The 229,001-nt window shown below is 38.4% G+C and overlaps 8 protein-coding genes across 20 annotated transcripts; 5 read left to right on the top strand and 3 right to left on the bottom strand.

The window, feature by feature from the left end:
• Window positions 1-6,920: 6,920 nt before the first annotated feature.
• LOC130920359 (B-cell receptor CD22-like) lies at window positions 6,921-40,084 on the top strand. Of its 2 annotated transcripts, XM_057843526.1 has the most exons (9): window positions 6,921-7,055; window positions 7,780-7,895; window positions 22,918-23,280; window positions 26,718-26,954; window positions 29,477-29,743; window positions 29,886-30,143; window positions 36,764-37,118; window positions 37,439-37,478; window positions 39,244-40,084. In XM_057843526.1, exons 2-9 carry the CDS (start codon window positions 7,805-7,807, stop codon window positions 39,412-39,414), a joined length of 1,782 nt encoding a protein of 593 aa, XP_057699509.1. In that variant the 5' UTR covers window positions 6,921-7,055; window positions 7,780-7,804; the 3' UTR covers window positions 39,415-40,084. The 2 variants fall into 2 exon arrangements, with proteins under 2 accessions (XP_057699509.1, XP_057699510.1); XM_057843527.1 differs by lacking the exon at window positions 7,780-7,895 and having other exon boundaries at window positions 6,941-7,055.
• Window positions 40,085-45,467: 5,383 nt separating this feature from the next.
• Window positions 45,468-79,416, top strand: LOC130920045 (B-cell receptor CD22-like). Of its 4 annotated transcripts, none has more exons than XM_057842870.1 (13): window positions 45,469-45,604; window positions 46,326-46,441; window positions 53,498-53,860; window positions 55,260-55,499; window positions 57,993-58,259; window positions 58,400-58,657; window positions 59,392-59,649; window positions 62,500-62,757; window positions 70,344-70,604; window positions 70,664-70,745; window positions 72,221-72,263; window positions 72,728-72,906; window positions 78,450-79,416. In XM_057842870.1, exons 2-13 carry the CDS (start codon window positions 46,351-46,353, stop codon window positions 78,514-78,516), a joined length of 2,367 nt encoding a protein of 788 aa, XP_057698853.1. In that variant the 5' UTR covers window positions 45,469-45,604; window positions 46,326-46,350; the 3' UTR covers window positions 78,517-79,416. The 4 variants fall into 4 exon arrangements, with proteins under 4 accessions (XP_057698854.1, XP_057698853.1, XP_057698855.1 ...); XM_057842872.1 differs by having other exon boundaries at window positions 53,498-53,597; window positions 78,450-79,376; XM_057842871.1 differs by lacking the exon at window positions 46,326-46,441 and having other exon boundaries at window positions 45,468-45,604.
• A 1,093-nt stretch (window positions 79,417-80,509) lies between these two features.
• Window positions 80,510-137,356, bottom strand: c3b.1 (complement component c3b, tandem duplicate 1). 2 transcript variants are annotated; one of them, XM_057842868.1, is made up of 44 exons: window positions 137,227-137,351; window positions 135,061-135,084; window positions 134,976-134,993; window positions 131,727-131,840; window positions 130,907-131,096; window positions 130,666-130,831; window positions 125,116-125,186; window positions 124,923-125,014; window positions 122,213-122,295; window positions 122,023-122,110; window positions 120,011-120,113; window positions 119,819-119,933; window positions 119,507-119,622; window positions 119,295-119,435; window positions 118,959-119,174; window positions 118,484-118,675; window positions 115,792-115,947; window positions 115,031-115,160; window positions 114,869-114,937; window positions 112,587-112,859; window positions 111,859-112,126; window positions 108,038-108,123; window positions 107,740-107,879; window positions 105,182-105,391; window positions 104,576-104,636; window positions 103,255-103,338; window positions 102,976-103,179; window positions 99,737-99,812; window positions 99,108-99,270; window positions 98,838-98,945; window positions 98,147-98,306; window positions 93,324-93,484; window positions 92,950-93,105; window positions 92,741-92,800; window positions 92,585-92,675; window positions 89,353-89,404; window positions 89,125-89,212; window positions 88,911-89,000; window positions 88,717-88,822; window positions 86,212-86,301; window positions 86,055-86,138; window positions 85,892-85,972; window positions 84,808-84,955; window positions 80,510-81,159 (listed from the first exon to the last, which is right to left on the bottom strand). In XM_057842868.1, exons 1-44 carry the CDS (start codon window positions 137,298-137,300, stop codon window positions 81,018-81,020), a joined length of 5,340 nt encoding a protein of 1,779 aa, XP_057698851.1. In that variant the 5' UTR covers window positions 137,301-137,351; the 3' UTR covers window positions 80,510-81,017. The 2 variants fall into 2 exon arrangements, with proteins under 2 accessions (XP_057698851.1, XP_057698852.1); XM_057842869.1 differs by lacking the exon at window positions 134,976-134,993 and having other exon boundaries at window positions 137,227-137,356.
• A 3,167-nt stretch (window positions 137,357-140,523) lies between these two features.
• On the bottom strand, window positions 140,524-154,454 carry yju2b (YJU2 splicing factor homolog B). Of its 4 annotated transcripts, none has more exons than XM_057842925.1 (11): window positions 154,436-154,454; window positions 147,280-147,320; window positions 147,141-147,194; window positions 146,970-147,052; window positions 146,699-146,754; window positions 146,568-146,628; window positions 146,368-146,510; window positions 146,087-146,259; window positions 145,366-145,504; window positions 140,900-141,138; window positions 140,524-140,762 (listed from the first exon to the last, which is right to left on the bottom strand). In XM_057842925.1, the coding sequence occupies exons 2-11, from the start codon at window positions 147,280-147,282 to the stop codon at window positions 140,673-140,675; spliced, it is 1,041 nt and encodes a 346-aa protein (XP_057698908.1). In that variant the 5' UTR covers window positions 147,283-147,320; window positions 154,436-154,454; the 3' UTR covers window positions 140,524-140,672. The 4 variants fall into 4 exon arrangements, with proteins under 4 accessions (XP_057698908.1, XP_057698909.1, XP_057698907.1 ...); XM_057842926.1 differs by lacking the exon at window positions 154,436-154,454 and adding an exon at window positions 148,532-148,550; XM_057842924.1 differs by lacking the exon at window positions 154,436-154,454 and adding an exon at window positions 148,078-148,143.
• zfyve27 (zinc finger, FYVE domain containing 27) lies at window positions 151,446-168,976 on the top strand. 4 transcript variants are annotated; one of them, XM_057842919.1, is made up of 15 exons: window positions 151,446-151,887; window positions 152,621-152,858; window positions 153,216-153,286; window positions 154,470-154,656; window positions 156,391-156,486; window positions 156,736-156,848; window positions 156,933-157,051; window positions 161,712-161,783; window positions 161,955-161,975; window positions 162,172-162,192; window positions 162,513-162,566; window positions 162,857-162,998; window positions 163,074-163,120; window positions 164,349-164,430; window positions 167,870-168,976. In XM_057842919.1, exons 2-15 carry the CDS (start codon window positions 152,626-152,628, stop codon window positions 167,938-167,940), a joined length of 1,329 nt encoding a protein of 442 aa, XP_057698902.1. In that variant the 5' UTR covers window positions 151,446-151,887; window positions 152,621-152,625; the 3' UTR covers window positions 167,941-168,976. The 4 variants fall into 4 exon arrangements, with proteins under 4 accessions (XP_057698902.1, XP_057698903.1, XP_057698904.1 ...); XM_057842920.1 differs by lacking the exon at window positions 162,513-162,566 and having other exon boundaries at window positions 151,452-151,887; XM_057842921.1 differs by lacking the exons at window positions 162,172-162,192; window positions 162,513-162,566 and having other exon boundaries at window positions 151,452-151,887.
• Window positions 168,977-172,674: 3,698 nt separating this feature from the next.
• On the top strand, window positions 172,675-184,765 carry golga7ba (golgin A7 family, member Ba). 2 transcript variants are annotated; one of them, XM_057842930.1, is made up of 5 exons: window positions 172,675-172,931; window positions 182,745-182,870; window positions 182,971-183,123; window positions 183,233-183,334; window positions 184,617-184,765. In XM_057842930.1, the coding sequence occupies exons 1-5, from the start codon at window positions 172,929-172,931 to the stop codon at window positions 184,698-184,700; spliced, it is 468 nt and encodes a 155-aa protein (XP_057698913.1). In that variant the 5' UTR covers window positions 172,675-172,928; the 3' UTR covers window positions 184,701-184,765. The 2 variants fall into 2 exon arrangements, with proteins under 2 accessions (XP_057698913.1, XP_057698912.1); XM_057842929.1 differs by lacking the exon at window positions 172,675-172,931 and adding an exon at window positions 177,073-177,207.
• Window positions 184,766-188,114: 3,349 nt separating this feature from the next.
• On the bottom strand, window positions 188,115-210,662 carry crtac1a (cartilage acidic protein 1a). The gene is made up of 14 exons (XM_057842918.1): window positions 210,538-210,662; window positions 202,724-202,929; window positions 202,443-202,639; window positions 200,127-200,263; window positions 199,904-200,060; window positions 199,695-199,829; window positions 199,223-199,359; window positions 199,018-199,154; window positions 191,925-192,007; window positions 191,542-191,642; window positions 191,299-191,467; window positions 188,405-188,550; window positions 188,276-188,315; window positions 188,115-188,191 (listed from the first exon to the last, which is right to left on the bottom strand). Exons 2-14 carry the CDS (start codon window positions 202,918-202,920, stop codon window positions 188,184-188,186), a joined length of 1,644 nt encoding a protein of 547 aa, XP_057698901.1. The 5' UTR covers window positions 202,921-202,929; window positions 210,538-210,662; the 3' UTR covers window positions 188,115-188,183.
• A 143-nt stretch (window positions 210,663-210,805) lies between these two features.
• Window positions 210,806-223,752, top strand: r3hcc1l (R3H domain and coiled-coil containing 1-like). Its single transcript, XM_057842928.1, has 7 exons — window positions 210,806-210,942; window positions 211,394-211,850; window positions 212,057-212,241; window positions 213,023-213,093; window positions 218,276-218,371; window positions 218,447-218,587; window positions 222,505-223,752. Exons 2-7 carry the CDS (start codon window positions 211,413-211,415, stop codon window positions 222,555-222,557), a joined length of 984 nt encoding a protein of 327 aa, XP_057698911.1. The 5' UTR covers window positions 210,806-210,942; window positions 211,394-211,412; the 3' UTR covers window positions 222,558-223,752.
• Window positions 223,753-229,001: the final 5,249 nt, after the last annotated feature.

Raw genomic sequence — 229,001 nt, 5'->3', positions numbered from 1 at the left:
AGAAGGAACCCCACAACCGTCACCCCAAACACCCAAATGTCCTCGATATCTTCCACAGATAGGACAGTAAGACACGCTGGCTTCCAGTGATCTCATGAATCTCTCACATATCCAGGGGTGGAGGTCCCATCTGGGCTCTCCTGGTGCACCGTGTCTTGTTAAAAAAAATCTAGTCAATTGCGCTGAGAGACCAACTAATCAGATCCATTTTCGTATGAGAGAACAGCACAGTTGATCCACAGAGGAAATACAAAAAAAGAAGACAGACTATACTGACGAAGATAGCAGCAAGCAGGAGCAGGGAGGAAACACGTCCGCCCCTGTCGAAGGCAGGAAGAAGAATCTAGAACCCTACTAGGCTGCCAAAAAGACAACGTTCTGTTACACCTCCAGTGTGTGTTGGAGTTTTTGTATTGTGTAACCCAGGTTAACATAGTCTCACCAAATTAAGAGCCATTGATAACGACAACCGTTAAAAGAAAAATGTTTAAAAACCCGTGTTTAAAAATATTTAAAAACCTGATATAATCATTAAACTAAGTTATTTGACAATTACTTGATTTAAAAGAAATAAAAAGTTAAATAATTACGCTACACTTTTATTTTGAAAATCTCAATTGGCACTAACCTGTAGAATGCGCACTTGCACCGCTATTGCTCATTCGTGATTGAAGAAGGAAAGCGGTGTATTTTTCGACTACTCACAAGCACTGTTCATCTCTATGACAAACTGCTTGCTGAAAGGGACTTGGCTATTAAAGCTTGATCTAGAACTGATTGAGAAATTGTTGGAAAGAGAAAGTCCAACCAAGAAACAAGATGGCGAGCTAATCGGGAGAAGATCCATCGAACTGTGCCGCACGCAGGAGCGAGAAGCACGCGAGATTCCCGTTTAACATCCTTCGACCTGGTAGGATCTACTATATTTTTTTGTTGCCCAGCGGAGGATTTTCTCCCCTCTGATCTCAAGGAACAGCAGAAAGACTGAAAAAAAGAGACATTGATACAGAAAAAGGACACTCCTATCTATCGGAGCCGTTCAGCCTTTTGCTGAATTGTTTTGAGTTTACCATTTTGGTCAAGTTTATTTTTCTGCATCTGTCTTTAATGCTCTAAGTCAGGGGTCCCCAAACTTTTTCCTGTGAGGGCCACATAACCCTTCTCTTCTCTGATGAGGGGCCGGGGTCAGTTTGTAACAGAAAAAGTGTGACGATTGCAGGAGTGCCTAAATGTAAAAATGTATTGTTTTTCAGAAAGCCACAATCAAATAACCCTTTCTGGATTCTTCACGGAACCAAAGTAAATAAAATAAAAATGATATAATATAATATAATATAATATAATATAATATAATATAATATAATATAATATAATATAATATAATATAATTAGGGCTGTCAAACGATTAAAATTTTTAAGCGAGTTAATCACAGCTTAAAAATTAATCGTAATTAATCGCAATTCAAACAGCTCTAAAATATGCCTTATTTTTCTGTAAATTATTGTTGGAATGGAAAGATAAGACACAAGACGGATATATACATTCAACATACTGTACATAAGTACTGTATTTGTTTATCATAACAATAAATCAACAAGATGGCATTAACATTAATATTCTGTCAAAGCAATCCATGGATAGAAAGACTTGTAGTTCTTAAAAGATAGATTTTAGTACAAATTATAGAAATTTTATGTTAAAACCCCTCCTAATGTTTTCGTTTTAATAAAATTGGTAAAATTTTCAATCAAAAAAATTAACTAGTAGCTCACCATTGTTGATGTCAAGAATTACACAATGCTCATGGTGCATAAAATCAGTCGCACCTAAGCGCCAGCAGAGGGAGACAAAAAACACAAGTAACAAGTGGACATGACACTGCTGTCATTTTAATCTGTTTGAGCGGGGCATATGCGTTAATTGCGTCAAATATTTTAACGTGATTAATGAAAAAAATTAATTACCGCCCGTTAACGCGATAACTTTGACAGCCCTTAATATAATATAATATAATATAATATAATCAGGGGTGCACATAATTTTTATGCCCAGGTTCTCAGAGGAGGACCTGGAGATGTGACTTGGTCCTCATTGAGCTTGAGAGCCGACCCACCTGATGTGATAAATTTATGACAAGCTTTACTTAGAGCCAATTAACTTTGATTAATTATATTAACAGTTAATGCTTGATTAACATCAACTGGCACAACAAAATTGCCATTACTTTGAAGTGAAATGTAAAGAAATAAACATAAAAGCACCAATTCAAAATAAAGGGCATTATGCGGCTCCCACATTAACTCCAAGCCTTTTTAAAAGTGGGATGTCCTCCTCATAAGATCTCATTGAACGTGCATGTTTAGCTTTGTAAAATGCGAGCAAAAACACGTTTGTCAGTGCATGTCGCTGTTCATTACCTTTATTCCGCCCTATTCCGCCACATGTCCATAGGGCGAGTGGGGTCCTGTTTGACATCGATAGTTTGCTTAATTGCCACATGCTCTGTTTTTTTCGTGCTTTTCAAAGTTTGGATGGCTGAAATTCTTTGACCCTACATAAAATGTGTTGCTCTAATCGGCGACATTGGGATTCTCACGGCACATTTTGTACCGCATTTCCGTGCGAGCATCATTCGCTTCTAGCCATGGTACCTCCTGTAGCCACTTTTCAGCAAAAGTCCTTTTTACCGGTAGCTCCGGTGACGTCTCTGTCGTCTGTCTGTCTTTTGACGGGGGTGGGGGAACACGGAAGTAATTACTCAGTGTGGCCTGCCTCTTCGACATTTTGAGAAGATATTTTCTCGTGTCCGCCGCAAATAGAGTGGTCAGCCATCGGTACACAAAAGCGTATGGAAGCCGTTGAGGGCCAGCGCGTTTGTCTACGTCCAGTACGCATGTGCGGACCACTTATGTTTACCCCTGAATATAATATAATATAATATCATGTAATATCATGTAATATAATATAATATAATATAATATAATATAATATAATATAATATAATATAATATAATATAATAATACTGTATTAATTAAATAGATAATAACCAAATAACCATTGCTCGGTTCTTCACAGAAAAAAGCCAGGAAATAAATAACTCTATTGGAAAAAAAAAATATATATATATATATTTTTTTTTTTTTACAATTTTTTTTTTTTGTTGTTCAGGGGGCCGGACCAAATGTGGCTGCGGGCCGTGTCCGGCCCGCGGGCCGTAGTTTAGGGACCCCTGCTCTAAGTGTTGTTGACTTAAGGTTTTGTTGATCAACAAAATTATACCATTTGATGGGAAATTTTGAATATTGAAGAAATCAATTGATTTAAAAAGATAAAATTAGAAATCTGAAAAACAAAAACAACCCGGGTTGATAGATCCTACAAATAATCAAAAATAACTGATTATCACACAGCAAAAGTAGTTGATAGATTCTACAAATAATCAAAAATAATTGATTATAAGATAGGAAAAATAGAAAGAGAAAAGACATTACAAATAAGGAAACACATTTATTTATATTTTATTTGTATTTTTCCATTTTTCTATGTCCATTGTATGTCTATTGTGTGTTTTTGTTTATAAAAAAAATAGGCCGGCAGTTCAACAACATAATTTGTCCGAGTCATTTATTTGGTTCAGTAGTCGAACTTAGAACTAGCCCATTGCATAATTAACTGACTAATCACGTTCTAGGTGTTACAATTGGAAATAAAAGCGCCTGTGTATTATAATGCAAATCCCCGCAGCTCAGCGGCGCAATAACACACGAACACATTTGAAAACTAATAAAGGCCAACAAGCCTCAGTTTAACACCCCCTTTTCACAACACTAAAATCAATTGCAAACCAGATATCAAACAGCGCTCTGCGGGGCGGCAGTTCAACAGCAACAAGAAAACAATAATATGGCAAACATTGCAAGCATGCCTTATCTATTTGAAGACACCAAAGGACAATCATCTGCATTTTCGACCTCGGAATGAATTTTAGAAAATTTAGCTGTTTTTGTAAAGAAAAAAATTGCTATTTTGTTTGTATGACATGTTTATGCCTCCTCTGTAAACAGTTTACTTTTCCGTTCCAATAGCACCTAATTGTGACCCAGTAGCAAGCAAGGTGTCAGGTGGTGTTATTACAAAACACATGTTCAACATATACACTACCGTAGTGTACATAATGAAAAATCCCATATGATACACTACGGTTCAAAAGTTTGGGGTCGCTTAGACTACTTGAACGGTAGTGTATATTTAATCCCCAAAGTCAAATACATTATCGTTTCAATATATATATTTTTTATTTATTTTAAAAAAAATCTACCATAACACTTTTACTCCCAACACCAGGGGGGGCTGAGATGGGCACAGAGAACATAAAGGTGGAGGGTAGAAGAAGAGCGAAGTGGAAACGGGGGAGTCTTAATACAAGGATGTTACATACAGTATATCGGATGGGGCCAGGACATAAAGTGCTTTGAAGGTGATGAGGAGGATCTAGTAGTTTATTCTTGGTTTTACTGGGAGCCAGTGAAGTTGGCGGTGGATGTGGGTGATGTGGTGTGTGTTGGGGGTTCATGTGATGAGGCATGCTGCGGAGATTTGGAAGAGCTGCAGTTTCAGGAGGGATTTGTTTGGGAGACCGTAAAGCACTGAATTACAAAGTCAATCTGGGAGGTGACTAGACTGCAAACAAGCGTGGCAGCGGTTTGTGTGTGTGTGTTGGGGTGGGGGTGAGAGAAGGAGGCGACAAATATTACGAATGTGTAAATAGGCTCATCTCATGATGTCATTAATATGGGAGCAGAGGAAAGCGTGCTATTGACGAAGACACCCAGACTCTGAACTCATTTGCTCCCAAAAACGTATAAATACATTCTACTTTTAATTGTTTCAGTGCTCCAAAGATGTTTTTTACGTTTTTTTTTTTTTTTTTCCACAAGAGACATCTCTAGGTTCTGATGCAACTACGCTCCAAAGCACAAAAGCAATAAAACTGGCCACTGGAGATCAGTAGCACATTTGGTAAGAACTCATATCGGACCATGAAAGGAAGTGAATGATGAGAAACTGTCAGGAAACAGAAGTTGAATGAAGTGAGAAGCGTGAGCAAAATGTGGAGAACGATGTCAAACACAAGGCATATGCCCCACACAAGTTCCCTTGGTAAATTCTGTTACGAGGTAGTGGTCACTACCAGTGTTTTCAGTAACGCGGCGCGAAAAAAAAACTCAAAACAAGACGACAGGCAACGAGACAGCCAGCAACTAGCCTTTATAATATGTGTAATTATGTACATTTTATAGTTAGAGTTTGTAATCGTAGGCGGAGTTTTACATTTGTGGGACTGCGGGGAGAAGCATGTTGAAGACTGAAACGAAAGTCAAAAGTTTGGACACACTTCATAATTTTTGCGTTTTATATATTTTCACTGCTATTGTAAATTCTCACTGAAGACATCAAAACTATGAACGAACATGTGGAATGGCAAACAAAGTGAAATAACTGGAAACAGGTTTTGTATTCTACATTCTTCAAAGTATCCACCTTTGAGATGTCTCCAAACTTTTGGCCAATACTGTACAGTGGGGAGAACAAGTATTTGATACACTGACAATGGGAAAACCCATTGGCAGTGTATCAAATACACACATCTAGATACTGGTCGAGTTCAATCAGCTGTTGAAGTTGTTGTTGGTAGCGTTTGAAAGCTTAGGTTTAAAGAAATTCTAAATATCCATCTTGCTTCCTCTGGTGTAGTTTTGGCTAATCAAAGCAAAGGATAGTCTCAAGGTGCTAGACACATGATCTGTTCGAAAGATGATTTTGACCCATTATGAAAACTGTACGTTGTAGGATTTTTGTTCATTTCATAAATTTTTGTTGTTTTATTGCTTTACAACTTTTACAGACAACATTTTAATGGCTAGGTCTTTATTTCAAAGGGGAAGTTCATAAATGTTTACATTGGGCTTCATCTTGGAGTTAGCGGGGATTTAATTAGTCGTTGGACTTTATTTAAACAAATTTCGTGCAGTTTGTCAGTTATTTGTTAGTTTCAAGGCTCCGGGATGGCTTAACTAGGGCGGGTCAGTTGTGGTTGAAATCAACTCCATCAACTAATTAAACCCCCGCTAACTCAAAGATTAAGCCTTATGTGAAAAACTCAATTACACGTGATGAAATTTTTCTGTTATTTTTATGTTGAGGCAGCAAAAGGAGAAAAACTGGTAAAAACTAACTGATAAGTTACTTTTAAAGTAACTTAGTTACTTTGATAATAAAGTAATCAGTAAAGAAACTAGATTACTTTTTTGAGGTGTAATCAGTAATCAGTAATTAAATTACTTTTTAAGTAATCCGTGACAACACTGGTCACTACACAGGTCCCCCCCAGAATTCACCCACACAGGATGCCAGGCGTAACCCGATTTAACAGAACGGTCGGGTTGCACGGCCAGGGTGACAGCCGCAGCCACAACAGCGTCATCTCTCAGTTCAATAGTTTAGTTACGTGTAAATAAATTGTTACTTTGCTTTCAAAAGCTCTATTTGTCTTGTTGATTATGTTATTTTATAGAAGGAAAACATTATTCAGATGTTTGGGGTGTCACAAAAGCAAAAAATACCTGAAAGTTACAGTTATGTTTGAAATGTATGCTTTTACAAAAAGCGCAATTTCTCTGTTTTTTTCAGCAGAAATTGGAAAATTGCTCAAAATAAGCTATTTTCTAATACCGATTTCTAAAGAATGGAAAAATATATGAAGTATTTTTTCTGCTGATAGAAAAGAGTCTAATCTTTCTTTTGGTGGGTTCCATGTTTATATTGCAATAGAACAGAATTTTCTGTGGGCCTTGCAAAATGTGTCAAAATCCAGTAAAAAAAAAAAAGGGGGCTGCTCCGGTGAAAATGGCTGGAAGTGAAGCATCTGTCGCAATTAGCGATCTTTGTCGCCAGCCTTTTTTCCTCCTTCCAAGCATGTTTCTCAGCGCCTGCGAGGCTTAAAACATCGACGAACTTGCTCTGCCGGCTAAGCCTTGGCTAACCTTCGTCTTTGTGAGTTTTTGGTTGGTTTGTATGTTGAGTTTGAAGGGAAAATGTGTGTTTTGTTTATGGCGGACCTTTTCGTTATTCATTGATATGACTGGAGACATTGTGTTTGTGCTAAGCTACTCACACGTGGAAGATATTAATGTATAACATTTTGAATGTATTATTAATTTATATTTCGAATTGCATTTCAGTTACCACACCACGTTATACACACGAATTGAGACCTCCATAAAATCAAGAAAAGTACCCCTTGTCTCTGGAGAGTTTCATTTTTTGGTTCGCTGGCTGTATAGCAACACACGTGACGTGTTGTGAGGACAGCACAGTAACCTGAGTATCGAAGGAATAAATGCTCAAAAGGCTTGCCATAACTTGTCTATACAAAACTGCACTACCACTTACAGAGAAAGGAAAGGACTGGGCTCAAGTAGACCGGACATGACGTTTCACAGTGATAAACATAATTATTAGTCGTTAAACATTTCCTAACACAACAGTGTCCAACATGTCATTCTACAAGTGCATTTTGAGTTTAAAACAACAGTGGAAAAAGAAATGTTCACAGATTGAGTCAGAGTGCAAAGAGAGAAAAAATGAGAAGCATTTTTATTTATCTCTTCCATCTCTGCTGTATTTTTTTTCCCACACTGCAAAGTGTGATCATGCATGTCAATGCGCAAAAGAGGAACAAGGCTAGCTTTTGGTTTTTTAATTCTTCCATCTTTAGACCCTGACATCGATGAGAGGCATCAATGTCATATATTGTAAGTCGCAAATACAGAATGAGCTGGACTGCACAGAAGGACATTGTCATACTTGTCATCTTGCTCTTTGGCTTTCAAGGTACGATCTCACTTCTATTTTGGCAGATTTGTGGTTTTGACTATGTATTTAAATGTTGATTTTCTACATGTTATTGTTACTGCCTACTTCATTGACAAAATATGCCCTCAGCATTTATATTAATTTCTCCAGAATGATAAAACAGACAAATTGACATACTTTAAATTGACATACAAATTCACATTCAGTAGTTTGCGGTTTGATGCTTGCAGTCTTCTTAACTTCCTGTCACAGCAAACATCCTCTCGATGATTACCATTGAAAGATAACTTGACAGAGTGAGCGAGCGGCACCTCCAACAAAGTTTTTGTTTGCATAATAATAATAATAATAATACATCAAACTTGTATTGCGCTTTTTTGGACACTCAAAGACGCTTTACATAACATAACACATAAACAGAATTAAGAGGTGGGAAAAGCTAGTTTGAACAGGTGGGTTTTTAGGAGTGATTTGAAGTTTTGTAATGAGTCTGAGTTCCTGATGGGTTTTGGGAGTGAGTTCCAGAGTGAGGGAGCAGTAGCGGCGAAGGCTCGGTCCCCCAAGGTTCGGAGCTTAGTGCGAGTGATGGGTGTGAGGAGATTGGAATCGGCAGAACGTAGGCGGCGGGAGGGACAGTGCTGTTGTAAAAGGTCAGTGAGGTAGGAAGGGGCCAGGTTATGGAGGGCCAGGTTAGGTGAGGAGGAGGAGTTTGTACTGAATCCGGTATGAGATTGGAAGCCAGTGAAGCTGTTGGAGGATGGGGGTGATGTGCTCTCTGGAGCGGGTGTGGGTGAGGAGGCGGACGGCAGAATTCTGGACGTATTGCAGCTTTTGGAGATGAGAAGATGGAAGACCATAGAGGAGGTTATTGCAGTAGTCGAGTCGGGATGTGATGAAGGCGTGAATGAGTATTTCAGTTGTGGCTTGGGAGAGGCAGGGACGGATGCGGGCGATGTTGCGGAGATGAAAGAAGGAGGTTTTAGTGAGGTGGCTGATGTGTGATTGGTATGACAGTGTTGATTCCATTATGATGCCAAGATTGCGTACGGAGGTGGAGGGGGTGACAGGGTGACCATCAATGAGGAGAGTGAGGTTCTGTACAGAGGGGAGGAGAGCTTTGGGTCCGGTGATGAGTAGTTCTGTTTTGTCACTGTTGAGTTATAGAAAGTTATTGTCCATCCAGGTTTTCATGTCGGACAGGCAGTTTGAGATTTTAGAGAGAATGACAGGGGTGATGGATTTAGCTGACAGTGGAAATTGAGTCCATGGTGGCGAATGATTTGACCGAGGGGAAGCATATACCGTAATTTTTGGACTAGAAGCCGCTACTTTTTTCCTTCATTTTGATGCCTGTGGCTTATAGTCCAGTGCGGCTTATTTGTTTATTTATTTGGGTCATAATTATGACATGACACTATCATGGGCACTACTGAATGCTTACATCATAATGGCCTTATGCAAATTATTTCACTAACTCCATTTATGTCCAGCTTGGATCTTTTACATCCATTCAAAAGTGAGGTAACTTGCCGGATAACACTAAATGACATCTGGTATCAGCATTACTGAATGCTTACATCAAAATGGCCTTATGCAAATTATTTCACTAACTCCATTTATGTCCAGCTTGGATCTTTTACATCCATTCAAAAGTGAGGTAATTTGCCGGATAACACTAAATGACATCTGGTATCAGCATTCATTAATGCTCAGGACAGTGTCATGTCACAATTATGATCCTCTAAAGACAGTCTTATGGCGCCACTGTCAAATAATGTGTTACCAAAAACCATAACTAGCAATTAATGAAACAACTGGAACAGTGTCTGAAGAAATATTTAGCACAGAACATTAGTTTTGATTGTTATTCACGTCTGTAGCACTGCAATGTATGCTAGGAGGTATGTTGGACGACAACAGTATTGACAGCAGGTAGTAGCAGAGGTTGACCGTCTCCCCTAAGGGATCAGTGATGGCCAAATGAAGCTTCTTGAAGCAATGAAATGGTCAAATAACGTGTTTCCGGTTAATATCTTTTGGTGTAATTATACAATATCACAGTGAGGACAGCTGTGGCTTATAGTCCAGTGCGGCTTATCTATGAACAAATGCTGTTTTTGTGTCAAATTTGGTGTGTGGCGGCTTGTAGTCAGGTGCGCCTTATAGTGCAAAAATTAGGGTAGATTATGAAGAAGAGGGGGCAGAGGACCGAACCTTGGGGGACACCATGGGTGACTGGAGAGGTGTGGGATTTATGGTTCTTGATGGAGACGAAGTGGTGACGATCGGAGAGATAGGAGGTGAACCAGAGGAGTGCAGTGCCAGATATTCCTATTGACTGAAGATGGTGGAGGAGGATGTTGTGGTCAATGGTGTTAAATGCGGCAGAAAGGTCGAGGCGGAGGAGGAGGATGGAGATGGAACCAGAGTCAGCGGCAAGGAGAAGATCATTCGTTACTTTGATGAGAGCTGTTTCATTACTATGGTGTGCACGGAATCCAGATTGAAATGTTTCAAACATATGGGAGGAGTGGAGATGGTGCTGAAATTGGGTTATGACGGATCGTTCCAGAATTTTTTAGAGAAGTGGGAGATTGGAAATGGGTCTGAAATTGTCCAGGTTGTCGGGGTTAAAGCCAGGTTTTTTCAGGAGGGTTGTGATGGTGGCGAGTTTGAGTGGGGAGGGGACTGAGCCAGTGGTGAGAGAGGTGTTTATGATGTTGGTGATAAGAGGAATGAGAGTGGGAATACAGGTTTTAAGAAGAGAAGGTGGTATAGGGTCGAGATTGCAGCTAGAGAAATTCATGGTTGAGTTGAGTTTGAAGATGTCAGAGGGAGCGAGAGGAGAAAAGGAGGGAAAGCTGTGAGATGTAAGTGGAGGACTGTTAAGATCTGAGGAAAGAGAACTGAAGGAAGTGGATGCAAGTGAACTGTGTATGGTTTGGATTTTTGCATGAAAAGAAGACAGAAAGTTATTGCATTTGTCTGTTGTGAATGTGGCAGTGATATTGTCCTTAGGTTTGGTGAGTTTTGCGAAAGTGGAGAATAAGGTACGGGGGTTGGAAGAATTAGAGTGAATAATTTGAGGATAGAAATTGGAACGGGCTGTTTTGAGTGCAGAGTTGTAAATATTGACAATGTGTTTGTAGGCTTGGGCATGAACTGTGAGACCGTTTTTTCTGTAGAGGCGTTCAAGCTGTCTGCGTTGCTTATTAAGAATGTGGAGATCCGGGGTATACCAAGGAGCAGAGGTGGAGAAGGAGACTGTTGCTGTTTTGAGAGGGGCTAATCGGTTGAGGCAAGAAGAGAGTGTGTGGTTGTAGAAGTTGACTAGATCCAAAGCAGTAGAGTCTGAGGAGAGGGAGGAGCTGGTAATGGCATCAGATAAGGCGGAGGAGACAGAATCGGGAGGGAGTGATTTCAGATTACGGAAGGTTATTGTACGTGCGTGGTTGTGAGTGGGGGTAGGGATAGAAATGTCCAGGGTTATTGCCAGTTGATCTGAAATGGTGAGGTCAGTCAATGACAGGTTATGGATGGTGAGGGAGGGTGTGGAGCAGACCAGGTCCAGAATGTGGCCATGTTTATGTGTGGGTGAAGTGATATGTTGGGTGGGATTGAGGCAGTTTAAAATGTCCAAAAAGTCAGATGAAAATTTGTCTGTGGTTCCATGCCTGTTTTACACATTTTCTCCACAAATAACTGCTCCCAAAAGATTCACTGTAAATTGATCTCAGACAGTGACCTTATAGAGGAGTTTAGATTTAAATTGTTAACAAAAAACATAGTCAGGGTCAGATCTGGATGAATCCACATTTGTTAACAGATACAGTATATCACATATTTAATAGTCTTTGACTTGCTTCTTGGTGCGTAACCTATATGAGTTCTCATTTAAAACATAGTTTGACATAAAGAACCCAACATTTGCATTGCATCTCGATATTCATAAGTCAAATACAATCGCCATATGAAGGTAGATTTGTGTCTTTATTCAATCCAAAAAAAAGTCGCTTCAATAAAAAAAAGAGTCGCTTCAATAAAAATATATATTTTTAATTTGAAAAAAAAAGTCACTTCAATCGATAAAAAAATGTTTGAATGCAAAAATAAATTTGTAACTCAAAAAAATGCATTTGAAAACTATTTTTCTTTGAATTTTTGTCTTTTGATTGAAGTCAAGTTGTTGTATTTTTTTTGATTGAAACAACTTTTTTGATTGCAGTAATGCAGTTTTGCATTTGGGCCACATAATGGCTACGACATTTGTGTCTTTATTAATTCATAAAAAATAAGTTTCTTCAAACAAAAGAATATATTTTCAGAAGAAAAATCACTTCAATCAAAAATAAGAAAAAAATTAAATGATAGAAAAAAAAATGTTGAATGCGAAAAAAATATTTGAGACTCAGAAATTTGCATTGGAACACTTAATTTTTCATTGAAACTGTTTTCTTTGATTGATGCAATCCTTTTGTTGTTTGGGCTATATTATGGGTAGGACATTTGTGTCCAAATCATTAAATCCCAGAAAAAGTTGCTTCAATCAAAAAAACTGTTTTCAATCAAAGAAAAAGTCATTTGCAAAAATAAAATTGTTCTTCCCTAAAAAAATATATACATTTTTTTGAAATTATTTTTTTATATTTGAAATGTATATATATATATACACATATATATATATATATATATATATATATATATATATATATATATATATATATACATATCAGGGGTCGCGTTAACCGAATATTTTCCATCGTTGACCGGTTTTTTAAAACGGTGACGGAAAAAACTGAAGTCCATCCGTCATTTTAAAAGGTTGCAATTCACACCGCAGACCACAGGGTGGCAAGTGAGCATATTAATTAGCTATTGTCTCTCTTGATGCAAGACGTCGTTGGCCTTACTCGGAAAAATGTCAAGGCAACTGAGTGTTTGCCTAGAACGGCCAGACTGTTCTCCCTGTATTTTTCAAACACTGAGAGAAAAGTCTGGGACACAGCCTCTCGAGTAGGTACAAAATCAATCGACAAATCAGATTTGTTTATTTGCGTGACATGTTCTTCACGAGCAACGTCACTCTTGCGCGCCGAAAGTCGTCTTTAGAACAACACAGATGGCGAACGGGAGAGCCGAGAATATGTTCCAATCCGCGGTAAATTCAGTTTTAAATGAGCTAAAACACATCAACACGAGTCTTTGACAACAGTCCGTCTCGCGCTAGCCATGTTGAATAAACTCCGTTCTCCTCGTATGTTTACTTCCGCGCGCAAGTTCCTCGTCCTGCCCTCGTCGCTTTGCTAACGGCACGTCTGCCCATCGCTGATTGGTACACTCTGCTGTCTGTTTGCCTCTTGTTAAGCTTGTTAGGACAGAATATTAATTAAAAATGAATGAAAACTAAATACTATTGAATATGTCATTATTATCATTTAAAAAATGTAGGTGACGGATAAAAATAGATTATGACCGGATTTTTATGACACTGTCAGTCAAAATGACAGACAACGAAAAAGTCTAGCGCAACCTCTGATATAAATATATATATATATATATATATATATATATATATATTTTTTTTTTTTTTTTTTTTTTTTAATTGAAGTGTCACCTTTTATGGAGAGCAAAAAGTTTTGAACTCATTTTTTATTTGAAGTACTAAAAGTTTTGAACGCACTTTTTTTTAAACTAGAAAACGTTTTGATTGAATCATTTTGACACAAAGTTCCAACTTCGCCGCTACTTCCAACATGTTACAAACTATTTTCAATCAAAGAAAAAGTCATTTGCATAATTAGAATTGCCCTTCCCTTAAAAAAATATACATATTTTGTTCTATATAAAAATTATACAGTATACATATTTTTTTCAAATACTTTTTATATTTGAAATATATATATATTTTTTTATTGAAATGTCACTTTTTATGGGAGCAAAAAGTTTTGAACTCATTTTTTATTTGAAGTACTAAAAGTTTTGAACGCACTTTTTTTTAACTAGAAAAAGTTTTGATTCAATCATTTTGACACAAGATCCAACTTCGCCGCTACTTCCGACATGTTCGAGTGACAGGTGATTACGCCAATAGCATAAAAGCATGATGAAGCAAGAATAATAGCCACCAGGGCACCAGCCAGCCATCGGACTCAGCTCGAGGAGTTCAAGGCGAAAATAGCGCACCAAAGGCGGATGACTTCGATGCGAGGCAGTGCATCTATGATCCGAGAGGAGAGCCTGTTGCTTAACGTGATTCAACACGGGGAACTTTTTCACATTCAAAAACTTCAATCCCCCCAAAAATTTAAAATTAAAGAAAAATAATTTTTAAATGCATTTTTTAGTTTCAAATTTATTTTTGCATCAAAACATTTTTTTTTTTTGATTGAAGTTTTTTTTCTTGGAAAATATATATTTTGATTGAAGTGACTTTTTTTTTTGGTTGAAGCAACTTTTGGGGGGATTGAATAATAGACACAAATCTACCTCCATATATTTCATGTCAATGTGCCTCAAATGAGAACTCACACAAAAATACATTCTTCAAAAATAAAATGTGTAGAAAGCTAACATAAAAAAAAAAAAAACAAAAAAAAAAAAACAAAAAAAAAAAGATATCAGACTCATTTATAATATCAGTGAGGGAAAGAGGAAGAACGTCTTCCGGTGAAGAATGATTTGCGCTTTCTCAGGATTGTTCTTTTGTTGTTGTGGTTGTTTGTTATGTTTTTGTTGAAACAAAGTGGGATTATTATTAACAAAGCTAGTACAAATATGAATGCAAAATACAGTTTTTTCAAGCAATATCAGGATGGGATGAGTGACTCATATACAGTATATATACAGTATATACAGTGCCTTGCAAAAGTATTCGGCCCCCTTGAACCTTGCAACCTTTCGCCACATTTCAGGCTTCAAACATAAAGATATAAAATTTTAATTTTTTGTCAAGAATCAACAACAAGTGGGACACAATCATGAAGTGGAACAACATTTATTGGATAATTTAAACTTTTTTAACAAATAAAAAAGTGAAAAGTGGGGCGTGCAATATTATTCGGCCCCCTTGCGTTAATACTTTGTAGCGCCACCTTTTGCTCCAATTACAGCTGCAAGTCGCTTGGGGTATGTTTCTATCAGTTTTGCACATCGACAGACTGACATTCTTGCCCATTCTTCCTTGCAAAACAGCTCGAGCTCAGTGAGGTTGGATGGAGAGTGTTTGTGAACAGCAGTCTTCAGCTCTTTCCACAGATTCTCGATTGGATTCAGGTCTGGACTTTGACTTGGCCATACTAACACCTGGATACGTTTATTTTTGAACCATTCCATTGTAGATTTGGCTTTATATTTTGGATCATTGTCCTGTTGGAAGATAAATCTCCGTCCCAGTCTCAGGTCTTGTGCAGATATCAACAGGTTTTCTTCCAGAATGTTCCTGTATTTGGCTGCATCCATCTTCCCGTCAATTGTAACCATCTTCCCTGTCCCTGCTGAAGAAAAGCAGGCCCAAACCATGATGCTGCCACCACCATGTTTGACAGTGGGGATGGTGTGTTCAGGGTGATGAGCTGTGTTGCTTTTACGCCAAACACATCGTTTTGCATTGTGGCCAAAAAGTTCAATTTTGGTTTCATCTGACCAGAGCACCTTCTTCCACATGTTTGGTGTGTCTCCCAGGTGGCTTGTAGCAAACTTTAAACGAGACTTTTTATGGATATCTTTGAGAAATGCCACTCTTCCATAAAGGCCAGATTTGTGCAGTGTACGACTGATTGTTGTCCTATGGACAGACTCTCCCACCTTAGCTGTAGATCTCTGCAGTTCATCCAGAGTGATCATGGGCCTCTTGGCTGCATCTCTGATCAGTTTTCTCCTTGTTTGAGAAGAAAGTTTGGAAGTACGGCCGGGTCTTGGTAGAATTGCAGTGGTCTGATGCTCCTTCCATTTCAATATGATGGCTTGCACAGTGCTCCTTGAGATGTTTAAAGCTTGGGAAATCTTTTTGTATCCAAATCCGGCTTTAAACTTCTCCACAACAGTATCTCGGACCTGCCTGGTGTGTTCCTTGGTTTTCATAATGCTCTCTGCACTTTAAACAGAACCCTGAGACTATCACAGAGCAGGTGCATTTATACGGAGACTTGATTACACACAGGTGGATTCTATTTATCATCATCGGTCATTTAGGATCATTTAGAGATCCTCACTGAACTTCTGGAGTGAGTTTGCTGCACTGAAAGTAAAGGGGCCGGATAATATTGCACGCCCCACTTTTCAGTTTTTTATTTGTTAAAAAAGTTTAAATCATCCAATAAATGTTGTTCCACTTCACGATTGTGTCCCACTTGTTGTTGATTCTTGACAAAAAAATTAAATTTCATATCTTTATGTTTGAAGCCTGAAATGTGGCGAAGGTTGCAAGATTCAAGGGGGCCGAATACTTTTGCAAGGCACTGTATATGAATTAGGGGTTGTCTCTAAGTGCCCACTTAAAGAGACAAATGTGAGATTCGCAATGTTTAGTCTCTAGTGCATCTCATTTAAAGAGAATGAAAGGGGCCACTTCAATGCGCCATGACTGAAGTTTGAGAAATAATCAACATTAAGTGTAACCTCCATTGCACAGAGATATGCCCTGTGTGCCCCTGAAATGACAGCAATCTCGAAAACTGCAAAATGTCCACACCCGATCTCATAACCATTGACAAGGCAAACGTAGGTGTTCAATGAACTTCTACATTTTCCATTTAAAATGCTTACAATTTAATCATCTGGATCACTTCATACTGATATCATATTTATAATTAAGATTTAATATTGCAAGGATGAAATGTCATGGAAAAAAATGAGTAACAGATTATTTCGAAGATAATCTTTTAGAGGAAAAGTGACTATATTTTTTGGGCCGTTTACATGGTGACGCTCCAAGAATACGACAAATTTCATGTGTGTATCTATATGGTTCCATCTCCATTCGAACGATGTCGCAATTCCGCGTGAAAACGATGGAGTATTCATGCCAGGCCCTCGGGGACAGTTCAGATTTACAAGGCGACAGCCAATGATGCACTTCCTTGACACCAACAATCTCCTCAACTCGGACGACAACATACCTGCCCACTCCAAGCAGTGGCATTTTTCTTTTGCTCCATAAGGCACAAAAATGCAAACATTAAACTTATTTAAATTAAAATATATATATAAAAACAGTAAATTAAAGCCGACGTCCAGCCATGTTTGCTGTTTTTAACGTTTAGTAGCAGTGCTGCACACGCCAAAAGTGACTTGTGCGAGTGCTGACGTTATCGGCGCGAGAGCTTTCCATTTATATGGTTGCAGAGCAAGCCCCGCAATCAAATCCTTCCACTTTGGAGGCCTGAATCAAAGGTTTGCGTCTTCGCCTTCCATTTTCGCTGTCACCATATAAAGGTGAGGTCATTCCGCAACACAATCGTTGCGTCTTGGTGTCGCAGCGTCAACATGTAAACTGCCCCTTAGTCATTAAAAAAACTCCTCCTAAGGACCTATGTTATGTACAAAGATTTGTGTGGCTTTCCAAGTGAAACATGGCGTATACTCAAATCCAGAAAACGTCATAGGCAAACAAAAACAAAAATACATACATGAAACTATGAAAACAAGTACATTTCCATTGTACATTCCAATCAGTCTAGAATAGTAGCACCCATCTTCAATTGTATCAATCTGCGGCTAGCAAGACAGAGGCTGTTCTTGAAATGGTGTTCTGTCTGGCCATACATCACAAGAAAGCGCTATTGATGCTCTTAAAACATGAGACAACGAAATGCCAACGATAACGATTACAGAAAAGTCTTTCTAAACATCTCTGTGATATGCACTTTCCCAGTTTCCACTGAAGATCTATGGCGAAATAGTTGTCTTCCGCGAGCTAGCATTGACGGGGCATGTTTGAGGTTAGGTTTACAAATAGCATTAATTTTAGCCATGTCTGGGGGAGGGGGGCGTGGTTGAGGTTTGCATTGCGAATAGGTTTAGATATAGACCATGTGCAGTGTTGTTAATCTTACTTTAAAAAATTTATTAATTATAGTTACAAATTACTTCTCCCTAAAAGTACCTACCTCAGCATACCTCGTTTATCATGACAAAGCAGCGAACAGGAAGGGGTAATGGGAGAACAGAAGAAAAGAAACACAAGATAAGAAAAAAAAGAAACACAAACAACAACAAGAAATACAATCAAAGCCTACACTTGCTATGAGTATGTTGGTGCTATCCAGGGGTGAAAGTGGTTAGAATTTCTAGCCAGAACTCCCCAACGTGAAGGTCGCCACGGAGTCAGAAATGTTATTTATTTATTTTATTTTGGTGTTTTTTTGTTTTTTTTTGGGGGGGGGGGGCAAAACTGCTGAAATGCAAAGGAAACTGTTTTGGTCGGTTATTTCTATAACACATACAAAAACTGATTTTCATTCCCAATTGTTTTTTGTTTTTTTTTCCCGATGATTTGCAAAACAAAAGTTAACAAAAACAGCTATAACCCCAACCTCCATCTCCTAATTTTTATTTTCCCTCATTTCCTCACATACTAAAAGCCAAATCTCAATTTTAACTACTTAAGAACATAGGATGTATATTAAAATTGAAGGTAGTGTAAACATTTACTTTTTGTTGTGTTTTTTAATAATAAAGATAAAAGTAACATACATTCAGAAAAATAAGTACAAATGACTTATATTACGCAGAGTGAAATGGAATATATTTTGAAGATCGCGCAACATTGACTTTTTTAAAATCATATCGAAATGAATCAGTAGCCTAACATAAATGAACAAATATAAGTCCAAAGTGCACATTGACAGCTAAGATGTTCTGAACCTCCCCATCAGAGCAAACTAAATATGATAAATAAGCCACCTTAACTCTTAACTTTTTTTTTATTTATTTTTTTTGCTGTTTCAGAAAGCATGCACATTTGAACCAATCAGAGACATCTCTGGTGATAGCATGTCAGGATGTCAGCCAATTGAACGGGTTAATGAGTCCAGCCATTTTGCTTTGCTGCGTGCATTCGCACATTGACGTGACTCGTTATCGTCAGACTCAGATAACTGCAGCAGCTGGTGAAACCACCATGCCGTCCGTGGAATAAAATAAATAATAAATATCGGTGGAAACGGATTATGCTACACAAGCACTTTATTATGCTTGTCAACACTTGTGTATGTAAAGCTGATGTTGATAGATTGTTTTCTCCTTGGAGATGAAATGCTATTTTTATTTTTTTAAACATATCGTTTTGACAGTTGCCGTCATATTTTCGGAATCAAAGCACCGTATACCGGAACAGCGTTTCGGCCCTGAATCTTATACCGGAACAGCGTTTCAGCCCTGAATCTTATTCCGGAACTGCGTTTCGGCCCTGAATCTTATACCGGAACTGCGTTTCGGCCCTGAATCTTGTACCGGAACTGCGTTCGTGACCGTTCCCGCCCACTTTCACACCTGGTGCTATCGTCAGCTAGATATATTTCCGGTTGACACCATGTGGAAGGACTGTTGACTCGGGAAAGAAGGGGGGGGGGGGGGGGTCTATAAGATAAGTGATTGGGCAGGGCGGAGTGTACACAAATCAGCTCTGTGATCTAGAAACGAGTAACCGTGTGAATCCCTTGTGAGTGTAAGCTAGGGTTAGGAATCTCGAGCATGAAGCCAATTGGATATGTATCTAGATACACAGGTTACGATTTGATTCAAAAACGATACATTTTTATGATTCGATACGATTCGATACAGTTTAAGAACGATACGGTTCGATACAGAGTGAACACGATACGATGGTAAACATTTGTTGTGTGTGTTCGTACAGTATTTTAAACATATAAAAAAGACCACATTTCTAATAGCAAAATTAAACAACAAAATTTCATATTAATGTTATGTTTTATTTTTTTATGAAAAAAAAAATTAAGGCTTACTATAGGACCGTCATTTTGTTGGATGGGACTGATAATAAAACTCCAGTGACAGACAACAATAAAGTGCAGTAATTCAATGACTGTATTTCCTGGTGTTTTGAACACAAGAGGTAAGTAATTTAAGTGCAAACTTTCAACGTAAACATCTTACAAAAAATACTAATTATATGCCGCAGCTCTGGAAAAAAAGAATTACACCTGCAATGCTATCTTAAATAAATAATAAATTATGCTTTACCACTGGTATAATTGGGGGAATAAAAATATGGTATTATAGACAGACAGGTCAATAATCATTACTTTAACCTTATACACAGCAAAGTCTTTCACTTATGCCTGTGTTTCCACATTTTTTACTCCTCATCACTGTCCATATCTTTTTGAAGGCCAGATTTTTTTCTTGAGGAAGATCAACTAATCCACATGTTCATGTTTAAGTAGACTGCGTTTCATGGGAAAAAAAAATCTCCAGAGGGTCGTGCTGCCCTTTCCACCATTGTAGTGGGTTATTTTTCAGGGTTAAAAACTCACGATCTCTGTACCACTCCACACTTCACACTAGCTCTGTCCCATGCGAACAGATCTGGCTGCCTTCATCACTTCAAAGTCTGACTTTTGTTCTCCTGGGTGCATTGAAAATCAATCGCTGGTGCTCAAACTGTCCATTGTTTTAGCATGTTGCTTTGTTGCCACTACTAGTTTCGTTTTGGGCTGTGAACTGTGAAGAAAGCGCTACGGAGCGTGCGTTACAGTGGTCTTGTTAGCGCTCGTGTTGTTATGACACGCCCGTGACGATCAGGTAATGACGGCGACTAGTAGCGGTTCTGCCGAAATGCATGGGAAGTTGAGGCAACCACGAACGTGAGTTGTGCTTGTCCATATTATATCATGCGTGCGGTCTCAATCTAAGTGCGCTGTGTGGTGAATGACACAAGCGCATCATGTGAGGTAAAAGCTAAATTATTATCATACTAAGCAATGCATTGAACTAGGTATTAGAAGCCGATTCTTGTGCTCGCGATAGCCGAATTCTATCTCTACTATCGGTTCATTGAATATTTAATGGCTAATTACTGTCGAATGGTAACTTTACTATCGATACAGCTGTATCTCTCACCTGTAAAACCGGATATCCGGTTGTATCGGTTTATCGTTCTCAAGCTTAGTGTAAGCCCGTCGGCAACCGACCCTACGCTGCCCCATTGCCAATCCTGGCACAGGGCCCCCCACCTGAGCGCGCCACCCCAGGGCCACAGCCCCCACCCAGCCAGCCCGAAAAGGGAGGGCGCAGCCCATCCCTCCTCCCGCAGCCCAGAAAAGGGGCCATCGTCACCCCCCAGGGATCCATGGTGGTCCCCCGGGCCACCCGCGCCCCCATCAACTGGCCTACAGGGATGGGAAGAGGGGACGCACCACCACGACTGTATGGCCCCGTCCCGACTCTCCCCGGAGGAATGAATGAGTACTGTATGTAGGTGCCAGGGTGAAAGATATTTAGTGCAAAGTGAGGAGAGTGTGAACAACTCTAAAAATAAATTTAAAAATAAAATAAATAAATAAATGAAATACTCTAACGCTGTCATTCACAGCACTGACCATGTGACAATGATGCATTCCCAGTGAGAGTCCTGCAGATGGGACCCTCTCCACATGTTGGCATATTCGAGCACTCTGTCCATACCCCCATTTAACACATTGGCTGCCATTGCCGGCATCACTGTCAATGGCAATAAATGAGCTGAAGAGACAACTCTGACACCGCGATTGTAAATATGGTTGCAATGGGGTGTATGGGTGTGCTGTGTGTTCAATAAATGAGCTATTAGGTAATGTCATTTGTACGGTGCACTGGACGTGTAAGAATTATCAACTCTATGTCTTGTGCTGTAATTTCCAAGTTGCTCACCACAGTATTAAGTATGGCATGTGCCTAAATTATCAACAACTGTAGAAAGCTGTGAACACGCCAACTAAGAAGTTTGCGTGAGGAACCGCAGATTTCCACGGTCATTTCACTCTTGATACATTTGAACTTTATATTCCATGAAAAACAGCGGACACACCACTTTTTTGTGTGTACCCTTCGTGCATAAGGTCCTTGACTTCCAAATACATGGACATCACATTTTGGGGTCATGTAGGCCACAATGTTATTGTTTGTCACATGACCCAAAATGTGACATAACATGTATTCATTCATTCATTCGTTCAATCATCCTACCATTCATGTTTTTGAGATGTGGGAGAAAGCTGAAGCACCTGGAGAAAACTCATGCTGGTAAAGGGAGAGAATCAACATACATTTTTCAATGTATATATATATTTTAAGAATAAAACATTTTTCAATTCATACAATGATAATAAAAACAAGATGGAATAAAAACACTCTGGTTATGGTACCCAATCACGCTTAAGTTGATAAATATAACTAAAATAACAAATATAGTTTGTTTTTCAAAACAATCAATTGTTATTTGATTTGTTTAACATTTTAAACAAAGAGAATTGTAGGCTTATTTTTTAACTCACATACATAAAATAATTCAAAAAGAGAATATTTACGTTTTTTTTCCCATTTACTGTAAATATTTTTACTGTTAACCCACCTGTTGGCTGCTATTGACAACTGTTGACATTTAGTTCATTTAAACAGGGAGGAGTTGCTGTGAATACTCATCTTTCAGTGCCATTGACAGCATTAGACACCCAGCGATCATTCGCTGCCAGCTTCTGAGCGTGAAAATGGATTGGATATCAATTGCCATTAGTGGCAAACCAATGAGGTCATTCATTGAGTGCCCAATAAAGCATTATGAGAAAAAACATCAGAAAAAAATTTTCAGAATTAGATCATATTTTTAAAACATGCTGTTCATGATTATATATGTATTGTTTTATCAATACTGAATAGTGATGACTTTTCTAGGAAGCGGCCATTATTGATATAACTATAACATCATAGGAAAAGGTTCGGTATACAGTATTCTTCTTTACAGATTCAACTATGAGCGTGGAAAAACAAAAAACAAAGCAATAATATGAGTAAATTTGCATTTAATGTTGAAAATGTGTTTCAGTGTCCCAGAGTTGGGAGCCGCGTGAATGGGGAGGGACATTCACTCAAGAGACCATCTGCGGTCTGACAGGAACCACAGTGACCCTCACCTGCTCCATCCGGTACCCACAAAGGCATGATGGCCAAATCATCAAGGTCATAAAGGGACTGTGGTACACCAAAGTTTCCAACAGACAACCTCAAGATCTGACGATGGACCCTCAGTACTCTGGTCGTCTAGACCAAAATTGTCAAGGCAACTTTTGCACTTTGTCAATCAAAAAACTGAGAGAGAGCGACCAGGGAACCTACAAATTGAGATTCATAACTAACGTGGATGGTGGAGAGTACACTCTCAAAACCGGAGTCACTCTGGATGTCACTGGTATTGAGTCTCTTGAAAAGTAGCTTTCCACCAAGCAGGAAGGTCTTGAAGCTTCCATCAACATTTATTGTCTTGAATCCCTATTATTCTGATGTTTCCCCAACAAAATCACATTTAAAAAAAAAAAAATATATATATATATATATATATATATATATTAGGGCTGTCAAACGATTAAAAATTTTAACCGAGTTAATTACAGCTTAAAAATTAATTAATCGTAATTAATCGCAATGAATCGCAATTCAAACCATCTCTAAAATATGCCATATTTTTATGTAAATTATTGTTGGAATGGAAAGATAAGACACACGACGGATATATACATACAACATACTGTACATTAGTACTGTATTTGTTTATTGTAACAATAAATCCAGAACTGGCATTATTAACATTCTTTCTGTTAAAGTGATCCACGGATAGAAAGACTTGTAGTTCTTAAACGATAAATCTTATAGTTACAAGTTATAGTAATTTTATATTAAAACCCCTCTTCATGTTTTCGTTTCAATAAAATTTGTAAAATTTTCAATCAAAAGTAGATTTAATATAATAATAAGAATAAAAATAAAAATAATAAAAATAGAGCAAAAAGTTTTACGTGTATTTTGCATAGCTATTTTTATATGGAATGCCAGTTCATTTTGCAGTGTTGTTTAACTGTGTGTCAGAATAGGGCCTCATTACTATAGACTGAAGTGCTTTTCTTTTTGTGAACATTATTTTTTTTTTGAGAGATAGGAATATTATTTTTGTTGTGCTTTCGCTAAACGATACTTATGTTTGTTCTGAAGGAGTTTCCGAAGCTTTTGCCAATAAACGGCGCGGTCCAAAGAACGCCTGTGTCCACTCGCCTTTACTGTATAACATATACAGTGGGGAGAACAAGTGTTTGATACACTGCCAATCCCATTGGCAGTGTATCAAATACTTGTTCTCCCCACTGTACATATCTTACCCAAAATAAAACAAGAGACACATAATTGCCACTAAAAGAAAGAAGACTTACCGAAATATGTGTGGAGCACAAATAGCAATTTGCATTGCATTGTGAATACCAGTGTTGTTAATCTTACTGAAAAAAAGTAATTAATTGTAGTTACAAATTACTTCTCCCAAAAAGTAATTGCGTTAGTAACTCAATTACCTGAATGTAAGAGTAATTAGTTAATTGGCAAAGTAATTGGTGATAATTAAAAAAAAAAAAAAAAAACATTGGCCACACTATGTGAAGTTTTTTGTGGAGGTTTTTGGTACAATTGGCCCGAGCCCAATTCTTTACCCTAATTTACCCTGAATCAACTGTTAAAAGTTGTTAAAATTGCTCCCATTATTGCATTAGTTCCCTTCTCTCTACTTTCGACATATGAAAGTTTTAAAACTGTTTCATCATTTAAAGATAGATTCAAGTCTAGATTTTGCTGATTTAGAAGTATTTTAGATAAAAAGTTACTTAGGTTCGCTAGGAAGGTTCTCTACAACAGAGCCATCCTAAAAAGCCTACTGCTTTAAGATGGCGGCTGTCTACTAACGCACTTAGTGCCATGTCTGTCATTTTGCATCTAGTTATATCTATATACATTACATATGATATCAACCATGTCTACCATATCTACCATAACATGCGGGCGTAGTTTGACGGCTATCGGCTACAACATGTATTATTGGAGCTACCTAGCATCGCGTTTGCTCGGCGTCACAATTTTCTTGCCTCCTCCCCGCTCCTGCTCTGCTCTGTCGTCTCGGTGAGTCCGTCTCCCTCAGACTTTTCGACCAATATAGTAATGCATAGTAACGCATGCCTTTCCATCCTCAGTAACGGTAACGGCATTGCCAAGATGAGAAAAGTAATTAATTAGATTACCCACTACTGAAAAAAATAACGCCGTTATATTGTAACGCCGTTATTAACAACACTGGTGAATACAGCATAAACGTCTCACAACTACTAATTCCCCCACGTTTAGAAGACATAACATGAGTATGGAACGGCGCTGCCCCCAAGCGGCCGGTGGCATTCTCTTCACTCTTAATGTCCATAAACGGCCTTATTGTAATGTTTGAGGCAATATGCCAGAAGGTAATTCATTGCATGCATTAATTGCGTCAAATATTTTAACGTGATTAATTAAGAGAATTAACGCCCGTTAACGCGATAATTTTGACAGCCCTAATATATATATATATATATATATATTATTTTTATTTTATTTTTTTAAGAGAAATACTTTCTACATGAATAAAATAGAATTTCAACAAAGGTATTTCTAAAAATATATAAATCTGTTCAAAGAACAAGAAATCACTTTTTGGGGAGGGAAAAATAAAGATATTTTTCTGAACAGGTTTGCTTTAATTTACATATTAGAAATGAAATGCTTACACAAGAAGTTTAATCCTTTTGATAAGAACCAAAAGCACAGCTCTCTCAGACATATTTTTTGAACTATCAGTATTAGATTTTTTAGAGTCTTTTTGTCAAAATTAATCATGTCAAATGTTATTTTGCATTTCATTTTTTTTTTTATTATTGTGGCAGAATAGTTAGATGAGTTAGGCTAAAGATCCTTTTTGACAATTATATCATCAAAATTTTCAAATAAAACACACAAACAAAATTACTGCAAAGTGAAGCAAAGCATTTTCACCTCATGTTCTCAGCATGGGGAAACAATTTCGCTGGAGCCACTTTGACAGTCATAGGTAATAGTGAAACACAATAAGAAAGCAACATTTCAGCTTTTATTTTCCCTCCAATAATAAACTTGTGAGCCACAGACATCATCAAACATTGACAGTCTTTTTTTGTGATTGTTTGAGGAAACAAATATTTTAGGCCATGTCCAAACATAGCAGGGTATTTGGCAAAAAGAAGAACTTTTTCTGTGGTTTAGCCGATCATCCACACGCACACGCACATTTAAACAAGGGTTCTTAAAAACTGCGCCAAAAGTGAAGATGTGAGAAATCTGCGTTTGTAGCGCCATTATGTGGACACTGATAACCGAAGATTTAACAGTGGAAACGTCACTGACTGCGACAAACTTTGTCCTTATGTCACACATGAGACCAATATTAACATTTGGAGTAAATTAGACAGGTGCTTTTTTGCTTATATTTATTTACAAAGTCTTGCAGTGTTTCATATTGAAGAACACATGTGAAGGATAGGGATATTATGGATAATTATTTTTCGTGCATTGTTTTTAATGTACTTAAAAACAATGAATGAATGCGGTTGGCAGTGGAAACTTTTTTTTTCTACAAACGTGCTGGTGCTAAACGTAATTATTTTTTCCCAACGTATTAGGGCAGGATCCTCAGTTTTAAAAAAACCCTGCTAGGTGGAGACATGGCCCAAGTTGCTATTAAGATTTTTAAAAATGCTGGGCATGAAATTCTTGGAATCATATGTTTGCTCTTTTTGCCTCCAGCTGCGCGGGTGCAGGTGATCAAGACTGAAGAGATAGATTCTTACACGTTCGCTTCACTGTCATGTCACACGAGCTGCAGTCCTGCAGCTTCTTTGTCTTGGTGCTGGAAGCGAAAACCACAAAATGATGACTGTTTAACTCACCATTGGAGAAAAGAAGAGAAAATATATTTACGTCCAGGAGAAAACATCACCTGTGCTGTTGAAGGATATCCATTAAGTGCGTCTCCTCCACTGTGTGAGTTCTTTTTCAAGGCTATCTTCTATAAAGGAGCCATATGTAAGATTGGTGGCCCAAAACTGCAACCAGAATCAAAATACTGTATTGCAGCACACAAATTCCCCTTCCACTTTGGGCTGCCAGATCAGTGCCTCCCAATGGAGACTAATGCTGCGTTATCATACCAATGCTAAACGTTTTTATTCTTCTATCCATTTTTAATTTCAGTTACCGACCAAAACACAGTGTACATGCATAAAGGTCAATGCTAAACAACACAGCATGCCAACTGTTTTCATGTTCCAAATGTCAATTTACCATACATGAAAGTAATATAGGAAAACCCAAAGTACATCACCTGTCGAGAAGTCGTGCAACTTTTCCATCCGTTGTCAATTTTTTATTACTTTTCAGTTGTCCCCATTGATCGAAGTTTTGTTTCTGAATTTATAATTCTTTTGACATCCGGAACACTTTTTTTTTTTTTTACCCTCTCGTTCTATTTGTATACGACATCGTTGATTCTGACTCAGTGTTGTAGCAACATTAGGTCAAGTAGCATACAAAGCTCTGGCAGCCTGTACAAAGACAAAATAACTGATTTAGTACTTGGCTGATTGGTGGAGCACGGAACATCCGTTGTAAACACAGAATCAAAACAAATACAGCTAGAACGAGCTGATTTTTTACTTTAAACTGGGGAAAAGCTCAGTTTAAACTGAGATTCCAATGTATGTATTAATTCAGGTTTTCCCATTACAATTAGTACATTTAAATGTGTAATTTAACATATGTGTTGATTGTGGGGGAAACAAAAAAGATTTGCGATGCTAAATTAACCATTTACTGAAATTGTTTTTCAATAAATGGTTAATTTAGCATTTAATATATACAAGGTGATACATACACAAGAAAACGTCATCACCAAAAATAAAATAACTTTCAAAATGTTACTGATATGGACACAAAACTTCAGCTACTCAACTCTTTTGACATCCGGAACGTGTTTTTTTCCCCCTTGTTCTATTTGTATACAATATCGTTGATTCTGACTCTTAATGTTTCACCAACATTAACTCAAGTAGCATACAAAGCTCTGGCAACCTGTACAAAGACCAAGAACTGATCTTGTAATTAGCAGATTGGTGGAAGGTGGGACATCAGTTGTAAACACAGAATCAAAACAATAACAGCTCGAACGAGCTGATTTTTGACCTTTGAAATGGGAAAATCTCAGTTTAAACTGAGATTTCAATGTATGTATTAATTCAGGTTTTGCCATTACAATTAGTAAATTTTAAATGTGTAATTTAAAATACGTATTGTCAAAAGAAAAAAAAAAAGATTTGCAAAACTGGGAACTTATATGTAAAATAGTTTTTCAATAGATAGCTAGATGGGTAGATTTATTAACAGACTCAAGGTCCAAGCCACAACCACACAATACAAGGGAACGAACCATGCAAAACTAAAAACAAAATAACAATAAAAGACGGTAAACTACACTGATACAAAAATTAGGTCATCTATTGACCCACTTTTAAAAGGCACCTATACCAGTGCTTCCAGAACAGTGACATGCAGCGTATGGAACTGTGCAAAATGTTAGTCAGGCCCCAGACAATCACATGTTCAGAACATTTCAAACGATGAATAAAATTAAACATCAGCACCCTTAGAAGGGCCTGGAGAGTATATACCCAAATAATTCGAGCATATGTAGCAGACTTCTCAAAATTTTATTTAGGTCGACACAAAACTTGAGCTACGTTAGGTCAACCCTATGTAGCAGACATCTCCAAAGTTTCAGGTATGTTTTACAAAAACTCTGTTTGGGGCTCTAAAAGTGTGCTCCAAATCAGCTCCCTGGCACTGCAGGCACATTTGGATGCGGCGGGCAAAGTTCTTTATGACCCCCGCGGTCATCCAGAGTGTAATCGTCTGTTAGTGTCTTTACCATTGAGGTTATGCACAGTTCCATGGGTTGCGAACTTGTTGACCCATCTGAAGGTGATTGAGCGGACTGGAAATTCACAACATCCGAACTGTTCTTTGAATTGCAATTGAGTGGCGTGGGTAGACTTCAGCCGAATATATGCCTCAACTATACAGATCAGAAGTCCATGGCATCTCGAAGGTTGAATTTGGTAGAATCTTTGAACATTAATTCTTCTTGGTGAATCTGAAAAATACAAATAATTGATTACCTGTTTCAAAATTTATTCAAGTTTAGTTGATGACAGGTTTTTTTTGTGTCACCCTGTACAAGGACAAAAATATCAATTTTAAATCTAAATGTGACAATTGCATTGGTTTGTTATATCACTGATCAATGTAATTACTAAGTAGTAAAACAAAAAAAATCCCCATATCTGAAATTATTTTTCTAAGAATAATTATTGTAATTTATGTTAGCAATCTAACAAAATTGAAAAACCAATCATATCTACGTATCATATCATATGTACATATGTAAAGTATTTGATGTTGGACTCTCTGCCGACTGACATTCAACCATATCTTCTACCCGTCTCCTGCAGATGCTCTGGAAGCCCCCAGGGTGTTAAGTACAAAAGATGAGATCATGGAGGGGGATTCACTGACTCTTACCTGCAGAGCTGACACCCCAACATCATCAGGACACCGCTGGTGCAAGAAGACTGGAACTTCATACTGTGAGGTCATGAGTTATGGAGAATATCTGGTCTTCAGCTCCATCCAGTCTTCAGATTCAGCTGTGTATTGTTGTGTCGTGGAGAATGATCTGGGGCAGAAGATGTCGCAACCTTTCGTAAATGATGTAAAATGTGAGTACAGCACAGTGTCCAACTGTGAATTGTGAAATCTAACGACTAAACAACATATCTGCTGCGATAAACAGAAGTCAACCAAACATGTTTAGGACACAAATGATCAACTCTGTAATGATGCCAATGTTGTGTTCTTCAGATGCTCCAAGGTCCTGTTCTTTGTTGGTGGATCCAATAAAAGAAATCGAGGAGGGAAATCAAGTGACACTAACCTGCAGCTGTGACGCTAACCCAGCTGCTCGCTTCACCTGGTACAAGGGCCAAACTAGGCTCGGGTCTTCAGAAAGAAATTACGTTTTCAACTCCATACGCCCCGAAGATTGTGGGAGCTTCTACTGCAAGGCCTACAATAAATATGGAGACGTCACCTCTGACCCAGTGTTCATCAACGTTCAATGTGAGTCCCAAAATCAACATGAACGTCAAGTGTCAGTACCAAAGCCAATATGGAAGTCAGGACTAGTCAAGTAAATCTCAAAACGATAGTTTTTTTTTTTTTTAAGTTTTTTTTTTTTTTTAAGGGTTTTTTTTTCTCCTGAAATGTAATAAAAATATAATATATTGAAAAATGAGTAATAATATTTTGTCTTTCAAATTGTTTTTAACATTTTGAAAAGGAAAGACAACCTCTTCATAATGTGCATCCCACTGAAATTAATCTTGTTTAATCGACTGAAAAGACACAGAATTTATTATATTTGTGTGATACAGTATGTAATAGTAGTGGAGCAAAACATATTGGCAAATAATTGCCGGTTTGTCCAGAAAGTGGCCACGCATAGAGCAAGTAATTTGTTTCACAGTTGAGGAGTCTCATCAATGAATGCTGCCTCACCCTGAAATTGTTTTTCTTGGAACACATAGCAGCACCATTCCAGTAGACCTGAATTGTCTCGATGTCTCCTCGGGGTCAGAAAAATCAAGCATGTATTTTTTTCAATGCCGTTAAGTGAATTTCAGACCAGCAGTACCGTTTTATAGTCTAGTCCAGGGGTCCCCAAACTACGGCCCGCGGGCCGGATACAGCCCGCCTCCACATTTGGTCCGGCCCCCTGAACAATACCAGAGAGCATTTTGAATCCCCCCCAATAGTGTTATTTATTTCCTGGCCTTTTTCTGTGAAGAACTCAGAGAGGGTTATTTGGTTATCTATTGAATTCATAGTGTTATTATTATTATATTATATTATATTTTTTATTTTGTGACAATGCAGATAAAGCGCTATATAAGTACTCTCCATTTACCATTTTACCATTAATTTACTTTGGTTCCGTGAAGAATCCAGAAAGGGTTATTTGATTGTGGCTTTCTGAAAAACAATACATTTTTACATTTAGGCACTCCTGCAATCGTCACACTTTTTCTGTTACGAACTGACCCCGGCCCCTCATCAGAGAAGGGAAAAGTTATGTGGCCCTCACAGGAAAAAGTTTGGGTACCCCTGGTCTAGTCCTTTGACGTCATAGGATGCCAGTGAAAAAATTTCATAACGGGTGTAATGTAGTCCACTTTCCTTGAATTTATAAGGCCTCTGGCAGCAGCATTCTGATTTAGCTGCAACTTCCTTACTGATTGTACAGTATTTGTTGAGACCTGTCATTGCAATTATCCAATATACTAAAAATGAATGTATAATAAATTCTCCCATTTCTTGTTTGAACAGAAGCCAGTAAATTCTGACTATATTTTTAGGTGGTAATTGGCAGATTTAGTGATCAACTTTAGATGGTTGTTGAAGTTCAGGTCTGAATCAATAATTACTCTGAGATATCTAGCTTGATTTGTGGCTCATTCAGCTAAGGCGAGCGTTGATCTTTGACCTTTTGTTTTTAGCCCCAAAATGATCACTTCTGTCTTTCCTGCATTTAGCTGGAGAAAATTCTGGCACATCCATTCATTGATTTGTATACATTTTCTCAGTAACACTAAGGGACTGTAGTCATGTGGGGACACCAAAATGTAGAGCTGTGTGTCATCGGCATAGGTATTATAGGAAATGTTGTAATGGTCCATAATCTGAGCAAGAGGAAGCATATACAGTTGTGGTCAAAAGTTTACATACACTTGTGAAGAACATAATGTCATGGCTCTCTTGAGTTTCCAGTTATTTCTACAACTCTGATTTTTCTCTGATAGAGTGATTGGAACAGAAACTTCTTTGTCACAAAAAACATTCATGAAGTTTTGTTCTTTTATGACTTTATTATGGGTGAACAGAAAAAAAGTGATCAAATCTGTTGGGTCAAAAATATACATACAGCAGCGCTAATATTTGGTAACATGTCCCTTGGCCATTTTCACTTCAATTAGGCGCTTTTGGTAGCCATCCACAAGCTTCTGGCAAGCTTCTGGTTGAATCTTTGACCACTCCTCTTGACAGAATTGGTGCAGTTCAGTTAAATTTGATGGCTTTCTGACATGGACTTGTTTCTTCAGCATTGTCCACAAGTTCTCAATGGGGTTTAAGTCAGGACTTTGGGAAGGCCAGTCAAATGCCTTAACTCTAGTCTGATTTAGCCATTCCATTACCACTTTTGATGTATGTTTGGGGTCATTGTCCTGTTGAAACACCCAACTGCGCCCAAGACCCAATCTTCGGGCTGATGACGTTAGGTTATCTTGAGTAATTTGAAGGTAATCCTCCTTCTTCATTATCCCATTTACTCTCTGTAAAGCACCAGTTCCATTGGTAGCGAAACAGCCCCACAGCATAATACTACCACCACTGTGCTTGACGGTAGGCATGGTGTACTTGGGGTTAAAGGACTCACCTTTTCTCATCCAAACATGTTGCTGGGCATTGTGGCCAAACAGCTCGATTTTTGTTTCGTCTGACCACAGAACTTTCCTTCAGAAGGTCTTATCTTTGTCCATGTGATCAGCAGCAAACTTTAGTCGAGCCTTAACCCTTGAGAGTCGAAGGACGCGCCGGCGCGTCCTCAGCGCACGTCGTCTTTGAAGCGCCCTCACGTTTTAATTACGTCACCCACATGCCGTTGGTTGGTCTCGTTTTAAAGTGCGGAAGTTGCGGTTTACTCTCGTTATTATTTGAAGTCAATCGACCAACTAAGACGTGAGATATTGCCATTTAAGTTTTATAGTTTTATTGTCCTCTCAAAAAAACAATAAAACGCTGCATGGATCATTTGTTTATGTCTATATTTCCATCATTTCTTGTCCTTTTTCAAAACGGAAGCTCCATGAAAAAAACACAAATCAAACGAACCCTTTCGAAGTCACAGTGGAAGCACAAAATGCGTTTTTTTTTTTTTATAAATATAACTGCCGTGCGAGGTTCCACCGAACGAGAGGGAGGAGTGTTCTGAAGCAGCGAGGTGGCGAGCGACGGCCGTTTGGATCGAGCAGCGACTTTGTGTGACTTTGAGAATGAACGGAAAACTAAATTTAGCGCAAGCAATTGTGCTTTTTGATCAACTTGAGGAAGAGGATGGTCCAAATTCGTCATCATCGTCTTCTTCGGAAGAGTCCTCGAGTGAAGATAGTGACGGATTTGAACACGTGGGTGACGCCATCGACGAGCAGAGGTAAGCAAACTGTTTTTTTTTTTTTTTTTATGCTGAAAAAGTTTCTTTTGAAAGTTTCTTTTGATATTGCAAGACAAAGTTAATTATGATGCAATATAAGTGTGTGTTTGTGTGTTTAATAATAAAATGTGCATATCAGATCAAAGTCGTACGTGCACTGTGTGTAACCAAGGCAGGAATTTATAATAGTGGTGTTCTTCTTTCTATATGAAGATTAGGGATGTAGCACATATTCAGCTATGGTATTCTTTCTATTGTCATACATATAGATTTCCATTATTATTTATTGTTGTATATATTTTTATTTTATACTTTATTATTTTCTTAAATACTGACTTTTTTTCATGTACATTTATAGTGACAATGAAAGTAAAGTGAAATGAAAATGGAAGGGTGGAAAGAGGACCGACACCCCATGGAAGTGTGAGCTGTGTGATGTAGCCCTGTGTCTAATTCCAGGACAAAACTGCTTTTCGGAGTGGCATCCCTGAAAAAAATTTAACTTGTTTATTGTAAATATTTTTGAAAATACTTTTTCCCCCTCCAATGTTATATATATTTTTTCCCCCCACAATCAGTCTTCTCAATTTGTGTATATAAATGTGTGTTCAAGAAGCTTGATTGTGTGTACATAGTTTTCATCAGGTGATGGGCCGCAATACCTAAACTCATAAAGAGATGGCCTCTAAACACTTTTTGTGTTAGATGGTATATATTTTTTCACTGTTCTTCACTGTTTGGTCTGCTGTATATAACCTGTTTTGACTAGAGCAGTACTTCTCAAATGGTGGGGCGCGCCCCCCCAGGGGGGCGCAGAGCGATGCCAGGGGTGGCGCGAGTGACCTCGGGGAACATGCGTTTTGTTTTTTGTTTTTTTTGGCCGTACTACAATAAAGTGTACTTGCACATCCACTCCGTGGGTGGCAGTGGCGCTCTCATTTTCAAAGTGCATGCAGTATTTTTGAAGGTAAGCAAGAGCACACGGAAGAGACTGATGTAGAGCTGGACTCACGCAGCGACCCACTGTCTTCACCGGTTCTCACGTGTCCGGCCGAGAAGTGCCGTTTTCGGCTTGGGATCGTCACGACCACCGCCCTCACCTACGGTTCTCCCTCGGCCGCTGAGAATGCGCTTTTTTCGGGCCGTTTGCCCTTTGGCTTTGACTTTTAATATAGTGGGAAATGAGGAAAGACCACGGTTTGCTGAGTCTAAAAATGATTATAGCGGAGAGTCTGAAGCCAAATCAGTTAAAACGCCACTTAAAGACATTAGACCTCAATCTCATTGATAAGCCGCTTGATTGTTTTTCAGCGAAAACGTGCCGAATATTGCCAGTTGTCACTATCGTCCCGCTTTGTCAGTGTTATATCAGTAAACCAGTGAGCACTGTGGTGAATCAGCGAAAATAAAAACTTTCCTTCTGTCCAAAGACACTAACCCCCCCTATTCAGTTTTGTTTTTTTTGGTCAAATTTTTTTGGCATGTTGTCTTGAAGAGTAAATGTTTCTAATCAATTTGAATTTGTTATTATTTACTGATTTTATTACATTTTATTTTTCAGTATCAAATGGTCAAAAATGTACCTCGAGTGTATTTTTACAGTTTGGATGTGACTTTTTTATTTTATTTTTTTTTTTTTTTACTTCAGGCAAATTGATACGCGTTAAGTCTTTTCTGTTACAAGCAAAACAATGTTAATAAAGTTATACTTTATTATAAGTTGATCTATGTTACATTTTTTCTTTAATAGAAAAAAAGGACACAATGTTAGGCTGAGGCGTACTTATAATAGTAATATTATAGACAAATGATACTATTTACAGTGGCGGCAGAGAGTTGGGGGGGGCGCGAAACATTTACGTCTTCCTTGGGGGGGCGTAAGAGAAAATAATTGAGAAGCACTGGACTAGAGCATGTATAAAGGCAAAAAATGCCTATGGCTATACCTGTTGTTTATGTTGAATTGTCAAATATAAGACTATTTATTCTAAATTTTTTTGGTTGAATGTTCATCCTAACATGTTGAATAAATATTACAAAGTTTCAAAACGGTTCGTTACGCATGTTTGGTTGTCAATTGGACATCAATATTAAAAATTTTGACAAAACGATTTTGGAATTTTTGGTATTTTTGGGCCCAAAATGATGATTTATAATTGGTCAGTGAAGGAAACAACAGTTTGGACATGAAGTTCAAGGTGTCACAAAAAAAGGGACCAAACCAGGCCATCGTAAACAATTCTTTCTTTGAAATATAAAGGCAACTTCAAAGGCATGCAAAATCAGACAAAATAGGCCCAGACCTTAAAGGGTTAAGGTGCCGTTTTTGGAGCAAGGGCTTCCTTCATGCACGGCAGCCTCTCAGTCCATGGAGATGCAAAACACGGTTGACTGTGGACACTGACACCTGTGTTCCAGCAGCTTCTAATTCTTGGCAGATCTGCTTTTTGGTGATTCTCGGGTGAATCTTCACCCTCCTGACCAATTTTCTCTCAGCAGCAGGGGATAGCTTGCGTTTTCTTCCTGATCTTGGCAGTGACAAAACAGTGCCATGCACTTTATACTTACAAACAATTGTTTGCACTGTTGCTCTTGGGACCTGCAGCTGCTTTGAAATGGCTCCAAGTGACTTTCCTGACTTGTTCAAGTCAATGATTGTTCAAGTCAATAATCACTCACAAGAAATTGCTGATTCGTGTTGCTGTATGTATATTTTTGACCCAGCACATTTGATCACTTTTTCTGTTAACCCATAATAAAGTCATAAAAGAACCAAACTTCATGAATGTTTTTTGTGACAAAGAAGTATCTGTTCCAATCACTCTATCGGAGAAAAATCAGAGTTGTAGAAATAATTGGAAACTCAAGAGAGCCATGACTTTATGTTCTTCACAAGTGTATGTAAACTTTTTACCACAACTGTAGATGTTAAATAAAAGCGGTCTGAGAAAAGACCCTTGTGGAACCCCACATGAGATTTTGGTTTGTTCAGACACAAAGATAACCCTGTAAAATAAGATTAGAACAATTGAAGCACAGTGTCAGGGAGCCCTACCCACTGTTCCAATCTGCTGAGTAGTATGTGATGATCAACCGTGTCAAATGTGGCACTGTGATCCAGTAATACCGGAACAGATGATTTTCCTGCGTCAGGATTCCAACGAATACCATTAAGGACTTTTACAAGCACAGTTCTCGTTGCTGTGGTGTGACCGAAATCCAGACTGAAACAGTTGAAACAAAACAGTTGTTTTGCATCTGCTAAAAAAGAACCCTTTCAATGATTTTCCCAAGATTTTATATTGGCCTATATTGTTGCATCCAGATGTCACTTTATATACACAGCTCATTTTTTTCAATATAATGTAGGATGTGCTGATAAAAAAAAAAAAAAAAAAAAAAAGGCAGCAGTTATAGCTAGTCTCTTTTTATTCCAGAAAAAATATAGTAAATCAAATGTGTTTCCCAACAGATGTTCCTCGCCTTCCAAGCATCTCAGCAATACCCTCCTCCAACGTCAGAAAGGGTTCTTCGGTCAATCTGACATGTAGCAGTGATGCTAACCCTGCCGCTAGCTACTTTTGGTTCAAGGACAACGAGGAGACTCCTAATTCTACGGGGGCCGTGTTAAACATCATCAACTTCCAAATACACAACGAAGGCACATATCACTGTGAGGCCCGAAACATCAGAGGAAGCCAGAACGCCACACTCCTGGTTCAAGCAGAGAATTTTAGGTCATGGTCACAGGGTGCAGCGGTGGCTGTGCGCTGCGCCACAGTTGGCATCATGCTCATCCTGCTTTCAGTCACTGTCCTGCTGTTCTGGTTGGTTCATTTTGTCACCTATTTTTAGATGGCTTTCAAAAACTTGCTGGTTGTTACTCTTTTTTGTTGTTGTTCTTGGTGTGGACACTAACTAAAATTGCAACTCCTTTTGACCAATCACAGTGAAAGTAAGCAGGTATATTCCAGAGATAAATACACGCCGATTCTTGGAGCCTGATTTTTTGTTGTTGTTGTGTGTGTATCAGGGCTGAATAATTACACTAATGAATTGCGGAGTTAAAAATGCTTCTCTTCCATTATTTTTGGATGGATCACCATGAAATTAGGTCGATTTCATTTTCTTTTTCCTCTACTTTTAGGAAAAAGACTACGTCGAAAGGGAGGATGCACTTATCTCAGGTGAGGCAAAAAATGTACTAAACTTCATTGTTTTAATATCAATATCAACAACGCTAAACATTTTATACATATGGCCAAGTTAAAGGGCAGCTGAAGAGGTTTTCAGATTTCGGTGTAATTTTACGAATATAAACTTTGGACGAGTTCGTCAAAACATCCATGTCATTTTTAACACGTAACTGGGAGGGTAATTTGCGGGGGTTATTTTTGGGTTTTTTGCACTCCGTTAACAGTCCCTTCCCAAACCCGGAAGTGTGACGTAAATTCCTGAATCCAACAGAAAACTATCCACAGCCGGAAAAGCAGCAGCAACGATATCGGTGATAGTACCACTGAAAGCAACCATTCAGGTTTGCTCTTTCGTAACACTAACGATGGCAAAGGCTACCAGGAAATATTATCTACAATTAATCCCTACAAATTTGAACCTGAGGTATTAGATGACGACGATTGACTCGGCACAGCAGACGAGGGTGATGACGCCGGTTGGCAGATCAACATAACGAAAGGAAGAGTGGTTGGCGTCTTGCATCGTGATTTCTCTCTGAACCAAAACAGACGAGTAGTTACAGTATATAGATCTAGCAATAATTTAATAAATCTATTGTAACGAATCGGGTTATAATGTAGCGGCTGTATTTGCATACATTACTAAATGCTCCGCGTGATTTAGGGGATTGAGAGAGGTGCGACGGAGCATGACGTTTCCCAGTTGTTGTTGGTTGTTTTGTTGGCGTCGGTTGTGGCAGACATCAGCCGTGTTGTTCCCACAAGTTCCAAAAATAAAGAATAGCAACCTGACTAATCTCTGTCGACATCACAGTATCAAATTGAAATGAATAGACAACATGTCAGCTGTCTTATGACAGGCAAGCAACAACAAAAAAACAGGTCGCGATCAAGTATTAAACGTATCAAATTGCCAGGAAGGGTCACTTACGTTGTTGAAAAACCAATGTCGTAACCTCCAAGGCTTTTAAAGCTGTCCTCGCTGAAATGTTGAAAACAAAGACGCGATCGAGGAGCAGGGGAGAAGCTCTACCTATTGACTCTCACAAAAGATGTCCAAAATTCTTGCAGAAGGTTTTTTTGGGCCACTCATAGAGTCTCGAGCCTTCGTATGAACAATTCATCGCTACACATCGAGATCGCATGACGAATCTCGCGAGTAAACCCCAGAAAATGTTTGCAATATATGGCGAGGATAGCGTGATACTATACTTTCGTATTGGAGTGCTGGCGAGGTCTTCAGGAATTGACGTCATCAGGTAGCGGCCGGCAGCGAGGCGCATCCCTTGTTGCTATGGCAGTAACTCAAAAACGATACGGTCAATTCAAAAAAATTTGGGGTAATGTCAGTTTTGAGACGGATGCATTCAATACAATTTAACGGAGTAAAACGCTGATGAATTGAAGTTTCAGGTGCCCTTCAAATTTTTTTTTTTTTTTTTAATTAAGATTTCCGCAAAATCTTTTACTGTTGCTGAAATATCTAAACAATTCAAAGTTTTGAGAACTGTAAATCTAAAGTTGAATTACATTCGGTTTAAGAATTATGAAAATCCTTGTTAAAAATAAATGATTAAATGAATAAATTCGACAAATGTTACAAATATATATCAAGAAATGATACTAAATAGGTAACCGCTTACATATCTTAATTTATTTGAAAAATGTTGGGAGAAAAATGCTAAATCATTTCAAAACTAGAAAATGTACTTTTGAAATAACAATGAATGATGAGACTGATTAAAAATGTTGTCAGCCAAACACAAGTGAAGACAGCAGCAGGGATCAACTGGAGGAGCTGGTGGCATTCTCCGATCCCTCTCCAATCCACGCCAATGTCACCAATGACAAAACGGACCAGGATGAGAATGAATACGAAAGTGTGGTGGACACAGTCATCAAATGTGGTGGCCAAGCCTCAGGATGAGTTCTGCATCCTTTTTTTCCCACCTCTTTAAACATCATTTAAATGACTCTTATTTGCCCAGAGCGGGGGTCAGCAACCCATGTTTTGAGAGCCGCATGTGGCTCTTTAGCACTGCCCTAGTGGCTCCCTGGAGCATTTTCAAAAATGTTTGAAAATTGACAAAGATGGCTGAGGGAAAAATATTTTTCTGTTTTGATATGGTTTCTGTAGGAGGTCAAAAACGACCCAAACATTCTTAACATTTTCCAATGCTGTAAAAATGTGGTAAAAATAATTTTCACTGTATGTACTAAAATTCTATTATTGTTTTTCCTTTTAAACCATTTTAAGGCAAAATGGTTCTAAAATGGTTTTATGTCTGTTAAGTTTCAGCTTTTTCTTTGCTGGATGTTTTTTATTTCTTTTTTTTTTTTTGTACTCAAATGCAATTACAGTAAATGCATTTTTACGGCGCTACCTATACGAATATGTGTGTATTACTTGATCCAGCCTTCTACAAAACTCTGTTTAAATAAGTATCTTTTTGGGACATATATTTTTATGATTATATGTGATTAAAGAAATAAACCATAATAAAGTCTCAAATTAAGTTGCTTTATCTACCCCATTTCCCCCCAGGTTTTTCCACAAACATTTAACCACGCAAAAATGTGTGATTGGTAGCCTGTTTAAGTACTCAATAATAAAAATGATTTTATGTGACATTTGTGTATCATTTTTTATTTGTGTTTGTGGGTTTTCAGGGCATGTAAAACACTTTGAATTACCTTAATTGAACTGTAATATGCAAATAAATTTACCTTCCTTTGCTTCTCACCTCAGCACGGTTTCGTGTCCGCTAATGCACAGAAAGGCGCATTTTAGTCAGGAGGCCAGATTTTTCTTGGTTCCAAAATGCTTAGATATTCCTTTAATACAGGTGTCACCAAGTTTGGTCCGCAAGTGCCCCGATCCAGCCTGTTTTCCACGTCTCCCTCCTGTAACACATCTGAACCAAATGATCAGCTCATCAGCATGCTCTGCCGAAGCTTGATAACGATCCAGCCGTATCTGCAACACTACACATCATAAATGTTACTCCGACACGGAGGAAACTTTGGGGCCAAATTTGTCATGCACACGCATTTCCTCCAAACAAGGCGTGTAGAATGGCAGTACTGATAGTAAGAAAAAAGCAGTGGCGGACTGGAGGGGGGAGGTTGTGTGTGAGTGTGTGTATGCACAAGTGTATCAGTATTTGTACGCGTCTGTAGACAAAATAAGAGTCGCAAGGCTCTGGGACCGGCCTAGGGAAGAGATCAAGGGCAAGAGATAGGGCCATATGAGCGGCTCTCTCCAGGAGAAGGGAGGGGTTGGGTAAGGGTGTTCGGGAAAGGAAAATTATAAATCAAATTAAGCCGAATAAGTAATTTAATATGTCCAAATACGGTTGGTCTTCAGCCAAATTCGCACTCCTGATGGCGTAGGCGAGACCTCAGGTCACTTAAATCTGTTAGGGTTGCGTGAGCAAGAGGGGATCCCAGAGCAGGCACACAGGGGTGAGATGAGTAATCGTTTATTGGCGATCACGAGAATGTGGCTGGGGTGGATGACTTGGCTCGGGGTAGACCAGGAGGAAGGAAGGCAGGCGTGGAATCCGACAAGGGGCGCGCAGAAAACAGGACCTGGGACGAGAGCAAGGTAGTCGTAAGCCAGTGAGCAAAGATATAATATAGAAATGCGAGATACAACTGACGTGGGAAACAGACGAGTTAATCGGGCGATGAGGTAGAGCGTCTGCTGGGCTTTTATGGCTGGTTGATGTTAACTGCTCTCAGCTGTGGCCGCTCCACCCGTCTGACCTGTAATCAGCTAAAAACGTGCACACCTGCCCAAGGTGGGTCCGGCCTCAGGAGGGAGGGGCGGAAGCCCTAACAAAATCATTGCCAATAGTGGCAGTCTGCCTCGACAGTTCAGTCACCTGCCCCGACAGTTCCGTCACCTGTCCGTCACCTGACGCAAGGTAGCATCCACTTTTCTCCATCCTTCCTCGGACCCAACCGTGAGTCCAAGGAGCCAGCTCTCAATCCAAGCCTCGACGCGGTCGTCCAATGCCTTGAATCGCACTGTTTGATCCGTGGTCAATTTGTTGATTTCCTTGAAAGCTTCCGTCTTGGAAACTTTCCGGTAGAAGAGGGCACCTCCTAAGCCAAGCAGAAGGAACCCCATAACCGTCACCCCAAACACCCAAATGTCCTCGATATCTTCCACAGATAGGACAGTAAGACATGCTGGCTTCCAGTGAGCTCATGAATCTCTCACATATCCAGCGGCGGAGGTCCCATCTGGGCTCTCCTGGTGCACCGTGTCTTGTTAAAAAAATCTAGTCACTTGCGCTGAGAGACCAACTAATCAGATCCATTTTCGTATGAGAGACCAGCACAGTTGATCCACAGGGGAAATATAAAAAAAAAACAGACAGATTATACTGACGAAGAAAGCAGCAAGCAGGAGCAGGGAGGAAACTCGTCCGCCCCTGTCGAAGGCAGGAAGAAGAATCTAGAACCCTACTAGGCTGCCAAAAAGACAACGTTCTGTTTCACCTACAGTGTGTGTTTTTGTATTGGAAATAAAAGCGCCTGTGTATTATAATGCAAATCCCCGCAGCTTGGCGGCGCAATAACACACGAACACATTTGAAAACTAATAAAGGCCAACAAGCCTCAGTTTAACACCCCCTTTTTAATACACTAAAATCAATTGCAAACCAGATATCAAACAGCGCTCTGCGGGGCGGCAGCTCAACAGCAACAAGAAAACAACAATATGGCAAACATTGCAAGCATGCCTTATCTATTTGAAGACACCAAAGGACAATCATCTGCATTTTCGACCTCGGAATGAATTTATGGAAATATAGCTGTTTTTGTAAAGAAAAAAATCGCTATTTTGTTTGTATGACATGTTTATGCCTCCTCTGTAAACAGTTTACTTTTCCGTTCCAATAGCACCTAATTGTTACCCAGTAGCAAGCAAGGTGTCAGGTGGTGTTATTACAAAACACATGTTCAACATATACACTACCGTAGTGTACATAATGAAAAATCCCATATGATACACTACGGTTCAAAAGTTTGGGATGAAAAATCCCATATGATACACTACGGTTCAAAAGTTTGGGGTCGCTTAGACTACTTGAACGGTAGTGTATATTTAATCCCCAAAGTCAAATACATTATCGTTTCAATGTATATATGTTTTATTTATTTAACAAAAAAATCTACCATAACACTTTTACTCCCAACACCAGGGGGGGCTGAGATGGGCACAGAGAACATAAAGGTGGAGGGTAGAAGAAGAGCAAAGTGGAAACGGGGGAGTCTTAATACAAGGATGTTACATACAGTATATCGGATGGGGCCAGGACATAAAGTGCTTTGAAGGTGATGAGGAGGATCTAGTAGTTTATTCTTGGTTTTACTGGGAGCCAGTGGAGTTGGCGGAGGATGTGGGTGATGTGGTGTGTGTTGGGGGTTCATGTGATGAGGCATGCTGCGGAGATTTGGAAGAGCTGCAGTTTCAGGAGGGATTTGTTTGGGAGACCGTAAAGCACTGAATTACAAAGTCAATCTGGGAGGTGACTAGACTGCAAACAAGCGTGGCAGCGGTTTGTGTGTGTGTGGGGGGGTGGGGGTGAGAGAAGGAGGCGCCAAATATTACGAATGTGTAAGTAGGCTCATCTGGTGATGTCATTAATATGGGAACAGAGGAAAGCGTGCTGTTGACTAAGACACCCAGACTCTGAACTCATTTGCTCCCAAAAATGTATAAATGCGTTCCACTTTTAATTGTTTCAGTGTTCCAAAGATGTCTTTTACGGTTTTTTTTGTTTTTTTTTCCACAAGAGACATCTCTAGGTTCTGATGCAACTACGCTCCAAAGCACAAAAGCAATAAAACTGGCCACTGGAGGTCAGTAGCGCATTTGGTAAGAACTCATATCGGACCATGAAAGGAAGTGAATGAAGAGAAACTGTCAGGAAACAGAAGTTGAATGAAGTGAGAAGCGTGAGCAAAATGTGGAGAAGGATGTCAAACACAAGGCACATGCCCCACACAAGTTCCCTTGGTAAATTCTGTTATGAGGTAGTGGTCACTACCAGTGTTTTCAGTAACACGGCGCGAAAAAAAACCTCAAAACAAGACGACAGGTAATGAGACAGCCAGCAACTAGCCTTTATAATACGTGTAATTATGTACATTTTATAGTTAGAGTTTGTAATCGTAGGCGGAGTTTTACATTTGTGGGACTGCATGTTGAAGACTGAAAACGAAAGTCAAAAGTTTGGACGCACTTCATAATTTTTGCGTTTTATATATTTTCACTGCTATTGTAAATTCTCACTGAAGACATCAAAACTATGAACGAACATGTGGAATGGCAAACAAAGTGAAATAACTGAAAACAGGTTTTGTATTCTACATTCTTCAAAGTATCCACCTTTGAGGTGTCTCCAAACTTTTGGCCAATACTGTACAGTGGGGAGAACAAGTATTTGATACACTGACAATGGGAAAACCCATTGGCAGTGTATCAAATACATACATCTTGTTACTGTTCGAGTTCAATCAGCTGTTGAAGTTGTTGTTGGTAGCGTTTGAAAGCTTAGGTTTAAAGAAATTCTAAATTTCCATCTTGCTTCCTCTGGTGTAGTTTTGGCTAATCAAAGCAAAGGATAGTCTCAAGGTGCTAGTCACATGATCTGTTCGAAAGATGATTTTGTAATTGTGAATTTATCAATATTTATTATTATTTATGGTGGGATTGTGGGGGGCACTGGGGACACTTTACCTTTATATTGCTCTGCACCAAGCACTTTAATGGAAACTAACCCATAGTATTATTGTAGGAACTCCAATCTGAATTTCGTTGTTATCTTGACAATGACAAATAAACTCTGAATCTGAATCTGATTTTGACCCATTATGAAAACTGCACGTTGTAGGATTTTTGTTCATGTCATAAATTTTTGTTGTTGTATTGCTTTACAACTTTTACAGACAACATTTTAATGGCTAGGTCTTTATTTCAAAGGGGAAGTTCAGAAATTTTTACATTGGGCTTCATCTTGGAGTTAGCGGGGATTAAATTAGTCGTTGGACTTTATTTAAACAAATTTCGTGCAGTTTGTCAGTTATTTGTTAGTTTCAAGGCTCCGGGATGGTTAAACTAGGGCGAGTCAATGGTGGTTGGAATCAACTCCATCAACTAATTAAACCCCCGCTAACTCAAAGATTAAGCCTTATGTGAAAAACTCAATTACACGTGATGAAATTTTTCTGTTATTTTTATGTTGAGGCAGCAAAAGGAGAAAAATTGGTAAAAATTAACTGGTAAGTTACTTTTAAAGTAACTTAGTTACTTTGATAATAAAGTAATCAATAAAGTAACGAGATTACTTTTTTGAGGTGTACTCAGTAATCAGTAATTAAATTACTTTTTTAAGTAATCCGTGACAACACAGGTCCCCCCCAGAATTCACCCACACAGGATGCCAGGCGTAACCCGATTTAACAGAAGGGTCGGTCGGGTTGCACGGCCAGGGTGACAGCCGCAGCCACAACAGCGTCATCTCTCAGTTCAATAGTTTAGTTACGTGTAAAATAAATTGTTACTTTGCTTTCAAAAGCTCTATTTGTATTGTTGATTATGTTATTTTATAGAAGGAAAACATTATTCAGATGTTTGGGATGTCACAAAAGCAAAAAATACCTGAAAGTTACAGTTATGTTTGAAATGTATGCTTTTACAAAAAGCACAATTTCTCTGTTTTTTTTCATCAGAAATTAGAAAATTGCTCAAAATAAGCTATTTTCTAATACTGATTTCTAAAGAATGGAAAAATATATGAAGTATTTTTTCTGCTGATAGAAAAGAGTCTAATCTTTCTTTTGGTGGGTTCCATGTTTATATTGCAATAGAACAGAATTTTCTGTGGGCCTTGCAAAACGTGTCAAAATCCAGTAAAAAAAAAAAAAGGGGGGGGGGGGCTGCTCCGGTGAAAATGGCTGGAAGTGAAGCATCTGTCGCAATTAGCGATCGTTGTCGCCTGCCTTTTTTCCTCCTTCCACGCATGTTTCTCAGCGCCTGCGAGGCTTAAAACATCGACGAACTTGCTCTGCCGGCTAAGCCTTGGCTAACCTTCGTCTTTGTGAGTTTTTGGTTGGTTTGTATGTTGAGTTGGAAGGGAAAATGTGTGTTTTGTTTATGGCGAACCTTTTCGTTATTCATTGATATGACTGGAGACATTGTGTTTGTGCTAAGCTACTCACACGTGGAAGATATTAATGTATAACATTTTGAATGTATTATTAATTTATATTTCGAATTGCATTTCAGTTACCACACGTTATACACACAAATTGAGACCTCCATAAAATCAAGAAAAGTACCCCTTGTCTCTGGAGAGTTTCATTTTTTGGTTCGCTGGCTGTGTAGCAACACACGTGACGTGTTGTGAGGACAGCACAGTAACCTGAGTATCGAAGGAATAAATGCTCAAAAGGCTTGCCATAACTTGTCTATACAAAACTGCACTACCACTTACAGAGAAAAGAAAGGACTGGGCTCAAGTAGACCGGACATGACGTTTCACAGTGATAAACATAATTATTAGTCGTTAAACATTTCCTAACACAACAGTGTCCAACATGTCATTCTACAAGTGCATTTTGAGTTTAAAACAACAGTGGAAAAAGAAATGTTCACAGATTGAGTCAGAGTGCAAAGAGAGAAAAAATGAGAAGCATTTTTATTTATCTCTTCCATCTCTGCTGTATTTTTTTTCCCACACTGCAAAGTGTGATCATGCATGTCAATGCGCAAAAGAGGAACAAGGCTAGCTTTTGGTTTCTTAATTCTTCCATCTTTAGACCCTGACATCGATGAGAGGCATCAATGTCATATACTGTAAGTCGCAAATACAGAATGAGCTGGACTGCACAGAAGGACATTGTCATACTTGTCATCTCGCTCTTTGGCTTTCAAGGTACGATCTCGCTTCTATTTTGGCAGATTTGTGGTTTTGACTATGTATTTAAATGTTGATTTTCTACATGTTATTGTTACTGCCTACTTCATTGACAAATTATGCCCTCAGCATTTGTATTCATTTCTCCAGAATGATAAAACAGACAAATTGACATACTTTAAATTGACATACAAATTCACATTCAGTAGTTTGCGGTTTGATGCTTGCAGTCTTCTTAACTTCCTGTCACAGCAAACATCCTCTCGATGATTACCATTGAAAGATAACTTGAGATAGTGAGCGAGCGGCACCTCCCAAAAAAGTTTTTGTTTCCATGATAATAATAATAATAATAATACAACAAACTTGTATCGCGATTTTTTGGACACAAAGACGCTTTACATAACATAACACATACAAAGAATTAAGAGGTGGGAAAAGCTAGTTTGAACAGGTGGGTTTTCAGTAAGTTTTTTTGTAATGAGTGGAGGCTATTGCAGTATTGCAGTCTGGATGTGATGAAGGCGTGAATGAGTATTTCAGCTGTGGCTTGGGAGAGGGAGGGACGGATGCGGGCGATGTTGCGGAGATGAAAGAAGGAGGTTTTAGTGAGGTGGCTGATGTGCGATTGGTATGACAGTGTTGAGTCCATTATGATGCCAAGATTGCGTACGGTGGTGGAGGGGGTGACAGGGTGACCATCAATGAGGAGAGTGAGGAGAGCTTTGGGTCCGGTGATGAGAAGTTCTGTTTTGTTACTGTTGAGTTATAGAAAGTTATTTTCCATCCAGGTTTTCATGTCGGACAGGCAGTTTGAGATTTTAGAGAGAATGACAGGGGTGATGGATTTAGCTGAAATGTACAGTTGATTGTCGTCTGCATAACAGTGGAAATTGAGTCCATGGTGGCGAATGATTTGACCGAGGGGACGCATATACCGTAATTTTCGGACTATAAGCCGCTACTTTTTTCCTTCATTTTGATGCCTGTGGCTTATAGTCCAGTGCGGCTTATTTGTTTATTTATCTGGGTCATAATTATGACATTACACTATCATGGGCATTACTGAATGCTTACATCATAATGGCCTTATGCAAATTATTTCACTAACTCCATTTATGTCCAGCTTGGATCTTTTACATCCATTCAAAAGTGAGGTAATTTGCCGGATAACACTAAATGACATCTGGTATCAGCATTACTGAATGCTTACATCATAATGGCCTTATGCAAATTATTTCACTAACTCCATTTATGTCCAGCTTGAATCTTTTACATCCATTCAGAAGTGAGGTAATTTGCCGGATAACACTAAATGACATCTGGTATGGTATCAGCATTCATTAATGCTCAGGACAGTGTCATGTCATAATTATGAGCTGTCAAACGATTAAAATTTTTAATCGAGTTAATTACAGCTTAAAAATTAATTAATCGTAATTAATCGCAATTCAAACCATCTATAAAATATGCCATATTTTTCTGTAAATTATATATATATATTCTGTAAAATAAATTGTTGGAATGGAAAGATAAGACACAAGATGGATATATATACATTCAACATACGGTACTTAAAGCGCATACGACACGAGAAAAAAAGTCTTAAATGGCATTATTATGTGAATTAGAATCGATTCGACAATATACAACAATTTAGCAAAGCACAGATGACGAGAAATTAGCGCAGCCCATCCCTCCTCCAACCGCCCAGCAAAGGAGCCACCCCCCCGGGACCCAGGGTGGTCCCCCGGGCCACCCGCGCGCCCATCAACCGGCCTTCAGGGATGGCAGGAGGGGACGCATCGCCACGAGCCACAGCCCCCCAACCGGCACGGCACGCCACGGGACCCCTCAGCGGCCCACCAAGCCCCAGGCAAGGCAGGGTCCCCCACCGGTGCAGGCGACACCCCGCTGATACACCGGCGCCCAGCCAGCGACCCGCGACGGAGCGCAGGGCGGACGCCCAGCCAGAGAAGAGAGGGGAAGGCGGAGGCAGGATGGTCCCACTTTAAATATCCACGGTGAATGGGAACCTTTTGAAACTCCAAAAAGGCGCATACGCCTCTCCCTCCTACAGAAGGATTGTTCTGCAGCCGTTTGGCTGGCGTGATGCGAAAAATAAACGTATTAATCCGCAAAATCAGCTGAATCCTTCGTCCCCATACACAACAGTACACTGTATAGTGAAGAGGACGTCTTCTACCGTACACGTCACAGCGCCCTCCTCCTCAATGCAAGACCGAAGCCGGAAGTCACTCATTTTCCTGGCGCGGGATTCAAAAAACTAAATAAATATAGCGATCGCTTCCACACACATCCAAGCGGTCCATATCATTCAGGAGCATAAAATACCGCGTGTATTATGAAATAAACATGCTTTTTCGTGTCACAGGCACTTTAAGGACTGTAGTGGGCATTTCACTCTTCTGTCATTTAAATCTGTCTGTGCTGTCCTCACTCCGAAGCGTCTACTTTTTCCAAAGCTAGACAGCTAGTGAACGACGCCTTAATAATTAGACTTCTCCCTTTTTCATCTGATTTATTAATAAAATGGCCTCAAACCATTGTCCTCTTTAGAACGTCGTAAAACTACAAAAAAAAAGTACACAAGCATTGCATTAGCAACAACGTTAGCTTAGCACGCTATACAGGTTCACTAAACATAAACAAAAAGCATCTCATACAAAAAATATAACATTTCGCTTACTAACATAATATGTACATTCTTTACAACAACCATACTTACGGGCAAATCTTGTCCAAGGATCATATAAGCACAACATTATCGGCCCGAGACGTCGTGCAGCCATAATGAATTGGAAAGAAAACAATAAACCATGTCGCAAAGCGACCACAAGAGTATCGCGTTAACGCGATAATTTTGACAGCCCTAATATATATACATGTACATATATATATATATATGTGTATGTATGTAACCCCTGTGTCAGCGCCGCCCCGCATTCGGCTCCCACCACTGACTAGGCCGTGACGCGAACCCGCGCATCACGACGCTCCCACACAGCAGGCAAGATCGGTAACCACTGCGCCAATAAGCTCGTGCCAACAGCACAGCCGCTAGCGTCCTTACATGAAGGAATCGGCAGGGAGGTTTCCACGCTCCACATGGACTTGCGTGTACCCGTTACACACATATATACTGTATATATATATATATATATATATATATACAGTGCCTTGCAAAAGTATTCGGCCCCCTTGAATCTTGCAACCTTTCGCCACATTTCAGGCTTCAAACATAAAGATATGAAATTTAATTTTTTTGTCAAGAATCAACAACAAGTGGGACACAATCGTGAAGTGGAACAACATTTATTGGATAATTTAAACTTTTTTAACAAATAAAAAACTGAAAAGTGGGGCGTGCAATATTATTCGGCCCCTTTACTTTCAGTGCAGCAAACTCACTCCAGAAGTTCAGTGAGGATCTCTGAATGATCCAATGTTGTCCTAAATGACCGATGATGATAAATAGAATCCACCTGTGTGTAATCAAGTCTCCGTATAAATGCACCTGCTCTGTGATAGTCTCAGGGTTCTGTTTAAAGTGCACAGAGCATTATGAAAACCAAGGAACACACCAGGCAGGTCCAAGATACTGTTGTGGAGAAGTTTAAAGCCGGATTTGGATACAAAAAAATTTCCCAAGCTTTAAACTAGTGATGGGTCCGTGAAACCTCATGAAGCGTGTCGACACAGTGACACATTGTGTTGACACAGTGTGGATACTGTGTCATTGAATACTGACACCTGCTGGACATAAAAAATCCCTACAGGCAACCCACTTGACAGACTGACACTGAATTGATGACATAGCATGTAAAATCAAATCATTTAAGTCTTTGCATTCATATTGCATTAGTCCATATCTTTACATTATGTGAACATATAATGTGAAAATGTAAGTAATAATGAATGGGTGAATAAGGAATGCCTGTGGACTTTTTGTTCTGATAAAATTTTATTCAAAAAGTTTTTTTTTTTTTTAATTTTATTTTTAAAATTTAGTTGTTGTTGTTGTTGTTGTTTTAACAAGCCTGCCGTGGACAACACACTCGCATGGAACCAACAATGCCAGCATGCACAGGAATTTCCAGTTGAAAGAGGTTTGGATAAGATATCCATTGGCTCCTCCAGTATCGAAGAAAATCGGCATTGCGTGCCATGTTCGGCTCAGCCATGCATCGTTGCACTTTTGCAATTTCATCTACAGTTGCATTGCCTCCTTGACTCCCCACTTTGTCATCTAAGTGCTACCATAGCCCATCAGAAAGAAATTGAAGTGGACAAAAAAATAAATTATAGCTTAATTACAGATTTCTAATAAATTACCAAAAAAGTGACTGTGTGAAAGTAAAGGAATAGTTCTATACCTGTGTTTATTTGGGGATTATCAGAAACTTCATTCTCATGCTTGGCCAGTAATGCTTCAGCATTGAGGCGGTGGCAACTGTTTTTATATGACAGGTTAGTCATATACAAAGTACAAATACGACATTTCACCTGTAAAAAAATAACTTTTGATAGTAAAATCACCTGTAAAAAAATAACTTTTGATAGTAAAATCAAAACTTTTGGGATCGCGTAAGGACCCGATAATCGCGCTCTGACCAGGATTCGAACCCACGCGCACGACGTGTCGGGGACGATAGGCGTTTGCTCTGACCACTATGCTAGCAGATCAAATGCTGGTACGTAGTTTAAAGACAAGGGGCGGCAACCGACGGACACGCGTGCACCCGTCACACTAATAAACTAAGCTTTACCTTAAAATTAATTGTATTTTGAATGAATGATGACAAGTGCGTTTTCCCTGTCTTACGTCCATTTCCACAGCAGGTAGACAACGAGGAAGTAACCGTGAGATGTGGATTGTTTCAGCAACTCCATCGCGTTGACAGACGCGCTTCCTTTTGAACCAGTTTGCCGCGTCATGACTGTGTCGACACAGTTCAATGAGTTCATGCATCGGTCACGTGATTTTCTTGTAGCGATACGCGCACCGACGCAGGGGTTGCTCCATGAGCTCGGCGCGCGCGCCGGCGCATTATTATCACTGGACCCATCACTACTTTAAACATCTCAAGGAGCACTGTGCAAGCCATCATATTGAAATGGAAGGAGCATCAGACCACTGCAAATCTACCAAGACCCGGCCGTCCTTCCAAACTTTCTTCTCAAACAAGGAGAAAACTGATCAGAGATGCAGCCAAGAGGCCCATGATCACTCTGGATGAACTGCAGAGATCAACAGCTGAGGTGGGAGAGTCTGTCCATAGGACAGCAATCAGTCGTACACTGCACAAATCTGGCCTTTATGGAAGAGTGGCAAGAAGAAAGCCATTTTTCAAAGATATCCATAAATAGTCTCGTTTAAAGTTTGCCACAAGCCACCTGGGAGACACACCAAACATGTGGAAGAAGGTGCTCTGGTCAGATGAAACCAAAATTGAACTTTTTGGCCACAATGTAAAACGATATGTTTGGCGTAAAAGCAACACAGCTCATCACCCTGAACACACCGTCCCCACTGTCAAACATGGTTGTGGCAGCACCACGGTTTGGGCCTGCTTTTCTTCAGCAGGAACAGGGGAGATTGTTAAAATTGACGGGAAGATGGATGCAGCCAAATACAGGAACATTCTGGAAGAAAACCTGTTGGTATCTGCACAAGACCTGAGACTGGGACGGAGATTTATCTTCCAACAGGACAATGATCCAAAACATCAAGCAAAATCTACAATGGAATGGTTCAAAAATAAACGTATCCAGGTGTTAGAATGGCCAAGTCAAAGTCCAGACCTGAATCCAATCGAGAATCTGTGGAAAGAGTTGAAGACTGCTGTTCACAAACACTCTCCATCCAACCTCACTGAGCTCGAACTGTTTTGCAAGGAAGAATGGGCAAGAATGTCAGTCTCTCGATGTGCAAAACTGATAGAAACATACCCCAAGCGACTTGCAGCTGTAATTGGAGCAAAAGGTGGCGCTACAAAGTATTAACGCAAGGGGGCCGAATAATATTGCACCCCCCCTTTTCAGTTTTTTATTTGTTAAAAAAGTTTTAAATTATCCAATGAATTTTGTTCCACTTCACGATTGTGTCCCACTTGTTGTTGATTCTTGACAAAAAATTAAAATTTTATATCTTTATGTTTGAAGCCTGAAATGTGGCGAAAGGTTGCAAGGTTCAAGGGGGCCGAATACTTTTGCAAGGCATATACAGTATATATATATATATATATTATTATTATTATTATTTTTTTTTTTTTTTAAGAATAAAACATTTTTAAATTCATACAATGATAATAAAAACAAAATGGAATAAACACACTCTGGTTATGGTACCCAATCACGCTTAAGTTGATAAATATAACTGAAATAACAAATATAGTTTGTTTTTCAAAACAATCAATTGTTATTTGTTATCAAATATGAGATAAAATATGTAAAATATTTCAAACAAAGAAATGCAAGCTTATGATTTTTTAATTTACATACATAAAATAATTCAAAAAGAGAATATTTACGGGTTTTTTTTCCCGTTTACTGTAAATATTTTTACTGTTAACCCAGCTATTGCCTGCTATTGACAACTGTAGACATTCAGTTTATTTAAACAGGGAGGAGTTGCTGTGAATACTCATCTTTCAGTGCCATTGACAGCATTAGACCCACAGCGATTATTCGCTGCCAGCTTCTGCACGTAAAAATGGATTGGATATCAAGTGCCATTAGTGGCAACCAGTGAGGTCATTCATTAAGTGCCCAATAAAGCATTATGAGAAAAAACATCAGTTTTTTTTTTTTTTTCAGAATTAGATCATATTTTTAAAACATGCTGTTACTGATGATATATGTATTGTTTTATCAATACTGAATAGTGATGACTTTTCTAGGAAGCGGCCATTATTGATATAACTATAACATCATAGGAAAAGGTTTGGTATACAGTATTCTTCTTTACAGATTCAACTATGAGCGTGGAAAAACAAAAAACAAAGCAATAATATGACTAAATTTGCATTTAATGTTGAAAATGTGTTTCAGTGTCCCAGAGTTGGGAGCCGCATGAATGGGGAGGGACATTCACTCAAGAGACCATCTGCGGTCTGACAGGAACCACAGTGACCCTCACCTGCTCCATCCGGTACCCACAAAGGCATGATGGCCAAATCATCAAGGTCATAAAGGGACTGTGGTACACAAAAGTTTCCAACAAACAACCTCAAGATCTGACGATGGACCCTCAGTACTCTGGTCGTCTAGACCAAAATTGTCAAGGCAACTTTTGCACTTTGTCAATCAAAAAACTGAGAGAGAGCGACCAGGGAACCTACAAATTGAGATTCATAACTAACGTGGATGGTGGAGTGTACACTGTCAAAACCGGAGTCACTCTGGATGTCACTGGTATTGAGTCTCTTGAAAAGTAGCTTTCCACCAAGCAGGAAGGTCTTGAAGCTTCCATCAACATTTATTGTCTTGAATCCCTATTATTCTGATGTTTCCCCACCAAAATCACATTAAAAAAAAAATATATATATATATATATACACATAAATATATATATATATATATATTTTTTTTTTTTTTTTCTTTCTTTCTTTAAGAGAAATACTTTTTACATGAATAAAATAGCATTTCAACAAAGGTATTTCTAAAAATATATAAATCTGTTCAAAGAACAAGAAATCACTTTTTGGGGAGGGAAAAATAAACATTTTTCTGAACAGGTTTGCTTTAATTTACATATTAGAAATGAAATGCTTACACAAGAAGTTTAATCCTTTTAATAAGAACCAAAAGCACAGCTCTCTCAGACATATTTTTTGAACTATCAGTATTATATTTTTTACAGTCTTTTTGTTAAAATTAATCATGTCAAATGCTATTTTGCATTTCATGTTTTTTTTTTTAATTGTGGCAGAATAGTTAGACGAGTTAGGCTAAAGATCCTTTTTGACAATTATATCATCAAAATGTTCAAATAAAACACAAACAAAATTACTGCAAAGTGAAGCAAAGCATTTTCACCTCATGTTCTCAGCATGGGGAAACAATTTACCTGGAGCCACTTTGACAGTCATAGGTAACAGTGAAACACAGTAAGAAAGCAACATTTCAGCTTTTATTTTCCCTCCAATAATAAACCTGTGAACCAAAGACATAATTAAACATTGACAGTCTTTTTTTGTGATTGTTTGAGGAAACAAATGTTTTAGGCCATGTCTAAACGTAGCAGTGTATTTGGCAAAAAGAAGAACTTTTTCTATGGTTTAACCGATCATCCACACGCACATTTAAACATGGGTTCTTAAAAACTGAGCCAAAAGTGAAGATGTGCGAAATCTGCGTTTGTAGCGCCAATATGTGGACACTGATAACCGAAGATTTAACAGTGGAAACGTCACTGACTGCGACAAACTTTGTCCCTACGTCACACGAGACCAATATTTACATTTGGAGTAAATTAGACAGGTGCTTTTTTGCCTTTATTTATTTACAAAGTCTTGCAGTGCTTCATATTGAAGAACACATGCAAAGGATAGGGGTATTATGGACAATTATTTTTCGTGCATTGTTATTAATGTACTTAAAAACAATGAATGAATGTGGTTGGCAGTGGAAGCTTTTTTTTCTACAAACGTGCTGGTGTGGACGTAATTATTTTTACCCAACGTATTAGGGCAGGATCCTAAGTTTAAAAAAAACCCTGCTAGGTAGAGACATGGCCCAAGTTGCTATTAAGATTTGAAAAATGCTGGGCATGATATTCTTGGACTCATATGTTTGCTATACCTGGCTCCAGCTGCACAGGTGCAGGTGATCAAGGCTGAAGAGAGAGATTATTACACTCGTGCATCGCTGTCATGTCACACGAGCTGTACTCCTGCAGCTTCTTTGTCTTGGTGCTGGAAGCAAAACAGACACTGGAATGACTACTGTTTAATTAACCGGAGGACAAAAGAACAGAAATTAACTTTATATCCTGGAGATGACATCACCTGTGCTGTTGGAGGATATCCATCAACTGCGTCTCCTCCACTGTGTGAGTTCTTTTTCAAGGCTTTCTTCTAAAAAGGAGCCATATGTAAGATTGGTGGCCCAAAACTGCAACCAGAATCAAAATACTGTATTGCAGCGCACAAACTCCCCTTCCACTTTGGGCTGCCAGATCAGTGCCTCCCAATGGAGACTAATGCTGCGTTATCATACCAATGCTAAACAACGTTTTTATTTTTCTATCCATTTTTAATTTCAGTTACCAACACAAAGTGTACATGCATAAAGATCAATGCTAAACAACATAGCATGCCAACTGTTTTCATGTTCCAAATTTCAATATACCATACATGAAAGTAATATAGGAAAACCCAAAGTACATCACCTGTCCAGAAGTCGTGCAACTTTTCCATCTGTTGTCAATTTTTTATTCCTTTTCAGCTGTCCCCATTGATCGAAGTTTTGTTTCTGAATTTGTTATAGTTCTTTTGACATCCGGAACACTTTTTTCCCCCTCTCGTTCTATTTGTATACGACATCGTTGATTCTGACTGTGTTGTAGCAACAATAGGTCAAGTAGCATACAAAGCTCTGGCAGCCTGTACAAAGACAAAATAACTGATTTTGTACTTGGCTGATTGGTGGAGCACAGGACATCCGTTGTAAACACAGAATCAAAACAATAACAGCTAGAACGAGCTGATTTTTGACTTTTAAATTGGGGAAAATCTCAGTTTAAACTGAGATTTCAATGTATGTATTAATTCAGGTTTTCCCATTGAAATTAGTAAAGTTTAATATGTAATTTAACATATGTATTGCTAGTAAATAAAAAAAAAAAGGATTTGCAAAACTGGGAATTTATATGTAAAATTGTTTTTCAATAAATGGTTCATTTAGCATTTAATATATACAAGGTGACACACACACAAGAAAACGTCAACACCAAAAATCGAATAACTTTCAAAATTTTATTGAGATGGACACGAAACTTCAGCTACTCAACTCTTTTGACATCCGTAACGTGTTTTTTCCCCCTCGTTCTGTTTGTATACGACATCGTTGATTCTGACTCTGAATATTGCACCAACATTAGCTCAAGTAGCATACAAAGCTCTGGCAACCTGTACAAAGACCAAGAACTGAACTTGTAATTAGCTGATTGGTGGAAGGTGGGACATCACTTGTAAACACAGAATAAAAACAATAACAGCTAGAACGAGCTGATTTTTTACTTTTAAAATGGGAAAATCTCAGTTTAAACTGAGATTCCAATGTATGTATTAATTCAGGTTTTGCCATTACAATGAGTAAATTTAAATGTGTAATTTAAAATGTGTATTCTAAAAATAATAATAAAAAGAACTGGGAACTTATATGTAAATTAGTTTTTCAACAGATAGATAGATTGATAGATTTATTAACAGACTCAAGGTCCAAGCCACAACCACACAATACAAGGGAACGAACCATACAAAACTAAAAACAAAATAACAATAAAAGACGGTAAAAAATTAGGTTATCTATTGACCCACTTTTAAAAGGCACCTATACCAGTGCTTCCAGGACAGTGACATGCAGTGTATAGAACTGTGCAAAATGTTAGTCAGGCCCCAGACAATCACTTTTTCAGAACATTTCAAACGATGAATAAAATTAAACATCAGCACCCTTAGAAGGGCCTGGAGAGTATATACCCCAATAATTCGAGCATATGTAGCAGACTTCTCAAAATTTTTTTAGATCGACACAAAACTTGAGCTACGTTAGGTCATCCCTATGTAGCAGACATCTCCAAAGTTTCAGGTATGTTCTACAAAAACTGTTTGGCGCTCTAAAAGTGTGCTCCAAATGAGCTCCCTGGCACTGCAGGCACATTTGGATCCGGCGGGCAAAGTTCTTTATGACCCCCCCTCCCCCCCGCGGTCGTCCAGAGTGTGATTGTCTGTTAGTGTCTTTACCATTGAGGTTATGCACAGTTCCATGGGTTGCGAACTTGTTGACCCATCTGTAGGTGATTGAGCGGACTGAAAATTCACAACATCCGAACCGTTCTTTGAATTGCAATTGAGCAGCGTGGGTAGACTTCAGCCGAATATATGCCTCAACGAAAATCAGAAGTCCATGGCATCTCGAAGGTTGAATTTGGTAGAATCTTTGAACATTAATTCTTCTTGGTGAATCTGAAAAATACAAATAATTGATTATCTGTTTCAAAATTTATTCAAGTTTAGTTGATGACAGTTTTTTTTGTGTCACCCTGTACAAGGACAAAAATACCAATTTTAAATCTAAATGTGACAATTGCATTGGTTTGTTATATCACTGATCAATGTAATTACTAAGTAGTAAAACAAAAAAATCCCCATTTCCGAAATTATTTTTCTAAGAATAGTTATTGTAATTTATGTTAGCAATCTAACAAAATTGAAAAACCAATCATATCTACATATCATATCATATGTACACATGTAAAGTATTTGATGTTGGACTCTCTGCCGACTGACATTCAACCATATCTTCTACCCGTCTCCTGCAGATGCTCTGGAAGCCCCCAGGGTGTTAGGTACAAAAGATGATATCATGGAGGGGGATTCACTGACTTTTACCTGCAGAGCTGACACCCCAACATCATCAGGACACCGCTGGTGCAAGAAGACTGGAACTTCAGACTGTGATGTCATGAGTTATGGAGAATATCTGGTCTTCAGCTCCATCCAGTCTTCAGATTCAGCTGTGTATTGTTGTGTCGTGGAGAATGATCTGGGGCAGAAGATGTCGCAACCTTTCGTAATTGATGTAAAATGTGAGTACAGCACAGTATCCAACTGTGAATTGTGAAATCTAACCACTAAACAACAGATCTGCTGCGATAAACAAAAGTCAACCAAACATGTTTAGGACACATATGATCAACTCTCTAATGATGCCAATGTTGTTCTTCAGATGCTCCAAGGTCCTGCTATTTGTCGGTTGATCCAATAAAAGAAATCAAGGAGGGAAATCAAGTGACACTAACCTGCAGCTGTGACGCTAACCCGGCTGCTAAGTTCACCTGGTACAAGGGCCAAACTAAGCTCAGGTCTTCAGAAAGAAATTACGTTTTCAACTCCATACGCCCCCAAGATTCTGGGAGGTTCTACTGCAAAGCCCACAATAAACATGGAGACGTCACCTCGGACCCGGTGGTCATAGACGTTCAATGTAAGTCCTAAAATCAACATGAACGTCAAGTGTCAGTACCAAAACCAATATGGAAGTCAGGACTAGGCAAGTAAATCTCAAAACTCAAGAAAAGTTTTTTTTTTTAAGGTTTTTTTGCACCTGAAATGTATTAAAAATGTAATTGATTTTTTTTTTTTTTAAACTTAATTCAATCTCCACACCATTACAAGAACAATGAGGAGACGTATTAAGTCAACAGTCACCGAACCAGCCAAATTGAAATGTCATTTTTTTAAAATTTGAAAATAATAACATTAAGTAATAATAATATATTTTATGTCTTATAACTTTTTAAAATGTTGAAACGCAGTGTCAGCGAGGCCTACTCACTGTTCCAGTCTGCTGAGTAGTATGGTATGATCAACTGTGCCAAATGCAGCACTGAGATCTACTTGTAGTAATTCCCGAATAGATGATAGAGGCGTCATTATTCCGACGAATATCATTCAGGACTTTCATCAGCACCGTTTTCGGTGCTGTGGTGCGACATCCAGACTAAAAAATTTGAAAAGATTGTTTTGCATCATCAAGTCTGAATTGGCTCAAAACAACCCTTTTAATGATTTTCCAAAGGAATACAGCCCAGTGTCCTTCTGTGAATTGTGAAATCCAACAACTAAACAACAGATCTGCTTCGATAAACAAAAGTCAACCAAACTTGTTTAGGACACAAATGATCAACTCTCTAATGATGCCAATGTTGTGTTCTTCAGTTGCGCCACGGTTCCCTGATTTGCGGGTGAGTCCATCAAATGTCATCAAGGAGGGAACGCAAGTGAATCTTACCTGCATCAGTGATGCTAACCCAGCTGCTAGCTTCACCTGGTACAAGGGCCAAACTGCGCTCGGGTCTTCAGAAAGAAATTACGTTTTCAACTCCATACGCCCCGAAGATTCTGGGAGCTTCTACTGCAAGGCCTACAATAAATATGGACACGTCAACTCTGACCCGGTGTTCATCAACGTTCAATGTGAGTCCCAAAATCAACATGAACGTCAAGTGTCAGTACCAAAGCCAATATGGAAATCAGGACTAGTCAAGTAGTAAATATCAAAACTCAAGTTTTTTTTTTAAAGGTTTTTTTTGCACCTGCAATGTATTTAAAATGTAATGGATTTGAATTAATTTTTTTTTTTTTTTAATCTCCACACCATTACAAGAACAATGAGGAGACTTAAGTCAACAGTCACCGAACCAGCCAAATTAAAATGTCATTTTTTTAAAATTTGAAAATAACATTAATATATTTTATGTCTTACAACTTGTTTTTAAAATGTTGAAACAGTGTCAGCGAGGCCTACTCACTGTTCCAATCTGCTGAGTAGTACGGTATGATCAACTGTGCCAAATGCAGCACTGAGATCGACATGTAGTAATTCCAGAATAGATGATAGAAGCGTCATTATTCTGACGAATATCATTTAGGACTTTCATCAGCACAGTTTTCGGTCCTGTGATGTGAAATCCAGACAAAAAAAAATTGAAAAGATTGTTTTGCATCATCAAGTCTGAATCTGCTCAAAACCCTTTTAACGATTTTCCCAAGGAATACAGCCCACTGTCCTCCTGTGAATTGTGAAATCCAACAACTAAACAACAGATCTGCTGCCATAAACAGAAGTCAACCAAACATGTTTAGGACACAAATGATCAACTCTGTAATGATGCCAATGTTGTGTCCTTCAGATGCTCCAAGGTCCTGTTATTTGTTGGTGGATCCAATAAAAGAAATCGAGGAGGGAAATCAAGTGACACTAACCTGCAGCTGTGACGCTAACCCAGCTGCTAGCTTCACCTGGTACAAGGGCCGAACTCTGCTCGGGTCTTCAGAAAGAAATTACGTTTTCAACTCTATACGCTCCGAACATTCTGGGAGATTCTACTGCAAGGCCCACAGTAAATATGGAGACGTCACCTCTAACCAGGTGGACATATGTCACGGGGGGGAAATGTGAGAAACCGGGTGGAGAGCGACACCATGGGACCAAGGAGATACTCGAGACTTCGCAGTTCACAATATTTAATAAAATTTCAAAAAACTAAAAAGGCTAAAAAATGCTAAAGGGCTAAAACCATAAAAGTCACAAGCCAACAATTGGAGGAGGGCACTCGAAGTTGATCTTGGCCAGGTGGAGTCCAACGTCCTTTGGGCGGTCGCTCTTGTCTCTCCACTGTCTGCAAACCTGAGATGCAAAACACAGCAACCAGCAGTGCGGGAACCCGAGTCTCTAATGCCCTTGGAAATAATAATTTTGCTCCGCCACGTGCCACGCTCGTCTTTGCAATACTCACAGCCGAGGCAGGGCCGGTCACCCTGCCGCTGCGGTTGTCTCAGGTCGTGACACGTCGGCCAGGGCCTTCCGGTGATCGTCTCCAGTCTGCCTGGTTGTTCCAGTGCCTCTCGTCAGGACTTGACTTGAGACTCGGCGTCCTCCTGGCCCTGAGCTCTCGTGGCCCTGAGCCGTCGTGGCCCTGTGCTCTCGTGGCTCTCGTGGCCCTGTGCTCTCGTGGCTCTGTCTCCCCTGTGTCCGCGTCACCTCGCCTTTTATTGACCAGTGGCACTGCTTTTGTCCCACCCCCGTCAGCCTCCAATTGGCTTAGTCCTCCATTTTGTTATCTTGACCAGAGTGTTACAGGTGTCCTGCGTAAGTGTTCTGATTGGTGTCAATTAGGTTGGAAGTTAAAACTACAAACAATGAATCTAAAAGCAACCCACAGCACACAATATTAAAACAAATCAAAATATTAAAACACTTCCACCTTGTGACACATAGACGTTCAATGTGAGTCCCAAAATCGACATGAACGTCAAGTGTCAGTACCAAAGCCAATATGGAAGTCAGAACTAGTCTAGTAAATAATCTCAAAATTCTGGAATTCTTTTTTTTTTTCCTCCTACTGTGAATTGTGAAATCCAATGACTAAACAACATATCTGCTACGATAAACCGGGGTTAACCAAACATGTTTAGGACACAAATGATCAACTCTGTAATGATGCCAGTGTTGTGTTCTTCAGCCCACAATAAATATGGAGTCGTCACCTCTAACCAGGTGGACATAGATGTTCAATGTGAGTCCCAAAATCAACATGAACGTCAAGTGTCAGTACCAAAGCCAATATGGAAGTCAGGACTAGTCAAGTAAATCTCAAAACTCAAGAAGTTTTTTTTTTTTTTTTTTTTTTAAAGGTTTTTCTGCACCTGAAATGTATTAAAAATGTAATTGATTTAAAAAAAAAAAAATACTTAATTCAATCTCCACACCATTACAAGAACAATGAGGCGACGTGCTAAGTCAACAGTCACCGAACCAGCCAAATTAAAATGTCTTTTTTTTTTTTATTTGAAAATAATAACATTAAGAAATAATAATATATTTTATGTCTTATAACTTGTTTTTAAAATGTTGAAACACAGTGTCAGCGAGGCCTCTCACTGTTCCAATCTGCTGAGTAGTATGGTATGATCAACTGTGCCAAATGCAGCACTGAGATCTACTTGTAGTAATTCCCGAATAGATGATAGATGCGTCATTATTCCGACGAATATCATTTAGGACTTTCATCAGCACAGTTTTCGATGTTGTGGTGTGAAATCCAGACTAAAAAAATTGAAAAGATTGTTTTGCATCATGAAGTGTGAATCTGCTCAAAACAACCCTTTTAATGATTTTCCCAAGGAATACAGCCCAGTGTCCTACTGTGAATTGTGAAATCCAACAACTAAACAACAGATCTGCTGCGATAAACAAAAGTCAACCTAACATGTTTAGGACACAAATGATCAACTCTCTAATGATGCCAATGTTGTGTTCTTCAGTTGCGCCAAGGTTCCCTGATTTGCGGGTGAGTCCATCAAATGTCATCAAGGAGGGAACGCAAGTGAATCTTACCTGCATCAGTGATGCTAACCCAGCTGCTAGCTTCACCTGGTACAAGGGCCAAACTGCACTCGGGTCTTCAGAAAGAAATTACGTTTTCAACTCCATACGCCCCGAAGATTCTGGGAGCTTCTACTGCAAGGCCTACAATAAATATGGACACGTCAACTCTGACCCGGTGTTCATCAACGTTCAATGTGAGTCCCAAAATCAACATGAACGTCATGTGTCAGTACCAAAGCCAATATGGAAGTCAGGACTAGTCAAGTAAATCTCAAAATTTTAGAATTTTTTTGTTTGTCCTACTGTGAATTGTGAAATCCAATGACTAAACAATATATCTGCTACGATAAACCGGCGTTAAACAAACATGTTTAGGACACAAATGATCATCTCTCTAATGATGCCAATGTTGTGTTCTTCAGTTGCGCCAAGCTTCCCTGATTTGCGGGTGAGTCCATCAAATGTCATCGAGGAGGGAAAGCAAGTGAAACTTACCTGCAGCAGTGACGCTAACCCAGTCAGGACTAGTCAAGAAAATCTCAAAATTTTAGAATTCTTTTTTTTTGTCCTACTGTGAATTGTGAAATCCAACAACTAAATAACAGATCTCCTGCGATAAACAAAAGTCAACCAAACATGTTTAGGACACAAATGATCAACTCTCTAATGGTGCCAATGTTGTGTTCTTCAGTTGCGCCAAGGTTTCCTGATTCCATCAAATGTCTTTGAGGAGGGAAATCAAGTGAAACTTATTGTAAAGTCTTATAAAGTTTTTGTTGTTTTTTAATGTTAAAAAGTTTGATTTGAAGTTGTATCATTAAGTAATCATAATAATATATTTTGTCTTGCAACTTTTGGTTGTTTTAAAAAAAAAAAATTCAGTAACGAGTAATCTAACGCGTTTATTTTTCTACACCAGTAATCTGATTAAAGTTATGCCCCTTTCCCACTGAAACTAGTGGGTCAACGCGCGTTTTTCCAAGCCGATGCAACCCACTAGCAATTGGCATTTGGCACCTTTCCCATTGACAAAAAAAGCCGTGTCTTTTTTTTTTTCTTCACCCGTCTAACCCCCCCACCCCTCCTCAGCCGTGCGTAAGGTTCGTGACGTCACCACGCTAAGATGCGCTTCGACAAGTGCGACCGAATTTATTCAGTTCAAGGAAGTAAACAATGCAAAGCAACATAGAAGCCTCCTTTTCGTTTGTGTTCTCTGTTTTCATGCTTTTTACTGCCCTCAAAATGGTCGAAAGGCAGCAAAGGATCAACACTCTGCTTGTGCTGAGGCAACATAGGCGACATGAATTTTGGCTTGAAATTGAAAGGAGTCGTGTACGTCACAGAAGGAGGAGAAGAGACTTTGTTTCATCTGTTGTGGTTATTGCTAACGCTGCTACACCGACTGTTCGCCGTATGTGGATCCGGGCTAGAGCACATGGTTTTTGTTATGACGCATCACGTACTAGCCTACGTCACCACGTAGATTAGCATGTTGACTGTTGACCCGGGGTTTGCTTTCACACTGCATGGCGATCAGAGCCGAGGTGATTTTAACGCGGGTCGCTTGGCGGGTTGATTGACACGGGTCGAAGCGGGTCGCTGCACCTTTCCCACTGCCACCAAAAGCCGATTGTTAGCGGGTTGACACGGGTTTTTTGGCCAGTGGGAAAGGGGGATTAGTTTCCTTAGTGTCTCTGCGCTACTATTTTTTCATTGCCTCATAACGTATGTAGAATGAAGAATATTGTAGTCATGTGCGAAGAGCATTTTGAATAGAAAATGCTAAAAGAAAAGGTTCCCGGTACGTGTTTCCATGACGACCTCTTAGCTATTTCCTGTTTTGGTCTCGCGTCACGTGTTGTGGGACTGAGGCGGGTGGACATTCGCGCCGAGTGTTGAGACGTTGCGAGGGAATGTTAATCTGTGGATATCCACGAATGAAGGTGAGTATTTTTCCTTCATTCTGGAGGGTATCAGCAAAAGGTTGGACCCCCTACATGCGCGGCCGGTTCGTAACTTTGCCTTAGCAACGACGGGCAGTCATCACTCCAAGTTGGCAAGCTTTAATTACGTCATATGCGTGTTGCACATTTATGCCGTGAGGTGATGTGTTCGTTTAGCATATGTGGGATGTGTTGTAAGTCCGATTGAGTGTAAAGTGCTTACTTGCCGCCACGTTTTGTGGCCAAATTGACCACGTGTGCGTTGAGAGGAGTACTCCTGGGTTGTTAATCAGTCAAATCAATCAATCAAATTTATTTATTTATATAGCCCTTTACAAAACCCGAAAGGCCCTCAAAGTGCTTTACAACAAAACATGGCTCAAGATAAATAAAAGGCAGGAAAATATTATACAATGACATTTAAAAAAAAAAAAAAAAAACAAGAAATAAAACAAAAAATAAAACAAAGACGGCGCATCGCGATAAAAGTCTAGTAAATAAAACAATAAAATCGATAAAATCCAAAGACATTAAAAAACCCTTAAGCAAATAAAACCAGGCTATCCAAATCTGTGTGAAAGGCGAGTCTAAAAAAGTGTGTTTTTAGCCGAGACTTAAAAAGACCTACATCCATGGTGGTGCGGATTTCGGGGGGGAAGGCTATTCCACAGCCTGGGGGCAGCAACCGCAAAGGATCGGTCACCGCACTGTTTAAGTTTTGACCTCGGAACATCTAAAAGAAGCTGGCCAGTCGAGCGAAGAGTCCTGCAAGAGTTACGAAAAGTTAAAATTTCCGATAAATAAGATGGAGCCTGGCCATTAATAGAATTAAAAACAAACAGTAAAAGTTTGAAATCAATTCTAAAATGGACTGGAAGCCAGTGGAGTGATGATAGCACGGGGGTAATATCCTCACGTCTAGGTGTACTTGTTAAAAATCGAGCAGCAGCATTTTGAACAAGTTGCAGCCGAGAAATCGAGGACTTGGGGAGGCCAACATAAAGTGCATTGCAGTAGTCCAGCCTTGAGCTTATAAAAGCGTGAATTGCTTTTTCAAGGTCGTGGCGACTAAGAAAAGGCTTCACTTTGGCTAAGAGACGGAGCTGGAAAAAACTTGCTCTTACAACAGAACTAATGTCATATCTGTATGCCTTCTCAGTTGTTTTCTCTTTCCAGCATCTGATTCAGCTGGATGGGCGGGGCCGTGGCCGCACACCTGTGGCGCATTAGGAGTGCTCATTATTTAAGGACTCCTGTCACCGTCTGCGAGTGTCAGACTATTGCATTTGCTTGTTACCTGCTTTGCTTACCGCTGTGTGCTCATCGTCACCCTTGGTGCTTTCCCGACATTCTTCGATCGTGTTCTGGTTTGATCTCATTTACTTTTGTGTTTTATTGGGATTTTGTAATTGTAATTTTGTACTGTTATATTCACGCCATTTTGGCGTGCTCTCTCAGTTGTATTTTCTTACTTGCGTTTTCTAGTGTGCTCTCTCAGTTGTATTTTCTTACCCGCGTTTTCTAGCGTGCTCTCTCAGTTGTATTTTCTTACTCGCGTTTTCTAGCGTGCTCTCTCAGTTGTATTTTCTTACCCGCGTTACTTAGCGTGCTGTCTCAGTTGTATTTTCTTACTCGCGTTACTTAGCGTGCTCCCTTTGTTGTACTCATTAAATACTAAATTCGCTCTCTGATCTCCTGGTCTGTGTTTTGGATCCGCATTAACGGCTTGCCGTTCGTAACAACTAATCTGTTTTTCAAAGTTGAACACATCAGATCAGATATGCACTCCATTAATTTAGCAAGAGCAGTTTTTTTGTTAGGTCTCAGGGGCAGATAAAGCTGCAGGTCATCAGCATAAAAATGAAAAGCGATATTATGCTTTTTTTATAATGATCCTAAAGGTAGGAGATAAAGCGCAATAAGAACAGGCCCTAAAATAGAGCCTTGCGGTACCCCGCAAGACAAGTTTGTGAGGACGAAAATTCCCCAATCATTACCGAGAATGTTCTATGTTGTAGGTACGATTTAGAACATTTTAGAGCGTTACCACGGATACCTATGACATGTTCTAAACGAGATACGAGGACTGTATGGTCAACTGTATCGAATGCTGCTGTGAGGTCCAGTAAAACAAGGATAGCCGGGTTTCCAGTGTGCACGGCTGCACACGCATCCGCACCCGCCACCACCTTTGTGTTTATTGCACTGTACAATCCACTTGTGTGTTGTTGATTATTGTGCCGACAGTTTGCATTGTTTTACATTGGCACTGATATGCTGTTAACCATAACCCGAAATTCAGAAGTTTTGACATTAGGCTTAATCTTTAATTGGTCGGTGGAGTTGATTTCAACAAATTCCAAGCAGTTTGTCAGATATTTGATCGTTTCAGGGCTCTGGAGTGGCTAAGCTAGCGCGAAATTCTGATATTTCCCTTTAAATTCAATCATCGGAAAGTCAATTACATGCGATGGCATTTTTCTGTTGTCATTCTTATGTTGAGGCGGCAAAGGGAGAAAAATGGGTAAAAAGTAACTGATAGATTACTTTTAAAGTAACTTAGTTACTTTGATAATGAAGTAATCAGTAAAGTAACTAGATTACTTTTTTGAGGCGTAATCGGTAATCTGTAATTAAATTACTTTTTCAAGTAATCTGTGACAACACTGGTTATGATCAACTGTGCCAAATGCAGCACTGAGATCTACTTGTAGTAATTCCCAAATAGATGATAGAGGCGTCATTATTCCGACGAATATCATTTAGGACTTTCATTAGCAAAGCTTTCTGTGCTGTGGTGCGAAATCCAGACTAAAAAATTTGAAAAGATTGTTTTGCATCATCAAGTCTGAATCTGATCAAAAACCACCCTTTGAATTATTTTCCGAAGGAATGGCATATTTGACATTGGCCTAGTTACTAATTGTTGTGGCATCCAGATTTGATTTTATATAAAATATACAATCTGCGGATAAAGAGTCCGGATTCAATACCGAGAAAAAAAAGAAAAAGAAAAAAAAATTTGGAAACAAAAGTTGCATACATGTTACAGTACTGTATTTTATCTTCCTCTTTTTCTGGGAGTGTTGCAGAAGATTAAACATGTTTATTTTTGTTTCGTGTGGAAATGCCAATGTATTTCTGGATTATTTAGTTTCTTTTTAACTATAAAAAAAAAACAAAAATATAGAAGTGAATTTTCCAAAACAGTGCGTTTCGTTGTGCACTACCCGACAGCTACTTAACATTGAATGTCCTCCAAGAAAACACAAGGCTTGTTTTTATACAGGGTAATTTGTTTGGTTTGTGAAACTGTAACAAAGAAACACTCATGCAGTCAACACAACTGCACAATACACAACGGTGACACCGGTAACAAATATCGTACCATGCAGACGTCACACTTTACTTGAGCTACAAGCTGTAAGCTGTGTGAGCTTCTATACAAGAGGACTTATTAACAAATTTTCTTCATATAGCTTTTCCCCTTAAACACACAGATAGAAGTGAAATACTTAGACATATAGTTTCCAAGGCAGAAACGTAGCAGAACCCCCCCTCCCCGCGCTTTTTTTTTTTTTTTTTTTTTACCAAGCATTCTGATCAATTCAAGTCAATTTTATGGCACTTTAACCCTTGTGTTCGCAAAAAAAATATATATTACGCATCATGCAAATTTTACAAAAATTGTAAAAGTATTTTAAGTGCGACAACTAGGGATGGGAATCGAAATCCGATTCCAATTCGGAACCGGTTCCGAGTGTTTCGAGGCCTCGACATCATAATGAAAAAGCCTTAACGATCCCTTTAACGATCCCTAAAGACGCATATTGCGTCGTGACGTGTCTTGTTGTCCAGACGCATCAAACTAGCATGGCGCCAAGAACCACTCGCTCCAAAGTTTGGCTACACTTCACCAGGAAAAGGGGTTGAAAATGAAAGGTTACGATAGTTTAGCACGAGCATTGCCGCCGTAAACATAACAATGACAGCACGTCGGTCCGAACGCTCGAAAGTGTGTCTTCACTTCGCATCCTCACCGAGACGCTAAGGCTCAGTCCTGGCTATACAGCTAGCTAAACTCCCAAATGACGAAGCAGAAGACGTTGGTATAATTTGCTGACTTTATTCAACCATCACTTGAATCTAAAAATAGAAATGAAACAAATCAATTTCGTCCCCAATAACAGACAGGTTTGCATCAACGTATATCAGCGATGATTAGTTGCTAACAGTAATAACAAACAGTTAGCATGCGTTCGCTGGCATTAGCACATCGTTTAAACCACTACACAACTGGATTTAAGTGTGATCGCGAGTGGAAACACACAACAACAACACAGAAGATGATACATACAGGCGTTGGCTCTGTAGATATTTTACAAACATTAACAAAGAACCTAGGCTCGTGGCAGTGTTTCCCTTTCTCACTAACTCGCTCACTCGCTTGGATGCGCATTTCTTCTTCGTCGGTGTAAGCGCGCTCTTCTTCACGTGAGCGCGCTCTTCTTCGCGTGAGGAAGCGCAAGGGCGCCACCACTTGAGCGTGAAAGCACCATAAAAACTAAAAGGCATGCATTTCAATATACTGGTAAATAAAAACAGGGGTCCCCAAACTACGGCCCGCAGCTCCATATTTGGTCCGGCCCCCTGAACAATTCCAGAAAGCATTTTGAATTTTTTTTTTTTTCCCCTCAGTAGTGTTATCTATTTCCTGGCCTTTTTCAGTGAATAACTCAGAGACGGTTATTTGGTTGTTATCTATTTAATTAATAGTGCTATTATTATTTAATATTATATTATATTATTATTTTTATTTTATTTACTTTTGCTCCGTGTAGAATCCGCAGAGGGTTATTTGATTGTGGCTTTCTGAAAAACAATATTTTTTTTACATTTACGCACTCCTGCAATCGTCACACTTTTTCTGTTACAAACTGACCCCGGCCTCTCATCAGAGAAGGGAAAAGTTATGTGGCCCTCACAGGAAAAAGTTTGGGGATATTGCCAAAGGCAGAACAACGACCTATATGCCAAAATATACCAATATTTTTTATTTCTATTAGAAACATGTTTCAGTAAAACTTATTGCCACACTTAACATTCAGGCTTTGGGCCTCGTTTGACCTCGTTGTGAGTTTGTAAGGTTTTGACTTCTGATTAAACAAACTTGATGCCAATCAAAATGTTTGTTCTTCTTTTTCCCAAAATTAGAATTGATAAGAGAATCGATAAAGAATCGAATCGTTAAGCAATATCGAGAATGGAATCGGAATCGTAAAAATCGTATCAATTCCCATCCCCAGTGATAACTGTTATTTCTGAATATTTTTTTTCTTTTAATCACTCAAAATGTTCAGTAGCATCAGAGCTATCTATTCACATATAGTTTTTATTTTTTATCTGTACTTTTTTGCCCTCTATTGACAATAAAAGCAGTACTGTGCTACGACCAAAACTAACTATGTTGGATATATATGTATTAAACAAAATTGAATTGGAAAATTTCATATCACACTATTAGAGCCTTGAAAATGTCAAAGAGTTATAACAACAGAATTTTTTTTATCCATGCCCATTTTTGGCAATGGCCGTTTTTGTGTATAATACCCCTAAACATACAATTGTTTACAATAATTGTAAATGTTTTGAGGTGCGATAACTAAGTCATTTCTGAATATTTTTTTACTTTCAACCACTCAAAATGATTCGCCCCGATCCTCCCGATTAGCTACTCTGGGCCTGATTCTGAGAAAAAAAGACAGTACCGTAATTATAGCTACAGTCTCTTTTTATTCCAGATTAAAACATAATAAATCAAAAGTGTTCCCCAACAGATCTTCCTCGGCTTCCAACCATCTCAGCAAGACCCTCCTCTAACGTCAAGATGGGTTCTTCTGTCAGTCTGAATTGTAGCAGTGATGCTAACCCCACTGCTCACTACGTTTGGTATAAGAACCTAGAAAAGTTGGACAATTCTGAAGGGCCCATGTTCAACATCAGCAACTTCCAACTGCACAATGAGGGCGAATATCACTGTGAGGCCCGAAACTCCAGGGGAAGCCGGAGGGCCGCTCTCCTTCTGCAAGCACAGGCTGGTAGGTTACAAGGTACCAACACAGAGTCTGGCCGTATTGACATTCTGCTTCCTTATCAGGTTCACTCACCGGGGTGGCTGTGGGTTGTGCTATGGCCGGCATCCTGCTCATCCTGCTTTTGGTCACCATCCTGCTACTCCGGTTGGTTCATTTTTTCACTTATTTATTTGGAAACCACCCAAAGGCGGTTTAAAAAATCACATAGTTTTTTTTTGTCCTTCTTTGGTAAGGACACAAACTAAAATAGCCAGTAGAAGGAGCTGGGTAGTTGTAGTTTAGTTTGGAATGGTGTCTCGTGGCTGATTATTTAGATTACCCTAATTTTCGCACTATAAGCCGCACTGGATATATATAAGCCACAGCTGTCCTCACTGTATTACGGGATATTTACACCAAAAGATATTAACCGCTACAACCTTATTTGACAGCGGCATCATACGACCGATTGTCACAAGACCAAATGAACCATCATTAAACTTTGAACCAATTAGTGCAAAGCTTTATTGCTTCAAGAAGCTTCATTTGGCCAATCACTGCTCCCTTGGGGGAGACAATCAACCTCTGCTGTCACCTGCTGTTAACTGTTGTCATCCAACACGCCTCTTAGCATGCATTGCAGCGCTACAGATGCAAATAACAATCAAAATCATGTTCTGTGCTAAATATTTCTTCAGTTACTGTTCCAATTGTTTCATAAATTGCTAGTTATGGTATTTGTAAACACTTTATTTGACAGTGGTGCCATAAGACTGTCATTACACAATCATAATTATGACATGTCTCTGTCCTGAGCATTCATGAATGCTTATAACAGATGTCATTAAGTGTTATCTGCCAAATGATCTCACTTTTGAATGGATGCAAAAGATCCAAGATGGACAAAAATTGAGTTAGTGACATAATTTGCCAAATGACACTTAATGACATAAGCATTCAGTAATGTCCATGATAGTGTCATGTCATAATTTTGATGATCTTATGACAGTCATATGACACTGTCAAATAAAGTGTTACCTAAAAAAAAAAAAATCAACAAATAAGCCGCACTGGACTATAAGCCACAGGTATCAAAATGAAGGAAAAAAGTAGCTGCTTATAGTCCGAAAATCATGGTAATTAGTTGGATCTGAGTCTTAAAATTGTTACTCCTCCAATATTCGTGAAATGCTCGGACTAAAACTTGATAGGTATATTCTAGGGATGTACAAATGCACACATTGATGATCAGAGCCTGGATTTTGTCTATACTTGCACACTTATTGTTGCCTTTAGATTCCGAGTTGGCCATTAGAGGGCATGAGTGCTCTTCAGTTGTGCTTTTCATGTCTCTGGGTTGACAAGATGTTTAGAGTGAAACTGACGGTCATTACACATTTTGAGATGGTTTTTAAACAAGTTGTCAAAGTTTAAAATGTCCATTCAAAATGTAGATTTTAAAATATTTTACATACATTTTTATGATAAAAATGCTAAATATGAAAACAAAGAAGAAAAAGTAATTGAAATCGATAAAAAAGTTTCGGTATTTTAAAATATGCAAAATTTGTTTTAAAAATCTGTTTTAAAAAAAAGTTCGAAAATTTTGTTTCATTTTCTTGTTTATCCTCTGCTTTTAGGAAAAAGATTACACCAAAATGCAGGATGCTCTTCAAATCTCAGGTGAGAAAATTAATTTACAACGCTACATTGGTCTATTATCAGTTCTTAACATTTTATACATGTGGCTCAGTTGAAATTATTTTTATTTTGAAATTGCTATTTTAAGAAAAGAAATTCTAATATTGCTGAAATACAATTTTTTAAATTACAAATATTACAAAGTAATAAATGATAGATGTATTAAGTATTCAAACTACTTTTAGGATGTTAGGGCAGGTTTTGAAAAAAAAATCAAATATAAAACAATAAATGATAAAGTAGTTAAAATGTTTAAATATTTTTTTAAATACTGTATATCTAACAAACATACTAACAAACATATTAAGAAATAATAATAATTGGGTACTTGCTCATAAATCAGAATTCCTGTGAAAAACATTGGGGAAAAATGCTAAATTATTTCAAAACTAGAAAATCTCATAAAAATGACAATGAATGATGACACGGATTAAAAATGTCATCAGCCAAACACGAGCGAAGACGCCAGCGGGGATCAACCGAACGAGCTGGTGTATTCCATGGTTGAGTTCTCCAAACACTCTCCAATCTATTCCAATGTCACCAACGCCAAGAGGGACCAGGACGAGGATCAATATGAAAGTGTGGACTACACAGCCGTCAAATGTAGCGGCCAAGCTTCGAAGTGAGTTCTGCATCCTTCTTTTCCCCTCTTTTTGTTATTTGAATGACTCTCCTTAGCCTCTTAAAAATGACCCAGGCATCCATTGGTCCACAACATAACCCCACCACCCAAATCCCTTCTGGTTAGAGTAAAATACTAAATAAATAAATACTGTTTATACATTAGGGTGACCAAACGTCCTCTTTTGCCCGGACAAGTCCTACTTTCACGTAGTATCCTCGTCGTCCGGGCGGGTTTTATAAATTCATAGAAATGTCCGGTTTTTATGATTTTTCACGGGACCAATTTGAAGAGAATCCCTCCGGCTGTTGGGTGGCAGCGCCTGCCTGCGATGACATGGCTCCTAGTAGTAGGGAGGGAAGTAGTAGTTCTTCTTGTTTTTGTTGGCAGTTTACCCCTATCATGAGGTATTACCGCCATCTACTGGGTTGACGATTTGGCCACAACGCCTGAAGTTTTTTAATTACTTATATAATGGCAACTGTTGACTTCTGTCGGAACTTTGACTGTAAAATCCCGTTTGGCGTCGCATCGTTACGCTGCCGATGATTGTAAACTTTTATAGCAAAGTTTGATTTTTGCCTCAGCTAGCTATCAGTAAGCTAACCCGCGCTAGGCATTATGGGAAACGTAGTTTTGAACTGCTACGTTTGGAAACATGCTGGTTGAATAGTTTGTCAGTTTATTTCGGTTTTTGTTTGTGTGCAATCTAGAACATTGAATGACAATATCAATTGAATGGGAATAACAATCTGTCAAGGACAATTGTCGTGATTGTAATTTATAAAAATGTTTAGTTGGCACATAGCCTACTGTGTGTATGTGTATTGACTGGACTACATTTCTATGGGTCTGCATTATATATTATACGTATATATACACTCACCGGCCACTTTATTAGGTACACCTGTCCAACTGCTCGTTAACACTTAATTTCTAATCAGCCAATCACATGGCGGCAACTCAGTGCATTTAAGCATGCAGACATGGTTTATGACAATCTCCTGCAGTTCAAACCGAGCATCAGTATGGGGAAGAAAGGTGATTTGAGTGACTTTGAACGTGGCATGGTTGTTGGTGCCAGAAGGGCTGGTCTGAGTATTTCAGAAACTGCTGATCTACTGGGATTTTCACGCACAACCATCTCTAGGGTTTACAGAGAATGGTCCGAAAAAGAAAAATATCCAGTGAGCGGCAGTTCTGTGGGCGGAAATGCCTTGTTGATGCCAGAGGTCAGAGGAGAATGGCAAGACTGGTTCGAGCTGATAGAAAGGCAACAGTGACTCAAATAACCACCCGTTACAACCAACGTAGGCGGAAGAGAATCTCTGAACGCACAGTACGTCGAACTTTGAGGCAGATGGGCTACAGCAGCAGAAGACCACGCCGGGTGCTGCTCCTTTCAGCTAAGAACAGGAAACTGAGGCTACAATTTGCACAAGCTCATCAAAATTGGACAATAGAAGATTGGAAAAACGTTGCCTGGTCTGATGAGTCTCGATTTCTGCTGCGACATTCGGATGGTAGGGTCAGAATTTGGCGTCAACAACATGAAAGTATGGATCCATCCTGCCTTGTGTCAACGGTTCAGGCTGGTGGTGGGGAATATTTTCTTGGAACTCTTTGGGCCCCTTGGTACCAATTGAGCATCGTTGGAACGCCACAGCCTACCTGAGTATTGTTGCTGACCATGTCCATCCCTTTAGGACCACAATGTACTAGAGGTGTGCAAAATTTCCGATTCTTAGATTATTCGCGATTCAGCCGTGGAAGATTCGAGAACGATTCACAAACATCCAAATTCCGATTATTAAAATATGCGAAGTAAAGCGGAAGTACACAACACTCAGCGCGCCGCGCGGTCTTCGGGACGGAACGGAGCCAGAGTAGCTAAACATCATGCTTCCCATTACCCGGCCCCTCGGGTAATGCCAATGCTCAACTCACGGCTCTAGCTCAACTCATGCAACGAAATAAAAAAACACAACAACATACCTGACTGCTGCCGAAAAGCTGCTTCAACGTACATCCATATAATGTTACGGTGGATATCATTTATATAGGACTAGATGCAAGATAGATTTGGTAGTGTTAGCAGCACATCTACAAAAAGCTAGATGCGGCGTTATAAACGGCCGCCATCTTAAAGCAGTACACTTCACTGCAAGGCTGTTGTAGCGAACCTTCCGAGCAAACCTAATTAACTTTTTATCTAAAATTCTCCTAAATCTTTAAAATAGTTTTAAAACTTTCACATGTCGAAAGTAGACAAAAGGGAAATTATGGAATCACATGAGCAATTTTAACAAATTTAATGGTTGATTCACAACATTAAATTAATTGAATGTAGTTTAAAGCTGCTGATACAGAATGGGGACTGGAGTTTTTTATTTCATGTTATTTTTGTATATTTGTTTACTGCTATATGTTAACTTGATACTGAAATAGTAGTGTGGTTTAGCCTGAGAGTATTTTTGAACAATTTTGGAACTAATGTACAAAACGTTAAAAAAAAAAAAAAAAAAAAGAGGGAAAAATAGGAGGGGGGTGCATCAATAATCGTTTTTTAATCGAATCGGAGCCTCTGAATCGTAATCGCAATCGAATCGTTAGGTGCCCAAAGATTCCCAGCACTACAATGTACCCAAGTTCTGATGGCTACTTTCAGCAGCATAATGCGCCATGTCATAAAGCTGGAATCATCTCAGACTGGTTTCTTGAACATGACAATGAGTTCGCCGTACTCAAATGGCCTCCACAGTCACCAGATCTCAATACAATAGAGCATCTTTGGGATGTGGTGAAATGGGAGATTCGCATCATGGATGTGCAGCCGACAAATCTGCACCGTGTGATGCCATCATGTCAATATGGACCAATCTCTCTGAGGAATGCTTCCAGCACCTTTTTGAATCTAAAGTGGCCGGTGAGTGTGTATATATATATACTGGACTGTCTCAGAAAATTAGAATACACAATATTCTAATTTTCTGAGACAGTCCTGTATATTGTTCTATGTAAAGGACGTCAGCCAAGGTCGGCCCCCCACATTTTTACCACGCCAAATCTGGTCCCCTTTGCAAAAAGTTTGGACACCCCTGCTTTAAATGGTGGATTAATGTACAGGACTGTCTCAGAAAATTAGAATATTGTGTATTCTAATTTTCTGAGACAGTCCAGTATATATATATTTTTTTTTAAGTCATTATTTTTTTTCAAACTGCATTTTACCATCCAGAGTGAGGTGGCACCCTTTAAATATATTAAAGTGATATAGGCATCTTTGAGTGAATTTCGATTAAAATTCAAGGATCTTGAGGCCGGGCTGAGGGTCCTCTTTTTTGGAAATCAAAATATGGTCACCCTAATATACATACAAGTAAAACTTTGCCCCTAACACCAGTATTATCCATCAATACAAAAGTAAGCTCCCAAGTCAGGATACACTTAGGCTGTCAAAGCTGACCGAGTGGAATCACAGACAAAGAACTTTCTTCATTGAAAATTCTTATGAATAAATGATTAAATCCCTGATAGATATGGACTTAAAACAGTCTCGATTCTTGGTTAAAAGCAAAAAAAAACCGTGCAGTTAGCATAGCATAGCATCTTGTAAATATATGCTTAAATCCCTGAATTCTTTATAGATATGGATGTAAAACAGTCTAGATTCTTGGTTAAAAGCAAAAAAAAAAAAAACGAAAAAACGTGCAGTTAGCATTTATTCTACCTAAATATGTTGACGTACGATTCTAGTCTGCCAGTCTATGTGGCGGCCGCCATATGTAAACAGAGCTTTTCTGGTGAAAATCCTTGTGAATAAATGCTTAAATTCCTGAATTCTTCTTAGATATGGACATGAAACCGTCTCGATTCTTGGTTAAAAGCAAAAAAACATGCAGTTAGCCTTTATTTTATGTAAATAAGTCGAAGTATGATGCTAGTCTGTCAGTCAATGTGGCGGCCCTCCTAACATGTAAACCGAGCTTTTCTGGTGAAAAGCGTTGTGAATAAATGCTTAAATCCCTGAATTCTTTATAGATATGGACGTAAAACAGTCTCAATTCTTGGTTATAAGCAAAAAACCCCATGCAATTAGCATTTATTTTACGTAAATATGTCGGAGTACGATGCTAGTCTGTCAGTCACTGTGGCGGCCGCCATATGTAAACAGAGCTTTTCCAGTGAAAATCTTTGAATAAATGCTTAAATCCCTGAATTCTTCACAGATATGGACATAAAACAGTCTCGATCCTTGGTTAAAAGCAAAAAAACATACAGTTAGCATTTATTTTATGTAGATAAGTCGAAGTACGATGCTAGTCTGTCAGTCAATGTGGCGGCCCTAACATGTAAACAGAGCTTTTCTGGTGAAAAGCGTTGTGAATAAATGCTTAAATCCCTGAAATCTTTATAGATATGGACGTAAAACAGTCTCAATTCTTGGTTAAAAGCAAAAAAAACCATGTAAGTAGCGTTTATTTTACGTAAATATGACGACGTACGATGCTAGTCGGTCAGTCAATGTGGCGGCCGCCATATGTAAACAGAGTTTTTCCGGTGAAAATCTTTGTGAATAAATGCTTAAATCCCTGAATTCTTCATAGATATGGACATAAAACAGTCTCGATTCTTGGTCAAAAGCACACAAAAAAAACATGCATTTAGCATTTATTTTATGTAAATAAGTCGAAGTACGATGCTAGTCTTTCAGTAAATGTGGCGGCCCTAACATGTAAACAGAGCTTTTCTGGTGAAAGCGTTGTGAATAAATGCTTAAATCCCTGAATTCTTTATAGATATGGACGTAAAACAGTCTTGATTCTTGGTTTAAAGCAAAACAAAAAAAACATGCAGGTAGCATTTATTTTACGTAAATATTGCGAACTATGTATGAGGCTAGTCAGTAAGGAAATTAGAGGCTGCCATATGTAAATAAAGAGCTTTTTCCGTTGAAAATTATTGTGAATAAATATTTACATCCCTGAATTATTTATAGATATGGACGCAAATCAGTCTCGATTCATGGTTAATAGCAAAAAAAAACGTGCAGTTGGCAGTTATGTTACGTAAATATTGCGAAGTATAATGCCAACGCTGTAGCAGCTGATTTCTCCCATTGATTTTTTTCACGTTTCAAAATGCATGCATAGTACAAAAAATATAATATTTACCTCGAATCCTCGAACAGATCACTCCTGAGACAATCCTTCCTGTTTGTGTGCGATACAGCTTTCGTACTTTTTCAACCTAAATCCGGTGTTAGATCCCTGCATGTGTTGATTAACTGCGAATAACTGAAGCGGACTGTAGGACAGCCCCCTACTTGAGGGCCTTGCGCAGTGGCTGACTGATGTGACCCTTCAATTGAATTATGATGTCTATGCCCCATACTTGAAAATAAAAACGAAACAACACTGGTTGGGAGGTCTATCATAACAGGATGCACCAAATAGTATCGCTTAATATCTTCACTGAATGAATGTGTGATCAAGGTCCTGTTAAACTATATTGGATCATCTCTATTGTTTCTCCATCTCAAGGTTAAGGCCAGAAGTGAACGTCGATGTTTGTGCTGTCTACAGCACTGTGCAAAAAAAATCCACATGATGTCATCGTGGGACCGCCAAGACATGGAGATGAAGTTCATTTTCTTTTTACTTTTTAAAAATTATCTTGTATTAAAAATATAACAAATGTTCTTTTTTCAACATTGAGAAGCAAAATAGGCCGAAAATGGATCATTGACTTTAGGTCTGTTAAGCTTTGGCCTTTTATTTACCGGATATTTTTTCAATTGTTTTCCTACTGTTTTGTGCTGAAAAGCCATTGCAGTAAATGTATTTTGCCAGAGTAACAATATTCATATGTGTATACTGTATTACTTGATCTGGTATTCCACCTAATTTCGTTCAATTTAAAAAAGTCTAGCTTTATGGGACATGTATATGATTAAAAAAAATTTTAAATCCTTTTAAAGCTTGAAATTAATTTGCTTTGTTTAACCCATTTTATCCCAAATTTTCCACTAACAAATAAACATCCAAACCAGGTCTCATCGGTATTAAACAGCATACGACAGGAGAAAAAATGTCTTAGATAGCGTTATTATGTGAATTAGAATCGTATTTTTAGACGATTCGACTACATAAAACAATTTAGCAAAGTGCAAATGACGAGAAATTACTCTTTTAATCTGCCAGTTAGCCACGCCTACCATTACAGGGCTCAAGCGTCCCCAACAGGTGGATGACGTCAGCGGGAGACTGGGCTCATCGGTTTTACTATACACCCTATTGAGGGGGAATCATTCAGAACGAGGAAAACGCGACGAAGAGAGCCGCAAAATGTAATTGTTTCAGTCTCTCTACTCAAATATTTTTACAGGATATTCTTTTTATCCAAGTATTTTTCCCAATAGCTAAATAAATGGCTTGTGAAGTCAGCCCGTCGAGGGGGAACTATTCACAATGAGGAAAACGCGACGAAGAGATCTGCAAAATGTCATTGTTTCTGTCTCTTTACTTTAGTCTTTTTACAGGATATTCTTTTTATCCAAGTATTTTCCTCAACTGCTAAATAAATGGCATGGTCATGACAAATAACAGTCTTGTGCCAAATGGAATACGAAATAATAAAAATGCACTTATTCAGGACGACATGGCAAAATTACTCCATAATGGTAAAAACTGTCGACTTTACCTTTACTGTCGCACCTCCTAAACGATATTCTATGACACCTAAATCGGACATATGTCATTTCCCTTCCCCGGCTTCGGAGAATGTAAACAAACCAAGAGGCGTGACAGCTAGCCGACATGCTAGCCCGAACCGAGTGATGTTTCAAAGTCTTCGACGCAGAAAATAACACATAACAAGCCCGGATTATTTCACATGACGACTGGGTTGTCGATTGTCTTCGCGGATCGGCAAACCGCCCGGCGGAGAGCAATTTACAGCTCGTTCCCCGGAGGAGGGCGGCTGCAGTTGTTGTGCAGCTAACGTGCAGCTAATGTGCATGTGGAGAGCTTTTTACATGCCTATCAATGATCAAACGTAAGTAGTCCTTTATTTAAAGAAAGTTTGTAATGTTTACTTTGTAATCTCTGTATTAATATTTGACATAATACAAAACAAGATGTTTACTCACTTCCTCATAAGTCCAATGGTCCCACAGTAGTAGGGCTTGGCCAATATCCACGGTGAATGGGAACCTTTTGAAACTCCAAAAAGGCGCACACGCCTCTCCCTCATAAAGCAAGATTTTTCTGCAGCTGTTTGGCTGGCGTGATGCGAAAAATAACCGTATTAATCCGCAAAATCAGCTGAATCCTTAGTCCTCATACACAACAGTACGGCTATTTAGTGAAGAGGACGCCTTCTCGCGTACACGTAACAGCGCCCTCTTCCTCAATGCAAGACCGAAGCCGGAAGTCACTCATTTTCATGGCGCGGGATTCAAAACACTAAATAAATATAGCGATCGCTTCCACACACGTCCAAGCGGTCCATATAATTCAGGAGCATAAAATACCGCGTGTATTATGAATTAAACATGCTTTTTCGTGTCTCATGCACTTTAAGTACTCAATAATAAAACAAATTTAAAGAAAAAAAAACGTTTATTGACATTATGAGATCCTAGTAACTAGTCCCAATTATTATTGTTATACAATCCAAAATAATATAGAATCCAATACCAAATACAGTAGTTTTAGTACACTTTCAATCTGTTCAGTTTTAGTACACTTTTATTTTAAATTTATTGCAATATGAATGAACACAGCGTAAACAACTATCAACTTTCTGAGGGGAAAAGATCCCTAACCACAGAACAAATTTATTTCACATTATGTGGGAAAAAAAACCCTGTACCTGTTTTGCAACTTATAAAAAAGTAACAACCTTTACTTGAAAGGCATTCACTCTTTTACTCTTGAAAATCACTGACCTCATCTTATGACATCGTCATAAGCGCCATATCCGTACTTTGGTGGATTTTATAGTAAAGGCAGAGGAGCATATATCATCAATATTTATTTCCTGTTTTGAAAATATACATCTTTAAATGCAGGAAATTGTTCAGAACAGCTCACTGAACAGAAAGCATCTCATAAGCGGCAAGCGTTGAGCGATAGTTCTGTGGCGGCAGCATCCAGGTGGGCACATTTGTCCCGCAGGATTCCGCTTGTACACTCGGTGGGTGAAGGCCAGCGCTCCACCCACGTGCCCGCCCCCAATGTATACACGAATCTGATAAAACACAAACACACCAATAATGGTTAATGTTGGCAGGGTGACTCGAGTTTGGTTATTGTTTCTGAAATCACTGTTGTTCGAGCTTTCGCTAAAGCCAGCATTATTTCTGAGGAGTCTCATGGCCATGTATACAACTTAGCAGTTGTTTTTATTTTTTTAACTGATGATCCTACTCTTATATGCCTGGAAAAAATACATCCAGATCACCATGTTTGTAAAATACAGGGTGACCCAAAAAGATGCGTACCCATAAAAATTTCAATTGTGACTTTGATTAAAAAGCTATTTATTTCAAATTACAACCAAACATTATTCAGTTTATGGAAGACCATTCACCAGATCCCGAAAGAGGAGTGTGTAAAAGTGATTGACAACTTTGTCAGACGAGTACAGGTTTGCTTGCAACGGAATGGTGGACATTTGGAACACATCTTGGGAAAGCCATAAATTGACTAAAAATTGACAGAAATAGCTGAAACTCTGGTGAATGGTCTTCCATAAACTGAATAATGTGTGGTTGTAATTTGAAATAAATAGCTTTTTAATCAAAGTCACAATTGAAATTTTCATGGGTACGCATCTTTTTGGGTCACCCTGTAAATAAATAAAGAAAAGCATTAGAGGTACACTCTATTAACAATTTTATAAAGAATTTCCTATGCTGAAATGGGAAATTTAAAGAATTTGGATCCCATGATTTCAACATTTTTTTTTTTTTCATTTTAGAAAAAAGTTGCATATTTTAAGTTCTATATGAAGAAAATGGGTACATTTCATCCACAAAAATTTGTAAAATTTTGACAATAAGTTTTTTAAAAACACTGAAATTGCGACCACCCACTACGAAGGTATCCATGTTGATTGTATGTAATGTATGTAATGAAGGGAAAAGGTACCATTCTCTCACACATGTAATTGTTTGCATTAGTCTAACACATTCATTTAACTATAGTTAAGGCAGACTTCACTCAGTGGCCTTGACACAGTAAAGTTAATCACCTTATCGGGGCTCCTGAGGGGGAAATGGAAAAATGGTACCGTTTCTCATCGGCACCGTTTCTCGTAGGCATTACTCGAACACACGGAATACAATTAATCAGGGAATAGTATCATTTCTCATATTTACTGTGGGACTGTACTGCTCTGACACACCTAGTGTAGAATAGATAGCACACCATAGTTTAATGAAAAGTAGCAGAATAAATACACAACGCCATCTTATCATAGAAGCCCAACGTGTGCGCCACGAGCAAGATTGACGCACCCAAACTTGCAAACTCTGCAAGGATAAAGCGCTCTTACAAGTAGAGCCAACCCGGATAACAAAGTTGATAGCAGGCGCTTGGGACGTCAAGACCAGCGTCGGTCGCGGTGGCAACCACATCTCATCCACGCACGAACCTAAACAGCCCGAAACCAGCCGGAGAGGGATGATCACAAAGCAACGGCCCGACACACCTTCAGCCGGCTCACTACATCACGGACTTAAAAACACTGGACACTGAGATAACAGATTTTTGCTGCTCGGAAACATGTAGCCTTGTTTTGGATCCAGAATTGTCCCTCCGTCGTCTGTTTTTGCCTTGTTTTTGACCATTGTCTACGTATAAATTGTCAACCTGCTTTCGGCGAGTCTTTTTCAAACTTTTGGAACATGGAGTCAGTACAAAGGGTTAACATCAGAGATGAACACGCGAAATTCCGCCTTCACGGTTTGTGCGTGCGAGGCAGCATCGGCAGAGCGGCACTTTGTTTGACTGTCGCTGTTTCCATGCGGCTTTGAATCGCTGCATTTGCGCATTTTGCGGCTATGTTTAACGTTACGCGCATTCGCAGAACCACATCGTTGCAATTTTTGATGGGTTGAAAAATTTGTCAGAACACCAGCCCGTGAAAAAAAGACCCAAATAACACCGGTCCGTGGTGCAAAAAAGATTGGGGACCGCTGCTCTAGTCCGATGACCTAGACCTATCACCGCCACTCTCTTCTCGTGACAACAAATGACTGACAGTAGTGTGAGAACGGTACCTTTTCCCTTCAGTTTATTTTTAAAATAATAAAAGAAAATATTCTAACTATATTTTAAATCTGTATTTGAATATTTACCATATTTTCCGCACTATAAGGCGCATTGTGCAAAAAAAGAAAAACTTTTTTTTTTCCTAAATTTGTATACGTTTACATTTTTTATTTATTTACATTTTTATACACAAACAGATGATAACACAGCAACTATTGTTTTTTTTTTAAAATATATTTTTAAAATAATAAAAGGAAAATATTGTAATAGTATTTCAAATTTATTCTAATACTTACCATATTTTCCGCACTATAGGGCCCATCGGAGTACTGTATAAGGTGTACCTTAAATGAATGGCCTATTTTAAAACTGTTTTCATTCACGGGGGCGCATTGCATTATAAGATGCAGTAGTAGTAGTAGTAGTAGTGGTTAGGTTGCGTTACCGTCCACTAGATTATACTACGCTATAAGGAATGTCATGCAATGATTATCCAATATTGATCCAAATATAAGGCACATCAGATTATAAGGCGCATTTTGGCTTTTGAGAAGGCTTTTACATGCGTCTTATCATGTGTAAAATGCAATATTATATATTCATATACATATTCAGTACATTGTAAAAAAGAGGAACAAAACTTCAATATTTCCTAATTTCTATAGTCTTCAATATTTCATTAAGGATGGCTGAAGTTTCATTTATATTTTATTTTTTATTTCAATGCACATGATTTTTTATGTGTTCCATCCACGTGAAAATATCTCTGTTCAGGGCATATTGCACACCGTTATACACTGCTCACCTGTGGACCAGGTACTTAGCGAAGTCCATACAGAGGCTGAATGTAGCTTATAATGATGCCTTGAGACTGTTATTGCAGGTGCCTAGATGGTACAGCGCCAGCCAATTATTTGTCAATTCTGGGTTACCCACCTTTAAAGCGGTACTAAGAAATCGGATGTATAAGTTCATGTGTCCGTTAAATGAGTCCGAAAATAGTATTTTAATGAAAATAACGGATCCTAAAAAATAGTTATAGATGTAGGTCAAGCATGTGGCGCCATTGGAGTAAAAGCCTGTTTTTTATGCAGATATAGTTTGTGCCTTTTTCATGTTTTTGTTTTTTCGGTTTTTGTTTCTGTGTTTTCTTATGACATTTTTCTGTTGATTTATGTGATATGGACACCTTGTGTGACTCCTGAATAAAGATCATATATATATATACATATATATATACTGGACTGTCTCAGAAAATTAGAATACACAATATTCTAATTTTCTGAGACAGTCCTGTACATTAATCCACCATTTAAAGCAGGGGTGTCCAAACTTTTTGCAAAGGGGACCAGATTTGGCGTGGTAAAAATGTGGGGGGCCGACCTTGGCTGACGTCCTTTACATAGAACAATATACAGGACTGTCTCAGAAAATTAGAATATTGTGTATTCTAATTTCCTGAGACAGTCCAGTATACTTTCACGGGCAACACAAAATGATGTGGCAGGCTGAATGTCACCCCCAGGCTTTGTGTTTAGGGCCTTCAATCCTTCACTTACTCCCCCAAGGTTTGGGGCTAGTGCTCTCAACAAATGATACATTTCAACCACCAATAGCATACCTATTGTTCTCGGCATCTACATCCCATTGGTCTTCCTTGGGTCCAATGATGAGGTACTGGGAGCCCACCTTCAAGTCAAGCCGCTCTCTGCAGCCTCCGTGGGACAGGAATATCCTGGTTTGCCCTGCCTCCACTCCCGCTTCCACGCCTGTAAAATTTAGAAGTGGGTAGAGTAGTCAAAAATTTACGTCAAGTAAAAGTTATGTTACTTCAAAATATTACTCAAGCAAAAGTAGTCATTCAAAAAATTGACTAAAGTACAAGTAAAAAAAGTATTTCATGAACAGAATACTCGATAAATGAGTACTCTGTCAGATTTTTTTTAAATTCTGTAATATGACCTATAACATTACCATATTAGGCCAACAAAAAACATTCAATTTGAACAAGAAAATTCTACAGAAATGAAACATCACCCGTCCAAAGCGTATGAGTGACCGTTAGAGGAGAAAATATTTCCTACCATGAAATTAAAACGATCACATTTCCAGTTTACCGTGGTCTATTGGTGCCAAATAAAAACTGGGAAAGAGTTTGAAATCCACACTTTCAAATAACTTTGACTGCAGCGCTCCATGTGAAGTAGTTTATTATTTACGGCGCTTTAAAGACGCCACATGACTGAAAAGGCCAGCGTGATCATAGGACTTCTGACTGCAAGCTTGTGTGTGTGTGGTCATCTGAGACTCTTGTTATGTCAGATTGATATAACTGAGTCATGTAATTATTGTTGCCTCAATTGTTGTCTCATTGGGGAAACTGATAGAGCCACTGTGGGCGTCTCTGGCAAAGTCAAATCTAATATGCAGACTAAAGACGAAAAATGTAATGATTGTAGTGTAGCCCAAAGTAGCATAGTAAAAATAGCATTTCTCCTTCACAAAAATACTAAAGCAAAAGTAAAAAGTATGGCGTGGTAAACTTACTCTCATTCTTCTGAAAAAGTTACATAAGTAAATGTAACGGAATAAATGTAGCTAGGTACTGTACTATCCACCTATAGTAAAAAGTATTTCACGCTTCAAGCTCGGTTCCTTCTAGGTTAAACACACAAGCCTTGTAACCACCAAAAGGAAACCCTCACCCAGTTTGATGACTCGTGTTATCTCCATCTCATACTTGTCGTAATAACTCTGTTGGACGCTTACAACTTTCACCTGGAACACTGACAACACAAATAGAAGGGAGACAATGTAACAAGCATGTTGGAGTTAGGGATTTTAGTGTTAGCGCGCTGTGAAAAGTACCGTGGTGAAGTGACGTGCAGGCAAATGTCTCTCTCTCCTTGGCACTGAAGCTCTCACTGTCTGCTTTGGCTACACAGCAGTCACCTGTAGAGGTTGGTAGATAAAAAAACTTTGGATGGGTATGTTTATTCATGTTGGTTGGTTTATTTTTGTTTACCCTGTGTGCAGCGACAGACGTTGTCCTTGCAGATGTGCGTCAGATCCTCCTGGTCCTGAGGGGGGGTGTACATCTTACTGCAGCGGTGGTCTATTGAACAACATTTGTATTATCACATTATTATGGCAATAATAATTATCATACTCAAACGTAGACAAAAATCAGTATGGTGCTAACATGAAACCAAAATCCCCATTGATAAGCTCATATGATTAGCGCAGACTGGCCTTAAAGCAGGAGTCTGCAACCCTGATCCTTGAGAGCCGCTATCCAGCTTGTTTTCCATGTCTCCCTCCTTTAACACACCTGAATCAAATAATCAGGATCGTTATCAAGCCCCTGCAGAGCTTGCTGATGAACTGATCATTTGATCAGGTGTGTTAAAGAAGGAAGACATGGAAGACAAGCTGGATGGCGGTTCTCGAGGACAAGGTTGCAGACCCCTGCCTTAAAGGAATGGAATTTTAAAATATTAGAATCCTAAAAAAATATTTTAAGTCTCCAATAACACTGATTTATTGAAAACCACACATCATCCCTTTCAGTGAATAACACCTTTAAAAAAAATACAAATCGTCAGGAATTCTCAAAGTTCTTTTGATCTAGGAACTCATTCCTTACAAGGGAAGAAGTTTTCTCAAGGACCCCATCTTAAAGGAGCTATTTATAAGTTGCATTTCAATTTCAGGTAGTCCCCGGATTACGATGTCCCCGACTTAAGCGATTTCAACTTCACGACGCGAGTCTCGTCCGCTGTTTTTTTTTTTTTTGTTTTAAGTCGCGTAACACTGTCTCGTCTGCCACCTCTCAGCATTCATGCTAAGTACAGTAAATTATTTGTAATTTGTTAGTTATTAGGTCTACATAATCTAAATGGTTGCTTTCTACAGCAATAGCTATGCATACACTGTATGTGGTATTTCATTATACTACAATTATGTCTGGTCTGCTTCTCTTTGTTGTACTAGTATTTGTTTGACATCATGCTAGCACTACTTCCTGTTACTTTCAAGCGTTGCTTTCACTTTGGAAAGCGGGAGTGAACACCTAACAATTCAAGAAGGCAGACAAAACTGTCGGTGCAGGCTCAGCGATGCCGCTTGCCCCACTACGTTAGCTCGCTATTAGCCCACTAGCTTATTGAGCAGCGTTCGTTTTCACTGCTGGAGCGGTGCCACTAATCGCTGCCATTTCCCTTGCTGAATTGCCAAAGATTTGGACCTTGTTTCTCTCAGTATTAGTGCTGCAACAATTACGTAATCGATTAACTCGAGTATTCGATTCGAAAAAAAATATTCGAATTAAATTTTATTTCTTCGGGTATTCGTTTAATTAAAGTGGCGTGGGTACACTGCCCTCTGGTCTGCCTCTTTTCACATGGCTGAATCCAACTGCTCCCTATTAAGACCAACGTAAGCTAAGTTTTGTTTGAGCTAATGTTTTTTAATGCATTCATAATTTCGAAAAGGTTGATTTAGCCGTTTTTGTGGGAATATGTGTCTGAACCATTTGTTAAGAGCATTGTGCAACATACTTTTCCATTTTATAGCATTTAAGCTAGCGGACTTTTTCTATGTAAGTTAGCCAATTGTTCTTTTGTTGTACATGGATCCTCATTTAAAAAAAAAAAAAACATTTGAGGCTCAGCTCAGGTATTTTAATTTTTCATGTTCCTGATCCGATTACTCGATTATTCTAACTAACTAGTCCATCGATTAATCGACTACTAAAATATTCGATAGCTACGACCCCACTCAGTATTAACCCCAACCCTAGTGCAGCCATTGAGGTATGTTTTTGTAAGCCAATGTCTCCATTGATTTACTTTATAGCATTATCGTACGCTCTTTGTCATGATTCGACTTTATTTTCTAATTGTGTGTCGTGTTTGACGGTGACAAATTAATAAATGCGATTTGAACAAGAACTATGGTGTGATTTATGTTACAGGAGAGAAGTAAAATCTTATTTTTTTTACTTAATTTTATTAATATGACGTAAAGAACATGTTTTTGGACAGTTTTTTTTTTTTTTTTTTTTTTTTTTTTTTTTAATTTGGGGGGTGTTAACAGGTACTTAAAGTGTTGACTTCGACTTAGGTGGAAATTCGGGTTAGGTCGCCTGCCTAGGAACTGCACTTGTTCGTAACCCGGGGACTACCTGTATTTATTAAATGGCCAAATATTTCAATAGACATTAAAGAAACATGTTTTTGGAAATACTTTTAATGGGATCCTTAATGGTCAAGCTGAGATTTTCCCATTTTAAAAGTTGATACTCAGCACATTTTAGTTGTTATTGATTTGATTCTGTGTTAACAATGAATTTCCCGACCATACTTAGTAAAATACTGTTTTTGTTAAGATTAAATAAACTCGTAACCCACAGTAAATTTACAATATTCATGAACTTCAGGTACCATAATAACTAAAAACCTTGTTTGAAAACCCATTTATCAGAGGGTGTAATTTACAAAATGATCAGAGTATAACATATGAGCAGTACCAGGATTGTAGTACTCGTACACGGTGACCGAGGAGGGCTGCAGAAGGCCAACTTTGAAGTTCTGCTGGAGTCTGAAGATGAGGATCTCAGGTTCCACGTGGGACACCTGACAAGAGAGGACAAGAATACCAGCTAAACTTGGAGCTAAAATGACCAAGCAGAACCAAGTCAGGACTTCTAGTTCTGGTACCCACCTTGAACAAGTGGATGATGAGCGAGCCTCTGTCGCTAAGGTTGTCCACCATCTTGAAGTCGCTGATGTAGTGGTCCACTGAATTGGAAAGCTGAACACACGCACATACGTATTAGGATTGTTATTTTCAACAACAATATCTGTTATCTAAACCCACAGGGCTACAGATGGACAATATAAAACCCAGAGTGTCAATGAAAATAAAAAATACGTACAATCTCCAGGTCCGAGTTTTCCGGGGTAAACCCTGTGGGCAAACTGATGTCCAACACCACCAGCCTGAGGTCACTGGTTCCTAAAGCCCTGTGGCCAGCAAATATATTCAAAATTTTTTATTGACATGTGTTAAGTTAGGAGTGTATGTAGAATGCAGGACAGGTATGACTTGAATTTTAGGTTATTTGGAATTAAAATGGCTGTCAATACACCATACATGCAGTCACCTGACTTTGATGGTCATCAGGTAAGACTTTTCCACATCTGCTGGAGCCTTTTCTGTAACAGGGAGAAAAGCAAAAAAAAAGAAGACTTCAAGTTATGCCCAGTAACCTGTACCCTAAGCAAGAAAAGAAAGTAAGCAGGGAAAGGAAGCTAAGTGATTCATGTGTTAGCCTTAAGTAAGGAGCACAATGACAGGTGTTTGAGCGAGTGGAAATTGACTATTATTTTATGCGTACTAATCAAGGGTGTAGGTTTGGTCGCAATGTTAGTAGGGACAACATAACCTTAATCATAACCTGCATGTACACATTTTGCTGGGGACGGGACATGAATAAAACTAAACAGATTGTGCGGTCAGGGCTTCATTTCTCTCCAATAAGAACCTAATTAATTGATAGGCTTGATGACTGATAAAATGATTGATGAAAATAAATCTGTATTGACATATACCAACTTTCACACTGCAAATTTACAGTATAACGTCTAGAGGTATGCAAAATTTCCGATTCTTAGATTATTCGCGATTCGGCCATGGAAGATTCAAAAACGATTCACAAACATCCAAATTCCGATTATTGAAATATGCCAAGTAAAGCGGATGTACAACACACAGCGCCTTCCGCGCGGTCACTGAGCAACGGAGTGAGAGTAGCTAAACATCATGCTTCTCATTACCCGGCCCCTCGGGTAATGCCAATGCTCAACTCACGGCTCTAGCTCAACTCATGCCATGAGATAAAAAAAAAAAACACAACAACATACCTGACTGCTGCTAAAAAGCTGCTACAAAAGTACGTCATCCACATAATGTTACGGTATTTATATAGGACTAGATGCACTACGTTAGCGGTAGCGTTACCAGCACATCTACAAAAAGCTAGATGCAGACGTAGTTAACGGCTGCCATCTTAAAGCAGTACACTTCCCTGCAAGGCTGTTGTAGCGAACCTTCCAAGCAAACCTAATTAACTATTTATCTAAAATACTCCTAAATCGGTAAAATATTGACTTGAATCTATCTTTAAAATAGTTTTTAAACTTTCACATGTCGATAGTAGACAAAAGGGAAATTATGGATTAACGGGAGCAATTTTAACAACTTTAACGGTTGATTCACAACATTAAATTAATTGAATGTAGTTTAAAGCTGCTGATACAGAATGGGGACTGGAGTTTTTTATTTACTGTTATTTTTGTATATTTGTTTACTGCTATATGTTAACTTGATACTGAAATAGTAGTTTGGTTTAGCCTGAGAGTATTTTTGAACAGTTTTGGAACTAATGTACAAAACATTTATTTAAAAAAAAAAAAATTTAAAAAAAAAAAAAAAAAAAGGAGGGGGGTGCATCAATAATCGTTTTAGAATCGAATCGGAGCATATGAATCGTAATTGTAATCGAATCGTTAGGTGTCCAAAGATTCCCAGCTCTAATAACGTCTTAATCTGTTAATTTTTCTTGAATTTAGTCCAATAATTTTCATCTTGTTTTGAGTTTTAAAGGCTAGTTAACATATTAATGCGTCAGATTATTCCACTTACTTTTGGTAAATATTACCATTTCTTTTTATTAAGTCTACACATATAAAAGTCGGTCTTTTTTTTTTTTTTTTCTTTTTTTTTAATGGAATGGCACATTCAGCAAGTGAAAAGGGGGTAAATGTATAAGTCTCAAAATAATGAAAATAATTCACTTAATAATGGTAGGGTCAATTCTATCGTTACAACAAATGGGAAGACAATTTAAATGACCTACATGACTGAACACATTATCTAATGCAAATAAGGTTGCTTAAAACTTGGTGGTGCATTTAAGACCAGGTTTTGGACTGGTTTGCCCTCAATTTACAGGCTTTATTCCATTTCTTTCAAATTCTAGCACTCCATCTAATGGGAAGAAAAATTGGTTTGCTCAGTGGAAGGTTGACTGGCAGTTGGTATCAGGAAGTATAACACACCTAAAGACAACGTGAACTGTGTATATAATTAAAAATTGAATTTGTGTCTTTTTACACTATTAAAATAGTATGTGATGCAAGGATGCGTCAATAAAATGAGAATGTAGACATGAAAACAAAAAAAAGGAACCATGGGAAATGAATGAGTTTAATTTTATTTACCAACGTGAAAATCATCTGAAAAAGGCTAAATTATTTGTAGTAAATTTGAAATCTGGAAGAGATTTGAACAGGAATTCACTTAGATGTTAACTTTCTAGGTTTTGAATGCATTTAAAAAATGGCTTTATTATGAAATTCCAAAGGGTTCAGTGAATGCATCTGTGAAACCCGTGGGGCTCAGAAGCTTTAGCAAAGTTAAGATCCACTGGCCTAGCTGAATAAAGGTGCTCAAGAAAAAATGAGAATTACACATCACTTTGGTAGCATATACCCACTACTATATTTTGAGTTAACAACAGCATAGTATTAAAGTTTTTTTTTTTTCTTTTAAGGAGTACGTAATAGGGTTATTCCAAAGATTTCAACATATTTCTACGCACATCCCAAATATATTAACACAGAACGAGATATTTATAACGAATCACGCCACGAGCCATCTCGCAGCTGAAACAACTTTCAATAGTCTTACACGCGCTCAAATGTTTTGAGGCACTTTCTCGTTTAAAAAGAATGGTGAAAAGTACAGTTGTCTGATAATGACTTTTTCACTGATAACATCAAACTCAAATCTGCTACCAATATCAAACCGATACCGATATATGCGGTTGTGGACTTAACATATTATGGCTAATTGTAATCTGATGGCCCACTGCTTTAATGGTGATAATGCTCAAACAACAAATCCCAAGCATCTTACTTGGGAAACATCTAAAGGGCAATAAACATAACTGCTGTGCTAAGCCATGACCAGCTCTTGTACAAAGGCTTTTACATTCACTTTGAAAGCAACATGCATATTGGCCCAAAACCGATAATGAAAAATCAAAAAATTATTTTCTCGGTCAATATTATCAGCTACCCGATAATACCAGACATTTCGAGTGAAGAGACCTTGGGTGTACATTTAAACATGCAGCATCGCAGCATAGTGCCAGCATTTTGGGCTAACAGCAAAACTTACAGCTAACACAACTAAAGTGTTGTTTACCTTGTAGACGAAAAGTGCCTGCTGATTTTTTGTAGACATTTGCATGTGAATATGTAGATGAACACATAGTTTTATCCTTAATGACATTTTTTAAATCAAGTTGCTTTTCTTTTGTGAAAACTCACCGCTCGATTCCTCAATACCAACGCTGAGCTCAAAGTGTTGGCAAGGTGTCTTTTCGTCCACCTCGTGTAGCTGGTTATAATACGTCACCACCTGGAGTCACATGACAAACAAATTAGTTAACTGTTTGATGATTGCCATCTTGGTGCCTGCTTTACCTCAAGTATTCCTTGCCCGCTGCCTGTGGCCTCTACTGTCAGGTCCAGATCAGCTGGAAGCTGCAGAAAAGAAGGGAATAACCAGAGAAAACAGGGTGGTAAAATAACACTGGAAACTAATGTTAAAGCATTGGCAAGTCACTGGAATGTAACTTTGGTAGAAAAGTCCTGATGTTTTTTTTCACTCCCGTCCATTATATTTTTCTTACCCTAGACGATTGTGCCGCATAGGCAGTTCTGGCGTTAAAGTGGTATCGAATGTCGCGTCGGCCTGTGAGCTTGACATCCACGTCCAGTGAGAGGTCGTTGGCGGCCCGAGACTTCATCAGGTACTCGGACAGTGCCTGCAGCACCACCATGGTCGACTGACACCACAAACAAAATGAATTGATTAACTATGAGGAGATATTGTTGCTTCTTTTTTCCTTGCATTATTTTTAATAAGGACATTTCAAAATTGGAATAAGGGTACTACTGAAAAAATTGTGAACATGTAAAAGAATAGTTTCTATTCTTACATGACACAAACAAACTGAAAATGTCTACATCCATTATTGATCATTATTTATAGAATGAGAAATACCTGAGTAGAGCCGTACCCTCCGCCCATTCTGCGTTGGCCATTGATCCATTGGAAAGCTTTTGCAGCCTCCTGCATGCGATCCATCTTGACAAGGGCCAGCAAAGCATAACCAGTTGCCTCCAGTGAGAACAAATGGTTGTGAGCATCTGGCCAGTGGCTGCCTACATGGTACGGAGGAACATCATTTTAGCCACCTGTCATCTAAAGTTTGAACCTGACTTTGAAAGGAAAACTTCAGCTTCAAACCATAATGTGATTACCTAACACAGGCCACAACACACTTGCCTATTGTTCTAAAAGCCAGGTTGCAAACACTCGTTTGCGACCCTAACGCCACTTTATTCTCAAAAGAGAAACCTTAACCCTGGATGCAAGCCCTAACAGTGTCTTGGAATTCTAATTTGAAACCATAACCCTGGCTACGTTTACCCCTCTACTCCTATTATTATTTATTACACCTACAAAAAGCAACACACAAATTGCTATCTAACATAGAAATAAGTTTTTACTTTCTTCTTCTATTTAGGGGTCACTATTCACTTGTTTAAGTTATTTTATGCAGTTTTAATGCCATTATTTAGCTTTCTTAATAAGACCCTTTTTTTTTTTTTTTTTAAATCCATTTTTGGGACCAAGTGTGGAATTGCAATGATGGCTAGATTTATGCTCCCCTTACGTGCTCTGGGAAAGATGATCCTTACAACTTGCAAATTGATAATTAAGAGTATGTCCTTTTTATGTGCTTTTGTTTTCATTGCAAAAAAACAAAACAAAACAGCAAACTCGGACTTTATTTTGGTTTGTTGTGTGGGGAAAACTGATTTAGACCTAATCATTCATCTACAACGGTGGTCTCCAAACTATTCCACATAGGGCCGCAGTGGGTGCAGGATTTTGTTCCACCAGAACAAGACGACACCTTTGCACCAATCTGGTATTTTACAAGTGTAATCAGTTGATTGCAGACAGTTGCTACTTAGTTTAACCAATGAGGTTTCTGCTAAAACGTCTTTGCGCGATCGGTATGAACAAAAACCAGGATCCACAGCGGCCCTTGAGGACCGATTTGGAGACCCCTGATCTACAACAACAACAAGAAGGGAATGCACCAAAATCCAAATGGTAAGGTTTTGTTTGTAACTGACCATTTTAGCATACACTTGTTAAAAGAAAAAAAAAACAAAAAACAGCAGTTGTATAAATGAAAACACTACGTTATTATGCTGGTGTTAAAAAATGTGTCAATTGACGATAAATCTTCTTTAAAATTATCCATGACCCAAAAACGGTGACAAACAAACTAAACAGGCCAAACTGTGATAGAAGATTATCCTAAATACACCCTTCTTCCTGCCCACGGTCTGCCCCGCGAGAGCCTTAAAAAAGACTGAATGTTTAACTAAGCATTGTCATTTTTTTTTCTTGGGAACCTTTTGTTTACTTGTGATATGGTGACCTTGGATCCTCGCCTGGGTCCCTCTGTGCTTTATGATTGCTGTCGACTCAGAATAAATTCTCAACTTGTGTTTCGAGGCCTTTTTCCAGCTTTCAAAATGGAGTCAGTACAAAGGGTTAAGACTAAGGCAAACGTGCGGGGTTTGGCCTTTTGGCCGGGTTGTCGGGTCTCGCCGGCCCAGGTCGTTGGACCTGCACTAGCACAAGTCTGGCGGTTCGGCTGGCGTGATTCCGGCAATCTGGCTAATAGGTCAGATTCCTTCATGATGCACTTCCTTGACAACAACCTCCTATGTTTGCGTAGCAATACCGCAATCGAATTGTTCCGAAACACAATCGTTGCATCTTGGTATCACAGGGTCACCATGTAAATGGCCTATCGGTTTCCCCAATGAGACTCCATTATACCAATCAGAGGCAACAATGTTTTTTCTCCAGTAGAGGGCACTCGGCTCTTTGGACGAATGATGCTTCATAGTATTGTCCTGTTCTGGATTCGATGATTTTTGTGTCATCATTTTGGCCTAATATGGTCATGTAATAGTTTATATACAGGGGTGCACATAAGTGGTCCGCATGCGCGCGTGCGTACTGGACGTAGACAAACGCGCTGGCCCTCAACGGCTTCCATACGCTTTTGCGTAACGATAGCTGACCACTGTATTTGCTGCGGACATGAGAAAATAACTTCTCAAAATGTCGAAGAGGCAGGCCCCACTGAGTAATTATTTCCGTGTTCCCCCACCCCCGTCAAAAGACAGACAGACGACAGAGACGTCACCGGAGCTACCGAAAAAAAGGACTTTTGCTGAAAAGTGGCTGCAGGAGGTACCATGGCTAGAAGTAAATGATGCTCGCACGGAAATGCGGTCCAAAATGTGCCGTAAGAATCCCAATGCCGCTGATAAGAGAAGCGTATTTTATGTAGGGTCAAAGAATTTTCAGCCATCCAAACTTTGAAAAGCACGAAAAAAACAGAGAGCATGTGGCAATTAAGCAAACTATCAATGTCAGACAGGACCCCACTCACCCTATGGACAAGTGGCGGAATAAAGGTAATGAAAACAGCGCTATACACTGACAAACGTGTTTTTGCTCACATTTTACAAAGCTAAACATGCACGTTCAATGAGGTCTTATGAGGAGGACATCCCACTTTTACAAAGGCTTGGAGTTAATGTGGGAGCCGCATAATGCCCTTTATTTTGAATTGGTGCTTTAATGTTTATTTCTTTACATTTCACTTCAAAGTAATGGCAATTTTGTTGTGCCAGTTGATGTTAATCAAGCATTAATTGTTAATATAATTAATTAAAGTTAATTGGCTCTAAGTAAAGCTTGTCATAATTTTATCACATCAGGCGGGTCGGCTCTCAAGCTCAATGAGGACCAAGTCACATCTCCAGGTCCTCATCTGAGAACCTGGGCAAAAAAAATATGTGCACCGCTGTTTATATATAAAATAATAACAGTTCATATGGATGAAGTTGTGGTGAGAAAATAAATATACCATTATTACCAAAAAAATCAGGCATCGTTAGCAGATACTCACAATGTTACTCATTACATGAGTATTCTTTTCAACAAATACTTTTTTTACTTGTACTTGAGTACATTTTTGGATGTTTACTTTTACCTGAGAAATATTATTTAGAAGTAACACTACTCCTACTTGAGTAACATTTTTGGCTACTCTACCCACCTCTGATCATAATAGAATCCCAGTTCTCCAGTAGAAATACGATGTGGGATGTTCACATGCAATTTTCCACTCGACAAGTGGTATTTACCATAATTACGACACCACACGAAGGCTGCAAATGTTTGCTAGCGCTATGCCAATGTAGAATGCTGTAGATGGGCTGGTGTAAATTAGCATACAGTTGTGGTCAAAAGTTTACATACACTTGTGAAGAACATAATGTCATGACTCTCTTGAGTTTTCAGTTATTTCTACAACTCTGATTTTTCTCTGATAGAGTGATTGGAACAGATACTTCTTTGTCACAAAAAACATTCATGAAGTTTGTTTCTTTTATGACTTTATTATGGGTGAACAAAAAAAAGTGATCAAATCTAATGGGTCAAAAATATACATACAGTCGCGCTAATATTTGGTAACATGTCCCTTGGCCATTTTCACTTCAATTCAACTTTTGGTAGCCATCCACAAGCTTCTGGTTGAATCTTTGACCACTCCTCTTGAGAGAATTGGTGCAGTTCAGTTAAATTTGATGGCTTTCTGACATGGACTTGTTTCTTCAGCATTGTCCACAAGTTCAAGTCAGGACTTTGGGAAGGCCATTCGAAAACCTTAATTCTAGCCTGATTTAGCCATTCCATTACCACTTTTGATGTGTGTTTGGGGTCATTGTCCTGTTGGAACACCTAACTCCGCCCAAGACCCAATCTTCGGGCTGATGACGTTAGGTTATCTTGAAGAATTTGAAGCTAATCCTCCTTCTTCATTATCCCATTTACTCTCTGTAAAGCACCAGTTCCATTGGTAGCAAAACAGCCCCACAGCATAATACTACCACCACCGTGCTTGACGGTAGGCATGGTGTAGTTGGGGTTAAAGGCCTCACCTTTTCTCCTCCAAACATATTGCTGGGCATTGTGGCCAAACAGCTCGATTTTTGTTTCGTCTGACCACAGAACTTTCCTCCAGAAGGTCTTATCTTTGTCCATGTGATCAGCAGCAAACTTCAGTCGAGCCTTAAGGTGCTGCTTTTGGAGCAAGGGCTTCCCTCTTGCACGGCAGCCTCTCAGTCCATGGAGATGCAAAACACGCTTGACTGTGGACACTGACACCTGTGTTCCAGCAGCTTCTAATTCTTGGCAGATCTGCTTTTTGGTGATTCTCGGTTGAATCTTCACCCGTATGACCAATTTTCTCTCAGCAGCAGGTGATAGCTTGCGTTTTCTTCCTGATCGTGGCAGTGACAAAACAGTGCCATGCACTTTATACTTACAAACAATTGTTTGCACTGTTGCTCTTGGGACCTGCAGCTGTTTTGAAATGGCTCCAAGTGACTTTCCTGACTTGTTCAAGTCAATAATCGTTCAAGTCAATAATCACTCACAAGAAATTGCTAATTCGTGTTGCTGTATGTATATTTTTGACCCAGCAGATTTGATCACTTTTTCTGTTAACCCATAATTAAGTCATAAAAGAACCAAACTTCATGAATGTTTTTTGTGACAAAGAAGTATCTGTTCCAATCACTCTATCAGAGAAAAATCAGAGTTGTAGAAATAACTGGAAACTCAAGAGAGACATGACATTATGTTCTTCACAAGTGTATGTAAACTTTTGACCACAACTGTAGGTGCTATTGTCAGTGACGTAAGAATGAATAACGTACCATCTGGAGATGCTGCGAGGAGCTGCCTGGTTATGTCGTGGGCAGCGGGGCCTTTTTCCGTCAATGCGAGTGCGTAGGAAGTGATGGCCATCGTGTACGGCCTCCTGCCCGACGTCTCCAGCGCCTTCTTCAGGAACGCTGTTGTGCTCTCGATAGTCTCCTGAAGGAAGTAGACAATTGATCAAATCAGCCTTTTAAACCACAATAGCGTTTCCCAACCTGTGCCAATTACGAAAATCATACTTTAGGGTGAACTTTAAGATTGAACTGCACTACAAAAATGCACTTTAACTATTGCAGGTGAACCTAACTTGATCTGTAAATTGTTGTATACATCGAACGTCAAACAGTTCGATGGATTAAAAAATTTTACAAACTGAAATTAATTTAGTCTGTGTGAAATGTGGCCCTGTTTAGCTAAACGCAAACAATGTCTTTTAAGAATGGCAACACGGTTAATTAGACATTCTGACACCTTGTGAAAAAACATTTCAATGTTTGGCTCGTCATTATGAATAAATTGTACAGAATTAAGAGGAGAAATAGATGATAATTAATAGTACGGTTTGAACCACCTTAGTGAAATTAGACAATTTCCTGCAGCGCATCTGATTATTTCTAACAGCACACAAATGTGCCACTGGCGGCAATGGTAGGTGGGATTCACTGAGTTATAATCGTAATGACTTACGTTCAGGTTTTGCTGACTGCACTGTATTCCCGCCTGCTTGGCCTCCGCTAGGGCGATGAGGACAAACGCGGTCAACGTGATCTCAGGGTCGTCACCACGCATGCCGCCCTATAGGGACAATTAGTGTTGGTAAAATTTAATAACTTTGTTAAATGTACACATAATATAGAGGACTCTTGAATCGAATCATGGAAGGCTTTATAATATTGGCAAATATCGTATCATGTACATTCTATGTTTACAGGTTTTGACGTCAAATGTGTGCCTTACTGTCATAGTGGTACTATAGACTGGGTTGTCCTCCACAAAGCTTCCACTGGGGAGTTCCAGCTTGTTGCGCACCAGAAAGCCGAGTGGGTCGCACACTTGCTTCGTGTCCACGCCAATGACCGAGTGAGCCATGGAGAATACCTTCACCACATATGCCGTGATCCTGAGCGGCAAACATGCGTTTGCTTATAAGTGCTTACTTTTATGATTGTGTAAAGCAGGGGTCCCCAAACTTTTTCCTGTGAGGACCACATAACTTGTCCCTTCTCTGATGAGGGGCCGGGGTCAGTTTGTAACAGAAAAGGTGTGACGATTGCAGGAGTGCTAAAATGTAAAGATTTATTGTTTTTCAGAAAGCCACGATCAAATAACCCTTTCTGGATTCTTCACGGAACAAAAGTAAATAAAATAATAATATAATATAATAATAAATAATAATAACACTACTAATTAAATAGATAATAACCAACTAACAACCCTCTCTGGGTTCTTCACAGAAAAAAAGTTTTTCCAAATTTTTTTTTTGTTCAGGGGGCCGGACGAAATGTGGAGGCGGGGCGTGTCCGGCCCACGGGCCGTAGTTTGGGGACCCCTGGTGTAAAGGAATGGGATGTGTAACTGAGCTGTACCAAGTGCTTGCGCCCTCCCTTCTGTAGGGGGGGTAAGAGCCTTCTTTTTTCTTGTACACCAGCTGATTTGCATAGCCTGAAAACAACAAGAAAAAAAACTATAACCATGGTTTAGTTAACGCATCCATCCACCTTTCTGGGTCTTGTTCATACATGACTTCCTCTTTTCATGCTAGATTTTTAACTTGCATTTTTAAAAATGCAGCTTTTAACCATTTTCACTTTTATAAAATATAACATTTGTGCTGATACGTCGACTGACAACTAGTTGAATGATACCTCTTTTATATCTTGAAGGGGTCTGTATTGCTTTCACCAGCACTACATAACTTTGAGGAGGGTGGCAGGAACTCTGCCAAACAAAAAAACTACAAATTTGCTGACTGCTTAACAGCATACGCCACTTCCCCCTTTCCCTATTCATTATGAAAACGTAGGTCGATGCGAACGCTTTCGCGCGTATTCTGCAAAGATGGCAGAGCAACAAAAGAGACAAAAGGTTATGTCCGAGGAGGGGAAAAAAAGGCAACCATGATAAAAGGCTACTTAAGGAATAACATTGGCCCGGCTTTCACTCGCTTGCGTGACGCTGACGCCCCCCCCCCCCCCCCCCAACCGAACTCGTCAGCCTATACGCAGATTATGCAGCTGCTTAGGGCCCCGGACCACTAGGGGCCCCCAATCTGGTAATTGTTTAATTTATACTCTATTTTGTTTACTACAGTTTGCTTTATTTGACTTTTGATACTTGATTACAAGCTTAAAAAAATAAAAGTTCTTCCTTAACTTCTTTCTTTCCTCTTTTAGAAAAAGGTTTGGCGCTATCTACTGTAAGTACTGACAATCATTTGGGATGAGAAGTTTGAAGTATGCAGTGCAACAAAATCTGATTAATATACAAAATATGGACGTATGGGTTGGATTGCATGTATGGGTTTCACAGTACACTGTGACGAAATGGTGGGCCAAAAATATGGGCCCCTTTGCATTATTTTGCTTAGGGCCCCAAAATGCTTGGGCCGGCCCTGCTCGTCAGTGCTGACGAGTCAGGTGGGGTGGTTAGCCACACTAACACAACGTCTACACTAGGACGGATAATGGCCTTGAACGTGTAATTAGTTGGACTATACGGCATGCCAGCTACACTAGTATGCCTATTATCCGGATTAGTTGTTACATGGATAATGTAGGCGGGTAACATTGACCGTCGCTTAATATGGACTGCTGTCTCCGTTTGAAAACAATCGGATACTAAGGAAGTGACATCATGCCATCACCATTGTTAGTGTGGCATGACGGAATCGTAAACAATGGAGGTGGACGATCACGACTTGACATTACTGCTCCTCTTTTCTTTTCCACAGATTTTTCTTGAACCTTCAAATTACGTCGCAATAATATGCCTCAATTCAGTGCCCATTTGTTGTCTTCCCACTGCGGATGACGCAGAAATAAGCAATTTTTACAGAGCTTTTCTCCCATGTTGTCCCCGGTCAGACAGCTGCTGACCGAACATGAGTATATAAAAATGTGTAGAGGAAAATTACACCCTGAAAAGTGACCTGCGTGGTACCCTCAGTCAAAGAGGCACGCGATCAGTTTTTTTCAATGACATTTCTGCCTGTCAAAACTGTCACCACTTCCAGGATCGCCACTGTTATGCACACACACAAGAACTCCAGGTTGCGGCTTCCAGGAAATATACGCAGCGCCACACCATATGCTTCTATTTGTTATTTTCCAAGTGGTAAGCGCGCAACTAAGCATCGATTGTAACATCCCAAGTAACGATGTCAGCCTTTTTTCAATCACAACTGTCCTAGTGTAGGCGTAGCCTAAGCCACACTGTTGCTAACCATCATATGCTATTGTTTAGCCACAACTCGATTCATCCTTAACACAGCCCCTATAAACAGAAATGTCATTTAATCCATCTGCAGGCAACCAGGAGATCATGATTTCACGACACTGTGAGGGTGTGTGCTGGTCCTCATGGGAAACGCAGTCTTCCTTAAGGCAAAACAATACCCCTTTTGTCCACCACGCCACTTAAATCAACCAAAACTGAAAAGTTACCTCACGTGCTTTAAGTGATAGTAATTTTCTGAAGTGTTCCTGAGCCCACATGGAAATATCCTTTACACAATGATACCGACTGAGGGATCAAAGGTCAGAGCTGATTACTACTTGCAGTGATTTTTCTAAATCACCTCCGCCAGTGTTGGCGAGAGACCTGATAATCAAACGCCGTGCGTTCATGTTTTTGTAACCATTATCTGACTTCAAGAACACTAATTTAGATAATCCAAACAAAAAATCTAACAACGGCTTTCCACAAATTAGACTATTTAATACAAGTCGGGAACAGTAAAAAAAAAAAAACAGCGAGAATAAAGAAACTGTGTGGCAAACAGAGGGAAGAAAACTGGACACAGCCCCATTAAGTGAAACCCCTGTAGGTTCCACCTACTGGCAGAGATTATGTATTCAATTACGCATGTCTGTTTATTGAGATTATGTATCCGGTTCCATATGTCGTTTGTCTGTTTATTGACATTATGTATCCGGCTCCATATGTCTGTTTGTCTGTATGTTTGTATTTAGGATTACTCAAGAATGGATAAAGGGATCGTTATCAAAGTTGCAAGATATGTTTAAGATTAAACGGAAGACAGGAGTAAATTTCGGTGTGGTAAGATCAAAAGTAACAGAGGTCAGAAAACTTTGTGATAACAAAATTAGATAACAGAGTAGTCCATTTAACTCAAATTTGAAGGGTGGGATGAGAAGATGAGGTTTCAAGACCGAAGGTCAGAAATATAATGATGCTTTAAATTTTTCTGAAGCTTTTTATCATATATGGACTGTAGATTACGATATTCCTAACATATCATTAACATTATGTGTAGAAACATCGCTTTTAAATTGGACGTTTTTGATCATCCAGTCGTTCACAAAGTGGTTAACTTCTCCCATCGCTGTTTGTCAACGACTAAGCCTTTCTGAGATGCTCCTTTTATGCCAAATAACAACTCACCTGTTTCAACTCAACCTGTAAAACTGCAGCATTTTCTTTAAAAAGCTAGTTACTTTTTAGTTGTTTACATAAACTCCAAATCTTTTTTTGTTTAGAATCATTGGATTTTTATGTCATATCCTTTTCTCCAACCGTGACCTAGTCAACTTAACATCCACGGCCCACTAATAAATCCACGTATCATCCATCCACCCGGCCTCACCTTTCCGAATGTATTTTAGCGCGTCGGCTTTGCGTTCCACTCCTACGGCCTCCCAGTTGTTCGTTCTGTCAAGGTAGATGGTGGCGATAAGCGGCAGGGTGATGCTGGCCAGATTCTGCTCCACGCAGCCACCTGGCATGCGGATCAGTGCTGCCAGGGAGTCTTCGCTTATGGAGTTGTCAATGCTGTCAGCCAGCACGTTCCCTGGGGGAGGTCAGATGGAGGGGGGACAAGTCAAAAATTGAAAAGTTGGTACATTTTATTTTAAGGATGACTGACCTCGTACGTTGATGAATGTTTCTGGCGTAGAGTTTGGCACCACCCCATCGAGGGCCACCCGGCCCACCCGGACACTCTGCTTACCTGCACAACATTTTTAATTTTTTTTATTTTTCAATGTTGTGGGTTTACTTGATGATCGGCATTGCAATTTAAAATCATCAAAAATGCTCCAAAAAACTCTCACATGGCTGACTTTTTGGGTCGGACTTTGGTCGGTCAACTCATGACAAACAGAAGAACAGTTCCTACTAAAGATGTCCCGATCACGTCATTTTCAAAGTATCGGAATCGGCAATAAATATCGGACATGCCTTTTTCTAATATATATATATTTTTTAATTAAATCGTTTTCTAATTGTATTTGACGTTACAGACAAAATGTCTTACACTCATCCAGAGTCGAAAGTTTTGGCTTAAAGTAGGGCTATCAAATTAATCGCGTTAACGGCGGTAATTAATTTTTTTAAAACTAATCACGCTAGAATACTTAACGCAATTAACCCATGCGCCGCACGACCTACTCACGCATTGTCGCGTTCAATCTATAATGGCGCTGCTTTACCTATATATAGAGCTAAAAGGCAGCGTATAATGAGTAGAGTGAATTTTGGGAGTCTTTGTATCCTTTTTTTAATTGGGTAAAGCCTAACAATCCCTCTCTCAACAATTAGAAATATTGTTGGAAGCAATGTGGGGAAGCAAAGTAGTAGTTGATCTTTTTCTTAACACCCTATGTTATTTCCCAACGCAGAGAAGATATATCAATTGGTGCCACTACGCACAGTCATGGTTGCACTTCCCATTATGCATTTGGGCAGAACAGTTAAATGGCTACAGTATCATTTACTGAAAGCTCAACAAATACACTAGATGGCAATATTTAGTCACAATATACAAAGTCACATTCATCCTTTAAGAATTACAAGTCTTTCTATCCGTGGATCCCTCTCATAGAAAGAATGTTAATAATGTAAATGCCATCTTGAGGATTTATTGTCATAATAAACAAATACAGTACTTATGTACTGTTTGTTGAATGTATATATTCGTCCGAGTTTTATTCATTTTTTTCTTAATGCATTGCCAAAATGTATATGATCGGGAAAAATTATCGGGAATGATTGGAATTGAATCGGGAGCAAAAAAAAGCAATCGGATCAGGAAATAGCGGGATTGGCAGATACTCAAACTAAAACGATCGGCGCGGGAGCAAAAAACATGATCAGAACAACCCTAGTTACTACATTTCATGTTGCTCATTAAACGGGATTTGGAAGATGGATTTTCAAAACCAGAGCTTGTGACTAAACATCCATACCTCCTTCAGCTCCTGGGTTCAAAACTTTGCTCCAAACTTTGGTCTTTTGTACGCCATCCATCTGTTTGGGTTCAAATTGAGAGGAATTAGTTCAGCTGTAACACAACAAAGAGAGAATGCAATTTGTGTGTGGAAAGGCTGAAGTGATTTGGAATTCATTAACTTCTTCAATTTCTGAAGAAGGACCAGTCAATATGTGAACTAGTCAAAACTCTATGGCTGTTTGGAAATTAGTTATAAAAATATTGGAAACATTTCAAAGTCCCATAATCAGTGTACTCGAATTACATGACTAAATTGAACAAGTAAGATGGGGGCATCAAGAAATCTTCTTTTTTTAGGGGGATTTTCAGATGAAAAGTTAGATATTTGGAATTTATAAAGGTGTGAATTGATTGCAAAATGTTAAAGAACAAAGTCAATAATGAACTGTCTGCATTAACTTATATTAACTGCATTAACTAACGCGAAAAACACATAAAAATTAGTCCTGAATAAGTTGACAATTTTTGGAAACATAAAAAGATAATGAGATGTGTTTATTCTTTAAAAATTAAATTAATAATAATAATAATTGGCGGATTGTGAAAAATATGGGCTGCTCACCACCACACGCAGAGGTTTCTGTACGCGGTCTCCGACTATCATGTCTCGGGCCACCACCATCACCTCGATGGGGAGCTGCCCTACCGCCAGGGGCATGATGGTGTAGGGCACCGCTTTTGAGGTGCCTGCCGGTAGAGTGACTTCCTGTGTGTGGCGGTCACGGAAGGCGACGCTGCACATGTCTTCTGTCTTCATCAGCACCACGCGGACCTGGAGGCGGAGGTGTAGGGGGGCACATCAGTCCATTTAGTGTTCGGCCATGCAACAACTACTCTCACTGTCAATTTTATTAAGCACACCAGTCCCTTTATTTGTCATTTCAAAAAGTGCAGCGAAATTTTATTATTGGCTAAGCCAAGCCAAGACGGTTACATTACATAGTAGCTGGGGGTTATACAGGCTGAACTGCCTTCCAAATCGTTCTGGAAGCGTGAAATGGAACATTAGGTTTAGGGGGGAAAAAAAAAAAACCTGACCTTTCACTGCGCTTCAAAGAAAGAGCATGTACATTATGACGCCATGAAGTAAAATGCTAACTAAAGATACACGATAATATCGGTCAACGATAATTATCGGCTGATAATGGCAATTAGGACGTCACACAGATAATCCAGATAATAAAAAAATTCAACCGATAATGCAATCCGATAATTATATACTTGATTTAGCCTACAAATGTGTGCAACCGAAGAATTCAGCACGCCGCCTCCTCAACCCCATCCCCTCTCTGAAGCCCCTGAGAGAGGAGGGGTTGAGGAGGCAGAGTTACACGACAAGAAGTAGTTGAATATTATGGCGGCTGTTACTAAAAAAACGACGCTCTCGCCATCTGTACCGCAGAAGTTCCACGAGGCGGAAAGAAAGCGTCCTCATTCAAAACCACTAACCCAGCAGTCATTTAAAACTGCATCACAAAGATTTTTGGAACGAATACGAGGCTGCAGCTACCGGGAATGCTAAAGGTATTGTAAACTCAAACTAAGTTAAACTACAGGGCTTGTGACGATACAGAGTCGGGCTGTTTGCGAATGCAGCCCAAGGCGGGTGGTAAATTCGCATCTGAGGCTAAACACCGGCACGACTGGAGACCGATAGTCGGCAAGTAGCCGTCTTCCGACGGAGCCTGCCGATCTGGCAGGCTGCGGGCCGAGCCCGGTTCCTCGGGTTCAGGACCTCCGGCGAACACCCCGGTTTCTCGAGCGTTCCCCCACGGCGTGCGAGCAGAGCCAGGACCCGAATACCCGCGGCGAACCGGCCGGGGTGGGCGGATTTTCCGGTACGAACGTAGCTGCCGCCGCCGAGACAAAACACGATTTTTTTTTTACCAAAATGACACGAGAACCACGCCCTGGATAAAAAAATAATGCAGTTTATACGACCACCATTCTTCATGAAAAACATGCCAATCACATCATTTTTTAACCACGGACATTTGGACAAGTGATGTCCAGTAAGCAAGCTTATCATGACGGCACAGTGGTTAGATGATAATTTAAACATGGAGAAAACGAAATCAGCCAGTCAATAATACATTCAGTATGTAAAATTACGAGCTGTCAGATGACTTTGTAACGCTGCCTTTATTTTCGGCTTAACAAAACTCATGCTCAAAGCAACACGCACGCGGATGCGAGCTCCAACTCCGTCCAAATAGTACTGCCGTGTATCAGTTTAGCTGCTGTAAAGCAAATGTTGTGAGTGCCGCAAATGTAAACAAAGCGCTGCAGAATGGGTACATGACATCTCGCTCTTTTGAGTTAATCATTTTCACAGTGTGCAACAAAGCATATAACATTAGCAATCACTTTTCAAATTATTTAACTTATTTGTCTGCTGAATTACAGTTACAGTAGATAATCTAAACTTATTGGCACTTATTAACACATCAATTTAAATATGCACATTCCTGTTGTAATGAAATAACAATAATATTCTGTAGCCACAAATATTATTCAAAATCTTTCCTTCTTCCAAGTTTTTTTCGGATTAAGTATAATAATGTATTGCTTAAAATAAGGCTGTTAAGATAATTTTTAGCTAGCTATTTTTCTTCCAAGAATTCTGAGAGAAATACACTTGAAGCGCTGGCGGATAATTTCACTTATTTCCAATAGATTTACACTTAAAAGGCATTTTGTGCAACTTAGGTATTTGCTCTGTAAGTAATTGTTGCAAAAGTTTACCATTACACAATGTCAAACAATCTGTCATTATTTAGATGATGGAATTGACGACTTGTTCAAATTTTATGTTGGAAAAGGGTAGAGGGTTTAGGTCAAGTGAAAGTGTGGGCCAGTCAATGGTATCAATTCCTTCATCCTCCATGAATTGCTTGCATTCGCTAGCAACATGAGGGGCTTGTCGTGGACCAGGAATAACCCAGGTCTAGCGTAGGTTATGACAATTAGTCCAAGGATGTTATCCCGATACCTATTAACTGCCAAGGTGCTATTATCTAACCTGTAGAGGTATGTGCGTCCCTTCCAGGGATATGCCACCCCAGACCATAATTGACCCACCATTATCATTGCACATTGTGCATCAGAAGCACGACTTACGTGTAGGTCGTCGTAACCGTAGTTGTGGATGACGGCTTTTATCTCCACCTGCTCATTTCTGGCCACCGAGTACGGAAGCTTCAAGTCAACAAAGAAGCGCTTCCATGCCTTGACGTTGTATGGCTCGGCCACGCAGAAACCTGACGGTCAAGAATACTATTATTAATTCATTACACACACAAAAAATTTAATCATTATTCAAATATACAGTGAAATAATTAACAATGTAATGAAATATTTCAATTGAATCATATGTAAGGATCAGTGTACTGTATGTGATTCTCCTGGCAAAGTTTACCTGTGTTTGAAGAGGAGCTGACGGCAAGGACGCCCCACTCTGTGATGCTGTCAGGCAGAGGCTGGCTCACCTCCATGGATGCCAGCCTGAGAAGAATCAACACACAACCACATACAGTGGGCAAATAAGTATTTAGTCAACCACTAATTGAGCAAGTTCTGCCACTTGAAAATATTAGAGAGGCCTGTAATTGTCAACATGGGTAAACCCCAACCATGAGAGACAGAATGTGGAAGAAAAAAAAGAAAAAAAACAGAAAATCACATTGTTTGATTTTTAAAGAATTTATTTGCAAATCATGGTGGAAAATAAGTATTTGGTTAATACCAAAAGTTCATCTCAATACTTTGTTATGTACCCTTTGTTGGCAATAACGGAGGCCAAACGTTTTCTGTAACTCTTCACAAGCTTTTCAAACATTGTTGCTGGTATTTTGGCCCATTCTTCCATGCAGATCTCATCTAGAGCAGTGATGTTTTGGGGCTGTCGTCGGGCAACACGGACTTTCAACTCCCTCCACAGATTTTTCTAAGGTGTTGAGATCTGGAGCCTGGCTAGGCCACTCCAGGACCTTGAAATGCTTCTTACGAAGCCACTCCTTTGTTGCCCTGGCTGTGTGTCTGGGATTATTGTCATGCTGAAAGACCCAGCCATGTCTCATCTTCAATGCCCTTGCTGATGGAAGGAGATTTTCACTCAAAATCTCTCGATACATGGCCCCTTCATTCTTTCCTTTACACAGATCAGTCGTCCTGGTCCCTTTGCAGAAAAACAGTCCCAAAGCATGATGTTTCCACCCCCATGCTTCACAGCGAGTATGGTGTTCTTCGGACGCAATTCAGTATTCTTTCTCCTCCAAACACGAGAACCTGTGTTTCTACCAAAAAGTTCTATTTTTGTTTCATCTGACCATAACACATTCTCCCAGTCTTCTTCTGGATCATCCAAATGCTCTTTAGCGAACTACAGACGGGTCTGGACATGTATTTACTTCAGCAGGGGCACACGTCTGGCAGTGCAGGATTTGAGTCCCTGGCGGCGCATTGTGTTACTGATAGTTGCCTTTGTTACTGTGGTCCCAGCTCTCTGTAGGTCATTCACTAGGTCCCCCCGTGTGGTTCTGGGATTTTTGCTCACCGTCCTTGTTATCATTTTGACGCCACGGGGTAAGATCTTTCATGGAGCCCCAGATCGAGGGAGATTATCAGTGGTCTTGTATGTCTTCCATTTTCTAATAATTGCTCCCACAATTGATTTCTTTACACCAAGCGTTTTACGTATTGCAGATTCAATCCTCCCAGCCTGGTGCAGGTCTACAATTTTGTCTCTGGTGTCCTTCGACAGCTCTTTGGTCTTGGCCATAGCGGAGTTTGGAGTGTGACTGACTGAGGTTGTGGACAGGTGTCTTTTATACCGATAATTAGTTAAAACAGGTGCCATTAATACAGGTGGAACCTCGTTAGAAGAAGTTAGACCTCTTTGACAGCCAGAAATCTTGCTTGTTTGTAGGTGACCAAATACTTATTTTCCACTCTAATTTGGAAATAAATTCTTTAAAAATCAAACAATGAGATTTTCTGGGTTTTTTTCACCATTCTGTCTCTCATGGTTGAGGTTTACTCATGTTGACAATTACAGGCCTCTCTAATCTTTTCAAGTAGGGGAACTTGCAGAATTGGTGGTTGACTAAATACTTATTTGCCCCACTGTAGTTCATGTATAACATATCAAAATATATTTTTTTAGTATTTGATGCTATCTCCTCGACAGAAGCATCACATGATAGAAAAAGTAGACAAATATTGTCATGAAAGTTCTCTGCAGTTAACTGAAGAATTAGAAAACCAAACTGGGGTGAATGTTTTGCTGTCACACAATACAGTGGACAATGCAGAGCAGTTGCATGCATGGGTGTCGTCCACGAATGGAGCCTGTCCTTAAAACAATGCACAAAAGCCTGACTGGAATTTGCAAGGGCCCATGCTAACAATGAATAAAACTACTGGGACATTAGTCCCTGGAGAATTGAGACCATGATCAATCTTTGGAAAACATCAATACTGTCTGGCATCGCAAAGGTGAGGCTTACACAGAAAAGCGCACGGTGCCAACAGTAATACATAGTGGTGGCAGTGGCCTTAGAAGGTGCTGCTTGTTTTGGGGAGTTTGATTTATTTGATTGAACCATGAATTATGAGATGGACTGTTGTATTTTAAAAGAGAAGATACAACAACACTCCACGACCAGTTTTCCAACATGACGACCCCAAGCACAGAGCCAAAGTCACATTAGCATTTTTTAACAAAAGCAGGGTCAGAGTGATTTAACGGCCAAGTATGATCTGAAACCAATTGAGTACGTGTGGGAATTATCAATAGACAAGAGGAGCATCACTCTCCATCCAACAGCAAGACGTTAAAACAGGTCATTATTGAAGAATACAAAAAGATAGATGTTATAATCTCTCAGAATCCTGTTCATTCAATTCATCGAATACTTGCCAATGTTCTTAAAAGTCATGGCGGCCATACAAAATACTAGATACTGTACTAGAGATGTCCCGATCGATCGGGTCCGATCACGTCATTTTCAAAGTATCGGAATCGGCAAAAAAATATTGGCCAAGCCTTTTTTTAATATATATATGTTTTTTAATTAAATCGTTTTCTAATTGTATTTAATGTTACAGACATAATATGTTACACTCATCCAGAGTCTTTAGTTTAGGCTTAAGGTAGGGTTATCAAATTTATCCCGATAACGGTGGTAATTAATTTTTCAAAAATGTATCACGTTAAATATTTAACGCAATTAATGCATGCGTTGCATGACCCACTCACGCATTGTCACACTTAATCTGTAATGACGCCGTTTTACCCATTTATAGAGATAAAAGGCAGCATAAAATGAGTAGTGAATTTTGGCAGCCTTTGGAGCCTTTTTTTACTAGGCTAAAACCTTAAAATCCCTCTCCCTATGATTAGAAATATCATGGGAAGCAATGTGGGGAAGCAATGTAGCAATTGATCTTTTTCTTGACACCTAATGTTATTTCCCAACGCAGAGAAGATATATCAATTGGTAGCACTACCCGCAGTCATGGTTCCACTTCCCATCATGCATTTGGGTTTAATGGCTGCAGTATCATTTACTGAAAGTAAACAAATACACTAAATGGTAATATTTAGTCACAATATACAAAGTCACAAGTCTTTCTATCCCTGGATCTCTCTCACAGAAAGAATGTTAATAATGTAAATGCCATCTTGAGGATTTATTGTCATAATAAACAAATACAGTACTTATATACTGTATGTTGAATGTATATATTCGTCCGAGTTTTATTCATTTTTTTCTTAATGCATTGTCAAAATGTATATGATCGGGAAAAATTATCGGGAATGATTGGAATTGAATCGGGAGCAAAAAAAAAGCAATCGGATCAGGAAATATCGAGATTGGCCGATACTCAAACTAAAACGATCGGGATCAAATCAGGAGCAAAAAAACATGATCGGAACAACCCTACTAGAAACAACAGCTTTTTTTAGGGGTGTATTCCCTTCTGCACCAACTAACTTTCAGGGAATTGTAAATTTTGTGTAGTAGGTTCTATTAACAACCTCAATTTCAATGTACAAAGACTCAAGCCTTTTTAAAACTCAGTTATGTTGAAATTGTAAAAACTTTTCTTTGTATTAATTGAGATGTCGAATAAAAACTTTCTTTCCAAAAAATGTGTACTCAATAATGATGTGCACTGTATTTTATCACCTTCAGTAGTTTAGATATTTTTGTCTACATTGTTTGCTTTCCTCACCCGTCTCTGTCAGCCTCATCAGGCAGCCTGATATCGGTCCAAAGCCATGATTCGAAGAACCTAAACCGCAGATAAACGTCGCTTTCGTCCAAGTACTCGTCTTCTTCCTCCTCGTAGTCGTCCACTTGTTCGTTTTCGACATTTGCCACGAGTTCAGGAGTAGCCTTCTCCATGCTCACGCTGTGTCTCCTGACGTGGAATTCGGGAATTTCAGCAGTCTTGTGGGCGTTGCTGTACGCAACAACCTTGACCTTACGGGGTTGCCAATCTGGAAGAACAAGGTTATATTGCACTCTTATCAAGAAGAAATGACCACTATAGTTGAATATTAAAGTGTAAACAGAAGCAGGTAATTGAAGTAAATATGTATGCACACAATTTTTCGGACTATAAGTTTGACAAGTGTAATAGGTCTGCATGGAACACCGCCACAGGACGTAATCCATCCCCCTCGTCCAGGTCAGGACTGGAGCCAGTGCCGCATGGGCATCCAGCATGGCTGGAAAGCGCGTTTAACCGCTAGGCTAAAAGCCAAGGCTACTAGTGCGCTCTCTTGAAGGCATCGGGAGGAAGGTTTCATATGTAAAGCATACAACGGATCTGCGTGCACCTATTACGCCAATCAAAACTACTATATTTTAACAGAGACCAATATCAAACATTATCCATCATAATAATAATTATAAAAGCAAAAGAAAACCTTTTCTTGAACAGAGAACAACACTTACCGAACATTTCTCTACTAAGGTGCATGCGTGCGGCAACAGTTAATGGCTGGGAGGTGGTGGTGGTGGGCGCCATGGTAGTGGGTGGCATGGTGGTGGGCATCTCTGTGTCCAGAACTTCATCCCGGTAGGTGGCACAACAGTAACGGAAGGCCCTGATGCACTCCCAGCCCTCAGTGATATAGAGGGAGCGTCGAGTGCATGAGTATGGCATGCGCACGGCTCGAAGACCGTCTTTGCAGCAGCGATGTTCAAGTTTCTCCTTGTAGTGACTCTCTGTAAAATAACACGCAAGATATCAAGAAAGCATGCAATAAATAAAAATATTGTGCAATATCACAGGAGAAAAGTCATGATGTTATGAATATGTATAAAGTTTACAATGTTTTAGTAAAATGAATAGTAAAATAACTAAATAAAATTTGTAATACTGTATATAAGGATAACTGTCATTTTGAGCAGTGTTGTTAATTTTACTTTAAAAAAGTAATTAGTTACAGATACAAATTACTTCTCCCAAAAAGTAATTGAGTTACCTCATTTTAAGAGTAACTAGTTACTCAGCAAACTGACATATTTCATGTTCTACGTTATTACATGACACATTCTATAACATCTATCACATCAACATTCTCTAACATCTTTCACATCAAATACGTTTATATTATCTGACTGAATTTAACTGATTTTTTTTTAAATCCCCCCCCCCAAAAAACATAGGTCACATTTCTTACATTTAAAAAAAAAAAAAAAAAAAAAAAAAAACTACCGGTATATAAGAGTGTAATGGTACGCAACCTTAACTTTTAAATGCTGTGAGAAAAAAGCCTTTTTGTTTTTCCTGTTGTACTGAACCCCATCCATACCGTGAACTCTGTACCGAGGTACAGTGTATCACAAAAGTGAGTACACCCCTCACATTTCTGCAGATATTTAAGTATATCTTTTCATGGGACACCACTGACGAAATGACACTTTGACCCAATGGAAAGTAAGCTGTGTGCAGCTTGTATAATACAGTTAATTTATTTTCCCCTCAAAATAACTCAAAATATAGCCATTAATATCTAAACCCCTTTTGGAGGGAAAATGACAAGCAGTACTCAATTTGGACATTTAGCGATGTACGTAGCTTCTAAGGGGTGTACACACTTTTGTTGCCAGGCGTTTAGATATTGAGGGGAAAATAAATTAACTCTATTATATAAGCTGCACACAGAGTACTTTTCATTGTGTCAACGTGTCATTTTGTCAGAGTTGTCCAATGAAAAGATTTACTTAAATATCTGCAAAAATGCGAGGGGTGTACTCACTTTTGTGATACACTGTACGTACTGAACCATGACTTATGTGAATCGTCACACCCCTTATATATAGACAGACATATTTTTCAATATGCAGGTGAGGCTCTGAATCTCCTGCATCTCCCATCTTTGCTCTAGTTGTTTTGATTTAAAAAAAAAAAAAAAAAAACATCACACAAGGTTAATGCATAGGTCATTAAAGAAAACTTTACGGGAATTGACTATTCTTGGTCATTAAAAAAAACAACAACAACAAATTATTCTTATATTGTAGCATTTGCAAGGACAACAACAACTTGGTGATGCTAATGCATACTCAACAGGAAAACAGTACATTATTTTCAATTAATTGTACCCACCTGGACGCCACGAACTGTATGCAAAAAAAGAGTTGCCAAAGAGTTTAAGATTACGCTCACCACGCTAAACGCTAACGCTAACTAGAATGCGAATGTTATGCTAATGCTCCAAGCCCCTTTCCCTCCTCTTCCCTCCCGCTCCGCCTCCTCCCAGGCAGTTGTGACAAAATCAGACAACTCGCGGTTCATTCAACCAAATTGTAGTAACACCGCTAACGCCCCCCTTCACATCCTCAGTAACAGTAACGGCGTTGCAAAGATGGGAAAAGTACATAATTAGATTACTCACTACTGAAAAAAGTAATGCCGTTATCAACAACACTGATTTGAAGGGGAATAAAATTGCATCATGAGAGAAAATAATGTAGTAGAAATATGAGAATAGAGGATTAATATTACAAGGAAAAAAGCTGCAAATTACTGTATGAGCAAAAAAGAGAAACATGTTAAAACTGGAATATAACTGGAAATAAGTAATATGGTAATCATAAACTACAAAAAAACACTATAATATTTAAAAAAGATAAAAAGTATACAATATAAAAAGAGGAATTCATAAATAATTACATTTATACAAGATGAAAATAAAGTTGGAAAGAAAAGAACAGACAAAAAAACTTACCCAGCTGAGCTTTCCGCTTTAAAAGCTCAGCAGAACGCCTCCTTCTGTTGCTGGCTGGGCAATGCAAACCTGAGGAGAGGCCATGCCATGATCATTATAATTATCTTTTTTTAAATGTGTAAAATTATTATTGGTATTAATATTATTATTTTTGCCCCGCACTTTTCCTGACATCGGTCCTGAACCCAATACTGGAGGTGAAGAGCAGGCCGGCGTCCTGAAAGAGCTTCTTGGCATTGATGCCTCCTCCATGGGTACAGCCCAAATCACCTTGCTCCACCGCCTCCCACATCTTGGGGAAAATAAGAAAAGAAAAGAAGAAAAATGGGGCTGGCATTTTATGCCAAACAAACTTTTGATATCTAGCTGGAAAAGCCAGCTGCCAATTGTCATTTCAAGGAAATAAAAGATGACATATTACAAGTACATAGTTGAAACACTACTATTGGGGGTGCTCGCAATTTGCGATAATAAAGTTGTTATATTCACTAGAAAAAGTCCAAATCTACAAATATGAAGAAAAGTTTTATTTTAAAAAGCTGTATATCAGAACAAAATTCATCATTATATTAAAAATGGCATTTTACAAATATGAAGCTACTAAATATTAATTGAACAAAATCATTTTATTTGGTGGGGGGATAATACAATAAAATTAAGAAAATAAAGACTTTTTTGATAGATTTTTTATGAGTATCATATTTCATTATTTTAATGAATTAATGAGAATGAAATGGTAAAAATAAAACGTTTTTTCATATCAGAAGTAAAAGGTTGACACTGTGGCTTGTGGTTAAAAAGCTCATTTATGAAAGTAAAGTTCTAATGAAGCAATGGCTTTGTTTTGGGGGAGACTGTTTTGGAAGACTGGCAGTCTAACCACATGTACAGCAATTAATTGGATCCATATAAGAGGGTCTGACCTTTCTCTGGGTGAGTCTGTCCTTTTTGAGCAGAAAGATGGAGTTGTCCACAGCCACCAGGCTAACGCTGGCCCCTGGATCGCCTCGGACTCTGAACTGGAAGGTCTTGCCTGGCGTGTAATCTCGCTTCACGCCATCTATTGGGCTCAGCTTCAGCTGTTACACACATTTACATGCACATATTAGATACTGTATGAAAAGTCCAATTATTTACCAAAATACATTAACAATATTACAAAAAAATGTGGAAGAGGAAACTGTTGTAATATGATTAGACTAAAGTGCACTCTTGAGGAGAAAAAGCAACAAGAGTTACATTATATTACATTACGAGACAGAGAGAGGGATAAATAATATAGTGTTTTGATATTAGGTGAAAAAAAGTTGTAACTACCTGAGAATTGTCACGACAGTATGCGGGGAAAAAAATTAATAAAATCATTCGGTGACCATATAATTCCAATACTACAATATTTAGGCTAAACATTACATTAAAAATTTGCAAAATTGCATGAAAAAAATATGAACGGGGACAAAAAGTGTAGATGATACAAGAAAAATTGTAAGAAAGTGGAGCTGTGTGATTTGGACAGAATCTATCACGATATGGGCCATTCTATATCACGATACTGATATGCCACGATAATACCTTTTTATTGTCTGGTGAAAAATTATACAACTGTTATGACAGTCACTCACTTTATTTTGAACTGACATTAACTTGACCCGCCATACGTTAGTGTAAATGCATTAAGTAGTGCTGCAACCTAAAATCATACAGTGTTAAGTATTCTTTTTTTTAGCTCAAATGTAAAGATATTTATTTATCTACTAAAACTTGATTGTGTTGCCTGTTGTCCGTGTGGAATCTGAATATGTGTTGCTATTTCCGATTGTCTTGCATACATTACTCACATGGTTGGCAGTAGAAGCTAATTTGCTAACCATTGAGTGGTGATGGGGACATCTTGATGTCGATTGGTGGTACTACTATTGGTGGAATCCCAATTTTTTTTTTTTTTTTTTTACATCGTCGGGCAGAGTTGGAAGGAAGGAGTAGGTAGAAAGTTCTCAGTCGTGTGCAGATGAGTGAGGTATTGCTCGTGTTGTGTTCAAAATCTGCTCAGATTTGTAGCCATCAGCCAACTTGCTGTCCGTGACAATGTGGAACCCAGGACGTCTACTGGACATCATTTGATTGGACTTGCCAAGTGTCGATATACGTACACGAAATGGTCCTTACTATTTTCTCCAAATGTGACAACCGCCAATCCTACCCGTGTTTTATTCCAACACATTGTCGAGGTTTGCAAGGTGTCTGATGGCTAGAAATCCGAGCAGTTCTTGAACGTGACACGAGCAGCTATCCAACAGCGTTATGGTGCCAACAAAGCCTGAACATCATTTCCAAACGAAACACCCGTCGCTTCAAATTATGGACACTTTTGAGGAAGGCGCAACTTTTTGGAGAAAAACTACAAAGGTAAATGAGAAAGCCTTTCAAAGCCAGTTAGCTTGTTGCTGAACTTGTTGCTAAATCCAAAAAGTCCCACACTGTAGCAGGGATATTAATACTACCTGTCTGCAAAGCCATTGTCATCGAGATGCTCGGCCCTAATATGGTTAAAGACATTGCTAAAGTCCTGCTGTCTGATAATTTTGAGCTTTTCAAGCCTAACTGCTCTAAAAAATAAAAACAGAGAGACACTGAGAGCAGTTCAAGAAGGCTCCTACCAGGATATCGGCTTTGTATCCATACCAACAGGCTTAAGCTTCACACTGAGTAAGTATAAATCCTTAGAAACTATTTTATAATCAAACATACTGTAAAGAAAATAATTTTGGAACATTTTTGGTTTGCGGTGTAATGCAAGATTTTTTTCCAATGTAAAAACGTGCCGTGACTCAGAAAAGGTTGGAAAAACACTGTCATAGAGCACAAGAAGAAAGTGCAAAATAACGCAAAAAAAAAAAAATATTTTTTTTTAAGGCTGTCAAACGATTAAAATTTTGAATCGAGTTAATCACAGCTTAAAAATTAATTAAACGTAATTAATTGCAATTCAAACCATCTATAAAATATGCCATATTTTTCTGTAAATTATTGTTGGAATGGAAAGATAAGACACAAGACAGATATATACATTCAACATACTGTACATAAGTACTGTATTTGTTTATTATAACAATAAATCAACAAGATGGCATTAACATTATTAACATTCTGTTAAAGCGATCCATGGATAGAAAGACTTGTAGTTCTTAAAAGATAAATGTTAGTATAAGTTATATAAATTTTATATTAAAATCCCTCTTAATGTTTTCGTTTTAATGAAGTTTGTAAAATTTTCAATCAAAAAATAAACTAGTAGCTCGCCATTGTTGATGTCAATAATAATTATGGTGCTGAAACCTATGAAATCAGTCGGACCCAAGCGCCAGCAGAGGGCGGCAAAACACCAAAAAAACACAAGTAACAAGTGGAAATGACACTTTGCTGTCATTTTAATCTGTTTGAGCGGGGCATGTGCATTAAATGCGTCCAATATTTTAACGTGATTTATTTAAAAAATTAATTGACGCCTGTTAACGCGATCATTTTGACAGCCCTAATTTTTTTTTACAGTTCAAATAGAAAAACAAAAGTCCTAAAACTACTGGACTAAGTATTTAGTGCAGCCACAAGACTTACATCTCCAACACAGGATGGTGTCACATCCACCCAAATAGAATCAGCCACCACTTCCTGGGACGGGAGACTATAAAATGCTACGACACGGAAGGAAGGCATCAAGTCGGGAGTGACCACCAGTCCCACGCTGGTTACCAGTTGACCGGTTACAGCTAATCGCTGAGCTTCTACGATCTGGCCTTTGTTGACCACCTGGTCAGAAGCAAGAAGGCAAACATGTTTTTTTTAAATGTAGTGGGAGGAGAAATTGAGATACTACTAGGGGGAAAAAAAAGTTCTTATTACTTGAATAATGAGGTAATTTTCCCTGAATATTCTCAATATTCAGTTATATAAGGAAAACATCCAGAAAAGTCGTAATATTTCAATAGTATAAATTTATATTTTAGCAAAATTTCATTGGAAAGTCATAGTACAGTACTTTAAAAAATATGTATCTCTATTTTTATGGTTGTGGTTGCAGACTGGTCCTTACCAGGTAAGTGATGTGTTTGATGTGTTGTCTGATGTTCTGATCTGTAGTGGAGATGGTAAGTTTGAAGGAAAGCGTGTCTCCTGGAGATGCCGTGTTTCTACTGGTAGAGATGTAGAGGTAGTTGGGACTTTGACTGGCAAAACTCTGATATGGGAAGAGGACCAGTTGGGTTTTGGCCTGCTGTTCCAGAGTGAGGCCTTCCACCTGGGTCTCGGCCTGGAAACACAAACAAAACAGCCTCAACCTCTTGGTGTTGTTTTGTCTCAACTACTAGTTGACATCTTGATCTTGACTTGGTCTTCGTCTGGTCTCATATCCCATGGTGTTAATTCTTACAGTGAGGGCTTGGTTTTGACTGTTGGGCATGTTGGCGGTGACCCTGGCTGTGCCTGAGCTGACCATTACTGGATCCTGCAAGAGGTTCACCTTCACCGGGACATTGTTGGCTGGGGAACCATCATGGTGGCTCACTTGGATCTGAGGATACACGGGAGAACGTTCTTGTAAATCTGACAATACTGAACAGATGAACAGGATGATGAACTTACGGTAAAGTCAAAGGGTAGTCCCGGTTTGAAATATTTGACTGTGTCTTTAAAGGACAGGACATAAGGAGAGTCTACGATCTTGATGCCCGTTTTCTCAGCTTCCACCAGGTCACTGCCTTTACAAGTAGAAAATTAAATTAAATTAATTGAAATTACCAGACTTGGCAAGACTGAAAAAAGAGTAAAGTCATGGCCTTGCATTATGAACTCTAAATATCTTGACTTGATCTTTGTTATTACCTTTACAAGTACAGAATATGTACAGTATCTTGATTATAAGACTAATTTTTGGTACCATTGTTTCTCCCTTACCTGTCACAGTGAGGACAGAAGCTTTGACATAGACTGAGTTCCCCACCAAAGTCCTGATATCTGGGTATGCTGCCTTCAGCTCATTCATACTCAGATTGACAACTCCACCGTCCAGCTGCAGTATAATCATCACAAACCAAAAGTTATCTTTTGCCGTATCTGTATAGGATTTTTCTTTGTTGAGTGACTCACATTTGACAACTGCTTCACCGAAGGCAACCTTCTCATCTCGTTGTTGAAGTTGACACCAAACGACACGTAGGCTGTGCCCTTAACTGGCTCCCCGTAGAGGTACCTGAACCCAACACCGTTACATTTTAAACTTGCTACTTTACAGTAAACCCCTGTTTAATGCAGTGGATAAGTTCCAGATGCACACACTATAAGGGGAAATCAATGTTATAGTGAGACCATATTGAAAAACATTTTACATCGTAGGTGTCAAACTCAAGATCTGGGAGCCACATCCCAACCGTTACATGAATTCGTGTGGTCCGCAAAAGTAAATTCTGTGCAATGATGTCATGTTTCTCACTAACATACAAAATAATAGCTGCATTCTGTAGTCACTGAAAGTTTGGGAACTACAGAAATCAAGAGAATATTTAGTATTTTTGCCCTCCTTTAGAATTATAAACTAAATAAATACATTGAAAAATGTATTGTAGTAAAAAGGTGTTATTCACGTTTTTTCCTGTTTTTAATCACTGTAAAAAATAATAATAATAATAAAAAAAGAAAAATTTAAGGATATAAACAATTGTTTCCAACATTTTTTTTGTTTGTTTTCTTATTAAACATTTTAATTAAGAAGGAAAAAATTTAAGAAAAAAAAATAAACAGAATATTTAGTTATTTTTAATGAAAATTTTCTAAAAATAATTTAAAAAAAAAAATAGAATCCTTCCAGTTTTACACTTAAATAAGAAAGGAAAAATAAAAATAAAATAAATCTGGACCCATTTGAGGTCAACAATGTCTCTAAATGATTCAGTGACTATAAAAATAGTTCCAAAGCAAACTATTATTACATTGTAGTCTGTGTCACTCTCTTTTTAAATTAGTTTTATACAATCCTATCTTAGTTCATCTTAGTTTCTATACATCCAGAAGCACCAAAAGGCTTCTGGATGGCAGAACACAAGTACCGTAATTTTCGGACTATAAAGCGTACCTGACTATAAGCCGCCACCAACCAAATTTGACACGAAAACGGCATCTGTTTATAGATAAACTGCACCGGAGTATAAGCCGCAGCTGTTCTCGTGGCATTATAGGATATTTACACAAGATATTAACCGGTAACACAATTTGACAGCGGCATCATAAGGCTGTCATAAGACCAAAAGTGAAGTGAAGTTTTGAACCAATTGCTTCAAGAATCTTTGTTTGGCCATCATTGCTCCCTTGAGGGAGACAGTCAATCTCTGCTGCCACCTGCTGTCAACACTTTTGTCATCCAACATTCCTCCTAGCATGCATTGCAGCGCTACTGGTGTAAATAACAATCAAAATTCATGTTCTGTGCTAATGATTTCTTCAGTTATTGTTCCAGTTGTGTCATTAATTGCTAGTTATGGTGTTTGGTACCACTTTATTTAACAGTAACGCCACAAGACCATAATACTTATGACATGACAACACCATGAGCAGTAATGAATACTTAAAACAGATATAATTTTGTGATATCCGGCAAATTATCTCACTTTTGAATGGATGTAGAACATCCGAGTTGGACATAAATGGAGTTAGTGACCTAATTTGCTGGATGACACTTAATGAAATCTGTCATAAGCATTCATTAATGCCTATGATAGTGTCACGTCATAGTCTAATGGCAGTTTTATGACGCCGCTGTCAAAGTGTTACCTATTAACCCAAATAAATCAACAAATTAGCCGCACTGATTTATAAGCCAGGGATTTAAAATGAGAGAAAAAAGTATTGGCTTGTAGTCCGAAAATTACGGTACTTACCACTGACCAGAACTGAAAATGATGACAAAAGATATTTGTTTGGGGTTGGACCACCAGATACTGTCTTCCACAAAAGGTTTTCTTCAATGAAATCCAAATTAATCCAACCAAACCCATGGGTAAGGAAAAGATTTAAAGTGGGACGGCACGACAGCCTAATGGCATAATAGTCTCTTGAAAAAGGTCAGACTAGCGATCAAAATAACATTTATGTATATATGTGTCTACCTGGCTGAGATCTCGACCTCCAGTTCCTTGTCATCGAGGCTCAGGTAGGACTTTTTAGGTGTTAACGTTACGTTAAAAGCAGGGAGTACTGCAACATAAACATCACTTGAAATCAATGGTGTTCCATAAAGTAACGCTCGGACAAAAAAAAAAAAAAATAGACAAAATGACGTGACGGGTGCAGACATACCGTATTTCTTCACCTCAAAATGTGAGGTGAAGGTGTTTTGCTTCCAGTGGTCAAACTTGGCAATCACCTTCCACATACCTTCACTGGTAAAAATCAAAGAACAACATTTACAGTTACTAATTGCTCATATTTTGTCTTCATGTTAAGCACAAAGCATTTGTCTTGACTTGGCCTGAAGTCTAAAAAAATTTGTTTTCAATTTCTGAAAGTCTTGGTCTTAATGCGACATAGTTCTAGTTTCGACTATCAGTGCTTAAAATCTTGGCCCTAATGCATCAAAATTTTTGCCTTCATTTGGTCTCAACTCCTCAAATCCTTGGTTTTGACCTGATCTCAAGTCTTCAAAGTCTTGGTTTTGATTTGGTCTTATATGGAGGTAGATTTGTGTCTTTATTATTCAATTAAAAAAAAAAAGTTGCTTCAATCAAATAAAAAGTTGCTTCAATCAAAGTATATATTTTCAATCGAAGAAAACGTCACTTCAATTAAAAATTTTTTTTTTTTTTAAAAAGTGTTTGAATGCAAAAATAAATTTGAAACTGAAAAAATATATTTTAAAACAATTTTTCTTTGATTGAAATTTGTTTTTTGGATTTAAGTCAATTTTTTTTTTTTTTTTTTTTTTTTTTTTTTGATTGAAACACCATTTTTGATTGAAGTCATGTAATTTTGCGTTTGGACCACATTTTGGCTAGGACATATGTGTCTTTATTATTCAATCAAAAAATAAGTTGCTTCAAACAAAGAAATATATATTTTCAAAAGAAAAATCACTTCAATCATTTTTTTTTTTTTAATTGAATCGTAGAAAAAAAGGTTTGAATGTGAAAAAATATTTTAAGATTCAGAAATTTGCATTTGAACACTTTATTTTTCATTCAAACTGTTTTCTTTGATTGAAGAAATCCTTTTTGTGTTTGAGCCATATTAGGGGTAGGACATTTGTGTCTAAATCATTCAATTGCAATAAAAGTTGCTTTAATCAAAAAACTATTTTTAACCAAAGAAAAAAATAATTTTGAAAAAATATATATTTTTTGAAAATTTATTTTTTATTTGAAATATATATTTTTTTTATCACTGTCAGTTTTTTTGAAAAGCAAAAAGTTTTAAACTCTTTTTTTTTTTTTTTTTTTCAAAGTGGAAAAAGTTTTGAAGGCACTTTTTTTCGATTGAATCATTTTGACACAAAGATTCAACTTCAACGCCAGTTCCGTTTGAGTGGCAGGTGATTACGCGAATGGCATAAAAGTATAAAGCAAGAACAATGGCCACCAGGGCTCCATCCGGCCATCGGCGTCTCCTGGAGTCCAAACCGAATATAGGGCACCGGTACGGGGGTGTGACATCGGCATTTCACCGGGGCACGGTGCCCTGCTGCTTAATGTGATTCAACACAGCGAACTTCACCCGCTGCCCTGACGTGACGGTTGACAACTAGTTCCAACCGGAGTGTCCTCGGCGAGTGGCCCGACACTAGCCTGCCCAGTAAGCGAGTGGACTACCGGCGAGTCGCCGGCGTCCACGCCGGGAGCCCCATCGCTTCAACTTTGAATGAGTGTTGTGTCATTCGCGGGCCGTCCACTCGACAGCCGGCCTCCGCGCCCGGGGGGTGATATCGGGTCCAACCAGTGTGCCGCGACAGGGCAATGTACCGTCGCGGGTACTCCGGTGAAATGCCGATGTCACACCCCCGTACCGGTGCTCTATAATCGGCTTGGACTCCAGGAGACTCCGATGGCTGGATGGAGCCCTGGTGGCCATTATTCTTGCTTCATACTTTTATGCCATTGGCGTAATCACCGGCCACTCAAACACACCGGAACTAGCGTTGAAGTTGAATCTTTGTGTCAAAATTATTTAATCGAAAAAAAGTGCCTTCAAAACTTTTTCCACTTCAAAAAAAAAAAAAAAGTGTGTTCAAAACTTTTTTCACTTTGAAAAAAAAAGAGTTTAAAACTTTTTGCTTTTCAAAAAAAGTGACACTTCAATAAGAAATATATATATATTTCAAATAAAAAAATATATTTTCAAAAAATATATATTTTTGCAAATGATTTTTTTCTTTGATTAAAAATAGTTTTTTGATGAAAGCAACTTTTATTGCGATTGAATGATTTAGACACAAATGTCCTACCCCTAATATGGCTCAAACACAAAAAGGATTGCTTCAATCAAAGAAAACAGTTTGAATGAAAAATAGTGTTTCAAATGCAAATTTCTGAGTCTCAAATATTTTTTCACATTCAAACCTTTTTTTTCTTCGATTGCATTTTTTTAAAAATTTTTGATTAAAGTGATTTTTCTTTTGAAAACATATATTTTTTTGTTTGAAGCAACTTATTTTTTTATTGAATAATAAAGACACAAATGTCCTAGCCAAAATGTGTCCAAACGCAAAATTACATGACTTCAATCAAAAATGGTGTTTCAATCAAAAAAAAAAAAAAAAAAAATTGACTTAAATCAAGAAAAAAAAAAATTCAAAGAAAAATTGTTTTCAAATATATTTTTTTGAGTTTCAAATTTATTTTTGCATTCAAACACATTTTTTTTATTGAAGTGACGTTTTCTTCGGTTGAAAATATATATTTTGATTGCAGCAACTTTTTATTTGATTGAAGCAACTTTTTTTTTTTGATTGTATAATAAAGACACATCTACCTCGATAGTCTTAAAGCAATTTCAGATAATAAACTATTGTACTTACTTAGCCATTTCTGTGAGGTAAAAAGAGTCTGAAAAGACACCAGAAGAAGCCTTGGTCCTCAAGACCTGCTTGACCACCACTCCTTCTGGATTCTGCCAAGCACAACCATACATATTGTATTAAACAAAATATGTTTTTAAAAAAAATCATTAATAAAAAAATAGTCCAACCAATGATAATCAAGTTTACTCACCTGTATATCAATGGTGAGAGAGCTGTCGACAGCCTTAAAGGTCAGTGATGATACAAACGCTCTTAAGCGGACTGAGAGAGAAGAAAAATACAATCCACTTAGTTTGGTATAGTTTTGCAAAGGAATGGAACACCTTCAGTAAATTTTCATCGGAAGATAAGCTTGGGAATTTCAGAAATATTCTAAACTCATGTTACTGACGATAATATCGGAGTTCTTTCTCACCGATAAAATCTCCTTAACAAACCCTGCCAAGATTTAGTGGTCGGCCCCGAGGTTTTTACAGGCTTTTAAACTTTGGTGCGTGTATGTACTCCTTAAATTTAAAAGGTAATTATTAAATGTTCAATTAATCCAAATTCGGCTCCCCTGAAGCAGACATTATGTCTTTAAAAACCGTTTTAGATGACAAATATGGATCCATTGAACCAATCAGGGTAATCTTGTCAATGTACCGCTCCCAATAAATGTTTGCTAATCATTGTATATTTTCAGACAAGATGCCAATTTCCATTTCTTTGCGTGGAAATTCACGAAAAGTTGTCAAAACATGCTGGTGGACCTCCAAAAAGGCAGCAGCACGCCACGGGTCACGTGGTGGTGGAAAACCTTTTTTTGAGGGTACTGTATTTTTCGGACTATAAGTTGCACCAGCCAAAATATGCACAAAAAGAGGGGAAAAAAACACGTCGCACTAGAGTTTAAGTCCAATTTTGGGGAGGTCATTTCATTTAATCAGAGACCAAGCACAAACATCATAATTTATAGGTATAATAAAACAAACAAAAAAGTGCTAAATACAGTGGTTTGAAAAAGTATTTGAACCTTTTGGAATTTCTCACATTTCTGAATAAAATCACCATTAAATGTGATCTGATCTTTGTCAAAATCACACAGATGTAAAAACGGTGTCTTCTTTAACTAAAACCACCCAAATATTTATAGGTTTTAATATTTCAATGAGAATAGCATGCAAACAATGACCGAAAGGGGAAAATAAGTAAGTGAATCCTCTGCCTAAGGAGACTTAAAGAGCAATTGAAATCAATTTTTACCAAACAATTTAAGTCAGGTGTGTGCCCAATCACTGATGAGTGGTTTAAAGCTGCCCTGCCCAGTATTAAACACACACCTAGTAAGTATTGTCTTGATGAGAAGCATTGTCTGAGGTGCATCATGGCTCGGTCAGAAGAGCTGTCCGAATACCTGCGATCAAGGATTGTTGATTTATATAAAGCTGGGAAAGAATACAAAACCATCTCTAAAAGTCTGGATGTTCATCAATTGACAGTCAGAGATGTTGTCTACAAATGAAGAGAGTTTGGCACTGTTGCTTCTCCCCCAAGGAGTGGCCGTCCACTAAAGATGATACCAAGAGTTCAGCGCAGACTACTCAGAGAGGTAAAAAAGAACCCTAGAGTGTCTGCTAAAGACTTACAGAAATCACTGGTATAGTCCAATATCTCTGAACACATCAACTATATGTAAAACTATGGCCAAGAATGGTGTTCATGGGAGGACTACACAGAGGAAGCCACTGCTGTCAAAAAAAAAAAAAAAACATTGTTGCTCGTTCAATGTTTGCAGAAAGGCACTCGGACACTCGACAGAAGTTTTGGCAAAATATTTTGTGGACTGATGAAACCAAAGTTGAATTGTTTGGGAGTAACACACAATATCATGTGTGGAGGAAAAACGGAACAGCTCCCCAAAATCAACACCTCATCCCCATCTTGAAGCATGGTGGAGGGAGCAGCATGATTTGGGGCTGTTTTGCTACCCCAGGGCCTGGACAACTTGGAATCATTAATGGAATAATGAATTCAAAAGTTTATCAGGATGTTTTGCAGGAAAACCTGATGCTGTTTGCCAGACACTTGAGGCTAAAAAGAGGATGGATGCTGCGACAAGACAATGATCCAAAACACAAAGTAAATGAACTTCAGGATGGTTTCAGAAGAGTAAAATACACATTCTGGAGTGGCCAAGTCAAAGTCCAGACACAAACCCAATTGAGATGCTGTGGCATGACCTAAAGACAGCAGTTCATGCCAGATATCCAAGGAAACTGACTCAACTACAGCAGTTTTCCCGAGAAGAAAGGACCAAAATTAGTCCTGATCGATGTGCCAGACTGATTTCCAGCTACTTACTTATTTTCCCCCCTTCTGTCATTGTTTGCATACTATCCTCATTAAAATATGGAAACCTATAAATGTTTGGGTGGTTTTAGTTAAAGCAGACACTGTTTTTTCATCAGTGTGATTTTGACAAAGATCAGATCACATTTGATGGTGTTTTTATGCAGAAATGTGAGAAATTCAAAAAGGTTCAGATACTTTTTAATACCACTTTTGGTATCTGTTAAGTTACAGTTATTCAGGTAACGATAAACAAAACAAACTCTCAATCTCACTCCGAGTCACTACCAAATCCATACAAGTTTTCATCTTCAGTATCACTTTTGAACAATTGCACCAACTCGAAGTAGAGGGCATGCATCAAGTACAAGTATCAACATACAGTATAAATCGAAGGCCCTGCCAAACTATGAAAATAAGTGTGATTTATAGTTGGGAAAATACACTAAGGCTAGGTTCATACTACAGGTCTTAATGCACGAATCGGATTTTTTGTCATATCTGTTTTTTTGGCGTGCGCGTTCAGACTGCATTTGTCCATCGAGACCATCCATCCATTATCTTCCGCTTGTTCCGGGGTCGGGTCGCGGGGGCAGCAGCTTTAACAGGGAAGCCCAGACTTCCCTCTCCCCAGCCACTTCAACCAGCTCCTCCGGCGGGATCCCAAGGCGTTCCCAGGCCAGCCGAGAGACATAGTCTCTCCAGCGTGTCCTGGGTCGTCCCCGGGGCCTCCCGCCGGTGGGACATGCCCGGAACACCTCTCCAGGGAGGCGTCCGGGGACTGTCCATCGAGACCATTCAAGTATTACGCATGCGCACTAATTCGCAGTCCGACACGCGCTGAGCAAGAAGACCCGCATGCACAGAGGCATCTAAACAAATGACCAGACATGCTGGCCGTCATCTGTCATTCCAGGGATATCATATTTTGCTTTTCAAAAAAAGGACACAAATAACAGACATAAAAAAATCCCTGTTTAGGCTTATATTCAAAGTTTATATGGATCGATAGCATGCACACCCTGTCACACACACATACGGGCAGTTTGCCCCGACTCTCGGCCGTGTCAGCAATCTTGAAATATTGCCCGATTGATCGGGTCCGATCACGTCATTTTCAAAGTGTCGGAATCGGCAAAAAAATATCGGACATGCCTTTTTAAAAAATATATATATATATTTGTTTTAATTAAATCGTTTTCTAATTTTATTTAACGTTACAGACAAAATGTCTTACATTCATCCAGAGTCTTTAGTTGTGGCTTAAAGTAGAGCTATCAAATTTATCGCGTGAACGGCGGTTATTCATTTTTTTAAATTAATCACGTTAAAATATTTAATGCAATTAACGCATGTGCTGCACGACCCACTCACGCATTGTCGCGTTCAATCTATAATGGCGCCGTTTTAACTATATATAGAGCTAACAGGCAGCGTAAAATGAGTAGAGAGAATTTTGGCAGTCTTTGGAGCCTCTTTTTAATTGGCTATAGCCTTAAATTCCCTCTCTCAACAATTTGAAATATCGTGGGAAGCAATGTGGAGAAGAACGGTAGTGGTTGATCTTTCCCTTAACACCCTATGTTACTTCCCAACGCAGCAAAGATATATCAATTGGTGCCACTACGCACAGTCATGGTTGCACTTCCCATCATGCATTTGGGCAGAACAGTTAAATGACTACAGTATAATTTACTGAAAGCTCAACAAATACACTAGATGGCAATATTTAGTCACAATATACAAAGTCACATTTATCCTTTAAGAATTACAAGTCTTTCTATCCGTGGATCCCTCTCACAGAAAGAATGTTAATAATGTAAATGCCATCTTGAGGATTTATTGTCATAATAAACAAATACAGTACTTATGTACTGTAAGTTGAATGTATATATTCGTCCGAGTATTATTCATTTTTTTTCTTAATGCATTGCCAAAATGTATGTGATCTGGAAAAATTATCAAGAATGATTGGAATTGAATTGGGAACAAAAAAAACGCAAACGGATCGGGAAATATCGGGATCGGGATTGGATCAGGAGCAAAAAAACATGATCGGAACAACCCTATCCTCAGAGGCGTCGCGTCCCATTAGGCAAACCAGGCAATTGCCTAGGGCCCCCAGAGAGCCAACAGATTTAGCACAAGCAGCTTTAGAGCACTGTCGCAGCGACAAGTGTAGGGAGTGTTTCAATACAATGGAATCATTTGGCAGATTATCTAATGATTCTATTATCAATCCCAATCAGCACTAACCATGTCACGTAGATTATACATGTTTAAGAAAGCCCAAACAGCTAGTAATACCACATGGTTGTTTAAAGAATCACCAAGTACTCTCTGGAAAGTCCTTGCCAAGTTTTTTAATATTGACTTTCACAGGCGACCTCATTATTCATGTGACTACTTAAAGAAATGGGTATTTTTCCCAAAGAGTCTATTAGTGGGTCTATAGTATTCCTCGCCAAATACTCTATAAGAAAAATATAACATATATGCATCTAAAACAATCCTAAAAAATATTATTAGCAAATGTAATACTTCATTTCGGTCGGTAGTCCACCAATCAGTGTTTTTTACGGAATAATTTGAATTTGGTGGGTCGTAGGGCCAATCTGACTACTGATTTCACACAAAGGTATATACTTCCGCATCCGATGGTGGTATTTTTGTGTTGCTACTCTTTCTTCTATTGCTCCAAGTCCAGCTGTCCCCCTTACTTGCACACGCTCGAAGGGCCCCGTGTTGCTTGTTGCCTGGGGCCCCCGGGGATCCTTGCTACGCCTCTGCCTATCCTCAACCCATTTTTATTTTTTTATGACTCTTTTCAAGGCCGGCCCCATTCCCAAAAGCCATGTTCAATGCAAGCTAGGCGCTAATAACACACAGCTGCAGCGCTACCGTAGCGTCTCTCTCGCACTTTGATGATTGCTGCATGAATTCCGATTTGAGAGACTTGACAGTACAGACCACTACGACGTTCTGGAAAAATGTGGCCCAGATCGGATTTAGACCACATACGAAAGTGACCCAGATCGGATTTGAAATGGTCCCGCTCTATGCAACATGTCACGTTCAGCCCGTCAAGTTAATGCCTCACTTGAATCGGAAAAACACGAAAAAATCGGATTCATGCATTAAGACCTGTAGCATGAACGTAGCCTAACTGACCTTAACATGCATAATTATTGTGTTTTGTGATAAGCAGACATCCTTGTAAAACAATACAATGAAGGGCTAACTGTCCGTGACCAAAACTGTCCCACTCAAAGCTGTACTTGAATTAAATCTGGTGGATTTCAGCTAGATTACAACAAAATACATTCTATATTCAATCTATATTGACTTTTAGGATTTCAGTTAATTCCCACTGAATTTAAATATGAAATGTTTTTAATAAAGACCCTACCTTCGTCTCCGGGGTTGTAGATGGGCTTGTCGGTCTGGATGAAAATGTATCCGGAGTGGAAGGACACCATGACAGTCCTCTCCTCCACATGATAGTCTCCAAAGTTCACCTTCAGTATAACATACTTATTCTTTTTCTCCGCACGATTCAATGGACCTGAAGGAATCTGAGGGAAAACCAGACAATTCATGTATTTTGGCAATAGACAAATGTTAAGTGATCCCAAATTTGCAATTTGCACCTGGATAGACTTCAGGGTGTAGAAGCCATTGTTCTGATCAAGCGTGACCTTGTCCGTCAAGAGGGTCGTGGCCTTGGTGAAGTCGAACACAGTGATGCCAACATCAATAGGGCTGATGACATACTCGGCCTGAAGATAGATATTCTCTGGACTGTCAGTCCTCAGCAGATCCGGGGCGACAAGGGTGAAGCTGAAGTTCAAGTAAGATAAATGTTAAATCATATGAAGATAGTAAGTATGTTGGTCATTAACAGTCCCATAATATTGTTTCCCTAAAATGGGTTGATTAAAATAATCAATTCATAGAAATGTATTTAGTTCATAAAATAATTGGTTAGGCTACCTCATGTAAATTGTGAAGTTGAAAAGAGAAGAAAAAAAACAATTTCACAGATGCATTTAGCATTTTGTTTTAAATTCTAATAGTTGGTTTGTTGATTCATTGAAAATACTGTGCTATAACTGAAGATTAGATAAAAACTTAATTTTGTTGAAAAACTAAGTCATTCAAACTTTTCACAAAAATGATTCAATGAATTTCTTTCTTTAAAGAAAAATGTAAAAGGACAAATAATCAATTTCCCGTATAAGTATCTTTTTTAGATTCATGTGTTCAATAATGTTTAATTCATAGACAAGAATAATATTCTAAAAATAATCATTCTGAGAACTTTATTATTTCATTAGGAATTACTGTACGACTGAAGTTCGTAACGGAATAATAAAGTTCTTTGAATTGAATTGAATAATAATTAAATATCTGTTCCGCTTTTCTACCGAATAGATAAATTTTGATTAGATTGCTGTGGTAGTACAATACCTTGGAACATCTACTTTTACTGGTGGTGGTGGTGGCGGAGGCGGAGGTGGTGGTGGTGGTGGTGGCGGCGGCGGCGGCGGCGGTGGTGCTGGTGGTGATGAATGCCTATTTAACCTAAAATGACCATGCTATATTGTTAGCATTGTCAGAACAACAAAAACAACACCAAAATAATCCACACTTCACAATACAACTGTAAGCATAGTGTTATGATCTGGGACAAATATTAGGGGCGCTAATATAATTTTGTTTCAAATTGGTCCTTGAGAGGCCACATTTAAACCAGACATTAGTGCTGCTCCACAGTCTCAATGAGGCTACCAATTAAGAAGTCTTAGATTATTTGTTTTTCAATGGTTTAATATTTCTGAACAACATGAGCAATTCTCAGTTTTAAAAGGTTACATTTAAAGCAACACCTGGTAACTCTTCAGTTTTGGTTGATTTTAGCGACGCGGTGGACAAAAGCGATAGTATTTTGCCGTTAAGGAAAACTGCGTTTCTCATGAGGACCAGCGGTGCGTTTCCGATGAGGACCAGCGCACACCCGCACGGTGTCGTAAAATCATCAATCAATCAAAAATTAATCTCCCGGCCACCTGCAGATGCATTAATGAACATTTCTGGTTCCAGCTATGTAAAGGATGAATAGTGATAAAGTCATGAATCCAGTTGTGGCTAAACAATAGCATACGACAGATAGTAACTGTGTGGCTTAGCGTGGCTAACCCCCCTACCGTCCCCCTTTTGTTGCTCTGTCATCATTGCAGAATTCCCGCGAAAGCGTTCGTATCGACTTCAGTCTTTGTAATGAATGGGGAAAGGGGGAAGTGACGTATGCTATAAAGCAGTCAGCACATTTTTTTTTTTTCTGGGGCAGGGTTCCTGCCACCCTCCTCAAAGTTAATTAGTGCCGGTGAAAGAAATACAGACCCCCACAAAATATGAATGAAATTTTATTGTCATCGGTATCATTGACAATCTTTGACAATTACAAAATGTGATATGATTTGCCCGAAGGAACCGAAGAAGAAGCCAAAGGCGGACGGGAGGAAGCATATGCTGATCAGTTTCCCGTCCCCCATACAACTAAAGACGCACATTCAGACATGGTACATACATCAGATAGCCACAAAACTGTACAATAACGCAATCAACAATCTGGGTTTAGTAACTCAGCGTCCAGTCAAGCAGCTCGATTAATTTCAGGGCGTACAAGGTTATGGCTTTGTCATGTCCCTGACATTTTTGCATCTGTTTGCTGAGGGAACATTTTGTTGTGGCTATGTGTGAGGCAAAAGTGATTATGTGTTATCACAGCTGGTGTGAGTAGCGACTCAAAATGCTTTTCTCATAAGTCTCTTAAAAGGATACATTGCTAAGGTGTACATGGTGGCAACAATTGGCGCACACAAAGATCACTGTAACAGTTTCATCAGACATGAATGTATGAGGAAAATCAAACAACATGTTGTACATATTTTATCCCAAGATTAATGTCTCCACAACGAAAAACATGTTTATTATTCATTTTATTCAGTATATTTTCCATATACTCAGTAAACTAGACATTTGAATCAGCAGCTCGATAGACACAGCAGATAATTATGTTTTTACAATTTGGGATAAGGAGCTCGCTTGTAATACATTCCAGGAGATTGTCAATCATAATTGCAACACCCCATCCCCCCTTAGATGCCCGATTAATTTGTGTCATGTTATATCCGTGCAAATTAAAGTCAGAGCCTTTGTTATCTTTAGTAGATAATCCTTAATGTGTTCAAGATTCTTGTAGAGACTCCTGCCGTTGAAAAGTTTCAGCTTACCGTCCACATCCACGAGTTGTTATACTGGTCCGCTGTGTAGTATTTACAGTTATCCAGCTATTGTAGAAGTTGTGGTCCAGAAATGTGGTTTCAGATGTCATCATTAATTTTCAAGTGACGACAGCTGGTCAAGACTCGTAATAGCTTTAATCTTCATATCTTGCATCTTGACAAGGATCCTGCAATCCGAGACCCAGGTGTTGGCTATTTTCCCAGCTTTCTTGAGTTGACATGCTTTTTTTGCAATTTCGGCGAGTCAAGTTGTCATTCAAAAAAATCTTCGACCCTTTCAGGTGGCGGCGCTGGTTAAGCAGGGCAGTCTTGGTGTTGTGGTCTGCCAGCTTCATGAGCACCGTCGCTGGTCCTCTCTCCCCAGATGGGAGCAGAAAGCAGCGACGGATGTCCAGCGGTTCCATGTTTATTCCATACTCTTTCTGCTTAGCAATTGCCAGTTGCGCCACTGTGTCACCTGGGCTAGGCGTCGGTTGTAATCCAGAAATGATGAGCTCATTTGCGCGTCGGCACTGGTCGAGATCGTCAGCCAAAATTTCCAGCCTCTTGATGCGAACATCTCTCTCCTGGACCGCCTGCTTGAGTTTCTCGTTTTCAGCGCGAATTAACTGGAGCTCTCTGACGATTTCTTGATTCTGGTTTTGAATCAAGCCAGTCAAGGAGACCTCCAACTTCTGTGTGGAGGATTTTATTTCATCCAAGTCTCCAGGTTTCAAATTCTTTGGAGCCATACTGGGAGTCCTGCTTGCCCTGAGCGCTTATCGGTTAAGATAAGAGAGTGCTTCAGGAGTCAGAGAGTGCGTCTGTACACGGTGAAGTCTGGAGCAACAATGAGGTGTCATTCAACTAGTTGTCAGTCGACATAATATCACAAATGTTGTGAAAATATTTTATAAAAGGTTAAAAAGTTACCTAATGCTGCTTCAAAGGAGCCATTGATGGGGTTTTAAAACGGCAGTGTTGTGACATCACACTTCAAAATTAATCCTTCTGAGGGAACAGTTGATTGAGCATTTTGATTTGGACAGCCTTTATTATCGTCAACCCTGAAATATGTTTTCTAAAGGCTGCATATGAAGGAAGCTTCAAATCAGGATGCATTATGGCTTTCAACCTTCAAATGTAGTTTCTAACGGACAAATTTTAACATGATTTTTTTGGGGGGAGCCAAATGAGATTGACTTTCAAATGCCTTCTTTGAATTTGTTTCAACCATTGGGTCGAGTTATGACATCAATGACCATCTAATGTAATCTTCAAAGGATAGTCTATTAATTGAGATGAGATTATTGACTGTCTACCGACAGTTCAATGTGGTCACTCAAACATTTGCAATCTATTTTTTAATTCTGGTTGTTGTTGAGAACCAAAATACAGTATTTTAAAGTGAATGAGGACTGTGTTTACTTACACTTTATCAACGATTTTCCTGCAAAGAAAACTCACAATTTAAAATTCCGCCATCATCTCCACCTACCATTGCCATCAGTACTTACTTGGTGAATTTGGATAATTTTTTTCTGCAAAGAGTAGACAGACATATTAGCAGGCGAAAGTTGATATAATGTGTTAACCAGTGGTGGGTCTCCACTATCACAGAACCAAAAATATGAAAGAAAAGTCAAGTGCCACATCATGAGGAACACTTCAAAATATTTTATATTTGTTGTTAATTATTAAAATAGAATGTGACTGTGTGCGGATTGGCACAGACATGTTTTACTGAACGAACAGATGAATTTGAAATCTAATTGGTGAAAGCAAGGTATGAGCCGAGAACCCCCCCCAACCCACACTTTTTTTTCTCTTTTTTTTTAACCAACGCGCTTTTCGAAAATTTATTTTTCAAACACAAGTTTTAAACCTCTTTAAATAATTAGTGAACAGTATTTTGGTAGTGAAAAATCCACAATTAAAAAAAATAAACCATTTGACAAATCAATTTATTTTGTCTCCTTAGTATTTAAAGGAAAGCAATTTTTATACAAATATTCTGAAAAATAATTTGTGAATTTAGTAATTTAGTAATTTAACAAAAATAACAGCCGAATTTAGTTTATTTTACATTCCTTTGTTTTAAATATCTGTTCAATGTATCACAAGTAATAAAAAAATAAATGTAAGTGTAAGATATAAGATATATTTAAGAAGTTACAAAAATAAAAAATGAATTATATTGAAAAAATGTTATATTGTAGTTTAAAGAGCTTTACTATAAAAAGAACATAAAAAAAAAAAAAAATCAGAAGATAGGAAGTGTGTTCGGCGCAACTAATTCCAAAAGCCGTACGCAGATTAAACTGAGATGGAAACAGTTACTGAAATCTGATTGACCAAAAAAAAAAAAAAAAAACTCTCACATCCATGTGTTTGAAACGGTACAGCCACGACAAACATTGACCAAATTAAGAGAATAAAATGTTCGTAATAAATGAATACGAGGTAATACTTTACAATAAGGGTTCCTTAATTAACACTAGTCAATGCATTTTTAGACAATAACTAATGTTTAAGTAACATTACAATAATCAATATAATTGCTAATATATTAATTAACATGAGTTAATGCATTTCCTAATGCATTAGTTATTGCATAACTAGACAGTAACTAATGGTTCGGTAAAATTAAAAATACATATAGGCCTATATAGGTTTAGGGTTTGTTAACTTAGCATTTCTAATTTCTTAGTTAAGGGACACATGTGCTACACTTTTTTTTTTTTTTTTAACAATTTTGTCTCTGGTGTCCTTCGGCAGCTTTTTGGTCTTGGCCATAGTGGAGTTTGGAGTGTGACTGACTGAGTTTGTGGACAGGTGTCTTTTATACCGATAATGAGTTAAAACAGGTGCCATTAATACAGGTAACGAGTGGAGCCTCATTAGACCCCGTTAGAAGTTAGACCTCTTTGACAGCCAGAAATCTTGCTTGTTTGTAGGTGACCAAATACTTATTTTCCACTCTAATTTGGAAATAAATTATTTAAAAATCAAACAATGTGATTTTCTGTTTTTTTTTTTTTTCCACATTCTATCTCTCATGGTTGAGGTTTACCCATGTTGACAATTACAGGCCTCTCTAATCTTTTCAAGTAGGAGAACTTGCACAATTGGTGGTTGACTAAGTACTTATTTGCCTCACTGTATGTTGGACGACAACAGTGTTCAAAGCAGGTGGCAGCAGAGGTTGACTGTCTCCTCCAAGGGAGCAGTGATGGCCCCACTGTATATTTTTAATTTTACCAAACTATTAGTTACTATCTGGTTATGCATTAACTAATGCATTATCAACTAATGCATTAACTCATTTTAATTAATGTATTAATAAATGTTAGCGAAGCAATTATATTAAGTATCGTAATGTTAAACATTATTGTCTTAAAATGCATTAACTAATGCATTAACTCATGTTAATTAATATATTAATAAATGTTAGATGAGGAATTAAATGAATTATTGTCAAGTTACTTAAACATGAGTTATTGTCTAAAAACGCATTAGCTAATGTTAATTAAGGGACCCTTATTGTAAAGTGTTACCGAATACGATTTAACAGAGAAAGAAAACAAACTGGTTATTGCTTGTAATCATGCTTAAAATGGCGGAAAAAGCATTCTAAGCCCTGACTGTCCACCACTGGTGTTCGCATTAGCATGGTAGCTCACCTGAACTTACTCCGTGCTCCTACGTCACACAGAAGACACAACAGTAATATCCATACCAGCCTTCGTCCAGCCATGGCGATTTGAGTGGACTGTATACCTTCTGGTTGTGTTCTCGGGTACTAAAGCGAATGAGGAAATTTAAACAAGTTGGAAGTTGAACACAAACTATGACACAACGACAGAAAGTGCAAAACTGTGATTTCATGCTTGCGCAAGCTAGGTCATTTCGCAGTGACAGAAAGTCCAAAATTGTGATTTCATGTTTGCACAAGATGGATATCTTTCATTCAAGGTTATATTGATCTTTTTGTTTGGAAACAGATCAATATTCCTACTCCCCCTGAGATAAAGTCCAATTGTCAATTGGTAAAATGAGCCTAATCCCTTTTTAAAAATGCTTTGCCCTTATGGTTTTTTTCATTTACATGTCTAAATTCCTTTCCTAATAAAATCAATCAATTTATGTGAGATAATGAAGGGAATATTATCTTTTCTCGTATTTACTGTTTGTATTACTCCAACACTCTTAATATAATCAATCACTGAATAGTATACAGTATTATCTCATATTTACTGTTTGACTGTTTGTATTAATGTAACACACCCCATATAAACTAAATAGCATTTATATCATAGTTTAAGAAAAACAAGCAGAATATATTTGATATTATGAACAGTTGGACTTGAAATAATTAGCATTTGCAGCACCAAGACAACGGGCAGATAAGGGCAGAACAGATACAGGATGTCTTCTGACCACGGAAGCCCAACGTACGCGTCAAGCAGCTGACTGAGCAAGATTGACACTGACAAGCGGGTGATAGGCGAGACATCTACAAGCCCATGTCTGCACCACCAAATCCCGCAATCAGCTCTTCTGGGCAGTCCAGAACAAATTGCGGGACACCTTGTCTTGCCACAATGAACACCTGAAACGGAGGGACCTGCGACCAAGAAGTGAACACTCAGGACTCACGTGCAATTTAGGGTGTGTCAAGAAATAAAAAGTTGAGAAATGAGAGGGGGCCCTATGTTTTCAAGTTGTCTTATGATATACTTGATCATAATCAAAAGCAAAAAAATAGTTTTGACTTTATTTACCTACCCCCTTTTTTGATTGAAAAAAAATGCATTTTTGGGGCGTTTTTGCATTTTTTGACCATTTCCGCCTAAACCCTGTTTTTTCAGATATGTAATTTTTTATGCAATATTTATCATCTCTATTTAAAACCAGATATTTACTACAGTTGAAAATGGTCCCTTTAAAAATAAAAAAATGGTCCTTTTAAAAATTAAACTTATTTAGTTTCCAATAAAACTTTTACTCTTCTAACATGCAAAGACATGCTGCCGGCCATCACAGATCATTAAAAGAACACTTTGTACCCGAACATATTTGAATTGAACTGTTGAACCTTTTTATTGATAACTCCTATTGAGATGGGTCCCAAGACCAGGCATGAGGCTGGTACTAGTCTGGCTGATATGACAGGTCCAGGAGACCCGATGATACAAACTGAGCTCCCTACCCTCCGGGGTGTCCTGAGGCATGGCATCTACCTGCAGGAAAAGAAGCTGTTGGAGGATGGGGTGGATAGGAGGAACTACAGCATCAACCAGCTGGTCAAGCATGTCAGGGTGGAGTTGGTGGGCTGTTGGCAGAGGGCAAATGCTCAATTCAGTCCCCCGGTCACCATAACAGACAAGTCCATAGAACGGAAAATCCAGGTGGCCTGGACTGTTCTGGAAAACTTCGCCTGGAACAGAGGGGGCATGAATTGGTCACCAGGATTGCCTCAGAGTGAGCAAACCATGCAGAGGACCGGACAATCGGCTTGACGGTCAACTGCACCACCTTGGGCTGGGTGCGGAGGCAGGACGGCTCAAACAGGACATTCCTTGGACCACCCACCCACAGATAAATATTGCATATAAAATTACATATCTGAAAAAACAGGGTTTAGGCGGAAATGGTCAAAAAATGCAAAAACGCCCAAAAAATGCTGTTTTTTTCAATCAAAAAAGGGGGTAGGGAAATAAAGTCAAAACTATTTTTTTGCTTTTGATTATGATCAAGTATATCATAAGACAACTTGAAAACATAGGGCCCCCTCTCATTTCTCAACTTTTTATTTCTTGACACACCCTAACGTGCATGGCGCTGAGGATGGCAAAATCCTTAACTTTCGATGCCCTGACAACAGCAACGCCCGAATTCTCCAGTCCAATTGACAACAGACAATAATTCTAAACAAAGCCCAAGCACACCCTTCTTCCGGACGACAGCCCGCCTCACCAGAGCCTTTCAAAGACTGAATGTTTAACTAATCGTTGTCATTTTTCCTGAGAATCTTTTGTTGACTTGCGATATGGTGACACTAGATCCAGTTTGCCTCCTCGCCTGGGTCTCTCTGTGCTGTAGGATTGCTGCTGACTTGGAATAAATTGTCAACTTGTGTTTCAAAGCCTTTTTCCAGCTTTTAAAATTGATTCAGTGCAAGGGGTTAAGACGAAGGTGAACGCACTGAGTTTGGCCTTTTGGCCGGGTTGTTTGAGATCCGCCGGCCCAGGTCGTCGGACTTGCGGTAGCACAGTTCCAGCAGTTCGGCTGACGTGATTCCGGCAATCTGGTTAGAAGGTCAGATTACTTCAATAATTAATTTATGTAGGATACCAATCTCATTCATTACAAATATTTTGAACATGTACAAATGGTTTGCTTTGTCGACCCCTGAAGGCAAAAACTGAAAGGAAAAGAAGATTATTGGCAATGATTTCATTATATAGAAATACAGTATATATTTTTAGTTGATCCGAGGTATTTATTTCATATTTTGGGGGCATATTCCTAACCTGGCAGGCCAGTCTGACTTTCCCCATGTACAAGATAGGCTAGCTGGCAAGTCAGTCTAGTCTTCTGTGGGTTCAATTGGGTTTTCACTCTGGTCCAATCTGGACCGACAGATCACAGCATGTGCGGTGGGACTTGAATGAATTATGAAGGGGCGCAATGGAGGATCGTTTTTACACTCCCGGCAGTTTTGAAGAGTGGAGTGAGTCCTCGTCTTTTTTCCCCATATATTGGACGAAGAGGCTGCTGTGTCGATGGCACTTTTATGGCTTGTACAATGTAAAGTCTCGTTCGAGTTGCAAGAGGACACCGAAACAAACTTTGCACCAACGCTCCCACTTGCCATCAGACTGAGTCAAAGGCAGATATCTCTGTAAATCTTTCAAACTTTTAGCATTTGTTCCGTTTACACCTATTTCAACTAAAAATAGTCATGCTGCAATTGATTTTCTAACATTTATTTCACATCGTGGACATTATTTGGTACACCACATCCACAACATCAGTATATTTGTTCGGTGTCATTTCTGTATTGACTGCTTTGAAAGAGCAAGCAGAATTTCAGTCTAGATTCCTGGTAGTTTAAAAAAAATAATCAATAGGAACACAAGTTATCTGGATGTCGTGTTTGCGCTGAGACGTCACCAGTGTCCAGGTGGAACAGAGAGGGAACACTTGGGAATTCCTGCAGGCAGAGTGTAAGGCGTCAGTCATTAAGTAAGCCATTGCTTGCCTTCAATGACCATGGTCTGAGTCTGAGTCACTGTAACTGGGCACGAGGGAACCCAAACTTGACGCACTTGTGTCCTGCTCAATATTTACATTTTCCTGTGACGACGTCGATGGCGTCAACTCCTGGGAGTGTGACTTCCTGCGTATCAGGGGTGTCCGTGAGGAGCCCAAAGCCTTGGCAATGGCCACCTCTTTGCCCTGAAGGCCCAGCTTTTGAAGGAGACTTCCAGATGTGGTGGAGGTTGTAGTGGTGGTACCCCCTGGGGTTGTGTTGAACCATGAGCGTGAGGAGATCTCCTGCCGTTTTCCGCGCTGTCTGTCCTCGCATGCTGATTGAGGGGAGACATAGAGTTCGGGTCACTTGAGTGTTTTGTAAGTGCAAACACGTTTGAAAGGAGCATGCTATTTACCCCCTTTTGGAGAACTGCATGAGCACATTTTTTTGGAGTGGTCTCTAAGCAGGGTTGGCCACGCTTTTTTGAGGGGCTGACGAGGTATATTTCACAAAACCAACAACTGTATGTGATATCCTTGCTGTAACGCTTAAACGGGGAAGTTCAAATTTTTTGACGTTAGGCTTAATATTTGAGTTAGCGGGGGTTTAATTAGTTGGTGGAGTTGATTTCAACAAATTCTGTGCAGTTTGTTAGTTATTTGTTAGTTTCACTGCTCCAGAGTGGCCAAGGTAGCGCTAGTCAATGGTCCTGTCTTAGCATGCCAATAAAAAACAACATATGCTCGCACGAAAATCACCAATGACCAATGCAATCAATGGTGTTGGCTATGTTTTCAGGATAACGTTATTAAAACTGACCATTGCATGTCAATAAATGGAGTATGAACATCAACATTTGAAATCAAGCATCTGCGCAGGGAACAGGCTACAGAGCGGAGTGAAATTTTTCCCACTGGTGTGTTTATATCGTAGCCAGCAGCAAGTAACCACAGTTTGTATTGTATGTCGTTCTTCATAGGGAATTTGTGGGAACTTTCATTTGCCCATTAGTCCTGTTTCCACAGCCTTTAAATGCACATATCACCATATTGCTGTTCTTCGGTCAAGACTCAGTAGACTGATGCTGCATTCGAAGCAGGTGGAAAGTCGGAGTTTTCCAACCTCCAACCAATAAAAATACCACTGGAACGCCACTCGAATTGGAAGGCCTTGGTCACGAAAATCAGAATAAAACAAAAACTACCCCGACTTTACGAGTTGTTTCAATCTGACGTCAATCGACATAATGGCGCTACCCGTCGAAAAGTCAATAGTAAAACAAAAAAAGGCAGTTTACAGTGTGTGCTATTCACCTTAGCCGTCGTTTTTCGTCCACTATTTTATCGCTTACGAGAAGGCTGGTTTGCTTGAGGTCAAAATGTCTTCTCGTGGCCAAAATAAAAATCAACTTGTCACGATCAGCCACTGTTTACTTTGTTTGGAACGCTTTGAGGTCGCAACTGGTACCATCGGAGTGGGATAAGTCCGACTTCCCCTCTTCCTCGAATGCAGCATGAGCTCGTTTGGCCGGAGCACTCCTCTCTATTACAGTCGCATTGTGCATCTAAAAAAAATAATCCGGCAGAATGAAAAGAATAGTGTACCGCACAAATGTTATATTTAGACGTCACCATCGTAAACCAGAAGTGGGTCAACATAGATGCGTCCTCGCATACAACCCAGGTAAGTACTGCTTGTTTTCTGCCGGCAATCTTTCATAAAAGAACATGTCGAGTCAACACTGCCACTATGGAACTTGTCGAAAAGACTCTAGACATTACGACATATGAAGGATGTTTTCTTCATACGTTTCCCGAAGCCAAAAACTCAGAGAAAAAAATATGAACAATGGATCAACTTGTGCGGACGTCCAAAAGACCAGTTTAACCCCAGCACGTGCTTTTCAGCATGCGCATCTTTCGTGGCACGCCAGAACCACTTAGAGTGTTTGTTGCCAAAAAGCTCAATCTTGGTCTCATCTGACCTAAGCACACGGTCCCAGTTGAAGCCCCAATACCGCTTGGCGAACTCCAGACGTTTGCGTTTATGATTGTGAGTGAGGAAAGGTTTTCTCCGTGCATGCCTCCCAAACAGCTTGTTGGCGTGTAGACAGCACCTCATACCCACTGTGAAGTATGGGGGTGGGTCAGTGATGCTGTGGGGCTGTTTCGCTTCCAAAGGCCCTGCGAACCTTGTTAGGGTGCATGGCACCATGAATGCTTTGAAATACCAGGACATTTTAAATCAAAATCTGTTGCCCTCTGCCCGAAAGCTGAAGATGGGTCGTCACTGGGTCTTTCAGCAAGACAATGACCCTAAACATATGGGCAAATCTACACAGAAATGGTTCACCAGACCAGACACAAAATCAAGCTCCTCCCATGGCCATCTCAGTCCCCAGACCTCAACCCCATTGAAAACCTGTGGGTGGTCTCTCATCTCATCTCTGGATGATTTAGAGATTCTGCAAAGAGGAATGGATGAAGATCCCTCTTTCTGTCTTTTCCCATCTTGTAAAACATTATAGGAGAAGATTAGGTGCTGTTTTGTTTGCAAAAGGGGGTTGTGCAAAGTATTAACACCAGGGGTGCTAATAATTGTGACACACATTATTTGATGTCAAATAATTATTTCTTTATGTGGTGTTTTTCCCCACTGAATAAATGCACTTGTATTGAAGGTTGGATTTTTCTCTTTTCCATTAAAGAGCATACGACACCAGAAAAAAAGTCTTAAATGGCATTATTATGTGAATTAGAATCATATTTTGAGACGATTCGACCATATACAACAATTTAGCAAAGCGCAGATGACGAGAAATTAGTCTTTTAATCTGCCGGTTAGCCACGCCTACAATTATAGGGCTTTAGCGTCCCCAACAGGTGGATGACGTCAGCGGTAGACTAGGCTCATCGGTTTTACTATTCAGCCCATTGAGGGGGAATTGTTCAGAACGAGGAAAACGAGACGAAGAGAGCTGCAAAATGTCATTTTTTTCAGTCTCTCTACTCCCAATATTTTTACAGGATATTCTTTTTATCCAAGTATTTTCCCCAATAGCTATATAAATGGCTTGAGAAGGACCAGTCAGCCCGTCGAGGGGGAACTATTCACAATGAGGAAAACGCGACGAAGAGAGCGGCAAAATGTCATTGTTTCTGTCTCTTTACTTCAATATTTTTACAGGATATTCTTTTTATCCAAGTATTTTTCCCCAATAGCTATATAAATGGCTTGAGAAGGACCAGTCAGCCCGTCGAGGGGGAACTATTCACAATGAGGAAAACGAGACGAAGAGAGCGGCAAAATGTCATTGTTTCTGTCTCTTTACTTCAATATTTTTACAGGATATTCGTTTTACCCAAGTACTTTCCCCAATTGCTAAATAAATGGCATGGTCATGACAAATAACTTGTGCTAAATGGAATATAAAATAATAAAAATCCATTTATTCAAGACGACATGGCAAAATTACTCCATAATGGTCAAAACAGTCGACTTTACCTTTACTGTCACACCTGCCGAACGATATTTTATGACACCTAAATCGGACATATGTCATTTCCCTTCCCTGGCTTCGGAGAATGTAAACAGACCAGAAGGAGTGACAGCTAGCCGACATGCTAACCCGAACCGAGGGATGTTTCAAAGTCTTCGAAGTGGAAAATCACACATAACTATCCTGGATTATTTGACATGACGACCCGGTTGTCGAGTTTCTTTGCGGATCGGCAAACCGCCCGGCGGAGAGAAATTTACAGTTCGTTCCCTGGAGGAGGGTGGCTGGAATTGTTGTGTAGCTAACGTGCTAACAGCTAACTGCTAATGAGCCTGAGGATAGCTTTTTACATGCCTATCAATGATCAAACGTAAGTAGTCCTTTATTTAAAGGAATTTTATAGTGTTTACTTTGTAATCACTGTATTCGTATTTGACATAATACAAAACAAGATGTTTACTCACTTCCTTGTAAGTCCAATGGTCCCACAGTAAATATCCACGGTGAATGGGAACCTTTTGAAACTCCAAAAAGGCGCATACGCCTCTCCCGCATACAGAATGATTTTTCTGCAGCCGTTTGGCTGGCGTGATGCAAAAAATAAAAGTATTAATCCGCAAAATCAGCTGAATCCTTCGTCCTCATACACAACAGTACACTGTAGCGTGAAGAGGACGTCTTCTACCGTACACGTCACAGCGCCCTCCTCCTCAATGCGAGACCGAAGCCGGAAGTCACTCATTTTCCTGGCGCGGGATTCAAAAAACTAAATAAATATAGCGATCGCTTCCACACACATCCAAGCGGTCCATATCATTCAGGAGCATAAAATACCGCGTGTATTATGAAATAAACATGCTTTTTCGTGTCACAAGCACTTTAAGATCCCATATTATCTAAAAAAATATATATATTAGAAGCTAAAAAACACATGATTATTATAAATCCAATAATTAGGGAGGGCACTGTATAGACAGTACATTTGGAATATTAATGAGAAATCCAGTATATTTTCATTCAAGGTCTCTGTATCCTAAAGTGGTGTGTTTTACGGCAACTCACATTCTGGTGTCTGCAAGCTGAGGAGTGCTGCCAGCCTCTGATCCTCTTTGCGCTCAGGAAGCAGCGGTATACTCAGGTTGGTCCTTGCCCTCACTGCATCATCCTTCTCCTCTTTTTCCACCATTAATTTCTTTTCTGTCTGCAAAGAAAAAGTACAGCAGTGCACCAATTTACAAGTTTATCTAGTTTGAAGCAACAAAAAAAAAACGTCAAAAGCCTTGTGGATTAAATGTGAAACATCTTTAACAATCAAGATGAGCCAGTTGCAGCCATTCAATCTTTGTGGATTAGTATAACTAGGGTTGGGCATCGGGGATCGAGCATTGGGCATCGAGCATCGATGGGAACCGGTTCTAACACTACGATGCTCCCGGAATCGTTCGAATTTTAAAATTTCGATTCCTTGATCCGATGCCCTGACTGCCGAGCGGAAAAAAATTTTTTGATTTCAAAGACTTATATTTATATACAAGTTAAAATTACCCCTGTGAGAAGTTCATTTAATTTAAAAAATCCTTGAGAAGCGAAGACTTTAATATAATATATTTTTTTGACCCAGCATTTTTTTTACCCTGCCTCTTAAAAGAATCGAAATCGAGAATTGTTCGGAACCGGAATCGAAACGTGGAATCGGAACCAGATTCGCTAAATTTCAAACGATGCCCAACCCTAAATGTAACAGATTACGTTAAGGATGTCCAACTGGACGAAGCTGTTTTACCCTGAACTTCCTGCGTAGGGCGCTGTTGAGTTGAAAGTCATCTTTCCACCCGGCCTGGTGGTCCTGCAGCTCTAGCAATGAAGGCAGCGCCTTGATCAGCTTCTCCTTGTCCTTCCCGCCATGGTCCAATTTAAACATGGCATCCGTCTCCAGTTTCTCCTTCTCTTCACGCTCTGGTGGGAGTAACACGCCAATGACAACCACATTTGTTATTTTTGTTTGTTCTTTTGCTTTCCTCCTTACATTCTCCTAATATAGAATTGGAAATGTTGGTCATGTACCGGTGGTGAGTATCTGCTCATTGTCGGCCATGTCCCATCGCTCCTCTTTCCGGCTGGCGCCACTGACGATGACATAGTCGCATGCAGCTGGGTCTGTTTGCATTTCGATGTAGTTGACACACAGGTGGCACTTCATCCGGAACCTGCCGAAGAGGAGGTTTTATATCTCAATTAAAGTTACACTCCTCATCAGTGCTCACCTGTAGATAGGTGTGGTGAAGTAGTTGCCCACTTTCTTCTTCTCTGCATTGTATCGGACACCTGAGCAAAATAGACAACTAACAGTGAAGACAGAACGACTCAGCAGGATGGACAGCAATATTGTACATACCCATGCCTATATGGTTCTTGCAGCCATCACACCAGATGTTGTATGGCATTTCAAACCTGTGAAGATGAAAAACGTTGTTGAGTTCATGCCACAGTTCCACGAAAGACATGAGATGCAGAAATGTTTCACTTTTACATTAACTTTTAGGGAAAAGGTTGCAATCCAACCAGGGACAAATTTATTCATATTTGCAAAACAATTAAAAATTCCAAGATTAGTGTAGCATTTTTGAAGAAATTTCTCCATAAAATGGTAGTGTACAAATACGAACCTGATGATGAGGATGCCCTGGGACAGCTTTCTAGCCCGCTCCCGCAGGGCATGTGTTTTGTGGTAACCATTGAGAGAACCATGCTAGAGGTGATAAAAAAATATCATTACAGGTTACACGTCAATTAAAATAATAATAAAAACAATAACAATAATAAATCATAACACACACCTTAGCCGGATCAAAGTCTGGCGGATAGTATTTGTTTGTTCCTTTCCGCTCTCCCTGGAAAAAAAAAAAAAAAAAAAACATGAGTGAGTTTGTATTGGAAAATGACAACATTTAAAATGTAGCTTGAACATTATCTCACCATCTTGGCGACGAAAAATCTACACGGCTGGCAGAATCAGTCTATATTTGGAAGTAAAGTCATAAAAGATTATTAGTGAAAGGCAAAGTTCTTAGTAATGTTCTCTGTGGTGCACCTTCGACGAAGTCAAAACTCAAAATAACTTAATACCTAATCTCGATGAAGTCAAAACTCAAAACATAACTTAATACCTAATCATTACTACTACTAAAAATGTAAGCACACATTTTGTAAATCTTTACAACTATAGCAACATTTTGAAAATTGAGTAAAGATTAAGAAAGTTAGGATATCTGACCTGAAATACAGTATCAAGCCCTATTGTCCTTGTATTTAAATAGTGGGCAGAAATTGGTGAATTCTTAATCGTTTTTAAGGTAATAACCATCTAGATAAGACGAAATATGTAGATGTACTTATTAAATTTAACTAAAAACCCTGAGGGTCCCTTCTGCGGTAATTGCTATGAAATGATGTGTTGTATTTAACCAGTGTTATACATTTTATATTTGTCAGCAAAGTAATTAAAAGTTGACACAAAATGACATACTTTTGATAACGACGGAATTAAATACCTATCTTGATTAAATGTGAATTCCAAAATCGTAAATAAAGTGTTATATAAACTAACATTCTGATTGGCATTTAAAATAACGACACCCAAGCTAGCAAAGTGAGCTGAAACGCTGAGGTGAGTACACTATTGTGACAATAATACGATCATATTTTAAGGCAGCACACCCTCTTTTGTGATTCCTTAATCTACAATTAATATAAATTTTAAACTGTAATACTTACACTGGCTGCTGTAAACACTGACGGGTAAAACAGCAATATGACGGAAGTTACCGCGGTATTGGCGGATGTGACGTACATTATGACGCAGCATGTCGACCAATAGATATCAAATATATAAAGGTAGATGTACATACGCACCGTGAGCCAACGGGAACAAGCATCATCGCTTGTCGGACATTTTGCGTCGGTAAAATCAAGCAATAAATACTGTATAGTCAATGGAGTGTGTACTTTGAAATGGCCATATATTGCTTATTTCTAACCGATTCTTCAACTGCTTAGTTGGTCGTAAATATCAGTCATTTTATTGCATAAATTACAACAATTATCGTATTTATTGAGGACTGGTTCTCAATCATAACCGTGTGAATACAATTAGTTATAATCAAAATAGTTTGTATGTCTATCAAGAATTCAGCGAGTTAAGCTTATTTTAGTGGAGAAAATCACTCACATTGCGTCCCCTGCAGTCGAGCTCGCCAAAGAAGATCCCCGACGAAAGAAGCCCCCCAGTGCCAGTTACTTACACTGCCGACTCCCAAGACATCTGTCCTTATATGTGTGATATCTGTGTCTACTACTTACTGCACTTTTTTAATTAAAACATATTCAAACAAAACAAAGCATTCAAGTACCATAATCAAATACCGATTGAGCATAACTACATACCCAAGCAGTCAATGGCAACATCAACAACAACAACAACAACAACAAAAGTAAACAAAAAAATCAATTAATTTTCTTTTGAGAGAGGATTATCTAAATAAACTTAAATTGTTTAGATAAAGAAAATAGATGAAGGGCCTTTCCATCTATCAAATCCAACGCTTTGGAAAGATAGATAAATAATTTCTCCAGTGAGCCAAACATGGTTTCGTTAAAAAAAAAAAAAAAAAAAAAAAAAAATTACACTTATGAATAAAAATTTTCCCCATAAGCATTATTACATTTAAAACAAATTCTAAGTTCTTATGTTTTTGATAAACACCAAACAAAATTATTTCTTCTGTCAGGGGCATATCAATATTTTTTTTGATTGCAGCCAAGTCTTTTAATTGACCCCATAACAAATTAACTACATTGCAGTGAAAAAAACACATGATTTAAATTTTCCATGTCCACATCACAAAAAGCACGATAATTTGCTTCAAAACCAAATTTCAATTTTAAAAATTCCTTTGTTGGGTAAATTTCGTTCAAAATTTTGAATTGCACCTCTTTGCTTTAGGAGGCACTGTAAATGACAAATAATTCTTTCTTATATTCTTAATCTTATCAATATCAAATTGTTTCAAAATATATATTATTTTAATTTGGTTCGGATGATATTCATTTATTTATTCATCACCTTAAAAACACTCCGTGGCCTGGCCCCTCCCTACCTTTGCAATCTAACCCGTCCACTTCGCTCTCCCACTATTCTCCCCCTCTCCATTTCCCGTGTCCGCCTCTCCACCTTTGGTTCCAGAGCTTTTAGTCAGTGTGCCCCCCAGTTCTGGAACTCCCTACACCCCCCGATCTTCGTAGCATATCTACCCTATCACTTTTCAAATCCAGACTGAAAACACACCTGTTCACTCTTTCTTACCCACCATAACCCCTAGCTCTGTCATACGTATCTTTACTTCTTTTAATTGTGCTTTTAATCTTTTATCCTTTGAATACCTTTTTTATCGTACTGTGATTCCATCTCTCTTGTGAAGCGTCTTTGTGTGGTTTGAAAAGCGTTCTAGAAATAAAATGTATTATTATTATTATTATTTATCAACAATGTCCTGTTATTACATTTGTTATCCCCAAATCCTGCCCCCCAATGCATAATTTCCTCGAATTTTGTGAGACTTGAAAATTTTGAATATCCTCCTTCACAATTGCTTGTAATGCCATTGGAATTGCATTTGTAAACTTTACAAAAATCTTTAATACTACACTACCTATTGCACTTGTGCACCAGGATCAGTTTACGGTCATCCAAACATTTATTATTCACAATGAACCAACAGCTGGTTAGTGCTAAACAACTGTCTGGTGCAAATCTAGCAATTATATTTTATTTTATTTTATTACTGCTATTGTACGTCTTTAGAAAAAAAATAACAGAAAAACAATATATTTTATGCCACTTGACAAGATCAAGTGAACAAGCAATTAAAAAAAAAAACTGGTATTGTATGTCTTTAAAAAACAACAGAAAAACAATATATTTTATGCCACTTGACAAGATCAAGTGAACAAGCAATTTAAAAAAAAATAAATAAAGAAAAGAAATATATATAATATTACCAATACACACTAATTGTATATTTTTTGAGGCATGAAAATCAAATGTTTTGGTTTACAATTTTAAGACACTAATGGCGTACCACACGCAGGCTATTTTTAGACCGTGACGTCGCATCATAAAGCGGAAGTAAAGCCGAAGTGGGACATTATAGACCCGCCCTCGCATCGACGCAACGTAATTAGTGCTACTTTTCTCCGATAATCTTTCAAAAACGAACATGCCGATCACACATTGCTTTTTTGGAACTTGTAGAAACGACTCTAGACATTACAACACATGAAGGATGTTTTCTTCATACGTTTCCGGAAACCAAAACTCGGGAGGAAAAAATGTGAAGACCGAATCAACTTGCGCAGACTTTAACACCAGCTCGGTGAATCCATTCACGTTTCATATGCAGTAAAAATTATGTTGGGTAGGCATGGTCTTTCAGAGGACAAAGAGGTAAGCCATTTTTATATTTTTAACTTATTTTTTTAGCGTAACGTTGTGCCGTACTGCTTCTGTCAATGAATGTCCTGAAAAGAATTACAATGGTATCTGACTGCCACTGTTACAGTTTCTGTTATATATATATATATATATTAAAAAAACTTTAGTAAGGGGGAAGTGTAAATAAATTATAGGATTAAGATGTGTTATCAATGAAAAAATTAAAAGTGTTGGTTGGCTGTCACTGAGTAGCATTTGCGATCGCTACACAAAGCTAACTAAATTACCCCCAAGAATGGTAAGAGACGTAGGACAAGCAGAGGATATATAAGAAAGACAGGGCTGATGGTAAAAGATAGCTTGTTGAAACAGGAGAATGTCATTGTCAGTCGCGCCGATAAAAAAGCTAAAGCTATGCTTAGGTCGGCTCGTTTTTTTTTCGTCTTTTTCAGCCTTCGACACTAAAGCCATCTCTTTAAATGAACATTTTTATGTTCTTCCACATCTTTGCCAGTCAATTTGGCACCAAGCACATCATTTTCGGAGAGAAGTGGTAAGTTTAGCTCTGTAAACATCTCCTTCGTACACGATTTCCATTCATTTCCTATTAGGGACAAACGGTTGCTTGTCCCTACTTAACAACAGTAGCTAATCTCATGAATATTAATGAACGGAAGTGACGTGTTGCTTGCAGTACGCCATTAATTGTTACTTTTTTGTCAATCACTATCCACTCTTTCCAATCTGGCATCGACTGCATAGTCATATGTAATTTTTCGACTATCGATTGCTCAGCCTGGAATAACAGGAAGCTAATAATTTTGAGGCTGCAAGCTATCAGAGCTACAAAACGAATTAGCCAGTCGCGTGCATAATATCTAATCAAAAAGGCAGAAATTGAACTTAATCATTACTATATGTCGTTTCCAATGCAGGAGGCTGCTGTCATGTTGTCTCTTTGGATGAATTATGAGGCTTTTTATTCCTCCGGGATTATTATGTCGGCAGGGCTTGCTAGTGTCGCCTGAGTTTCTTCTGGCCACCTCTGCAGTTCTCAGGGTTGCGGTGTTTGGACACGTAGCTACTAGTTCGGGGTAAGTTTTATTAGAATTTTTTTGACTTCATAATTTTGGGTTGAGTATTTTTATAAATGTTATTATAACGGGGCGGTAATGTTTGATCCAGTTTCTCCAAGTCACAGGACTGATTAAACCTTAACATTACAGGAAGGGGAGTTGACAAAAACATAATAGAGGCTCCTTTCGTTGACGGCCGCATTTAATGACAAGGATTGACACAGCTAAGGGTCAAAGTGTCATCTTGATCCCATGATGACCCAAAACAATCCTAATCCATCTACTTTAAAAATCAATTAATTGTGTTTACACTTCCTCCCATTTTGCATATTATCATGAAGACCCTAACAGATGTTGTATAGTTTATAAATCCCTTGAAATTAACAATTCTAAATTCTTGAGAATGAAATAATGGGTTGAAATAATTGTAAAGAACACAATAATATCAGTAAATGGGTTTTCCTAAATCTAAATCGATATCACTACATGTAGCAAATGCATTATCACATATGAATCACATGGTACTCAATGTGTTAATCTCAAGTTAGTAGCCTACAACCCATAGAGAATGATAGCATGCACACCAAATGCTATGTCATATTATTTCATTTTAGCATATGCTGCTACCAGTCCAATAAAGCTGGTTTATCAGGATTCGAAATTACAGCTACAAAAGCAAGTCAGGCATAGGAGTGGCACCATTACCATCATCTTAATCGTTTTTTTTTTTTTCTTTCTTTATACTGTACAGGAAGGATGATGCACAGTGCAGCGGCTCCACAGGACCCTTACCAGGGTGCAGGGGAAAGGGGGGAGCTGGTGCACACTGTATCCAAGGAGACTCTGGGGTCTCCAGAAGCTTCCGAACTGGGAAGCCCCAGATCGACACTGAACTTTGACCTCCTCAACATGGTTGTGTCCTATAAGAGAATGGCGCTCTTTCTGGAGCCAGTTACAGATGCTATCGAGGTGGCCCGCTTTTTGCTAGGGTGTGTATTTGTGGTCAAACCCAAACCAGACTGTTCAGGCATGCAAGTTGACCTCCAATTAGTTCAAATTTTGAAACATTTAGCACATGAATTAGTTTTTCTATTATCAAACTGTCACTACCACATTTTGATCAACTCGACCATCATTATTGGGAGTAACATTTTTTAAACAAAATATCGAATATAAATTCAGTCTTATTTTTTTAAAATTAATATTTAGTCTTCAGTTTGGTGTCTGTAAAGTTTTTCTGAGCATTTTTTTTCTAGTCAAAATAGTAAAAGTTGAGCATCCATCAAATTTAGAGGCCCTACTCTTAAATCACAGAGATATGACAAGTATGTTTTTTTTCCTTTCAGGTGGAGGATGCCCCTTTGCTCACTGCTCATTTGTATACTCCTCAATGTCTTCTTCTGCACTATCAATGAGGGTATGTTGAGGATTCATCTTGGTGGTGGTTAACACTAATTGCTAGAGGTGTAAGAAATTTCCGATTCTTAGATTATTTGGGATTTGGCCGTGGAAGATTCGAGAACAATTCACAAACATCCAAATTCCGATTATTGAAATATACCAAGTAAAGCGGAAATAAAACACAGTCAGCGCGGTCTTCGGGACGCAATGAGGAACGGACCGAGAGTAAACATCATGCCCGGGTAATGACAATGCTCAACTCACGGCTCTGGCTCAACTCATACCGCTACAAACTACGTCCACATAATGCTACGGTAGATATCACATGTATAAAGAACTAGATGAGAAATGACAGAATTATCGGCATTAGTATACAGCCGCCATCTTAAAGCAGTAGACTTCCTTGGATGGTTGTTGTAGCGAACCTTCCAAGCGAACCCAATGATCTTTTTATGTAAACTGCTCCTAAATCGGCAAAATATTAACTTGAATCCATCTTTAAAACAGTTTTTAAACTTTCACATATGACGGAAGGTTAATTATGGAATAACAGGAGCCATTTTAACAACTTTAACGGTTGATTCACAACATTAAATTAATTGAATGTAGTTTAAAGCTGCTGATACAGAATGGCGACTTGAGTAATTTACAGTGTATCAGAAAAGTGAGTACACCCCTCACACATGGACCTAGTAACACTAACGAGTCACATGACATTTTGGAGGGAAAATGACAAGCAGTACTTAATTTGGACATTTAGGGATGTAGGTTCTAAGAGGTGTGCTCACTTTTGTTGCCAGGGCTTTAGATATTAATGGCTATATTTTGAGTTATTTAGAGGGGAAAATAAGTTAACTCTATTACATAAGCTGCACACAGCGTACTTTTCATTTGGTCAAAGTGTCATTTTGTCAGTGTTGTCCCATGAAAAGATATACTTGAATATCTGCAGAAATGCGAGTGGTGTACTCACTTTTGTGGTACACTGTATTTACGGTTTTTTAACTGTTAACTTGATCCTGAAATAGTCGTTTATTTAAGCCTGAGAGGAGTTTTGTACAATTTTTGTAACTAATTTACGAAACATTAAAAGCAGATGATGGGGGTGTTGTGTGCATCAATAATAGATTTATAATCGAATTGTTAGGTGCCCAAAGATTCCCACCTCTTCTAATAGCCCTCTTCTTCTCCTTCATCAGTGGGTTGGTTGTCAATCTTTCTGGTGGCAGTCACAGTGCCTGCTGCCCTAGGCTACCTGCAGGACAGGTGCTGGGGCAGAACCACAGAAGCGGAACTCCAAAGGAAACACTTTCACACTGTTCACCGGCGAGATTTGCAGGCGGTGCACCTCAGTAAACAGGAGGCCATGCTGGAAGTCAAAGACCTGTAAGAAAAAAGGCATTACTTATTGCATTTAAAGGTCACTTATGTTGTGTAACTCAGAAATATTGTTCAATATTTTTTAATATTTATTTTTAGTCATTCTTGCCTTGGTGGTGCTTATGTGATTAACGTATTGTAAACAACCCCCAGGTCAAAACAAATGTGTGATGATTGTACATTGTAGTTGGGTGTGTCTTTATTTATACAGAAAGTGTCTCCAAAATTTAAGTCAAGGCAATTCAAATGCATTTTTACTCATTAGTGACATACAGTAGGGGCAAGTGGTGTGAGTTGTGCCAGGAGGGGATGTAGTACCCATCACTGTGTTCCAGAAAACCATAGAAGTTGGTCGTGATCACATTTTTTTGTAAGGGAAAGTCACTTTAATCACACCGCAAAGAAGAGAGACATGACTTGCGAGGGAAAGCACATTCACTGTATGTTAAAATAATGGGGTTTTTGCCTCCCAAAGTAAAATTTGTAAGATTTAAAATTTTTTTTAATTTTCATGTTTGAATAATTGACACATTTTAAAACAGTTCACGTGTTTTAGTGCTTTAGGTATGCTACACTATGGGTCTAAACCAGTGGTTCTAAACCTTGCTAAAAGTACCAAACCCCAAGGAGTTTCACGTGTGCATTCACCAAATACTTCAGAATTAGATAACAAAGCAAATTAAACATTTTAAACCTGATATCTCCAAGCTAGAAAGCTAATAACTAAGTGAATTATTCAGATTTTGTCACATTTTGAAAGTGTTTTAAAATGGGTCAAAGTTTGAGTCCACGTGTCCACACTAACTGTAGGTCTATAGCACTTCCTCATACCCAGTTAGGGCTGCAACTAACGATTATTTTCATAATCGATTAATCGGACGATTAATTAAACGATTAATCGGACAAATGTCACTTCTTTCAATTACTTTCACAATTTACCTTGAAGTTGTTTTCGGCATGTTGTAAGTAGCAATGAAGACAAAATGGATGACTATTTCCTTCAACTGCATCAGTTATCAAACTCGTTGGCAACTAATTTATTAATTGATTTAATCGATTAGTTGTTGCAGCCTATTATATATATTATAAAATGTCCCACTTATATTAATAAGGGTACAGACCGTAAGATGTCCGAAATTGGCAAAAATATGAATAGTTGTTTTCCAATGTAAAAGTAGATTTTTGTTCATGTCCTACTTCGACTTATCAAAAACATAATGAAGAAATCTGATAATATTTACAACTGAGAAGTTATATATGTTATAATGTCAACAATTTAGACAGGTTTAAGGTGAAGAAGTTCCTAAACAATGAATCAGTTATCAAAATAGTTGTCGATTAATTTGCTAATTGATCAGTTGTCGATTAATTGTTGCACCTCTATAACCAGTACGAGTTAACCTTCCACTGAGCAAATCAGTTTCTCATCTCATTAGATAGAGGGCTAGCGGTTGAAAGAAATGGAATACAGCCAGTAATTTGGAGGCAAACCAGTCCAAAACCTGTTATAAAACACCACTTTGCCTAGAAGTGTACGAAAATGGGGCTCGTCACCGAACCCCTTAAACTTTCTCCCCGAACCCCTAAACAGCAAAATTATCTCCCCTACACCTCAACGGCGATAGACATTTTTCCCTACCAATTAAAACTTGATGTTTTTCATAAAATTGTCCTACAAACGGCGTGTTTTCGTTGAAGAATTATTTCAGTTCAGCATGGACCCATCTTTTCTGTCCACAGGTTAAAGCATCTGGATGAAATGCTGTACAAGGCCTGTCAATCAGCAGAAATACTTTATAAGGTCCTGTACTGGGACGATCACACCATATCATCAAGGTCTGACACGCACATGAACTCCCAGATGCTTTTGTGATCATAAGTGCCAACTTTGGTGAATATTAATTTGTACTTCATCATAGTTATACAGTATAAAATTACCCAAAGATGCTTATTTTTTATTGAATATTGGAATTTATTAGAAGTCATTGTAAGCATCCATCCATCCATCCATCCATCCATAAACCTATTTCAGTAGAGATTGTGGTTGAGAATACTGGTTTAACATCAACTCAAATCTCTTTCCAGATTCTATGTAGGATTGTTTACAGTGGTATGTCTTCTCTACCTCGTGCCTGTGGGCTGGGTGATTGCTGGCTTGAACAGCACCATCTTCCTTTGGAATAAAGATTTCCACAGAGGTCAGCTCAACCTTACAAGTGGCAATATGTTTTTTAAAATCTATATTTGGGGGGAAAAAACACTTGTGTTGTCTCGTGTTTCAGTTTTATTGGACTTGAAGAAGCTTCTACATGTCGGCCAGACCCCCACCTTAGAGGCGGTGTGTGAAGAACAGCAGCACAGCAATATAGTGGACAGAACACCAACACCAACTAGTCTAGAGGTAAGGACATCTTAAGGACACAGCCCCTGCATATGTTTTGCAACTTTTCTGACATCTTGTTGGCTGTTTATTACTGTAATAACTACAAATCTGTTGACATTTTTCTGTGTTATCGAAGATTTCTCCCTCCAGAGCAAGAAATGGGCACTTCTCGGTGTCTAGACAACAAATTATATTTGATATTTTTCAACTAAAGTATTAGAACATTTCAGTTCTGTGTGAATATGTAGTTTTTTTCCTCCCTTCTCAGTGTTTTTTCCACCAACTTTAATGCTTAAATTATTCATTCATTCATTCATTTTCCATGCCGCTTATGCTTAAATTAATCAAACAAAAGTAAATATTGGACCTGGATAACTTAAGTAAATATGAATTCATTTTTGGTGGATCATTTAAAGTCTTTGTAGGGCACTCATTTTGGGCCATTTAGGCCACTCTTGTATACCAAATGTTAGCTAGCACTTTAGCCTACATGACCAAAAATTTGATATCAACGTACAATACACTGTAGTTGGATAGCAGATCTTTCAGGTTACATTTTTTTTTTAAATGGTAAAAAAAAATTGTCACTGGCCCTATAAAAGCTTAATATATTAAGGAGGAAAACATTCAAAGCTAACTAGAAGGCCCTTATAAAATTATGACTTAGTTGTGGCTAATGCCGATTATCACATTACTGACTACTGTATTTTTCGGACTATAAGTCAGTTTTTCCCCAATAGTTTGGCCAGGTGTGCGAAAAAGGAAAAAATATTAGTGGTGTCAAACGATTAAAATTTTTAATCGAGTTAATTACAGCTTAAAAATTAATTAATCATAATTAATCGCAATTCAAACCATCTATAAAATATGCCATATTTTTCTGTAAATTATTGTTGGAATGGAAAGATAAGACACAAGACGGATATATACATTCAACATACGGTACATAAGTACTGTATTTGTTTATTATAACAATAAATCAACAAGATGGCATTACCATTATTAACATTCTGTTAAAGTGATCCATGGATAGAAAGACTTGTAGTTCTTAAAAGACAAATGTTAGTACAAGTTATAGAAATTTTATATTAAAACCCCTCTTAATGTTTTCGTTTTAATAAAATTTGTAAAATTTTCAATCAAAAAATAAACTAGTAGCCCGCCATTGTTGATGTCAATAATTACGTACACAGACTCAAGGGTGCTGAAGCCGATAAAATCAGTCGCACCCAAGCACCAGCAGAGGGGGCCAAAACTCGGTACAAAAGTACACATCTCACTGTGCAGTCATTTTAATCTGTTTGAGCGGGGCATTTTTGTATCAATTGCGTCAAATATTTTAACGTGATTAATTTAAAAAATTAATTACCGCCCGTTAACGCGATCATTTTGACAGCCCTAAAAAATATATATTCGAATCATTTAATATGTTAAAGTTTTTAAGTACATATTGAGTAGAACATAATATTTAATCAGACAATGATTTAAATAAAAAAGAAATATTTGAATGTAAAGTAAAATAAATTAAGGGTCATTCAGGGGCCCTTGTGGTCCTGAGGCCCGGGACAAAACGAGGTGAAAGTCCGTGTTGCCCAACGACAGCCCTAAAACATCACTGCTCTAGGGGAGATCTGTATGGGGGACTGGACCAAAATACCAGCAACAGTGTGTCAAAAGCTTGTGAAGAGTTACAGAAAACGTTTGGCCTCCGTTATTGCCAACAAAGGGTACATAAAAAAGTATTGAGATGAACTTTTGGTATTGACCAAATACTTATTTTCCACCATGATTTGCAAATAAATTCTTTAAAAATCAAACAATGTGATTTTCTGTTTTTTTTTCCCCCCCACATTCTGTCTCTCATGGTTGAGGTTTACCCATGTTGACAATTACAGTCCTCTCTAATATTTTCAAGTAGGGGAAGTTGCACAATTAGTGGTTGACTAAATACTTATTTGCCCCACTGTATGTTGGACGACAACAGTGTTCACAGCAGGTGGCAGCAGAGATTGACTGTCTTCTCCAAGGGAGCCGTGATGGCCAAATGAAGCTTCTTGAAGCAATTAAGCTCCAGCCAATTGGTTCAAAGCTTCATGGTGGTTAATTTGGTCTTATGACAGTCTTATGATGCTGCTGTCAAAAAAAAGTGTTACCGGTTGTCTTTTGGTGTGAATATCCCATGATACAGTAAGGACAGCTGCGGTTTATTGTCCAGTGCGGCTCATCTATAAACAAACGGCGTTTTCGTGTCAAATTTGGTGGGTGGCGGCTTATACTCGGTGCGTCTTATAGTCCGAAAATTACGGTATATCATTTCACATGTTATTTTCACAGTAAACCGCAAGAGGGCTCTCAAAGCCTGTGTCTCAACATTGGCCGTAACTTATAAAAACAACTGAGAAGGCCTGAACAAAATGGCACCAAAAAAAAAATCGTAGTCTGCAGATTACAAGGTGCAAGTAGTGAAATATGCAGCCGTAACCAGGCTCGTTCTCAGTTTGTTGTTTATGTCTCACGTAACGTTAGCATTAGAGATGTCCGATCGATCGGGTCCGATCACGTCATTTTCAAAGTATCGGAATTGGCAAAAAAAATATCGGACATGCCTTTTTTTAATATATATTAGGGCTGTCAAACGATTAAAATTTTTAATCGAGTTGATTACAGCTTAAAAATTAATTAATCGTAATTAATCACAATTAATCGTAATTCAAACCATCTATGAAATATGCCATATTTTTCTGTAAATTATATATATATTCTGTAAAATAAATTGTTGGAATGGAAATATAAGACACAAGATGGATATATACATTCAACCTACGGTACATAAGGACTGTAGTGGGCATTTCACTCTACTGTCATTTAAATCTGTCTATGCTGTCCTCACTCCGAAGCGTCTACTTTTTCCAAAGCTAGACAGCTAGTGAACGACGCCTTAATAATCAGACTTCTTCCTTTTTCATCTGATTTATTAATAAAATGGCCTCAAACCATTGCCCTCTTTAGACCGTTGTAAAACTACAAAAAAAAGTACACAAGCATTGCATTAGCAACAACGTTAGCTTAGCACGCTATACAGGTTCACTAAACACAAACAAAAAGCGTCTCATGCAAAAAATATAACATTTCGCTTACTAACATAAAATGTGCATTCTTTACAACAACCATACTTACGGACAAATCTTTTCCAAGAATCATATAAGCACAAAATTACAACATAGGCGTCAGGCCGAGACGTCGTGCAGCCATATTGAACTGGCAAGAACACAATAAACCATGTCGCAAAGCGACCACAAGAGTTCGCTGTTAGACAGCACAAAAAGCCTTGCTGTAAAACTTACCAAAAGGCAGAATACTGTCTGAGTTGGACATATGCGTTAATTGCGTCAAATATTTTAACGTGATTAATTTAAAAAATTAATTACCGCGCGTTAACGCGATAATTTTGACAGCCCTAATATATATATATACATATATATATATATTTTTTTTAAATTAAATCGTTTTCTAATTGTATTTAACGTTACAGACATAATATGTTCCACTCATCCAGAGTCTTTAGTTTAGGCTTAAGGTAGGGTTATCTAATTTATCCCGTTAAAGGCGGTAATTAATTTTTATTAAAATTTATCACGTTAAAATATTTAAAGCAATTAACGCATGCGCTGCACGACCCACTCACGCATTGTTGCGTTCAATCTGTAATGGCGCCGTTTTACCTATAACATATATATATATATATATATAGCTAAAAGGTAGCGGAAAATGAGTAGAGTGAATTTTGGCAGCCTTTGGAGCATTTTTTTAATTGGCTAAAGCCTTACAATCCCTCTCCCTACGATTAGAAATAACGTGGGAAGCAATGTGGGGAAGAAAGGTAGTAATTGATCTTTTTCCTAACATCCTGTGTTAACTCCCAACGCAGAGAAGATATATCAATTGGTACCACTACGCACAGTCATGGGTGCACTTCCCATCATGCATTTGGGCACAACAGTTAAATGGCTACAGTATCATTTACTGAAAGCTCAACAAATACACTAGATGGCAATATTTAGTCACAATATACAAAGTCACATTATCCTTTAAGAATTACAAGTCTTTCTATCCGTGGATCCCTCTCACAGAAAGAATGTTAATAATGTAAATGCCATCTTGAGGATTTATTGTAATAATAAACAAATACAGCACTTATGTACTGTATGTTGAATGTATATATTCGTCCGAGTTTTATTCATTTTTTTCTTATTGCATTGCCAAAATGTATATGATCGGGAAAAATTATCGGGAATGATTGGAATTGAATAGGGAGCAAAAAAAAAAAGCAATCGGATTGGGAAATATCGGGATCGGCAGATACTCAAACTAAAACGATCGGGATCGGATCGGGAGCAAAAAAACATGATCGGAACAACCCTAGTTAGCATACTGTACACTTCTTCAGCCTGTTGTTCTTTATTCTATTTTTAGTTTAAATTGCTTTTCAAGATGTCATGGCTGTTCTTGGTGTTGGATTTTATCAAATAAATTTTCCCCAAAAATGCGATTTATACTCCAGTCACAGTGTGACATGATTTTCCCTCTTCATTGCTGATTTTTTTCATTGGTGCGACTTATAAACTGAAAAATACAGTAAGTTATTTACAAAGCCATTTGCGATTGTGTTTTATCACAGGACATATCACCTGGCAGCGTAGAGGAAGCGGAAGAAGCTGAGCCTGATGATGAATTTAAAGATGCAATTGAGGTATTCGTTTTTCCCATTTGCAGTTCACATTTACACAGTGGTCTTATTGTGTACTGTACTATTTTAAAGTATGGTGATTTAACACATTTGGTGTGGCTGGTTGAGGAGAGATAAGACAAACATGTTAACGATATCATTCCTGTTTATCCCTTGCTTTTACGCTGAAATCAGGAAAGTTCAATTTCCCTGCAGGTGAGTGTTGCCCCATGTGTGCCGACGCTTGATAATCTTGGCTTTTGTTGTTTACCTTTCACACAATTGTGTACATTGTGTGAACTGACCAAGTTTTTAATGCATTGTTTTTAGAAGGCTGTAGCATGTTTGTGTTGTGGTAACGTGGATGCTTGTGTGTAAAGTTGTATTCTTTGTTATCCTTCATCCTGCAAAGGAAACCCCTTTGGTATTAGTGGTAAGTGGATTTTCCAGTAACTTCCATTCATGTACTTAAGTGATGTTGGGTGTATAAAGGGCTTGTTTTCATGCTGTTTGCATGAGAGCTGTCTTCATTCCTGGTCTTAGGTTCTGATATTCTATGGTAACATCCGTGTTTGAGTCATATGTTCTCAATGATCGTACGGAAATTGACTCCCTAAAAGCAGGTCCTTTTTGGCAGATCATTTTAACATGCATGTGCATGTATTTTGGTAGTGCATGTAACTTAGTTCATCGCTATCTTTATGTGCAGTTGTATTGTTATTCTATTTGCTAAACTTGAGTGGAACCTTTAAGTTGGACGACCATCCGCTCGGGGGGGACACGTGTCGACCTCTGATTTGTGTCGAGGTACATGCAACAATTTTAAGTTCGATACAGTATATTTAAAGTGCTTACCGTAGTTTTGCGTAACTGCACCAATTGTTAATGGTTTAGTCTCTGACTTTTTGTTGTGATGTTTGATGTAAAACTTAATTTTGGTTAGTGTTGCAAATACAACCATGTGTGTTTGAAGTTGTGTCGTAAAACTTGCATTGTCATTCATTTTTCACAGTAAGAGTTCTGACTAATATTAGATACATAATGTAATTGGTTCACGCTGTGAGTCATCTCTCATTTTTCCCCTCCTCCCTTTTTAGGAGGATGACGATGGTCCACTTGGAGCTCCTGAGTTCGACACAATCTCTGAAAATGGCCTCCTGAGTCGTAATGAACCCATTCGCAGCAAAGTGTCCAAGCTGACAGAGAAACTGCGCAAACGATACCCCACTACCAGCGCAGGTCCGAGTGCTGTGACAAAGTTGTTCAGCGTTTCAAAGCAGCTGCGATAATCATTCTGTTTTTCTCTCTTCAAAGGTAACTGTGCTAACTGTAATGCTGTCTTCTCTGTGCTGAAGAAAAGGGTGAGTCTTTAAGAAAACTGATGTCGTGTACATTGTTTTTAATTACATTTGATGTCTCAACTAGGGCTGCAGCTATCGAATATTTTAGTAATCGAGTAATCGACTGAAAATTCTATCGATTAGTCGAGTAATCGGATAAAACATTTTTTTTAGGTAAAGAGCAATTATTAATATACATTTGAAAACAAGACATTTCATCAAATATTGAACCATTTTCAGTCAATCAATGTCTTTATTTTCGATGTACATTGTTGAAAACGGCCAACAATTGCATTTCAGAGGTGACTAGAATAAAAAGACTAATTCACTGCTTTTACTTAAAAAACTTCTAGATCTTATAAAAAATATATATATATTTCTTACCGAAAAATGTCATTACGCTTGATATCACACATCACTTAAAAGTTAGGTGTTTTTCCCATGTGTTTCAGTAGAATTTCCATTTGTGTCAAGCTATTTTTTAGTTCTAGTTAAGTTTTAAGTTCATCTAAACTGTAAGTCCTGATAGGATTTTGAGTTTCGCAGTGTTCAAAATTAATGTACGTATGATCTGCTGTATTGGAGCATATTAGGGACCAGTGCTTCTTGGTGTTTTATCCAGCAATGACTACTGATCTAAAATTGACAGTTAGCATTATTTTTTATTTTACACCCTCATCACTCTACAGTGCTGTTTTCACAGATTAAATAAAGCCTGTATGTAAGAAACTTTAGCCACGCATCGACAGTGGTCATAATTGATAGAAAACTAGCCCTCTGCTGGGCTAACGTTACGTGAGCTAGTGATCTTATTTATTAACGCTATGTAGTCTACTGCTTTAAGATGGCGGCTGTTTACCAACGCCGCCCTGTCTGTCATTTCACATCTAGTTCTACTTACATATGATATTTATGAGACACATCAGAACTTAGCTACCTGCTACCACTGTAGCATCATGCGGACGTAGTTTTTAGCAACGTCGCCGTGGCTTGTAGCGGCTGTCGGCCGCAGTAAGGTTTTTTTTAAAAAAAATTTTTATTGGTTATTCCTCTGCGCACGTGACGTCAGCGCGTTGTCCCGCATTAAAAGTACTCCGGGCAAAACGTGATGCTTCGAGCTGGCAAAATTAAACGATTCCTCGAGGTGAATAAAATTACTCGGATCAGTTTTTTATCTCGAGTTACTCGAGTTGCTCGAGTATTTGTTTCAGCTCTAATATCAACACATCTGTTTGTCTTTGTGTTATAGAAGAACTGCAGTAACTGCGGCAACAGCTTTTGTTCGCGATGCTGTTCTTTCAAAGTGCTGAGGTCTTGCATGGGGGCCACTGGTAAGTCAAATTGTTGGAACATTTAAAGCAACACTAGGTAACTTTTCAACCTTTATAAAATTAGTTTCATAACGTTTGTGATTGTCAACTGATAAATACTTAAATGAGACATGTTTTATATCTTGAGTGGGTCAATTGCTTTCACCAGCACTAATTACTTTGAGGAGGGTGGCACGAACCATGCCACACACAAAAAAAAAAAAAACTACAAATATGCTGACTGCTTTACGGCATAAGTCATTTGCCTCTTTCCCCATTCATTATAAAGACAGCAGTCGATGCGAACGCTTTCGAGCAAATTCTGCAAAGATGGCAGAGCAACAAAAGAAACAAAAAGTTTTGTCCGAGGAGACAAAAAGAAAAAAGAAAAAGGGAGGCTACCGGGATAAAACTCAAGAATAAACATTGGCCTGGCTTTCACTCTCTGGCATAGCCCCTCCGCTCGCCGGTGGGGGAACACGGTACAACGTTTCTTAATATCAACTTTGTCATATGTTATTGTTTAGCCACAGTTAGATTCATGACCTCATTACTATCCATCCTTCACACTACCGCTGGAAACAGAAATGTTATTTAACCCATCTGCAGGCGACCGGGAGATCATGATTTTACAACACTGTGTGCTGGTCCTCATTGGAAACGCAGTCTTCCTTAAGGCAAAACACTACCGCTTTTGTCCACCTGAGTTGCTAAAATCGACCAAAACTCAAAAGTTACCTAGTGTTGCTTTAAGGTAAAAAAAATAAAACAGGGTGTCCACAAAACAGTTACAATTTAAATATCAAAATATATTTTTGTTGTAATTTATTCTTTTTTGCTACAGATGCCTGATTTCATACAGTTTCATGTTGTGATGTAGAATAGCTTCTCAAAACACTTGTCATGCACGTGCAAAATTGTTTGAAATATGAGGTTATGACTATTTGCTGTTTAACTTTTATTAGGGCATTTGACTCTTTTGGGCAATTAAAAAAATAATAATAACCCCATAAATACCTGGTGTTCACATACTGTATGTGGACATCCAAATGTGAACGCAAAGTCTCAGTTGCATTTTTACTAGGGCTGTCAAAATTATCGCGTTAACGGGCGGTAACTAATTTTTTAAATTAATCACGTTAAAATATTTGACACAATTAACGCACATGCCCCGCTCAAACAGATTAAAACGACAGCACAGGGTCATATGCACGTGTTACTTGTGTTTTGGGGAGTTTTGTCGCCCTCTGCTGGCGCTTGGGTGCGACTGATTTTATGGGTTCAGCACCATGAGAATTGGGTAATTATTGACATCAACAATGGCGAGCTACTAGTTTATTTTTTGATTGAAAATTTTACAAATTTTATTCAAACGAAAACATTAAGAGGGGTTTTAATATAAAATTTCTATGACTTGTACTAACATTTATCTTTTCAGAACTACAAGTCTTTCTATCCATGGATCGCTTTAACAGAATGTTAATGTTAATGCCATCTTGTGGATTTATTGTTATAATAAACAAATTCAGTACTTATATACAGTATGTTGAATGTATATATCCGTCTTGTCTTATCTTTCCTTTCCAACAATAATTTACAGAAAAATATGGCTTATTTTATAGATGGTTTGAATTGCGATTAATTACGATTAATTAATTTTTAAGCTGTGATTAACTCGATTAAAATTTTTAATCGTTTGACAGCCCTAATTTTTACGTATATGTATTTCATTATTAGTATACTTTTTTAAATAAATACAATTATAAATGGATAAAATGTTAGTAAAATCTGAATAGAAAAGAAATACTCTGCTAATTTGATTTTTTTTTTTTTTTCATGGTATTTAGCTTTAGCCTGCTACTGACCATGATAGACATCCAATGCATTTAAACTGGAAGACTGGCTGTGAATTCTCATGTTTCGTGTTTTTGATTTTTATTTTAACTATATACACTCACCGGCCAGTTTATTAGGTACACCATGCTAGTAACGGGTTGGACCCCGTTTTGCCTTCAGAACTGCCTCAATTCCTCGTGGCATAGATTCAACAAGGTGCTGGAAGCATTCCTCAGAGAGTTTGGTCCATATTGACATGATGGCATCACACAGTTAGTGCAGATTTGTCGGCTGCACATCCATGATGCGAAGCTCCCGTTCCACCACATCCCAAAGATGCTCTATTGGATTGAGATCTGGTGACTGTGGAGGCCATTTGAGTACAGTGAACTCATTGTCATGTTCAAGAAACCAGTCTGAGATGATTCCAGCTTTATGACATGGCGCATTATCCTGCTGAAAGTAGCCATCAGAAGTTGGGTACATTGTGGTCATAAAGGAATGGACATGGTCAGCAACAATACTCAGGTAGGCTGTGGCGTTCCAACGATGCTCAATTGGTACCTAGGGGCCCAAAAAGTGCCAAGAAAATATTCCCCACACCATTACACCACCACCACCAGCTTGAACCGTTGATACAAGGCAGGATGGATCCATGCTGTCATGTTTTTGACGCCAAATTCTGACCCTACCATCCGAATGTCGCGGCAGAAATCGAGACTCATCAGACCAGGCAACGTTTTTCCAATCTTCTATTGTCCAATTTCGATGAGCTTGTGGAAATTGTAGCCTCAGTTTCCTGTTCTTAGCTGAAAGGAGTGGCACCCGGCGTGGTCTTATGCTGCTGTAGCCAATCTGCCTCAAAGTTCAACCTACTGTGCGTTCAGAGATGCTCTTCTGCCTACCTTGGTTGTAACGGGTGGTTATTTGAGTCACTGTTGCCTTTCTATCAGCTCGAACCAGTCTGGCCATTCTCCTCTGACCTCTGGCATCAACAAGGCATTTCCGCCCACAGAACTGCCGCTCACTGGATATTTTTCTTTTTCGGACCATTCTCTCTAAACCCTAGAGATGGTTGTGCGTGAAAATCCCACTAGATCAGCAGTTTCTGAAATACTCAGACCAGCCCTTCTGGCACCAACAACCATGCCACGTTCAAAGTCACTCAAATCACCTTTCTTCCCCATACTGATGCTCGGTTTGAACTGCAGGAGATTGTCTTAAACCATGTCTACATGCCTACATGCACTGAGTTGCCGCCATGTGATTGGCTGATTAGAAATTAAGTGTTAATGAGCAGTTGGATAGGTGTACCTAATAAAGTGGCCGGTGAGGTTACATTATAAATTCAATTTTAAAATAGGTTAAAAACAGTAAAAAAAATATTTTTGAAAATACAAAAATAATTTTTACAGCTTTTTTTTTTTGTTTAAAACCTTTTGTTATTTAACATTTTTAAAAATACATTTAAAACATTAAATGGTAGAATATCTACTGAGATCAATTACTGCCATCCTCTCCCAGTCAAAATGAATTGGACGTCTTGTGCTGTCATTGACAATCAATAAGTTAAATAAGTGCCCTATAAAAGGTTAAAGACAGCACCATGTCTCTTTTCTTCCAGCTCCAGAGGCCCAGAGAGAAACTGTGTTTGTTTGTGCTGCCTGTAATTCCTCGCTCATCAAGTTACAGTGACAACACTGGCAGTGTGACCCACTGGGATGTTCACCACCGTTTGCTTCTCCGCTCGGCTCGTCACGCGTTGAGTGACCAAACTCTCAACGCAACCTCTAAAATCTCCTCCTTGCCTTTTCTATTATACCCATCCTGGTGTTACTGGATGTTGAATTTAAGGACCTCTTTGCTGAGCAGAGGGAAGTGGAAGTTTGCCTGCAGATCAGGATAACAGGGGCTTCCAGATGTTGTTTACGAGATTAATGGTTTCAAAATGCTATGGCTGACAACCATAATGATCAAATTTGAATGTTTAAAATGCCACTTTGTCAAACTGTTAACTTTGAAATTTGATTTCAGTTCCTTTAAATTTGCCACGAGTGGCATGTTTGACAAGGTGTGACTATGTCTTCAGTCTTTATATTAAAAAAACAACAATAATAATAATCCCTTTTAGAGCCACTATGTTTAATGGTTTGATTTGACACATCATGCTTTTACTTATACCCTTTGAGCTTTTTAGAATTTCATTTTTACTCCCAACTGGACAACTGGAGTCATTTGATTGGAAAGGGTTAAATATTAATCTGCCTCCCGTTCTTACAAGCAGGACTTAAAAGAATGGATGTGATGGCATTCTAACTAAATATTGACCCTAAATGCAATGATGTTTTAACCTTTACGCAGGCAGTGATGATTGTACTTGTTTGCTTTGCTTTCATCGTAATCATACACAATTAATCCAATCCCTTCTAGAGCTAATATATTTAATTTAAATGCCCGGAAATACAATTTATTTGATAGATTATTGTTATGTATATATTTGTTGCATCTTTTACCATGAAATAATCCATTGTTGAAATAAACAGTCAAAGCCCATGTGGTTTCTATGTTGATGACAACACACAAAGGTAAAATCATACAGAACACCATGCTGTATGTGAATGACTGTGGAAATTTATTTGAATTCAACACAATGTGAGTTTTAGATGGAAAAAAAAAACAGGTGAGGCTTGAGCTAATTAAGCTCCGTATATAAACGATATATATATATTTTTTAAAATAAAGGCATATAACATTTTATAGCTGAGTCCAATGCTACAAATATGTTCAAGTATACATAATACAACATTATTAAAACATACTGCTTAACCTCACTATGGTTTTGGAGACTATCTCAGTTGACTTTGGGTTAATTCAAGTTAATTCAAAGAAACCCCCTGACTGGGTGAAAGGCTGGACATACTGGGACTGGTTGCCGGTTAATCAATAAATTGAGGCCCAGCGATTAGCTAGTAAAGCAGTCGTGGGGCTCCCGACCAAAGTGACCATGTCCTACTTTACAAGATTTAACATACATGAATTACCCTGAAAATATTTTACAGTTAGTACTTTAGGCTTTTGTCACAAATTGTATTTTTAAGATTAAAAAAAGGCTTTTTAAATTGAGACCAGGGCCTCACAAAAGATCTAAAATGCTTAGCATAATCCTTGTCCCCGAATCTGAAAGTACTTCACATTTCCACAAATCAATGTACCGTAATTTTCGGACTATAAGGCGCACCTGACTGTAAGCTGCAGCTGTCCTCACTGTATTATGGGATATTTACACAAAAAAATATTAACCAGTAAAACTATTTTGACAGCGGCATTGTCATAAGATCAAATGAACCACCGTGAAGCTTTGAACCAATTAGCTTGAAAGCGTCATTGCTTCAAGAAGCTCAATTTGGCCATCGCTGCTCCCTTGGGGGGGGGACAGTCAACCTCTCCTGCCACCTGCTGTCAAAACTTATCGTCCAACATGGCTCCTAACATGCATTGCAGCGCTACAGATGTAAATAAAATGTTCTGTGCTGATCATTTCTTCAGTTACTGTTCCAGTTGTTTCATTATTTGCTAATTATGGTATTTGGTAACACTTTGACATTGGCGCCATAAAACTCATACGACTATTATAATTATGACACTGCCATGAGCATTAATGAATGCTTATGATTAGGGCTGTCAAAATTATCGCGTTAACATGTGGTAATTCTTTTAATTAATCACGTTAAAATATTTGACGCTATTAACGCACACGCCCCGCTCAGATTTAAATGACAGTACAGTGAAATGCCCACTTGTTAATTGTGTTTTATGGAGTTTTGCCACCCTCTCCTGGCGCTTGGGTGCGACTGATTTTATAGGCTTCAGCACCACATGAGCATTGTGTAAGTAATTATTGACATCAACAATGGCGGGCTACTAGTTTATTTTTTGATTGAAAATTTTACAAATTCTATTAAAATGAAAACATTAAGAGGGGTTTTAATATAAAATTTCTATAACTTGTACTAACAGTTATATTTTAAGAACTACAAGTCTTTCTATCCATGGATCGCTTTAACAGAATGTTAATGTTAATGCCATCTTGTTGATTTATTGTTATAATAAACAAATACAGTCCTTATGTACCGTATGTTGAATGTATATATGCATCTTGTGTCTAATCTTTCCATTCCAACAATAATTTACAGAAAAATATGGCATATTTTATAGATGATTTGAATTGCGATTAATTAATTTTTAAGCTGTAATTAACTCGATTAAAAATTTTAATCGTTTGACAGCCCTACTTATGATGGCATTTTGTGTCATCCAACAAATTATCTCCCTTTTGAATGGATGTACAAATCCGAGCTTGACATAAATGGAGTTAGTGACATAATTCAAAATGTCATTAATGCCCATGATAGTGTCATGTCATAATTACGATGGTGTTATGGCAGTCTTATGACGCCACTGTCAAAGAAAGTGTTACCTATTAACACAAATCAACAAATAGGCCGCACTGGACTATTAGCCGCAGGATACAAAATTAGGTGGAAAAAGTAGCGGCTTATAGTCTGAAAATTATGGTACATGTCTAAACAAAAATGAACAGTTTGCTGCAACATTCATCTGAATGTTATTCACTGATATGACCAAAAAAAAAACAAAAAAACATGTCATTCACTTGAATAGGAATGAAACGTGGTGGTTGTTTGCACGTGCAAACTTGTCCATGACCTTCCTGTTGAAATCCAACAGACCCTGGATAAACTGATTTTCATTTGAAAGCATACAAAGTGCGTTAAATCGGTTATTTCCTAATGTGTTTTTCGCTAACGTGTGTATCCTATCCATTGTGGGAAAATTCCTGTTAGGTTCAGACAACGGCATGGGAGTTGCGAGGAAGATATTTAACAAAGTGCACGTTTCTGACAAGATCTCTTGCAGGCCGGTTTCGCTAATGGTCTGAAGTAAAGAAAGTGCTGATTTCCCTGCATATAGCTGATTGTGTTGGTAGAGTACATTCAGTTCACTTTGTAATTTTTCCTTGTTTTTAAGCGCTGAAGGCCACAGTTTAATGGCACAGTTGAGTTGGACTAATGGGAATGCTGCTGCAAATTTTGGGAAAAGTGAGCAGTCCACAAGCTGCGCTGCAATGAGATAGTCACTGTTGGAGAACCTGTCCTTTACCTGTTCAATCATGTTGTCACAAGCCTCCATCATAACTTCAGACGTGTTGGTTTTCCTGCGTTTAGCTTCGCCCTCGCCAGCTTGGTCGGCAATCACATTGGCCCGCTCTTTCACCTCCCTTACGTTGGCGATGAAGTTCTCCACGGCGCACCTCACGACTGAGCCGTCAATCTCTCGGTTCTGCAGTATGTTCTGAAGAACGTCCACTTCTGGCATGACTTCTGCGAAAAAATGCAGGAACTGGAGGAACATAGGATCTTTTAAGTGCATGAATAGACCATAGGCCTCGCTGACTGTCACGTTATCCCATCCCGGATGAGTGCGAATACTATCCAAACACTCCAGTATGGCATCCTGACTGTCCCATACGGCGTTAATGGTCCTGCTTTGAAAGTTCCACCGAGGTCTCTGAATGTTGTTGTATGATACCTGCACCAGGGCAGCTGCTCTGGTGGGTGAAGTGAAGAAGGCTGCAAAGCCAGCCAAGTCAGCAAAAAACAACTTCAGCTCACGTATTCGTGACGCGCACGCTTGCTGCAGGGTAGTATTTAACTGGTGGGAGTAGCAATGCACAAACACTGCATTGGGGTATTTTAAACTCATCAGGGTTTGTACGCTGTGTTTGCCATCACTCAACATGGCAGCTCCATCATAAGTTTGCGCCACAAGTTTCTCAGTCAGCCGCAAGGGCCCCAGAACTTGTTGGATGGCATCGGAGAGGCCAAAGGCCGTTTTATCGGTGACTTCGATTAACTCCAGGAATCGTTCAGTGGGAATATTGTCCACCACATATCTCAATACGATCGCCATTTGAGAAGTGAGCGACATATGTGTCATTTCATGGACTTGGACACCAACAAACTGGGTCTTTTGCAATTGTTTGTCTACTTCTTCCCTGTATACTTCATACATGCAATCCAGGAGCTCGTCTTGAATAGTGCTTAAAGCTAACTTAAAGAAAGGCTGCGCATTATAATGTCTTTGGAGCCTGGTGTCTCCTTCACACATGGTCTCAAATATGCAGGTAAAAAGAGCTGCGTTTAGTGTGTCCTCGTGACCGTGTAAATCCATTTCGCACTTGCCACAAAGTTTAACACAAGTGATCAGTCTGTCCAGAACATAACGATTCTCCTCGGTTATTCGGTTGTGCTCTTCGATGGCAAGCCGATCGGAGTCATCGATGTGATTCTGCACGGGGGGCAGCCCGAGTAAACCCAACTTCATTGCACATCGTAGGTGGGTCGAGGAGCTTTCATGCTTCGCCGTCCTTTCAGACAGATGTTTAACGTCTTTAAATCCGATCGATGCCCAAACAGAGTCCAAACCACCAAAAAGGAGGCAGGGGAAACAGAAGAGCGCACGTTTGTTCGTACTAGCAGTCAGCCATTTCTTTTTTTCAAACCAGTCTTTTTTGAAGGTGCGGGTTACCATATCTCCATACTGAAGCAGGACAAAGTCTTCTGGTCTGTGCGGTCCTAAACGTTTTATTTCCAACTGTTCTTCTAATGGTAATTTACTAAACCTTGTGCACAACAGAAAGTCTACGTGGTTCATGATGAAATATTACAGACACAATTTTATCTGGAGAGCTAGCTGATGTACCAATGTTATTTTCTATTTTTCCTCTCCCTTGGTCTTCTTCTGCTCTCAGTCGCCACTGTTTTCTACTACTCTGTTATGCCTTCTACTGGTCATAAAGTGTTATTGCCACATGGCTTGCATAGTGTACGAATATTGTGCGTCTCAAGGTTCCGGCAAATTACAGCGAAAGTAAGGCTAAAATATTAACATTTAGTATACAAGCGTGACCCACATGAGCCAAAATGTGACGCCCATGAAATATTAAATATATGAATAAAAAAAAACTATTATTATTATTATTTTTTTTTTTTTAACAAAAAAACATTCATTCTCTTTAGTAGTATTTAACTAATTACATGCCACTGACTGAGATGGGTACATGTACTCCGTTACATTTACTTGATTTACTTTTTGAGAAAAATGTGTAGAATAGAATAGAATAGAATAGAATAGAATAGAACTTTATTGTCATTGTCAGCATAACATTGTCAACAACGAAATTTGACTTGGTACTCCAGTATAAAAATATGTATTGAAAAGAAATAGGAAAATAGATACTGTGGGGCAATAAGTGAGAATTTATAGCCTGCTTGGGCTTAAATACTGCATGTGCAACACACGAATAGTGCAATACGGTCCTGAAATTAGAAGCGTCATTCGTGCAAAAAACAAGAATACCTGAATGTAAGAATAACTACCATATTGGCCCGAATATAAGACGGCCCTGATTATAAGACGACCCCCTCTTTTTCAAGACTCAAGTTTGAAAAAAGACTTTTTGGACACCAAATTAATTTTTATACAGAAAGTAATTACAGTGGATCTGAAATAAATGATTATAACAATATATTTGAGAGAAAAAGCATGTTATTTTGCCTCATTCAAATCCTAATATCTGAACATTTAAATATATAAACTAAAGTGCAATCACATTCGTAAGTGAATGGCTTCTGGTTTTTGAAATGTAAATAAACCAATCAATTGGGATAAAACAACAAAATTGGAATAACTGCATTAACTATCAAGGTGTAACTGTAGTCTTGAAACAAATCTGTATAAGGAAAAACAATGCAATAAAATAATGCAAACTGGTTAAACTAGTAGTTGAGATCTGTCATAACAGAACATCGCTTCAATGATATCTGGCGTCATCTAGCGTCGTGAATGGGTATAATGTCTAGACCGCGAATATAAGACGACCCCCTCCTTTTCAATCTTATTTCAATGCAAAAAACACAGTCATATATTCAAGCCAATACGGTAGTTACTTGGCAAAGTAACCTTTCATGTTCTTTTTCATTCAAAAAAACCCCCCAAAAGTCCTTTAATGCTGTGAATCAACCGTTGAAGTTGTTAAAATTGCTCCCGTTATTGCATTAATTCCCTTCTTTCTACTTTCGATATGTGAAAGTTTTAAAACTTTCATCATTTAAAGATAGATTCAAGTCAAGATTTTGCCGATTTAGGAGTATTTTAGATAAAAAGTTACTTAGGTTTGCTCGGAAGGTTCTCTTCAACAGAGCCTTCCTGGGAAGTCTACTGCTTTAAGATGGCGGCTGTTTACTAACGCTGGCGAGTCTATCATTTCGCATCTAGTTCTATATACATGTGATATCTACTGTAGCATCATGTGGGCGTAGTTTGTAGACTGCCGGCTCCAGTCAGGTATTATTGGAGCCACCTAGCATCACGTTTGCTACGCCATCACAACTCCCCTCATTGCACACTTCCGCTTTGCTCTCTCGTCTCTGTGAGTCCGTGTCCGTCAGACTTTTCTCATGTCATTCAACCAAAATAGTAATGCCTTTGCACGCCTTTACATCCTCAGTATCAGTAACGGCATTGCAAAGATGAGAAAAGTAATTAATTAGATTTCTCACTAGTGAAAAAAATAACACCGTTATACTCTAACGCCATTATTAACCACACTAGTCGAAACAATAATCATATGACTCCCTTAGATAAATCTGACGCAAGCTTGCCATCTAAGATCACGCCAGCCTGTTCAATCACGTGGCGTCTTTGAAGCACCGTGAAAAATGAAGTATTTGACATAGAGCGCTGCCCTCACCATGACTCGATAGCACGCATTTAAACCTCTTTCCCAGTTTTTATTTGGCACCGATTGACTACGAAATAAAGATAATAAACAAAATAAAGCCAGCAAACAGTTTTCTTGTGTACCGTCTTCAGACGAGGCTTCCTCCTGGGGTGACAGCCATGTACACCAGTTTGATGTAGAGTGCAGCGTATGGTCTGAGCACTAACAGGCTAACCCCCCACCTCTTCAATCTCTGCAGCAATGCTGACAGCACTCATATAACGAGTCACATGACATTTTGGAGGGAAAATGACAGGCAGTACTCAATTTGGACATTTAGGGATGTATGTAGTTTCTAAGGGGTGTACTCATTTTTGTTGCCAGGGGTTTAGATATCAATGGCTATATTTTGAGTTATTTTGACGGGAAAATAAATTAACTCTATTATATAAGCTGCACACAGACTACTTTTCATTGTGCCAAAGTGTCATTTTGTCAGTGTTGTCCCATGAAAAGATATACTTAAATATCTGCAGGAATGCGAGGGGTGTACTCACTATTGTGATACACCGTATAATGCATATAACGTTGCTAGAAAATTTTGTGGGGACAATTTGAGCAGTCTGAAAAGTCGGTAGTGTTATGTCCCTACCGTCTCTATGCAAACCTACGCCCTTGCCCAAAATCATCAAGAAGTGACCTCTTAATGCACTAAAATCAAGAGGAAATGACCCTTAGGAGTTTGCTGACATAAGCGGATTTAAAGGGGGGGGCAGGCCCTCCTGGTGGCCGAAAAGTGTCATTGCATGTAATTCACGTGCCTGTATATATATAATATTTGTAAAGCAATAAAACTGCGACAAAACCGAATGAAATGAACAAAAAAAATAAATTTTCATAATGGGTCAAAATTATTTTTCGAGCACCTTAGACAGTCATTTGCTTTGCTTATAATTTTCCCGGAAAAAAAAAAAATGTTACAAAAAAATATTTTTAAAAATGAATTTTTTTGATTGAAAATGTTTTTTGATTGAAGCAACGTTTTGGGGATTGTTTGATCTAGACACAAATAGACACAAAAAGGATTGCTTCAATCAAAGAAAACTTTTTAAATGAAAAATTAAGTGTTCAAATGCAAAATTTCCAATCAAAAAGATTTTTTTTGCATTCAAAAACTTTTTTTTTTGCATTCAAAAACTTTTTTTTTTTGATTGAAAATGTTTCTTTTTTTGATTGAAGTGATTTTCTTTTTGAAAATCTATATATTTTTTAAGAAACTTATGTTTTGATTGAATAATAAAGACAAAAATGTCCTTAGCCAAATTGTGGCTAACCAAAAAACAATCAAAGAAAAATAGCTTTCACATGCATTTTTTTTTTTTTTTAGTTTTTTGAGTTTGAAATTTATTTTTGCATTCAAACACTTTTTTTTTTTTTTTTTTTTTTTTTTTTTGATTGAAGCGACATTTTTTTCTTCGAAAATATATATTTTGATTGGAGCATTTAAAAAAAATTTTTTTTAATTTTTTTTTTTAGTTGAAGCAATTTTTTTTGATTGAATAATAAAGACACAAATCTACCTCCATATGGCTCCGTCCAGGGGATACAATTTTTGACTGGGGTAACTACATTGGCACGACACCGGCGGGCATACCATATTCAATGGATGACGATCTTGGCGAAAAATATTGCCTAAGCAGCCTGATTTAGAATTCCCCTCAAGAATGATGGGGAACAAAAAACGCTCATTGTCAACTTATTATTATAAATATTCTTGTAAGTTAATTTTATTGCTGACACTGCGTTTCGGGGTCATCGACATGTTGTGCCCCCCCCAGCCCCAAAAGTCAAACTCCGCCTATGTTTGCTGACCAGCAGAGCAAAGCATCCCACACAATTTCTCCAGAAATTTTATTGTATTTTATGTTTATTTCATTTTAAAACCCAGAAGCCCTACCACGCTTGATAAAACACACCTTCTTCAGAATGACAACTGTTCAAAATAAGGAAAAGATGCAGTTGCCTGACGTCACTCGGATTTAGTCATTGTCTCGATGAATAAAAACATATCAGGCTAAATCCTCTGCCCCTCCCCCATCATAATCTGTCCCATGTCAGTCATCAGCGCACGCGGGGACTCGAACAGCAACATGGCGACTGAGGTAAGACTGGCACTATGCGCTCCTCATTCTGCTTTTTAGATGATTGACGTATCCCTTTTCACTATATTTGTGTACACCAGTGCTCTGATGGCATCTACACTAAACACGATTTTAACTAACAAAGCTAAACGGTTGCCAAGCTAGTTTCATACAAATGGGTATGGGGTTTTCTTTGTTTGCTTTTTTTTCGAGCGAAATTTTTACTCGAATGTGCGAACATTGAACGTCGTATTAATGTCAAGCAATTGTGGTTTATGGGTCTGAACGTCCAAATAATCCGATGACAGCGTCCTAAAAGTGGACACATGCTGACTACCATCTATAACCCGTTCAGCACCACGGACAGAGGCCACGGCGCCGTTACTTATATTCTTCTTGAAATCTCTAAATTAATGTAAAACTGTTTTAAACAACCTCTATCAGGTCAACGCACATATTTAATACGTAAAAAAACCCCTCATAGTAGAAAATGTTAACAAAAAGTCGATACACAGATTAAGTGTGACTTCTGCCATCTTGTGGTAAAGAGTTTAATTGTTCTGCCTACTGCTACGTTTCGGACATGGTCATCGGATAAATGTCAATGTCAAGAATTCTGATATTCGCCTTTAAAATAAAGACAGAGTCATTAAAAAGTTGTAAAGCAATAAAACAACACAAATTAATTAAATAAACAAGAATCCTAAATATTTCATAATGGGTCAAAATTATTTTTCGAACAGATCATGTGACTAGCACCTTAGAGACGCTCCTTTGCTTTGCTTAGCTAAAACTACACCTGATCACCTAACACTTTGGCATCATAATCATTGAACATAATTGTTAAAGAATGGCATGAGGAACATATTAATGAAGTCGAGCATCTCGTATATGGCCGGCACAATCTCCAGACCTCAATATTATTGAGCAGTTATGGTCCGTTTTAGAGATTCAATTCAACGTCGATTTCCACCGCCATCGTCTCTAAAGGAGTTAGAGTGTATTCTAACTGAAGAATGGCTTAAAATTCCTTTGGAAACAATTCATAAGTTGTATGAATCAATACCTGAGAATACTGAGGCTGTAATTGCCGGAAAAGGCGGCCCTACAACATATTAAGTTAGTTTTTGTTGATTTTTTAAGGTGTTTCCATTATACAGTGGTATGAAAAAGTATCTTAACCTTTTGGAATTTCTCACATTTCAGCATAAAATCACCATCAAATGTGATCTGTTCTTTGTAAAATCACACAGATGTAAAAACAGTGTCTGTTTTAAACAATCAAATGTTTTCTGCGTTGCTCCAAGAAAGATATGTCTAATTTTTGGAGGAGAAATGTTTGCCATCCGCAATTTGTCAATTTGTATTTCTTAACAAAAACCACCCAAACATTTATAGGTTTTTATATTTGAATGTGGATAGCATGCAAACAATGACAAAAGTGGGAAAAATAAGTAAGTGAACCCTCTGCCTAAGCAGACTTAAAGAGCAATTGAAACCAATTTTTACCAAATAATTCAAGTCAGGTGTGTGCCCAGTCACTGATGAGTGGTTTAAAGCTGCCCTGCCCACTATAAAACACACACCTGGTAAGAATTGTCTCGATGAGAAGCATTGTCTGAAGTGCATCATGGCTCAGTCAAAAGAGCTGTCTGAATACCTGTGATCAAGGATTGTTGATTTTTGTACAGCCAGGAAAGGATATAAAGCCAACTCTAAAAGTCTGGATGTTCATTAATCGACAGTCAGAGAAGTTGTCTACAAATGGAGAGAGTTTGGCACTGTTGCTTCTCTCCCAAAAAGTGGCCGTCCACCAAAGATGATGCCAAGAGTTGAGCGCAGAATACTCAGAGAGGTAAAAAAGAACCCAAGAGTGTCTGCTAAAGACTTACAGAAATACCTGGCACAGTCCAATATCTCTGTGCATCTCGTTTAATGTTCACAAAAAGGCACTTGGACAGTCACTCCACAGACGTTTTAGCAAAATGTTTTGTGGACTGATGAAACTAAAGTTGAATTGTTTGGGAGTAACACACAACGTTATGTGTGGAGGAAAAATGGAACAGCTATCCAATATCAACACCTCATCCCCACCGTAAAGCATGGTGGAGGGATCATCATGATTTGGGGCTGTTATGCTTCCTCAGGGCCTGGACAACTTACAATCTTTAATGAAATAATGAATCCAAAAGTTTATCAGGATGCTTTACAGGAAAATCTGAGGCCGTCTGTCAGACAGTTGAAGCTGAAAAGGGGATGAATGCTGTAGCAAGACAACGATCCAAAACACAGAAGTAAACTTCAGGATGGTTTCAGAAGAGCAAAATACACGTTCTGGAGTGGCCAAGTCAAAGTCCAGACTGGAACCCCATTGAGATGCTGTGGCATGACCTAAAGACAGCGATTCATGCCAGACATCCCAGGAATCTGACGGAACTTCAGCGGTTTTGTAGAGAAGAATGGGCCAAGATTAGTCCTGATCGATGTGCCAGACTGATCTGCAGCTACAGGAAGTGTCTGGTTGATCTCATAGCTGCCAAAGGGGTGGGGGGGGGGGGGGGCACAAAATATTTAAATATGATGGTTCACTTACTTATTTTTCCCCCTTCTGTCATTGTTTGCATACTATCCTCATTAAAATCTGAAAATCTAGAAATGTTTGGGTGGTTTTAGTTAAAGCGTACACTGTTTTTTAATCTGTGTGATTCTGACAAGGAACAGAGCACATTTGATGATGATTTTATGCAGAAATGTGAGAAATACCAGAAGGTTCAGACACCTTTTTCATACCACTGTATAGTAAGTTAATTTTATTGCTGACATTGCGTTTCGGGGTCATCAACATGCCCCCCCCCCCCCCCCCCCCACACACACACACACACACACAAAAGTCAAACTCTGCCTGTGATGGTTGCCAATTAACACAGCTGATGATGCACATGCATTGAACCTTTCTGAAACAGAGCAACTGACTCTGGAAGTGGGAAGCAAAGGATAGTGTATCAAAAGCTGGGCATCTCTCCAGCAGCTCAGGAGCACAAAGGGATGTGTGCCTCTCCTATAACATCTTACACGTTACAAGACCAAAACAACAGCTACTGATTGCACACAGTACTACTGAACTGGCGAAACAAGAGAGGAGAAGGATCTTTCTCCAGGGAACTGTTAAAAAGATCATGTCGAAGAAAAACATTCCCTTAATTGTCATTCAACTCATTGGCTGCCATTGACGGCAGCAGATGTCCAGTCAAAAATGATTGGACATTTATTGCCATCAATAGCAGAAAATGAATTAATTGGGCAAGAAAACATTATGGAATTAATATTAAATACTGAGTTTGCATTCAAAATATTTTAAGTAAAAGTGCAAAGATATATCAATGTAGATCATTGAGCTCACCAGTGAACCAATGAAATTGATCAAAAATGTAAAATATTGATCAATATCATCAACTCTTAAATATGCTGTTTGATTGAAAAGAGTGGTTTGGATACAAATGTGTGACGTGTTTTAGCCGCAAAATTGTCAAAAACGTCAATGTTTTTTTTAATTATTATTGCTTTTGGTGAAATGTAACTGTGTTTAATATGTACATAAGATTGTATTAAATCGATGGACAGTGCTTGTGTCGAATGGAATTAATTAATTGTAATATCGGCATATACTGTATCGTATTGATACTGTATGATATTGAAATAAAAATAATGATTTACACCCCTGTATTTAACACGAACTACCATTAGAAGTCCAAAGGGAGGACATTGTGAATAAAAGAGATTTTTATTAGGCTGAGAAAGCAATATTAATCCCTAACATTATAAACCCAAAGTCTGGTAAAATTAACTGTTAACTGGGCTGCCATTTAACTCATTGGCTGCAACTTACCGCGCTAGACGTCCATGCCAGCCTCTCCCAGTCAAAATAGATTGGATATTTATTGCCATCAATAGCAATGAAAAATGTGTACTGTATTCACAGCCAGTACTCCCCAGTTTAAATGAATTCCACATCTATCTTTGTCAATGGCAGGCAATGAGTTAATAGTAAATATTGTCTTATTTATTTTGAAAAAAAATCAAACCAGGGTAGTTTAATGGGAAAAAATATTTTATTTATTCAGTTATAATAATTTTATTTAATACATATCTTAAATAAAACAAATAAAACTGTAACTATTCACACTATTTATTTTTAAAATTAAAACAAAAAATATGTTAATGCTAAACATTTTATTTTTTATTATTGCTATATAGTTATCAACTAAAACTGTTATTGGGAAGCCATAAACAGAGTTTATTTCTGTTATTATTTATTTGATTTTGTCATTTTTTTAAATTGATGTATAAATTAATTTATTAATACACTAATATATATATATATGTATAATTATATTATATATATATTATATATATATTATATTAGGGCTGTCAAACGATTACAATTTTTAATCGAGTTAATTACAGCTTAAAAATTAATTAATCGTAATTAATCGCAATTAATCGCAATTCAAACCATCTATATAATATGCCATATTTTTCTGCAAATTATTGTTGGAATGGAAAGATAAGACACAAGATGGATATATATATTCAACATGCGGTACATAAGGACTGTGTTTGTTTATTATAACAATAAATCAACAAGATGGCATTAACATTATTAACATTCTGTTAAAGCGATCCATGGATAGAGAGACTTGTAGTTCTTAAAAGAAAAATGTTAGTACAAGTTATAGAAATTTTATATTAAAACCCCTCTTAATCTTTTTGTCGTAATAAAATTTGTAAAATTTTCAATCAAAAAATAAACTAGTAGCCCGCCATTGTTGATGTCAATAATTACTTACACAATGCTCCTGGGTGCTGAAGCCTATAAAATCAGTCGCACCCAAGTGCCAGCAGAGAGCAGCAAAACTCCGCAAAACACAATTAACAAGTGGGCCTTTCACTCTTCTGTCATTTAAATCTGTCTGAGCTGGGCAAGTGCGTTAATTGCGTCAAACATTTTAACGTGATTAATAAAAAAAAACTAATTACCGCTCGTTAACGCGATAATTTTGACGGCCCTAATATGTGTATATAAATATATATATATATATATATATATATATATATATATATATATATATATATATATATATATATATATATATATATATATATATACTTTTTTTTTTTCTTTTAATGGCATCCAAATACATTGATATCACATTTTGGGACATGTAAGACACACTTATACTGTACCAAATGTTAATAACATAGCCTACATGACCCTATATGTGATGCCCACCTATATGGATGCCAGGTCTTTATAAGGCTGAGCCTTTTAAATGACTAAAAATAGTCACTTGCCCTTTAAAGGGTTAACAGTATGTTGAAGATCTAGTGAACTAAATAACATTTTTGACATTGAAGGAAAAAGACAGAAAATCAGATTTTGCCCGAAAATCTAAACCAATGTGAATTTGCAAAAAATAAGAGAAATTGATTTCCCATAAAGAAAAAAAGAACCGCTCATACAAAGTATAACATATGATGTGAATTATTGTTTTCTCTAGTTCCACAATCTACAGGAGTTGAGGCACAGTGCATCCCTGGCCAACAAAGTCTTCATCCAGAGAGATTATAGTGAAGGTACCACTTGCAAATTCCAAACAAAGTTCCCTTCTGAGCTGGAAAGCAGGGTAAGATCATGTGATGTCTTTGTTCGCACATCACATTGCTGTATGCAGTCCTTCATTGGTGTTCAGTCTGCCCTGACACTCGTTTCGTCCATGTTTGCAGATTGAGCGGACTCTATTTGAAGACACTGTGAAGACCCTGAACAACTACTACGCCGAAGCAGAGAAGATCGGAGGCCAGTCCTACATGGAAGGCTGTCTGGCCTGTGCTACAGCATATCTTATCTTCCTCTGCATGGAAACGCGCTATGAGAAGGTATGAAGAGGCTAAGAAAAGTTGAAAACGCAGGAAGTGACCTCTTCAGTTATTTCATTCACTCCACTTATTCAAGTTAATATTAATTTGTACTCTACTTGTGTGGCAGGTATTGAAAAAGATTGCCAAGTACATTCAAGAGCAGAATGAAAAGATCTATGCTCCCAGGGGTCTTCTCATTACTGATCCCATAGAGAGGGGAATGCGAGTTGTATCCTTCAAAAATGTTTATTCATGTGCAGTGCTGCAACAATTAATCGATTAACTCGAATATTCGATTAGAAAAAAAGATTTGATTAAAATTTTGCTGCTTCGAGTATTCGTTTATTTAAGTGGCGTTGTAATGGTTTATTTTGAAAGTGTTTGCATTGAGTTTTATTGATTTGGGTGGATACACTGCCCTCTAGTCTGCCTCATTTCACATGGCCGAATCCAGCTGCTCCATGTTAAGACCAAAATAAGCTAATTTTTTTGTTCGTGTTTTTTTAAATGCTTTAGTACCGTATTGGCCTGAATACAAGACGGTGTTTTTGCATTGAAATAAGACTGAAATTGTGGGAGTCGTCTTATATTCAGGGTCTAGACATTATACCCATTCACGACGCTAGATGGCGCCAGATATCATTGAAGCGAATGCTGAACTTGAGGAGTAATGGTCTGTCATGACATATCTCAGCTAGTCTCAAGTTTAACCAGTTTGCATTATTTTATTGCAATGTTTTTCCTTATTCAGATTTGTTTCAAGACTACAGTTACAGTTAGACCTCACTTTGATGGTTAATGCAGTTATTGCAATTTTGTTGTTTTGTCACAATAGATTGGTTCATTTACATTTCAAAAATCAGAAGCCATTCATTTACGAATGTGATTGCACTTTAGTTTACATATTTAAATGTTCAGATATTAAGATATGAATGAGGCAAAATAGCATGCGTTTTCTCTCAAATATATTGTTATAATCATTTGTTTCAGATGTACTGTAATTATTTTCTGTATAAAAATTAATTTGGTGTTCAAAAAGTCTTTTTTTAAACTTGAGTCTTGAAAAAGAGGGGGTCGTCTTATAATCAGTGCCATCTTATATTCGGGCCAATACGGTAATTTAGTTTATAGGTATATTTAGCCAGTTTCTGTGGGAATATGTGTCTGAACCATTTGTTAAGAGTGTAAAAAAACAAAAAAACATTAGCGTTTTATAGCATTTAAGCTAGCGGACTTTTGCTACGTAAGTTAGCCAATTATTCTTTTGTTGTACATAAATCCTTATTTATTTATTTATTTTATCCAGTTTGACGCTCAGCTCAGGTATTTTAATTTTTCATGTTCCTTATCCGATTACTCGATTATTCGAACTAATGAGTATATCGATTTATCGACTACTAAAATAATCGACAGCTGCAGCCCTATTCATGTGCTTGTCTAAGAAAACTCGACCGGGTATTTGTTTAAAAAGTTATCTTATAACACAGTCAGTCCTTAACAGCTTTCTCCAGATAGAGATTTCCATTTATGAAGACAGGGGCTCCAGCGGCTGCAGCTCCGGCAGTAGTTCTGTGTCCAGCAGCACAGCTCGATGACCAAGTAGTTAAGGCAAAACAATGTCCCCCTGATCACTTACAACCCTAGAGAACAACTTTTGGAGATTTGAACCGTTCTGAACCCTGTCGCCGTGGCTTCACTTTTTTTCCTCAAAATCTACAAAATGTTACCTAAGAAAGACGTTATTCCTCATCTGTGTTGCATTATTTATCAGGCATTGTGAACATGCATAATATGCACTTTAGTATTTTGTTGCAATGCACAAGACGAACAAAAACATACTGCCAGTTATTCTGTGTTCTTTGAGTGATACGTGATCTGGAAATCCAGAGGATGAAATTATTTAGATGTTTTCCAACCACAATCTTTGAACCTCAACCAAATTGAACCTACCAGGAAGTACTTATAATAACGAACCAGGCACACGAACACTGGATTTTGAATATTTTATATGTAGCTTTGACATTGTCAAATGATGCAATCGTGAGTAGCCTACTTCCAGATCTTAACACTATACTAGTCCCTCTCAAAAAATTAGCAAATTAGAGTTCATTATTTTCTGTAATGTACAGATAAACATTAGACTTTCATATATTTTAGATTCATTACACACAACTGAAGTAGTTCAAGCCTTTTATTGTTTTTATTGTTTTAATATTGATGATTTTAGCAAAAAAGTCAAGAAAAACAAAAAATCCCTACCTCAAAAAACTAGCATATCATGAAAAGCTACTCTAAGCTACTCTAAAGAAGCTACTAACCTAATCATCCGAATCAACGAATTAACTCAAAACCAGTCCCTCTCAAAAAATTAGCAAATTAGAGTTCATTATTTTCTGTAATGTACAGATAAACATTAGACTTTCATATATTTTAGATTCATTACACACAACTGAAGTAGTTCAAGCCTTTTATTGTTTTTATTGTTTTAATATTGATGATTTTTAGCAAAAAAGTCAAGAAAAACAAAAAATCCCTACCTCAAAAAACTAGCATATCATGAAAAGCTACTCTAAGCTACTCTAAAGAAGCTACTAACCTAATCATCCGAATCAACGAATTAACTCAAAACCCCTGCGAAAGATTCCTGAGGCTTTTAAAAACTCCCAGCCTGGTTCATTACTCAAAACCGCAATCATGGGCAAGACTGCTGACCTGACTGCTGTCCAGAAGACCATCACTGACACCCTCAAGCAAGAGGCAAAGAAACGGAAAGAAATTTCTGAGCAAATAGGCCGTTCCCAGAGTGCTGTATCAAGGCACCTCAGCGGGAAGTCTGTAGGTACGAAAAATTGTGGCAGGAAACGCTGCACAACCAGAAGAGATGATCGCACCCTGAGAAAGATTGTGGAGAAGGGCCGATTCCAGACCTTGGGGGACCTGCAGAAACAGTGGACTGAGTCTGGAGTACAAACATCCAGAGCCACCGTGCACAGGCGTGCGCTCGAAATGGGCTACAGGTGCTGCTTTCCCCAGGTCAAGCCACTTTTGAACCTGAAACAGCGGCAGAAGCGCCTGACCTGGGCTACAGAGAAGCAGCACTGGACTCTTGCTCAGAGGTCCAAAGTACTTTTTTCAAATGAAAGCAAATTTTGCATGTCATTCGGAAATCAAGGTGCCAGAGTTTGGAGGAAGACTGGGGAGAAGGAAATGCCAAAATGTCTGAAGTCCAGTGTCAAGTACCCACAGTCAGTGATGGTCTGGGGTGCCATGTCCGCTGCTGGTGTTGGTCTACTGTGTTTTATCATGAGCAGGGTCAATGCAGCTAGCCATCAGGAGATTTTGGAGCACTTCATGCTTCCATCTGCTGAAAAGCTTTATGGAGATGAATATTTCATTTTTCAGCACGACCCGTTTACTGACCATGGCATTACTGTGCTCAATTGGCCTGCCAATTCTCCTGAGTTGAACCCCATAGAGAATCTATGGGATATTGAGAAGAGGAAGTTGAGAGATACCAGACCCAACACTGTGGAATGAGCTTAAGACCGGTATCGAAGCATGCTGGGCCTCCATGAGTGCATAGCTGATATAATTAATTGAAGGTTAACTTTTTTGTATTAAAAAACACTTTTTTGTATTGGTCGGATGAAATATGCAAATTTTTTTTTAGATAGGGATTTTTGGTTTTTCTTGACTTTTTTGCCAAAATCATCAATATTAAAACAATAAAAGCTAGAACTACTTCACTTGTTTGTAATGAACCTAAAATAAATGAAATTCTAATGTTTATCAGTACATGACAGAAAATAATGAACTTTTATCACAATATGCTAATTTTTTAAGAAGGACTAGTAGATCAAATCCAAGTCCAGATCAAGAGCTAAACACTACCATGTCGTCTTGTAGCAGATGAATGTTATTCATCCATGTACGTAATGTAGCAAGTCTTCCATTCTGCACACGTGAAGCCTATAATTTACTAAATCCGTCACTGGACTGTCAGCTATATTAAAAAGAACCAAACGAAATTAACTCTCTTCTTGAGATGATCTCTTCCAAAATTTGAATTATGCAAGGACGTAGCAAAGATGAATATGTGAGACTAGTCGTAGTACCAGTCAAATAGTCTTCCTGAATCTTTAGTCATGTTTTTAATTAGATACACAGTATGCATAATAGATGACCAAAAACTCCAAAGAGAAGTATTTGCCAAACGGGCTCATTAATGCGAATGTTTCAACTATGTTGGTGACGTTTAATGCAAACAAAAACTTTGGTGCAGCTTATTGTTTGATACACATGGTGATGAAATGTTATGACTGCTGTTAAATAAATACAAGTTGATCACAGATGTATCCCATTGCCTTCCTCGTTCTTTACTGTACGCTTTTTGTCACCGGCCAGTGAGGCCACATTTTATGTCAATGGTCTTTCCAAACAGCATTTATCTGCATTGATCCCTCGTTACACTGAAAAAAGATGAAACAGTGGCTCAATTTAAGAAATATTGGCTAATCAGTCACACCTAAAAGTTTAGTGATATTACCATGTAAACAAATTAATTTATTTGCAAACAAATTATTTTACATACTTGCAAACAAATGTATTTACATTGTATTAGCAGTAAAATTTTAGGTGTGATTGATTAGCCAATATTTTTTAAATTGAGCCATAATTTATAACTAATAATAACTAATTCATGTAATTAGCATGTGAGTAAACGTTGGAACCAAATTTGCATGTTATTTGTGTACATGAGTCATCCCTAGATTGTATTATTGTTGCCTTCAAGACTACACAGGCCTCTTAGATGTGCCAGTAGTACAGCACCAGTAATAAAACTGTCTGACAATTGAAAGCCTTCAAGCTGGGGATGGAAGTGGAGTGGCACTGAAAAATAAGGCCGGTCTAAGAAGAACTGAAGAAAAAAAAAAAAAAACATGGGGAAGGGACCATCAGGTAAAGACAACAAGTTGTTTCACTTAGCATTCAATCACGAAAAGACAAAATCACGCAGTATGTTGATTTTTATTAACGATACAAGGTAAGTAAGACATTATTGGAAGTTGAACATATCCTCAGATGCCTGTAGAAACATTAACAGTAAAAAAAAAAAATCAAAATTTGGCAAAAAACGTTTTAACTTTGGTAAAAGAAAGAAAAGGCTTACCTGTGCAACGGCCGTTTGTCACAGTAAATCCTTTACCACACTGCAAAGCAAAACAAGTTTTACTTTCATTTGTTCAAGGTTTGATGAAATACACAGTAAATGAAAATGAAAGAAAATGGCAATGTATACCTCTGTGTTATTGTCAAGCGTGGACATTTCTGTGTTCCCGGGATACACTATTTCCACCACTGATTTCATTTCACTAGGCTGAACAACACGTGTGACGACGCGACCATCGGGCCAAGAAACCTCCAGCACAGACACATCATCGTTTCCTAAAAATGATCACAACAATTTCACGTACACTATCAACAAATTACTGTAAAATCTATGCCAATGTTTACAACCTTTGCAAGTACTACAAAGCAGATCAACAACACCTTGTTTGATTGTGTGCACTAGTGCAAAAGCCAGTTTATAATTTTAAAGCATGTTTCAGGCATGAAAATGGGTCAGGGGTTAAAAAGGTGAGAAGGGTGTGGAGGAAATATGTTCCGGTACACTGTACTGCTGAACCCAAACGACAAATTTTCTCCTGATTAGTCAGCTGACTATTTTTACGATTAGTCGACTAATGTAATAATCCCCCCCCCTCCCTTTTTTTTTTTTCTAAACTAATTTAGCAATGAAATTATTATTATTAATTCACAAAAACATTTTGGAACACTTAAATTCTTGATTTAAACACAAATAAACACGTAAATAACAACATTAAATCACAAATAAACAATGAGGTCATATGGTGATAGCATTAACTAGTGCAAAAGCATGGAATGTGAACAGATTCAGAACACTGACTTCGCCTTTCCAACATGATTCAAAACAATTCTTAAAAAAAAAAAATCTAGCATTAGTATTATGGTATACTACTATATGTAATAGTAGTATAATAATTATTCATTGCCAATCAGATTTTTCATAAAGGGTGTCATTTTAAAGCTATTAGTGTAGAATCTGAATTCTGAAGTATGTGGGATTAACTCCAGAGATGGTTTTTTATAGGGTTGTTCCGATCATGTTTTTTTGCTCCTGATCCGATCCCGATCGTTTTAGTTTGAGTATCTGCCGATCCCGATATTTCCCGACCCCGATTGCTTTTTTTTGCTCCCGATTCAATTCCAATCATTCCTGATAATTTTTCCCGATCATATACATTTTGGCAATGCATTAAGAAAAAAATGAATAAAACTCGGACGAATATATACATTCGACATACAGTACATAAGTACTGTATTTGTTTATTATGACAATAAATCCACAAGATGGCATTTACATTATTAACATTCTTTCTGTGAGAGGGATCCACGGATAGACAGACTTGTGACTTTGTATATTGTGACTAAATATTGCCATCTGGTGTATTTGTTGAGCTTTCGGTAAATGATACTGTGGCCATCCCAAATGCATGACGGGAAGTGGAACCATGACTGTGCGCCGTGCTACCAATTGATATATCTTCTCTGCGTTGGGAAATAAATTAAGGTGTTACGACAAAGATCAAATCCACCTTGCTTCCCCACATTGCTTCCCATGATATTTCTAATCATAGGGGAGACGGATTGCAAGGCTTTAGCCAATTAAAAAAAAGGCTCCAAAGGCTGCCAAAATTCACTCTACTCATTTTGCGCTGCCTTTTCTCTCTATAAAGGTAAAATGGCGTCATTACAGATTGAGCGCGACAATGAGTGAGAGGGTCGTGCAACGCATACATTAACTACGTTAAATATTATAACATGACACATTTTTTAATAAATTGCCGCCGTTATTGGGATATTTTGATAACCCTACCTTAAGCTTAAACTAAAGACTCTGGATGAGTGTAACATATTATGTCTGTAACGTTAAATACAATTAGAAAACGATTTAATTAAAATATATACAGTATATATAAAACTAAAGACTCTGGATGAGTGTAACGCATTTTGTCTGTAATGTTAAATACAAATAGAAGACGATTTAATTAAAAAATACATAAATATTAAAAAAAAGGCATGGCCGATATTTTCTTGCCGATTCCGATACTTTGAAAATGACGTGATCGGACCCGATCGGGACATCTCTAGTTATTTATATTATAAACATGATGTGTTTTTATTTTTTAAATGTTCACCGGACGTACGCTCGCTAAACCGCTAACCGTAAGCTTTGCACTCTGTAAAAAAAATCTGTTTTTGTCATTGCATGTGGTGTCAGTAATGATTTTTTTTTTTTCTTTCATTTTTTTTTAGTTTGAAAATGCTGTTATCCAACGATTTTTCATTGATGTAGTGTCCCCTTTTAACAGCAAATTTGTGTTTTGGAGAAGACTGCCAATGTTTTATAGCAGGCTAAAGTAAGTTGTCTTTTTCCCCCCATTAGCCTCAATGTAGCAATGCTAACATTTACAGTGTTTAATGTAGATGTGTTTCTTTATTGTGTATGTCTGAACTTTAATTCTACGGCATGCTGATGACCAATTAACATCTATGAAAGAAACTGTTGTCTCATATGCCATCAACACGCACGTGTATACGCGCACGTGCATCGATAAAACTCAGCCGTGAAAATTACTGCCCTCATTTTTATTTACCGTGCGATAAATGGACTCATTGCATATCGCGACAGGCTTAGCAACTTCAATAAAACGTGTCGTTAGTTACTTAGATGGACTTGCGATCTGCCAGCTTGTAATTGTGTCCTGTCGTCTTCCAAAATTACAACTGTGGGTGACGGCGCTTTAGGTGTTCATTCACGGTCGATGTGCAGCCAAGCTTGGCATTGAAGAGACAGGACAAAACAGTGTACCCTCCTTTATTTCGTTGAAATAAGTCAATGTTTTGGCCACTCTGGTGGGCTTTTTTGGCTTCGTGCCATTTCCCCCCATCCTCCCCTTTAAAAACGTTCTCCTCAGATCGACACACTTCACATAGGTCACCCTTTTTGACTTCAAAATGGCGAATTACGCCGAAAGGTGAGAAATTTTCATGCCTGAATTCTTTGTTATGTTCAATTAAATTTATTAGAAAATGTTACTGAATGATTACCTAAACCAAAGTGGGCTACAGGTTCCATTTCACACAGGTACCCAGATCCTCCGTCAATGATGCGCATATGAGCTCCACTGTTCTTGGTGAAAACTGTTACCTTAGCACCTCGCGCATACGAGCCAAATTGGGTGCGAGGGATGACTCTGAGCCAATTATTTGTTGAGCCCTGACAACGGTGTGGTGACAGGTTAGTATCACGGCAGGCCGCGGGAGTCTTTCATTAGCAAAACAGTCGTACACCTGTGTGACTTTGAAGACAGAGATTGGTTGCGCCGCACTTTCTCCATGTGCCAGCAGAAGATCCAACTGCCCGTCTCCATCCACATCTGTGATAGTGCCACCTGTCGAAAAAAAGTAAAGTGCTAATGCAGATAATAAGCTGCTGGCAATAATAACGGTGATAGACATCTAATCCATTCGGACCCGGCAAATGATCACTGCCACATTCCCAGTCCAAATGGATTAAACATCAACCTAGTGATAAACTAGTTTAAAATCACAACAAAAGGATGAAAAGAGCCACATACAGCTTTGTAGCTGCAGTTTGCACAACTCTGATTGGATGTCTATTATCTCAAATGGCGATAAAAGAAATTAAAATATCTGATGTTCTGTGTTCTGACCTGTTCCTCTGCCTTGAGGCTCTGCAGCATCTCCAACATTAAGCTCCTGGATTAAAGGGTCAGCATTGGCTCTTCTTGACACACTGCAAACAAAGTATGTACAGTGCCTTGCAAAAGTATTCGGCCCCCTTGAACCTTGCAACCTTTCGCCACATTTCAGGCTTCAAACATAAAGATATAAAATTTTAAATTTTTGTCAAGAATCAACAACAAGTGGGACACAATCGTGAAGTGGAACAAAATTTATTGGATAATTTAAACTTTTTTAACAAATAAAAAAACTGAAAAGTGGGGCGTGCAATATTATTCGGCCCCCTTGCGTTAATACTTTGTAGCGCCACCTTTTGCTCCAATTACAGCTGCAAGTCGCTTGGGGTATGTTTCTATCAGTTTTGCACATCGAGAGACTGACATTCTTGCCCATTCTTCCTTGCAAAACAGCTCGAGCTCAGTGAGGTTGGATGGAGAGTGTTTGTGAACAGCAGTCTTCAGCTCTTTCCACAGATTCTCGATTGGATTCAGGTCTGGACTTTGACTTGGCCATTCTAACACCTAGATACGTTTATTTTTGAACCATTCCATTGTAGATTTGGCTTTATGTTTTGGATCATTGTCCTGTTGGAAGATAAATCTCCGTCCCAGTCTCAGGTCTTGTGCAGATACCAACAGGTTTTCTTCCAGAATGTTCCTGTATTTGGCTGCATCCATCTTCCTGTCAATTTTAACCATCTTCCCTGTCCCTGCTGAAATAAAGCAGGCCCAAACCATGATGCTGCTACCACCATGTTTGACAGTGGGGATGGTGTGTTCAGGGTGATGAGCTGTGTTGCTTTTACGCCAAACATATCGTTTTGCATTGTGGCCAAAAAGTTCAATTTTGGTTTCATCTAACCAGAGCACCTTCTTCCACATGTTTGGTGTGTCTCCCAGGTGGCTTGTGGCAAACTTTAAATGAGACTTTTCATGGATATCTTTGAGAAATGGCTTTCTTCTTGCCACTCTTCCATAAAGGCCAGATTTGTGCAGTGTACGACTGATTGTTGTCCTATGGACAGACTCTCCCACCTCAGCTGTAGATCTCTGCAGTTCATCCAGAGTGATCATGGGCCTCTTGGCTGCATCTCTGATCAGTTTTCTCCTTGTTTGAGAAGAAAGTTTGGAAGGACGGTCGGGTCTCGGTAGATTTGCAGTGGTCTGATGCTCCTTCCATTTCAATATGATGGCTTGCACAGTGCTCCTTGAGATGTTTAAAGCTTGGGAAATCTTTTTGTATCCAAATCCGGCTTTAAACCTCTCCACAACAGAATCTCGGACCTGCCTGGTGTGTTCCTTGGTTTTCATAATGCTCTCTGCACTTTAAACAGAACCCTGAGACTATCACAGAGCAGGTGCATTTATACGGAGACTTGATTACACACAGGTGGATTCTATTTATCATCATCGGTCATTTAGGACAACATTGGATCATTCAGAGATCCTCACTGAACTTCTGGAGTGAGTTTGCTGCACTGAAAGTAAAGGGGCCGAATAATATTGCACGCCCCACTTTTCAGTTTTTTATTTGTTAAAAAAGTTTAAATTATCCAATGAATGTTGTTCCACTTCACGATTGTGTCCCACTTGTTGTTGATTCTTGACAAAAAAATTAAATTTCATATCTTTATGTTTGAAGCCTGAAATGTAGCGAAAGGTTGCAAGATTCAAGGGGGCCAAATACTTTTGCAAGGCACTGTATTTAAAGGTTCATAACGTAGGATTGATGGCCAAAAATGTTGCTGCAACTAGATCAAAATATTGACTAAATGCTCCCCCCCCTTGTGTTGCCAGAATACCGCTTCACATTGGAGAACCTGTAGGAAAAGAACTTTTAAGTCCTCTGAAGAAGTTATATCTTATTTTCAATTGTCATGCAAGATGTTTTCAATGTAATGATGCCAACATTTAGTCATGACGATTAAAACGGCCACGATACGAGGTCCAAGTTAGTTTATGTCACCATGACCGAAGTGAGGAAGGGCTACTTTTCTCAGTGTATAGGTACACTGGCAAAGAAATACAGGGTGTCCATAAAGTCTTTTTACCATTTAAAAAATTTATTAAAAATGCAATTGATTAGATATTTTATTTAGACTTGTTCTATTGTATTCAGTGTTTATTAAAGTTTTTTATCGAATAATTGGTCCATTTTTCTTCATCGAGACATCAATTTCTACAAATGTTTACCTTGACTTTTAACTGAATATGTGGCAACATAGCTGAATGACCTTCAACCAACCATCTAGGCAGGTGCCGGTATGAGATTTTGACGGTACGATAACCGTGGGCAAAAATACCGCGGTATCACGGTATTGCAATTATAGCTCCAAAATGTGTTATTTTTAGGGCTGTCAAAATTATCGCGTTAACGCGCGGTAATTCATTTTTTAAATTAATCACGTTAAAATAATTGACGCAATTAACGCACATGTCCCGCTCAGAAAATATTCTGCCTTTTGGTAAGTTTTACAGCAAGGATTTTTGTGCTGTCCAACAGCGAACTCTTGTGGTCGCTTTGCGACATGGTTTATTGTTTTCTTACCAGTTCATTATGGCTGCACGACGTCTCGGGCTGATAATGTTGTGCTTATATGATCCTTGGACAAGATTTGTCCGTAAGTATGGTTATTGTAAAGAATGTACATATTATGTTAGTATGCGAAATGTTATATTTTTTGTATGAGACGCTTTTTGTTTATGTTTAGTGAGCCTGTATAGCGTGCTAAGGTAACGTTGTTGCTAATGCAATGCTTGTGTACTTTTTGTAGTTTTACGACGGTCTGAAGAGGACAATGGTTCGAGGCCATTTTATTAATAAATCAGATGAAAAAGTCTAATTATTAAGGCGTCGTTCACTAGCTGTCTAGCTTTGGAAAAAGTAGACGCTTCGGAGTGATGACAGCATAGACAGATTTAAATGACAGTAGAGTGAAATGCCCACTACAGTCTTTATGTATCGTTTGTTGAATGTATATATTCATCTTGTGTCTTATCTTTCCATTCCAACAATTTATTTTACAGAATATATACAGTATATAATTTACAGAAAAATATGGCATATTTTATAGATGGTTTGAATTGCGATTAATTGCGATTAATTAATTTTTAAGCTGCAATTAACTAGATTAAAAATTTTAAACGTTTGACAGCTCTAGTTATTTTGAGGTGTATGGGTTAAAAAAATATTTTTTTTTCACATCGAACAGGATTTTTTTTTTAATTTTTCAGAACATAGTTGCAAATTGGAACATGAATATATTGTTAAAATAATTTATCAATAAAAAAAATATATATATATATTTTAAATAAAATTAAAATAAATATAACTTGTAGACTATACCCAGAGCCACAGCTCAAGTTGCTCAAGATTAGAGCAAGAACAAAATAATTTCTATAAAAAACGTAAAAACACTTCTGAATAAATTTTTTTTTTTTTAACTCAAAGTTTCGCCATTTTCAGCCACTGGGTCAGCTCTAGTGTACATGATGTCATGCCTATGTGTTAAAAAAACAAAGAATTCATAAGTTAATAAGTTAGTTAAAAATCTATATGTTTAAAGTGTAAATATTGTTGTGGAAAGGTTTCGTGGGAAAAAAACAACAACCTAGGAGTGAGACCTCCCTTATCCAGCAAATGTGGAGTTGTGCTAAGGGCAAGAGCATCTTTTGCAATTAGCAATCTTTGATGATATCCCCTTTTCCCCTTCATTCAAGCGAATCAGGCTTGTTTTCTCACTATGCGGCTGTAACACTCGACGAAGTTGCTCTCCCAGCTAAGCCTAGGCTAACATTCGTCTTTGTAAGCTCTTAGTTAGTTTGTATATTGAATTTGAAAGGAAAATGTGTGTTTTGTTTTTGGCGAACTTTCATGAAGCTAATCTGTTGAAGCTACTCACACATGGAAAAATACAATTGTACAACGTTTTAAATGTATTCATTTTGTATATTCCACTTACCACGATTTGAGAGCTCAATAAATTGAAGAAAAGTACGCCTTATGTTTTCACACCACGGTAAACCGTGAAACCGGCACATGCCTACAACCATCATTTTTCAGCAAGATAGTGCACCACCACATTGGGGGTTGCATGTTCGTGGGTTCCTCAATCAAACATTTCCAGACCGATGGATTGGAAAGGATGGGCCAATTCCTTGGCCGCCACGTTCACCAGATATCACTCCCCTGGACTTCTTTCTATGGGGCTATGTTAAAGATATCGAGTATCGAACAAAGATAGGGGACATTACTGACCTTAAGCGAAGGATTACTGATGCCATTGCCACAATTGATGAGGCTATGCTACAGCGAACATGGCAAGAAATCGAGTACCGTCTTAATGTGCTTCGTGCAACTAATGGTGCCCATGTAGAAGTGTATTAAAAGAAGTAAAAAAAAAAAAAAAACTTAGAATAAAGGCTGAATACAATACAACAAATCTGAATAAAATATCTAATCAAGTGCATTTTTGATAAATTTTTGAAACGGTAAAGAGACTTTATGGACACCCTGTATATAGTCTGCTAATGGATTGACAGCATCAACAAAGACAATTTAATTGCCCCATCAATTTTAATTTAATTACCGACTAAATATATACACGCGTAAAGACTTTATCTTTAACACAGTCAATGGATCCATAAGCTATAAAACGTAACACAGGAGGAACATTGTTCTGTGGATCCACATGCTAAATAACGTAGCACAACCACGCCAAATGAATGCATATCCTTGTTTTCTCTTGTGTTCTTGAATCCATTGAGATTCGTAACAACATTAATTTTTTATCTTGAAAGGGTATACATACTTTGAGGCAAATAAGTATTTAGTCAACCACCAATTGCGCAGGTTCTCCTACTTGAAAAGATTAGAGGAGAGGCCTATAATTGTCAACATGGGTAAACCTCAACCATGAGAGACAGAATGTGGGGGAAAAAAAAACAGAAAATCACATTGTTTGATTTTTAAAGAATTTATTTCCAAATTAGAGTGGAAGTATTTGTATAAGTATTTGGTCACCTACAAACAAGCAAGATTTCTGTCAAACGTCTGCTAACGAGGTCTAACGGGGCTCCATCGTTACCTGTAATAATGGCACCTGTTTTAACTCGTTATCGGTATAAAACACACCTGTCCACAATCTCAGTCAGTCACACTCCAAACTCCACTATGGCCAAGACCAAAGAGCTGCCGAAGGACACCAGAGACAAAATTGTAGACCTGCACCATGCTGGGAAGACTGAATCTCCAAAAGGTAAAACGCTTGGTGTAAAGAAATCAACTGTGTGAGCAATCATTAGAAAATGGAAGACATACAAGACCACTGATAATCTCTCTCGATCTGCGGCTCCATGCAAGATCTAACCCCGTGGCGTCAAAATGATAACAAGGACGGTGCGCAAAAATCCCAGAGCCACACGGGGGGACCTAGTGAATGACCTACAGAGAGCTAGGACCACAGTAACCAAGGCTACTATCAGTAACACAATGCGCCGCCAGGGACTCAAATCCTGCACTGCCAGACGTGTCCCCCTGCTGAAGCCAGTACACATTCAGGCCCGTCTGCGGACCGCTAGAAAGCATTTGGATGATCCAGAAGAGGATTGGGAGAATGTGTTATGGTCAGATGAAACCAAAATAGAACTTTTTGGTAGAAACACAGGTTCTCATGTTTGGAGGAGAAAGACTACTGAATTGCATCCGAAGAACACCATACCCACTGTGAGGCATGGGGGTGGAAACATGCTTTGGGACTGTTTTTCTACAAAGGGACCAGGACGACTGATCTCTGTAAAGGAAAGAATGAATGGGGCCATGTATTGAGAGATTTTTAGTGAAAATCTCCTTCCATCAGCAAGGGCATTGAAGATGGCTGGGTCTTTCAGCATGATGATGACTAGCATGATGATGATCCCAAACACACAGCCAGGGCAACAAAGGAATGGCTTCGTAAGAAGCATTTCAAGGGGCTGGAGTGGCTTAGCCAGTCTCCAGATCTCAAGCCCATAGAAAATCTGTGGAGGGAGTTGAAAGTCCACGTTGCCCAACAACAGCCCCAAAACGTCACTGCTCTAGAGGAGATCTGCATGGAGGAATGGGCCAAAATACCAGCAAAAGTGTGTAAAAAAACTTGTGAAGAGTTACAGAAAACGTTTGGCCTCCGTTATTGCCAACAAAGGGGTCCTTAACAAAGTATTGAGATGAACTTGTGGTATTGACCAAATACTTCTTTTCCACCACGATTTGCAAATAAATTCTTTAAAAATCAAACAATGTGATTTTCTGTTTTTTTCCACATTCTGTCTCTCATGGTTGAGGTTTACCCATGTTGACAATTACATGCCTCTTTAATATTTTCAAGTGGGAGAACTTGCACAATTAGTGGTTGACTAAATACTTATTTGCTCCACTGTAATTCACTGTTTGTCAAAGTTGCCGCAGCCTTTGTTTACGTGGCGTACAGAGCTGTGCCAACCCCGACGATGACTGGAAACTGGTCTCGTGATTAGCTGATGACGAACACGGAAGCGGGAACAAATTTGCGCTTTTAAAACGGAAAAATCTACGCTTACATTGAGATGTTTCTTTAATGTCTATTGAAATATTATTTCATGAATAATCATAGTGCAAATCTTACACTGTGCAACTTTAACTACTAGAGTTGGATTAATGCCTCTTATATTATTATTTCGGACGGAAGGCCTGTCAAGGTGCCACTACTCAGGTTGTTGTTCTCCAAGTTGACACTATCTTTGAAGTCCTACTCCTCCGTATTAGAGAACTAATCGTCTTGAAACTTGGTAGCTATGTAGCCTGGGTCAGTATCTAACAATCCCAGGAGCCTGCTTTTTTATTTTTTTGTATCAGATCTGATCATTTAATTGCAAGACTATAGGTAGGAGTTAGCCAGTATTGGGCAGCCTTCTTTACGTTAGAAATTTACCATCAGAGGGCAGTGCGGAATTCTTGTTGCGTGCAGGTGACGAATCGGACAATAGAGGGCAGCCATAAGACTGTAAAAGCACCCACATGCTTGTTTTTTTAAATATTTGGACTCACCTGAAGAGTCTGTTAGGTGAATTTCCTCTGTAAGCAATATTGTTGAAAAACACCTCAAGTTTCTTGTCATTGTCAAAGTCAGCTGCTATCACCGTGCGAATTGGGGAAGGGGATGCAAATCCTGCAGTTGCGATATTCTGCAAGAAGAACATTTTCCAGGCTGAGCATTTTGTAGACTTTTCCAATAATACCAAAATTGACTTACCCTGAAAATAGAGTTGCTGCCCTGCAGGTAAAGCCGGTGGGGGCCATTCCAATTGCCGTACACAATGTCAGTCTTTCCATCACCGTTGAAATCAGCAAGTGCTACTCCTCTACCATGTTGGGTTCGGTCTTCCACACCTTTATGGGTAAACAGAGTATACTTTTTGAATTCTTTAATTCATTCATTAAAATCTTTGTTAAGGGCATATTGGACTTAAGACATTCAGTGTCATTCATCTAAATAAAAAACAACAACAAAAAACAGTTAAGACATTCAGTGTAATTCATCTAAAAAAAAACAAAAAACAAACAGGTCAGACAGCTTTTTTCATTTTTTTTTTTACAGCGGTTTTAAACAAAGTTTTGGGTGCGGAATCCAAAACGAATTTCTTTTTCTTCATCAGGGTAATTTTTTTTCTCCTCCATACCTAAATGTTTTGTGTTTTTTTTCCCTTGCTTTCCGTTGTCCTCACCTGACTTTTTGGCAACATCAACGAAAGTTCCATTTTGGTTGTTTTTGAAAAGGAAGTTGGGTCCATTTTCATTGTCACAAAAAACATCAGAACTTGTATCACTGAGGATAGGCCCGACCACAACGCCACGTCCGCCTGTATCAAAATGCGACTGAATAAAAAGCCCTTCACAATGCAAAGTTTAAAACATCACAAATTCCTTTTTAGACCTGTGAACTTGTTGACTCCGGCTTCGGCAGCAACATCAGACAGAGCGATAATGCCTCTTGCCACATCACTGGCAGCCGTGTCCATCTCTAAGAGCGCGTGGGGCCCAATGTTGCCACTGGCGTAGTTTGCCACATAGACTGCGTAGAGGCCTGTTCCCTAAAGAAACAACAATGCAAGGATTAAAAAGAAATCCATTAACACAGAATGTGTAAGACCACTGACCTTTCTGTCAACGCAGGCCACAGAACGTCCCGCCAAACGGTTAGCGACGCCACGGCGCACATTGATTTCATCGCTGAGCAGATCCTCAAAGCGACCATTACGAAATTTGAAGAGCTTGTCAGAGTAAGAGGCCTGTCCTGCAATAAGTCAATTAAAATATTTTTGTACACACTGTAAAAAATGATAATATAACAGTGGTTTTTAACCTGGGTTTGATCGAACCCCAGGGGTTCGGTGAGTAAGTCTAAGGCAGACATGTCCAAAGTCCAGCCCGGGGGCCAAATGTATGGAGGTAGATTTGTGTCTTTATTATTCAATCAAAAAAAAAGTTGCTTCGATCAAATAAAAAGTTGCTTCAATCAAAATATATACTTTCAATCGAAGAAAACGTCACTTCAATCCAAAAAAATGTGTTTGAATGCAAAAATAAATTTGAAACTCAAAAAAATATATTTGAAAACTTTTTCTTTGATTGAATTTTATTTTTTTGATCAAAGTCAAGTTTTTTTTAATTGAAACACCATTTTTGATTGAAGTCATGTAATTTTCCGTTTGGACCACATTTTGGCTAGGACATTTGTGTCTTTATTATTCAATCAAAAAATAAATTGCTTCAAACAAAAAAATATATATTTTCAAAAGAAAAATCACTTCAATCAATTTAAAAAAAAAAAAAATCAATCGTAGAAAAAAAGGTTTGAATGTGAAAAAATATTTGAGACTCAGAAATTCGCATTTGAACACTTTATTTTTCATTCAAACTGTTTTCTTTGATTGAAGCAATCCTTTTTGTGTTTGAGCCATATTAGGGGTAGGACATTTGTGTCAAAATCATTCAATCGCAATAAAAGTTGCTTTAATCAAAAAACTATTTTTAATAAAAGAAAAAAATCATTTGCAAAAACTTTTTTTTTCTAAATATATTTTTTATTTGAAATATATATATTTTTTTTATTGAAGTGTCACTTTTTTTGAAAAGCAAAAAGTTTTAAACTCTTTTTTTTTCAAAGTGGAAAAAGTTTTGAACACACTTTTTTTTTTTGAAGTGGAAAAAGTTTTGAAGGCACTTTTTTTCGATTGAATCATTTTGACACAAAGATTCTCCTTCAACGCTAGTTCCGGTGTGTTTGATTGGCAGGTAGCTACGCCAATGACATAAAAGTATGAAGCAAGCATAATGGCCACCAGGGCTCCATCCAGCCATCGGAGTCTGTTGGAGTCTGCAAGACTTACAGTTTAGACTAACTTAAAACTTAACTAGAACTTAAAAATGGCTTGACACAAATAGAAATTCAACTGAAACACGTGGGAAAAAATCCTAACTTTTAAGTGATGTGTGTTATCAAGCGTAACGGCATTTTTAGGTGTATATATATATATATATATATATATATATATTTTTTTTTTTTTTTAAATAAGATCTAAAGGTTTTTTGAGTGAAAGCAGTGAATTAGTCTTTTTTTTTATTCTAGTTACATCTGAGATGCAATTGTTGGCTATTTTCAACAATATACATCGAAAATAAACACATTGATTGACTGAAAATGGTTCAAGATTAGATTAAATGTCTTGTTTTCTCATGTATATTTATAATTGCTCTTTACCTAAAAATATATTTGTTTTATCCGATTACTCGATTAATCGATAGAATTTTCCGTCGATTACTCGATTACTAAAATATTCGATAGCTGCAGCCCTAATATATTGTTCTACGTAAAGGACGTCAGCCAAGGTCGGGCCCCCACATTTTTACCGCACCAAATCTGGCCCCCTTTGCAAAAAGTTTGGACACCCATGGTCTAAGGGGTTCGGTGCAGGTAAAGAAATGTGGAGCCCGATTTTCGTACGATGATTAAATCAAGGCAAAGTGGCTTTTTAGACCAGGTTTTGGACTGGTTTGCTGCCAATTTACAGGCTTATTCCATTTGTTTTAACTCCTAGTCCTCGAGCTGATGGGAGGAGGAACTGGTTTGCTCAGTGGAAGGTTGACTCGCACGTGGTATGAGGGAATACAATGGACAAATTAGCAGCGTGGTATCAAATTTTGACCTGTTTATAAAACATGCTGTCAAAATGAGAAGAATTTTAAACGGGAACTAGCTAAATTATTAGCTTGTTAGCTGAGATATATTGATTTTGAATTTGGAAAAAAAAATGCTTTATTATTGAATTTCGAAGGGTTCGGTGAATCCATGTTTGAAACTTTTGAGGTTCGGCACCTTTAGCAAGGTTAAGAACCACTGTAATATAATCATGAATGATCACTAGTTATATTTATCGTTGAACAAAATGCATGGATTGATGATGTGTAGTTACCAGAATAGGCATTATTTGTGTTGAGGAAGTAGATTTCCTCCCGTCCATCTCCATCTACATCACAGGCTGTGACTCCTATAGCATTCCCTCCTACATCCCTCAGGGCGTAGTAGGGTGAGGCGCTATCATCGACAGCAATGTTTACCATCTTATTCTGAGTGCGATCATATTTCAGCACCAGGTTAGGCCCGTTGTATCTGATGGCAGAATGAGAAAAGTCAAGAATTCAGACACAGGCTTACACAAGTGGAACTTTTCAGCTTCTAACTCCTGTTACTCACCCGGCCACGACCACTTCGAGATCACCATCACCATCTACGTCTGTTACTGCCATTCCATAGTTGAGCTGTGTTGGATTGTGCAGGCTGTCAGGTGGAAGCATTGTCTGTGTAACTTCCTGGAACATTGGTGCGCCGCTCTGAGAGTGCGATTGCTCCCATAGTCCGATCAGCAGGACCAATAATCCTGTAACTCTCATCACTAAATTCTAGTAATTCAAAGAGACAGGATGGGTTACATATTATTCAACATTCGGTGAGAGAATTCATTTTTTTTCTGTGACCAATGTAGGGTACTAAAACTACAGATCAGCCAGTTTATATGTAATAAAACAAATATCTACAACTAAATAGTAAATAAACATGAAATTAATTGAAATATTTACAATATGACATTCCAACATTGAAACACAAAATTACTGAATAAATATACATATTATTTATCAAAGATTTCTGAATTAACACCATGTACAGACTTTTTTTGGTGTTTTTTGCATTAGGAAACTTAAAATACATTTCAACTTCAATTAAAAATAATTTTAAATCCGGGGTTGGATTTTAAAATTTACAGTGGTATGAAAAATTATCTGAACCTTTTGGAATTTCTCACATTTCTGCATAAAATCACCATCAAATGTGATCTGATCTTTGTCAAAATCACACAGATGTAAAAACAGTGTCTGCTTTAACTAAAACCACCCAAACATTTATTGGTTTTCATATAATTGTTGTATATTATACATGAATTTCCTTGCAAACTGTGTTATTCTTACCTATTGTGCAATTCACTCAGGTGATGAGGAATCCACTGCCTTTAGCAGCCTCATCCAGCTCTTTTTATCTATTTGTTTATTTATTTATTTTTATCCCTCAATCTCCTTTCCTTATGAGGCATATCTACATAATGAAATATAAATCTTACATTTCAAAAATCAGATTCCCCGGTGGTTTGTATTTTTATAGCTTTCTTAATTTCTTGCTCTCTCCATAACATTATCAAGAGAAAGCGAAGACAGAACAAAAATATACATTTTTACCAAAAAATACATAGAAATGGAATTACCAAATTATCCCATTAAGATTCATACAAACACTGGAATCACAGAAAATGGAATAAAGAGGCGGATTGCAAATATTAAATTTGGATTAAAACGAGAACTTAAAGATGTGTTGCCTACCTTTTTTGATAATGTTGTGAAGAGAACGGACAAATATGGTTGCCTATAGAGAGTAGAGACACACGGATCGAAATAGCCATGGGGCGAGGGGAATTAATTATTAAAGTATAAAACTCTGAGAAAATCATGTATTGTTGATTTTTTTTTTTTAAATCCCCACAATAAACCTGGTGTAAGAATTTTCACTATTTACTCAAACACGGTTTATTAGGGTAACACTGTTTGTTTCCAACCACCAGATGTCCTTGGACTCCTCACCACACACCCAAGTCAAAGAGGAACAGCGTGCATGGGTTAGGGGGCTTTTTTTGTTTGTTTTAAAGGTGTTTTCGGTCTTCAAGGCAAGTACTCGGTGGCTTGTCGGAACAGTCGGCCAGTACACACATACGCACTAGGGCTGTCAAAATTATCGTGTTAACGGGCGGTAATTAATTTTTTAAATTATTCACGTTAAAATATTTGACGCAATTAACGCACATGCCCCGCTCAATCAGATTAAAATGACAGCACAGTGTCATGTCCACTTGTTACTTGTGTTTTTTGGTGTTTTGTCGCCCTCTGCTGGTGCTTGTGTGCGAATTATTTTATTGGTTTCAACACCATGAGCATTGTGTAATTATTGACATTGACAATGGCGAGCTACTAGTTTATTTTTTGATAGAAAATTTTATAAATTTTATTAAAACAAAAACATTAAGAGGGGTTTTAATATAAAATTTCTATAACTTGTACTAACATTTATCTTTTATAGGGTATGTAGCGGCAAAGGGGGTGTGAGACATCAATAGAACCGTTACGTGCCAAGATAACAATTACTGATAAAGTTAACAAAAAAATCAATCACATTAATGAGTAATTATCGAAAATAGATCGAAAATGACGAACATTCCCAAAAGTGTTCCGGAAACAGCCGAATGGGGCGGGGACGTCACGACAAGTGATTGACAGTCGAGGCGGAGCCAGGTGCCATTGTTTTTTAACGACGAGAGAGTAGCGTTGGGGTTTGTTTGACGAAAACATCACAAAAATGGTTCAAAACTGCTGTGCTATGTGGCGTACAAATAGTTATTTATCGGAATATAGTATCCATGAGTTCCCTAACGTGAAAAAAAAAAGCTGGACTACGCAGACGTCCGTGCAAAGAGGGCTAATTTTCTAGACAAAGCCTCCGGCACGCTTTTCTGTGGTGCGCCTTTTCCACCTGAAAGCTTCTCGAACTATGGACAAGTGAAATCGGATTTTGCTAAAAGATTGCTGCTCAAAGGAGATGCGGTGCCGACCCTACACGCGCAGCCACCTAAATGTCCCGAGATATCAAGAAAGAGGACGATGACTAGCAAAGGAGGCTAAGGCTAAGCAAAGGAGGGGAGCAGCCAAGCTCGAATTGGCCAGAGTGAGTACTCTTTTATATAAAAAAATGTCACGCATTGGATACAGGACTGGACAAATGTATAAATTATCGTTCGTAAAATATATAGAACAAATCCTCTGATCCCATTCATATTTGTGTCTGTTGGCAGAGCGAAAAGCTATGATAGCGCAATAAATGATAATTATTCTATGCATTCCTTTATTTTGCAGTCACGGTGTATCAGCTTCACAAAAAGAAATGCAAAACAAATCATTGGTGTTTCCCACACAATCTGCTGCCGATGTTTCATCAGTGTCATTGCTCCCCTCAATGACCGTTTCAGTACGCTGCATTGGCGTTCGTTTGGGCTCAAAATCGGGCTAAAACACCGATTAAAGCTTCGTAACTCTCCTCGTCACCATTAGATGAACATTCGTTACGTCCTTCTACGTCGGATTCGTCGCTGAAACTAGAAACGAAATTGTCTGCCATCATCGCCGCCATTCAGTATTAAAGCGCTGAGCCTTTTTCTTGTTGAAGAAACACCCCTCACTGTCAATTCTGAATTCTCTTTTATTGACAACGAGGGGTGTTTCTGCATGAGGGAACCTGGAATATGTGCAGGACGAACACAATGCATCAGCATAAACAGCTCAAAACACCCCTAATTCTCCCCTCACTAGATAGGCTGTATTGGCACCATGGAAAAAGTGCTTAGAAAATGGATTTCGTTCCACTGAAATGGATCTACATGACCTCTGCATTGTAATTTACAGACGTTGCCAATTACTACCAAAAAAAAAGTTCTACTCACGGTTTCCAGTCATTTTTTAGTAATTAGCGTTTTCGTGTCGGTCTTTTTTTCCCCCGTGGCGCAGTGATATTGATACGGCGGAGTCGTATCGTCAGTGTGTGAAGCCATTTTAGGTCACGTGCACCAATAGGAGACGAGGACTGTTGCTATGCACTTCGAAAACAAACAATATGGCGGCGACCGTGTCAAGCTACGACACGAGCGAAGATGAACCAAAGATAAGAAAACCGCATTCGGAATTTAGTCAAAAGGCATCGAAACGATGCTATATGCATCTCTCAACTGTCCAAGGGCGAAAAAGGGCAGGAATTTAGAAAAAACGTGCAGAGCCCGCGTGGTTGCGTCAGACAATGGCTTTCTCTCCAGGCTCCGTCGAAGGATCTTGCTGAAAATGCGTCGACTGGGATTTTTAACGACATTGACTACAGGTAAGCCACACACACGCCTTTTGTTGTGAATAACTATGGGAGTTGTGGGCTTCTGGTCAGATCACAATTGAAGTTAAGACTTGCAATGTGAGTTCTGGGCTGTAGCGGTCATTATTATGATGTTAGATTGTTAACTTTGAGCAAAAAGTTTAGATTGACAAATAACATAGTATTTAGTCTGTTTAACCGTAGTTCCAAAAACCTATTTGATAATTTTATTCAGGAAAAAATGGCAGAATGGACAAGCCTATATAATTTGGATTGGAAGATTATGTAAATATGATATGGATGAAACAGTTCTCACATGGTTTATGTGTGTGTGCGTGTTTTTCAGAACTGAAACACCCTTCACTGACAGCTGCAACTTCTTCTGTGAGACCGTCGTCCATTAAAAGATTAGAGTTGACCAGGAAGTGCTGCAAATGGACAAGCTTGTGGAAATATGGCTTTATTGGGACCATGGAAAAAGTGCTTAGAAAATGGATTTTTTTCAAAGACAATACCCTCCTAACTTAGTCACCAGCCAGAAATGTATCTTGATGTGAATACACAAAAATACAGATCTAGTGTTGCTGTTTTTGTTTCTTTTCGGTGTTATATTAATTCTGGCAACACAAAATCTTTATCAAATGTCATAAACACATCTACCACACATTTGAAACAAGTATTGGTGCCTTAGTATACACATAGGTGAATTCAGAATGAGAAATGTAGCTAATTTCTTGAAGGAAACACTTCAACATTAATGATTTGCACCCAGCACAATGAAATATATATTGAATTAAGCTAAAGGCTTATGTGTCATATTAAAAATATCACAACCTATGAACAATGAAATATATAAAATAAAAAATGCACGCCATGATCATAAATAGCTGAAAATCAACCCAATTGCTACCACACCCTCCTAAATGTGAATCATGGCAAAAATGGAATAAGACAAAAAAATTACAGGGTGATCAAAAATATAATGTGCCAAAATCATAACGTGATACTTAAAAAATGAAAGACATCACAAAAGAAGTGATGGACACGTGTTGAAGATAACTTCCAAGTTTTATTTCATGTTTCACAAGTGCTCAAATGTGAGCACACCCAGCAGCACGGACAAAATCAAGCCACGATGAGAATTCCTCTCAAACGTGTGCATGTCGCAGTTATTGTCTTGATTGCAACTGTTGTTCGATATTTCGCATCATCAGTACTTGCTGGACGTGTTGGTATGTTAAAGACAAAGTTCGTTATCCATCTTTATGGCACATAACGTATGTTATACACTAAGTGTATGTTCCACCACTTCCAGCAAATATTGATGACATGAAAGATTACATAACAGACGCAATCAACGCGGGAGGGAGGAATTCTCATGTCAACTTGATGTTGTCCATGCTGCTGGTGATGGCCATATTTGAGTACTATGAAAACATGAAATTAAACTTAGTTACTTCCTACATCTGTCCAAGGACATGGCATTTTGATTTTGGCACAGCCTTTTTTAATCACACTGTATATACACAAAAGTTTGGAATCATTGAAGTATGGTACTGTTGGTACACATTTATTTAAACATGGAAGTGTCTCATACTATAAAAATACACATTACACATACAAATATTGAAAAACGAAAAAAAAAAAAAAAAAAAAGAAATAAAAGAATAGTAAAACTGTACATGACAACATTACTCCTCAAAATCGCTTTACTCAAAGTCATCATCCCATCCAAGTGTCTTCTGTTTCTTTGGAAACATTCTCACATGCTTGGCACCGATATAAATTTAAGTTTAAGTTTTGCAGACATACAGGAACATCTTCCCATGTCACAATTGGTTGCCTTTCAACTACAGTTGACTACTTGCAAAACAGTATCAGGGGCAGGATTTTTAGTCATCCATGTCACTGCCAACTGCCCATCCTCAATGTCCCACCCATTCCCAATGGGTGAAGGGGCACACATTTTAACTGTCAGACAACGTTTCATAATTGCTGCTTGATAGTTTGCTGTCCTGCAATGTTGGTACAGAGCATCAGTTTTGGGGGGAATAGAATGTTCTGGCAAGACTGATGAGGCTATACAGAAAGATCTGCATTTGGCATCATTTTTGGCACATGACTGGCCAAACAGGGGGCACACGTATTTACACAACGTGTTAAATGTTTGTAGGTCAAGTTTAAAACTGCTGCCCAGCTTTGCAAACCCAGTCAGGTATTCTTTTTTATGACGTGCAAAAGAAAAGTTTTTTTTTTGCCTTTGCCATGAAAGGCACAAGCAGAGTCACAACCTGTGAATGTATGGATGCCAATGAGTGCTGAACACACACTAGTGCCAGGAGCTGCAGAGACCTTAGAGACGTCAGTCCTCGTTCTGTTGCCTCCTCCTGTGAAAAAATGCAATTTACACTGTAAATCTATCTGCAGACTTACAGCAATCACTGCCACGTCAGTATCAGGGCTTTTATTGACTACAGCTTGATGTTCTTGAGCCAAAAGGTTTATTTAACCATTGTCACCCATAACTGGTATGCAATAAAAAGTTATACTGGATTCACTTTCGACACACTGTACACTATATACATTTTATAACAAAGTGGTATTGATATCTGGGCTAAAAAATGGTATCGTTACAACACTAGTTTAAATAAGAATTTTTTGAGCATAAGTTAATAACAATTAACCTTGTAGTAAAGGCGTGCGTGTGGCTTACCTGTAGTGAATGTCGTTAAAAATCCCAGTCGACGCATATTCAGCAAGATCCTTCGACGGAGCCTGGGGAGAAAGCCATTGTCTGACGCAACCACGCGGGCTCTGCACGTTTTTTCTAAATTCCTGCCCTTTTTCGCCCTTGGACAGTTGAGAGATGCATATAGCATCGTTTCGATGCCTTTTGACTAAATTCCGAATGCGGTTTTCTTATCTTTGGTTCATCTTCGCTCGTGTCGTAGCTTGACACGGTCGCCGCCATATTGTTTGTTTTTGAAGTGCATAGCAACAGTCCTCGTCTCCTATTGGTGCACGTGACCTAAAATGGCTTCACACACTGACGATACGACTCCGCCGTATCAATATCACTGCGCCACGGGGGAAAAAAAGACCGACACGAAAACGCTAATTACTAAAAAATGACTGGAAACCGTGAGTAGAACTTTTTTTTTGGTAGTAATTAGCAACGTATGTAAATTACAATGCAGAGGTCATGTAGATCCATTTCAGTGGAACGAACCAACACAATTTTGGCTCAGCCAATACAGCCTAAGAAGGAATTATATTGATGCAGACAGGCGCTGCCCCCCTAGTGGCCGGTGGCACTCTCTTCACTTGTCGTGACGTCACGCACACAATCTGCCAGATCTCGGGCGCCGGTCGTTTTAGCTTGACGATCGAGCCAAATTTCTCTCATTTTCTTGTGTGTAATTACACGAAGTGGCAGGATATGAATACAAAAGGCATGCGTTTATGGATAAATGATGGAATATTAACATTTTCCCAGGGCATGACATACCCTTTAAGAATTACAAGTCTTTCTATCCATGGATTGCTTTAACAGAATGTTAATGTTAATGCCATCTTGTTGATTTATTTTTATAATAAACGAATACAGTACTTATGTACAGTATGTTGAATGTATATATGCGTCCTGTGTCTTATCTTTCCATTCCAACAATAATTTATTGAAAAATATGGCATATTTTATAGATGGTTTGAATTGTGATTAATTACGATTTATTCATTTTTATACTGTGATTAACTCGATTAAACATTTTAATCGTTTGACAGCCCTAATATGCACTAAAACAAAACAAAAAGCCTAGTCAAAAGGGGACCTTTGGGCATTTAGGGTCAAAGAGGCAGGTCCTCAAGCACCCTCCGCCCCCTGCACGTGCCTGATGTATACTAAACCTCGTCTCTACCTTGAAAAAATCTTTACCATTGTGAGACTAAAGTACATGTGCATGCAAAAATAATCTTCATATTTTACCAAAGGATCCTAAAGCATTTAATATTGAAAAAAATAATAACAACAACATACATGCATTATCCTATTATCTTACCTGACTGTTCTTTCCGTGAATGGGAAGAAAAACAAGCACAGCTAGTCAGAAGCTGCTGCACTGCTGCGACACAACTGCATTACAAAAGGTTTACGAAACAGTGAAACATGTGCAACGTGTTAGCCAATCAGCGTTCAGAAATATTGTCCAATGACTGACGCGTGATAATGATATAAAATATCGGAAACGAATTGAATTTACTTTTTCACCTGTTAGACATCACGTTGGTGAGTAACTGTAATAGATATGTTTTAACAGAAAACATATTCAACAAATCACAGAATTGTCACTCTTCGAAGCATCTGTGAGTTTTGTAATGGCGTTTAAGAACTATATTTCCCACAAGCCTTTGCGTGGCTGGCTACGTCAGTCCTGCGACAAACCTGGATGCTAATCAAAACACGGGTATGTTTCTAACACTTTAAGCCTTCCTGAATGAATGAAATAACGAAAATATAGAATGATATATTTTGGTGACTTCACACTCACGTTATTTTCATCTACCTTGATAATGAATGGAAAGTTAGCTAGCTGAAGGTATTTGTAGCATAAACACAGTAATTGTGCTAGCCTCGTATGCACATAGCAAGTTGTATCTAAGCATTACAGCTTCACTATCATTGGTTTCACTAAAGCATTTAACTCTTTACTGCCATTGACGGTGGTAGAAGTTCTTTTTATTTGAACTGGGAAGGGTGGCAATGAATGATCATGTTTCATTGCCACTGACTGCGAGAGACATCTAATCGATTTAAACTGGTCAAATTGAATTGGACGTTTGCCAACGTCTGTGGCAGCAAACTATTTTTTAAAAATGATTGTGTAATTTTTATCCGTCCTTGTTGATTTGTTCTAGAAACACTGTGAAAACTGAAATGGAAACGGAACAACCAAAGAACGACACTTCTTCAAGCACACCAACTACATCTCAGTCCAAGAAACCAAGCCAGGCACTCTACGTACCAAAGAAACGACTCAACACATCGAAAGACAAACCTCAAATTGAGGGAGAAGTCAAACCGAGACCCAGGCCACGTTACACAGACAAGGCTCGAAAGAACGCTAAAAATAAGAAGGACAAGGCAGTAGCAAAAGATGAGCTGCCGCCTGTTGGAATAGATGGGGATGGGACAATTACTGGTAATTCTACTGTAGAGGTTGAGCGGCTACATCTTCCGGAGGTGGCGCCCAATGGACAGCTAGAATCGGCAGATGTTCCTGATGCATCCTGTCACGATGAAAAGGCATCAGAGGACAGTTGGGACACTTTATTTAATGATGACGGAGATTGTCTCAATAATCAGCTGGAAGAGGTACGTCTTTAACAAAATGAATGCAATCAAAAAATAATTTGTAGTAGGAGAAAAATGTTCACGATTAATTCTTGCTCTTACATGAGCTCAACTGCTGTGCTGTTGAATTATTTTTCAGTGACGCCTGCTTATGATGCCTGTTGTAGCCGAAGAGACAATATACACAGAACCTTTTAACAATCATTTGCTTTTTGTCTTTCCTTCAGCTCTCATTGAGTGAAGGTCGAAAGGAGTCAATCCAGGAGGCAAGATTTGATTATTATAACATGAACAAATTTGATGATGACGACATAGACCATAGTGAGGAAGACCTCTCACACGTCATTGAGATCTACGATATCCCTTCTGAGTTTAAGACGGAGGATCTTTTTAAGTTATTTCAGGGATACCAGTATGTACATTTCCCAGCATTTCCACTCTCATTAGATCAGTGGTTCTTAACCTTGCTAAATGTACCGAACCCCACAAGTTTCACATGTGGATTCACCGCGTTCTTCGGAATTACATCATAAGGCAATTTTTCTCAAATTCAAAACCAATATATCTAAGCGAGCAATCAAATTCCCTTTCAAATATTCTTCTCATTTTGACAGCGTATTTGGTAAACAGGTCAAAATTTGAGACCACGCTGCCCATTGGTGTGTTGTATTCCCTTATACCAAGCGTGAGTCAACCTTCCACTGAGCAAACCAGTTCCTCCTCCCATCAGATCGAGGACTAGCAGTTAAAAGAAATGGATAAAGCCTGTAAATTGGGAGCAAACCAGTCCAAAATCTGGTCTAAAAAGCCACTTTGCCTAGATTTAATTAGCGTACGAAAATAGGGCTCTGTGTTTCTTTACCTTCGCCGAACCCCTTAGATTTACTCAACGAACCCCTGGGGTTCGATTGAACCCAGGTTAAGAACCACTGCATTAAATATGTCTGCAATAAATCATCCTCTGTACCTTTCACATAGACATTAGTGAAACAATTCTGTTTGTATTCATAAGCTTGTGTAACGAGGAAAATGGGGAATTAGGTGTTTTACTTTCTGATTCACTAAACGTTGATCAACAGTGCTATGGATTAGGGATCCACTTCAAATATGTATATTTTTATACATGATTATCACATTTGTGATTTTTTTTCTTTACACTCTTTTTTTTTTTTTTTTTATAAATGTCTTTTCAGAAAGAGAGGTTTTGATATCAAGTGGATTGATGACACACATGCTTTAGGTCTCTTTGCAAGCCCAACTGCAGGTAAATATTACAGTAAGCTTCCGAAGAAGCTACTTATACGGGATATAAAATGTCTACGCACCTCTGTTCAGGTACCCGGTTTTTGTAATTCAAAAGCAAATCTCTATGTAAACCGAGAGAAATACTGTACTTGTAATACAATTTCCACCTTATATGTTACCTCTAATGTAATTTCCTTAATGGAAAAAATGCTGAGTGAATGGAATCAAATTTCCATATGAACATTATGTCTAGGGCTGCAGCTATCGATTATTTTAATAGTCAATTAATCAATTAAGTAGTTAGTTCGAATAATCGAGTAATCGGATAAGGAACATAAATAAAATACCTCAGCTGAGCCTCAAACGGTATTAAAAAATAAATAAATAAATGAGGATCTAAGTACAACAAAAGATGAATCGGCTAACTTACATTCCAAAAGTCCGCTAGCTTAAATGCTATAAAATGGTAATTTTTTTTTTACAGTGCTCTTACTTGGTGTTCAAACACATATTCCCACAAAAAATGGCTAAATATACCTAAAAACTAAATTACGAATGCATTAAAAAAAAAATTGCTCAAACAAAAACAGCCTATGTTGGTCTTGACAGGAAGCAGCTGGCTTCAGCCATGTGAAATGAGTTATGTCATATTCACTGTTGAGGGAGGTGTATCCACCCAAATCAATAAAACTAAATGACAACACTTTCAAAACAAACCATTGCAACGCCACTCTAATTACACAAATACTCGAAGCAGCAAAATTTGATTCGAAGCTTTTTTCTAATCGAATAACTCCAGTTAATCGATTAATCGTTGCAGCACTAATGAGCTCCCCCACCATTTGGGATTTTAAATGATATCCAAGTCATCTACACTAAACAGATTTATTGACAAGCTGATTTAGGCTAAAGAAAGTGAAATAAAGTTGCTAGTTCATCAAGATTATCCCAGGTTTGCCCCTGTTGTAAAGGAAAGGCAATGTGTGGATTTAATGACATTCAAATTATTCAGGTTTGCAAATTACAAATTTCTTCGACCTCTGATAATGGAAAAAATAATGTTTAAACACAAAAAATGTGTTTGCTTGACACAGCTATTTTGTGATGTCAGTTATGCCCTCGTACAAGCACACTAATAGACTCGAGTGCAGGTGCATGCGATAATGGGTATTAATGACATAATGAAAAACGGCAGGACAATTTGAGATAATCATATTTGATTTGCCATAATAGTAACGGCATTGACATAATGTCTGCCTCATGTCGGGGCCCCTTCCTGGAAATACTGGCTTTAATTGGCCATTTCTCCACTATTATGCATCAGAAAACGGAAATTAGGTGGGGTTTTTTTTGTTTTGTTTGTTTTGTTTTTTTCTAAAGATTTTTTACGCTGGGATGCACATGAGAAAAGTCTTGCCTTTCCCTTTAATGTTTCTCTTCGCGTTTCAGTGTTTCCCCTAGGATTTTTTGAAGCTGTGGTGGTGGGCTGCATCGGAGTCGGACAGCCTCACCATGTCGTGCCACAGCGAATTTTTTTCCCTTCATTTTTTCCCCCAAGAAGAACCATAACAAAGATATATTTGAAATATTTCATTAGCCAGGCTAATGTTGTACCTCTCAGCTACAGTACATGTATGTAAAATGCGTAGCTGATTACAGCTACGTTACCCGATGTACTAATGCGACTTTTTTTCTCGTGGCAATAGTACGACTTACATCTCGTAGTGACTCAGGGTTGGCAACCCAAACTGTTGAAAGAGCCATATTTGACCCCCAAAAAAACACAAAAAAAACTGATACAGTATGTCTGGAGCCACAAAAAATTAAAAGCCTTGTACAAGCCTTATAATTATCGATACTAGCTATATTAGCCTACTATAGAAATGACTAAGTTGGCTAGAAATACGTAATTAGCCTTCATGATTAAATGTTTATTTTCCCTGCAGTGGATCCTATAGAGAATGACGCACCACGTGACTACTCTGTTGTACTATGCCACCACAAGTTTAACTTCATTACAATATTAATGAATTGAAAGAATGTTTGTGTCATGTTTGTCCTCCTAGAAATCCTATTAAAACAAAAAAATATATTTCCCTCCCCCATCTTTTTCCATTTAAAAAAAAAAAAAAAGCTCCGAAGCATCGCTAAAGAGCCGCATGCGGCCCGAGAGCCGCGGGTTGCAGACCACCGTCGTAGTCCTCCTTTTTCCTTTTATTTGACCCTCATAAGCAGGCCCGGAGTGACTAATCGGGAGCTTCTGGACGATTCCAGAAGGGCCGGCCGGCCAGAAGGGCCGGTCCGGGTTTTATTAAAAAAAAAAAAAATTTACACTGTTATAATTTTTTGTTTGGTATTTATTTATGACAGTGTCACTGAGTATAACTTACATTCTGTTACCGCTGTCCCTGTGGGCCGTCTTAAAAAAAAAAAACAGTATTATTTTTTTCCAGACTCATCCTCACGTGTGCAGACGAAAAATACAGCATGCAGCTCCGCCCCCTAATTGTAGTCTGTATTGAGCCAAATTAGCTGCTATCTCGGTGCTCGGATGGATAAAAAGAGCAAGGGTGGCGCTGAAAAATAAGAATTAAAAAGAGAAAAGCACTCGTGAAAGAATCGGCAAAATGCGCGAAAATAGCTAATTTTTTTCATGCAACGACCTTGCTGCCTCAAACTACAGAGGATTACAACGAAAGTGGTAAGGCCAGATGGCGAATAAAATGCAACTTGCACCGTGTGATACGACAATATGTAATTGTGGAAACTTTGGCTTCTTGTAGCACCTCACAAGGGATATGTAGCAGCAAGCATTAGCCATAATGAACACACCACAGGTGCAGAGCTGGAAGGTAGGATTGCCATGTCGTTCAGCGAGTGAACATTAGAATTAATATAATCAATTACGTGGCGTTTTTAAAGTGGAAATGGAAAATGGATAATAGTATCATTAGAAGTTGTTACAATGTGCAATACGTATTCTTTATTTTTCATATTGTTATGTTGCTATGTTTGTTTTATCTGTAAGCACTCATTTTGTTAATAGTTGATGTTGCAGAAAAGGTCTTATTTATTCATTTATTTTAGGGCGGTAATTAATTTTTTTAATGAATCACGTTAAAATATTTGACGCAATTAACGCACATGCCCTGCTCAGACAGATTTAAATGACAGTACAATGACATGCCCACTTATTGTGTTTTATGGAGTTTTGCCGCCCTCCGCTGGCGCTTGGGTGCGACTGATTTTATAGGCTTCAGCACCCATGAGCATTGTGTAAGTAATTATTGACATCAACAATGGCGGGCTAATAGTTTATTTTTTGATTGAAAATTTTACAAATTTTATTAAAACGAAAACATTCAAAGGGGTTTTAATATAAAATTTCTATAAGCGGTACTAACATTTATCTTTGAAGAACTACAAGTCTTTCTATCCATGGAGCGCTTTAACAGAATGTTAATAATGTTAATGCCATCTTGTTGATTTATTGTTGTAATAAACAAATACAGTCCTTATGTACCGTATGTTGGATGTATGTATCCATCTTGTGTCTTATCTTTCCATTCCAACAATAATTTACAGAAAAATATGGCATATTTTATAGATGATTTGAATTGCGACTAATTACGATTAATTTTTAAGCTGTAATTAACTCGATCAAAAATTTTAATCGTTTGACAGCCCTAATTTATTTTTCAAATGTATCATTTAATATAGTTTTTTTTTTAATCCATTTTTAAATTTGTTCAAAATATGTTGTGTTGCACTTGTTAAAATAAAGCCACCTTGTTAAACAACCATTACCTGCACTGAATTGGAATACACAGAATTACAGTACACGGCTTTAGAGAACACTGAACACGTGTATGCATAATGACATAATTTTAAATGAGTGGGCCGGTCTGAGGCATGAAATTCCAGGGCCGAAAATGAGTCCCACTCCGGCCCTGCTCATAAGTACTACATTACCACAACAATAACAGTCCTTCTGTCAACTGACCCATTTAGAGCACTGGGGGAATTCTAATAGCCGTGTAAAGAGTTTTACTTGATTCGGTGAGAAGGTGAATAGTTTTTTCCCCGTTGTTCGTAAACTAAATTTCCACACAAAGGCACGTCGAGGTACCATTAACTTAGCAAGGAGAGGTATGAGAGTCATTTTTCGAGTGTCCCAGAGCTCGCGAAATTTGGGTGGGGGGGCGCATTTATCAAAGTTTCGTCAGCCGTAATTGTCTGAAGTTGGCGCGCCGGTGTTGTGCCGAAAAATAGCCACTCCACGTGAAATGTCCCCCCTGACGGGAGCGCCCACACGTCACTCGTACAAACAGCCTTTTCTTACCAATCGATGGACACAGAAACGACGTTCTTGTACCGTGAATATGTATCATTTTACTCTGCTTGAACTGATAAATCGTTTACTGTGACCAACGCTCTGAAAATAGAGCAAGGCTTTATTTTGGGCCCCGCCTCTCCGCAGTCTCTCAGCGCAAGTTAGTCAAAGTTTGCTTTAGACGGCCGTCCACCGCTCACTTTCGCCGAAAAGTCCGATCCAAATTATTGTAATGCCCCGGATATGGGCAAGAAGGAGAGAAGTCTGTATTTGCTTACCCACTTTATTGTGGTAACAATAATAAAGAAAAACAATAACAAAATAACAGCGGGCTGCTACAACATGCGACCGCTATCTCTCGCTATCTCGCTCGTTCTCCCATTCTTCCTACTCGTTCCCCTTGCGTCTCTTAAGGGGGGGCCTGCATAGTTACGAACATTAGGCTACAATACACAATGAATAGGTGTCCGCTGAACTCCTCCCACTCGGCTGCCGCTAGTTTGAAGCGGCCTTAAAATTTTTTTTTTATTTAAATAAATAAATAAAATACATCTCATTTGCCAGGCGTGGCGGCTTTCATTTTAGTGTGGCGGTGCGCCACAATCTGTTGAATATAGGGGAATCCCTGCTTTGTTACTTTATATTCTCTTTAAATAATTCAAAAAAAGCATCTCATAAAGTAGTGTATTTTATGCTCCAGGTATTTATCTATGAAATATGTACTGGTACCTCCATCAAAGTTCTAGGTTGCTTTGGTACATGATCAGATCTTTGTCCACTCAGGTCATCGTGGCAACCAGACATATAAATTGGCTGTTTTATTATGTCATTTTAATGTTGTTACATTTGTTTTCTTTTTTAACCCTAGCCCGCGAGGCATTAAGATCCAAGCATCCACTTATGAAGCTGCGCCCACTCTCCAAATCCACTTCAGCGACTAAGGCCACAGCTCGTACTTTTTCTGGTAGATTAACGACACTCATTAATTAGTGTTTATTTTCTTATGTCATGGAGGGCACATTTCGTTTTTCCACTTCAGAGTCGCCCTTGCCTGCTAAAGAGAGACCTCAAACCAGTGCAGCTCTGGCTCGCAGGCTCGTGATTGGCGCCCTCGGTGTGAAGAACAATGTCACCAAGGAACAGCGGGAGGCAGAGAAGCGGAAGCTGCAGGAAGCTAGAGGTAGAGAAAAAACAGTGGATCGTCTGTGTTTGGCATGAAAACATATATATATATCTTTGACTTGCGTCAATCACGGGCAATGTGCCACCATATAAGTTGGCGTTCTCTCTTTAACACCGCCCCATGCAGTGTAGCTTTCTGTAGCATTTTAGTCACAAAAAGGCGGGTACGTAGTGCTTCATGTGCATCCTTTTGGAGTGTTGCTCTTTCAGATGTGTTTCTACTAAAATAGGTAAACATGCATTTTACCTGTTGGTGTTAAGTGGATCCGCAATCCTTGAAAGTTGGAGATAAGAGATGGCTTCTCTTCCACATGGTTTTTAAATAGGGTTTTCCCGATCACATACTTTTGCACCCTAGTCCAAGTCACCTGATTTTGAGAATCTTAAAATACCGAGTACCGATCCGATAGCACGGCAATGTGTTAAAGAGGGGGAAAAACCCATCCAAATGTAAAATATTTCCATATTTCAGACATTATTGCATTGGATGATACTACAGTGTATCACAGAAGTGAGTACACCCCTTGCATTTCTGCAGATATTTAAATATATCTTTTCATGGGACAACACTGACAAAATGACACTTTGACACAATGAAAAGTAGTCTGTGTGCAGCTAATATAATAGAGTTGCTTTATTTTCCCCTCAAAATAACTCAAAATATAGCCATTAATATCTAAACCCCTGGCAACAAAAGTGAGTACACCCATTAGTGAAAGTTGTCAATATTAACATACATGTCAACTGTCAATATTTTGTGTGGCCACCACTATTATCCAGAACTGCCGTTACTCTCCTGGGCATGGAGTTGACCAGAGCTTCACAGGTTCCCACTGGAATGCTCTTCCACCCCTCCATGACGACATTGCGGAGCTGCCGGATATTTGAGACTTTGCGCACCTCCACCTTCCGCTTGAGGATCCCCCAAAAATGTTCTATTGGGTTCAAGTCTGGAGACATGCTTGGCAAAGTCCATCACCTTTACCCTCAGCCTCTTCAGTAAAGCAATTGTCATCTTGGGGGTTTGTTTGGGGTCATTGTCATGCTGGAACACTGCCCTGCGACCCAGTTTCTGGAGGGAGGGGATCATGCTCTGCTGCAGTATTTCACAGTACATGTTGGAGTTCATGTTTTCCTCAATGGAATGTAACTCTCCAACACCTACAGCACTCATGCAGCCCCAGACCATGACATTCCCACCACCATGCTTGACTGTAGGCATGACACACTTATCTTTATACTCCTCAATTGGTCGCCGCCACACATGCTGGAGACCATCGGAACCAAGCAAACTAATCTTCGTCTCATCAGACCATAGGAAATGGTTCCAGTAATCTATGTGCTTTGTTGACATGTCTTCAGCAAACTATTTGCGGGCTTTCTGGTGTACCTACTCTTTAGAAGAGGCTTCCTCCTGGGGTGACAGCCATGCACACCAATTTGATGTAGAGTGCGGCGTATGGTCGTAGCACTAACAAGCTGATTATTAATAATATTAATGGCTATATTTTGAGTTATTTTAAGGGGAAAATAAATTAACTTTATTATATAAGCTCCACACAGACTACTTTTCATTGTGTCAAAGTGTCATTTTGTCAGTGTTGTCCCATGAAAAGATATACTTAAATATCTGCAGAAATGCGCTACTTACTTTTGTGATACACTGTATCTTATCGTTAGCTTCCCGCGACCGCTACCAGAGCATTCTCTTACCGGCAGTGTTTACTTACGCTTTTTTATAGTTTATGTTGCGCTGTTGCATAGTACAAAAAATACAGTATGTACATATACTGTATATCGGTTTCTGTTGATAAAATCCTTGTACATCCCGATTGCTTTGTAGGCCTTCAAAATTAAAAATGAAAATAAATTAATACATTTTAAAATCCAATCTTTTTCCATCCGATTCCAATCCTCTGAAAATGACATAATCAGGCCTGGTTTCTGATCATGTGATCTGATTGGGGACATTTTTTTAAACATGCATCAACTGATTCAAATAACACTTCAAAATGTATTCTTGAACGTGTCACTCACTTGCACTTTGCTCCCAAAAAAGTGCCAAGCGGGCTTGCTTCAAGCTGGTCATTTCACTGGAAAATGACCCATGTGTCTATAACAGTCATGGGAGCAAGACAAATAAATTATAAATTAGAATTGGAATAATAATACAGTATATTAATAGTAATAATCATACCTGTAATAATGTAACAAACCGGGTTCTAATGTGGCGAATGTATTTGCGTGCGTGGTGTACCCGAACGCATCACGTGGCTGACTTGACAGAGTTAGCCTTTTTACTTTCATTTTCTTTACTTGCTGCGGAGGACACGAGGCGCGTTGTGTTGCACAAGTTGATGGAATAAATGATTAGAAACCTGACGAAGCTGTCGATTTCTTTGGCGATGTTACCACAATAATAATTGCCGCTTTAAATTTCAAAGACTAGCCAACGGTTGAGGACCGCTGAGATAGACAGTCTATGACTGTATTGTTGAGCCACGGATGTGTACCCCACGCTCATATTATTCTACCATATCCATCTTCATGTCAATGGTAAGCATCACCTTTTTCCTTTTTAAAACCACCTGCACTAACATTGTTGGAACCCATGTTGATTTCTCTCACAAGAAAATATGTCGTGCGTCCGTCTTACAGGAAAACAAAGACACTGCGGTGATGTCATAGATCATCGTATTGAGAGCATGTCGTCGGATGTAGAAACAAATTAGGGCTGCAGCTATCGAATATTTTAGTAGTCGAATAATCGATGGACTAGTTAGTTCGAATAATCGAGTAATCGAATAAGGAACATGAAAAATTAAAATACCTGAGCTGAGCCTCAAACGGCATAATTTTTTTTTTTAATGAGGATCTATGTACAACAAAAGTACAATTGGTGAACTTACATAGAAAAGGTCCGCTAGCTTAAATGCTATAAAATGCTAAGAATTTTTTTTTACAATGCTCATAAAATTGGTTCAGACATATGTCCCACAAAAAACGGTTAAACATACCTATACACTAAATTATGAATGCATTAAAAAACATTAGCTCAAACAGAAACTTAGCTCACGGCGGTCTTAACCGGAAGCCGTCGGATACAGAGGCAAAAAGAGTCAGACCAGAGGGCAGTGTATCTGCCCTAATTAATAAAAGTAAATGCAAACACTTTCAAAATAAACCATTACAACGCTACTTTAATTAAACTAATACTCGAAGCAACAAAATTTAATTTGAATATTTTTTTTTCCAAATCGAATACTTCAGTTAATCGATTAATCGTTGCCGCACTAAAATAGTCAAATTTTACATCGGATGTCAAAGAGATCGTATGTTGAAGTGATCGTATGTTGACGTACCACTGTATTATGATTATTTTTACTTTTGGTCCTCAATGAATATAGCCCTGTTAGACCAACTAAACATTTGCGTTATGCATCAGTATGCTTTTACCACAAGTGGGCACTCTTCTCCCACTGAGCAACTCATGTGCAAAGTGGCTTAGAAACTTGGGACCAAATGAAGTTGCTCTCTGTCCACTGTTGTGTGGCTCAAAGAAAGTCTATAATCAGCACAGCAGCCTTTCCCTTCACAGAGGCAGCATAAGTATATAGGCACAATAAACCACAAGTGGCTGTCCACTGAACTACCAGCCAGGAAGGCAAAAAAGCTCCTTTGTTCTTAGTATGGATGTCCCGCGGTGTTCTTCAGGAGCCAGCGCATCATGTCCTGAACATTTTGTCCCCAGTTTTGCTGCCACGTGTCATAATGTCCGCAATCATATTTGGGGTCTCAATCAAATCTCTGCACGGCAGCCACGGCCACACAGATTTGCCTTCCCAGATCATGCCAGTGTGAAATGTATTTCACTATTAGGTATGTCTAATTCTCTCTTTATGATTTATCTTCCAGAACAAAAGCGTCTGGCAGCCAAACAGAGGGAAGATGCTTGGGAGGGAAGGTGATTGGAGAGAAAACTCATCCGCTTTGATTCCCTTGACTACTTTCAGACCACGCCTGAAGACATGTAGTCCCATCATTATCCAAGTGTGCAGCGTTACATCACTTAAGTCATGTTTTTTTTAATGAAGGGCCAGATTACCTCAACTTGTTTGGTAATCGAACATTATAAAGAAAAAAACTCATGAATTCATGGAAAGTTATAAGTAGAAATGCGTCTGAAGCATTTATTTAAGATAATTATTCCTATCGTGGTTTTTCTGTAAAGATGGAATGTTTTATGTCACATTTTGACAATTAAGACACAGGGAAATGACATTTTAATCCTCTTATGTAAAGCCAGAGATATACTTTTATGAAGTAGATTTCAGTAAATGTATTTTCATATTTCGTGTGCATATGACCCTTAAATTCAGGATAGATGCTGGTGTCATTGTCCAGTACTGTACTATGTCTTTTCTGCCCTATGGTTTAAATCATATATAGAGTATTCTTAGATCATAATGAGGGAGCAATGGTAGTAATGTCTTGTACATAATCTCCTGTTTGAGGAACCTCCCATTGACTCTTGAGAGTCATTTGAGGTGAACGTTTTATGCCACATGTTTATGTGTATCTGACAGACTTGTGTAAATATATTAAGGGGAGTGAAACTGGAACGTGCTTCTTATTTCATGAAATGTGTGTCCCTGATTTAGCAGGCACAGAGCAGGGTGGAGTCTGGAGAGGTGTTTGTTTATGGAAAGTTAAGTATGTGGAGTTCATGTTGTTTTACTTGCGAAAGGAAATCAAAAAATTGCATTACAGTTATTTGGGAGCGAAGTCGCTCTGATCCAGGGTAGAGTTGCAAGCAGCTGCCTTGATTGAGCCAAAGCCCAACTCGCCGCATGCCATGTGGCACTCACTGGTTATCCATTAATTCATCGACCAGTAATTAAGCTTCATTCTGTGATATAAGAATCAAATGCAAATGTGTTTTTGGCTTCAAAATTAAGGCCTAAACTAGGGCTGTCAAAATTATCGCGTTAACGGGCGTTAACTTTTTTAATTAATCACGTTAAAATATTTGACGCATTTAACGCACATGCCCCGCTCAAACAGATTAAAATGACAGCAAAGTGTCATTTCCACTTGTTACTTGTGTTATTTGGTGTTGTGGCGCTTGGGTGCGACTGATTTTAATGGGTTTCAGCACCATAATTATTATTGACATCAACAATGGCGAGCTACTAGTTTATTTTTTTAATGAAAATTTTACAAATTTTATTAAAATGAAAAATCAAGAGGGGTTTTAATATAAAATTTGTATAACTTGTACTAACATTTATCTTTTAAGAACTACAAGTCTTTCTATCCATGGTTCACTTTAACAGAATGTTAATCAGGTTAATGCCATCGTGTTGATTTATTGTTATAATAAACAAATACAGTACTTATGTACAGTATGTTGAATATATACATCCGTCTTGTGTCTTATCTTTCCATTCCAACAATAATTCACAGAAAAATAAGGCATATTTTATAGATGGTTTGAATTGCGATTCATTACGATTAATTTTTAAACTGTGATTAACTCGATTAAAAATTTAAATCGTTTGACAGCCCTAGTTTAAACATTCTTGGACTAGTGTTGGAACAAATGTGAGCAAGGCCTGGCAGGTATGATGACAATATAAATGACAATCACAGCCCCTTTTAAGACTTAAGACTCCAGTGGGTGTGTGTGTGTGGGTGAGGGCGGGGGGAGGTTGCAAGTGTTTGACGCTCGTCCCCCCCACCACGCCCACAAACTGGTCCCCTTAGAGGCCCGGACCGGTGTGTGGTCGCACCCTAGAACCCCCCAATAGCTTTCTGTGTGGGAAATTACATTGATGAGGTCAATTCAACTTTCGGGCTTAAAAACTAAAAGTGTGGAGTGGCTACATTTATATGTGAGTGAATGTTACACTGTGGCTATGATTGATGTTCTTTATCATCAATTCAACTCTTGCACATTCACTTCTTGCCTTCTCAGCACTCTGATGTTCCCAAAGTGAACAACAAAAACATTTTATATAAGCTAAGGAAGATTGATGAGACAGCATAATAGCTATACATATAAAAAACCTTGGAACATGGCACTGCTCTTTATTTTCAGAAGATCTGTTTTGAAAGTAAGAGACTTAATGGAGTAAAAAAAAATACTGGAGAGGGCTTTTGTGTGCATCTTTTTAATGTGTTAGCTTGCTCAGAGATGTACAGGAGTTTAGCAAAATAATGGAAACCCCTTAAGAAATCAACGAAAACTAATTTAATATGATGTAGGTCTGCTTTTTGCGACAATTACAGCCTCAATTCTCTGAGGTATTGATTCATACAACTTGTGAATTGTTTCCAAAGGAACTTTAAGCCATGCTTTAGTTAGAATACACTTAGCTCTCTTGGAGACGATGGGGGTGGAAATCGACGTCTAAATTGAATCTCTAAGACTGACCATAAATACTCGAATATGTTGAGGTCGGGGGATTGTGCCAGCCATACGAGATGCTCAACCTCATTAAAATGTCCCTCATGTCATTCTTTATTAATTATGTTCAATGATTATGATGCCTAAATGTGAGGTGTTTCCATTATATTGTCCAAACCCTGTATATCATTCATTGGAATTGAAGCACTTGTGGAAGACATTCTAGTCTTAATCATAAAATGTACAGCGCAGGCCAAAAGTATTGGCACCCCTGCAATTCTGTTAGATAATGCTCACTTTCTCCCAGAAAATGATTGCAATTACAAATGCTTTCGTAGTAATATCTTCATTTATTTGCTTGCAATGAAAAAACAAAAAAGACAACGGGGAAAAAATTAAATCATTATCATTTTACACAAAACTCAGACAAAAGTATTGGCACCCTTTGAAAAATCATGTGATACTTCTCTAATTTGTGTAATTAACAGTACCTGTTACTTACCTGTGGCTTATAACAGGTGATTGCAAAAACAAAATCACACTTGCAGCCAGTTAAAATGGTTTAAACTTGACTCAACCTTTGTCCTGTGTCCTTGTGTGTACCACATTGAGCAAGGAGAAAAGAAGACCAAAGAACTGTGTGGAGCAAAATTGTGAGGCAGCATTGGCAATCTCAAGGTTACAAGTCCATCTCCGAAGACCTGAATGTTCCTGTGTCTACTGTGCGCAGTGTCATCAATAAGTGTAAAGCCCATGGCACTATGGCTAACGTCCCTAGATGTGGACGGAAAAGGAAAAAATTGACGAGAGATTTCAACGAAAGAGTGGATAAAGAACCTTGTTTAAGATCCAAACAACTTCAAGCTGTCCTGCAGTCCGAGGGTACAACAGTGTCAACCCATACTATCTGTCAGCGTCTGAATGAAAAGGGACTCTATGGTAGGATACAGAGAAGACCCCGCCCACTTCTGACCCAAAGACATTAAAAAGGCAGCCTGCAGTTTGGCAAAACCTACCTGAGGAAACCAAAAAAAGGTTTTTGAGGAATGTTTTCTGGTCAGATGAGACAAAATTACAGCTTTTTGGGAAAAGGCATCAACATAGAGTTTACCGGGGAAAAAACGAGGCCTTCAAAGAAAAGAACACTGTCCCCACAGTCAAACATGGCAGAGGTTCCCTGATGTTTTGGGGTTGCTTTGCTACCTTTGGCACTGGACTGCTTGACCATGTGCATGACATGATGAAGTCTGAAGGCTACCAACAAATTTTGCAGCAAAATGTAGGGCCCAGTGTGAGAAAGCTAGGTCCTCCCTCAGAGGTCATTGGTCTTCCAGCAGGACAATGACCCAAAACACACTTCAAAAAGCACTAGAAAATGGTTTGATAGAAAGCACTGGAGACTTCTAAACTGGTCAGCAATGAGTCCAAACCTGAATCCCATAGAACACCTGCGGAGAGATCTGAACATGGCAGTTTGGAGAAGGCACCATTCAAATCTCAGAGACCTGGAGCAGTTGGCCAAAAGAGAATGGTCTAAAATTCCAGCGGAGCATTGTAAGAAACTCATTGATGGATACCAGAAGTGGTTGTTCGCAGTTATTTTGTGTAAAGCTTGTGCTACCAAGTATTAGGCTGAGGGTAAAATGATAATTAATTAATTTCTTTTTTCATTCTCTTTTGTCATTTTTCATTGCAAGGAAAATAAATGAAGATATTACTACCAAAGCATTTGTAATTGCAATCATGTTCATTTTGAGCATTATCTGACAGAATTGCAAGGGTGCCAATACTTTTGGCCAGCACTGTATGAAGCTCTCCACCCCTTTGAGGTGGTTAGTTCTATTCTTAAAATGTTGCAACAAAGTCACTGTAAGCATTAAGTATACATGCTCTCTAGAATTCAAGCAAATATAGACCAAATTTGATAAATTGGCCAGAAAAGAGGGACCTCCCTTTATGTTGCTCCTGCAGCTGAATCATCCCCATGTGCCATCCAAACTGAGTCACGATCTGGTTATTTGCAAACACCACAGAGTAAGTCAACTTGGGTTATTCACACGCCGTCAGACAGCATCACTCAAAAGATGTGGGATGGTCCACAGACATTTATAATATAGAACAAATAAACGGCCACAGGCCAAATAAGCACATTTCTTTCCATTACGTTTGCGAAGTTTAAACTGATAGTATTGCTAACTTCCACTCCATTTCAGTGACCGATGCCTTATTAAACCCTTATTTGAGTCACACTAAGCCAGTACTTCTCAAATACTGGCAGGTGGCGCATGTGACCTCGGGGAACATGCTTTTTTTTTGCCGTACTAGAATAAAGTATACTTGCACATCATTTAGTGGATGGCAGTGGCGCGCTCATTTTCAGAGTGCGCGCAGTATTTTTGAACCAAGCAAGAGGACACAGAAAAGACATATGAAGAGCTGTGCGCCATTTTCGAGAGCATTTTCCTGGCCGGACTCAAGCAGCGACCCACTGTCTTTTCTGGTATCCACGTGTCCGCCCGAGAAGTGCTGTTTTCAGCTTGGGATCGTCATGACGACTGCTCTCACCTCCGGTTCTCCCCCAGCCGACGAAAATGCGCTGTTTTCGGGCCGTTTGGCTTTTGACTTTGACTTTAAATACAGTGAGAGACAAGGAAAGACCACTCTGTTTACTGTGTTTAAAAATGATTGTAGCGCACTGTGGGAAGCCAAATCAATTAAGACGTCACTTAAATACATTAGACCCCAATCTCATTGATAAGCCGCTTGATTGTTGTTGAAAACGTGCCGAATATTGCCAACAATCGTCCTGCTTTGTCAGTGTTATTTCAGTAAACCAGTGAGCACTGTTAGCATGCTCAGTGCAAAATAACCCCACACCATTGCAAACATTGCAAAGGAGGTGATACTGCAAGCAGCAAAAATAAAAACTGTCCCTCTGTCCAATGACACTGTCGTTTTTCTTCTATTAAGTTTTGTTTTTTCGGTCAAATTTTTTGGCATATTGTCCTCATGAGTTAATGTTTCTTATCAATTTGAATTTGTTATTATTCATTAATTTTATTACATTTTACTTTTCAGTATCAAATTGTCAAAAATGTACCTTGAGTGTATTTTTACAGTTTGGATGTGACTTTTATTTTATTGTTATTATTTTTTTTAATTCTAGCAAATTGATGCGCTTTGAATCTTTTCCGTTACAAACAAAACAATATTAATAAAGTTATACTTTATTATAAGTTGATCTATGTTACTTTTTTTTCTTTAATAGAAAAAAAGGACACAATGTTAGGCAGAGGTGTACTAATAATAGTAATTTTATAGACAAATGATACTATTTACAGTGGTGGCCGAGAGTTTGGGGGGGGGCGCGAAACATTTACGTCTTCCTTTGGGGGGATGTAACAGAAAATAATTGAGAAGCACTGCACTATGCCAATAAAGAAAGAACAGGGTCACTCCATAGTTTTTTAATGAACAGTTTACTGTAACAAAACCCTCAAAGATAATAGTATTGTAGCATGTTATGCTATAGTGTTCATTTCACTGGAAAATGACCCATGTGTCTATAACAGTCATGGGAGAATTCCTTGCGTGCAATGCATGTGTATAAGTGGAAGTGGTTGGAAAGAGCCATAAAACACAGGTTAGCTGAGGCTCCCTGGGAGATGATGGCAATTGCAGTTACTTTTTAGTGTCGTTTTAACTGCCAAAGGCAACAATAGAGTCCAAGCATTGTGGTGATCTGATTGCACAATGCATTGTAAACAAGTGCACTTCAATTTTAATGTCCATTTTAGAGGAAATTTTGAGCAGATTCAGCTGACTCCTACTGTTAAGCTATATATTTATTGTACAAAATCTGCAGGAAAAATAACCATTCCTGAAATAAGCATGTTTTTCCTCTACCATTAAGCTATATATTTATTGTAAAAATCTGCAGGAAAAATAACCATTCCTTAAATAAGCATGTTTGTCATTCTGATGTTTATTCTTGCTCTACCAT

This window comes from Corythoichthys intestinalis, chromosome 8 (genome assembly GCF_030265065.1).
Source record: "Corythoichthys intestinalis isolate RoL2023-P3 chromosome 8, ASM3026506v1, whole genome shotgun sequence".
Lineage (NCBI taxonomy): Eukaryota > Metazoa > Chordata > Actinopteri > Syngnathiformes > Syngnathidae > Corythoichthys > Corythoichthys intestinalis.
The sequence above is the reverse complement of the archived record's forward strand: the minus strand, read 5'-3'. Positions and strand labels throughout refer to the sequence as shown.

Excerpts from the sequence above, each read along its gene's own strand:
- LOC130920045 (XM_057842870.1), top strand. The coding sequence starts at position 46,351 with ATGTCATATACTGTAAGTCGCAAATACAGAATGAGCTGGACTGCACAG. Across the intron at positions 62,758-70,343 it reads GGTGTTCATCAACGTTCAAT|ATCTTCCTCGGCTTCCAACC; the intron begins GTGAGTCCCAAA and ends GTTCCCCAACAG. Across the intron at positions 70,605-70,663 it reads CCTTCTGCAAGCACAGGCTG|GTTCACTCACCGGGGTGGCT; the intron begins GTAGGTTACAAG and ends CTTCCTTATCAG.
- yju2b (XM_057842925.1), bottom strand. Across the intron at positions 147,053-147,140 it reads CAGACTTTGATCCGGCTAAG|CATGGTTCTCTCAATGGTTA; the intron begins GTGTGTGTTATG and ends TATCACCTCTAG. Across the intron at positions 146,629-146,698 it reads CAAGAACCATATAGGCATGG|GTGTCCGATACAATGCAGAG; the intron begins GTATGTACAATA and ends TATTTTGCTCAG.
- LOC130920359 (XM_057843526.1), top strand. The coding sequence starts at position 7,805 with ATGTCATATATTGTAAGTCGCAAATACAGAATGAGCTGGACTGCACAG. Across the intron at positions 26,955-29,476 it reads AAGTGCGTCTCCTCCACTGT|ATGCTCTGGAAGCCCCCAGG; the intron begins GTGAGTTCTTTT and ends CGTCTCCTGCAG. Across the intron at positions 37,479-39,243 it reads GGAGGATGCACTTATCTCAG|CCAAACACAAGTGAAGACAG; the intron begins GTGAGGCAAAAA and ends AAATGTTGTCAG.
- crtac1a (XM_057842918.1), bottom strand. The coding sequence starts at position 202,920 with ATGAGAGTTACAGGATTATTGGTCCTGCTGATCGGACTATGGGAGCAA. Across the intron at positions 188,551-191,298 it reads TGTAGCCCACTTTGGTTTAG|GAAACGATGATGTGTCTGTG; the intron begins GTAATCATTCAG and ends GATCATTTTTAG. Across the intron at positions 188,316-188,404 it reads CGCTTGACAATAACACAGAG|TGTGGTAAAGGATTTACTGT; the intron begins GTATACATTGCC and ends TTTGCTTTGCAG.
- golga7ba (XM_057842929.1), top strand. The coding sequence starts at position 177,157 with ATGTCAGTCATCAGCGCACGCGGGGACTCGAACAGCAACATGGCGACT. Across the intron at positions 177,208-182,744 it reads ACAGCAACATGGCGACTGAG|TTCCACAATCTACAGGAGTT; the intron begins GTAAGACTGGCA and ends TGTTTTCTCTAG. Across the intron at positions 183,335-184,616 it reads TAGAGAGGGGAATGCGAGTT|ATAGAGATTTCCATTTATGA; the intron begins GTATCCTTCAAA and ends AGCTTTCTCCAG.
- c3b.1 (XM_057842868.1), bottom strand. The coding sequence starts at position 137,300 with ATGGCTGGACGAAGGCTGGTATGGATATTACTGTTGTGTCTTCTGTGT. Across the intron at positions 112,127-112,586 it reads CCTTAGTAGAGAAATGTTCG|ATTGGCAACCCCGTAAGGTC; the intron begins GTAAGTGTTGTT and ends TTGTTCTTCCAG. Across the intron at positions 103,339-104,575 it reads GAACCCAGGAGCTGAAGGAG|GTAAGCAGAGTGTCCGGGTG; the intron begins GTATGGATGTTT and ends AATGTTGTGCAG.
- zfyve27 (XM_057842919.1), top strand. The coding sequence starts at position 152,626 with ATGATGCACAGTGCAGCGGCTCCACAGGACCCTTACCAGGGTGCAGGG. Across the intron at positions 161,784-161,954 it reads AATTTAAAGATGCAATTGAG|GAAAGTTCAATTTCCCTGCA; the intron begins GTATTCGTTTTT and ends CGCTGAAATCAG. Across the intron at positions 161,976-162,171 it reads AAAGTTCAATTTCCCTGCAG|GAAACCCCTTTGGTATTAGT; the intron begins GTGAGTGTTGCC and ends CATCCTGCAAAG.
- r3hcc1l (XM_057842928.1), top strand. The coding sequence starts at position 211,413 with ATGGAAACGGAACAACCAAAGAACGACACTTCTTCAAGCACACCAACT. Across the intron at positions 213,094-218,275 it reads CTTTGCAAGCCCAACTGCAG|CCCGCGAGGCATTAAGATCC; the intron begins GTAAATATTACA and ends TTTTAACCCTAG. Across the intron at positions 218,588-222,504 it reads GAAGCTGCAGGAAGCTAGAG|AACAAAAGCGTCTGGCAGCC; the intron begins GTAGAGAAAAAA and ends TTTATCTTCCAG.